Source organism: Mesocricetus auratus, unplaced genomic scaffold, assembly GCF_017639785.1.
Source record: "Mesocricetus auratus isolate SY011 unplaced genomic scaffold, BCM_Maur_2.0 Super-Scaffold_100007, whole genome shotgun sequence".
Taxonomy (NCBI): domain Eukaryota; kingdom Metazoa; phylum Chordata; class Mammalia; order Rodentia; family Cricetidae; genus Mesocricetus; species Mesocricetus auratus.
Genome location: NW_024429191.1, coordinates 46,405,640 through 46,665,662, shown reverse-complemented (window position 1 = coordinate 46,665,662; position 260,023 = coordinate 46,405,640). Strand labels below are relative to the sequence as shown.

Genomic DNA, 260,023 nt, shown 5'->3' with positions numbered 1-260,023 from the left:
GCTCAGAGTTCGATGACTGTTACTGTGAGAGCCAGACAATTGGAGTGCCGAGGGAAACAGTCAGTGGAGGCCTGGCTTGTGAATTTCCAGAGGAAAGCAAAGACTGTGTCAGGGTCGTCTGAGCTGTTTTGAAGTGAGTCTGTAGTTTGTGGTCAGCTGAAGCTAAAGAATCTACTTAGTAAGAGACGAGGACCATCGAGGTGAAGTCTTCTCGGAGATGCTCCTCAGGACCAGAAGTCCTGGTCTGGCAGGGAGGCCACAGTCTGCACCAAGCCGGCAGCAAAACTGGGCAAACTAGAAGTCAGGCGCAGGGAAAGAGGGATGCTGGCGCTCCGGCTCCTCGTCTGTCTTGTCCAGCTGTGAGGATGGTGCTGCCCACATTCAGGGCCTTCCCTCCTCAGCTAAGCCTCTCTGGAAACGTTCTAAGGCACAATGACAGGCGTGTCTCCTACGTCCAGGCAAGCTGACTGCAAAGCTCCGCCACCACTCTGTCCTTCCTTTGGCCTCAGCCCCCGGGAGCCTACTGAATGTTGTCACTGGTTCTGTCCTCTTCTTCCTGGTTCCTCCCACCCTTCTGAGCTCAGCTTCTACCAACCCACTTGTCCTACATTCCTTAGGGGTATAAATGTCCTTCCTTGGTTTGTTCACCATTTGATCCTTTGATAGCCAGGGTTCTTGCTGCAGGAGGCTAATCCACTACTATCCTGACTCAGATCTCATGGACAAGAATTCTTCATCCCAGGCAGGTGCTAAAAGGTCCAGGTAAGTAAAAAGGACTCTGATTGAGTGTGGACTTGCCTAAGATGCACAAGAAACCCAAGGCTCTACATCAATCAGGCTTATCGAACCTTCATACCAATGGGAAATCAGTTGCATTTGACCTGATCCACAGAGCCCGAAGAGGATCAGACAGCCAAGCAGAAGCCACAAGACAAGAGGTTGCAGGATGATAGAGGAAGGAACTCTAGGAACATTGTGCAGATGTGGAGGAGTACTTGTTTTTAGAGGGCAAATTATATGTGTACATGGTGGAGTATGTTGCCTGGGTGGGGTATGTGTCCATGATGGGGTATGTTGCCATGGACAGGAACACTGCCTTGACGCTTCTCAAGCAGGGCTGCCAGGCTCAGCAAATGAAATGCAAGATATTCCATTATATGCCAACCTTAGAAAATTTCAGTGGATAATCTCCTTATATAAGTTTATCTCATAATAGACCTCACCTGGAATTCAAGTTTAATTGTGCATCATGTCCTACCTGGCTACTCTCTTTATGAGGAGACGTGAAGGCAAGGTCAGGACAAAGTGAGCCACCCAAGGTGGCCAGTCACTAGGACAAGGGTGAACCACTTAAGGTGATCAGTTGCCTCCGAAAATCACAGTAATGGAATAAATTATAACTTAATACAATATTTAAAAAAACAACCAAACCCACTAACTATAATCCATAAGCCACTTGTAGGGATGAAGTTTTTGGTACCAGGTCAGCAGATCTGAAGCCCCTGGATGCCAGCCTAGGTTCGAACCATGACCTTGTCTACAATGCTGATAGTGTGTTCATTTTATCAGTAATTTTGGTGTTGAGTGATTGCATTAAAGTATTATTTATCTTGAAAATGGAACTTTACGGTGTCCCTTTACATTTTATGCCATCCCCATCCCTGGTTTGCAGGGCGGGAACAGAAGCGAAGACATTACGCAAGTGCACAGAAGCAAGGCTTTTGATATCTAGATTTCCAGAATTCATAGTCAAGTTCATTTCCTGTTTCTTTTTATTTGCAAACGTCCTTCCTTTCCTTGTCATTGGGCGGTCAGCTCCAAGAATGCTGGGGACATCTTGCTTTCCTAGCATGTGCCCAGCCCAGGGCTAGTGTGGAAAAGCGACTCCAGGCATACTGTCTGAGAGAAGGTTAAAGCGCCCCTGAGAAGTGTCAGGTGTGGCCTAGAGCAGGCTGTCTGAGACCAGGAGTGTGGAAACCGTTTTCCTAAAGCATCTATAAAGTCTCCTCTCCACCTCCCTCTGCAAACAGGCTGCTCATCCTCTCACACTGCTTCCTCTTTGCTGCACTGCTGATTAAAACAAGTTTATTTAAGTTGGTTTTCCTGCTGTCCGCTCTCTGTTTCTCATTGAGCTGGAAGTCTCCCACTGCCTGGGGAATCCCTTGAATGGTTTCTGAAACATGGCATGGAAGGGTGTGGTCCATTGTTTCAGAAGGGTCAGAAGCAGAGGCCAGCCGTCAAAAGGGGAAAGTCAGTGTGTCCATTTTTCCAAACCAGCCCTTAAATCACTCAGTGTGCTCGTTGCTTGCAGGTCTAGCCCACTGCTCACCATCCTTCTGATGCTGGGTAACAAAACTGGGCCGTGTACATGCCAAGAAAAATTTGTACCTCTGGACTCCATCCCTAAACTATTTTTTTAAAACAGAGTTTGCAATGTACTCAGTATGTAGTCACAGTGGCCTTGAATTTACAGTCTTTCTGCCTCAGCCTCCCGAGGGCTGGGATTACAGCCATGTGCTACCATTTCCTGCATGGAAACATTTTAAGTAGAACAATGGCTGAATCTGATTCCAAATATTTGCATTGAATACCCAGTGTTTAGAAACAGGAATCCAGGCATGGCTGGATCGGATTGCAGATATTTTGATTGAATACCCCAAGTCGGGAAGCAGGAATCCAGGCATCTACTTCCATTTATAGAAGTATTATTCCCAGGAGACCCAAAGTGGGAACAGCTCAGTGTCTGTCACCCCCTGGCTCCATGGGTAGTGTCTGAGCCTGATGAGGGAAGCAAGCTACAAGAGCTGCTTCTCATGATAAATGCCGTTTCCACTATGGAGTCATCCTAACAGATCCTCCAGCAAGCACATCAGGAGCCCTGCAACCTTGCCTGCAGTGGAAAATCTGGTGCCCAGGGGCAGCAAAGACACTAGGCACTAAGAGACTTAACGGTGAATCTGTGGGAGCCACAAAGATTTTGTGATTAGGCAGCCTATTCTTTTAGACTCAGGTGACAATGATAGCCAGACCTCAGATAGACATAAGAAGCCCCAGTCTCATGCCCACCAGGAGATTTAAGGAAGGGATGGAAGGAGGCCTGGAGGGAATCCCTAAATCACTATAGGCTAAACTAAATGCCCTGTTCCCTTCCCTGCACTGGCTCCCAGATGGCCTCCATTTCTATATCAAAGAAGCATCTTAAACAGGTTATCTGCCTGATAACTCCCTCATCCCTGAATTGCTCAGGAGATGCTATGTGTTGGGTCTCTCTTCTAACACATGAACAATCCCGGGATTCCTGATCCTGTCATGTCCAGGACCAAAACTTCTGGGTGTCATCAGAGAGGCTCTAGTATAAGTCCTAAGTCTTATCCACATTCCCGGCCTCAGTGTTCTCATCTATATTGCAGATGTGGTAATACTTCCATCCCTAAAATAACAACTACAAAGAGCCTCACACTGTACCTGACTCAGAGAGAAATCCAGTATTCATTGTCTTGTTCTCTTTCTCCCAAGGGTAGTGACTCTGGTTTGGTGGTTGGGTCATCTGGGTTGGTGATTGGGACAACACTATGGCTAAATCTTGGGACCTGGAAAGGATCACCCGAACACCAGCAAGGGAAACACCCTAGCCACAGGAGGTTGTGTATAGGTCAGTGAAGGATCAGAGTATCCACATATTTCCCTGACCTCATCCAGGAACCTAAGGCTGGAGAATCAATAGACTTTCTACACAATGAGTCTTGTGGTCTTAGAGAAGCCATGTGAGGCGTTCTTGGGTGTGCCAGCCCTGGAGCGCCAAGGAAGCCATGTATGCTGGTACATTTTCTTGGCTCGGTCTCTGCTTCTCAGCTGACAGATCTTGGGGAAGCTGCTTCTATGGTATTATGACTTCTATTTCCTTGTCTCCAACATGAGGGCCTTGGGGAGGGGAGGCTCTATGGCTCATTCTTCACTACTCACCCAACCAGGCAGGGCTCCTGTTCATCTCCTGAAAACAATGCTGGGCCCAGGGTTTCCTATCTCAGTAGGTGGCACTGTAACTTACCCAGCCATAGGCCCATTGCCTCCTTTGTCCCTCTCCTTTCTCATGTGTCAGTCACAGGATGCTACCCTCTGCAGCTGTCCTTCAGCTGCTCCTGAATCCTGGTCACCACTGTCACCTCTTGACCCCCAGTCTTGCCCATGGATTATATTCACCTTGCTAGGAGATTGCTCGTAAAAAACAGACCTTCCACACTTCTACTGCACAGCGGCAAAGGCTGCAGGGACCGTTCAGGGTCACAGTCCTTTAGAAGTAGAGATGCCCCTTCCTGCAGACATGGCTGTGTCAGGCACTCTGTCCAAGAGGTAGGCTCCACCCCCCCCCCGTCTTCCCATCTCCCCCTGTAGTCTGCTGTGAATGGGTCTGAACTTATCACTTCATTGGAAATAGCTTCTCTGGTATTACTGACCAGCCAGCCCCTCTTGCGTTATGTATCCTTTTAGTGTTCTGCATGTCACCATAGTAACCTTGGTCCTGACATCAAGCTCCATCAGCCTGTTGGAGAGGTTTATGCCTGTAATGCTAGCTCATGGAAGGCTTAGGCAGTTAGATTGCCCTGAGTTCAAGATCAGCTTAGGCTCCAGTGTGAGACTTTGTCTTGAAAAACCTAACCAAAAGGAACAAGTCTGCCATGTTCCCTCTAGATCATTAGCTGTCAGGAGAGCACGGACTCAGGGCCACGTGCACCCTAGCTGGCCTAGAGTCTCAATCACACCAGACCCCGGAGCTGCCCGGAAGCATTTCCTTTTCCAGGTGGAGAATGACCAGTCCACGGTGTGCCCAGTCCTTCTGCATTTATTGGAACCTGCTTATCCAGCAATCCTCAAAGGAGCTTAAGTAGGGCTGACATTTGGAACTCTTATGACCTAAGCCTAGGATTATCACAAGGCTACCTGGGCAGGGGAAGGAGACAGGTAGGGTGTGAAGGGAGGGTCACTGAAGACAAAAGGAAGCAGAAACTGTGTCCTGTTAAGGACCTTAAGTTGGCAGGGAGAGTTTTGGTTCCCCACTTCTCCAAGCCCAGTGTGTGTGTGTGTGTGTGTGTGTGTGTGTGTGTGTGTGTGTGTGTATGCTGACACAGGAGCATGCTCACACTGCGGGTGCTGATGTGAGGGGGAAGGGGGGAGGAGATGAGCAGTTCCCATCACTGTTTCTTTTCTTTTATCCTCTCCTTCACTTTTTGAGGTTCAAACTGGATCAGTCGTAGAATTTCCTTATTGGCCAGGGTCCCCTCGATGAATTCCTCCTCTGTAAGTTTATCTGTGTAGTAGAAGAGAGGCGTCAGTCAGGACTGACTGTATCAAGCTGCAAAAGGTGACACCCAACCTCCACACCCAGTAAAACAGTGTGAAAATACGGACTACTCAGCACTCCCAGAGGCCCTCACTGCCCTCCCAGATATCACCCCTCCTTCAAGACCCCTGAGCCCTGCTCGCTCATATCAGCCTGAGACAACCAAAGACTGGCGCCATAGAGGTCTCTCAGAACCTATTCCAATACTCTGCTCCTTCAGCTAGGGCAGGGCTCTTGCCTTGCTGGTTATTACACATTGAAATCATTAGTGATTATAAATACCTGTTTTCATATGCTTTCAAGATTACCCCACAGCTCTAGCCCACAGTTCTAGGGGTAATTCTAGGAGGCTGAGAGAGTCAGGCCCAAAGTCTCAGTGCAGAAGTAGGAACTGTGTCCCCAAGGGAATGATGAGTGAGAGGCCAGGGGATGGTGGCATGCTAAGGATAGCCTGGCTTGCAGAAAAGTCTCTTGAGTGCCCATAATTTCCAGACAACCTTGTGACATCCTCTGTGACTGCCTCCCCTGCTTGCAGCTCCGCATCTCTCAGTCTGCTCTACTTCATTTGGATGAAAATAGAGAGAGAGCCTCTGCCTCCAGCCAGCCAGGCTTCCATGTGTGCCTGTATGATGTGTGTGTGTGTGTGTGTGTGTGTGTGCACGTTTGTGTGTAGGTTCAGTCCAGCCAAATGCATGCCACTGCACCCTTCCTCTGAGTGTTTCATGCTACTGTTCTTGGGGTTACAAACATCACAGAGGGTGGGGTATAGCAGAAAAGAGAAGGGGATAAAGCTTGTCCCCAGGAAACTCGGGGACTTGTAGGAAGACATTCCCATGTAAAAAGAAGTCTAGGATGAGGCAGATCCTTCCTGCTCATGGCCACTCTCATGATCCTCAGGACAGTGTGGACAAGTACTGTAGGGCTGGATTTGACTTCCATTGGCTTATACTCATAGCTTTTGGACATCCGTAGTTCTTGTTGGGGTTGGGATCCAGGATACGTCTCTGCCTAAGTCTGTGTGGTGAAATTTGGGTTTCAACGTTCTACTTGTCTTACCAGCGTCACTTCAAGCTTGAAAGTCCACCACTGGAGCCTGCTCCTGTGATGGTGCTGCCTTCAGATGGGGCATGTGAAACACACACACACACACACACACACACACACACACACACACACACACCAGCAGGAGCAACAGTGAGCCTTTTAACATCAGCAAAAACCAGCAGAGGGACCTTGACACATGGACAGACCCAGAAGGAATGGAGGAGATTCAGAAGTTACGTGTCACAGGAAGCCATCTAACACAGCCAGAATCCACGCAAACAAAGTGTTTAGAGGATAAGTGTCAACAGGACCGGGTGCAAGAAAGAGCCAGGGTGCTGCCTAGGCACGACATTTAAGGAGTTATTCCCTTTCGGTGAGTGCAAGGATGGGGCTGCCACTCGAGAGTAAGTACCACTATGAATTGTGCCCTCTGAGAGCCTGCTTGCCTCACCCTGGCTCCCACCCTAGGGTCTTCCTCTGACATCATCATTTGACTGTGGAGTAGGGATGGATCATCTCCATCTTTGTCTTATATCCTTCTGAGGATTTGCTTCTTTAGCTCTGGTAAGAGTGTGCCCTAAAGGACACACAAGGGTCTAGCACTGGCCACTCTGATGTGCTTGAGTCACCTTAACTGAGACACTTCAGGTTTTAAACAACTCGAATGCTGACATCTCTTTTAAAAAAAAAAAGAAAATTATACGACATGATAGCAGTAAGCTCCGTATTTCCCTAGGGAAAAATGTGAGAACTCTTCAGGGCTGTTTACCAGTTCCTATCTCTTTGTAGGGCTATCATCCACTACACTCAATTTCATTATCCTAACTCCATGTGGCTATGAGTCTGTAGGCCCTGTCTGACACCAAGTCAGCCTATCTCTATCTTCCTGTCTCTGTCTCTCTCTAGGATGATACCAATTCTGGTACTGTATCCTTCCCATATGGCTGTGTGTGCCATGAACCAACAGCTCCAACTGCCACATTTTGGAATTAACCCCTCCTTCAAGCCCCAGAGGCTGCTCCCAGACAGCTACTAAGAAGAGAGTGGACATCAAGAGGCTGAGTGAGGACACCCCAGTGACTTTGCCAGCACTGTCTTAGAGTGTCACAGCCTAAGTCTTTTTTTTTAACCTGTCTTTCCTCCCTGTCCTTCATCCCTGTACTGAATTTGGGATTGGAGCCAGGTCCTCATGACATGAACTTTCCCAGCCCCTAGGTTCTTCCCCAGTTTCCCTTGTTGACTGTCTTTTCAATAAATGCCTGGCAATGCAATCCTTTCTTGTGGGGTTTTGGGGTCATGGAAATTAACTTCCTGAGATTTCTGCTGACTGAAGTGCTGTTTTCTGCTGTTCTCACTGAGCGGGGAACATCTGGACAGCAAACAGCCTGAAGAGAGAAAAGGCTGCATTTCTCTAATCCAGTCATTGTGTGCACACGGCCAGCGGAGCCTGCACACTTTACATTAGTTCTAGGTTAAAGGACTGGAAAAACCAACACCCCAATACCCATGAAGCTGAGGCAGAAGGATAACTAGTTTATTGCCAACCTAGGATACAAAGTGTTCTCCTTCCTTCTCCCAAACCCCAGGTAGCAAGTGGGTTTTGTGAGTAACAGGGATATGCTGATCCCTCCACCACAAGCATCAGCTGGAGGGGCACGGTAGACCTAGCCCTCATTGACATGTCTGGCAGACCACTACTCCTGACTTTTGAAGATAGCTTGGATAAAGCATGGTGACAAAAAGTATCCCCCAGTCCTGTCCGAGCACTGTGACTCAGAAGAGGGAATCCTTCTGGGGTCTCTAGGAAATACCAGATGCCATGAAGTCAGAGGTAACAATGACAAAGGGATTCACCATCATCTTTCTTTCCAAAGAATGTCCAGATCTTCTCAGCCCGCTTTTCTGGGGTGTTTTCATCATCTGGAAGGTGCTTCACATCCTCAGGCTTGATCATTTTGAAAATAGCCTATATCAGACCGAGGAAAAGAGCTTGTCAAAAACAGCAGTAAGGGCTTGGTCGTCCTGAGAAGTCTCATACCGCACACAAAAATCTACTAGGGTTGGATTATTTAATATTCTAGCCCAAACTATATAATTTCTAGAGGATGCTAAGCTATGTGACATTGGTTGTGATAATGATTTTTGAACTATTGGGATTAAGCTAAAACTTAAGAAGCTTATATACATCGAAGGATACAACAAAATAAGATAACCTTGGGATAGGAGAAAATATTTACAGACTTTTGATAACGACTAATAAGGGATTAGTATATAACAAGTATGAAGAACACCTACAACTCAATGCTAAAACAGTAAGTGGCATTGAGGGTAATAGTACACATCTTTAATCTTAGCACTTGGGAAAAAGAGGCTAGCCTGATCTACACAGGGAGCTCCAGGCCAGCCAGGGTTAATAGTGAGACTCTATCTCAAACAAACATAAACCAACCACACACAAAAGCAAGCAAAATAATAAATAACTGAATTAGAAACAGACAAGCAAACTAGACGGACATTTCTTTAAATAAACAAATAAATAAGATAGGGATGGCTGACAAGTATGTGAAAAGGTCATCAACTTCATTAATCATTAGGTAAATGGAAATCAAAACTGTAACAAGGTATCCCTTCCACCTGTTGGGACAGCTACTCTTGCAAAAGCTTGCCTCATCTGTGCCGCTTGTCAGATGGGGCTGGGGACATGGCTCAGTGGTAAAGCTCTAGGCGGCCCAGGTTTGATCCTCAGCCTACAACAACAAACACTCCCACCTCAAACAACGATGAGAGGTAAGTGTTGGCGAGGATGTGTAGGAAAGGAGGCCCTGGTCTTTATTTGGGCCACCACATCGTTTCTCTTTCTTGATGCCCAAACAGCCCGTAGCATCAGGTGTCCTCTAAGGCAAGGAGTTTACTGTCCAGGTGCCTACCAAAGCCCCACAGGCTCTACTAAATTAAAATTCCTGAGGGTGTACCATTTGAATTTTCTGAGTAGATACTATAGTTTTGTTTAGAAAAAAGAATTTCCCAACAATAATCCCACCGCAGCCCCCAGGTTGGAGTTTGGCAGTCATTAGCACAGTCCCTGCCTCCCATAGGCTTGGAAGAATCAAAGAGCATTTTCCAGGGGTCTGTGGTCTGCTGGTCTGCTAGGCATTCCAGTTCTCCAGCAGGGCTGGCCTAGGATCATAAAGGCTAGCATCTATGGGACACTCATATCACTTCTCTAAACATTTTAAGATTACTTCTCAAGAGAACCTTATAGAGAGGATATTGTCAGTCCCATTTTACAGACAACAAACAAACTTGCAAACATCAAACCTGCCCAAAGTTACCCAGGGCAGCACTGATTCTAACACAGGCAGCTTGTTCTAGAACCCGCATGCTTACATTATACCCCAGTTTTTGTATCTTGTTTCTGAAGATCATTGACTAAGCTGAAGAGGGAGAAGGGAAGTGTGAACAACACTTGCAGAGGTTTGCTCAGGGACACAGAAACCCCCTTGGGTACTCTTCTGCTCAGGGAGGAATGCAGAGAAAGGTCGAGTGTGGGGCTCATAGGTCCCCTTCAGTCCCTTCTCCCTCTAATCGAGGACAAAGTCAGAAGTGTTCTTGATCCATACGAGATCAGAGAAGTGGACAAGGTGGTCCCTATTTATCCTGATACCAGGTTTCTAGGATTCTACTGGCTCTATCAGTCGCTCCAGGTCAGCCAGGCTCTGAAAGAACACTCAAGGCTAGATACCTCAGGTGTTAGGCAGGGTCGGGCTGTGGGTAGGTACATAGACACGAAGACCTGGGCAGCTGCTGTCTCTGACCAAAGCCCTTTCCTCCCCCAGAGACTCAAGGACATTACAAAAGGGTAACAGTAACTGTGAAATTAGCCTGGACTTCAGGAAGGTCAACAACCGTTAGAGGTGACCTTGCCCACTGGTGCTAGGACAAGAAGGACGCTGACCCTGGTAGTCCAGGGAAGGGTCTTTATAGGCAGCACACACCCCACACCTGAAATGAACTGAAGCATGGATGACTCCCAGAATTCCTCTCTTCTGACCTACCGGCATCATGTCCAGGCATGACCGCTAAATATTGGCTGTGACTGGCTGTCTGCTCCACCTCTCCTCCAACACTGGGCTGGTTGGTGGTGGAGTGAGAGGGAGTCAAGCCTTCAGGGTTCTGGGAAAGCCATAGAAATCATAAACACCCCAGGGAGGTTATATACATTTCCCATGGTCTCGTAATGAGTTGGTGTCAGAACTGTCACAAGAACTCATCATTTCTGCCTTCCAGACAGATGCTCTCTCAATGACTTTGTGACCCAGTGACTAGCAAGGCCTTGCACACTTTGCACAGCCTCAGATTCTCCTGCCTACCTCCTCTCCCTGCTCCTTTCCTTCCTCTCTGTCTAGAAGAGCATCAACCTAGCACTCTTTAGGTGGACTCCAAAACTAACCGGAGGAGGTTGCTCTTCAGGCTTTGCCCCACAGACAGTGAGAGTGTCACTTGCCTGCCCCTATTCCAGAGATGACCCAGTGTGTCCCTAGCTCCAGGCTTTGCTATTATGTCTGTGGTTTATCCTAATAAGGGAGGTGGGAGAATTTTGCAAGTAAAAGCATGATTACAAATGCAACAAATATTACATAAAATATGAAAAATATTGTTCCTTCTAACAGGAATGGAATTTGAAAAATAAAACAAGTGACAGGGATAGGAGGGTCTAGGAGGAAAATCAGAAGACAGTCAAAGAAAGAACTTAAGTGATATAGAAAAAAATTTGAAGTTTTCTGACATATAAAATTATAGGAATACTTGAATGAATGACCTCACAACATTTCCATAGGGTGAATTTTTAAGTAGCTCTTAACATATTTTTAAGCTGGCTGTGTTCACATCTGTAATCCCAGCTACTGTGGGAACTGAGGCTGAGAACTTGAGACAGTTGAGCAGCATAAGGTAGACTCCCAGAAAAATTATGTTTCTGAAAATTTGAGATGATATAGAAAATATTCATGGTAAAAGAGCAACAGAAAAAGCATGGGAAAAATCACATGTAGTTATGTTAGGGTTCCATAATTTTGTCTTAAAGCAACTAAAACACTGGCAAGTTGTATAGCAGTGTACTAACAGAGAGTATACTGGTTATAGACTTTGGTCTGCAACATCACGTTTGCATCATTTCTACATTTTACAGACTGCTTATATATATTAGATAAGGAAAGAACTACTTGTGAGACACCCAAAATGCTACGAACAAATTGTGTAAGGCAGGAGGGAGAGAAGACAGAGAACTCCAGCTGGGAAGTCCAGCAGGGGCGGGAGTGGGGGGGGGTGGGGGGGTGGGGGGTTGAGGGGAGGAACCTTGCCTAGGTCCACTGCACCAGGATTAGGAAGTGAACCAATCAGGACCTAGATTCCATGTCCCCACTCTGGTCAGTGTTCTGCAGCTGAAACATGTTTCGACTTCACTGTGTAGAATCTGAATGTGTGTTGTTAAAACAAAACAAAACCCTGAAGACTTAAAGAAAAAGGGAAAATGTGTGAGAGAGGAGGAAGAGAAGAGAGGGAGGGGGAAGGGAAGGAAAAAGGGGAAGTGGAGAGGATGAGGGAAGAAGGATGAGGGGAAATTTTAAACTGTATTTATTGGGAAACACCCGGATTGTTCTTTGGGAAGCAGATGACACTGTGGGGAGGTGCCCTGTATTTCTCTCAGTACGTTGGAGGCCCCTTCTTTCCCCACTCTCCTGGCCCCTGGCCTGGCCCCGACTCCACTGGGCTACACAGCATCTGTGGTCTCTACCGCGTGGCCTCCTCCCCATCCCACACAGGCAGCAGGGACAGGGATACACTGACCATAACAATCTCCAACACCTCGTTCTTGCTGATGGCACCGTTGCCATCCACGTCGTAGAGTGAAAAGGCCCACTCGAGCTTCTGCGTGGGCTTGCCCGCCGTGGTCATGTGCAGGGCGATCACATACTCCTTGAAGTCCAGCGTACCGTCGCTGTTGGCATCGAAGCTGCGGAACACGTGCTGTGCATAGGCCTTGGGATCAGAGTCAGGGAAGAACTTGGAATAGATGCTTTCGAACTCCTGCCGTGTGATGCGGCCGCTAGGACACTCTTTCAGGAAGGACTGGTACCAGGCGCACAGCTCCTCCTCCGTGAACTTAGTGTTCAGTTGCAGCTCCTCCAGGATCTCCTTGGACAGAGCCCCGCTCTTGCTGTTCCCCATGGTGAGGGAGAGTGGGCGCCGTCGGGGCGGGAGGGACAAGTGTGGGTGGCCTGACTAGCAAGGCTGTGTACAGCTGTGGGGTGGAGACCCAGGTGCTGATGGATTAGCGGGATTTGCAGACAGTTCCTCCCAGCCCTTGGAGGGAGGAGGGACACAGAACTCTCCTGAGATTAAAATAAAGAGCTGAGAGTAGTTGCTCACCTCCTCTGTGCATGCTGAGAAGAAAGGACCAGAGTGGGACCCTTGAATCAAGCGTTCAAGTCCTGGAAGAGTCGCACTGGTCTCTGTTTGTGTTCCCCGGTCCCAGGGGCACCTATAGGATCTTATAATGCAGCAGTTAGGGGCTCAGGGGCTGGAGGCAGTTGGGTTTAAATCCCAGCTCCGCCACTTAACCTAGGGCATGTTCTTAACCTCTCTCTGCATGAGATACCTTTCTAATCCTTCACTCAGCCACCTTTTCAGCAAGGTCTTTCTTTTATCCACCACTCTCTGATGGCGTCCTCTCCCACATCCACTGGTAAACTCCAAACTGTCAGAACGGAAGTTGCCAGCAAGGCAAGGATCGTGTTCCTATCAGCTGTTATCCCCATTGCCAAAGCAGTGACAAAATAGTTCAAACTGGCTGGTGGAAGTGCTAAACACACACACACACACACACACACACACACACACACACACACACACACACAGGGATGGACCCCCCAGACTCACTATGAGCCCACATAAATGTTTTGCCTTCACTACAGTACAGAACATGCCTAAACAACTGCTGATTTAGTCTAGCGTAAGTGTTCTGAGCAGACCAAAGTGGGCAAGCTTGAGTTACAGAGTTCAGTGGGTTGGGTAAGCCATTTTTACTTACAGCATGTTCAACTTAAGACCGGGTCGAGACCTGGCCCCATTGTAAGTCAAGTTGTTATTGTTCCTCAGTAACAAGGGTAAAAGTAAAGCTACCTAAGAGGGGTGAGCAGACTGAATAAAGCAAGCCGACCAGGCAGGTGGCAGGGGACAGAGAGGCCTGTCACACTGGCAAAGGACACAGGTGAATGTGCCACTTGAATATAGTCGCAGGGGTTGCAATATTTTATTATTGTTGTTTTCATGCACCATTCATGGCTCCCCCCTGCTATTTCTTTGGAGACTAGAACACTATTGGGATATGGTAAGTTTTAGAAAGAAAAACACATCACTACCTTCTGATGTCGTCCTTTTACCTCACCCTCTTTATAATGCTGACCCTTGCAAACTAAGATTTCTCTTTTCCAAGCATCCCCTAGAAACTAAATATATATTACCATCCTTCTCTGCTTTTGTCAAGGAATTCTCTGCCTGTCTTAGGGTTACTATAGCTATGATGAAACACCATGATCAAAAGCAAAATGGAGAAGAAAGAGTTTGTTTGGCTTATGTTTCTACAACACTGTCCATCATTATTGAAAGAAATCAGGACAGGAACTCAAACAGGGCAGGAACCTGGAGGCAGGAGCTGATGCAGAGGCAATGGAGGAGCACTGTTTACTGGATTACTCCCCATGGATTGTTCAGCCTGCTTTCTTATAGAACTCAAGACCATGAGTTCACTAATTAAGAAAATGCCCTAGAGGCTTGTGTACAGCCTGAACTTACTTTCTTCATTTTCTCGGCATAGCCACCACCCACTCTGATGACTTTAGCTTGTGTCAAGTTGACATAAAAGTCGCCAGTGCACTGCTGTACCCTGTGGGATAGTTGGATGATAAGATGCTTATTTTAGAAGGATCTGTTTTATTATAGAGGCCTGGATTTAGGATTGGTTGTATGGAGTGAGGAAGGTTTTGGGGATGGAGCCTTCAACCTGTGTGGTCTGATGCCTTCTTTAGGGTCAGAGCTGATTGTATGTGCACAGGGGACATCCAGTTGTTGTCCTTGGCACAATGACTGTCTCTCACAGGTGGGTAAAAGCCCCACACCCTCTGGGATCACAGGTGACCAGTGCTGTGAATGGAGAGGAGAAAAATCTCAGTTAGAGTTGGATTTTTCCACTCCAGGGCTAGATTAATACTGCAAGATCTTTAAGCTACTCAAAAGAAATGCTGAAATCCTATTTAAGGAAATTTTGGTGGGTGTGGGAGAGGTGAATGTGACATATGTGTGCAGTGTCTGAGCATGTGTGTGTGCATATGTGAGCCTGTGCTTGCACGTGAAGGCCAGAGAAGGATGTCACATGTGTTGCTCCATCCCTTTTTTGTCTTACCCCTCCCACTGTGGGGTGGGCAGTTAGTTGTCTTTTACTGAACCTGGAGCTAGACTGGTTTCTAGCAAGCCCAGTCTCTACTCCCTCACAATACTGGGGTGACAGGTTTATGCCTAACTACCTGGCTTTCTATGTAGATTCTGATTATTTGAACTCACATCCTTATGCTTGCACAGTAATTGTTCTTATCCTCAAAGTACTTCCCAGCACTGAAATCAAAATCTCAGATCTATAAAACACAACTTCTTAAAATGTGTGTGTGTGTGTGTGTGTGTGTGTGTGTGTGTGTGTGTGTGTGTATAGACATGGACATGACATAAATATGGAAGTCAGAGGACAATGTATAAGAGTGTTGGTTCTCTGCTTTTACCATGTGTGCTACAGAGATGGAACTTTGATTATAAGGCTTGGTTGTAAACATCTTTCCCCACTGAACCATCTCAATTTCAGTCCGGCATGGTGCTGGGGGCCAGGAGGCCATAGCAAACTTGCTAAATAAATGATGGGCAAATAATCAGCCCAAGGCAGGGACTTGCATATTGTAGTGACTCAAGTATGGTCCCAGAACATAAGGGAGAACCCTCATGGGCATGCTACATTCAAATCTTTGCCCCTGGGAGGGAAGGTGGGCAGAGTCCTTGGCTTAGCTAGGGACAGGGGAGACATCTGGAACCCCAGTGTTGCTATGTAAGATGAGGAGTGAGTGCTCAAGGTATGAATTATGAAGAACAGACCCCAGAAGTCTCCAGGCAGGTAAGTGTAAGGTATAGATTATTTGCTAACAGGGCGTTGATGGGGGAAGCAGGTCTTCACCACTGGGAGAGCCACCTGCCATGCCCACTGAGAATGAGCCTTCTGTCACTGTGACAAAATTACCTGAGGCAATCGATGCCAAAACAGAAGCTTGTCTTGGCTCACAGTTTTTGTGGCTTCTGTCCACAGTCAGCCATTGCTCTTGTGCCTTTTGGGAGGCAGTCTGTCACAGCAGGCATGCTGGGTGGAGGAAGCTGCTTAATTCATGGCAGACAGCAGGCAAAAGAAGGGGACCAGGAAGAGGCCAGGGGTGTCAATAGCCTTTCCAGAAGCATGCACCTGCTCAAACACCCAACTTCCTTACCCAAGGCCCCACTTCTTAAAGGTTCCATTACTTCCCAACAGTGTGCTACGGGTTGAGGGTGGGAGGGTGGGGCCTTTGGGAGAACAGTATCTGAAACATTACCCACCTAGGCACTGCTTAGGAACGACCTAGGTCACACATCAAAGTGATGGCTGAGTCCCCCCTGCACATTCTACCCAGTGTGCTGCCAGAGGATTTTGTGTGTGGTGCATGTGCGTGTGCGTGCGTGCGTGCGTGAGAGAAAGAGAGAGAGAGAGAGAGAGAGAGAGAGAGAGAGAGAGAGAGAGAGAGAGAGAGAGAGAGAGAGAGCTTTTACCCCACAGCTTAGAAGAGGATATTATTTCATTTCTTAGGAGCTTTCTTTCCTGTACTCTCTCTGCTATCTTCGGATGTCCACGCATGCACACATGTGTGCACATACACCAATACATCTATTTTAAAGTACCTTAAGGGTGTCAGGCCATCTTTATGAAGCTGGCCTATGAGGCAAGGCTACCAGGTCACAAGTTAAAAATAGTGGCTCCAAAGACCCATCTCTGGCCCCGGTTTATACTGCTCCTGAATAGCAAAGTCAGAAGCAGAGCCCAAGTTTGCTAGTTCTGGCCTCTGGCCTCTGTAGATCACAGAGGCCTTCCCCCTCCCTCCTCTCTTTCTATTTCACTGGCCCTCTCCCTTATCTCTGCTTGCACTCTTGCTCTCAAAGAGGCTGACTGTAGAGGCCTGACTCTCCATTTACATAGGTGAGGATCTGGGGTTGCCATGGTGACAAAGGAGCTGACAGTGAAGAGTCACAAATGGGTGGGGAGATCTAATGGAGACCTGTGCTTTTCTGTTCAGGGGCAGCAGGTGGGATGCAGCTGGGTCCATCTCTAGACTTCAGGTTGCTATGTCCTGGGGGGACACCCTGCAGGAGGGGATCCCTGGAAGGACCACAGGCAGCTGTGTTGATGCTGTGGAGAGTGAGGGGTCATGACCCAGAGGTTTGTTTGAAAACCTGCATAAACATCTTCTATCGGAGGCAGCACTCGCACTCCTCAGCCAAACAAGTTTGCTGGAGATGATGTATTGTGAACTGATTTGTTAAGTCTAAGTTGGGCCCATAAACTTGCTCCATGCCCTGAAGAAAGACCAAAGGCTGTCGCTGCAAGGGAGAAGGCCATTTGTGTCACTCCTTTTGGCCTTGCCTAGACCCAAGCAGCCTGGAATTCCTAGAAGCCAGCTCTCAGTCCCATCATTAAGCAAAGCTATTTTACAAGCTCAGACCCCAGCCCTCATCACATTCCTCCACATTCACTGCTCTGAGCTAAGGACAAAGTGACCCTTGACACTCCTTGGCCCGGAGTCAGGGCTTCAAACAGTCTGTGTGGGCAGGGGAAAGAGGAATGGAAGCAGTGGGGATTCAGCCTGGTCAGGCCTCTCAAGTACAGGCATCTTCACCGTGGGAAATGACTACCTGTCCTTCTGCCTGGACCCAGACTCTTAGAGTAAACTCAGATCTTCTCACCTGCTATACTCTACTTTCACATACCAAGGCCTTGGCTCCACTTCCAAAGGATACCCCGACTGCCCTCCCAAGCCCACCTGTGGCCAACACCCCCCTGCAGGGAACAACACCTCTCCCTCCTTGCATGTGTCCTTTTCGATGATGGCATTTTGAGTGAAGATGCCTACATCCTCTAAGGTGAACATCAAAGGTTTATAGCAGCTGGTGTGTCCCTGGAGACCCTCCCTCCGCATCCTGCCACCATTTCCCTGAGTGGGTTCTCCCAGCTTTCTCCACTGAAACTGCCACACCGGTCTCAAACATTTAGCATGGCTTCCTCTTGGTCTAAAACAGTGGTTCTCAACCTTTCTAAATGCCGCAACTCTTCATGTTTTGGTGACCCCCACCATAAAATTATTCCATTACTGCTTCATAACTTTAATTTTACTACTGTTATGAATTGTAAATATCTGATATGCAGGATATCTGATATGCAACCCCTGTGAAAGGGTTGTTTGATCCTCATAAGTGTTGCAACCCACACGGTGAGAACCACTGGCCTAGAACTTTCTTCCCTGAAGCTTGTCAGGCTCCCTCCCTTGCCTGCTTGTGCCTAATCAAGTGAGACCTTTTCTCCAGGACTGGTCCAATCACCCTGGTACAACACCCAGCCTTGCCATCCTGGTCCTTCCACACTTGATGTTCTGCAGCTGCTCAGTGATGCCCTTACTAGCTCTCTGGGCTTTTTGTACCTGTTGTCCAGAAAGTACCAAGGCAGAGCAGAGCTGTTGGTACATTCACTGATATAGTCCCGGCACTCAGAGAGGAGAGTGACAGGAAATACACACTCAGCAGTGGTTGAATACATGGATGGTTGAATGAGTAAAGGAACCATAGCTGCAACCCCAAAGGCGGTGGGAAAGCAGGAAGTCAAGGAGGGAGGCACAAGGCTGGGCCCAGAAACATTGTGTCCTGGTGTCCTTTGTCCTTCATCGGGACTGAAACCATCACCAGCGTCTAGAGACCAGGAGCAATGCTGAGACTATCTGTAGGAAGGAAAGTATGTGGCCTTCTAAGAAAGAGGGTCCCTAGGGGACCCATCGTCTCTGGAGAGTTTATTTTTCATGGGACAAATCTAAGCATCTCAAGTGTACACAGAACTGAAGGAGGGGGACAAAAAAACGGATGGCATTGAATTTCCTGAAAACATTCTACAATAGTGTGGGTCAATTATACATAGCAAACACCTTCAGAATTTAAACTCTAATTTAAACATTTAATTCTTCAGAATTAATACACACAGATGCCATTATGGGGTGGGGGAGGCGTACAGCCTCCATTGGGATCAGAATTTTGACAGTGTTACTTACAACTTATATTACATCCATTTTATTTACTGGTCTAGGCAGCCGGAGCATGGAAAGATATACAGCGTGGAATAAACACATTCATCCCGGGTGAGGAATGCTGGCAGGAGACACTGCTTTTCAACATTAAAAATGTATAAAGTATTTAGCAAAAGTTACAGAAAACAGACCAAACAAGCAAGTTTATTTTGTTAGAAAATTCCACGTTCATGGGGTTTGCTGATGTGTTCAGGTTGCAAGGGAATGCTGCTGGACATCTCTTTCCCTGGTGGAGAAGACATACAGAGCTGGGCCCTCACCCGGGTTGGCTGGTGTCCCTTGGAATTTTGGTGCCTGGGTCCAAGCACCTGTCTGCTGAGGAAGCTGCAGGGAGGGACAGGTGAGCACATGGAAGTCCTGACGGGGTGTGACCTTAGGGTGCAGGACAAACTGGGAAGCGTGACAGATCTGGTCCCAGCTCTTTCTTTCTACCCCGGAGTCATACTGTGACTCTTGCCCTTCACACCCTACCACTGCAGTCCTATTGGGAACTCCCCGCAGACACAAAGGGGCAACATTCCAAATATCACCCATCAAGAGTCTAAAGGCCATCCCCACTCCTCCAGTTCAGGTTTCCATAGTTCAGTCCCTGAGAGCCACACCCAGCACTAGATGGTTAGGACAGGGGAGCCTTGACCTTGGGCCCCTGTTGGATCCTGTCCCTTGAGAAGCAGGTCGCTCACCTCAGGAACTTTCTCCCAGAAATGATTAACCGACGGTTGAGGGGTTGGAGGAGGCCCCTCCTCGGGAGAAGGGGAGTACTAGAAGTTTTGCCTCTCATGGGAGACCCTTGGGTTCCGACTCCCCAGCTCTGACCCTCACCTGAATCTAGGAATGCCTCAGTTTACCTGGAGCTTCACAAGAGCCTTCTAGGGTCCACCTTTCACTCAGCAGTACATGACCAAGACAGTTTAGAGGAGCAGGCCCCACGGGGCCCCACCGACAGCCTGGCCTGACTTCAGCTGGGCTTGGTTCAGTCTCTGTTACCACAAGCTAGTAGTCTCAGTGTCACTGCTGGAAAGTCAAAGACAGCCAGGAACAAGGACTTGATCAGCTGGCTGCTGGGACAGACCCAGAAGGTACCGATACTGACTTATAGTTTCTTTGGGGGTTCTGAGAGGAACTAAGCAATTCTTGACTTGTGACATGATTGAGTTCCATTTGGGTTTACCCAGAAAAGTGTCCCTCATGAGGATTTTGGCCACAGCTGTGCAGATGACATCAGGCTACATATGACCATGTGCACAGGGTACAAACAGGCTTTTGGGGTTTGGAGAGAACACTGGATTTGAAGGCCTTAGAGACCTCCTAGGACAAGCACCCTCAGTTGGCAGATGACACAGCACAAGATTCAGGGGAGGGTCAAACTGTGCCCCAGGGTCATTGCTCAACAAACACCAAGCCCCGAAGACTCAGATGACAGCCCCTAAGGGAGGGGGGTGACACTGTCGCCACTCCTTCCTGCTTTCTGTACTGATCCCAAACTAGAATCACCAACAAAGTGAGTATAGCATCAGGATCACTCAAGGGCACAGCTGGGGTCTGGGGAAGGAGCCCCAGGAATGTAAGAAGCAATGGTTCGGAATCAGTTATACAAACTGGAGATCTGGGGCTATGACTTCCAGGGCATAAAAAAAAAAACAAACCTCATTTTAAAACTAAGGAAACCCTGGAGTCCAGCCCTATGGAGGAATACTACTCAGCAGTGAAAGGGGACCCTCTACTGACACACACAATTATGGCTAGCTCAGAAGTTTGTATCAGTGTGACTCCATTTACATGGCACTGTAGAAAACGGTAAAACTATAGGGACAGAACACTGATCTGGTTGCTAGATCGGGCGGGAAAAGGGAACTGGCATGAAGACATGCCGATCTTGGTTGTGGTTGACAAGACCATAGATGTTAAGGTTCAAAGAAGTGCATTCCTTGAGAGGGTGAATTTTATTATATTTTAATCATAACACTGTTATCTTGAGAAGGGGGATGGGAGGATACTTTTCGGCATGTGAGCAGTTATGGCTATGAGGGGGTCTCCAGGCTAAGTCATTGGGCGGCTGACCTGCTCCCTCACTTTGTATCTGTAAAATGCCTTTCTTAGCTTCATAGCAACCGTGGTCTTCAGACCCCTGTTTGTTAAGTTCTCCTTGTCAAGGTGACTCACAGCTGGGAGCAAGCCCCCCAACAAGCTAAGGTTTTTTGACACCTTTTGAATTTTTGGCTTGTTTTTTCAAGAAAGGTTTTTGGCTTAGTCAAGAGTCTCCTGCACCCGTTCACTGCCCTGGTAATTGGCTGGATTTTCCAGAGGGAATCGACAGAATCTCCTGTCTCAAATTTGGATAATTTGTTTTAGCTCTTAACCAACCATTGTGGAGATCCTCCCGCGTCTACAGGGTCTTGTGTGGAGGCAGAAAGGTGACCCCCACAGCCATCCCCAAGACAGCTCAGGGCATCTGTCCACATCCTTCAAATGGCTTGTGCCCTGTGGGACTGTTCAAAAGTACTAGAAAATAATGAAGGGTAACAAGTAGCTCTTCCCAGAGGTTGTCATGGCAACCAACCCATTTTTGAACATCATTCATTTCAGAGTGTTTTTTTTTTAATCAGGCCTTTGCAGACAAAGCTTAAGTGAACTGGCACTCCTGGGAGCGGGCAGGTAGAAAGGGCTGAGCTGCTCTCAACCTGGACAATGTATGCTCGCCCACCACGAACAAATCCAGCCAGATCCTCTCAGAACCTAAGCACCAACATTTACAAAAGCAAGGTAACGGGGCTGGATGCAGCTAAGCGGTGGAGCACTGGCCTAAACACATGTGACTTTGCGATGGGACCCCAGCACTGCAAATAGAACAAGGACCCCCAACAATAGCTTGAACACTCGACTCCAGTACGTACTTTCTGGTTCTCAGACTTCATCATCGTCTTGATTTGGCACACAGTGTGCTGTGAAGGTGGTTGGACACTTGACCCATAGTTCTGGGTGTCATTTCCTGACACCTTCCTCCTCCATGCTCTCATACTTTGTATTTGTAGTACAAGGAGAGGCATTGAATAGCAATCAAAGCCATTTCTGAAATTGGAGCCAGGTATGAGCTGAGAGTTTTGGTGGTGATGAGACTCAAATCTTGCTGCTGGGTTAAGACCTCTTAACATAGTTAATGCCTTAGGAATCCCAGTGCAAAGTGGGATTGTACCTTCTCTCCAGAAGGGTCTAAGCACACCTGTCTACCTGTGCATGAAGCAGACTGGAGAATGTCCTCTTAGACACAGACCAGTTCCAGCACTCTTAGACACAGACCAGTTCCAGCACTCAGCACCCAAAGTAGTCACTGAGAAAATGAGTGTGCAGAATGAGCGGATGCAGAAACCCCAGCATACATTCAGTACCTCTGAGAACTCAGGCGGGCAGAGAGGGAGAGCTGATATTATCTCAGGAAGAGGCGAGTCTACACAAGACAGGTTTGAGGGCTTGCTTGGATGACAGAGCCGCAGCCTGTCCTCAGCTAGATTATATGCTGCTTATCTGTACCAAAATGCTTCATGAGTGAACAACCGGAGGAAGGGGGAGGAGAAAAAGGCGTACGTGGACAGATTAAAAAGGAGGTGAGGTGGCAATGGGGAAGGAATGGCCTCAGAATGAATTGGCTCATATCAGCTAACTGGGGTTTTGCTGGAGCAAGTGATAGCTCAGAGGACTCTGAACCCTTTGGATGCAGGTAAGTTATGAGCCACATTGTGGTACCCAAAACCCCGATGTGTGACAAGACCATCACTCACAAATTAGGTTGCTAAACCACAGCACCCATTTTTTAACAGAAACTGGGAAATAATATCCTAATATTGATAGCTGGTGTCATGGTTCATGCTGAGTCCTGGAGCACGGGTTGGTGAAATGTCCTCTGTGGTGGAGATTTGTCAGTAAGAAAAGTGACAATGCTTAGTTTGCTTTAGTGTGTCAGGCATCCTCCTAAGAACCCTGAGAGATGGTTCTGGGGATGGGGCACCAAAAAGGTCGAGATTAGTAAACTCCCTGCTATTAGCATGTAAGATGGAAAGTTGTGAGCTGCGCTTGCAGGGTTCTGCCCCTTGGGGAGATAAACAAGTCAAATACAAAGTCACCTGTGGGAAGATGAAGAAGGATGACCTCCCTCCCAGGGCACAAGTTCCCACCTAGAATCTGGCCCCCTTCTCACTATGTGACAAGTTCCTTCTTCTTGGTGGCAATAACCTATAGCCACAAAATCTGCGCTACTCTCCAGTGCCAGCAAGGAGGACATCAGCTCCTCCCCCACCATGCATATCCAGAGACGGAGCCATCAGAGAATAACCAACACTGACCCTGACCGCCATCCCACATGACCTGTGTTTGGCAGTGTGGCAGAGCTCTGGACAAGGCTGCCATAGTGTTGGGGGGGGCAGCGGGCATGTGGCAGACAAGACTTTCCGAGATTCTGCCCCCAAAGCCTTTGAATATGCACACAGCTGTCTGAGGACTTTGAAAACATCTTCTATTGAGTCTGGGAAGGGGTGTCAGAGTGAGAGTGGGGAGCTTCCTCCTTGAGAAAGAGTCTAAAAGGAAGGGCAGATTGGGACTTCCTTGGTAGACTTTACAGCCAGTGCCTGATCTGAAACGGACAGGAGCCATGATCTGGTGGTGCCAACTGAGGTAGTTCTGTCCTGACCTCTCCAGAGTTGGGTTGAGAAGACACCCCTCCACCAGCCTTGTGTAGAGGGATGAAAAAATAGATATGGGCTCCCAGAATGCAGTGGGGGAAAAGTAGGGAGGGCTGAGAAAAGTTGTGGGTGCAGGCTGTGGACTGTTGAATGCCTCCTATCCTTGATTCTGATCCTGGCATTGTTCGGAGACAGAGACCTCCCTCCCTTCCTCTTCCTGTAGCCCTGGAGATGAGAAGCCAGCTTGAGGACAGGCCCTGGATACCTGGGTCTCAGAAATGTGATGCCCGCCCCCCGTGGAACTTAGCAGGGACCCCAGGGTTGTAGCCTCAGTTTGTTCTCAGAGTTGGCAAGCACAGCATGGAAGTTGGAGGGGAGGCTTCAGTCTTAGAGGTGGAGTCAGGGCTATGAGTCCATCTTTATGGCTGGGGCAATTGGGGAGGCCCTGGCTGGGCCCTCTTTCTCGCATCACCGGCTCTTTTCCTCCTTCTCTGTGGACAGGTCAGCAGGTAACAGGGCAGATCCATCCCTTCTCCATGGAACCCCCAGCCCCTCTCCCAGCAGGACCCCCCAGGACCGCACAGGCATGTCTAGATCTCCATGTCCACTGGGCGAATGTTGCCTGTTTTGTGCTCTCTGACCCATAGCTCCCTGTCTTTGGCTGGGTCCACTTTTCGCAGCAGTTGGTCCACAGGCTCGACTGTCTGCAAGGGACACAGAGGAGGGGTCATTGTCAGAGGTGGCAGCTGAACTGGGATGTCTCCTGTGTCCCATGCTGCCGCAGTTGGAGAGCTACTCAGATCAGCCCTTCTAGAAGGTTCCAGAGCCCCCATGGAGGTGGTTTGAGGGTGCAGAGCACTGTGAGAAGTGGAGTTAGTCTGAAGATCTGAGGGCTGGAGAAGAGGGCAGGCTGACCTAAAGGGGACCTCTTCCTCCATCTGTCTTCCCTTGGCTAACAGACCTGCCTTCGGGCACTGGTCATTGTCTTAGAAGCTGTATATTTGGGTTGCTTTCTAAAGCAAATTCACATAGGAGACAGATGTCTTTGGTTATTTTAACCATGGTAAAGCTGGTGAAGCACACAACTGTGATCCCAGCAGGAAGATCCTACATTCAAGGCCTAGCCAGATCCAGCCAAAAACCAAACCAAATCAAATACAGCCTTTTTTTCCTGGTCCTTGGTGGTAGCCCGCCCCCCCCCCCCAGGAGAACCTGCCACGTGTATTAGGAATGGATGACATGGACCTCTGGGGCAATCGTGCCAAGTCTGTCCTGCTAGCCTTAGTGCATAGACGGGAAACTCACGCTTTGGTTGAACATGTCTGTCTCATGCCGCAGCTGTGTGTACTGGCACAGATGCTGTCGGATCATTTCCACCCTCTCCACCTCCAGACGCTCCAGCTCCTACAGAGGAAGAAGAAAAGACCAGAGGCCCTTGAACCTGTCCCTAACTCAGGGTCCTTCCTTCCCATCCAGCAGGTGTCAGGTCACCATGTATTCTATGGGGATCCCCAGCCTATCTGACCCTCTGGATGTTAATGAAGAAGGAACCAATCTCTAGGGTGAAGATGAAGGTCATAAGAGTGTCTCTGCCAGCTCGGTATGGAACTCTGCACATGCAGAGTATCTGAGTGTCCCTATTAGCACTCAAAGAGAGGTTCTGTGATTGTCCTCATTGTCCAAAGCATTGTGGAGCTGTAGAAAGAGCAACATTTAAGCTGGGATCTGTGGTGCTCTCCAGCAGGTGGGCGGGGCAATGGGATTAGTGCAGGAGCGCTCAGCCTCTCAAGCTCTCTGGCTTCTACCCACTCCTAGTGCTGAGGGACAGAGACAACCAGGCAGGGGGCAAAGCAGGCCGGGAATGTGCTAGTCATTGTCAGAGAAGAGTGCAAAGGCTTGTTGTTGGCTTCTAGCTGGTTCCGTGACTTTAGGGGATTAGGCTGCTATTCTGTGGGGAACTAGGTCACTGTCCAGGTGATTAACCTGGAAGGGAGGTAAAGAAGGGGGCTTAATTAGAAGATTAATGGAGGAGAGGAAAAGCAGGCCCTGACCCTGAAGGAGGATGCTAATCTTCCTAGGTGGGCTAGCACCTGGAGAAGGTGGCTGGTTAGGGCTTGGGAAGGGGTGGCAGTGAACAATGGGATGATTGAATGCACACTTGGTTTGATACTGTCCCCTTTTCCCACTTTACCAAGTGCCAGCCAGGCACTACTGTCCTGCCCAGGCAGTCTGGCCAACAAGGAGAGATAACTGATCCTTTAAAAGGAACACACAGGATAGCACGCCTGCCACCATGGTTTTCTATCACAGCATCTCTACAGCTCCTAGTCTTCCCATTCAGATGTCTCATAAGGACCCCTCTACCAAGGACCTGTGTGTGTGCGTGCTTGCGAGCGTGCGTGCATGTGTGTGTGTGTGTGTGTGTGTGTGTGTGTGTGTGTGTCGGGGAGAGTGTGTCAGCTTCCCACTGCTTCTCCGTTTATCACAGCAGGGCCTGAGCTGGGGAAATTCCTGATGGATCCTGACTTTTCAGTGGACAGGCAAAGGATAACTGAGCAAGACCCTTGTTGAGATCACAGAGCAGGAAGCACGAGAGCAGGAGTTTGTACCCATGGGCAGGTATAGAACGAGGGCTGAACTTCAATGCTGAGAGCGATGTAATGACCATCCTCCCATGACCACTGTCCCCTACCCAGGGATGCTTGTGCACCAGCCTCTTTACCGTATGCTCGCATATCTCTGTCACATACCAGTGTGGTTGTCACCATCTCTTCAAACCACTTGGACTGGGCCTGGTTGTAGAGGTCCACGCAGCGCATGAGGTCATCTCCTGGGAAAAGCCAACAGCCACCATCATGTCCTGTTACATGCCACCCTGTCTGCACTCTGGCTGTCCTTCTCTGCCTGTGCCCGTGGTATGCCTGTTGCTCTCCCCGAGTCACGGGGGTCATTGTAAGGCCAGGGAATGAGGGGGGAAGAAGAGAGAAGGGCGTGGATGAAAGAAGAGCACGGGAGCAGCCGCAGAGTGCCTGTCTGAGCTGGATCGCAGACCCAAGAGCTCAGTTTGTCATGAAGAGACTACGCTTGACTCTGGGGGCCGTGGTACACATCTGTAATTTTAGCACTTGGGAGCCTGAGGCATTAGGACTGCTAGCTTGGGGTCAGGATGGGCTACATGAGATGTTCAAGGCCAGCCTGGCTAACTTAGGGACATAGGGTAAGAAGGCCTTCCTAGTGAATGCAAGGCCCAGGTAGAATCCCCAGTATCTTCTCTCTCTCTTCAAAGAAAGAACTTTGCAAGTCGTGTGTGCATGTATGTACGTGTGTGTGTGTGCATGCATGTGTGTGCATGTATGTACGTGTGTGTGCACGCTAGTGTGATAGTGAGAGAAAAAGGACAGCATTCTGAATCCCAACATAAGATCCTGCAGTCATGACTCATTTACTGTGCAGTATTGGTACGAAACTGAGCACCAGAGCAGGGGCAGACCAATGGGAGCCTTGGGAAACTGAGTCAGACTGACCCAGAGGGAAGCATTCATGCAGCATTCCGTTTTATAACAGCAATCTGAACACACAGTCACTACAGCTTCACGGCTAACATACTACTTTCTGTAATGACACAAGTATCTGAAACACTTTTAAAATTAGAACAAAAAGGAACTATGAGGTGACTGCAAAATATTAGTAAGGATGCAGGCATCCCAGAGCCTTGCGACATGAAGCACAGTTGGTACACCAAAGGCATCAAGTGACCCTGGGATGTGCAGGACTTCAGGGTGTGCCCCAGACCTGCTGAACCAGAAGCCGACTCTCCCCAGACCTGTGGAGAGGAATGTGTCAGAGGCGCTCACACGTACGTGCCCTGCACTGTGTAATGTGGCTCTACTGAGGATGGGACATCATGCTGGGAGCAGCTTGTGAGCAAACCCCCAGAGCCAAGTGACTCGCTCTAATAAATCAATGGGCAATTCTAAGAATGCTTGGAGTTGAGTCTTTCATTTGAACAGATTCAGAGTCATTCCATTGACATAACTCTTACTCATGTGCAGGAAAACAGGGAGGCTTGTCCGTAAAACTCAAGACCAGTTCAGAACCCTCATGCCCTGACCACAGATGTAACAGGAGTCCTGTGCCTTAGGGAACAGCTATGCTTAGTGTTTTCATTAGCCAGGGCATAGATGCATCTCTGTCCCTGTATTTCCACCATGACTCCATGGGGCAACTCGCATGCTGTTCTATGAACATAGTCGGTGAGAGCCCTGGAGTCCTATATGTCCATCCTGATTCTGAGAACATGTTTCAGGAACAGCTACAGCACCCGAAAGTGGTGTGGGGAAGGCTGTTTCCTTCCATGTCAGCCCAAGAGATGGAGACTGGGCTCTTTCTGAAAGTGTCAGTTGAGAGACTGGATTCATGGCATGGCAGGGCTGCCTCACTCCACCATTATACGCAGCATGACTCTGGGTACACTAACTAATCAGTCCTGCCTCAGTTTCTTCCCCATGAAACAGGTATGACAGTTGTAGCTTTAAAGAGTCATTGTAGCTGGGAAGTGGTGGCGCATGCCTTTAACCTCAGCACTCAGGAGGCAGAGGCAGGTGGATATCTATGAGTTTGAGACCAGTGTGGTCTACAGAGTGAGTTCCAGGACAGCCAAGGCTACACAGAGATATGCTGTCTCACGAAACAAAACAACAACAAAGTCATCTTGAAGAAGAGCTGATGTGTGCACAGGGCTTGCAATAGAGACTAGACAGACAGCAAAGACACTCCTCATTGCAGAGACGATGACTTGAAGTCAGAGCTTCCCCCCAGATTCAGACACCTTTCCCCCCAGTTGCATTGTGAGAGATGTGGAGGAGGAGAAAAGGAACAGAAGGAAGAAATGTCAGTCCTTGCTGCCGGGTGGAGGCCTCCCTGAGTCTGTCCACCTCAAACCCAGACTCCGCAGACAGAACGGCACTACACAGGAAGGGGCAGCAGAAACCAGGCAAGGAAAAGCAAAAGCAAGCAAGCAAACAGAAGACCAAATACAAAACCTTATCCTTTTTTTCTTCAAAGAGCAAAGGACAAGTAATAACCATAGGAATGACCAGGGGTGACTCTCCCTAACCTTGCGTGGCCTGTCAATCAGTCACTAAGGATTTGACCTCCTCAGTCCATTGGTGGGGGGGGCAGGGGTGTAAAAATAATTCATGAGTGTATCTTCAGAATGTTCAACCCTCGAATAGAGAGTTACAAAGTTACAGCAAAAACCATTTTCCAGCACTCCAATGGTTTCAAATTTGATAATAGGCAATTCTGATAAGCATTCAAGCAAGAGGCATTCATAGGTGTTAGCCGGGGAGCCCTCTCTGGAAAGCAATTTGGAAATGTATGTCAAAATGAACCAAAATTTCTGACCCAGCATCTTCATTCTCTCTGTGTGAGGATCTGATCTTATATACACAAAGAGTCACAGTTTCAATAGCAAACACTCAGAAGCAATCGCAAAGTACTAAAATCCATCAAAGGGATGCTGAAATAAATTTGGATACAATAAAGGGGGCTGGGGCTGCAGCCCAGTGGGGATGTACTTGCCTAGGATGTGTAAGGCCCCGAGTTCCCTTACCGGCTCCACAATGAAACAGGCGATAAAAAGTGTCTGATGCACGTGAATGGATGTCTAAAGAGGTTTAGAGGGACTGAGACGGGGGCTATTTCTAAGACATATTAATTGAAAAACAAGATTAAAGATAGAGTATATGGTTCAGTTTATGTGAATTCAGAGAATTTGGAAATTATTTCAGGTGAATAACATACTCTTGTGCACTGCTGAAAACATCTGCTACATACCGCTGTTGCTGTATAGCTTTGTTTTGTAAATGAATGCACTTGAATAATTGTCTTGCCTTTTTGGGTCCCCTCCCCATTCATAATAACCATATCAGGAGTTTATGAAAGTTTCTGGACCCAAGGTGTACTCCTATGTATCTAATTTTTGTCAAATTATTTCATAGCATCTAAGGTGGCTACTTCATTCTGGAATGATACAAACTCTAGCAGGTTCATCAGAAATCAAGAGGAAGGATATTATCTGGAGATACCCTTGCATGGCGAAGACTTGGCCTGTTTGCGAAAATTGTTTTCTTGACTCTAAGGCCCCTTACCTTCCTGCCTTGTGTAGCTGCTAACTGCTACCACTAGGTGGCAGCAGAAGCTCACTCACTGGAGCAATATGGGCAAATTCTGAAATATGGATGCTTTTAAAACTCAATGGTGGCTTCTGTCCTAAGGGCAGAAGCTTACTTCCACAGTATAACTAACTTCCTCAAGATGTGGAGCATCTTGGATAGGTGGATTTGTGGTTGGAGGCTGCACTCTTTAAACAGGGACAGTTCACGGAGAAATCTGTCAATCTCTCTGGACCTAGATCCAGGGCTTGGGAAAACTCAAAGGCCATGGAATGGACAGCATGGGTTGGCCATCCCTCACTGTGACCTTGGAGAAGCTCACCTGCTTCCTTTCTCTTCCCTTGAGATCCTTGGACATGGGGCAGGGAGGAGGGCATTTCAAGAGGGAAGACGGGAAGGACCATGCCACCAGAATGGAAGCCTGACAAAAACAACTATCTCTTCCCTGGGCTGGTACCACCAGGACACTACGGGGCTCACCAGCCTGAGTGGACTTCCGTCGCGCCTTCTTGATGTCCTCCTCTGTCTTGTTGCTCAACTTGATCTCCAGCTGCTGGGTCTTCATTTCCAGGTCCTTCTGACGCTCTGTGAGGGCTTTGCGGGCCTACAAGGGGAAGGGGGGACAGTGGGGTGGAGACAGCCCAGCCCTGAGAAGCAGTTCATAAGACTGCAGCCAGATTTCAGGGTGCCGACACCCATCTGCCTACGCTCATCCTCCCTGCTTGTGTGGGTGATGGTACCCGGCACGGAAGAGCCAAAGGGTTGGCACCTAGCTGGGGTTTTCTCTCCTACTCTCTTCCAGTCACATCTGCCTGTGACCTGTCAGTCTCTGCGGCCATGTTGCCTATACTGTGATCCTAAAACCACTGTCTTTGAGGCTGGAGAAACGATTCAGCGGTTAGGGATGCCTGCTCTTACAGCTGATCGAGGTTTTGATTTCTAGCTCCTGCCTGGTGTCTCACAATCATCTGTAACTGCTGTTGCAGGGGATTCAATGCCCTCTGCCCTCTTCTAGCTTCCAAGGGCACCAGGCAAACAGCGCTACACAGACATGCATTTCAGCAAAACACTCATACATATAAATAAATATAATCAATAAACATAAAAAACCCACTCTCTCAAGGGTTGGAAGGGACCATAAAGGTCACCTGAGTTAGCTCCTAGCACTGCACAACAGGCTGTGGGTACCAACTTGCTTATCTCACAGCCTCAACCCTTAGTGTGCCTGCATCATCACCATCATCACCATCACCATCATCATCATCACCATCATCATCATCACCATCATCATCATCATCATCACCATCATTATCATCACCACCACCATCATCCTCTACTATCATCATTCAGTGGAGATGGAGCCCCGTCTTGGGTAGCTGCAGTGGTCTGTCACTTATGTTCTATAGAACACCCAGTCAGGCCACTGAGACCGCCTGTTCCTCCAGGGCCTACCACCAGCAGCCCTGCCTCCCGTGGCATGGCCCACATACCGCCCACCACTACCCACAGGAAGGTGATTCTTTGCACCTCTGGGAGGGAAGATTAGTTCAGGGAGCCCCTGAAGGTGAGACCCAGACACAGTAGCCCTGTGAGCAGCTGTGGTACATCTGACTTGGTGACCACAGAAACGGGGGTTGTCTTGTCCCATGAGGCCGTCACAGCCCCCGCTTCCCCTGCAGCTCCTCCCTGCTCCCACTTGCCCTTGGGAGAGTCATTCAAGTGTCCTGGGGTAGGAACTTCTGTCTGCCACATGGGCAGGCGGGAGTTCCTTGGAATGTCCCCCCACTCCATCATACAAGGACACAGGTTTCTGCAGGGACACCCACAACGGGCTTCTGACCCGTCCTGTCCTAGAAGTCCCCAGCTGTTTACCAGCTAGGCACCATGGCCTCTCACCTTCTCCACTGAGGCGTAGCGGCTGGCCAGCTGCTTGCGGAGGTCAGCAATGTGGTGGTCACACTTTTTCATGTCCTTCTTGAAGTTCTCTCGGAAGTTCATAAGTGGTTTCTCCACCTCGCTGTGGAGCTGTGGAGGAGGGTGGGGAGGGAACGCTCAGCGCCGAGGCATTGGTGTGCAGGGTGGGAGTGAGACCTCCCACCGTCGTGTAGAAGCCAGGCCCTGGGGCAGTGGTCTGGTTGGCTAGACCACCCAGAGACGCTAAAGAGATGGGCATCTTTATCAGCTGTCTGCACTGGCCACCTTAGCGCCTGGGCGGCATAGCCGTTCACTGAATGGGTAGCCCAGAACTTTCCAGCTCCCCCATGAGCTCACTCCTTCCTTTGCCATTACGACAGCTTCTTCTCCTTCCAAAACGCCATCTTTAACGCTTGGTGGCTCGCAATAAGTACGCTGTGACTAAGCCACGTTAAGGACCCTAGCAGGGGCACCCTCACTTGTGTCTCACAACGTGCAGTTCTCTAGGACAGCTTTGTTTGGGCGTTTTCTTCTCTTGTCTTTTTCAAATCCGGAGCCTTTTGGGGACGGACCATGTCACCTGCCTGTGTCCTCAGGCACTTAGCAGAGTGACTGTCGTGTGAAGCTTGGCAGATAACTAGGAAGGCTGCCAATCACTCCGGTGATCCGAGGTCATTTCTTTTACTGACCATCTGCTGCGTTCCTGGAGTACAAAGGTGACCTGGCCTGGTCAGACCTCCAGAAAATTGTGGCAGGAGCTGTTGGGAGGCCCTTTGGGAACTCGCAAGGACAACAGTCCTGAGAAGCACTAAGGGGAGCCAGGTGCACTTCCTGCCCCTACCCTAGTCAACTGACCTCATGTTCCCTCTGAGGGCCCGAGAAAGAGTCCTCTGCAGTGAGGAGAGTGGGGGCATCTGGTTTTAGAACATTCTCCCGCCTTCCCACCACACACCACAACTCTTTGAGATTTCTTTTAAGGTGTTTGTTTTGACTGTAATCATGGTGTGTTTATTTTTGTAAGAACAGGGATCAACAAGTCCGGATCTAGTCAGTCAAGAGGGAGGCCTAGCGCTCTCCCACACCCTATGCCCAACCTCCTGGAGCTTTCCAGCCCCTGCCCAAACTCGGCCTGCTGTAACTCCACTGGTCAGGCCCTTGGGGACCCTCAACACGACCCCCTCCTGTCCCATGGTGTCTGTGACTAGCCAGCTCTGTCTCCCAAATTGATGACTCCCAGTTCTGAGGTTCTGTAGACTTTCTTCTCTTCTCCAGCTTAAGTTTTTGTGACATTGTCTTTTTTCCTGGAGATCACCCAAGACTTGAGTGTTCTTTATTTTAACCCCCAGCATCTTAAGCTGGGTTGCACCCCCTAATGGGGACATAAAACTGAATGTGGTCGTACAAGAACTTGTTAACAGTGCAAGGTTTATGCACATTCAACAACCAAAAGTTCATCCAAAAATCAAACGTGCCTCTCTGTGTCTCCAGCCGCCACAGGGACAGGAGCCACTGCCATGTCTGCCCATCTGCAATGGATGTCGTTCAGAGCTGCTCCAGTTTTCTGATCAAGAGGAATAAGCAGACCTACAGCACCGAACCCAATAATCTGTAGGCCCGCAACTTCTTCTGCTGCAACAGGCTGATTCACCACAAGACTATGGGAGTGGAGCCCGTACCAATGGCAAAGGGGTCGTGGTGGCCATGAAATGCAGATCCAGTCAGCGAAAACCAGCCACATCTTACGTAAGGACCACCATCAACAAGAATGCATGGGCCACCCTCAGCAGCATCAGGCACATGATCCGAAAGAACATCTACCACCCCGATCTGCACATGGCGGCCATCCGTAGGGCCAGTGCCATCCTGCAAAGCCAGAAGCCCACGGTGGTGAAGAGGAAATGTACCTGTCCCACCAAGAGCTCCCGAGCCCTACACTCCAGAAGCAATAAAGAGTCCATTGACTTAAAAAAAATCAAACATGTGATGAGCCTAAGCTGATGTGATTCTTGGCTTTGAAACTACATGGCACTTTGCACGGCACATGCCCGTCACAGCACACAATACCAACAAACTACCCAAAGTGCCTCAGCTGAGATTCAAGGCTATTGCTGTGAACTGCAGGCTTTTTACTCCACACGCCAAGTTTTCTGTTCTGGGGACTTGAACTCAGGCCTCAAAACTGAGCATTATTGAGTGCTTTATCTACTGAGTTGTTTCTCCAGGACTCTTTTCTTTATAAACATTGGTTTGGTGTCTTTTTAACATTCATTCTTATCTCTGAAGCCCTTCGCTTCAAGCAAGGCATCAATGATCTCTCTTAAAGTGTGTTTCTGGGGAATGTGTGGCCAGTCTGGCTGTTCTAGGCGGGCTGGACTACTGCACTGATTGGTGGGAGGCACGGATTCCCCCAACCCCTTATTTTTACAACACAGGTTAGAAGAGAAGAAGAACTTTGAGTTGGAAGTGATTTCAGTGGCTCTCTGGTCCAGGCATTTCCAAGTGATGATTGACTAGTTGTGAAATCCACCTGGTAGGTCAGGACCTGCGTTTTTGAGATAGCAGACCCAACTTGATGGAGGAAAAAAAAACAGGGTTCATTTTAGGCAGAATAAAAGTAGAGTGTTATGAAGATACACACATGTGTGTCTCTGAGTGGGTATGGGGTGGGTATGCACACATGCTTGGTGACCATGTGAAATGCCTCCTGTGGTTACAGCCAGGCAAGATTAAAGCCACAGACCCGGTTTTAACTCTTCATTTCATACAGGAAAAAAAATGGAAGTGTGGGGCTGTCAAGTAACTCACCAGTGCTCACAAATCTCGTTAGAGACCGTCCTGGGCTCACATTCATCCTCCTGTCCATGGATCTGCCTGTGCACACGCCCTGACTGCACAGTCAAGTTTCCTTCCATCAGGAGGAATGTGTCTATTCTCCCCTCTTTCACCAGGACCGGTTCTAACTGCCTTCCAATAGAGCGAGCTCATTTCTTGAGATTGCTGTTGCTATTAGCACCGGCTTGAGCTAGAGACTGGCAAAGCTTGAGAGTGTGCCGTGTGCAATCCCATTTCTTAAAAGGCTTTTACCCTCGACACTGAGCATTCGGATGGAGAAGAATTTCAACAAACCTTTTGGAGCTGACATAAAATAGGTTTTGTGCCTCAGGAACCATATTCTTCAAGGCTGACAAATCAATCCTCAGAGTCCCCTTCCTCTTAAAAAAAATCACCAGGCCATGATTAGGAGGCTACTGGGATAGCCTAGAGCCACCAACACACCCGGGGCCAGAAGCAGCAGAATTGCTGATGGTGTAAAGTTTGTGCCTCATGTTTGCACATCACTTCTCTATGAGCTATCCTTAGTGCTGGGGTCTGCGAGCTTGTGTACCTTGCTTAAAACGGCCTGAGTGTTTGGGAAATCAGCCTACACCCCACCGTTAGTACTCCCTCCGAGGGCAGGAGCTCCTTCGTGTTAGGTTTCTTCCTGTGTATAATGCTGGAGATAGAACCCATTTGCCTCTTGTTGGAGGCCTCTGCTTCTACCTCATGAGGGAAAAAAGGTGCTGCTGGGGGCTGGGGCAAGAGGAGAGAGGCCTTGGAGGGAAGATGCTCGTGAACCATGGCTTAAAAATAACCTGCTGCTTCGTCTGCGGTGGCGCTGAAGGCAGCAGCTCAGGGAGCTCCCTCCTCGCAGGGCCTCTTAAGCCAATGTGCTGGGGAAGGGCTTGGATGCATGGGGTGAGTGTGCTCCTTTGAGCTGGGAATCTCACTCGCATGGGGTTGCCAGCTCCATCTCAGGCACTCACACCCTTCAGAAGGCAGGAGCCAGACGAGGCACTGTTCCCTGTGAAGTTCGCCCTCACTGTTCCCTGTGAAGCTCTCCCGTGGTCTCAGCCCTCTGAGCCAGTCAGTCCATCCTACTGTGGCAAAGTGACATATTCCTGTCCTTCAAGAGTGCACACTGCACAGGACCTCGATGCAGGGAACTGCAATGGCAAATGGGAACAGCGCTGCAAAGAAATGGCTGCTTAGCAGCAACTGTAGAAGCCTCCGGAAGGAACAGCGTCATGGAGGACACTACTTTCAAGTGACAACGTTGGTACTTAAACACAGGGTGTTCCAGCACTTGAATAGGTAGCTCCTAGGGCTGTGGTGATTGACGGCTGATGGCAGGAGGTCAGGGGAAGAGGGAGTCTGTCAAGTTGATGGTGACACTGCCAAAGGCCTCTCTTTCTTTAAAAGGAAGGCATGCCAATGGGCAGGCCTATCAGTCACACGTGCTTTAGTGTGAATTATCTCAGGAGACGTTTAGTTTAGTTTTCACTTAAAAGGAGCCAAGAGCCTGAGAGAAAACGTGGAGATATAAGCCAGGGAGAAGAGACAACAGGTTTGTTTGGAAACATGGGAGAAATCCTGTGGCGGAACAGAGCTGAAAGCCTGGGGCAGGAGGGGATGGTGAGCTTCTTGCTTAAATGGCCACGATTTAAAAAGAAATTAAACCAACTCACACTACAGTAAGCATAATTGTCACAAACTTAGACTTACATCCTTTCCCAACACCTACACCATGCTCTTATCTGTGCTCTTGGCACACTTCTGGTCCCTTCCGCTGCTGTTTGTTCAATGGAGACTGTGTAAAGGGGAGCTATGGGTATCTCCTTCCAATCTGTATTCAAGGATTTGGTACCATGGAAAATGGAAAGCAATATAAGCTATAAAGAGCTGGTCACCGGCTGTCAGCGCGTCCTGGTCTAACTCTGGGGGAAGGGGGCCGGTTACCTTGGCGGAGAACTTGAGATGAACTTCAGCCTCATCGGCCAGGCTCTTCTTCACTTGGGCCCACGCTTCCCCCAGGGAGCTGCAACAGGAAGGGGCTGTTAGATTGCAGGGGGTGGGGCAGAGGGCTCTGGTCCAGAGCTACAGCCCTCCCTAAGAAGGGATGGATGGTGGTTCTAGGCTCCACGACTTGAGGTGATACAGAACACTCAAGACTGTAGGCTTGAATGAGACTACACACAGCCACCAAGGACAAGGTGAGCCAGCCTTGTCTCTGGATCTAAGAGAACAGCAAACATCTCAGTGGCAGGAGAAATGCCTGGAATCCAGGCCCTTGCACACCCTGGTTTGTCGCTGAGATGACAAATACATGCTAATATCTAAAGGGAGAAAACCAGATTGGTTTCTGAGGCCCTTCCCTCGCACAGGTCTTAGCCACTTGGCCTCCAGGAGAGGCACAGATGGTCCGCTTGGGTCCAGGGACATCCCAGGTGCAGCCACACACTGAGAAGGCTCTCCTAACCATCTGCAGAGGCATGGCTTCTCTCTAGCAGATTCTGGATGATGCACCCCACTGTGGCCACACTGAGCACTCCAAACTGTGCCATCTCTCTGCTCCAAAGAGATGCTCCAAACAGAAGGCTTCTCCAGAAGGGCTGTAGACTTCCAAAGGCCCCAAGACACAGAATTCATTATCTGAACCTTTTGGCCCCATGACTATTCTAAATCAGACCCTTGATTCCTTCTTCAGACCTGTCATGAAGCCAGGTGACTTTATTTCATGCAAAAACTGTTCGCCCTGGGGAATTCATTAAACTTTAGTGACAAAAGCTGATTAGAAGACAGCCCTCTGGGGCAGAGCACTGGAAATGCTGCTTCCAGATTCCAAGGCAGCAGCTAGTAGCAGATCTGCCCCTGTGATCCAGTTTCCTACATGGCTGGTGGCAGCACTAGCCTGGCCTTGGTGGGTGCTCATGAGAAAACTGTAGAGTCTGGAAGAAGGAAGAGTGTTGTCTGGGTCCCATCAGAGAAAGACTAGGTGGGTCTGGGTGACTGTGCTGTGGATATTTGTCTTTGCCTCAATGGCCTGGGAAGCTGTGAGGAGGACACACAGTCCTGCAGACCTGTATGGGGGAGGCTCCCTGATTTCACTCCACAGTGGGAGCTGTCATGACAGTTACATGGACCAGGGGTGAGCTGCAGCTGTCCCCTCAAAGCATGTGCAGTGGTCTTCATCCCTGCCACAACAGTGTTAAGAGGTGAGGATTCTCCAGACCATAACAAAATATTCAGGGCCCCCCACTGGCCATCTCCCTTGCTGTTGACATGCTGTGGCTTCTGTCACATGCTAGGGCAATGTGTAGGTACTCTCTAGGTGCTAGTCCTTGACCTGGGACCTCTTAGCCTCCAGAACCACAAGCAATCCCCTTTCTTCATAAATTATCCACTTATAGCAACCCAAAAGAGCCTCAGACACAGTACCATACAAATGGGGCAGGATGGTGAGCCGCAAGGGTGTGGTCTGTATTTCACTAGGGAAAGGAACCCGGACTCACCCACATATCATGGGAGTGCTCTGCCACTCAGCTCTGTCCCTAGTCCTCAGGTAGCTGTTAGGAGATGATGTGGACACAACTGGGTATCACGTGGCAAGAAGGGATCTTGACCATCACTTCAGGCCACTCCCACAGCCTCTCAATGCGGATCCTAGCTTCAAACTGACAGCCAATAAGCCATCACCATCACAGAGTGAGGGGGTGTTGCCCTAGGAGCTGAGTGACACCCAGATGGTTCTGAAAGAACAGGGGTCAGCAAAGGCCCTGGGAGGGCTGGGCTTCTTCCTACAGGCCTGCAAACCTAGTGCCAGCAGAGCACATGGAACAGCTGGCTAGGGCCAGGTATGGTGGCCTGAGGATGTTAGCTTAGGGATACGGGGGCCGAGGATGTTAGCTCAGGGATACTGGGGGGAAGTGGCATGATTTCCATCCTGGACAATGTCTCCAGGTCTCCCTGCAGGACTGGCATGCCCCAGGTAGCAGAGTGTCACTCCTAACTTTCAGATGGGCTCAGCCCCATATCTGTGTTCCTGCCTCCTCAGTATCCCAAGGCACTCCAAACGTATGGAACGGCCGCAGTAGGCCCTGGCTATTTGTCCAAATGAATAGGTGTTGATTAAAAATACATTTTAAATGCTTGGGGAAAAGCTATTAGAAATTCTCATTTGAACACGTGTCTGATGAGAAAGGTACATGAAAGACTGCCATGTATACCTGCTATCACAATGTATAGTCTGAGGCATGCCAAATCAATGCCCTGGTTCTTGTCAAAACTCTACCCAAGAGTGAGGAACATTTCATTGCCTTTCCCATGAGAGGGCTAAAGGAAGCGCGAGAAACCCGAGGCTGCTGATTCGCCAGCATGCATAGTTGTTGTGACATCTAATCTGGACAGAGCACCTAAGTTGTCAGACAGCTCAAGCATGCCCCTGGGTTTTTGAGACCTCGAATCCCCCGCACAGCCCTCAAGGTGCACTGGGCCAAATGTCTAGAGCTGCATTGCAAATGTGAGACAGCACTTTTGAACTTGGCGCCTGCCAGTGGAGCAGTAACGGGGGTATGTGCATGTGCGCACGTGCGACCCGGATGTCTGTACCTGAGCTTGTGTGGTTGAGTGTACTCGTGTGTGTGTGCGGCTCTGGCATGAGGACCAGGCTGCTTAGCTTAGGAGCATATGCTGTGTGCTGTCAGGACAAAATGTCCCTGGCAGAAGCCCAGGCCGAGGGGTGGAAGCAGGAAGGCTCTGGAGCCACGCGGCTACGCCAGGCGCAGGGACCCACAGGAAGCCGCTTTTACCTCCCGTGTGTTTCCTGCCTTGTCTCGGGCTGAGAAAGCAGTAGGTGAGGCCGGGAGCCAGCTAACCATGTTCATGTCCGAAGAGGGACACAGTCCCTCCTGGGCCATCCTGCAGCTGACTGGGAGGAGATGGCCTGGTTTTAGTCAGCCCACGAGGAGCCCTAATCAAAGCCATATTCAGTTGGCAAAAAAAAAAAAAAAAAAAACCATAAAAAACAAACTCCGTCCCAGGCAGACTGCAGTCACGAGGCACATTATAGCCTGTTCACTATCAAGGCTCCCTGACAACAACTCCTGTGGCCACACTTTCTTCCCTAGGTTCACCTCAGGAGGGTGGTGGGACAACAGGCAGCCTCTGAGGACCCTGTTGGTACTACTACTAACTTCCCAGGAGCCTTTTTTTTTTTTTAGGTGAAATCACTTGTGATAAGATTGTCCAATTTAAGGTGAGGAATTGAAGTGTCTACAATGTCCACCGTGGAGAATGGCCTACCCTTGGTGGCTCCAAACCCTTCATCACCCGGTCATCAAGTAAAGTTTATGATTTTTCCCTCCGCTTTAGCCACATGATTCCTATCTTGAAACTCTGATGGAGGACATGGCTAATTAAGGTTGGAGGGCAAAACCCTGATCCAGTAGGATTATTGTCCTTGTAGGACCCGCAGCCCCACCCCGACCCATATAGAGGATGGTATGTAAGCACACAGTGAGAGGGAGAGCCCGTGCCAGACGCCGACTCTACTGGGACCTTGACACTGGATTCTCAGTCTGTAGAACTGAGACAAAATGGAAGCCTTTTCTGTTCTTTTTCTTTACAGGGATCTCACTATGTAGCCCAGGTTGGCCCTTAAACTCATGATCTTCCCATCGGTGCCTCCTGAGTCCTGGTATTACAGATGTGTATACCTTCATGCACAGGCAAATTCCTATAGTTTAAGCCACTCAGTCTGTGGCGTTTTTTGTTATAGCAGGCTCAGTATACATACACACCCTAAATGAAAATATGTTCCTCCCAATTTCCTTATTTCCCTCTTTGCCAGTAACTAGTGGGCTTTGTCTTTATTGCTTTGCTTATTTGGACACTTCATATGAATGGAACGATATACCTGTGACCCAAGGCTGCTGGCTTCTTTTACTTACCACCCCATTTTTGAGGTTCACCAATATAGTAGGGGGGTCTCAGTAGTCTATTATTTTTCATGGGTGAATACTATTCCACTGTACATCCTTGAGTATCCATTGTGAATACACCATGGTTTCTGTGCCTGTTTACCTCCTGGTGGAATTTGTGCTATTTCTACCTTTTAGCCTCTGTGAACAGTGTTACTTCAAACATACTTGTTTGAGTCCTTGTTTTTGACTCATTTGAGTAAAAACCTTGGAAGGATTGGTGACATATACTACTTATCTGATTATCTCTTGAGAATGCCAGGCTATTTTCCACAGTGGCTGTGTCATTTGACATGACTATTAGTGATCATGAGGGTCAAGGCTCTGCAGACAGGAGAGAAGGTGTTTAACCCTGCAGGATTTCTCCCACTGGACTGGAGATCCTTGTGTGGCTGGGAGGGTTGGGAGTGTCCCTTAGTCCCATTTGAACTGTCACTGTAGGAGAATGAGATGAGGCCTGGGCTAGGGCTCCTGAAGGCACTCTCAAAGGCTGGATAGGAACATTTCAGACTTAGTTTCCTTCCAGAAGAAGGGGACAGAGCTGGGCATCCAGAGGCTGCTGTCCAGCAACAGGACACAGTGCAGAGGGGCTCTGATGTGCTCCAGCATCCTGGAGACCCTGGGTCACTAAAGAAAACATACGTATAAGAAGGGATAACATGGAGTTTGAATACTCAGACTTCAGGTCATGGGTGCCCACTCTGAGCCACAAGCACCAGTGTTTTTGTTTGTTTATTTGAGACAGGGTCTTGCTATGTAGCCCAGGTTAGCCTGAAATTCATAATCCCCCATTTCTCAGCCACCAAAGTGCTGAGATTAGAGACCAAAACTCCTACTTTTGAGTACCAATCTTGAATCATGAGCCTGAATCCTGAGCTGTGAAAAGCCATCTTGAGGCATGGGTATCCACCTTGAGTTACTGGTCCCCTGTCTAAGGCATGAGTGCCTACCTCATGTCATGAGGATCTACCATGGACCACGAATGAGCCAGTCCTACAGCAATCTCTCCACCCCAAGTGAGTAGCATTGCTGATGTATGAGTAAGGATCCCTCTCTCCCTCTGTGTCCCTCCATCCTTCCCATTCTCATCACTCTCCTCCCAACTCACCCTTCCTCCTGGGCCGCCAAGGAGTTCTGAGAGAGTTTAGCCAGGTTCTTCGCATATTCCTCTTCAATCTTTATCCTGCAAAGAAAGAAAACCTGGTATATCTTCTCGGCAATATAGACCATGCCTTGGTCTTGGGAAGACACCTCTGTGGATGTATGAGTTCCAGAGCATGTGGCTCTCGCTGCTCTGCTGACACAGGAGGAGCCAAGAGTGACAACTACTAGATAAAGGCATGGTTTGGACTCTGCTTCCCACTCCTGACAGATGTTATCTGCACCACTCCAAGCACAAGGTTGGGTGTGAGAGTCTTCCAGGAACAAGAGAAACTTGTGACAGACTCCCAGGGATGCCCAGGATGCACCCAACCCTTCCATCCCTTATTTCCAGATTCATACATTCCCAGATGGCCTCGGCCCACAGAAGCAAGAAGAGAACATCTTCCTCCACTCTCCCACCCACAATGCCTTCAATTGCCAAGCACTGCCAAGGGTGCAAGTGTTTCCATGGAAACCAGGTAGGGTCCAGAGCTGCAATCTCATTGCATTTCCCCAGAGGGGAAAACTGTCCACACACCTCCAAGGGAACTCTCTGGAGCACACTCTGTACAGCTAGGCACATCCACATTCTGTGGTCTGTCAGCAGCACAGTCGTGTCCTACGAGGCTCTTGGGGCCACGGTGGGAGGCAGAGTTGTGCTATGGCAACCAGAGGTGATCTGAAGGCAGGACCTTAGACGGCCCTTCTACCTTTACTCAGAGGAGTCCCGGGACATAGAGTTGCAGCATGTGTGTTCCGCCTGCTAGGGTGCTGAAACCCATAGGATGCAGGGGCTGGAGAGGGTTGACTATGAGGACCTGCTGCAGCCTCTGCACAACTGCTCACCCCTCACTTCTGACTGGAGCCTGTCTGAAAGCTCCTGGGTTTCATATTAACCCATCTCCATCCTGCCTTTGCCTCCATCCCCAATTATGTGGACCCCTACCCCGCAACTTTACCCTGGGGCCAAGATCTCCAGAAAGCAGATGTCATCATGCCACAAGGCCAACTGCATGTGCCAGGAGAGGGAAGTGCACATGCCACCTGCTCCCGAGCCTCTGCTGCGAGCCAGCCTGTGTCATCTCCACCTCCTGCCCACTTCCCTCAGCCCAGCAAACCCACAAGTCCCAGCCCTGCAGCCTGGCTCTCCTGCCTCCAATAGGCTTCCCAAGAGCTCCAAATGTGGGCTGAGAAATGTTCCAGGGATTTGAATTCCCTCTGCTGGCTCCCAGAGACCTCAGTGGCCGGAGATGACAGAAACCATTCATTTGCCAACAGGACATTGTTATGAGTGTAAACCATATGCATATTGAGGCTTCAGCTCCAATTTCTTCCTATTTGTCTGTTTTATGCTTCTGTTTTCTTGCATCTGAACAATGCAGCCTTCCAATTTCCTACTAGTTTAATGGTTCATAAAATAAAGATTTGATTATACAAATGGAAAATGGGCCTCCTAAGGAAAAACGGGCTTTAAAACCGCCAAAGCATTATTACCCGATTACTAGTGTTATAATGAAGAAATACTTTTAAAAGATCTTTGCTATTTGCAATGAATATTTCCAGCAAGTCTTGGAAACTCTAGCTGGAAAGTTGTGCATATGTTTGTGAAAAAAATGTATTGATGGATGTGTGGTGTGTGCATGTAGGTGTGTGGGTATACAGATGTATGGGTGTGTAAGTATGCAGGTGTGTGGTGTGTAGACGCACAGGTGTGAGTGCAGGTATACAAATGTGTATATGTGTACACATGTGCGCAGGTATGGATACACAGGCATGTGAGTGTGCATGTATAGGTGCACAAGGGTGTGGGTGTGCAGAAGCACACATGTGCAGGCATGTGTACATAGAGGTGTGTGAGCATGCTGGCACATGGCTGTGAAGCTGCCTGTGCGCAGGGATGTGGGTGTGCAGACACTTGGATATGTAGGTGGGTACATGGGGATGTGTGAGTGTACAGGTGTGTGTGTCTGCAGATATGCAGGTACACAGGTATGGGGGTATGGGCATACAGGTATACTGGGGTAGGGGTAAGATGCAGGGGTGTGTGGGAGTCCAGGTGCCCAGATGTATAGTTGTGTGGGGATTTGATGCACGGCTGTGTAGGCACACAGATATTTAGGTGTTAGGGCATGTAGAGGCCAGAATGCGTGGGTATGCAGATGTGTATGTGAGCAGGTGTGAGAGTGTACAGGTGCATTTGTGCATGGGCGTGCAGGTTACGCAGCGATATAAGCAAGAGAGACAGAGAGGAGAAAGATGGAGAGGGGACTTCTCTGCAGCTCTTCATGTTTTCCATGAGCTCAACGTATTGGATCTTTGTGACCCAAGTTCTTCAGAGACAGGGCTATTAGAATCCATAGAGGCAGGGGTGGGATGGAAGGATGATTCTATATCTCTTGGCCTGGGAAACAGTTTTAATTATGAGATGACCTGGAAGGCCAGGAGTGGCACATACTTCTAGTCCCAGCACTCAGAAGGCGGAGCAGGTGGATCTCTGAGCCCAAGGCCAGCCTGGTCTACATTAGTGAGTTCCAGGTCAGTCAGGGTAACACAGTGAGACTTTGTCAAAGAAAAAAAGAAGATCTGGAAGGTCACGCTCCTATTCTTGATCATGACAAGGGACAGCTTCAAATAAGAGTAAAGGAGTAAAGTGGAGAGACAGTGGACAGGAGTGGAAACTGTGACAAATAGGACACATGCCCTGTCCACGGTAGCAGCTACTCAACTCTAGCCTCTGGCTGCTTCCAGGATCTAATGCAAAACGTGTGTGTGTGTGTGTGTGTGTGTGTGTGTGTGTGTCCCTCTCTCCATATATATGGGGGGAGATCTCAAGTAGCTCAGACAAACCATAAACCTGTTACACAACTGTGGTTGACCTTGAACTCTTGACCTTTTTTTCTGAGACAAGGTTATCTCTATATAACAGTCCTGGCTGTCCTGGAACTTGCTCTGTAGACCAGGCTGGCCTTGAACACACACACAGAGATCCACCTGTCTCTACCTCCTGAGTGCTGGATTCTTGACAGTTTTTCAACTCCCAAATGCTGGGATTAGGGATATAAAGAGTATGAATATTTTTGGATATTGGTTCAAATCTTTAGAAACATTATCCATGCTATACCACACATATACTGGCCACATCTGTTCCAGGGCTAAGCACGGCCATACATCCACTCCCCTGGGATCCAGGGCTCAGAGTGGGCCCTGTGCCCAGATCCAGGACTGCTTGGGCCTTGGTCTCACCTTTCCCGGATGAACTCGGACATCTCCTTCTGCATCTGCTTGCCTTTCAGTTGCTTCTGCAGCAGTAGTTCAAACCCAGCCACTGTGCCATTGCCTTGTGGGTCCTTTTTATCAGCCTATAAAGAACCAAAAGACCAAGTCATCGGGAAGTGGGCTGCATCTCTAGGGTCCCTTCCAGATCAGACCAGGGAGCCTCTGCAGCTCACCAAAGGGAGAGATGAAGGGACACACACACACACACACACACACACACACACATACTCACACACACACACAAACACACACGGAGACAAACACACACACACACACGTTTTGCATTAGATTCCGGAAGCGTAGCATCTCTTGATACCTGCATAGCCCCTATGCAACAAGAGGCTAGAGTTGAGTAGCTGCTACCGTGGACAGGGCATGTGTCCTATTTGTCACAGTTTCCACTCCTGTCCACTGTCTCTCCACTTTACTCCTTTACCCTCATTTGAAGCTGTCCCTTGTCATGATCAAGAAAAGGAGCGTGACCTTCAAGGTCTTCTTTGCCAGGATGTCTCAATATAACCCAAACTAGCTATAGAAGGACTAGTATGGTTCCCCAGGGTGACAGCGAACAGCGGACAGACTCGCATGCTCTGCCCAGCTCCACAAGCTTCTTGTCTCCCCTTTAGGGCATGTCCTGGTTACTAGAGTCCCAAGGAAGACTTCTGCACACAAGGCAGCCACTCATTATTTCTGCTGCCATCAACATTCTTCCTGGTCCACTCACTCACCTTTCACCCTCCATTCCCATCTGCAATACACACAGAGCAGGTCCCTCACAGCCCCCAAAGTTTTCATGCCCTCTGCAGATCTCTATCTTACACGCAGGACAGCTGGAATAGCAGGCACCGCCCTACGGGGGCAAGCGTGGACCTTCGTGTGCTTTCTAATGGGTGCATGACTTGGGAGAAAGAAAAGGCACTTTGGACTAGTATTTAGCAAATCTAAAAACGGGGCAGACAATCCATTCTGTGCCATGGTGGAAAGGGGTTTCACTTATTGGTTGTTCTTCAGGTGCTTCCTGAAAGTTCCTTGTAGAGACTTAGTACTTTCCATAGACGGTCAGGGTGGCGTGAACTCTCACCACTATGACTGCAGAAGGGTCAGCGCCTCTGTAACTTCAACACATAGTGCTCTGAATTGACTCTGGCATTCTTGAGGTGTGGGACTTTATGTGTGCATCAAGGCAACATTTTAATGGTGGGAAAATAAACAAAAATGTGAGATTTATTGCTGCCGTCATTTCTAAGTGCACATATAGTTTAGTGACACTAAGTGTATTGAGACTGAGGTGGTGACATTCTGCCATCCAACACCTGCAGAAGCTTCTCATCTTGCAACAGACCACTCTGTACCCACTAGGCAATATACAAGGGCTTGAGAGCTGGGGATACGGAAAGAGATGGTTTATACATCCCTGTCTGCATCCAGCCACCTCACGATTCATTTGGGAAAAGCAATGAGCAAAGAGACAGAGAGTGTGCCCAAGGCACTCACAGTGGTGTTGAGCAGGCCTGGAGTTCAGATTTCTTTACTAAAGGTAATCCTAGTCTCCTGCCTCCATCCAGCCCTGGAGGGAATTGCCTTTCAGCTTCCTCACAATCTGGCTGTGGTTTCCATGTTACTGTGCAGGAAAATCACACAGATTCCCTAGGACTACCGGAATGAGCTAGAATCCAGGAAAAAGTCCTGTCTGAGATGTCACACTGGACACCATACCTTGATGCTTCAACAAGAAAGGCTCTTTCCACCCTTCCCAGGTGTATGCTGCTGTAGGGGTCACAGTGGAGGGAGACTGAGGCAGCACTTACCCAGAAGTAGTCACAATAGCTCCACTCAGTTGGCTTGAGCAGCTGCTGTTCAGGCATTGTGTCTGGGTGAGGGAACGTCACACAGTTTATCTGCAGGGCACAGAATGGGAAAGAATGCTGTCACTGCAGGATCACGTGGGGAGAGCACAAAGGAGACCTCTCCAGGGCCACTTTGGTGGAATGTACTCATGCTTCAGCGCCCACTGAGTGCATCAAGTGAGAAGCAACAGGCCCTCACACCCATCCTGGAGGCTACAATGAGGGAAGCCTCTCTGGTGGGAGTGTAATGGGACCTATCGCCCTTGTAAATGCCTAGGTCATGCAACTTAGCAGTGGTACCTCTGAGAGACTGCTACAGATCTATCTGCCCATGTGTGCAGAGATGTATGTGCCTGGTTTCCACTGCATGCCATCTATGCGGTAAAAGGCTGGACCAGAACTGCACTGTCCAACAGAAGGGGAATTCGTAATTAAAGAAATGAGACGCATCAGGAGTGATGGTGTCACTTGAAACGCCCAGGAAGGAGAGGTAGAAGGCTGAAGAATTCAAAGCCACCCTAGGTCAGACAAAGAGATCCTGTATCACACACAAAAGGCACCTGGAGAGGTTGTACGGAAGGTATATGTGAGTATTTATGAACAAAGGCAGAGGTCAAACTGTTTAGGGAAACATGGCTACTGTTGGGAGGGGGAGGAAGGAAGAAGGTCAGGGGGCGTGGGAAGATGAGCTCAATACACAGTACGTCCTGGTAGAAAACCAGCTAGGACTCAGTACCATGTACAGTGAATGCATGCATGAAAACCAAATCAGTGGTACAGTAATAAAGTTCACCCATACTAATAAGGAAAAGTACCAGGGTGCGCTGCAAAGTGGTGAGTGGGCCTGGGTGCACAGCAGGCAGCATGTAAAACAGTTTGTCACGGTGTGCTTCATCTGTATGAAGAAGTGGGGCGACATATGTGTGTCTGGGTGCACAGCAGGCACGTGTGGAACAGTTTGTCATGGTGTGCTTCATCTGTGTGAAGATGTGGGGTGACATCCGCGTGTCTGGGTGCACAGCAGGCACGTGTGGAATAGTCTGTCATAGTGTGCTTCATCTGTATGAAGAAGTGGGGTGACATCCGCATGTCTGGTATATCCTAGGTGGGATCATTCTGGAAGCCAGATACTAGCACCCTAATTTGCTTCTAAGAACCAAGGAGACGGCTGACTTAGAAGCACCTGAGGGTCGGGGGTGAGAGGTTTTACTGAGATGCCTGTGGTAGGAACATCCACAGTTTAAACGCATGATGCAGGCTTGGGGCTGCCCCTTATGATGGAGGGTGTGGTGTGGAAGTTTCTGGGCCATTATAGCTATTGTTCCTCCCTGCCTTGCTGCCCCTACTTTGTGGGAGTGGCTTTGCTGCTGCTTTTGTTGATATGGCTTCAACTTCCTAGCCCTACACCACGGAGTCCCCCTTAGACCTCTCCTCACAGAACAGGCATCTGCCAAAGTGGGGTGTTCTGGTGCTGAAAGGAAGGGTGGATCGGGAGCCCCCAGGGGGTGGCAGATTGTCCTCAAACTCTGACCTAGGAAGGCCGTGCAAACAGCTAGTACCCTTGTGACACAGAATCTACAACTAGGGCAGGAGCCTGTGCCTTGCTCGGGCAGGTCTACAGGACGTGGACACACATCTTATGGGCAGTTCAGATTTCTGCTCCGTGTCACCAGACTTTGAGCTGATTCCAGGTCAGCTGGAAATCAGGGTTTGTGTGTCAAATGTCTCAAGCGTTCAGTGATGACAATTATTTCAGAATTTAAAATTAAAAGCAAACCAAAACACCGTGTACAACCAGCCAACTCCTAAGTCAGCTGAATCAGACCCTGGGACCTCTGACTTCAGGGCAGAACATGTGTCACTCAGTGAGTGAATTGTCCTGCCTGCCCACCAGCTGCCATGAGCAGCAGCTGCCCTCCCAGGCCTGGGTGAGGAGACCCAGAAGTGCTGGCCAAAAGGGAAAGGGCATTAGCATTGGGGGGATAAGGTGGGGTTCCTTTGGGGAGACACATGATGATATGTGGAAGGGGCCAGGGATGTCAAGGTGCCCTGGAGAACAACAGCGTGGAGTTCCGGCTTGCAGCTGCTGCTAGGGGCTGGATGGGGGAGGAGCTGGTAGCATCTCACATCCAGCCTCAGGAAAGGGTCTCTCCAAGCTCTCCATCTAGGCTGAACCCCCTTCCTGCTGTGAGGTGCCCTGATCTGAACCTACTTTAGGGACCTCAACAGCCTCCCACTGAGTAGATGCTGCTTGGGCCATCATGAAAACAGAGTATGGAGAACAAGCCTCCAATATTTTTCCTGTTTCAGCCATATTGGTGACAATAGTCACCTTTATTTGCTTTGTGAAAGCTTTAATGTAATTTAATGTGATTTCTAACAGTAATCAGGCACTAAGAATCACAGACCAGGGCTGGGAGGTGTCTCAGTGGGTAAGAATGCTTGCTGTGTATGCATGAGGGTCTGAGTTCAAATCCCTAGAACCCCAGTGCTAAGTCAGGTATGGCTGCATGAGGCTCAGAGACAGGAGGCTTGCCGGGAGCGTGCTGGCTGCCAGCCTCGCTCCATGCTCAGTGAGAGGCTGCCTCAAGGAAATTAGGCTGAGAGTGACAGGGAATGACACATCTTCCCCTGGTCTCTACATGTCTCTACACACAACCGTGCACACACAAACACACCCATGAAAACAAATAAAGAATCACGGGATCCACAGATTTAAGGTGCAATTACCCTTCAGCATCTGGGGGTGGAAGCGTGGGCACCGGTTTCAGGCCTCACATGGATGGCAAAATTTACAGAAGCCAAGCTCTCTTATGTAAAATGGCACAGTATTTGCACATAACAAACACAGACCCTCCTGCCATCTGTAGACTCATGATACTTAATAATTCAAGCTCAATAGTTGTTCTACTGCATTGTTTAGGGAATAATAGCAAGGAAAAAGGTTGTGCAATTGAGTACAGGCACAGTTTTCAGCCTGCGACTTGTGGGATGTTTAGCTGGCTGAAGTCACAGATACGGACCTGCAGCTAGAGGCCATGGGACCGACTTTTAAGGAACCTCAAGATCTACCCCGGCCCTTTTCCTTAGTCTTCACCCAAACTTCTCTTGGCCGTGACCACAGAGGAAGAGGCTTATCGCAAGTGGCTTGGCCAATGGTGGGTGAGGGCAAATAGAAAGGCGGTCTCCTGTAGCCATGTTCAGCCTCCTTCCTGAGAGGACCCACACCCAGAGGAAGGACGGTACCCAGGATGTCCAGGAAGAAAAGAGAGACTCCATTAGCCCAAAGGGGAGAGAGCAATAGGAATCCCCTCCAATGGCTGTCCTCAGCTGGCTCCAAGGCTGACCCCAGAAGGTCTGAAGGAGGGCTAGGACTTGATTATGACCCATCCAACCCCTCCTTTGTCCTAGAGCTATGGTGTCTCCGAGTCACCTGGGGAGGGGGTGGGATGTTAAGACAGATAGATGGGTGGGCCTAGCCTGAGTGTATGATCAGGGGCTCTGGGTGGGGCCTGGCTCTCGGGTGATGTCGATGACAAGTGAGAAATAGCATTTGCAAGTCAGGCTGCAGGGATGGAGCACCACCCAAGGAAGGCCTGCACCACCTATGGAGGATAGAATAATGAACCCCCAGCGTCCTGCTCTTTCCCACCTCGTGGTGCCTTTCAGAGTGATACCTACAGCGGGAACTAGCAGGTTTGGGGTCTAGGAGGCGAGGGCCCCTCAAATGGCCCCAGAACAGCCATGGGAGGATGGGGGCTGGGCGGGAAAGAATCCGGGAGATGTGAGAACCTGCAGCCTCTTTTTGCTTCTGCCACTCTGAGGGTATTGGTTCTTGGATGCCCTGGTCAGGAGCCCTGGGGTACCTGTCACTGCCTGCCACTTTTGGTTTGGGGTAGCCCACTGAAACTTCCCCAGAATCCTCAGAGCTCTTCTCCCCCTGGTGGTCGGGTAGAGAAGTGCACCGCAGTGAGGAAATCGGATCGCGAGAGTTCAAATCCAGGTTAGGCTGGTGGCAGAGCTGAATGTTTACCAGATAGCTCCTCCATGACAAGTGCCACGCTGGGCTTTCCTGCTGTGCTGGGTGTTCCCAGCACCCTGCACACACAGGTCTGTGCTGCACCTCCGATGTCTTTTTTTTAGCTCTCCTGTCTTTGCTGACAGCTCGCCCATGAGGGCAGGTGAAGGGATGGAGGCCATCCTATCCTAGGGTTTTCCTAGCTCCTGCACATCAGGCAAATGCTGGACATTCAACAAAGCTTCCTTATTGTAGTGACTGGGAACTAGGTCCGAGGTACAGCAATCTGTTCTCAAGAGGTAGTATTTAAGGGATGATGGTTCTTGGGATAAATCTCTCATTAGGATAGACATGGGATGCCGAGGCCACAGGAAGGGCTGGGGATGCTGGGATGACTTGTAGATGAAGTGGTACTTGAGGAGGATCTAGGCAAACAGGCTGGGAGAGGAAGGGTATTTCAGGAAGGAAGGAAGCAGGCCTCTGTGTGTGTGTGTGTGTGTGTGTGCGTGTGTGTGTGTGTGCGCGTGTTCACACGCATGCTGAGTTTGACTCAGAAGTGAGAGGGGCTCTGGCAGATGTGCCCAGATGTCTGTACTGAAGGCAGTCAGTTACCAAGTGTCTAGTACAAGCATGGCATGGGCAGGACACTGCTCTCTGAGTGTGTTCCCAGACCCACACGGTGGAGGCTGCACAGTCTGGAGAGGCGAAAAAATATGACTATGGCCCCAGGAGGGAAAGGCTCAGAACTGCCCTTGACCGCAAATACCAACAGAGCCTGACTGAAGAAGGTGCATCACCGCACACTGGGTTATGAGGAGGGAGGTGAATGGATTCCGGAGAGCGGGAGGCTTCAGCATAGAGGGTGTTGTGAGCGCAGTGTAATGAAACCATGCCCAGTAAGAAATCAGAGCAAAAATGTCCATCTGAAACAGTGGTGCAAGCATGCACAGGGGAGGAAACTGAGGCACGGAGGCTGACGGGTGACTGCCATGCAGCTAGAGTGGAACAAGAGGGTGCAAGGCTGGTCTCCCAAGTGCTGGACCACCATTTTCATGCTGATCCTGCCCCTCTGACATTCAGGCCTCACAGTCAGGTTCTTGTGTCCCTGATCCACAAGGCTCCATTAGCAGGGCCATAGTACTCCAGTAAGGAAGAGAAAGTGGGGTGTGTCTTTCTCCATGGATACCTCAATTCCTTTGCCCTCCTAGTGATTTCCAGGCAGTTGCTAGGAGTGTACAGCTGCAACGTTAGGAAAGGTGTGCCCCCCCAAAGCCTGCTGGGAACAGTGGGAGCCTCAGTCCCTCTTGTTGCTGTACAGCAGACGGCCCGGGATCTACTTTGCGCTCAGCGAGCATCGATCTTGTCCTGAGTCTTGCCAAGTGTGAACTCATGCAGTCCATGCAAGGCACCAAAGCACAGAGAGGTTAAGCAATTTAACCCAGATCACAAAGCTGGTACGTAGTAGTAGAGCCATGGCCTGAATCCAGACTAGGGCTCTGGGTCCCGACTAGGATCCTAAGCCCTGTCACATTTGACTTGTCCAGTGTATCTCACGCCAAAGACTCCTTCAGAGACCCCCAGTCTCAGCCACAGTCACATGGAGAAACACCCCTGCCCCACCCCAACGGATGGGATGCTTCCTGCAGCGGCTGCTCGGCCTGAGGCACTCTGCGGGATCATGAGGGTTGTTCCTGGACATTCACTGAAGGTAAAAAAGGGGCAGCTGCCGCGGGTAAGGCATCTGACTGAGCCACAGGGATGAAGAACACACGTGTGACCCACCTGAGGGGCTGATGTGGGGGCCCGGGCACCTGCTTTCATTGTCGGGCAGCATAGTCTTTGTCTAGGGGCGGGATGATAGTCTCCTTCCAGCCTTCAGGGCTAAGGTTACATAGTTTGGTACCCCAGGCTGCAGCTAAGCACTCTGTGTGACCCTGACCTGGGAAAGTGAGAAGACAGGAAAGGACCCCCTTCCAGCTCCCCTCCAGCCACTAACTTCCTCCCAAGATGCCATGCCTCCAGACGGGTTATACTGGGCATCCAAGTGGAGGACCACAAGGTCCTCTAATTCCTCCTCCCAGAAGACTGTGCCTGGTGCCTTCCCTGTCATCATTACTCGAATCCACTTGATGTGCCAAGTTTATGCTAAGGACAGTGAGCAGCCATTAGTGCCTGTCACTCCCAATCAAACTGTGTCCTGCCCCCACCTGCCAGCCCAGCACTGCTGACAGCAGGAATGAGACCCAGGCATGGCTGCCAGCCCTGTCACTGCCGCCAAGGGGCCCATGTGCCTGGTCTTCTAAACTAGCTCTGGGCCACCAAACTTCAGAAGCAGCTCACTCCTTGCTCCTTGACTGAGGACATGCACCCTGCCCTGGCAGGGTCTGGCAATGGCTGCCCCCAGGTCAGACAGCATGGAAACTGGTCACCACATTCCTGTATTCCCTGAGATCGGGAAGCAAGTTTTTCAGCCTTCTGGGAACAGGGAAGACCCATCCCCTGAAGATGTGCTGAGATCTGCTGGATTTGAACTTGGAGCTAGGGGCTGGGGTGTGGAGACAGGGTACCACGTGAGGGAAAGAGTGGTTTAGGTCTTCAGCCTGAAGCGATGAGGGGTTAGATTATCCAATGGGTGCACGAGCAAGACCCAGGCTGGCAGCAGGGAGACCTGGGTTCGAGTCCCATGTTTTCTTTCTCACTTGCGGTGTGACCTGTAGTCATTCCCTCCTTTGCCTAGTTTCCCCAGTATCAGCTCTCCAAGGTGTGCAGATTTACACCAAGCCTCTATAAGTGTTGGCAGAAATGTAGCTTTCTGTCCTTGCCCCCAGAAAGACCAACTAGAGATGTTTTCAGGAATCCACACCTTACGCGGTGTCTCAGGAGCCTGGACTACAGCTGCATGCTGCAGACCATCTCATGAGATGTGCTGATGTAGGCCAGAGGGAAGAACCAGGCAGGAATGATAAGGTGTGTCATCTGGTGCCAAGCTTGGGGCCATGCTCAGAAGCTCTCTGACTGCAAGGACCCAGCAGTGGCCTGACTCTGTGGCTGAGATCCATCACGGTGTACCTTTGAGACAACTAGCCAGAGCGACACTGCCTGACACTCTTCACTCCCATTGTTGGTTTCTAGAATGTGAAAATGTCTTCCTCTTACTTTCTCCCTTTCTCCCCATTTCTGGGACTCTGAGGAGTTCTCATCTGGCTTCGGCATTCTGGAGCATCTGGTAGCAGTGTGAAGATAGGGACCACACCCTCCAGAGCCTGAACTGAACTACACCCTGCCAGGTTCCTCTAGGTTCTCTAGAAAGAGAAGTTGTGGCTGCTGCAGGGTTGCAGCAGGCTGAGCTGCCCTGCCCAATTTCCAGGAGACCCAAGCAGGGTCAAGGCAGAGTGATGGTGTGAGGGACGTAAGTCATCTCAGGAAGGGCACTATCAGTGGGCAAGAGCTGAGTTTTTTAATCTTGAAGCTTCCAAGCTAGGTGAGCTTGGACATGACACCACTCTGAGCCCCCGTTCTCCTCATCTGTTTACAGTGTGATCACGCTAATGCATAATGAACACTAAGTGTGTGCCGGATGCTGTCCTAGGTGCTTTACCGTCATGGACCAATCCATTCCACTCCCCCATCGTTGAAGCCCTCACTTCCCTGCATGGTAGAAACAGGCACCAGCAGAGGCTGGGAAACTTGCTCAAACTTGGGCACAGCTTTCTGAGTGGCATACGTGACACTCTGGCTTCAGAGTCCATGTGTTTGGTCACTCGGGAGGGTTGATTCTGTTAACCACAGCTCACATAGCAGGAAGCAAATGGAGCCTCTGGAAGCAGTCCTGGTGTGTACCGAGTGGGCACCAAGGTATCGGCAGGTATTATGGCTGCTATTACTGTTTGTTTGACTCTCTCTTCCCAGCAATGCAAGATGGTCCACATGGGCAACCACAGCAATGCACCCACTTGGGTTTTATCTTTGCAGAGGTGGTCAGAGCAGTTCAGAATAGGGTGACAAGGAGCAAAAGACAGCAAGTCCCTGTGTGTGTCTCTTCCATACTTGTGCCAGGATAGCAAATTCGCATAGACCTCACTTCTCAACTTTCTGGGTTGTTGGCTAAGAATCTAGACAGCTCCCTCCTTAGAGTAGAGGCCAGGGATGTCCCAGCCCCAGCACACCATGGAGTTGGAAGGGAGGAGTTGGGGCCCATACTCCATCCCCACACAGGCACTGGGGGGATCCCTGAGAGTATGGAGCTTCTCGTCAGGGACTCCCAGAAATGCTATTTGTAGGGAGCTGTTTCTTGCTTTTAACTTTGACATCTTCCAGAAGTTTCCCTGCACAAAAGCAGCCCTGCGATGGCTGTAATTTCCATGTCACATCTCTGCACACAGCACACCCAACCCCCTGCAATTCGCTCCCCCATAAGCACCTTCTCCTGCCCACCACACAGAAACAGCTTCTGCCTCCTCACAGCCTCCTGCCCTCCACCCCTTCACCAGGGGAGAGCAAGCAAAATAGGAAATTGACAGAGGGAGGGGACAGGGCAACTTCAGCTAAACCCAAGCTTTGGCTGGAACTTCTCTATTTCCTATCGAGCATTGATCCTGGCTGGCGGTCCACGTTACCACGGCAACAGCCCAGTTGTAGCCCAAAGCCCCAGCCTGGGAGCCCTCCCCACCAACGGTGAGACACTTACTGTGATGGTGTTCTCCTTGCTCTGTTTTTTGCCTGGCGACGAGGATCCCAGGTTCTGGGGAGAGAGGTGAGACACATCATCAAAGCTGTTCTCCATGTTGGACATTTTTTTCCCCATTCCCGTTCCCCAGGTAGGTGGAGGGATTGGTTAAGAACCCTGAGCTGGGGAAGTTCAGGGTGTCAGCCTGCCGTTAACTCCTGAGTCACCATATTCTGGGCTAGGGCAGGCAAGTGCATCTTAGAGCCCAAGCTGTTCCAGAGTGCTCAGGCTCCAGGCAAAGTGGAGGAAGGCTGAGTTCAGGCTCCAGGGAACCGCAGCAAACCAGGTCTCCCCTCCTCTCCTTTCCAACTGGGATTTGGGGGAAGTTAACCCCTCCACTGCCCTCTGCTGGTAACCAGACCACGTTGCCAAAACAGAGGCATGGAATGGCAGGGGAACAGAGAGTTAAGGCAGATTGTAGGCCACCCTCCCACCCCCACCCAGCACAGAAGACTCAGCACATGACATCTCATTCTGAACCCCTCCGAGTCCGTAATACCAAACGGTGAATGCGTGTGGAACGAGCACAGGGCGCTGCTCCTCCACCTTGGCAATGTGCCACTATGCCAGCGCCTGGGAGTCACAGTGGCTTCTCACAAGCAGAGTATCCTTTTGGAGTGACTTTTTGTACTGTCCCCACTGTCAAAAAGGAAAAATGGAGTCCTGATGACCTCTGCACCCACAGGTGATGGCTAGAGGCCCATGTTGGTGGAGATGGCCATGAATGGCCAGCTTTAAAAAAAGCCACATTTGACACAGACAATGTTCAGTTCTGAGACTTTAGCAGTCACGCTCAGGATTCAACTCCATGGCTCCCCAGACAGAATCCTGGGACACCACTTGTCTTGGGTCCCTTGAAAACAGCTCCCTTGAGACACCATGGGTGACCACTCTGTGTGTGTTCTGGGGCTGCTATTGGGTCCAATAGCATGAAGGGTTTTACCAGCGAGCCTTGGGGAAGCCAGGTGATTTCACCCATCTTCAAGCCATATAGCCCTGGACCCTGGCAAGTTGGCACCTGAGGGTGGGTTTCTCCTGCATCAGGAAATCATCAGCAAGCCAGGCCAAAAGGAGCTCATCACAGACCCTCCCCATGTACAGCCTTACCGCCTTGCTCTGACAGGTAAAGAGCCTGTTCAGAGAAAACTCACACCCTGAAGGTCTTGGTAAAAAGCAACCTCGAGGAGCATCCATTTCATCTAGCTAGGGTATCCATCTGTAAAAAGGACCGTGGTCACTGATTCTCACACAGCTCTAGACAGCCCCTGCCCACAGCTGGAGACTTCATTGGTGGCACACTGATCTGACCAGCACCCATCACTCCCTCTGGTGCCAGCAGCGATTCTGTCCTGACAGGCTGGGGAGTGATGTCAAGCTTGTGGCCAACTACAGCTTCTTTATGTATTTTTAAGGTCCCGCCATATCCCCCTGGCCTGACCTGTATCCTGGGACATTCACTAAAAGAGTCCTGGGTGCCAGTTATCAAGAAAAGGTAGGCGCAAGGTCCCTGCATGGTTCTTCCACGCAGAGACACTGGCCAACCCCAAACCTGCCAAGAAACGGGCAGTCCTGCCTCACAGCTAGATTCTCTTCTTCCCAAGTCTCCCTGTCAGGGACCAACATTACGGCGCCACTGTCCTTCCAGGATTGACCTCGGGAAGCCAAGGGGCTAGTGGCCTTGGCCATAGTCTGGATATGGCTGCTGTCGTTAACTGGAGCTGTGAGGGACCAGGAGGCAAGAAGTCCCACAGGTGTCACCCTCTAGTGGTGGCTTTTGTTATTCGCCACTGAGAGGAATGAAGGTTCCCAGAAACCCAGCATCTTACTGTGCCACAAATGCAAGAGGATTTCAAAAATGATGGAGGTGCAACAAAAAGGCAAAGGAGCTGGTCTAAAGATGAGCGCCCCCCCCCAGGCCACAGTGGTGGCGAGTGCCAGAGCTCAGTAATGACCACGGTGGACTCACTCCACAGTGGACAAGGGAGCGTGACACTCCAGAAGAACTCCCATGAAAATGTATGTAGACTTCACTGCCTGGAAATCCCAGTGTCAAAGGGGTTTAGTCTGTGATTGTCACAGAGGCAGGACAGTCGCACAGGGTCACCCTGGTGCCCCGCAGGTTACTGACCAATCAGAAAGGGAAATGAATGAAATGTATCCAGCAGTTATTACAGTGACCCGGAACCTCCCCAGCGGAACAGAGACCTGTGAGTGTGTCTCCCCAGGGATGCCACAGGCAGCAGGCAGCTCACCCCCATACGGAGCTCCTGTCAAACTCCAAGCTTGGGTCTAATCACGAGAAAGCAAATGGATTAAGAATGTAGGTCAGCCTACAAGACAGTGACCTGGAGCCTTCAAAACATGAACTAGAAGTCAGCGTGAGGGCAGGCGAAAGAAAAACCCTGGGGCATCAGTCTAGACAAGGAGATAGAAGCAAGTGAGATGACAAAACCGGCCGTATCATGGCATACTATTCAGCCGTAGGAATGAAAGTTGAGCACACTCAACACAGACATCAAAAAACATCCCGAGTGAAAGCAATCAGCCGCAGAGGACCACACACAGCTGGCCTTCCTGCAGATAAAACACCATAAAAAGACAGCCTGGAGTCAGAAAGTAGGCTAGTAACAGCCCATGGCTTGGGGGAGGCTAAGGAGTGATGCAAATTCTCTAAAGTCCATTGTGATGAAGGATGCATGGTTATGAGTGCACTAAAAACCATCAATGAATTGCCTGGTTGGCACAACCCCCACTCCCCTGTCCCCTCCCTCTCTTTCCCTCTCTTTCTTTCACAGGACTGGGAACTGATCGCTGTAGTCCCAGACTGTATTTTAAATGATGGAACCACATAGTACTTAGTTGCATCTCAACTAATGTGTTTTCGAGAGAGGTAGATGGACAGACAGCAGACATGGATAGAGAGACAGAGGCTAAGGAGACAAAGAAACCAACATTTTCATGTAAGACACTTAAGTGGATCCTGGACTGGGGAGAAAAGCAGGTGTAAAGGCATTTTAGGGCTCACTGGAGAACTGAATTGTGGCATGTATATAGTGATGTCATCGGGCTGGTGTTTTCTTGGCTGTGGTAATGGTACTTTGATTTATAATTAGAAAGACTTGCATTTAGAGCAGTGGTTCCCAACCTGTGGGTCATGATAATCGGAAAACACATATTTTTGAGGATCTTGGGAACTGAGACACCACCCAGTAGCAAAGTTGCAGTTATGAAGTAACAACAAGAAGGAATTTATGGTTGGGGGGGTCCTAAGACCATAGGAAAATGTATGTTTTCCAAGTGACCCACAGGTTGAGAACCTGTGATTTGGAGCAATCAGCCCAAAATTTTGCTTTAGGTAAAGGGTTTCAAAGCAGGATGAGACCAGTCATGAACGTGGACATGATAGGTCCATGGGACTTTGTCACAGAAGGCCCTCAGCTTTCATAAATTTAAAGATCCCCACAATAGATACTTTCATATTTTGTCCTTTGCCTATTATTCCAAACAATTCTCCTTTTGTAAGGTTTTGTTTTTCTGGATCCAGAGCTCACGCTGTGGCCCAGGCTAGCCTTGAACTAGAGACTCGTGCATTGCTTGTTTGATTCTCCTCCACTTTGGCTGAAAGGCCACTTCCATATCCCGGTGTCCTGACTGCACCCGAGCAACTCTGTTGTCACCAAGCACACACACACACACACACACACACACACACACACACACACACACACACACACACACACACAGCTTGCTTAGCTGTGAGTGGCTTCATGAGGGGCCAACAGCCCCTCTCCAAATGTCTTTTTAGCACACCCCTTTCAAAAAAAATCTCATGGATCCGTGCATGCGGCAGGGGACTGGCTATAGAAAAACCCTCTTTAGCTCCCAACACTGTTGGCGTAAACCTGGGCTCCGTGTGACGGGCCATGCAGACCCTCCAGTCTCATCTTCGGCCCTCCCACACCTGCTAATTTAGTAAGTCATACCATGACCCATACTTGGCCTCCATGGGTTCCTTGAGGTGTCACCCTCCTTCCTGCCTCTAGGCGTGCTGTCCCCTTCTGTCTGGGGCACCATCCCCTACCCCCATCTTTTCTGTCGATCAACCCTCTGTGCAGCTTTCTACTCTATAGCCTGGCATCTTTTCCTAAGAAGGCCATTTCTGCTGCTCCTACCACCACGAGTTTAGCTTCTCATTGTGCACACTCCCTCCTGCCCTTACCAGTGATGGAATTAGACAGCTGTTGACCCACTGCCCTACTACAGCTAGGGCTGAGCTGTTCTGTGCCTCACAGCCTAGCAAAGACCTAAGTGTGCAATGGGGCATGTGTTACTGAAGTAAAGGCCCGGGGAAGGACTGCAGAGATGCAGACTCTCAGATCTTTCTCCACTTAAACTGCACCCTTCCACACATCCTGTTTGGTGCCCACGCCCTGAGTCCCGAGTCCTTCCTCTTTTACTTTGTGTCTTCTGGGGAAGTCAGAATGGTGGACAGATGGATTACAAAAAGGTCCAGGTAGATGTGTGCAGGAAAAGAATGCACAAGCTAGGATTTGCTTCCACCAGGTTGGCAAGACTACTAGCCTTTGACCCCTGGGCTCTCTCCCAACTAAGAAGGTGCCTATTTATCCAGGACCCAGGAAGCAGCATACTTGGTGACTGCAGTACTGAAGCTGTCCACTGAGCGGCACCAGACCACCACCACCACCACCTGTACCCATTCACCCTGGTCTCCCAAACCTGGACAAAGGAGAAAGCATTAAAAGTGCCTCAGGAGCTCCTGGGCAGCCTGCCATGGGTTCTATTTATGACCCAGAAATGTAGGGTCGTTAGGTGTGGCTGCACCTCCCTGCTACCATTCTTTGCCATTCACCTGCTCAAAGAGAGAGAAGCCAGCCAGTACTTTGCAAATCTGGGCTTGATCACTCTGACCCCAAATCCTGCCTCTCAAGCGGCCCTTCATTCACTCATATTTCAATTACTGTCTATATGCATGTGCATGCCAGAGACTGAACCCTGGGCCTTGGATACAGTAGGCAAGGACTCTACCACTGAGATATGTCCCCAGCTCTCAGTTATTACCAAGAGGAGTTATGAGTTATGATGGACAGCCTGGGATAGAGAGTAAACCCCTGTACATTGAAGAATACTGTGTATGCTTAAACATCTTCTGTGTCCTGATGTCTTTAAAGGGAGACTCTCTCAACCCATTTATGGTTAGCCTTTAGAACTCTTGTGATAATTAGTTTCAGAGGTTCACACACAGATTAAAAAGTAGCAGCTTCTGTATTCAAATGTTGTCTTTTCACAGTCTAAAAGAATCCTAAAGGATCTACTTTACAGTTCTGGAATGCAGGGAATAGATGCAGATTTACCCTTTCTGTGTATACTACATTGTTCATTTTTGTGTCTTTGATGAAGCCTGAACTTCAGGGTTATCCAAAAAGAATACTCTGCTAGCCTGACTGTGTAGCAGTCACTGTCTATCAGACCTGGACCCAGGAGCTGGCCGGAATTCCCTGGAAACTCAGCACCATATACCTTCATTAACTTTGTGTGTGGGGGTGTGGGCATGTGTGTACATGCACACACACATATATGTGAACATACACCGGGTGTGGCAGAAATCATTCTCAACAGTTCTCTACTTTGTTTTCTGTCATTGCCCTAGAGTTCACCGACAACACTAGGCAGGCTGGCCAGTGAACCCCCGACCCTCCTGTTTCCACTTCCTAGGGTTACAAGATCACCACCACAGTCTGCGTTTTCTGTGGGTGCTGGGGACTGGACTCAGGTCTTCAGGCTTGCACAAGAGACACTTCACCATCTGAGCCCTCTCCCCAGCATCCCAGTTTTATTCTCTTAAATAAAAAAGCTTATCTGTCTTTTATAGAGGTGAAATGTGTTGATCTTAGGAAACTTGAAGAAAATAGAAACAAAATAAAAATTACTCATGTTCTGTGGTCAGGTTTCTGCAAGCTCAATGTGATTTGTATTTTCTTTTTCTTTTTTTCAAGACAGGGTTTCTCTGTGTAGCTTTGGATCCTGTCCTGGAACTCACTCTATAGACCAGGCTGGCCTTGAACTCACAGAGATCCATCGACATACCCTCTCCAGTGGTAACAATCAAAATCCAAGATGCCATCAAGTGTCTCCAGTGGAGAAACTCAGACTGAGATGCAGTTAGGCCATTATGGGACTATCTGGTCTTCCTTGTCTCAGAAGCACAGTTGTCCTTCTTCTAAATAGGACTGTATCCCCTTATTAATCTACACACATGCACACATACAGGCACATATGCACACACACATACACACACACGCACAGCACACAAACACACACATGAATACACAACACACAAACACACACACACTCACATGAACACAAAACACACAAACACACATGCACACACATATGCATACACAGGGCACACATACATGTACACACACAGCACACACACATGAGCACACATATGTACACACATATACACATGGCACACAAACACACACATGCACATACATTCACACACAGGCACAGACATGTGCACACATATGCACATACATGCATACACATAGCACACATATATGCACACAGACATGCACACACATGGCATACACATGCACATATGAGTACAGATTCTAATGGAGGTAAGAAGAGGGTGCCATTCCTTGGAACTAGACTCTAGTAACTCTAGCTGCTGGAGCTACAGGCTATGGTGAGATGCCTGATATGGATGCTTGGAACTGAACTCAGGTCCTCTGGAAGAACAGTATACTCTTAGTCACTGGGCCATCTCTTCAGCCCTCCCACTTGATTTAAGTTGGAAGCATTTCCCAAGTCACTACATTTTCTTCAGGAGGATGTTTTTTATTGGCTGTGTAATATCACCAACCGTCTATACAGCCAGCATTAGAAGCCATTTTGCCCATCTCCTGTTGTTGGACAGTTAGATTGTGTCCAGTGTTCCAGGGGTATAAATAAGGCTTGTATGAACAGCCTTACATATAAATCAGAATATGTATAAATATGTGAATATTTTCCAAGAACAGATATAGGAGGAGAAATCCCTCTGCCCAAGACCTACAGCACACTGTTACATCTGCTTTCAGATTCTAAGCTGCCCCAGAAGTAGGCATGCTTTATATGGTTGAGTAGGAACCTCACAGTACTTCTGGAGACTGGGGAGTCACATCTCAGTGGGGAAGGAAGAATGGGGAGCTATTTCCAGTGTCCTTCCTCATGGTGCTGGAATAGCAGCATGGTTTTATTGTGGTTCAACTGCAGCAGAATAGGCTCAGGTCTTCAGAAACACTCCTAAGTCAGATGACAAGCCCTTTTCCCTTCCAACACACTGATCAACTCATGGAGAAGGCTATTGGTGACTCAACAGGACACGCAAAGTCAGGGTTGATTCGTGACAAGTGACGTGAGGGGAGCAGACACAGTCCTGTGTACTGTTAACTAGCCAGACATGGTCTCTACAAGCAACACTGCATGGTCTCCATTGGCATCTGGGGGCTGGCTGGGAATGCACATCCTGCTCACATCAGATCCCATCCAAGAAGCAGGAGACTTGAAAGGCCTGCCTCACACTGAGCCTGGAGTTCTCTGTTACCACAGTTTACTGAACCTGGGCTCAATCAATGCTCAGCACCCTGAGAGGACAAGTTCCCAAACTCAACACCCTTTGTTTCATTGCAGCTGGCAGCCACATCTTAGCTGATGGCACTCACAGAGCACAGATTCTTTCCTTCAGTGACCACACAGAGGCCACAGCATCCACAGCTATCATTCTCGGCAGTATCACCACCATGGCCGTCAACCATCATCACCATCACCCCTGTAGGCTGCCACACTGACTACTGAGAAAGTATGACAGGGCTTGGAAGTTTCTTTAAGAAACTCTTAATTTGTAAGGAGACTATCCCCTCCTCTGATAAAAATCAGAATATTTTATTGGGTTCACTATGACCCTTGACTCAATCTCATGGGCTTGCTCCTCTGTGGTCCCATGCTCATGAATGCTATTGATACCCATCTCACGATGCCACACATGCCAGTTTGGATGACGAATGAGACAGCAGTTTGGGAATCTTAAAACAAATTTTCAGCTGGGTATGGTGACATGTGTGTGATCTCAATACTTGGGAGCTGGAGGCAGGAGGATCAAAATCTTGGGGGCAACCTGGGCTACATAAGACCCTGACTCAAAAATGAACACACACACACACACACACACACACACACACACACACACAATTCTTTGCATCCTATAGCGATTTTTACGCTGTGTTAGTGAATGAGATGGTCACATTTTCCTAAATTCCATTCTGGGTGACTGAGGATGGACACAGCATAGGACTACAAGGACAATGGCCTGGCTGGCTCTCATGGCTAACTTGACAGGAAATCTGTACTCTGTTGGATTTGTGGCTCGCAGAGCAGATCTCCCTGCCCTGATGACTATAATCCATTATCTCCTGTTCCAAATTTCCCTTGATTTCTAGAAAACCAATGAACTGCAACTCTGCAAACCCACCCCTCATCAAGAACTGTTAGGGCAACCCAGGGATACTTTCCACTCATGGCAGAAAAGGATCACAGTCCCTGACTCCCAACTCTATCCTTCCTGAGCTAGACACTCAGCTGCCCCTACCTCCCTTAGCAGCCCCTTACCTGGGAATCAACGGTGGATTTTCGGAGACTCATGTGGGCAGTCTCTGGAGGGTGCGCCGGGGTCCCTGACGCGTGGTATCCATTCACTGTGGGGACAGAGACACAGCTCAGATGCTGCGGGGGCCACAGACAGGCACCCTCGACTTCCGGCCACAGCAGCCCTCTCTCTCCCACCTCATCCCGGGGTTGCAGGAGGTCTCATTGCCAGGGCCCATCTGTTGGGATCTGATCTGCAGCTAAAAGCTAGGAAAGAGTGGGAAGCTCCAATTCCTGGCAGCCAGAGTCCTGAACTCTCAGGGGACCGACTTTCTTCTCAAGAGTGCGATCAGCAGAAGCCGAGGCCATCAGAGCCCAGCTGCCACCATAGGTGCTGACAAGGGGCCCTGTCTCTTTCTCCTGAGTCAGGTGGCTCCCACACCGTGGGCCTATGAGTCCTCTTCCTCTCTCTGGGGGACTTTTCCACCCTCAGTCTCTCAATACTGTCATGTAAACAAGGGTGAATATCCTTTTCCAAAAACATTTGGGATCAAAAATATTTCAGATTTTGGATGTTTTAAGACTTAGAAGCATTGCACCAGGTATGAAGCACCCATCCAAAGAGGCAAACTCTGAAATGCCCTTCAACTTGACTGGATTTGGAGTTACTAGCACACATCCTCTGGGCATTACTGTAGGGTGCTTCCAGGAAGGTTGAACTGAAGAAAGTGAAGTCTACGATTGGCTGAGAGTCAAGGCGGGGGTCCTGAAAAGTCTGATGAGCAGATTGGCTTTCATCTCTCTCTGCTCCCTAACGCAGATGCAATGGGACCAGCTACCTCACACTCCCTTGCCGTCCCTTCCCTGTCATGACAGACTGCATCCTCCCAAATAGTGAATCAAAATAAACCCTTCCTTTCTCCTGTGTGTGTGTGTGTGTGTGTGAATGTACATGAGCGCCTGTGCATGCACGCACACATGCATGCACTCGGGGTGCAGTGTGTGTGTGTGTGTGTGTGTGTGTGTGTGTGTGTGTGTGTGTGTGTGTGTGTGTGTGGTTTGGTGTGTTTTCCAGGTCACCCCTCTGGTGTTGCTTCTCAGGAGCCTTGTTATTTTTGAGACAGGGTCTCTCATCAGGACCTGGGGCTCATCAGTTGGGCTAGACTGATGACCATCAAGTCCAGAGATCTGCTTGTCTCTGCCTCACCAGTGTTGGGGTTACAGACACACCAGGTCACATCTGGCTTTTTTATGTGGTTGCTGGGAATGAAACTCAGTTCCTTGTACTTGTACACACCTTCTCCAGTAAGCTGTCTCCCAGCCCCTTAAGTTTCTTTGCCATGGGGTTTTGGCACAGGAGTGAGAAAGTAACTAATACATGATCTCACATCCAAAGCTTGAGGTATGTTGGTGTCCAAAAATTTTAGATTTTGGATTTTGGGGATGGAAGATTCAACCTGGGTAATGGAAATAGGATGGGATGGATTAGTTGTCATGAAATTTGGCTCTTCTAACTAATAAATGATGATCAACTGCATGAACTTTTGAGCCTCAGTTGTCCCCAAACAAAACAACAGGGTATGATGGCCTACATCTGCCCTTCCAGAGTATAGGAGGTCAAGGTGGGAGTGAGTTCTGGACCAATCTGAGCAACTTAGTGAGATGATGTCTCAAGATAAAAGATAAAAAGGGCCATGTATGATGGCACACACAGAGTTTGAGAGGTAGAGGCAGGTGAAGCTCTGTGAGTTCAAGGACAGCTTACCGTACATAATGAATACTAGGCCAGCCAGGTCTATTTAGTGAGACCCTATCTCAGTGAAGCAAAACAAAAGTAAAAATAAAAAATTAAAAAAGGGGCTGGGGATGTGGCTTGGTGATAGAATGTCTCGAGCATATTCAGGGGTCTGGGTTCAATCCTTAGAACACTTGTGTGTGTGCATAATAATAATAATAACACATACAAAAAACTACACAATACTCTCTCTCTCTCTCTCTCTCTCTCTCACACACACACACACACACACACACACACACATACACGACTTTAAAATCCTACCCTTCAAGAATGCTTCTAGTATGATTCCTGGGCAAACACACTTATATCTCCACTGAGACTGATAAACCTTCTTTTATGGGGTAGGGGAAGCCCTGATTACAATGTCTTTCTATTGCTGTGGCTACACATACTTGTCACTGCTAGCTTCAAGCTTCAGCCTTGCTTCCCACTCCTGACCTTATGGGTTCACACTGGGACCCACACTCTTCCCCAAATACACGAGTTTAGGGAAGCCATTTCTCTTTGGTGCCAAGGAAATGGGTGTGATTCCACACGGTCTCCTAACCTGCTTAGTACGTGTGCCCCAAGGAGGTGATGAGCACGGAAGTGGCCTGCGACTTCTACAGGCCTTCTTTTAAAAGGAAGGGGGTGGGGAAGTGAGAGGTGGCTCAGGGGCTAGGCACTTAGTGCTCTTGCAGAGGACCTGGGTTCATTTCCTGACATCCACATGTAGGTCACTTCCATGTGTAATGTGCATATGTATGTGCAAGGAAAATGCACAACCTTAAAATGAGGAAAAGGGGAGGGGAAAGGAGGTTGCTGTTTTTGCTTGATGTTAGCCCCTGAGAACCACCAGCTTGCACCATCTCTGAAAACTGGAGAGTCAAACTGTACTTATGCCCAAGGCTGGGCGAGACTACCAATGGATGTACATACATACAAAGAATAGTTGGAGGTCAGAGGAACTAATGTCCAATTCACAGCTCTTCGAGCAGTTCTGCAAGTAGGGACCACAAGAGAAGACATCTAGAAGTCCTCAATGCCTTCTATAGGGAGTTTACATCCCATTTGCATGTAAACTACCCCCACAGGCTCATGTGTTTGAACACTGGTCTCTAGCTGGAAACATTGTTCTGCAAGGCCATGAACAAAGAAAGGTCTTTGGGACATGAGACCTAGCTGGCAGACACAGGCCACCTGGGGGTGCACAGAGTTTTAGGGTTGCCAGCTAGCTGCATTTCTAGCTGACCCCTCTGCTTCCAGCTACAGATGACAGGAATTCCAGTAGCTGGCTCTCTCAGCCGTGGGATCCACCATGATACCCTGTCACAAGAGACCACACATTCTGAAACGGTGAGCCAAAGCCAGCCCTGCTTAGCCACACTGTTTCTGTTAGGTCTTCTGCTTTGGTGGCAAGAAAAGTAGTGATGTGCAACCCCAAATCCCCAAAGGTTTAGAGGTGTGTGTGTGTGTGGTTTTTTTGAGACAGAGTTTCTCTGTATTGTTTTGGAGGCTGTCTTGGAACTCATTCTGTAGACCAGGCTGGCCTCGAACTCACAGAGATCCACCTGCCTGCCTCTGCCTCCCCAGTGCTGAGATTAAAGGCGTGCACCACCAATGCCTGGCTAGTTTTAGAGTTTTTAAGATGACATCATGAATGGAAAGTTCTATGTCATGAAACAAGACAAAATATTGTGTAAAATTACCTATGGGTTTTCTGTTTATACCTGGATTCCATTCCCCCAAAGGTCTCCTTATGTATTCCCAAATAGGAAGCATTTCTGGTCTCAAAGCATCTTAGCTAAGGGACACCATGTCTGGAATGGAGTGGCCAGGGCTGAAGCAAACCATGGCAGTGAGTTGGCAAAGACAATTCTAGGTAGAACCTTTTCATGGTAGGAGATGTAGCCCATCATCTATTGCTTGCAGCAAACAATCCAGAGCCATTTGTAAGCAGAGCAATGCTCAACAGCCCCTGGACAGTTGGGCTTCTCCATGATTTGTAAGGTCAGCTCTAGACTCCTGAAGAAATTTGGGCGGGCATGTACACACACACACACACACACACACACACACACACACACACACTCACAAAGTTAAGAGAAATTGTTCTAGCACAGGGCCAATTCAGTGTGTGGAGAAGAAAGTAAAACAACTCTGCCTGGCCAGCTCCATCGCTATAGTCCTCACTCAACTCTCAAATGGTTGGCCAAATGTTATTCATATCAACCCAACAAGCAAGGCAGCCAGAGAGGAGAATTGGAACTCTAAAAGCATCAGAGACCAAGGGAAACAGCTCAGATGCTCAAGAGGCTTTGTCATGAAAGCCATTATATAAGCCATAGGACACCCACTGCCAAAGTGGGACACTGGAAAAAGTTTGCTTATCAAATAGGACAGTGTTGAAATGGATAAAATACAGATGCTGGAACTGGGCATGTGGTCCACATCTGCAATCCCAGCACACGTGCATACGTGTGTGCGTGCGTGCGTGTGTGTGTGTGTGTGTGTGTGTGTGTGTGTGTGTGTGTGTGTGTGTGTGTGTGTGTTGGGGGAGTTTTAAGCAGGAGGACTGTAAGGTGGACAACCTGCATAGGGAACTCCATGCCTCCAAAAGAAATGCCTGAAAGTGTAAGACAGAGGTGGAAACCTCGGCGCACACTTGGACTCTGGGACTGATTAATAGACAAGCACAAAGACGAATGAAATCTGAGTTAGTTTAATTTAAAGGACTGAGTAGGAGACATGTATAAAACATCCTACCCCATAAACAAAGAGGACAGCATTTGCCAAGAAGCCATGGGACATTTGAAAAGTTAACCACGCTTAAGCCACAAATAAACTGCCAGTGCACGGCAGAAGGCATAAATAATTCAGGCCACATTCTTTGACCAAGAAACAATAAAAGTAGATATTAATAATGAAAAGTAAACACACAGGGCATCCAACCACCGAACTTCCAAATAGTTGGAAACCTAAAAGAGAACTTAAGAACATAATTACACATTATTTAGAAAAGAATAAGGAGGAATAAGTTAAAATGAATGGATAAAGCCTGCATTATGGTTTCCAGAGAATTCATAGCCTTAATTATTCTATTACTGAGCCCAAAGCAACAAAATTAAGTGGACTAAACATTCCCCCTAAAGATCCGGGAGAAAAAACATTAAATGACTTCCAAAACAAACCAAGGAAAACAGGAGGCAGACCCAGTGTGGGAAATTAACGTTAAGAGACGGGAATGACATTGACAACACAGAGTTGGCACTCTCTCTCTTCCTCCCCTCCTCCCATGTGTGTCATTGCGTGTATAGGCATGTGCATGTGTGCGTTTAGGGTGGGGTAGGAATCATAACAATAAGAAAAGGAGATGAAGTAGCTTAATTTGAGGATAACCACAAATGCTTAGAATTGGGAGTTAGAATGCTTACTCACAAAAATACAGTCAAGAGGGTTTTTTAAATTTTTTAATGCCAAAGCACATGATTTCTAATCGTACACTAATAAAATCCAAACCTTCCATAAGATTCAAATTATCAAAATGACTTCAAGAACATGGAGGGGAAGGAGAAGAAGGGGAAAAGGAAAGAGGAAGAAGAGGAGGAGAATGGGGAGATAGTGGGGAGGAGGAGGGACAGGGATGGGGAAGGTAGAGGAGGAGACCTCTGAAAAGTGCACCTCCACTAAAAGGCACCAGGCCCAGGTGGTTTTATGAGCTAAACTTGTTCAAGCTCCAAGGAAATAACCAGCCATAGTTATCCCAAGACCTAGAAACATGTGACAGATCTCTCAGTCTATACACTCCACTCTGACCCTTTATACCACAGAGACAAACCACAGCTCAGTCTGGTGATAAAAGAAAATGTTTTCTCTGAGCCAATAGTGATGCCACTAAAGTTGATGTCATCGGGTCCCTATAAGCCCAGGTTGTTCCCTAGCTCTTTGAGGGCAGAGTCTGCCCTTCTGACCCCCACTCACTAGGCACATTCTATAAGCTTCATCCTGCCACCTAGCCCTGGCTCCCCTGGCTCCCTTGGCTCCCAGCCCTGCCAGGAGCCAGCTAATGCCCAGGCATTCTGCCTTTAATCCATCCCCTTGTTCTTTCTTCAGTTCTAGTCTGTCAGCTGTTGGCTAATTACAGCTCATGTCAAAACAATTACTGGGAAGAAAAACTAATTTTCCATTCAACCATTTCTCCCCACACAGCAGTTCTCCCTGACCCCATCAGGCTATGTGTCTCTCTACTCCAGGCAGGCGTGTTCAGAAAGCCTACCAGTGAAAATGAGAACAGTTAAAGCCCATGAGACCCAGGGCTCTTTCCCATGAGCAACCCCACCCTCTGGACTCCTAATTCACCAGCCACTGGCCACAGGATAAACGAAGCCCGAGTGGGGGACATCTAAGACCTCCAGCCTCTGGGAGGGAACTAAAATTAATTGATCAAGGATTACTCAACCATAAAAAACATAGAACAGGGTAAGGATATGAGAAAAAGCATAAATCCCAAACTCAGGGGTTTCTATGACTTAAAAAAGGGAATGAAAAGCTCCAACCAGTTGGTGACTGCAGTAACTTCAAAGGTAAGGGCAAACACAGGCACCCACACACTGACTTCTATCTCAGGGCCCATCAGACAGAGGGCTTGAGAGACGAGCAATGAGAAGGGGAGAAAGATACTTGGTTAAAAAAGGAGCAGGAGGTTGGTTAGGGGAGAGCAATGGCACAGGGAGAGAGGGGACAGAAAACATGGAAAGACTAAGTAACAAAGCCAGGAGCCTATGCTGCTCGAATTCCCTCTCCCACGAGCTCTGCATTCTCTTTTCAGCCCCAATTCCTGTTATAAAAAACTTCCTTCCCAAGCCTCAGCATCCAGGGTTCTTCTGCCTAAGAAAACAAAAGAACAGAGAGGAATAGTCCTGGACACCCTCATGCAACTCCGACCTGACTTTGCGTCTCTATGGAATGAGAGCAGTAATTTATCCTCCTTCTGGTTAAGAAACCTGGAAGCTCTGGAACTCATCCTTCTGGAAATCCATCTATCTACTCTTCTTCCTGACTCCATCCATCCATCCATCCATCCATCCATCCATCCATCCATCCATCCATCCATCCATCCATTCATCCAGGGCAATGACACAGACTCCTATGGGATTCACTTTTGACATCCACAGCTGCAGTTGCAGGAGAACATAAAGTGGCTTCTGTGGTCAGCACCTGGTTGTAAGTAGGCCTAGCTCTGCATCTTTCAGCCCCAGCATGCCCCAGCTTGCCTAGCAGGTGCCTCTTCAAACTCAGCTTCTTCAGAGAATTCAGTCTTCATCAGGCCATTCAGGGGAGTGATTTTACAAGAATAACCTTTTGTTCCAGAAACTTCTGTCTAGTCACTTGGTTCTTACTGTCTGTTTTGGGTGTCTAGGACGTAGACTGTGGTCTCAAAGATAAAGTTCACATTGCATTTTCTCCCGTGGCTGTGACTGGGTGAAAACCTAGGGCAACACGATGGGATCGACCTCCTCAAACTCCTTGGAGGTTTATCCACCAGGATCACATGTTCTAAAGGAGCACAGCCCCTTCCCAACAGGGAGCAGCATGGCCTCCTTCCCCGATGGCAACAGAAAGGTCTAATTCAGGTTGTGGAGTAGACTTTCAGTTTGAACACTTGCTGATCTGTCATGTCAGAGTCCTGCTCTTGAGTGGGGAAGACAAGCAAGCATCCAGAGCTCCCTGGGTTAGGGCTGAGCATGACGGCATGGCTTGGAGCCACTGCAAGTCTCTGCTCAGGGAGGCCTAGCTATGTGCTATATACTTTCCAGGCTCACTTCTCAGGCTCCTCCCAAATCCTGGACCTCTCCCCTGTACACAGGTCCCCTAAGGCTTCTGGAGACCTAACAATGACCCCTAACTTAGCACAATCCCTAAGGCTGACAAAGACTGGTCTTAAACCCTGTTTTCCCAAACACCTTCCCGTATGCTCTACCAGGGCAGCCTTGGTAAGTAATAAGTGTTTCCATCTTTAAAACAAAACAAAACAGAGCCGGGCAGTGGTGGCACATGCCTTTAATCCCAGCAATCTGGAGGCAGAGGCAGGAAGATCTCTGTGAGTTCGAGACCAGCCTGGTCTACAAGAGCTAGTTCCAGGACAGCCTCCAAAGCCACAGAGAAACCCTGTGCCAAAAAAAACAAAAACCAACCAACCAACCAAACAAACAAACAAAAGCAAAACAAAAAATAAACAAAATAAACAAACAAACAAAAGCCCCCACGGGTTCAGTGCACACCCCAGGCCAGAGGCTCAGGTAGGAGCTTCCTCAGTACATTGGCTCTGTTGGATGCCCCCATCCACTGGCTACAGGTGATTGTTTTTTAACAAACCTTATTTAAATAAAATCTCAATGCAGCATCATAGACTAGAAAAAGTGTACTCATAGAAAAATTATCAAGTCCAAATAAAGTCTGGCATTTAGTTAATAATAATGCATGAGGTTCACTTCTTGGTTCGGACAAATGGACTCTGGCTGTGATGGACATTCACAGGGGAAACTGAATGGAAAATATACCAGGCAACCTTAGACTGTGGCTCAGTGGTAGAGGGCTTGCCTAGTTTACATGAGGCCCTAGGTCCCATCTCCAGTGCTGCCATCCTCTTCCCCAAAAATTAATTAGAAAAGAAAGGCTGTACAGGGATTTCTGTGCATTTTTCTGCTTGTTTGTAAGCATAAAATTGTTCCAAAAGATTTTAAAAGTTATTAAGGTAAAATTCCAGTTTTTTGTTTTTGTTTTTGGCACACTGCACATATGAGGAGCACAAATGGCCAGTGGCCTCGGTATTGAGCACAAGATACAGATTCTGTTCATGGCCCCCACAAGCTCTACAGGGAGGGACAGCACTTCTCTCTGCTGTCCCTCATCCTACAAGTGACTCAGACATGACACTTAAAGAAGGCCATTCCTCACTCCATTTTCCTCCCCTGTGCCTGATACAGTTTCACTCTCCACAAACCAATCCCTCCACAATGCACGCTAAAGCAGCCCAGAGAGGGACTTTGATGTCACCAGCAGTCACTGAAAGGCTCTCAGGAGTTCTGTTGTGGTCTGAATGGCTTTTCATTTAGAAAGCCTGGCGGTAGGCAGCACGAGTAAAGCCACTGAATCCATAGGGCTCCTCAACTCTGGTGACATTAAAAGAGGCAATGTGGGCCACGTCCCCAGCCCAGTAGTCACTGTAAATATCACCAACAGTTAAAAAGAAGAATGGTTCTGAGGGCTCAGGTATATAGCTAGATCTCTCCTCCCCAGCTGGGAACCTGGCGATTTGTGTTAATTGTGAGAAGAATGAACCAGCCCTGCCCTGAGCCTGAAGGCCCTGTGGAAGGAGGGCCCCTGGAATTAAAGCTGAGCCCCACCCCGCAACCCCTCCCCTGTGCAGCTTAGTGGGATTAATCTGTGGTTTCCCAACATTGTTTAGTGTTCCATGTTTTCCTTCAGGAGAGGCTAGAGGGATGTCTGTGGTCTGTGGAAAGGTGACTTGGTTTTCTTCACTGCCCTACACACACACACACACACACACACACACACACACACACACACACACACACACACACACACACACACACACACACACACACACACACACACACACACACACACCGTGTAAAACCTCTCTACTGCTAACAGAAAGCAGAGAGCCAGTGCAGCCTGGCAGCTGCTCATGAAGTCAGCGCTACTCACCCATCAGCTCTTCCCTCCTTTCCACCTCCACATGCAACATGAAGCCAGTGCGCTCCTCTTTCAGATCACCCGGCTTGGTAGACCTGTCCCCACCTCCCTCCTGTCCAGACCAGCCGGCCCCCTCATGCTGTTCTCAAGCCTTAGGACCTTTGACCTAGCTGTTCCTGGCCAGATTCATGGACTCTCCCACTCCTCCCCAGCCCTACCATACCCTAAATCTTGTTCTAAATGCCACTTCTTTGCTAAGGTCTTCTGATTCCCCAGTCACTGTCACATTGTCCCACTTTCACTCCTTGTTAGAGCGTGCAGGCATCACCTGGCCTACTTCCTTTGTGATTGCTTGTCCGAGTGTGTCCCAGGGTGTCAGCTCCCTGGGAATGGGCAACAGTGGCGTATTTACTGACAGAGGTGGCTGACAGGGTCCACAAGATGGCCCCGTGGTTAAACGCGCTTGATGGACGAGCCTGACAATCTAATTACAATCCCTGGATGTCACAGAGGAAGGAGAGACCCAACCCCCCCAAAGTTGTCCTCTCACCTCTGATGTATGGCACACACACTGGCACTCACACTTTACACACACACACACACACACACACACACACACACACACACACACTCCAATCTCTGATTAAACTAAATAGGAGAAAGAACTAGGAAAACAAAACAAAAAACAACAAACAAACCAAAAACCTTGCGATCCCCTACAGAGAAATAGAATGGCCACTACTTTATTTTTTACTTAAGAGGCTTGTAATAAAATATGAGGAAAGAAGACAACAACATATACCAGACCCTGCTATCACTGGAATAGTACTTGAGGATGGAGGGTTGGTGGAGAGAGGATGGAGGACAGAGGGAGGATGGAGACTGGATGGGGAAGATGGAAGAAGGATAGAATGGATAAAGGAAGGGAGGAAAGTAGATGGAGTGAAGACAGCAGGAAGATGGAGGGTGGAGGCACGATCAAGGATCGAGGGTGGGGGCAGGGAGGCAGAGAGTGGCTGGAAGTGGGTGAGGGGACAGTGGTTGGATAATGGAGGGTAGATGACGTCAGAGGGTGGAAAAGAGGATGATGAGAAGGAGGGAAGAGAAGGTGATGGGATACAAGAAGGATGAGAGCAGGAGGAATAGGGATTTGCCATACTTAGCTTTAATTGTCACTTTGACACAGCCTAGAGTCGTGTGAGACGACCTCAACTGAGGAATGGCCTAGAGAGGATTGGAGGGTAAGCAAGCTTGTGGGGGGTTATCTTGATTATTGATGGGTTCAGGAGAGCCCATCCCACTGTGGGAGGCACCATGCCCCATGGAACGTGGTTCAGGTCTGTAGAAGAAATCTGGCTAATTGTGAGCCAGTGAGCAAGCCAGCCAACAGCGTTCCTCCACGGTTTCTGTTTCAAGTTCTTGTTTGAGCTCCTGCCCTGACTTCCCTCGGTGATGGACTGTGCCCTAAAGCTGAAATAAACCTTTTCCTCCCTTCCAGTATTTTTAATAAGAGGTTTTTATCACAGCTACAGAATGGGATCAGAACAAGGGTGGATGGTAAGGTGGAAGACAGACAGCAGATGTAGGGAAGGTGGCAGGAGGGAGTGTAGATGGCAGATAGACAGACGGCTGACATATCTTTCTGCTCCAGAGTGAACAGTATCAAGTCATGAATCTAGGTCAGGAAGGCCCTCTGCCATGATCACCCTGTGGGCTCCTAATATATGAATGGTGAAAAAGGGCATGGTGGGGGAAGCAACATGGCTGAGACCCCAGGAAACAAGCCAAAATCTCCCAAAGTAAGGCTGCCACTGACAGTAGGCATACTCAGATTTTAAATACCACTAAGGTGTAGGGGGCTTACTCCCCTCCAGTTGGGATGGACTCTTCTTTATACAATACAGCTGGTGTGGCCCCACATTAAAATGGGTGCTAAACCAAAGAGTGGGTCCTAGAATCCAAGACAGGCTCTTCATGCTTGATAATCTTCCCTGTTGTCACAGGACTCCTGAAAGACCAAGGTCACTGCCATGGGCAGTGCTGAATGGAGGTCCTGTCCCCCAGAACAGTTCCTTAACTCCCACTGTTGTAAGCCCGGGAGTCTTTGTTGTGGGTATCTCCTATGCCTTGTGGGACATTTAGCAAGACCTCTAGTCTCTTCCTAGATGATGCCTGTGGGTCCTTCCACCTGTGGTAGTCTCTGCCTAATGCTCCCTGGAAGGCAAAGCTTCTCCAAGTTGAGATCAGACAGGCTGGCAAGTACAGGAGGGACTTGGAATGGACAAATACAATGGGGGTTCCTATAAAATGTGCTGGTGTATCCTGGTCTCTTCCAGAACAGAGTGTGTCCAACAAACCTCCAAAGAGAGCCTGACTACTGAGCCCCTTTGGCAGAGTGCTGGTTATACAGTATTCTATGGCCTTACACTTGGGAAATGCCACGCTAGGTCTCTGAAGTATGGGCAACCATTGCCCAGGCCCCTTCTGACCCTCTTAACTATGTCCCCACCATCCTTAACCCTTTAGAGGCCCTGCACACTTGATGCTGGACTGCAGAATGCTCTTGACATGCTTCTAGGATGTCAAGTGAGAGTTTATGAATTCGAGGCCTCTACAGAGGTCTAAGCCAGCTTTACCCATGGGTGACAGCATAGGGCACTGATAAGCCTGTATGTGTAGTAATTTCTGTGATGACTTGTGAATTCATGTGAAGCCAGGCTCTGTGTGGAGACTTAGAGACACCCAGGCCCTCCCCTGAGTACATCATGGGATGACAGCTTCAAGAGGGAGAAGAACTTTGAACGCAGTAAGACCATACACTGTGATACAGACTGAGAGATTGAGGGCTCCAAACAGAGTAGTCAGGGGAGGCTGTCTGGAGAAGGGAAACCCAGAAAAAAATCAAAAGCTGTTCTCCATGTTGGCAAGCCTTGAGACCTTCATCCTCACATCTAAGAACCAGCTGTTACCTAAGACATTTCTGGACAACCCTCACACCTGTACAGAGTATATACCTCAAATGCCACCACTCAGCTACCCAGCTACCTCTGCAGATAACTCACATCCTCACAAACTCTCTTCCTTTACAGAGCATTCTGTTCAAGAATTCCCCCATGAATCTCCACCTTCTTTTAGCTTCTGCTCCTCAATGATGGCGAGAGCCATGTGGAGCTGTTCTATTCTGTACCTAGAAAGATCTCCGACCTCTGACCTCACCCAGCCAACCCTCCTATGTACTTCAGTAGTAAAGAACCCAGAGTTGATCCTGCCTGGACATGCCGCCATGCTGGGAAGCAGGCTTCAGGGATCTGGTCTGGACCATCTCCATGTCTGGGCCACAAGATTCCACACCAGGTTTCAGGGCCCAGGACCCACAGCCTCAGCTTCCCTGTGAAAGTGGGTATGTAGCCCTCCAAGTAGCCCCAACCTGCCAAATGGATCTTACCTGTTGGAGGCAGAGAGCTCCTGTGAGGGCCAGGGCTGGCTGAAATCCCAGGAGAACTGCTGGGCCGTTCCCAGGTGGTCTCTGGTCAAAGGAAAAACAAGATCACTTTGAGAGTTCCATGATGGTACCCAAGTGTCACAGAGCAGAGTGAGCCAGAGGTGGTAGGCCACCTGCCTTCCTTACCTCAGTCCCATGGGAACCTGCTCCCTGCCTATATCCCCTACTCTCCACCCCTACCCCTCTTGGAATATAATGGGGCTGGGCATGGGGCACATGACTGTCATCTGCACTTGGGAGACTGAGACAGGAGAATCCCAAGTTACCCTGGACATATGATGAGACCATGACTCTAAAAACAAAAACAAACGTCCTAACTAAGGACAGAACAGTAGAGTCTGAAGTACCTGGGACTCACCCATTGGCCAAGGACCATCTTTCTACAGGCCAAGATTCTTTGCTCTGTCCTTGGGGTTTGAGGTTACCATAGGCTTTGAGAAGAAATACCCTGTGTGCATCTGGGGATTCTGGGACTAGAGATGGGAGCCGTAGGGCAGAAGTGACTTGGGGAGTGGGGCGTTGTCTTAGTTGGGGTTTCATTGCTGTGCATGCGCATGTCTTTGTTGAAGCAAAGCTTTGGGTGGTCTTCATGGCCACCTGCCCTGAGGCTCAGCTACACAAGCTGATCAGAAACTAACCCACAGGTCTATCACTGTCCCCCAGAATGTGGGGCTGTGAATGGACTTCCTATAGCATTACCTGGTGGTAAAAATAATGACTTCCTTTAGTCAGGTGTGATGGCCCACATCTGTAATCCCAGCACCAGGAAGCAGTTGGAAAGAATACACACACACACACACACACACACACACAGACACACACACACACACACACAGACAGAGACAGAGACAGAGAGACAGAGAAGAGAGAGAGGGAGGGAGAGAGAGAGAGAAGGAGGGAGGGAGGGAGACAGGGAGAGAGGGAGGGAGGGAGAGAGAAAGAAAGCAATTTTTTAAAGCTTGAGTCGCAGAGTGGATGGAAGGCAATAATCCTGGACAATTAGGCTCTACCTGAAGACAAATAAAACCCTTTCTCACTGTACACATTTGGAGACTGTGGGACAATGCTAGGAAGAAACAAGCATTACCCATAATCCCACCCTCAGAGGTCGACATTCCCTACAGTTTGGTACCCAAGTGTCCATTAGTTTACTGCATGTGAATTTTTTTGTTATTTGGGGGGATCTTTTGGCATTTTCTGAGGGTCTCATCTAGCCTAGCCTTGGACTTGTAGTGATCTTCCTGTCTCAGTCTCTGGAGTGACAAGATTGCAGATATGTGCTGCTGATTGCAAATCCATTTTTGAAAGAGAACCTATGCTCCCTGCATTCTCTTCATGTGACTCCCCTTTCAGGTCACTCCAGGTAGACTGGACAGTCCAGGGGTAATGACAGCAGCAAGAGAAGGTCTGCACTCCAGCTCTGCCACCAGTGACCAGTACAATCTGAGCCAATTCCCAGTGCTCAGGGTTTCAGTTTCCCCTTCTGCAAAGTCAATTTTACAACAGTGACAGCATCAGCGCTCACTGTTACACTGTCACGCTTTGGCCATAAGATTATTTTTAAAATTAAACAAAATATGTATGGATATAACATAATCCAATAAGAAACTTCTATCACTGAGAAGTTAATTGCTTCAGAGGATGAAAACAAAAACAACTCTCCTTTTATGGTTATCCCTGACTGTGAACCTAACTTGAGTTCCCCTCAGTTTCCACATCAACTTCTGTGGAACCCCAGGCTATTCACACCAGCCACCAATGGTCTTGCCTCCAGCCTTGATGGGCGGTCTTAAAACCGTGTCTGTGGCCAGGCAGTGGTGGTGCACACCTTTAATCCCAGCACTCCGGAGACAGAGGCAGGTGGATCTCTCTGTGAGTTCGAGGACAGCCTGGTCTACAGTGTGAGTTCCGGAACAGCCAGTGCACTTACACAGAGAAGCCCTGTCTCGAAAAACAAAAACAGAAAAACAAAAACAACAACAGAAAAACGTGCCTGTGTTTTAGGGATCACGAATTGAGGGCATGGTAACATGGTCCCTTCCTTCTTCCACAGAGGGAATGCACAAGAGTGGAGAAGACCGGCTGGAGAGGGAGGAGGGGGCATCCTTGAGAAAGAGAGGTGAGGTAGGAGTAGGACTCAGACTTATCATGTAAGACTCTGGGTCCCACAAAAAAGGGGGTGTAGGGGCTTCCTTAGGAAGCTTCCTCTAATCCAGATCCCCGTAAGGAAGGTTCTCCTCCCATTTGCCCGTAGTCAGCTTGCTTGGAGGACAAACTGCACCCTAGTCTACAGCGTCAGCCAGGGTCAGCCCTGGCCTTCCCCTTCATTTCTGGCCTTCTGGTTCCCCAACCCAAGGTCCACAAGCAGAAACCACCTGCTCCATCTGCTCCACCTTGCTCTGCTTTTCCTCATCAAACCGGTTTTGGACTGTAACTCCCCTTCCATCCATCAGTGGGTCCTGTGTCCTTGCTCCTCCCTACATGATCTGATCTCCCTGCCTCTTGGCTCTCCCTTCTACTTTCCAACACCAAGTCTAGTAGTCTGCTAGCCCCAGAACCTGTCTCTTGTCTTGAGTTGTTCACTTGTGAAAATCCCTTCCCAACCAGGTACAAAGGTGACAGAGGACAATCCAATTCTCCCAGTAAGCTGCACCTGCATTCTGTTCTTGTCCAGACTGTCTTCTCTGCAGGCCCAGTTAGACCTGCTGGTTTCTGAACATGCCTCTACTATTCTTTTTGCCTGTTCCTTTGCCTAGAAACAACCATCTTGTGCATTTCAGAAGTCTCAAAGTGCCTCCTCTGTCATGCAGCCTTTCAAGATTGCTTCCTTTCTCTAGGCCAGATACTCTCTGCTCTCGACAAAATAAAACAAACAACCACCACCACCAACATCAAAAAGCCACCAGAGTGGGTATGGCAACTTAGCACCCCATCCCTGCAGTTGCTTACCAATGAATTCCTCCCAGGATGCTGGCTCACCCAAGGTGATACTGGGGGTGGGTGTGAAATGGAGGTACACATGTAGACATTAGTCAGAGTGGGGGGAATCAAAGGTCCGAGCAAAAATTCTGAGGTGGCCCCTCCCCCAGACTTCTAGGTAGAGCTGCAGAGGGTCAGCATCACACTATTGATGGCTTGCCGGCTTCCCCAGGGTGCCTGCCTTCCCAGCACCCACCCTGCTGGCCCTTCTGCACAGGCATCTACCTCCAATTTGTCTGGGAACTTGAGCTAGGGCCAAGCACAGCACACATACTCCAGTCCTTGGAGGGTCACTGGTTTCCACTTTGTCATCTGCAGTTTGTCCTTGAGCACAGCAGCCCTGCCTGGTTCACTCCTCACACACGGTCCCTCACCAGCCAATAGGATTGGACAGTGTGATAGTGTGTGGATAACCCCCACCAGGTGTGCTCCGCAGCAGTCTCGGGACAAACCCATCACATCTAAGCTCAGGGAAGGTCCCCAGAGAACTGTGTCCCATTTGCTTGTGCTACTGACTCTGTTCCTTTGGTGGCTGAGGCCACTGACCTTATTTTAGAAGAAGGAACACCTCACACACTCCCATCTCCAGCTGATATACATATTCTGCTATTTCATCTTCTGGCCGTCACAGGGTCCTAGTTCTAACCCTCATCTATTCATCCTTCTGGTGTTTGCCAAGCATAAGCCATGAACAAACAGGAAGAGATAAAAGCAGAGCCTGAGTAACTGTGGTCCCTGCTGCCTGCCTCCAAGGAAGGTTATGGTGGGGGGTGCTAGTGGGGAGGGGGTTGCAACCCCTTTGGGGGATCTCATATCAGATATCCTGCATAGCAGATATTTACAATACAGTTCATAACAGTAGCAAAATCACAGTAATGAAGTAACATGAAATAAATTTATGGTTGGGGTCACTACAACATGAGGAACTATTTTAAAGTGTTGCAGCATTAGGAAGGTTGAGAACCAATGGGCTAGGGCATCCTGTAGCCCAGGAGGCTGTTGGAAGTGTCTTGAAACCCACAGAGAGACTCTGGCATGCAGGTAGAAACTTGCTCTCTGAGAAGTTCCTATTCAAGGTTTCTGTCCCTGCACTCTCTGCCCTGGGTCACTCCCTGGGTCACTTGGAAATGCTATATCCTTCTACTCCAGTGTCCAGCTAGGCTTCAGCAAGGGCAGGGCCTCTGCCTGATATGACACCCCAGCCTGTTTCCTAGGCTTGGCCAGATCTGACCTGTGTAAGACCTAAGGACAACTGCAAGCCTGGAGCAGTAATGGAACAGAGCCAGACCATCTGGAGAGAACACTAGGGCTCTGGCAGCATGGTCACACCAACAACAGACCCAATCCTACAGGTGACACCATCCACGGGGAGGAAACCATTCCCAGGTCTTCTGCAATGAAGACCCTATAATCTATTTACAGTGACCAGGCTCTCTGGTCTACTCCAAGCAGGACTGAAGAGGTTGTGAGAGCAGAAGGAGCCCAGATCAAGGCTCTCCTGCATTCTCTGGGCTTCGGTTGCTAGGACCACTCCAGATGGCTGCCCAGGCTGGACCTGAGCTGCTGTTACAAGGGCCCTGGGCACTGTGTAAGTTGCAGTGAGGTCAGAATGGAAGTAGTGACCCATTCCCTGGGGACCCTTTTCCCACCCAACCCAATTCCCACAGAACACACTCTCCTAATGGCAACCACTCCCTTCGGACCTTGTCCACTGAAACCAGGGCAGCCAGACATACACAAACAACTGGCCATGGGCAAAGGCAGCTGAGGGAGCGCCTCAGCTCCTTTTCTTATGACCCATGCCAAGAGCCATGAATGCTGATCCCTCACAGCAGCTTACGGGGCCTGACCTCAGGACAACAAAACTTAGAAGAGAGCACAATTGAAAAGTTGAATGCCATGTAAACCCAGCTTTTGAAGCACAGATGTCTGCTCTTTAGTACAATAATGATGATTAAACAGTGGGTGGCGTAGGAGCTATTAATTTGAAATAGTCACCTCCAGGCTTTCATGCCCCTTGCTGATACTAATACTACCTGCACTGGGGCACACATCTCCACTGGGGAAGCGACAGACACACCTGGACCTCACCACTGGTCCTGAGTGTTTGCCATGGATCCGTCTGCAAGCCCTTGTGTCTTCAAATAGTTTCCACCCTTCCCTACAATGGCTTAGCTCATTTTCAGGCCCATGTGGTGGCTTTTTTCTGCCCTCAGAGGCTTTGGGTGAAATAACAGATGCTAGCCAGCATGAGACTCTGACATCCCCTCTTGTCTGTCTCTTTATTTCTTTCTCTTTCTTTAGTGTTTTACCCCTTGAGACACGGTTCGTGTAGCCCAGGTTGATCTTATATTCACCATGTAGGAAAAGATGACCTTGAACTTCTGATCGTCCTGCCTCTATCTCCTGAATTCTGGGGGTTTTCGCACATGCCACCCTGATCAGTTAATGTTGTGCTGGGGCCCCATCCCAGGCCCGGGTGTGTGCTAGGCAAGCACTCTACCAACTGAACTACATCCCCAGCCCCTCTTTGGTGCTTCTTACATTCTCTCTGCCCCTTGTTTAGTGGTGGACCCAGCATTGGTCTTTCCTTTCAAGGAGGGTCTGCCTGGTATGTGACCAGGCTTAGGCAGCTGGCAGCACCAAGCTCTCCCTTTGTATTCCCTGTCCCTCCCTAGTCAGGAACAGCGAACCCCAAGTTGCTCAGCTCCTTGGTAGTCCCTGGCACCAACCAGGAATGTAAGTCATCCAGGAGAGTTGCAGGAGTCCTGAAGCTCTGCCCCAGGACATCTTCTGTAAACTGAGTGCCGGATGCTAGATCTGCAATCATCCCTTCCCCAGGATGTAAGTTTGCAGCTCCAGGATGCAAGCCCAGTCCGGTCTCCTTCCCTGTGCCTGTGTGTGCTGGATCCCCGCTACTCATTGCCTTCTAGTTAGGAGTCTCTGGTTCCATAACACCCAATGGTCTCCTAATGAAGTGAGCCCTAGGCTCCAACCCCACCCTCTGAACAGGAGCGATCTCTCTGAACAGCTGCTAGTGCCAGGTGACATCTGGGGTCTCCCTCAACAGTCACAAAACACTTGAGACAGTTGTTCTTGTTTCATTTGGAATGAAGGAGGCCATAGCAAGACAAGGCCTTTCTGAGACTGTGACATCAAAGGCCATCATCTCTGAGCCATGCTTGTCACATCTGAGCTTGGTGCTCGGGCCCTTGAGCTGCAGCAAAATGATGCTATTTAACGGCTTAGCCACTCCTATGGGAGAACAATCCTCTAAATTAATATATTCACAAAACATAGAAATGGGGCTCACTGTGTCTGGTATTGCTCTGTCACTGCAGAGAAAACAACAGATTAAACAATCTCCCCTTCCACCTTTGACTTAAATTCTATTGATCCTGATATCCCTTCACTTTCATGACTGTTAAAATCTTCTGTCTTGTCAGGCATAGTGACACAGGCCTTTCATCCCAGCACTTGGGAGGCAGAGGCAGGTGGAGCACACTGTCCCGCCTGACATTTCAGCCTCAGCAGATGGAGATGGGATGTATGCTGCAAGCTGGCTGGCTAAACTAGTCACATCAGCCAGCTCTGGGTTCAACTGAAGACCCTGATTCGGTGAATAAAGTAGACGAGAAATGATTCTCAACTTCAACCTTGGCCTCCACAGGCACATACATATGTGTACATGTACCCTTCCTCACAATGCACTCATATGTATGCAAACACACATATGCGCACACACACACACACACACACACACACTGTGGAAATGGAAAGAAAAAGCAAAAAGAAAAGAAAGGAAGGAAGGGACAGATGACATTATTAGAAGGACACTGTCATGATGACAGGTGGCTGTGACAGGGAATCTCCACTGGCAGTGTGACTGGGTAATAAATACCTACAGGATTTGTGAAGCACACTTCTGAACATGTCTGTGAGGTTATTTCCAGTGAGGAACAGATCGTGAGGGCTCTGAATTAGTGAACTTTAATCCATCGATGAATGCATGGTATTACTGGGAAGTGGTAGCAGGCAAGACGTGTGTGCACGCATGGTATTTGGATGAAGTAGGTCACTGGCATGTGTCCTTGGTGGCTTCATCTTACCCCAGCCCCTCCCTGTACTTCCTCTCTCTGCTTCCTGTTGACCATGCTAAAGGCTGCCCTGCCATGAACTAAAACAGACCTTCCCTCCCTTTTATGTTAATACAGTGATCAAGGAAAGTCTCGTGAGAAAGGGATGTTTAAGGAAAGACACGGAAGAGGTTTATTAGGTGTCTATAGCATGCCTCTCATTCCTCCAAAACTAACTTCTGTAAACATGCTATGTTTATTGTCTCACGTGGTTTCTTTGGGTTAGGACTTAGAAGCTTAGCAAGCTAGCTCTAGCTCAGGGACTCCCAGAAGCTGGTAGATGAAGTACTGATATCAGAAGCCAAAATTCATTGCTACTGAGCTATGCATAAAATGGCAGCTAACTTAGAGCGAGCCAAGAGAGAGCAAGGCGGAAACTACAGGACTGCTATAGTCTAATCCCATAGGTCACACACCATCATGACTGCCTGGTCTCATAGACCACTCTTGATAGAGCCTACAAAAGGAAGGATTTTGAGTAGCATGGGGTGGGTGCACTGGGAGCCATCTTGGAAGCCACCTACCATGATCAGGAAGAAACCAGTCTTGCACTTATCAGAGGGAAGAGAATTCCAGGCCCAAGGAACAAGAAGAAAGAAGGTTCTGAGGAAAAAAATGTGCCTGCCATCTTCTAAGGGCAGCAAGAAGGATGGTATGACTGTCAAGAGGACATGATGAGCAGAGGGAGAAGATGAAATCTGATACAATAGGGATGGGTTAGTTTAATATGGGAAATGGTTCCTAAAGTATGGTCCAGGGGTCCTGGAACATCAGCATTATCAGAAACTTGTTAGACATGCAATTCTAATCATCATGCATTCTAGATCATCTGAGCCTGAACTCAGAGGATGGGTGCCAGGGACCTGCACTGTGCATTCTCTGAGGCATTCCATTGTCTGTCCAGGATCTTAACAGTCACTGCAAGGATGGTGGGTTTTGTTTTGAATGCCCTGTTTTGAGCACTGAAGCAACACGATCCAATAATCATCCCTGAGCTGGTCTCTTGGACTGGGCCACTACATGGCTTCTGCTGCCTCACTTTCTATCCAGTCTGCTAATCCTACAGAGGTTGAGACAACCCTGGGCTCTTTCCTGACACCCCCTGAGGGAATACTAGAAGCTGAGGGTGTTAATGGCAAGAATGGGGTAGAGACCACCCATGGACCTTGGCAGACAGCCATGGTGGCACCAGCTTTGACATTAAGAGCAAGGGTACTACTAAGTGTGGTAGAATATTATTTTAAGATGTGTGACTTTCATTTATGTTGCATCTGTTTCTCTGTGAAGCTGTAATTCCTTGTCTGTCTAAAGCACCTGATGGTCTAATAAAGAGTTGAACTGCCAATAGCGAGGCAGGAACAAGGACAGGCGGGGCTGGCAGGCAGAGAGTATACATAGAAGAGGATCAGCAAGAGAACAAGGAGAGGAGGATGTCAGGGGTCAGCCACCCAGCTACCTAGCCAACCACAGAGTAAGAAGGAAAGTAAGATGCACAGAAGTAAGAAAGATAGAAGCCCATAGGGAAAAGGTAGATGAGTTAATTTAAGATAAGAAAAGCTGGCTAGAAACAAGCCAAGATAAGGCTGGGCACTCATAACAAACAATCAGCCTCTATGAGTGATTTATTTGGGAGCTGGGTGGTGGGCCCCTCAAAGGGGCCAAAAAAAAAAAAGAGTAAAACATCACACAACAAATAAGATCAGTGTGTGTCTCACTTAGTCAAAGTAAGGAGAATCAGGATACATGGGCAAGGCTGCCCCCAAGACCACAGCCGCACAACCAGCCTCCTCCACGCATGATTCTAATGAGGGCTTACCGGTCATTCCTGAACCATCTAATGGCAACTCTATAACAGAGACCTTTACCTGAGAGGTTTCTCTGTGGTGTTCATGTGCTGGCTCATAGCAATCCCACCCTGCTCCTATGCAGGGGTCAGGTCCTGCTGGCAGGAACAAACCCTTAGCAAACAGAAAACCACAAGCACTTCTTACTAGCATCCCCCTCGTCCCTGACTGACAAGAACTGCAGAACCAGCCCTTCCAGATCTGAACTTTGACCCAGGCAGATGTTTGAGAGAATCGTGTTTGCTTCCATCTGGCAGGGTCCTGGTGCCTCCAAATGGATCCAGAAGGTCACACTAAGCTCTGCAACTTCTGACCTACAATGAGCTCTAAGGGACAAGGACCCTGTCTATAACTGTGGTTCCCTCCTCTGCCTGCCCACTCCCTCCCAGATGCCAAGCCTCTCCCTCACCACTCCCCATTCTCGTTTTTATCCCTTCATGGAAAGCAGATCCCCCCCCCCAAAAAAAGAGGTGAGGAAGGGTCCCTCTTACCACACCAAGAATAAAGATAAGTCAGGACACTTCCTTTAGCATGACTGAGCTGTTGGGGTATCCCCTAGTAAACCAGAAACATCTTTAGTGATCCCTCTTCCCACCACCCTGCAACTCACAAGATCTTTGCAACAACTCTGGGATTCACAGGGAGGGAGATTTGTGCTCATTTTTACAGCAGACAGAGGTTGAGGACAACAGCTGGGTAACTCAGAGGTTCCTCTGCCGCTTTGACACATCCGGCTCTGAACTGCCCCAGGCTGTGTGGCGATCTGGAGATGTGCAGGACCTGCAGACCGATACCAACATCTCGAGGGATCCTGAGATCATTTAGCAGGGGCTTGCCTGCCCCTCTTTGGTGGAGGGGTAGTGAGGCTTGACTGCAGTGTGGGAAAAGCATGCCTTGCCATTAAGCCGACAGGTGCGTGAAGCTCATGGCTATTAGTGTTACCATTGGGAAAACTGGAGGCAGATGCCAAGAAGGCAGCCTTATCTAATCCCAAACCTGATCTTCCCAACCCAAAGCCTAAGGGCAGTACCCGGTGCTCCAGGCTCATTTCCTGAAGCCAGTTCCATGTTAGAAATCACGAAGGCCACTGGTGTGGAGTGCGGATTCCTAGGCTCTGGGCATGGGCATTGAGTTTAATCAGTGAAACTGGAACCCAGGAATGATTGTTTTTTGCTTGGCAATCTCAGTGATGAGTCACCTGTGGGGAAAACCCAGGGAGCCCATGGTAATATCATCATGGAATCCCATCACTGGCAGGACCAGAGAGGCCCCATGGGGTGGGTCAGACCTAGGATCAGGTGAGATACATGATAGAAATATAGGTTAATTTATGGAATCCCCCACATTTTCACTGTGTGTAAAAGGAATAAAAGATCAAAAGACATATATGAGTTAGTTTATAGAAAAATACAGCAAATTATGATGATCAATAAATATGAAAACTGACTAATGTCCCTCAGAATTAGAGAAACATAAACCGAACTAACAAACATCACAGTTTCATTCATGGGATAAATAAGATCCTTCTGGAATGACAACTCTTAATGCAGATCTGGAGAAGTGGGGAGGGGTGGGCTGACTCTCCTGGAAAGATGTTTGCAGGTGCCTGTCAAAATTCCTCTTGACCACACAACAGTTCTAGGTGTGCCATCAAGTAACTGAGATTTTGTTACTTTACTTTTGTTTTTTCTTTAGTGTTTTTTTTTTCCTTTTTTGCTAGAGGAGAACAGCTCTGTGAAGCAGCCCCAGCATCCACCCACCAGGGAGTAATTATATACTGCCAGAATGGCATTCCTGCTGTGAGAGTGAGTAAAGTCTGTCTGCAGTACTGATGGGGAAAGTACACTGCTCTGAATGCAAAAGTTGTCACCCTCACGAGGAGGCACGAGCAAAGGTATGTGCTTTGTTGACAGAACACCCTAAGAACTTATCCTGAAAGTGGAGCAAAAAAAAAAAGATTATTTTCATAGTGCACACCTATACCCCACCTGAATATACTACTACAAACAACAGTCCCCCTCCCCCTTTTGTGTATGGTTTTACTCACTATGGCTTCATTTACCTAAGGCCAACCATGCCCAAAAAATATTAAATAGAAAGCTCCAGAAACAAACAAACCATAGGTTTAAAACTGCACATTGCACATAGTGATGCAACTGCACACTATCTCTGTCTCACCCAGGGCTGAATCACTCCTATGGCCAGCGGATCCACACTGTATGCACAACCCACGCATTAGCAATCCCACCAGGGGTCATAATATCATAATGCTTCTGCTTAAGTAACCCTCATTTTGTGTGACAACTTCCCCAGTGTTTATTGGTAGTGACTTTAGAATTTCCAGCATGCTCTTTCTTTAAGTGAACAGGTGAGATACTTGAGGGGGGTGGAAAATCTGCATCGCATTGGCAGAGGAATAAAGAAGACAGGCAATGGAAAGGACAACAGACCCATGCAGACAGACCCAGTTCATCACAGAGTCAACAGGTGCTTCCCAGGGCAGTGGCGAGAGCTAATTGGCAAATGTTGTCTGAACAAAAGGAAATAGAAAGCTGTTTCTCATACATCTTTTGAAATTAATTTCCATATGGATTAAAACTCTCAAGGGTGGAGGGAACAACCCAGAAGTGATGGAAGGCATTTCAGAGGTCATGAGATCTAAAAGAGATGTCACTGTATTTTGCGGGTAAGTGCCTTTTAGACTATAGCATCAAAGTGAAGAGATCATAAAAGGCTGGCTAATCTTTATATAACAATGCATTTAAAATATTTCAATTAAGGCAGTGGAGAGGGCGCAGTAGTTAAGGTACTTGCCACACAAGCAAGAACACCAGAGTTTGGAGCCCCAGAACTCACACAAATGCCAGGTGGGCATGGCAGCTTGCCTATAGTTCCAGTTCAGAAGGTGGAACCAGTGGACCCCTGGCACAAGCTCTGGGTTAGATAGGGAGACCCCACCTCAAAGAACAAAGAACGAGGTAAAAGAATAATCAAGGAATATATCTGATGAAACTGTAAGGCCTTCACATGCACGCACACACACATTCATGTTCACCTCTTCACATGTATGTTCAAAAACATGCATACACACATGCCCACTGTACACACATATGTATGAAATAGAATTACAGAGCATCATATAGCAAGTGTTAAAACCTTTTGCTATATATGATAGAGATCTTTTTCTAAGAACTCCCATGCTGCCTCATGCCTGTAGAACCACAATTCAGAGGCTGATACAAGTGGGTTTTGAGTATAAACCCAGACTGAGTCACACAGCCAGATCCTGTCTAAAAAACAGAGAGGCCAGGCAGTGGTGGCGCATGCTTTTAATCCCAGCACTTGGGAGGCAGAGGCAGGCGGATCTCAGTAAGTTCAAGGCTACCCTGGTCTATAAAGTGAGTCCAGGACAGCCAGGAGACTATCTCGAAAAATCAAGTAAAAACAAAACAAACAAACAAACAACAACAACAGCAAAACCAAACCAAAAAGAAAGGTAGATAGATAGGTAGATAGATAGATAGATAGATAGATAGATAGATAGATAGATAGATAGATAGAATCTGAGCAAACATAGATCTGGGATGTGGCTACTAGGATCAGCCGAGAGTCCTACAAAGTGGAACCTAAAACGACTACCTTCTACTATTGATCCTTTCCAAATGGTTCAGATAGAAATGGAGAGTACTCGGCACCCCAAGATCCTAGGCACAGGGGCTGATTCTCCAGTCCTTCCACCAGAGACCCTCAAAGCTTCTGCTAACTACAGTTCCTAAAAGTCGCCACAAGTAGCCTTTTAGTCCTGCAACAAGACCACACCAGTCCAAACCAGTCCTCTTACAAGACCAAACCCAAGCCACACTGCCCTCTGAATAGACAACCCACCCAGGGGCGTTGGATTGGCTCTGGGGTATTCTCCTATGACCCTGTCTTGGGGAGGATGTCCATGACTTCTCCATGGAAAACCACATGGTTCAATTGCTCTGAAACCCCTCCTCTCTAAGGCGGTATCATCTCCTTACATGGCACCTTATCAAGTTGTTTGTTTTCTGAGAAACACGGCATTTATTAACTTCAGCCGCTCTGCCTTGCTAATCCTCATGTAGAGGACTTCCAGTAAAAGGTGTGACGGTGTGTTTATAAATAATGTTCAAAAGCGCTGAGAGTGTTGCTCTTCACAGGAAAGAAGAGATTGGTGGAGAGAACTAAAATTAGTTTAGGAAACAGAAATAATCAACAGTCTCTTCTAGCCGCAGCTGAACAGGTGCTTGCAAACACACCGATTCCGAGGGTGGCTGTTCCAACCGAGATTCAGAGGTCCCCATGCTCCCTTGAGAGCAGAGGACCCTTCCTCATATTAACCAATGATTCAAAAGGTACAGAAATTCCCAGCCAAAAGCCTATTCTTACACTGTTTTCTCCTGTCAAAAAAAGGCACTGGGGACAGAAAAGACACCGCATATTGATGGCATAGAAGACCTAAGGGTTGAAGAGTCCTCAGCAAATGGCCAGAACAGATTTAAAACCCCTTTCTGTAAAGAGACCAGAGAAACCTATCTAACAGTCCCCATGCTGTGCAGAGGGAACCTGGAGCAGGAGCTCCAAGCAGAGCTTCTCAAAGCCCAGAGTATCCCAGGATCACCTGGAACTCCAGTCACAAGACTGTGAATCAGGCCTGCCTCCCCAACCTCCCCCACCTCCATGATTCTCAGGTGTGACCTTTGGAGCCTGAGAATCTGCATTCTGAGAAGCTAAGCAATTCCCAGGCAGTTCCGTGTCACTGGTAAGGAAGAGCACTGTCTTGCCAAGCTCCAACTGCAGCAGGTGCTGCTTGCATCCTGGGTCATTCAAAAGTAAGAAGGCACGGAATCAAATCACTCCAGCAAGTACTCCTAACCTGATGCACCCACCCTTCATTCCACTTTTACCTCTTCTCACAGGTGACACTGGTGACAAATATAGAAACTCCTTTTACCTTCCAGGATCTTGTCTAGAGCCACTGAAGATGCTCCTGTGCAAGCCATACTGCCACAGGCTTCCCTATTACACAACTACCACCAAAACCAGGCTGTCCTGAAGTGTTGGGGAAGTCCTGTTATTTGCCTGTGCATTTGTCAATAAAGTACTGTCTGGCCAATAGAAAACCTAGATAGGAGGGACTAGGAGTCGAGGAGGATTCTGGGAAGGGGAAACACAAGAGAGTTCGAGATGTAACCGCCATGGGGGTAGGAGCCCAGAACTATTCTCCGGTAAGAGACATACTTAGATTAACAATTATGGGGTAATTACTTAAAGCAGAGCTAGCCAGTAAGAGACAAGCAAGGCCAACAGCTTCATAATTAATATAGCCTCCTGTGTGTTTATTTGGGACTGATGCGGATCTAGAACCAGGCGGGCGGGAAGGCTTCTCTCAAAGAAAAAGCTTCCCTTTACATAATGGTGATCAGGAGTGGGATCATGAATTTCCACGCAGAACGACAAAAGCTTTAAAGGAATTTTAGAAACAGAAGAACGGAGAGAAGCACAGAATTTTGGTAGCAGCATTTTTCTCAGGTGTGCTCTGTTTTGCTAGCCACAAGCCGAGATTCACGCGGCTCGCTTACCGGAGTCTTCCTGACTCGGCATAAAAAGAAAAAAAAACCAGCAAGGTTGTTTTAAGAGACTCTGCTAACAATTAAAAGGTGTGTACGTACAGCTGGAAGTGGCAGCTTTTGCTGGATGTCAGCATGGACTGAGGCGGTAAGCTGGAGTCACGCTTACGCCCGCCATCTTGATGGAAAACCCGGCAGTTTAAAACAGTTGCGGTTTTACAGATAAGACACGTGGTCAGAAAAACATAAAGATTTACAGTAAAGTCAGACTTGGATGAAGAAAATCTCTAAAGGTTTACAGTGTGTTTAAAAATATACGTGAGATTGAGAGAGAAAATGAAACGGCAAAGTGGTATATAAATACAAAAGCCGGCATTGTGGTGGCGCACGCCGGTAGGATTTCCTCCAGAGACAGAGGCAGGCGGATTTCCAAAGAGAAACCCTGTCTCAGAGAAAAATAAAAGTAAAATAAATAAAGTAATAATACATAAATAAATAAGCCACGTAAAGATGGAAAATACACAGAGAGTCTGGATACTGTATGCTATTGTGTTTTTCAGTTTTTTGCTTGCTCAGGAAGGAACTGATACTAAAGTACACTTGCTTATAAATGCTGCTAAATTAATACAACTTATATCTTTTGAAAATACTTCGACTTCAAAATTTAAGCATAAGGATATGTTACTCGGAAAAGGAGTTTTTATTTATGTTTCTACAGAAAATGAAAAGCTAAGGATTCCTTCCAGGCTTTTGTGGTTTCATGAACCAAGACCCCCGGAAGCAGTGGACCAGGTGTTCCAACAATTGAGACAGCGAAGATGATGCAGTCTTACAGACCCCGAAAATATGGACTTATACAGGTTTTGTCATGATCCCCATGGTATAAACAGCGCCCCCTTCCAGCAGGAAGCAGTTTGGAATGAGCGACGTCCCAATTCCCATCTTGTTTATAAATCTTTGTTTTCATTTAAATGGGATTGTTTATAATTGGCTAGTGATCACAGCTAATCTTTTTTAATGGTAAAAAAGGGAATTATGTTATGGGTATTGTTTTTCATTTATTGATACAAATTCAAAGTCAATTTTGTGATAAGTATATTTCTCCTCTTGACTAAGTATTGTACTTATACTGTTCTTTTAAAATGTAATGCATAATTGAATACAGACTATAGATAGTTACTTATAATAGAATTTATAGTTAGATAAGTTAGGTTTTCTAGATATACAGAAATGTATTTGAGATAGATAAACAGTCTTCAAACCTCTCAAAGACCTTCAGAAAATGGCATTTAAAATGGTTTAGGGTTTTTCTTGACAATGAGAAATGTCTGCTCCTGGCAGCACCAATTATGAGAGGAAAATGGGCATCGAAGAAACTCGTTATGGAGTTTGCTTTCAACATGGCAAGGTTAGCCATTTGGGCAAGAAACTGCTTTTGCCTGGACTGCTTGACTGTTGCTGTATGATCTGGATATGCAGGACCCACAGGAAAGTGACTGCTGAACTCAAATAGTCCTTCAGGGTTCCTGCTTCATGAAAGATTCTACGAGACTTTCTGCAGGACAAAGAAAAATGACTGACAGACTGCCAACGCAGATGGACAGTTTGAAATTTCCTGCTTTGCTGAGAAGTGTTCCAGACACATTGTGGCCTATGGGCTGAAGATGGATGCCCCAACGTTACAGAGGAACTTCGGGTGACTGTCCAGGCAGTAAGATGTCTCTGTCAATCCTAGTGTTTATATATTATCCTTCTGTGGTCTTTGATGGAGTTGAAGACAGATAGTTATAATTATAGTTTTCCTTAGTTATGATAAAAGATAAGCTACATATAGGACTTTGGACTCACAAGGATGGGATGGATGATATTTTCTTTAAATCTTGCTAAAATATTGTAACTATGTCCTTACTTGATAACTGTTCTGTCATATACAATTTGACTATGTTAAAATTAAGACCTTTCTTTTGTTTAAACAGAAAAGAGGAGATGTTGGGGAAGTCCTGTTATTTGCCTGTGCATTTGTCAATAAAGTACTGTCTGGCCAATAGAAAACCTAGATAGGAGGGACTAGGAGTCGAGGAGGATTCTGGGAAGGGGAAACACAAGAGAGTTCGAGATGTAACCGCCATGGGGGTAGGAGCCCAGAACTATTCTCCGGTAAGAGACATACTTAGATTAACAATTATGGGGTAATTACTTAAAGCAGAGCTAGCCAGTAAGAGACAAGCAAGGCCAACAGCTTCATAATTAATATAGCCTCCTGTGTGTTTATTTGGGACTGATGCGGATCTAGAACCAGGCGGGCGGGAAGGCTTCTCTCAAAGAAAAAGCTTCCCTTTACACTGAAGCATTTTCTTATTTTTCCACCATGAAGGTTGAGGACCAGTAAAATGGTTTAGCAGATAAGGGAACTGGTTGCCATGCTCATGTGAGTTTGATCTCCAAGACCCAAAGGATATAAGAGAATTAACTACTGCAAGTTTTCATCTGACCTCCATATGTGCAAACTCTAACTCTCTCTCTCTCTCTCTCTCTCTCTCTCTCTCTCTCTCTCTCTCTCTCTCTCTCTCTCTCTGTCTGTCTCTGTCTCTCTCTTTCTCAACAAACAAATGTTTAAAAAAGTTTTTGAGAAGGTTGGAAAAGTCCTATACTGCGCATATGGCACATGCCCAGACTGACTTCCAGGGCTCCTGTTGTGAGAGGTACAGGTGTCATGGAGTTGTCTAACACACACACACACACACACACACACACACACACACACACACACCAGGGGGGCCCCAGACTGTTCCATGTAAGCTGTGCATGTGTGTTAGAGCAGCCATGCATTCTCTTATTAAGGAGCAGAGCTCTGGTGTGAAAGTGTTGGAGTCACAGGGATAAATAAGCAAATGAAGCTTTTGTAATAGAAACTGAAAGGCTGAAAAGATACAGCAAGCCAACCAACCAACCAACAGCAAACAAAGGACTACAGAAACTGTCAAGTTAGCCTGAGAGACCCAGGGAAAGAAGAATGGACCCAAAAGGGATGATTATCCAAGGGAAAAGGAGAAACCAGCCAGGTCCACAAACACGCAGGTCAAAGCTGCCTGAGGTTTGCATGGCCATCACCAGCACCTCCCTGAGGTACCCCCAATCTAACTACTAAACAACTAAAGTTGAGCCAGGTCCAGAAGGGCAGGATCCACTCCCCACACATTGAGCTTACAGTTCATCCAGCTCTCCTCATTGTTATAAGAGCTCTTTCTTCTGCAGGCAGTTAGCTCTGAGCAAGCAGGGAGGCAGACAGCAAAAGGGCAGGAGCTTCAGACAACAGCCACCGTACAAGACGTTGTTCATTACCTAGCCACGGATGATGAGGCCCCCCAAGGGTCTCAGTGGCCCTCTGCATGGCTCAGCCCACTGCTCACAGGGAGTAGGCACACAATACACATGAGCTTCTTGCATGACTAACTTCTCACCCAGTTTTCTTCCTCCCACACCTCTTGGAAGATCATTCTACTCTGGAATCCAACTCAGATTGAAAGAACAAATAAAAAGTCGTTACCCCACTCCAAGATCTGCCTCCAACAATAAGGATCCCATGGAGGGGAAATTGTGCCAGCTTTACCTACACAGGCACACTCACTAGCGGTTGTGGGTGATAAACACTTTAAAGATTGACATTTGTTGGTTTTTCAAGGATTTTTTTAAACTTGAAGGGACCTTCAGAAGCAGACTCAGGCAGGAAAGAAAATCACAGCCAAGCCACCAGGAAAATTCCCTTGAACAACTCATGTACTCCAGGAAGCCCCTCTGCATAGCCATTTGCATGGTATTCGCCCACTCCACCCTGACAAGAAGCCATCAAGTGGCTAATTAGAGCTGGCCACAGAGAAGGCATTGAGCAAACACTTGTTGCTTGATAACCAAGTCATGTGGTCCTCGCCCACTCACACATCAGCACAGAACCTGCAGATTATGCCTGAGTGCGCTGGCATTTCATTGGTTCCAGTGCACTTCACCTTCAAAACACCTACCTTACTTCAAACCACCTGTCTCTGTTGTCCCTGGTGTCTGTTTTCTTAGAGACACAGGCTTCCACTAGCCCTTCCGTCCCACAAGTTCCAACAGCAATGCTCCCTCCACAGCACAAGCCGGCGTGTGAGGAAGCTCGGGTGAAAGGCAGGGCACCCATGAGTAGGGCCGTCCCTTTGCAACTAAGTTTCCATTTCTGTTACAGAGTTTTCTTCTTCTCTTTCTTGATCCTCTGTCATTGCCTCCCATTTTCAAGTGCATGGTAAATATTATCCTGACTTTATGTAAGTTGCTGCTTCTGACTCTGTTTTATACTTTTTTTTACTCGTTCTGTGTCTGTGTGCCTGCTTGGACATGCACACACAAAGACCAAAGAGAAGTTTATGGGAGTTGAATCTCACCTTCCATCATGTAGGTCCCAAGAATCAAACTCGGGACACCAGGCTTGGCAGCAAGTGCCTTTCCTGCTAAGCCATCTTGCTGGCCTGTGTTCTTTAAAACTTAATACAAGATCACGAGGCTCCATCTGAACACCTGGCCCAGACTTGAGCAGCCACAGAACTGGACATGGAAAACACGCACATGCACATGAAGGCCTTCTGGGCAGAGAAATGCCCTAGGGAACACACTGAGCCCCACCTACCTCCGTTTGGGCAGATTCACACACACATCATGGATTTTCGAGAGAACAGTGGTCCATATGTTTATGAATACCCTCTTGAGTCGCCAGAAATGGACAGTCTCACACACTGTACTTAGTACTTCTCCAGGCAGCATCTAGTCTAAAGACTATCCAGGGTGGACATCTATTGATTGTCTTGTGTGGGCTGAGTAATCCCTCTGGATTTTAGAAGTCCTGACCCTGCCTGATTATCACCTCCTCTGTCCTTTACTCCACTGTGACAGGGCAATGCCATTCCCTTAGGAACTTAATCATAGACTTAGCACTTTCTCAGATTTTTCCCCAGAATAATGGTGCATATTTGCAAGGAACAATCTGGTGACTGAAATCATGTGTAACGGTGCAGGATGATCAAGTCAGGGTACTTAGTGTTCCTTCTCTTTGGTGTTTATCGCTTCTCTGGGTTAGCAATGCTCTAAGTTTTTCCTATAAGTTGTAAAATGTACGATATGGAGTTACAAACCATTTTCACTCTAGAACTTATTTCTCTTATATACCTGTATCTCAGCATACCTTCCTCCCTCTGTCCCATCTCCCTCTACCTTTATAGACTTTAAGAGACTGCTATTATTCTCTCTACACCTATGAAACCAAATCTGTAGCTCCCACATGTATATGAGAACATATATATCCATTTTTCTGTGCCTGGTATATTACTGCATAACACGGGATGCTGAGGTTTCATTTATGTTGCTATGGTCACAGATCTCCATCTTCTTTATGGCTAAGTAACATTTTACTCTAACTATGTATCATAATATCTTTATCTATTCACCCACCCACGGCACTTTGGTGGATTCCACGCTATTACTGTTGTGAACAATGTTTCAGTAAACACAGCGTCTCTGATATACCAACTCCACTCCACCACTCCACGTGGCTGTATACCTTGCAGCAGGAATGCTAGATCAACACTTTTAAAGAGGTTTAACCTAAGCACACATCATTATGGGTACACCTTCATCCTGAACATTCATTGCCTTTAATGAAGTCATGCTGGCCATAGTAATGGTTAGGAGGGATCCAGCCAGATCATATTGATGAGCTCAGTTAGGATCTCCGACTACTCACTCCAGACCTTGGCAATCATTGGACTCTCTGCAGTATGACCAATGGGGAGAAACAGTACAGCATTTGCACTCTTCTTCTTCTTCTTCTTCTTCTTCTTCTTCTTCTTCTTCTTCTTCTTCTTCTTCTTCTTCTTCTTCTTCTTCTTCTTCTCCTTCCCCTCCTCCTCCTCCTCCTCCTCCTCTTCCTCCTCCTTCTCCACAAGATTTCTCCGTGAAACAGTTCTGGCTGTCCTGGAACTCACTCTGTAGATCAGGCTGACCTCAAACTCACAGAGATCTGCCTGCTTATGTCTCCTGAATGGTGGGATTAAAGGCCTACACCATCACTGCCTGACAGAACAGAACATACTTTCTAACCAAAGTAGAGGTCCTGCTCAATAAAAAGGAAAGAAAGAAAGAAAGAAAGAAAGAAAGATCCTCAAAAGAGAGAAATGAAAAAAAAGAGTACTTTGAAGTTCACCTTGTCCATGAGTCCGGGTGCTGAGCACACATGAAAAACAGTGCAAGCCCCATGTTTCTACCCAGAAATGCTGAGCTCCAAATGATTTTTGAGCTATGGACTCAAGGCCTTTGAGATGATAGACGTTGTTATTACGTCTCCTTACACAGACAAGAATAAAGGCTGGGAACACACTCGAGTCAGCTACCCAGCGACCTCATGACCATAAACAGCCAGCAGGTGAAGGGCCTTTCCTGGCAGGTCCTACTCATTCTAAATCTTGTCACCATAAATCTGAGTTATGTGTCTTCAAGCCGCTTTTCCAGCGGTTTCTGCTTTAACATCAGTGGTTTGTGGATATCTGACCTTTAACCTTGGAATGGTGACAAACACTGCATTTTCCCCATTGTGTTTCTGAAAATGAAAGTCATATATAAGTTTGCTCCTCAGCTTTATATTCCAGTCCTTGCTACTTGTCCACTTTGGCTCTGGCATACCCAAGCTCCACCGCAGCACCCCCCCCCACCATACACACACTACCTAAGACTCCTGTGAGAAGTCCTGGGACACACCTCCAGGGGCTAATGCAGATAGTGGAGTCTTCAGGAGGTGGGGCCTAGCCTGATGGGTAGAGGCAAGCAAGCAGACAGTTTGAGGTCAGTCTGAGCCACACAGTGAGTTCCAGGCCTGCCAGAGCTGCACAGTGAGGCTTTGTCTCAAAGAAAGGTCTGGTAGAAGAACATTAGGATGTTAAGTCACAGGGGTATAGTGTCCCTGCACAGGAGACATTTGGAATCCAGTCCCTTCTCTCTCTCTCTCTCTCTCTCTCTCTCTCTCTCTCTCTCTCTCTCTCTCTCTCTCTCTCTCTCTCTCTCTCTCTCTCCCTCTCCCTCTCTCTCTCTCTCTCTCTCTCTCTCTCTCTCTTGTTTCCTGGCCACCATGAGGTGAGTGTGCCTCCTGTGTCACATGCCCTCACCACAACTGTGCTCTGAAACCGGGAGTCTAAATAAACCTTTCTTCTTTATCAGTTGATTGTTTCTGTCATCATAGTGACAGGACACTAGCACAACAGTGCCTTCACCAATATGTTGCTACTAAGTCTCCTTGTAGTTAAAAAAAATACGAGGTGGTGACTATTAGAAAGCATTTAAGAATAATGAAGTACGTTTTCCTGACAGCAGATTATGATTTGGAATGTGTGTGGAAGGCCCTCTGTCTTGGTATTTTTGAGCAAACAGCACTCCATGATGCTTTGACATGCACCAAAATTTGGAAGTTATGCCCTAAGAATCCCCAAACAAAGCCTCTCAGGACCTGCTGAAGGCAGCCAAGAAAGTCACGTGCATCCAACATCCTCATACATGCCTGCTTTTGAACAACTATTATTTACTGCAATGCAATTCACTGTGTTATAGAACTTACCCTGTAAGAACATATAACACAGTGGCTTTGGTCTGTTCACAGAGTGTGCAGCCCTCACCATTACCTAATTATAGTATATATCTATCACCTTAAACCCCTGCTCATCAGCAGTCTCGATTCACCCATCCTGCAGCCCCTGGCAACCACTCATCTACTTTTGGTTTCTATGGATTTGCCTATTTTAGGCATTTCATATAAATCTAATCCCACAGCATGTAGCTCTCTGTGTCTGTCTTGACTTGGAGTGATGTTTTCAAGGATCATCTTTGTTGAAGTGGGCATCAACCCTGTTCCCCCCCTTTTTTTTCCTATAGCTGAGTTCCATTGTGTGCCCACACTCCATTTTGTTTACCTGTTCATTAGTTGATGGGCATCAGGGCTCTGACTGCAGAGATGCTGCTGCTGTGTGTGTGAGTACCCAGGTTTCAGTGTGGACATGGGCTTTCAGTTTTCTTGGGCACAAACCAAGAAGGGACACCTGGGATTAGCATCTCTGCATTTATGCTGAGGTATCTGGACCACTTGCTGTTGATTGCCAGCTCCAGCTAACAACCAGTGGGATACAGCATTGCATTCTTTACTAAGCAATTCAAAATAACTTAACTTTTTAGGATAGAAAAGTCTGCCCCCTTTGTCTTTGGTGCTGTGAATGGCTTTGAATTCACTCAGTCTCTACCATAAACAAGAGATTACTTGGTCTTAAAAATCTGGTGGAAAATGAGGGCTGTACTTAGTGTTACCTAAACAATACAAATTCAAATGGACGCCAGGAAGAGAAAACAAAGGCTACACTGAGCAGATTAATAGGATGTTTTGTAGTCTAACAGCTTTCCACCATGAAGCCATTGAAAAAATAGGGGGAGTGGATAGTGGATCCAGGGGAGAGGGAAGATGAAGGGGCATCTGGCAGGAGTGGAGGGAGGGGAAACTATGGTTGTGATGCATTTTATGAGTGAAGAATATATTTTCAATAAAAAATAGAGTCAAAACAGGGGCCATCTGTGTGTGTGTGTGTGTGTGTGTGTGTGTGTGTGTTTGCACATGCTCATACACACAAGGGCACAATGCACAATTTAGCCAACTGAATGTGCCAGACAAAAACATGGCTCTGGTCTTACTTTGTACAATGCAGATGGACAGAAAACCAGATTGGTGGTTTGGGTACAGATGCTTCTCTGGGCAACTTCTGTTGAGAGAGAACTGTCAGGGCCATCCTATCTAGAGAGCTGGAAAAGTATCCAATTACTCTGAACAAAGTAAGGCTCAAAGCATGGTTTTCACAATTACTAGTTTTGTGGAAATCCTACCTAGAAACTCATTAGTTCTTAGTGTAATAAAGTTGAATGAGAATCCACTCACTTAAAGGAAAATTAAAATAAGAAATCAAGAAAACTACTGACTATTTGGCAAATGAGCACAAAGCTCAAACTTATTCACAAACACAACAAAACATTTAGAGACACCAATTCCTTGTCAAAAAGAGGAAAGAAACATAGTCCTGCTCTCCTGGGTTTTACTTGATGCTTAATAGGACAAGCAGATGTCCCTTAAAATTGTCATTTCCGGCAAACATCTTTATCTAATAATCTGTGAAATCACTTATCCTTATACCAAGTTTAGTCACCACCACCCATGCCCCATTCTAAATGCTAAAGGCTGGGTATTAATTATAGCCTAACTACAAGGGCATGGTAACTTTGGGTAGAGACTTTCAGCACATGGAGGACCCCACTTCGGGACATGTAAAATGTGGATTCTATTAGGCCAGGGATCATCTTTTCTGCCGAGGTCAGAAGTGAAGAGTTTTGGCTTTGCTAGTCCTACAGGAAGCACATGGACATGGCTACGTTCCAATAAAATGTGAAGTGAATTGACTTGTGGGCCAAATTCAGTTTAGTGCCCCCTGTGTGAGATGTCCCGGAAGATCCTCCTCCCTTCTAGGGATAGTGAGTAAAGTCATCAGCCACTGAACACTCCTAATGAGTGACAAGGATGCAGGATGCACGGTGGCACTTGGTTGTCTCTACACAGAGACACTGACATTAGAGTCCACTCACATTCCTCTCAAAGGGACTCCTGTTCAGCGAGGACTTCATCATGGAAATAGAAGTATTAGTGTGGAGGGGGTGGAGTCAGCCTTTCTGATAGGCTAATCTGAAAGGTTGAAGAAATAGCTCTCCAAGCAGGGGTTGGAGACAGGGGTGGGTAAGGAGGTGGCCCATGGGAAATGGGAGATTTCCAAAGTGCAGTTGGCTCCTCTATAACCCTTGGAAAGAAGTCATCAGACCTTCTCAATGGCTGCTGCCCAATCTGCATTTCAGTGCCAGACACCGAGCTGTATGGTGTGACATCTTCCCTGGTGTCCCTTTTACTCTCTTGCCCATCCGTCGGTCCTCTGGGCTCACTATGTCCTATAAGTCTTAGCACTTAATCCTTTCCTCAGGCACTGCTTTCTAGAAAAACAGGCCTAAGATATTACCTTAAATTATTCTCTCTCTGTAGGGATGAAAGGCATAGATATAAATGGAATGGCTTGGTTTAATGCATGCAAAGATTAGCTGTAAAATAGCGACTCACGCATTAAACAGAACCGGTCCTGGCTTCCACGCTAGTTTCGAATATCTCTCCATTCTTCCAATGGTAACATATACATCAAACAATATGAAAAAGGCCAGCTAAGTGATGTAGCTTCTAACAATCAAGAGACCCAGTGCTGAGGGGTCAGGTCTCTAGAAGCAGCTGATGTGCGAGAGGCTCTGCCACTCTCAGTCTGCACTCTGAACCTCAGTTCCCAATGCTAAGAGGTGGAGGCTTGAGGGGTAGCCAGGTCCTGAGAGTCCCCACTCACTTGGGATGCATGTTCTTATAAAAGAGGCTGCTAGGAGCTTGCTCATCCTTTCCTCCATGTGAGGGCATCAAGAGAGTCCATCTTCAGCAACCAGAGGGCAGGCTGCTGCTACACACTCAATCTGCAGGCACCTGTACTCCCCAGCCTCCAGGATTTCCATTGTTTTCAAGCCACCTAGCTTTTCCCCTTTCATAAAATTGGTCCAACACAGAACCATAACACTAACTCCAGTCCCTGAATAATAACAGTTCAAAATACACCCTGTCCAGATTTAGTCCCAGGGCACTCTGGAGGATCACAGAGCACCTTCCTAGATGATGCAGGAGAAGCATTTTTGTCTGTCCCTGGCTTCCCCTCACTTCACAGTCTTTGCTCCCTTGTTTGTTACACTACCTTGTGCGGATTCATTTCTCGCATCTCCACAAGTTGTTCTCTGTCTCGGAGGTGCCCTCCTTAACTCTGCATTCAAAGCTTTCTTCCACATGCTTGCACGGGGTGATGTGCCTATACCTCTGTTCTGAAGAAATGCAAACTCTAGACCACCCCACTCAGGTGTGCGTTTTGGCCACTGCCCAATTGTTGTCATGAGCCATGGAATCCACTCTGCTCTCTGCAGGCTGGGCAATGCGCCCACAGGATTCTCTGGACCTTCATCCGTGACACAGATGCCCTTTGAGCCACAGAGGCATCCGTCTAGGTGCACACCATCTCTTTCTGAGTATGCAGCAAGGAACCAACCATGCAGCACAGACGCACCTCCTTCCTTCCAGCCGGCTTCTGAGTGTCTCACACTCTGACTTACCTCATGACTGCCACACAAGGCAGAAAGTCAGGAGGCAGGCAAGCTCTCTGCTGCCGGCCTGCCACATCCTGTCTGACAAAGGTCAGCGCCCCCCTCTTTCAGGCCACTGCTGTAGATTGTGCTGACCTCATTATTTCACTTTTCATTTAGGCTGTCTACTCCATGCCCACTGCTCCCAAATCCTTCATCGCTGCATGAGAAGTCTTGCTGCAAGGTTGTAATGGGGTCCTGCCAGTGTTTGGAAACTTTCCACTGCCCCGTGGGTGAAGAGTCACGCCACAACCCAGCTCTCCCTCAGTTCTGTGTTCCCACTGACCTGCCTTTCTCCTGCTGCTTCACCCTTTGCTGGGGCTAAAACCTTGGTCAGAGGCCTCTGTCATGGGCCCCTCCTTAGAGTCCTTACACCCCCCACATGCAGGTGGCAGGTTCCCCCCGCAGCCCTCACCCCACTTTGTCACTTTGTCATTGTCTGCAATGCTTGCAGGTGTCTTCCTGTCTCTGACCTCTTTGGAGATACAGTCTCTTAGAGCAGAGTCTTTTTCTCATTTGATTTTGTATACCCAAGGCCTGACCCAGTGGCGGCAAGCAAGGCACAGACCCTCATCCATGAAGTCCTAAATGGATGTGAATGCAAGCAGATTATCAGAGGAAGGGGACATCAATGTAAATGAGGCTTTGCACAGAATACTTATTATGATTATTATGTCCGAGTGCCCTCTGGGGGAAGGCAGATTAGGGGGCACGGAGAAAGCCAGGGGATCCTTGAGTTCTGCACTGGTGGATTGTACCAGTCACAGAGGGCTGAGATGTTCAGGGGAGACAACTGTGTATCTTCTGAACATGCACAGGCTTTTTGCTCATCACTGTTCCCTGAACAATACAGAGTATGTACATAACGTCGGCATCAAATTGACACTATACATAACTAGAAATGACTTAAAGTCCATGGGAGGATGGGTGTAGAGTTCTACACAAACATATAGAGTTCTACGCAAACACTACACCTCCTTCTATAAAGGACGGGGCATCTGTGGGGTGCTTTATCAGAGATTTTTAACATCATCTTGAGGGGCATCTGCATTTGAAAATTATCCTCTGAGAGGATGAGAAGAGTGTCCTTAGTGGCTCACAGTCGTGGGTAGTGGGCCTGACTTGTCCATGACCTGCCACCTGGACAGATGGAGGGGCTGGCATGAAGCACCCACGTTGGGACAGAAAGGGGAGTCCAGTGGTGAGCTACCAACTCAGAGAACTCAGGAGTCTGGGTGTGAGACAGAGGCAACTGTGCAAACAAGGATGGCTTCTGTTAGGTGCTCTGCTACAGACAGGCAGGCAACTTCCAAACAGGGGTGGGGGAAACCCAGCAGACCAACATCTGGAAGGAAAGACAAAGCTGCTTGCTTCTCCTCTTGACCCTGTAGTAATCCTTAATGATGCTCAGTGGTTGCTGGGAGAGGTATTTCCCATTCTGCACCTTCCTGGTCCTTTCTACCTCCAGGGACGTCCCCAGCCCCATAGGCTCTCTGTGATGCTCTCTCTCTTCAAATACCTCAGACCTCTTTACAGCCCTTCTCACTGGTAGTCACGCGGGTATTCGTTTAAAATCTGTTTCCAGGGATGACATTATAGCACACTGATGGAATATTTGCCTACAACGTGGAGTTCAGTCCACAGCAACACACACAGACACCCCTCCAGTGCTCCCACACATGCGCACCAAGCTTTAAGATCTGCTCCCACTGTGAGCAGACAAGCAATTTAGGGGCAAGGCTATTCTTCATGGTACACATTTGAAGCTCAATAAATATGTGCTGAATTGAACAGAAAAACAATGACTACAACAACTACCTAACGAGAGAGTAAAGCTGACCTGCATCCAGAATACAAGACCAAGGAGTCAGGATTACTCAGTAAAAGAGAAAAAGTGGGAGGGTCCAGTCCTACTGGACCCACCAGATGATAACCTAGCAAGTCAGTCCACTCTATTTATTTATTTACTTTTTTGGGTTTTACGAGACAGGGTTTCTCTGTATTGTTTTGGAGGCTGTCAGTCCAGCCTGGCCTCGAACTCACAGAGATCCGTCTGCCTCTGCCTCCCGAGTGATGGGATTAAAGGCGTGCGCCACCACTGCCCAGCCAGTCCGCTCTATTCATTACCCATAAGACTGGTGAACTTGTGAACCAATGTCATCTTCTCAGTTTCAAATGTTCAAAAATAAAAACAATGCGATTTCATAACACATATAAATTATCTGCAACTCATATTCCAGTGTTCAAACATAAAGTCCCTCGCCCTTTTTGCCATACATAACGTTTTATTAGAATGTAGCCGCACTCACTAGCTTAGATGCTACAGTGATAATGTTAAGTAGCTGTGACAGAGACCAAGACACCCCCAAATATAACTATTTAGTGCCTGGTCTGCTAGAGAACCAGCTTGTCAACCCTAGGAACATGTTGTACCCCACAACTCAAAGGAAGCTCCGTCCTACTGGTGTTTGAAAAGTTAGAATTCTAGAGAAAGCTGCCAGACACTGTCTGTTGATACAGAATGCGGATGCATTTCCATTCCTAAGTAGAGTAGTACTTAAATTCATGGAGGTACATTCCTAATACACAGTGATTAAAAGGAATGAGTTAGATTGAAATATTCAGAGTGTAGAACAATGTCTATAATAAATTGTTGTCATGATTTAAAGGACAGAAAGGATAACATTTGTAACTTATTTTAAAAACACCAGCATGCCTATGCTTAGAGGATAGAGAATATAAATGCCTCAAAGGATGTATGTGATAAATAGCTCTGGGAAATTCAACTGAGGATTTTAATGTTGATTTGAATTCCATTTTTATTCATTGGCTTTTTAACCCTGAGAATATACCATTCTTTAACTGAGGAATGAGAGGGAGAGAGACAGAGATAGAGACAGAAAGAAAGACAGTCACACACACATACAGAGAGAGAGAGAGAGAGAGAGAGACAGACAGACAGACAGACAGACAATACACATATATGTAGAGAAGAAAGAAAGAGGGAGAGAGAGGGACACACACACACACACACACACAGAGAAAGAAAGAAAGAAAAAGAGGGAGAAAGAAACAGACAGAGACACAGACACACATACACATACAGAGAGAAGGAGAGAGAGGGAGAGAGAGAAATAAAGAGGGGGGAGAGAGAGAAAGAGAGAGAGAGAGACTAGAAAATCACTTTCTTTATTCCCCTTTGCAACAGACTGGCTAATTTGAGACAAGAACAAATCCACCCCAATTCTTGCTCTTGAGCTCATCCAGTCCAAGCTCTGCACTGCACAGATGGAGATCTGTGTTCAGACACCCACTCCCCTTGGGGGAAGTGCACTGAAGCAGCCGCTCCCCAGGGGAAGCACATTCAAACAGCCACATGCACCCCTGAAACATCTAGGCTCCCTAAGCAGGGCAAAGCTGCTGGGGTGTTTGTTTTGAGGAAGTGTGAGATTAGAACATTTGAAAACAGCCCCACTTCTCTTTTCCTAGAAACCCTGGTCACTGCTCTTCAAGGGGAACACCCTGCTGAGCCTGCAGTTCAGGGTGCTTATGTTATACACAAGCCAGACACCCCAAGTAGCAACTGTCAGCTTCTCTGTGTTTCCTCTAGATGGCTGCTGGCTGTCCTCTCACCGGGACACCTCCTCTTAGTGCAGGTTCAAAATTGTAAATCACATTAACAGATGGGCACAGAAGACAGAAGTGAGGCCAGTACTGGAACCAACGGGTAGATGTTCACCATTGATGCTCTGCCTTGGTACACATGTCTACAATGCCCGCCAAGTCTAATTTTCCCTGTGTTGCTTCTCTTGGTTTTCTGGAGGCAGAGGCCTTGGGGATATAGGGAGGCCAGGACTTGTCAGCTGCTTTGCCTTACACTTCTGCCCTCAATCTGAACAGTGTCCTGCTTAACTTGTACCAAGACTGGCCTACTGCACAGCATTGTAGAACCATCTCCATGTTTGGGATGCTGGAATCGTTAGGGAGGTCCAGGAAAATTTAACTCTTTGCAGCATGAAGCTCCAGTCTTGCTCAGCTGGGAGACATGTGGGGAGTGGCTGGATGGGTAGATACAGGCTTCTAATCCTCACACCTGGGAGGCTGTCACAGGACAACTAGCATACGTTCAACCAGTCTGGTCTACATGGTGAATTCCAGGCCAGCCTGGCCTACCAAATGAGACTATTTCAAAGGAATAAGGAGAGAAGAGAAGAGAGAAGGGGAGGGGAAAAGAAAGGAAGGAGTACAGGAAAGACAGGGGGTGAGGGGCAGGGACCCAGTGCTGAGGGAGAGGATGAATGATCCACACATATCCCCACCATTTCCAAAAGGACAATCCACAAAACAGCAGCCAGTGAGATACATCAGTTGAGAAGAGGGTGTTAAAGTAAAATCAGGGAGAGTATTTGCAGTTTCCGGATATTCAGTACCATTAGAACAGCCCCTAGACAATATAGATTACCTTGACCTGTTGAACTAGCCTCTGAGGTCATTTGTGAACAGTGCAGACCTTGATCCTAAGGTTGAGTTCAATGAAGGTGGATGTGAGGTGTCAGGGATACTGGGAATCTGAGAGTACAGCTGTCCCCTGAAGTTGCTCACAGAATGCAAACTGAGGTGCCAACAGCCAGCACTGTAATGTGCAGGACTCTACTGTAGCACCCTGGCATGTGGTAACCAATTCTAGAGCAAGAGGGTTAAATGCCAGGCTACCTTTCCTTGAGTCAGATTTAGCAAGCAAAAACCCCCAAACCAGAGGGTTGGAGAGAGATAGAGAAAAGCACCCCAGGAAGACACAGACATGGGGGGTAGAAAAGGCTCATCCTGAGCAGGACTCACCATTGGTAGTCGTGTTGACATAGTAACGGCGGCCCTGAGGAGACAAGTAGCTGTGCCAGCCAGGTGGAAGGATGACCGTCTGGCTCTCTTCTCCCGGTGGAGGGGGAACCATCCCAGGCTTCTGTTGGAAAGGAAGGAAGGGGTCAGACACACTTGCCATTTTCACAACTGTTTTGAACCACAAAATCACTTTGGAATCCTCCACTGGGATGGCCTGGCCTGCGGGCCACTCTTGGGGCAGGTGGCATGAAGTGTGAGGTGCCTCTCACAGAAGGCACAGCCCCACCCAGGGCAGACAGAAGAGCTGACCTTCTTCCCTATCAGACCCTGCAAAAATCAATCACGGGGAGCTGTCACTCCACATGCCCTGCTGTGGGCTGTGCAGTCTACACTCCACAGGACCACTGAGTATAGAGGCAGACGCAGCCCCAGGCCTGCTGTGCAAACCTAGCAGAAGTAATTAATGCAAGTCGCGGCAGAAGGAGGTGTAAAACATTCTATAAAAGCGTTGAGAGTCTGTGAGAGCTGGGTCGAGTTTCTCTCTCCAAGCGGCATGTCACTGTGGCAAAGGGAACCAAGATTTTTAAGACAAACCAGACACCATAGGCTTGATTCTTGCGACCACACACAGTAACATTCATCTTAAGAAACAGAAGAATATGTAAGTCCCAGCATTAGGCGGGAGGCGGGCACATGCTGTAACTGCATTTGTGATCTCTTGGTGGTGGGCTTACTGGCAATTTTTATCTTTTTTTCTCATACTTATCTTTTCCATGTAAATCTCCAACAAACATAAAACTGAAGGTTCTCAGCGAAAGAACATTTAAAAATAAAGACAGAGGATCCAAATTAGCCCACACAATTGCTGTGCCTTTTGGAGAAGGTAAATTGACAAAAATCAGAATTGCAGCTATAGAAGGCTGAGAATTTCTCAGCGAAACCTGTTTAAAAATGCAAAAGGCCACCTCAGTGCCCTTGGCGTCCCCTGCCATGCCCACAGGAGTGGCCACTTTGGTCATCAATGACCACTATTTAGGAAAACAGGATAATGACCAAAACTGGAGCCACGAAGTATGCTCTGAGACCTTTCTCCAGTCAGCCCTGAGAAAGCGTTGTCTCAGCTTCCTGTGGTGGCCTTTGTACCATACGAGGAATGAGCAAATCCCAAGAGCTGCTGGGAGAAAACATGGCCTCCCTCAGTCGTCGGCTTAGCCCTGGTGCATGCCATGAATTCTCATACTCTGTGCTCACATGTTTATGTCCCCTGCACCATCGCCTGCTGGGCCACAGCACCTCTTTGACTTTGCATGAAGGGCTGCACTCTAGACAGGTGATGGCGAGGTACACAGCAGCCAGGCTGAAAGTAGTGTGGTGTCCTCTTCGACACCAGCACGGACCATACGCCAAACACAAATGAACCCGGGAGACAGAGAGACTGGCCCCGAACGCCAAACACTCTAGCATCTCCTGGCCTGGATGATGGCCAGAACACAGGCCATAAAATCGTATGACGATGAACAAAGAGTGAGTGAGAAGGAGGTGTGATGGGGCTGGCTGGCCCTTGATTCCAGCACAGGGATGAACTGGGAGAATCGTGAGTCTGAGGCCAGTCTAGCCTACATAGCCAGACCCTGTCTCCAAAAAACCAAGAGTTAGTGAATGAGAAGAGGGAGAAAAAGAGAAAGCAAGGGAGGCATGGAGGAGGGAAGAGGACAGAGAGAGAGAATCCTGGGTACACAGGGCCTTGGGAATAAAGTGGTGGCGGGATGGGGAATGGAGGGAGGGTGCTGGAGATGGTGTTTTACTGGAGAGTCTAATAGAACCAGATGGATGAGATGGCTGGTTATCTTTTCCTGATCCTAACATCAAGGAGTACCCTACTGTGGGTCCATGGGAAGCTGTTGAAGTGAGTTAAGCAAGGCGCTGAAGCTCACAGGGAGGCATTGCACAGGGAGGATCCAGGGCCACAGTGTAAACAACCTCAGGCTCAGAGCAGCTGGTGCCAAGCCTGCCTCAGCCACACAGCCACCACTGGACCTCAGGCAAGTGACTCAGTCAGGCTATTTCCACATCAGTGAAACAAAAGAGGCTAACACTGGCCCAGGTGTGAAACATGCTGTGGGCTGTGGGGATCCACGGTAACACACCCAGCACCGGAGAGAGGGACCACCACCAGGGTTGCTCAAGAGATGGGGGAATCTAACTGGAAGGGGGATGGAGATGAGCTCTCCCAGGCTCCACCTCTGAGCCATGAAGTCCAGGCAGACATACTGACCTCCCCTCCAACTGCCCCTTCACCATGTCTGAGATGTCACCCCCCAATGGTTGTTCGCTGAGATTTCTGCTGCCAAGAAAGGGAGGTTAATACCCTCTGGAGTTGACTAATGTTGGAAAGCTGGTCAGGGAGGAGTTCTGTGGGCCAGAGAGTAAATGAGCTGTGTCATCTGATGCCCCAGGGCCCCAGCTTTGAAAAAACAGTAAGAAGCCTGACCTCCAGTCTCCTAGTACCTCTCTCTTTAGAATGACTCTGGTTAATCTACCTGTATAACCCAGCGAGCTCAAGGGAAGCCTCTGTTTACACATAAGGATATGGGTGACCATGAGGGTACAGTGTCCTGAGATCTTGCCTATCTAGGGAGTACAGGGACCGTTGGGAAGACACCATAGGACTGAGCCAGGGAGGGCAAAAAGGGGGTGGGAGAGTGCCCACTGACTGGGCCTCGTTCTTTATTTGGCCGATGTGCTATGCTGAGGGTGGTCTCCACATCTGTGAAACACAGCCATTGTCACCCTCCGTGCTGGCCATCTGACTGCCTCGACTTCATTTCTGGGGCCAGATGCAGCCCTCTTGCTGTTTTCTTTCTTAGGAAGAAGTCCTTCTGGCCGGCTCACCACCCACAAGTCAGGAGTCAAAAGACGCTGGAGACAGCTAGGGGAAGCTCTCCCCCACAAGACTGAAAACAAGCACCCCAACAAGCTGTACGTGAACATTCAGGGCAGAGGTATTCACAGAGGCCAAACACGGAGACCAAACAAAGAACCATCCTTGAGGATATGGCTAAAATGTGGGATAGCCACACAGTGGAATATTACTCAGAAATTAAAAGGAACAGAGTCCTGGTTCTCACTACATCGTGGCTGGGCCTTAAAAACATCGTGAAAGAAGTCAGATCACCAAAGTAACACATGGTCTCATTCCATCATGTGACATGTCCAGAGCAGGCAATGCTGCAGAATACTCTAGTAGTTGCAGAGGACCATGGGCAGGGAGATAAGATGAATTCAGGATGTCTCTCTCTCTCTCTCTCTCTCTCTCTCTCTCTCTCTCTCTCTCTCTCTCTCTCTCTCTCTGTGTGTGTGTGTGTGTGAAAATGGTCTAAACTAGGAAGATGCCATGGTTACATAATATACTGCTATGCACGAGCATAATATACTGCATACATACATACATACAGCAGGGCTGAAGAGATGGTTAAGAAGTTAATGGCACTTTCTGCTCTTGCAGAGGACCCAGGTTTGGTTCCCAGAACCTACAAGATGGCTCACAAAACAAACAAATGAACACCTGTAACTCCAGTTCCAGGGGATCTGATGTACTATTCTGGGCTTCATAGGTATTGCACAAGTGTGATGTACAGACATACATGCAGGCAAACACTCATATGCACAGCATAAAAATGAAACTTTAAAAAATATTTTAACATCATCACCTGCCAGTACTCACTGAGGAGTCCCAAATCATCAATGCTCCTCACTCTTATGGCCTCAGAGGGGCAAGAACAGGTAGCCTTCTGGGAGAGATGTCCACAACCACAAACAGGGTAGTGTATGGATGACCACCTAGTAATTAGGGACTCCCTTGAATCTCTTCTCTAATTAGTTCTCTCCCTAGTTAAATCCTTCTGCCCATGCTGGTTAATTTTATGTCACTTGATATAAGCTAGGACTATTTGGGAGAAGGAAACTCAACGGAGAGCATGCCCCCACTAGATTGGCCTGTGGGAAAACTTGTGGTGCATTTTTTTTTATTTATGACTGATGTGATAGGGCCCAGCTCCCTGTGGCTTACACTATCCTGGTTTCAACAAAGAAGCAGGTTGAATAAGCCATGAGGAGCAAGCCAGTAAGCAGCTCTCCTCCATGGTCTCTGCTTCAGTTCCTGCCTCCAGGTTTCTGCCCTGACTTTTCCTTCATGAAGGAGTGTGACCTGAGAGTTGTACACTGAAATAAACCCTTTTTCCCCCAAGTTAATTTGGCCTTGGTGTTTCATCACAGCAATCGAAACCTGACTAGGACACCTTCCTTCCCTGGCCCCGTGGCTCCTCTCCTCAGCTCTCTTGACTCTTTCCAATGGAAGGGGGAAGGAAGGGCAGCGAGGTACCACAGTAGAGCAACAACGCCTAGAACTGACAAGACCAGAGGGAGCAGAGCAGGTTGGAGGTGAGAAGATTCCTTCTAGGTGAGGCATTCCCAGTATAGCACACAGGATGCCCCTGGAGGAATTATGGCCCCTGCCTCTGTCTCTGGAAAGAGCCATCCCCAGGCCAGAATGCAAGACTGGGTTTCAGTCCTTCCCACTCTTCTCTCATCTGTCCAAGAAACAACATGTTTAACTCTACACAAAAGTTCATGCTCTGAGGATATGAGGGAAGGGGTCAGCCTTCTGTCCCTCCTCCGAATTGGTGCGAAGATCATTTGTGGTGTCACACCAGGCAACAGTTTATTATTTTTTTGAATTTTTCTGTGTAACATTATTACACTGCCTGACTCTACACAGCACATTTGTTTATACATTAGTCCTCTGGTGGACACTTGCATTGTTTTCACTTTTGAGCCATTATAAATAATGGTGCTAGAAACACTTGTACCTTACCCTACCTCATAGGTACCATCAAGAAGTTTGTATACCACTTCAAAAATCCTAGTCTAAGTTAGATGCCCACTCAACTGTAATCCCGGCCCTTGGGAATCTGAGGTAGGAGTATCACCTGGTCAAGGCACAGTGAGACTCTGTATCACCAAAGGCTGGGAATGTAGCTCAGTGGTAGGGTGCTTGGTTAGTGTGTACATGGACCTGAGTCCAATCTCTACCATAGCAACAAGACAAAAAGAAAAAAATAAATCCCTAAGAGCCTTAGTCTAGTGGGGTTGCCCAGAAAGATTTGAGTGCAGGTCTTATGTTCATGTATCTGTAAGGACTCCTACCCATAAATGTCTTTAGTGCACAAGGCCCTGTGCTGTATACATCTTTACAAGATGTCTGATTTAAGGATGCTTTTATTCCCATTTTTTAAGTAAGGACTGCCACAGTCAGAGGTTTAATAATACGCACAATATTGTACAGATAATTAAATGGTTAAGACAAACTACTTTAAACTATTGCTTTGGGGCTAAGGGGATAGCTCATAGGCAGAGCATAGACTTAGTGTGCCCTGGGTTCAGTCCAGGCACACACATAAACATCACTCACTCAGTCAGTCAATCAAACCAACCAACTAACATTAGCTTGCTTCTGGAGAATTCTGTCCAGGTACCCAATGCCAAGCTACCTTCAGCCCATCTCCTGCCAGCAACCCACACTCAGCTCCATGTCAGCACTTGTCCACTTGAGATACAACTCCCACAGGGGAAGACAGCTCAGGCCTGAAACTCTTACTTGTCTCACAGTCTCCAAAGGAGCATATGCCTTCCCAGGAGATGTGCAAAAATATCACCACCCTCACCCAGGCATCACGCTCATTCCCCGGCTGCCAGCTGACTTTCCCATCTCCTTATTTTAAACATAATCAAAATAACATTCCTTCTAATCGTGGTACTGGCTCCCCTTGGAAAACAGCAAGCAAAAAATCATGTAGAGGGACATCATCCAAAACTTGAGAAGAAATGCCCCATTCGGATGTAGAGGAACACACCTGTAACCCCAGCATTCAGGAGGCTGAGACAGGAGGATGGTCAGCTCAGTGTCAGCCTGGGTTACCTGGTGAGTCTGAGGCCAGGCTAGGCTACATAGTGAGACTCTGTCTCAAGTAAACAAAAGCCCAAAGGAAACATCTAAAAATTGATCATCAAACAAACAAGCAAGCAATATGAAACCAAACAAAACACACAACACCCAAACCAAAAAACGAGTGTGAACAGCTCAGCACATGCTAAACTGTCTGGTGTGTGAACACCCCGGGGCCAGGCTTTCACTACTCTCCGGAGATACTCCAGTACAGCATCAGTGGGAGCAACTGAGAGAAACCATTGCCTCTGAAAGAGAAACTAGGAGGAAACCTAAAATTTCAATAAATACGATGTGTAAAAAGGCGGTGTGGAGTGGTACAGTCACTTATGAAAGAGAAGGATCCTATCACCTAACCCCAAAACCTTTCAACGGACTATTTTAAGGAAGACTAGAGCCTCCTGTAAGTTCCGACCCCACTGCTAAGCTCCCCAGAGCCTCCTCCACTCTTCACATTCAAGTTCATCCCGGGACAACATCCACCTGCAGGATGCTTCTAGGAGCACCTCCCTCTTACCTTCTGAAGCTGTGAGCGAACGCTGCCTGCAGGTGTTCACAGGTGGCCACCAGACACTTGATTTAGCAGCAGATCAGATAGTTTTAAGGTCCCCCCGTTCCTCGTCTTCTCACACCCCAAACCCAGCAGCAATGGGAGCTCTAAAGAAAGGCATATCCACAGGGCTCTGCCCCCCCCCCCCGGATCTATATATAACACCTCCGAAGTTGTCAGCCTAACGAGCCACTTTCTGGCAGACCCGTTGCCATGACAATGACTGCTAATGAGCCCAGTGCTGTGATTGGCACTGCTTGAAGGCTCCTCCACAAAGGGCTTGCCAGCACATTCTTCCTTCCCCAACCATGTAGCCAGCTGGACATCCAGAAGTAGCCAGGACATGGCTGGGAGCACCTTGTAAGATCCAGGCCCTAGCAATTAGCTTATTGCTAACACGCTCTGAGCAATCCTAGACACGACATCAGGGGTGGCCTCTACTGCCAGTTCTGTACTCAGCAGGGGTCATGATGGCAAAGGAACATAGGAAGATGAAGCCCCAACTGGGCTAGGTGTGATAGTGACATCTGGATATAATCACTGTACCTGGAAGACTAAGGCAGTTCAAGGCCAGGCTGGGCTATGTACTGAGACCCTTTCTCAAACAAAATTAGACTAACTGGGCTAATCTTTCTGCTGGACACCTGTTCATGCTAAGAGGACTCCCACACAGAGCTAGCTACCCATGATGGCACTGTCTCCCACAAGAATGTCACCAGCTTCAAGTTTTTGGTCTACAGGAATGCTGGGCATCCTTTCTTTGTTTTGCTAATGAAGCCACTGTTCCTCCAGCCCTGCCTATTCAGAAATTGCAAATCATAGGACAGGGCTATGGAGGTGTGGGGTATGTCTGAGAGCAGCACAGTGCATTCTGAGAGTGGCGCTTTCATAGACATAGGCTGGACTTTATGTTCTTCTGAAAAACAGCAACTCAGAGACTTGGCCAGGAGAGGAAGGGGGCCAGAGAGCTAACACCCCCCCCCATAATCAGAGAAACAAACTATAGATGAGATTCAAGAAGGAAGTGACAACACTTCCCTTGTTCATGGTTTAGTGTCAGCATAGCGCCCAGAACATTGAATGAATGAATAAATGAATGAATGAATGTTGGGAACTGAGCTTCAAACAGATGTGAAACAGCCATTTCATCAAGGCTGAGGCAGAAGAACTGTACATTCAGGGCTGCCCTCAGCTACATAGCAAGACCCTGCATCAAACAAACAAAACATCAACTGCAAAACACAAGCAGAATGGATTTCAGTTGGGTGTTGTAGTACAAACCTGTAATCCCAGTACTCTGGGACAGGGAGGCAGGAAGATGCCTGAGTTCAAGGACAACCTGGGCTATCTGTGGGACCTCTTTGTCAAAGAAAACAAAGGAGTCCTCTAGCATATTATGGGCTAGTGGGAAAAGTGACAGAAATATAGTCTTCAACAGACAAAGACTCTCAGAACATCACTCCCATTTCCTCTAACAGCAACTGGGAAATTGTCCTTCACCATCCATAGGAAACAGATTCCAAAACCCCACAGATACCCAAGTCCCCAGATGCCTGATCTTCTTGTCTAAGTTTACATAGTATTTCCACTCTAACCTACATGTACCCCTCCACACTTGTTAACAAACCTCAACAACAGGAATGGTGGTTTATGCCTGTAATCCTAGCACTTGGGAGGCGGAGGCAGGAGTAGTGCCATGAGTCTGAGGCCTGGACTACAAAAGAGGTTCCAGTACATCCAGAACTACAGAGCAAGAGCCTGTCTCAAACAAAAGCATCAGCCAAAATTGTTGTATTTCTTGAGAACATGTCACCGAAAACAATGTCAATGTGGTATAGTTACAACACACTGCTTAGGTAACGATGGCGACAGACTATTCACCCATGTTCAGAAAAGCACAGTTTCCCTTCCAAATATTCCCACTGGTCAGGCATTGGAACCTGTGGCACAGAGTTCTTAGAAGATGTTCTCCAGTGTGGAAAGTTAAGAGAAGTTAATGTGAAGAAAGAGGAAGTCATAGCCAAAGGGACGTAGGTGGAACACTGAAACATGTATTAATAGGGCTGGGATGAAGTGCTTGCTGTGCAAACATGAGGGCCTGAGTTCAGATCCCTAGAGCTCACATAAAAGTCAAGCACAGCCATTGCAGACCTGCCATATCAGCACTTGGAGGAGACAGGCAGATCCGAGCAGCTAGCTCGCCAGCCATCCTGGCCAATCAGTGAGCTAAAGACCCAAAGACAAGGTGGATAAACAACAGAATAAGGACAGCTGGATGGATATCAGCCTCTGGCCTTCACACGTGCCTCCACAGGTGAGCACACTTGCAGATGGCACATGTATGAAAAGGCCCAGGCAGATGGCTCAATTGCTTAGCCACACAAGTTTAGCAACCCAAGTTTGACCCCAGGAGCCCACAAAATAATTGGGTGTGGTGGCATGTACCTATAATCCCAGAATTTCTACAAGGTGGTAGGCAGAGACAGGAGAATTGCCCAAAAGCTCATAGACCAGCATGTTGGTCAGTTTTAGAGCAACTCAACACAAGCTAGAGTAATCTGAGAAGGGCTTTTCAGTGCAAAAAAATGCCTCCGTGAAGCTGGCCTATAGGCAAGTGTTTGGCATTTTCTTGATTAGTGAGTGACGTGGGAGACTATCTCACTGTGGGTGGTGCCAACTCTGGGCTGGTGGTGCTGGGTTGTATAAGAAAGCAGGCTGAGCAATGCATGAGGAGCAAGACAGTAAGCAGCACTCCCCCATGGTCTCTGGACCAGCTCCTGCCTCCGGGTTCCTGCCTTGAGTTCTGTCCCTGCTTCCTTTGATGATAGACCATACAGCAGAAATATATAATATAAACTCTTTCCTCCCTAAGCTGCTTTTGGTTATTCCATTTTTATCGCAGTAACAGAAACTCTAGTCAAGCAACAGCCAGCCTGGAGTATGCAATTCTGTGGCCAAGACAAGAGAAACCCTGCCTCAACAAGGTGGAAGGCAAGAACTGGCTTAGAAAATATGTCCTCTGACCTCCATACATATGTAACACACACACACACACACACACACACAGAGCAACTAGACAAATGCAGAATTATAAATTCTGTTACACAATTAAATTTGCAAATTGTTGTTTATGTAGAGGGTGAAAAACAAGTGACAGTTTAAGCAAAACCAGAAAATGTCAAGAGGTCAAGAGGCAAGAGAAAACCAAAATGAGGACTGTGTGGTGACAGAAGTATGCTCTTGCCCTTCCCTCCCATCTGCTCTCGTTTGTTCCCCAAAGGTTCATTCTCTGGAAGCACAGCCCCCTCGGGAATGATACTGAAAGGGGCGGGACCTTTAAGAAGTGGGGTGTAGTAGGAGACCATGAGGTCTTTGGGAGGCACCATTCCTCTCTCCTGGGATTGGATTGGGTACCTTGGGATTGGATTGGTTGTTATAAAGAGTTTAGCATTCTCAGCTAGCTCTTGCTTCTTTCATAGTGTAACAACTCTCTCTATGCCTTTGACTCTCTGTCACTGTCTGTCTGTCTGTCTGTCTGTCTGTCTCTCTCTCTCTCTATCTCTCTCACACACACACACTTCCTCCACATGGCATCCTTCATATTATGATTTAGTGTAAGGCCTTATCAGAAGCTAATGCCAGAACTTCTGAACCTCCAAAACTGAGCTAGATAAACCTCATCCTGTTTTCTTTATTCAGAACCTGGTTACAACAATGCAAAATTAACTAAATCAGCTTCTTAAAAAGAAAAAATCCTTCTGAGACACAGTGTTACACATCTGTAATCCTAGGACTTGGGTGGCTGAGGCAGGAAGATCATAAAGTTCAAAGTTAGCTAAGGTAATGGTTAAGCTACACAGTGCACCCCTGTCTTAAATAATCCTCTGAATTCTATTTCCTCCTGCGAAGCCATCAGCCACTGTTCAGTTGGCTCCCTCTTTCATCCATCGGCTTTTGGTGTCTGGTTGTCTCTTCCTGAAGCTTGAAGCATCCCAACCACAGTGTGGACAGCCAGTTTCTACAGGAGATTCCGAGTCCAGGAGTCCACTGAGATTGGACAAGCTGGAGCTGAGGGAAAACCCAGCAGGAAGCCAGAGTTCTCCAGATACTTCACTTGCCACTCTTGTTTGCCTCCTGTGTGGATTGCCCTGGCCTCAGAAGAGCCCTCAGTGAAGACTCTGAAGCTGTTGTCTCCTGGGCTGGGACTGAGCGAGTCTGCATCTTGTAAGCTCCTTTGGCTGCTCCCTTTGTAGAAATGGGTCACATGCATGAGGTTCACCTCCAAGAAGTCACTGAGACCATCAGTCTTTAGGATCATTGAACCTGAAGATGTACTAGACAAGGGCTGATTAATACAGGTTCTAGGCCAATTAATAGGCAACACAAGCCCTGGATGCCAGGCTACTCTTGTCTGAGATGGCTAGTCCTTTCTGCTGCTGTCACCTGCCCAGTGCCACCACACAGGGTAACAGCAGATGAAAGATACCTTTTATACTAATGCTTCTTCTAGCAGAAACTCAGCAATGACCAAGTAGCACAACTCTGCTGTTGATGTAAGCGTTGCTTCTCCTTCTTTCAGAGATTTGAGCAGGTGCCTGAAGGCACAGGACCTGAGGGGAGGAGGCATCCAACTAGTACTCCTGAAAAGAGAGAACTTCCTCTATCAGTAGCATAGAACTGTTTCCCCATCTTGAAGCCTTTGTTGGGGAACCCAGAGGAAGGCTGTCTTCTTGGTCCTCCTGCTAATGTTTGTGTGGTCCTGATGCTTCAGAACAATTTAAATAGGCAAGGCAGTCTGCTCCTAGTAGCCTGGTCCAGCTTCTGCATTTCAGCTAAGGAAGCCTACATGATGCTATGCAACCATTATGTATTGAGGTAACAAATGCCTTGAGGTGAGGTAGTTAAAGAGGAAGGGAGGCTTATTTGACCCACAGTTTTGGAGGTGAGAGGATAAAGCATTGAAGTCACAACATAGTGCAGAAACAAAAAAGGAAAGGGCAGTATGCAGAAGGGACCACACATGGAGCATGTCAGCTCCATAGCAATAGTCTTTGGTGAGTCAAGCATTTGTCCCCATGACATGTCAATCTTCCATCTCTTCAGGGTTCCTTCATTCAACATGTCCACACACGCTATTAGACGAGCCATTGTAGGTTCCACTCAAACCACATCTGAAACACTGCCCCAGCTGTTAGCAGACTCCCAAATCTAAGCCTGTGAAGATGGGTGTGTTCTCTTCTATCCTATGCCGGGCAGCATCAAAATAGGCTGAGCCATTCTCATTGTCCACCTCCAATAGACGACCAAAGCATTAGCAGAAATCACAGTGGTCCAGGCATAAAGAGACCATGTTCCAAGATGAGTTCAATGCGTGTGTGCATCCTGTGGCTTTGGTTTCCTTTAGCTATAAATTGAGATGGTCATAGCCCTTAAGATGAGGAGTTTAGGACCCAGGAGAAAATCTTTCACAATGGAGTTCAAAGCAAACACCAGGGAATTCTAAAGGCATTTGAATGTTCAGCTCAGCTTGCAAAAGCCACAACCACATAAACAGAAGAGGCAGCAGAGACCTCCTCCTCAGGAACATGGGTGTCATTTTTATTATTGTTACCTTCAAACTCATTTGGTCTCTTGTGAGGAAAAAAATTTCAGATCTTTTCAAATCTACACCTGACATCTGTCCACTTCCTCAGTCAAATTTGACTTGGAATTGGTGGGAGAAAAAAACGCTATATGTGAACTGAGAGTATGGCTCTGTGGCAGTGCATCTGCCCAGCACCTGCAAGGACCCGGGTTCCGTTCCCCTCGCTGCCCAAAACAAATTTTAAAAACCCTAACAAAACAAACAGTACTGGAGATGCAGATAAAGTGGAATGATGCCACAAATAACTGCACATGAAACACATGGCCAGTGCAGCAGACACAGGAGACTGAATTCACCACCCTGGCTCTGCACACAGAGACGATCGCTTGGGAGTTATCATCCCTTCTGTTACTGTTAAAGGCCAATCAGTACTAAAGATGCCCCATTTTGCTATAACAAAGAGCTGGGCTAGAGTTTAACACTCCTCTTCTTTAAGGTCAATGACCTTAAAGTACATCCTAGATTTTCTGTCTTCAGTCCTGTAGGGTAACTTTGAAGGATACTTTAAGGACTGTTTGCCTGACAGGGTAAAAAAAAATACATCTTTGTGATTCCTCCTCAATTTCTGTCTGCAAAAGGAGGTTACAACCAGAGATGAGAGAGACTGACCAACACGTAATGTTGGTGGAGAAACAGAGAGGCACTATACAAGTCCCACCTGCCCCTGCTGGCCCTCCTTTATCACTAAACTTAGAGTGCTCCAAAAATGTTTTTGTTGCTGTTTCTGGACTTTTCTTGAGTAGTAGACCTCTCAAAAAAAAAAGTCCCACAATCAAATGTACTAAGCATTCTCTTCCATTCAAAATGAATGTAAGAAGGTTAGAAGTATATGCAAAAGTTAAAAACCTGATTTCAAAGTAGAAAAGGAGGTTCTAGAGCCTGGGAAGAGTACAGGGAAGTTGGGGGTGGTGGTGGCAATGTTAAGAGGACTCAGGGGTGCAGCTGGATAGAACAGGTGTCTTTTAATGGACCAGAGCACAGTAGAACAGCTATGGTTGACAGCAACTAATTGAATATTTCAAAACAGCTGACGGAGAGGCTTTTTAACATTGCCAACACAAAGAAATGATATTCGGCTGAGTTGATGGATAGGCCAATCACTCTGATATGATCGTTAACATTATGCCCCATAAATATGGACAATTATGTGTCAATTACAGAGATGGCTCAGCAGGCGAAGGAGGACACCAATCAAGCCTGACAACTTGAGTTCCATTCCTGGGATTGTCATAGTGGGAAAGCACAACAGACTTTTGCAAGTTGTCTTCTGTCTTACACCCATGTGTGTGCTCACACATACATACGCAGGCACACATGCACATAAAACAAATACATGTTTTAAAGAAGTTAAGGTATTAAATAAGAGGCTAGAAAGATGGCCCGGTGGTTAAACAGCACATACCGCTTTTGGAGAGCATTCAAATTCAATGCCCAGAATTCACAGCTCACAACCACTTGTAACTCTAGCCCAGGGGATCCAACATCCTCTTCTAGCATTTGAAGACACTTTGCACTCATGTATACTCAACATCCCCACCCCGGTCCCGCACACACATCCACATAGTAAAAACAATACTAGTAAAATATTTTTAATGCATTTATAATACCCATAATCAAAGAAGTTGCTGAGAAGTAAGGAAGGTAGTTAAAAGCTGCTTTCTCCATTGGTCACAGGCCTAGCATCACATGCTAACAGCTGCCCATGGAAAGGAACTTCAAGGGCAAGGGATTGCCCTGTCCTTGCAGCTGGTCTGGGGACAAAAGCAGGTTTCTTCAGGGAGTTGGTGCCATTTTAACGACAGGCCGACTGTGTCTCATTAGGGAATAAAGGGGGGTGCCACTGCCTGCCAGCTGTGGCTGCCATCCAGCTGGCCTGACTTTGTGGTCACTTCTTGTGGGCAGCAGCAGCCCACAGGCACCAAAAGAAAACGGAAGTAGCCAGTCTCACCATGGAGACGCGTTCTAGTTACTCTCCAGTGCCAACTGCTTGGGCTCACAGCCGTTCTGTTCAAAGATGCCTGACTCCCCTAATTGGTTCAGAAACACTGGCTTGCAGGGAGATGAAAGCGAACGGGCAGTTTCCAGAGTCAGTTACGGTGTGATCTTATGAACCCCACTTGACTGTGCTTTTAGATCTACTGCTAGAAATGCATAAGAACCAGACAGGTGGTAACTGCCAAGACCTTACCATGGAAGTTCCGGACCCACCACCGCACCATAGCAACACGTGAGAGGCAGGCTGAATGTGCTCTGTGTTCCAGGGACCATGTTTGAAGCTGTAGCAGCCTTGCTCTGAGATCTTAAGCAACCCGCTTCATCTCTGTTGGGAGGCCTTGATTTCTTCATCTCTCAAATGTGGAAGTTGGACCAGATGGTCTGCGAGGGCTTATTTTGAGTAGCTATCATCTAATGCTCAATGATTCTAAATGCTAGCATATCTGTTTTAAGGATGTGCCATTTGTGTAGAAGAGAAAAAGTCGTATTCATGGACAGACACGTGACTCAGAAGCATGGACCTCTTCTTAAACACTGCCCATGCTCGGCCTCTTAGGATCACAACCGTCACCACACTAAGTTCTGTCCTAAGAGGCCTGTGAAAGCCACATTCAAGGATCCAGCTCTATCTGCTCTGCAGTCTGTTTTGTCCCCTGGTATCCTGACTTCTGTCTCTGTACCCATCAAGGTGGCACCCAGAGTTCGTCAGCACACACCCTAGGTGGGTTCCGGCAGAACTACCCTAGCCTATCAGTACATCCAGTTCATCACATGACACCCCAGACATGGAGTCCATTTCAACTTAGGTACACCCAACAATGGTCCTGCGCATTACATGCCCCACATTGGCACATGCTTGCCTTGAACTCACCTAGCTCTCGGCATACACATTAGTACCCATCTTCTCTGCTAATCTTCCCCTCCCCCTCTCCCAGACCCAGCAGAATCTCCCTATCATCTGATCCTGGGCATCCTTCACTTGGTTATAACATGATGGCCTAGCCTGTGGTCCTTCTAGCAGTAACTCTCCAAGGACGGCTGTCTGTACTGGCAGCACAATTGTCCTTTGAGAGGTAGCTAGACATGCAGAGTCCCAATTTTCCCCAACACTGGATCTGGGGGTCAAAGGCCCCCTAGACCATTCAGACTCCTGCTTACCATTGCAAAGTCTCCTTATGCATAGTCTTGGGAGATCAAGGGTCCCAGTAGCAAGTACTAGCGCCCTCTCCTGGTTGCAGTTCAGGCTTCTGGGAAAGAACACTGAAATCAGGAGTGCTTATTAAGCCCAGCAAGGAAGTGGCTCAGAAAGGAGATTCCATGCAGAGAATGAGTAGGTTTGCCATATGAACTGGATCTCACACACAGCTGCAGAGAGCCTCACAACGTCTAGGCTAAGGAGTGGATCATATGAAAGGTGACCTTTAACATCCAGGTTCAAAGATCAGCAGAACAAGGCTTTCTATCCCTATATCTCAGAAAAGTACCACCACCAAACTGAAAGGTGCATGCACCAGCTGAGCTGGAAGCTGAGTTAGGCATCACTGGTGCCTAACTACCATCTGGGGAGTTGAGACATGCAGAGGCATCCCCTCCCTCTTACCTTCCTGTAACACAGAGATTTATAGTACTTCCCTTGATCTTGCACCTTAGAACTTTCCTGGTGAATCTGGGACATGGGGGGGTGCCAGATGGGCAGGAAGAAGCTGTGCTTTATATTTAGAAAAAGTTACAAGAAGAATGTTATCAAAAGTATAAATAAATCCACATCGGCTCTCTTCTCCATTACGTGCCTTCAACTACCTGTGCCAGGTGAGCCTCCCCCCTACAAACACTCCTTCTTCCCATCTTTCCACACAGCTCCCCATCCTCACCTCCACCCCTGCCCCACCCCCAAACCTATCATTTTCTTGGCCCATACCTCCTCCTGCTGCTCGTATCTGAGGCACATGAACCCTGGCACATGGTCCACAGACATTCCAGACTCAGAAGGTAGAACCCAAGTCCTACAGGGGTTTCAACCCACCATCGTCTCTGCACTCCTGAAGGCATTTTCATGATATCAATAAAGGGCAGGTCAAGCACACTTCTGCAGAAGTGGTTCTTACCATGGGTGGGTAGCTGGTCCTGAAGGGGAACCGCTCTAGACGATGCCCCAGGGCTGTTCTGAAGCCCCGGGCTCAAGAGCAGGCTCCCGGCAGCTTGTTCTGCATGGTACCCTCTGGGGAAAGTGAGGCTGAAACAAGCAGCTGCCCCAGGGTCAGAGCTCTGAGCACCCTGGGGGACGTCCTTGTGGCTTTTCTCATCACTGTTCTTTCACAAAGAACCCACTACATTGCATAGTTCCTCCCAAATCTGCTCCAGTGCCTGTTGGGAAATCAACAACTCATGCAGGCCTTTCCAGATACAATTTCTAGAGTTTTTTTTTCCTTTCCCCTCCTGTCTCAGCTTTAAAAAATTGGTTGAGGTCACAGCATACAATGGCCAAGCCTGTGTCACTGAACAGATGACTCCCACCCCTAGGCCTGATAACAAGGGCACCTTTGTCTAGTGAATTTTAGGCAGAACTCCCTGGGCCTGCCTTATCCCTGCTGGGAGAAGTTTCAGCCAACTTCTTCCCAAATCTAAGACAGGGCTCTGGCCCCGGCCCTGGCTCCAGCTGTGTGAACCCAAGGCCTGATAAAAGCCAGTATGAAAAGAATGGAGAATTTCTAGAAAGGACCATTGTGTGAAACTCTTCTCTGGCCTTGGCCTTCAAATGTAAAAATTACCACTACCAAGGCTGTAAGTGAAGACAGGGCTGGACCCAGGAACAATATTGTATCCACCACCTAAATGCATTTAGAAGCATTCTGGAAGATGGGGAGTCAGCTCCGTGGGTTAAAAGCTTATAGAGCTAGCATGAGAACCCAATTTTGAATACCCAGAACTCAAGAAAGCCACATATACACAGTAGATGTGTCTATAACCACAAAGGTTATAGGCAAGATACAAGACAGACAACAGAATCCCTGAGGTATGGAATGGTGAACAAGAGATGCCATTTAAACAAGGGGAGAGCTGAGCCTGTCCTTGACTTCTGCAGGCATGCCATGGACACACAGATAGATGCCTGTGCTCATGCATTCATGTGCATGCACAAATGTAAACACACGTGCACACATACAGAGAGAGAAATAAATAAATGGAAGCCTTCTGGAGCCGTTGAAGATTTAGCACTTAAATAATATAATTCTGTGTTTGCTTTCTGTTACAAACTGGGATTTTAGCAATTGATTATGTTTTCTGGGCTGGGGATCAAATTCAGGGCCTTCTGCACACTAGTTAAGCATGCTACCATGAGGCTGCATCCCCTGGCTGGCTCTTTATATAGAACCAAACAAGCCAGACAATCACCCAGGAATGAAGTTAGACTGGGGTCTCACTACTGCTATTCCACTACGCTGAGATCTCAGGCAAGGCATCTAAGTTTCAATTATTTTTTTAAGTTGAGACACTCAAGTATCTTTCTAAGTGGTTTTGGGGACCAAGGGGGAAATAAAACAAGCATGCAGGGCAGCGAGGTTGCTGTGTGCACTCAGTAAGAGCCACTGTTGTGACGTTACTGTCAGCAGTGGCTGAAAGGGAGATGTGCAGCCGTCTTGGGCACAAGAAAAAGTCTACATTTGACAACAATAGGCAAATAAACGAGTGAAAAATGCACAGGTCATTTTCCCAGAGATATAAAAATGCCCTGTGAGGATACAGAAAGATGTTTAACATCAGGGAAATGCAAATCAAAACCACAATGAATTATCACCTTGTATCCTTTAGGATTGGTTACCTTTTCTTTTCTTTCCTTTTCAAGAACAAGTGTTGGTGAGAATATAGAAAAATTGAAAACCCTCATGTATTTCTGGTGGGAATATAAAATGGTAGTGTTCTTAGGGAAAACAGCATGGCTACTTCCTTGAAAAGTCACCTAAGATCCGGTGAGCCTACTTCAGGTTAAACACTCCAAAGAGATGAAAGCAAGGTTTTGAAGAGATATTTACACATTCTTGTTCATGACAAAAACAGTCCATGTGTCCACTGATGGATAAATGAATAAACAAAAAGTTGTGTAGGGTCTGAGGAGATGGTTTAGTGGGCAAACCACCTGTTGTGCAAGTGTGAGGACCTGAGTTTGGGTCCCCAGCACCCAGTCAACCATGTCTGTAACCTTAGCACTGGGGGCATGGAGGCATGAAGCAAGTGGATCCCTGAAGCCTGTTGGTTAGCCAGGATAGCCAATCAGAGAGCCTCAAGTGTAAGAATCCCTGTCTCAAAATGTACAGTGGAGAGCTGTTAAGAAGACACAGCAAAGGGGTCAAGACTGGGCTTGTTTAACCCACAGAAACTGCTGACCTGAACAAGGGGGAGCCCTTGGACCCCAGAATGATGGCTGGAAGGCCAGCATGGAACTGATCCAGAGCCCCTGAATGTGGGTGTCAGTGAGGAGGCCTAGGCAACGTATGGGGCCTTGGGTAGTAGATCAGTATTTACCCCTGGCATATAATGAACTTTGGGTGCCCATCCCACAATGAGGGAATGCTCTCTCAGCCTGGACTCTTGGGGGAGGGCCTAGGCCCTGCCCTGGATGAAATGACAGATTCTGATTATCCCCCATGGAGAGCCTTACCCTCCCTGGGGAACAGAGTGGGAATTGGGTGGGGGACTGATAGAGGGGAGGGCATAGGAGGAGAGGAGGGAGGAGCTGGGATTGACATGTGAAGCAACCTTGTTTCTAATCTAAATAAAAAAATCTAAAAAAAAAGTAAAAAGAAGACACTTAGCATCAGCCTCTTGCCTATACGCCTATACACACATACACACACACACACACACACACACACACACACGTGTGCGTGCGCGGCGTTGCACAACAAAGATGAACACACAAAGTTATGCAACAATAACAAATACAATGGTCTTTAACAAGGAAAGGACATTATGATACGCTACAACATAGATGAGTTTTAACATTATGCTAATTGGATTGAACACATCAGGATGGCTAAGTTCTATATGATTTTACTTAGATGAGGTTCTCAGGGCAGCCAAACTCAGAGACAGAAAGGAGAATGGAGGCTGCCAGAGACTGAAGGATGAAGAGTTGCCTGGTGGTACAGTTGTAATCGGATAAGATGGAAAGGTTTGGAAGGTAGGTGGGGATGATGGCTGCATAGCAGCACCGGTGCCTTCAATGCCACCCAACTCTACACTTAGGGTGACAATGGAAGATTTTATGTTATGTACACTTACCAACAATTAAAAAGGTTTGTGACAGGCACAGGCGGTTTAACTTAATGGGCCCTGGGTCACTTCAACACAAGATATACAAGTACAAAACCTTGAGAGTATACCCACAGGGAAGCCAACCCAGTCCCTTGGTGAGGGGAGCTAGGAAGTCCAACTAGAAAATAAGCTGAGTATCTACAGCAGGGCTCACTACAGCCCATCTTCTGTGTGGTCTAAGGAAAACTGAGGCAACACATTTGGCATCCCAGTCAATGAATGGCTTTCCTGTTAAGGTCTGTATGGTAGACAGAGTGGGTGACAATGATCTCTGCTTTAAGCACAACAGCTCTTGGCTTTCCATGTCAGTGTGACTGCTCTCTGGTTGTCTCTCTTTCACACCTGGGGGTAGGTCTTATCCCTCTCTTCTCAAGGCTACGGCTCTGAGCAGCCCTGGGCTGCTTGCTCCATAAATTCTCTGTCCTCTGTAATGATAAGGCTTCCATCTGCTGTAGTCATGACCACTGATCTTTTACTCAGCCAGTACCTGGCTCAGGTACCTGTGAAGGGATCATATATCTCATGTGACTGAATTTTTAAATAATTTATTTATTTTTATTTTATCTGCATTAGTGTTTTGCCTACTTGTATGTCTGTGTGAGGGTGTCAGGTCTTGGAGTTACAGACAATTGTGAGTTGTTATGTGTGTGCTGGGAATCGAACCCAGGTCCTCTGGAAGATCACCCAATACTCCTGAGCCATCTCTCTAGCCCCATGACTGAGTATCTTAAGAAATCAAGGGGGGTTCTACTGTTATCTCTGTTTACTAGAGGAGAAAACAGTGGCCCTTGAGGTGGAGCAGAAAGAAAGAGTGGGAAGAAGATAACTGTGCAGTGTTGTAGACACTGTGGCCAGAAGCAGCAAGGGCCAGTATCACAGGGAGGAGGTGCTAAGAGCATGGTTCAGATGCCATGATCAAGAGGCAAGAAGGAGTGAGAAGCAGAGCTGAGGATGGAGTGAGGCCACAGGGGTCATGAGATCATCAGAGCTAGGAAACACAGATCTCTGAGCTCAGGGGTACATGCCTGTAATCCCGACACTTGGGTGCTAAGGCAGGAGGATTGTTTCCAGGCCAGCCTGATTTATCTAACAAGCCTGTCTCAACAACAATAAAATAATAATAATAATAATAATAATAATAATAATAATAATAATGCCAGCCTGAAGACCTGAGTTCAGTCTCTGGGCCATAATCACAAGCAGAAAGAGAGAACAGATTCCAAAGATTGTCTTTTGACTTCTACAAGTGCTGTGGCATATGTTTCTGCCTTTATAAAACAACAAACAAAAAAATCAATAAATGTAATTTTAAAAATTTAACAAAACCAAACAAACCAGTGACAGCAGCAAAAACACCTGCAGCTTTCTGATGCTTCAAATCGGGAGGAAGGGCACCCATTGACATCAGTTCACTCACTGCACCATCTCTGGGAAGTATTGAAGAAAGGTTGGTGGAGAGCTCAAGCCCTCAACTTTGTGGCACAAATGCACACATAGGACCAAGGTGCTTCCTTGCTCCTGGAAATGGGCTCTCACACCCACTGTTGCTAAAAGCAAAACTGCATTTGAATCTGGATGGACACACCTTTTCTAGTTAAGCTTCATGGAATCACAATGGCCATGGAAGCTATCATAGCCCTCAGCTTCTTGATCTTAGCAGGGAGGGTAGAGTTTTAAGACTGGTCTACTAATAGTTGTCATCAATATCATCTTGGCTCTGTGTTATACGGAGAAGCAGATATATCCACAAGCAATAGCACACCACTGACCACACAGAGTAATGGCTGCCCCTGCAAATCCACTATGACCACCATCTCATGACCAGATACCTGTCTGGGCTACTGTAAGCCAGGAACCATGCTCTGACCTGGGCTAAGCAGAATACATTATTAGTCCTGAAGACTTTCTTCTTCAGGATTCCCCTAAGCTAATCTCTCAGATGTGACAGACTCAAGGATAACACAGTTATCTGTAACAGGGTAATAGATTCTGAGTTTCATCTGGGAAGTCACTGAGTTTTGTTTTATTAATGGTTCTCTTTTCTTAAGGGTTGGCTGTGAGAAATAAACTAATGAGTTAGCTCTCCATTTGGTATCTGTAATCAGGTAAATGTCTACATCCAGGGCCATAGGTACAAAGGAGAGGCGGCCAGGAGCTCATGATTGAAAAGCAGAAGACTGCTAATCATTTCCACAGAGCTAGATAACACTGACCCACAAGATATTATTCTTTGTTTTAGTTGAGTTGAAAACCATCAACCAAAATAGGTCACTTTGCTGTAGGGCCTCGTCCTCTGCAGGATGAATCGGATTGTGTTATAATGGTAATTAATAAGAAGGAACATCTGGCTATGGTGATGAGTCACTTTTCCTAAATGCTTCATAGTCGTGAAGGGAGGAATTATTCACCCCCTGTGCAGTCTCAAGGGTACAGGGTCTCAGACATCCCTTCCTTCACATGTGGCCCCTGGGTTACAGGATTGATCAACTAGCTAATAGTTACTAATTATCCTTTCCTGGCTCCACAGAAGATGTGATCACTATTACAGTAGTGCCCAACTCTTAAAATTTGGAAGATACAGATAAGTCATAAATGGGGGCGGGGTGGGGGAGGGGACAAACAGCTTTCAAGACAGACTGTAGCCATGCCAAAAGGCTAAGTCTGAAGACAATAAGTGCTTTCAGAATCCAGGGAGGGCGGAATCCCTGTGGGCTGGGAGGATGAAGGGAGGCTTCTGAGAAGATAAAGAATTTGCCCCACAGCGGGGATAAAAAGGAAGGACTTAACCCAAGTGCCAGGGACATGATGTAAGAAGCACAAAGCAGTTAGGTATCCAATGAGATCAGGGAAGTGGGAGAAAGTGAGGCTGGTTCCAATGAGAACAGGAAAAGCCAGAACCAGAACCCAGGGATCCAAGCTGGGATGGGAACCAGTTTAGAGGTAAGGTGTAGAGTTTGTTGGCTCTAGATCCAAGTTCAAAGTGTGTTACAAGGACTTGAAGGCTGTCTACCTGCTGTGTTCCTTGTGGGCAGTGGAGGGCAGACTGGCCCTTGACACATGGAGCTGGTGGCATGCAGAGAGAGAGTGGTCAAATCCTGTAGGTGGACTCAGGGTTCATAAGGAAAGATGGGGGGAGCTGAACTTGAGACACAGGAGAACAAATCCTCTTGTGACCCATGCTTTCTGAATTTAAGTCCTCCTCCCCTTTATTGGTGTACACTATCCCCCAAACCCTTCTCCAAGACTTTTAGAGGCAAGAACCAAGTCCCTGTCCCATCTTCCTCTCTCCTCACCCAGAGCCCAGTGCTTTGGGCTGGACAGGGGACTTAATGCATTCCAGTTCTAACAACGTCTTACACATCAAACAAAGAAGGGATTCCATCATGCCACAATTTACCCTGCCCTGATACCCAGAGAGTGTGATCCCTACTTATCTTGGAAAGAAGAGGGTGGACTAGGAACTGATCTGAGGCCTAGGAGGAGCTGGTAAATCCTGAGCTTGAAGAGAAGACACTAAAATGAGCTTCTGTTGGACAGAGAGAAAACACAGCCACAAAGAGTGGCAGGCTCTAGGCCTAGGGGTGTGTGTGTGTGCTGGGCAGAGGCGGAGGGACAGGCAGCCAAGCTACTGCATGCAGCATGTAGACGGTTCTGTACGTCCACATGACAAAAGATTCCCAATACTGAGTGAACATATCGGAAATGGTGTTCAGTTTTTAAAACCCTCTGACAGCTGAAGAGATGGCTGGGTCAGCAGGCAAAAGAGACTGTTACCAAACTAGACTGACTGCCTGAGTTAGGACCTCACGATTCTAGGGGGCTTCTCACTCAGTGTCTCCCAGGGTCAGCCGCTCTTAGTCTGCTGTTACAAACTGTCACACCCCCGGGTCATAGCAACACTGTTATTTTTCTTTTCTCTTTTTTTTAAAGCAGTGCTGGGCATGGAATCCAGGTCCATGTACATGTTAAACAAGCACTCTACTGCTGAGTCATAGCCCTGGCCTATTCAACATTTTTGAACCAACGGCCAACTTAAATTAAGCCTAGGTCTAAGTAATGACATCTAAGCAGTCACCGGTATGATTTTTGTGGTTTTATTTTTTCTGTCATACACGAAAATGAATACAGCTTAGAGGCTGTATTCATTCCAACCTGCTCTAAAATTACCTGTGGATCCCCATTGTCAGCTCAGTGCACGGTAGGAAACACACAGGTTGTGTAGAAAAGCAGCCTGGTGCATCCGGAAAATGATCTCGGGCTGCTTTTGTAATCCTAGAAAACCAAACCTGAGTTCTCTGAAGACACACAGCTCTGAATCACTACAGGGAAGTAAACGGGGCAGTGAAGAGAAATGCGAGTGAGGCCCGTGATAAGGGGGCTGGAAGCTGATCTGGGGACACCAGTCAACCTGCCACTGACTCACTATTGAGTTAGCAAAAAGAAGAAAAGAAAGAAGGAAATATTTACTCATTCTTGGAAGAGACAAAGACAAATTGGAGAAACCACACAGGAACTACAAGCTCAGCAGAGGAGTGGAGAAAGATGTCTTCCGGAGCAAGAGATGGGCTATGTGGCAAACAGCATGCACCTTTGCCACTGGCACCGAGTACAGATGCATGCTGTGCCTTCACTAGTCCCTGTCTCTGACGTGAGGGACAGGATTGGCAGTGGTATGATCTTCCTCTGGGCACACATGTATCAAGGACCTACCCATCCCTCTATAGCCACCATGGAAGCCTAGAAGTTCCCGGGGAACTGGGGAGCAGGGAGCACAGGGAGATGGGAGGACCTCTGACAGGTTCCTCACCTGTTCTGAAAGCCACTGTGAGATTGAAATTGGGAACTGGACTCTGTGTGTGTGTGTCTGTGTGTGTGTGTGTGTGTGTGTGTGTGTGTGTGTGTTGTGTTATGGAAAACACGGGTTAGTCCCTAGAAAGGCAGACAGCCTTCCTGCAAGGGAAAAAAAAGGTGCAGAGGCCAATAGGAGTCCACAGGCTCTGCAGGGAGGTGCATGCCATGTGTGTGCTATAGGCTCGCACAGGACTATAAGAATGAGAAGAAAGGAGGCTGGGGTGGTGGGAGAGGTGACTCAGTGAGGAAATAGCCAAGCTGAAAGCTGAAAGGAAGAACACATTTCAGAAAATAATTTAGAAGAAGCTTGGGAAACCGACAGAAGTCATGACCTCTGAGAGAGGAACAGAAAGTTGGAATGGAAAAACACAGCTGACATCAAAGGGATGACCTAAGGATGGAAATGTGTGAGTCGGGGCTCACAACGGGAATCTGCTCACTCAGATCCATGTCTGTGGAGCAGTGGAGAAGTGCTGACATCAAAACACAAAATTTGGAACTGGGAAGGGTGGCACATGTCTAGGAAGAATCAGGAGCCCAGAGTCATCTTTAGCTACACTGTGAGTTTAGAAGCTCTGTTGTCTCAAAATAAAAAGACAAGAAACAAACGAAAGAATTAGTGGGACTAGAAATGTGGCTCAGTTGGTAGAGTGCCTGACTAGCCATCATGGAGCTGGAATTCCAGCACCACTTAAATGTTGTCTGGTGGAATACACCTGTAAACCCAGCGCCCAGGAATAAATGCAAAAGAATTGTGAATCAAGGTCACCCTTAAACATATTAAAAGTTATATTACATTGCAACATAAATGTATGTATGTGTTGTTACTGTTTAGCAAGCTGCAGATGGAACCTTCTTTCTCAAAACTTTGCAATCACAGACGTACCCAAGCACGCTGTGCTAATGTCTCACGTATGACAGAAACAGGAAGCCTTGTCTTGGGCATGCAAGGGAAGACACCACCCACCTAGCCTCCAGGCACTGAGAGATAAATCTACCTCAGGAAGGTGCCAATGAGGAAGTCTCCACTCAAGTGTGAGTCATTTCTTGCCCTATGTAGATAGCGAGCTATGCTGTGCAGCAGATTTTCCACCTCGGGGATAAAGCCTGACCTTCGACTCTCCATCCTCTCTCAGGGATTCATCTCAGATCCAGACCATGGCAGTGGGAGGCAGTACTTCAATGATCACTTGATTCCATCTTGCCATTTTACAGTTGGGGAAGTTGAGGGCTGGAGACCAGGAATGAACACCAAGCCTCCCAGGTCTCAATACAGACAGCCCTCTGGCTGCCCTAACTTGATGTAAACAGTACAATACAACCATCGAAGACTACAAAGTGAGCTGTGGTCAGACAGTGCAGAAGCGGCAGTCAAAAACTGGACCTTAGCACTCCTCAGGGAGAGGTGACACTGACAGCCACTTCCCATTTATTTATGGCCAATGAGCCCTGTGGAGGAAGAGGTCCAGGGAGGAAACATCTGTGAACACAGAGTGACATCATGAGCCCACTTGATTTTCCCTTTGGCAAATCCTCTTCTGTCTTCCCTACCCCTACGATGCAATGCTCCAGCCAAACAAGAGGGCCTGGAAGATTCCAGAGCTTCTGGAAAGAACATCCTACAGAGATTTCCAGCACAACATGTTCATGACTGCACTGGACTGGGGACAGGAGTTACAAGGCAAGCAGAAACTCCGTAAACCACTCACCGGGCCTCAGATATTCACCTACCCCAAACCTAATTCCAGCTTCTGGTCTCCAGCTAGTGCCAGAAAGAGTGCACACTAGGTTCAAATCACATTCTGGTAGTCGCATAGGCTTGGAAAACCACTTTTCTATGTGAAACTGGTCTTTTTTTTTTTAACATACAAATGAAAGTATAAGCCAGCATGCTGGCACTGGTAGACCCTGCTGCACTGAGTCTGAGACTAGCCTGGATTACAGCTCTCTTACAGAAGTTTGGTGACCATTCAAGTCGGTGTAGGAAAGCTGGCAGAAATGAATTTGCTTTGCATTGCTTTCCATCATCGTTGAGTCGATGACCTTTGTGAACTGCCATCAGCTGAGGGCACAGAGGCTCACTCCCTGATGCCGCCTGGACCTTGACAACAGGCTGTTCGGAACCCCCAGAACAGCACTATCTAACCTTCTGGACACTGACCAGGCAGACCAAAGGAGCAGGAGGGAGGTCATGGAAGTGACAAGTGCAGGATTCAGGGAACCATCGCCACCTGAGAGACTCTTGGGCATAGGCCTATCCTACAAAGCTGAGCTGGTTTGATTTTCCCTTTGCAAGTCCTCATCTGACCATTTCCCCACAGTTAAGACTCAAAGCTCTAGACAGACAAGAGAGCCGGAAGACACAAAGACTTGCAGCACAAGGTATGCTCGGCTGTTTCTGGACCCCCAACAAGAGGTGCAGACCATTATGCAAGGCCCTGCCACCCTTCCTGAGATGAGCTGTGCATGCCTTTGCTTTTTCACTCTAGGCACTTCCCTCAAAAAGAGACAGATTTGATGAAAGGGAGACTCAGGGACCTAAGTTCCCCCCATTTCCTGTCCATTGAACACCTTCAGTCAGTTCCACAGCCCGTGTTTTACCACGAGATCTGACGTGTTTGTTGCCCTTAGGTGCTGCACAATGATGGAGGCCAGGAAGCTGATATACTAGCTTATTTGATTTCTACAAGAAACCTTGGGAGAATTCTTATTTTCACTTCATAGAGTGGTTTGAACCTGATGTTCTGTCTCTAAGCCTAGTACTGATTACTCTTCACCCCATGCCCCTGAGTCCATGTGCTGAACCTCTGCTGCCTCCCAAAGTAAACACTCTAGTTTGTAAAGGAAGCCAGGCAGGCCAGACCCCTCATTATCCATTTGACCCAGCGAAGGTGATGCTGATTAACTGGGGAGGGATGTAGCCACAGGAGGAAGTGGATTGTTAAATAGGTAAGTAGTACAATCACTGCATATGTATTCCTACAACCAAGAGCTCTAACCAGCATCCAGGGTGAAAAGTCTCCCAGGAGGCGGCCACTGAGTGCTGAGTTGCTGTAGCAGTTTTGTTTGGATTCTGACAGAGCTCTAGCAGGCAGCTCCGACTCACTGACCAAAGCCAGGGGCAGAGGCGGCTCCCACTAGGCTCCCACACTAACCCTCTAATCATGGGAGCCTCCCCCTCTACGTTGAATTCTGGAAGCCTAGAAAAGGACTGTCTCCTGGGAGGTGTACCCCACCCTGCTTAACTTCTCCACCCATTGCTGCTCTGGTTTGAGTGGCCTTGGATGAAAACTCATCTGTTACTTCCTAGCAAAAAGAGAGTATTCTATTCAAATCTGTGTCCAGACAGAGATGGATGTAAGAAATGCATGAGCTGGAGATGGAGCTCAGTTGGCGGAATGTCTGCCTAGCATACATGAAGACCTAGGTTCAATTCCCAGAACTCATAATCTGGCCATGGGGATGCATGCTTGCAGTCCCAGCACACAGGAGGTAAAGGCAGAAGGGCCACGGAGTTCAAGTTGATCCGTGGTTAACAATGAGTGTGAGGCTAGCCTGGACTACATGAAACCCTGTGTGTTTGTGTGGGGGCAGGGGTCAAGTAGGCTTCTTCCCAGACTTTGAGCAGCACTTGTCAGCTTATCTGGCATGTTAACATCTCTTTTTCTGGAATGACCCATGTACCGAGAGCAAGAGTAGAGACAGAAAGAAAAACTCGAAGAGTCTAGGGGATGGAGACAGCACCGTCCTTGTGCCTGTCTGCTTCACAATGGGAGGACCTAATCCCCACCCCAATTCCCCAAAGCACATAGAAATGAAACAGGCCAGGGAGACAAGAAGGCTCGGCTGGAGCGTGGGGAAGCAAAGTTCTCAAGGGCCCTGGTCAATTCTCCAAATAATCCATTTGGGAAGGGCTCACATAGACTGTCTACTGAAGCAACCGAGGCCCTTCGTGAGGAAGGCAGCTGGGAGTGACCAAGTGATTGCGAAATGGCATCTGAGCTACCAGCACAAGATTTGAAATCAGCAGAAATCAGCATGTGGCTGGCCCTTGCCTAGATGTTACAAAGAACCTAAAGGTGATGGCACACTCCTTTAATCCCAGCACTCAGGAGGCAGAGGCAGGAGAACAGTTAGGGCTACACATAGAGAAGCCCTAAAGATCTCCAGCTCTAGCCAGAACTTGGAAGCAACCTAGATGTCCCTCACCCGAAGAGTGGATAGAGAAAATGTGGTACATCTACACAATGGAGTACTATTCAGCAGAAAAAAATAATGGAATCATGAGATTTGCAGGCAAATGGATGACACTAGAAGAAACCGTCCTGAGTGAGGTAACCCAGTCACAAAAAGAGAAACATGGCATGTACTCTCTCATATATGGATTTTAGACATAGATCTGGGGAGTGCCAGCCTACAATCCTATGGCCAGAGAGTCTGGGAAACAGAAACTTCATTTAGTGGCTGATCGAAGAAGAGGCAGACTCCCTTGGTTAAGTACTGAGCTGAACTCAAGAAAGCCAGTAACAGAGAGGGAGGATTGATGATCAAAGGGATTAAGACTGGGCTGGTTTAACCCCCAGAAACAGCTGACCAGACAAAGGTTAACTCTTGAATCCCAGGCATCAGCCTGGGAAGCCAGCATGGGACTGATCAAGACCCCCTGAATCTGGGTGTCAATGAGGAGGCCTAGGGAATCTATTGAGCCTTGGGCAGCAGATCAGTACCCATCCCAAGTATACACACAGACTTTGGACTCCCATAGAACAATGTGAGGTGCACTCTCACCCTGAACTCTTGGGGAAGGGTCTAGGCCCTGCCCTATATGAAATGACAGACTATGGACACCCCCATGGAGGGCCTCACCCTCCCTGGGGGAATGAGGGGATAACGGGGGGGGGGGGTTGGGGGGAGGGCACGGGAAGAGGGGAGGGAATGGGAGAGGGACCTGGAACTGACTTGTGAAGCAACCTTGTTTATTATCTAAATTTAAACTGGAAAAAAAAAAGATCTCCAGCTCTTTGAATGCCTGGTTATCCTTGATAAGTTTGAGCAGCCCACTTGGTCCCTTAGAATGAGACTCAGTTCCCTGGCTCTGTTGCTAGGGCCACATACGTCTGGTCCCAAGGGAAGGCAGCCAAGTGACTTTCTCTAAAGGTCAGCTGAAGGTATCATTCTTATTTGATTTTTAGATTGGAATACATCCATAAGAATTCTCACATTGGAGACTTAATACCCCATGCATTGGTGCTAGGAATGAGGTCCTTTAAGTGTTCATCAGGTCATGAGGGCCCTGCCTTCATAGGTAGATGAGTGTTGTTATCTCAGGAGTGCCTTAGTCACTTTGAGGATGGGCTTGTAAACAGAACAAGTCTTGTCCATTCTTGCATGTGACTCTCTTAGACTACATCGCCTTTCTGCCTTTCACTATGGGATGACACCCCAAGGAGTCCCTCATCCAGATGGTGCCACCATGGTTTCAGGTTTCCCTAACTCTACAACTATGTATCAAGCAAATTTCTAGTCTTTGTAACTTACTGAGTTTGCGTTATTGTATTAGAACGACACTAAACAGACTAAGGCATTTATCAGCATTACATCAATGAATCTACAGACATAAGTGTTGAATAGTCAGTCAATGGTCATCCAAAAGGGGACTAAGGGGCTGGACAGGTGGCTCACTGGTTAAGAATAGAGACTGCTCTTGCAGATGATTTGCACTCTATTCCTGGCACCCATGTTTAAGCAGCTCACAAAGATTTGTAACTCCAGCTCCTTGAGATCGGACACCTTCTTCTGGCCTCCAAGGGGCAGTGGCACTCAAGGGCACAAGCACAAATGCTGGGAGTATGGGCATGAGCCACCACCCCTGGCAGGAATAGACTCTTCAATACTTGCTGTGGACACGGGCGAAGGGAATTTTTCACACACACATCCCCACCCAAGTGAAATAATACTGACTGCATACTGGCCTCAGGGATGGTGATCAGCAGAGATGGGTGGGGACTGGGACACACTGGGGAGCCATCAGAGCCCCACTGGACAGCAGGCTGGGTGTAACCACAGCTTCTCATCGTTGTGAGAGAAGCTGGAACCCTGAATTTTTGTTCTTGAAATGTGCAAATTTTAAGATGTTGATAACCAACTGAAAAGAATTTAAATGAAACTGAGCACGTGTGTGTGGGGGGGGGTGGATAAACAAAAACAAAATTACGACCAAGTCACAAATCTCAGTGCTCAGCACTTGATTTTGCCCGTCGGCCACCAGCTGTGACTGCTGATTTTCTCTGTTGGCTACCTGCATACCCTGTCATTTGAAGAGGGGCCTTTAGTTCTAAAGGGATGAATGCCACTTCTCCAGGCTGCCAGGCAGCTGATCTGCCTAGGTTGTCCAGTTAGCTGGCCAGGGCATCTTACCTCTGATCCTAGTGGGTGCAGCTGAATGCTGGTTTCTAGGCTATCAGTGGGCATTTTCCAAGAAGTGCACATGTGTGTCCTCCTGCTTACCCCCAGAGCCCCGCTCCCCACCATGTACTACTAAGCTTTCCTCCATGGAAAGCACAGAAGCATTTTCTTGGACCGAAGAGACCCTGGAATATCTGTCCTCCTTGGCTCCTTACCAACCAGCTGAAGAGAATGTTCAGAGAGGTAGGTATGTGAAGATGATTTGAGTCTGGCTTAGGAGCCTGGGCGGAGGGCAGGTGCGTGGAGAGATGACATAGTTGTCATAGCGACCAGAGATTTATGTGAGGAAGAGAAAGGCAGCATCTGGGGACATGGAGTCTGGTGGGAGGACGGTGGGATTGGAACCTCCCAGGAGGTATGAGGAATTCACTCCTGCAGGCCTCAGGGGCACAGGAATGAGTGTCCTGGGGCATAGAATGACAGTGACAGAAGTCTCCACGGGCTTGGGTCACCGATGTTTTGCTCTGTTAGTTGGAGCAGATTTAGGGGCCTGGCCACCACAGGTATTATCTTCTGAGAGAAGAGGACAGCTCCATCCCTGTGGCCAGACCAGCCACTTCCCTACTGGGCAGCCTCACCCTGTCTACACTTCTATGTGGGCTTCTCCAAATAGTGCTGCACACCGACCCCACCCAAGACTGCCCTTCTCCCTCCTGAGGAGCCAGAGTTTCACTGGAAAGCGGAATCCACAGTCATTTTGGAGGGAGCCTGAGTTCATGTGATCACCACTCTACTTGAGGCCAGCAGCTTCCAAACTCTTATTTCTTTTGAAAGACTGATAAGGATAAGTGCCAAAAAGAAAAGCATATTTTCCTTCATGGACTAAGTTATACACCGACCCTTGCTATGCGTAGGCACTAGGACATTTTGTTTTTCATGTTCAACACTGACTGCATGCAATGTGTGACTTGGGACTCAAGGTTCAAGATACAGTGATCCCCAGATGCAATCTCATTTTACTGAATCTTTTCCTTTAGAGCTAGGTGGGGTAGTGATGACATCAGGCCTGTGACCAGCACTTGGAAGGCAGAAACAGAAGGAATGTTGAGAAACTGTCAGAAAGAAAGGGAGGGGAGAGGAGACAGACAGACAGACTGATTTCAGGGTGCAGCAGTATGCACCTGTAGTTCTTCTAGCTATTCAGTAGGCTGAGGCAGGAAGATAACCCATGTCTGGGAGTTCAAGAGCAGCCTGGGTAAAATAATGACACCAAACATCATGTCTTCAGATATATACCCTTAAAATATTGGCTATATGTCTGATACTACAGGAGAGGACACCAAAATGTGATATTCTAACAACATGATTGTACTGTGTGTTGCACCATACTAAGAAATGAAATCCAAGGAGACCTCTGGCTTGGTCAATATCCTCCAACACCAGCTCACCCTCTCCCAACTATTGGAGAACAGAACTGCAGCCTGACACTTGTGGATGCTTGTAGTTGGCAAAGCATGCTGTCCTCAGACATGTCACACCCCCACTGTGTCCCACATCTGTCCTCTGTGGGATCATCCCAAATGTAACCCCAACTCACTGCAAGGCTGTGGGAAGATGTTCAGCATCCTCTGAGTGTCCCGAGGGAAATGAAGCCTCAGGAAAACTAGCACAATTGTCCCATGGGTAGAAAGAGCCTGAATCCATATAAATACAAGTTTTCCGCACTGGAACTTTGTGCCTTTCCCCAGAGCTGTCTCCTGGATCTCATTATATAATTGCATGTCCATTACTTTTCTCCAGCTCAAACACAGAAAGGCATGCCCCCTGACTGTGCGTCCCTTTTGCAGCTCTTCTGACTGATGTGCGCCCTCAATCTGGTGCCCTTACCTCACAGCAGAAAGTGCACAGTGTCACACCCGACAGTCAGAAGGCCCATATGGAACTCCTATTTTCCTGCTCCACTTGCTGTGTGACCTCCGTCAGAGCATGTCACCTCTCTGTTATCTCAAATGGGAGAATGATACCAGTTGATTCCCAAAGAACTTTCCAGGCTTCCTCAGAGAACTCCACCACATCACTTAGAGCCTCTAGAGAGACTAGCCACCACGTGATGGAACCGAAAGAAAAATCAAAAGCAAATAAGAAAGATCAAATTGGAGCGTCAAGGTAAGTCTACCAAAGCCAGGAGCACCTTCTTCTCGGACACCTATCCTATTCAAGTGGCTTCCTTTTCTTTTAGAACCTTGGTCACCATACAACCCAGACTTCCTAAAGTCACGAGGACGATAGAAAACAAAGAGTCACCAAAGTCCCTCCAAAGCTGCATCCACCCCAACTCAAAGGAAGCCTTCCCTGTCTGTAGGAGTTGTCCGGTCAACAGCCTGACCTGTCCCTCCTAGCCTGGGGCATCTGCATGAAAGATAGCCGAAGTGCCAGGGTCTGCACTCACCTTAGCCCTGCAGTTGGTCCTCATACAAATCTGACAGGCTGGTCATTTTCTGCCACAGTCCCCACATCCACTTCTTCCCCGTGGCATCCGCTAATTCACTGTGCAAAAGCAGCATTTATATATAGAAAGTTGCAACCACGCAGGTTAGCATTAAAATAGAGCCTTGACGTTGCCGTGGCAACCAAACAAATGATATTCAAAATGAAAGAGAAGTATTCTGCAATCGGAAAAGCATGTCCACAGCCTTCCAGGACAGCTGGGCTCCTTCCCCTGAGCAGGGTGGGTTGGTCTCCAGAGGAGGACTCTGTTCTTAGGAAACTCCTCCATGAAGTCACCCGCTCTGGTTTCAGCTTAGGCCTCCCTGGCTGCACAGGTTCCTTCCTAAAGCCAGTTCCTTCCCCCGGGGTAGACCCAAGGCCAAGTAGCTAGGTGTGTGTGAATATACTGCTCAGGTATGTCAGACTGTAAATGCTTAGCCCATTAGGCTCTTTGGGGAAGCAGCCTGTATGTTATTACAAGAATGCCTCTAGAAACAAAGATGCCCTCCTGCAGCTGCCTGCCTTAAGCAGAGAGTCAAGAGGTCACCTTCCAGCTGAATAACATTTGGCCAGTTATTTCACCTATTGGAACCTCCAGTTTACAATACTCTGTGTGTGTGTGTGTGTGTGTGTGTGTGTGTGTGTGTGTGTGTGTGTGTGATAGAGGGGAGCAGTCTGGAAGCTTCTACTCCTAGGATGATGGGTGTCTTTCCCCCCTTGTCCCTTGTTTAATATTCATCTGGGATAGAGCTGAGGCCCCTCCCCCTGCCCCATCACCTCTGCCTAGCACAGAAGCCCCTGGTTCCTAGATTCAGTATTTGGAACTTGGAATGAGCTCCCTTCATTTAAGCCACCCAACCACCAAGAATGAGCACAGTCTCCAGGTCAGAAGGACCCTAGATGAGCCAGTGCCTTGGACCAGTCTCTGAGCCTTTTGGAGACTCAACCTGAACTCAGGTGTGACCTAGAAAGGCTTGAAAAAGAAGCCTGTCAGTTCCAAGTGCAGTGAGGATGCATGTTGCAGAGTAGCAGAAACTCTCAAACATGGCTGAGGGCATGGGTGCCCCCACCCTGAGGGAGAAGTGGCAGTTTCCCACTGTGCTAAGCACACGCTTGCCATCGGGCTTGCAAGCCCACTTTCAGGGATTTAACGATGACAATGAAGACAAGAGTGCACACAAAGTTTGATTCACAAATCTTCAGAGCAGTGACTAGGATTTGGATATTAAATGTCCCACAAAGTCCAGAGTGTTGGGGGTTTGGTTTCCTACCCACTGAGAAGTGATAGATACTTTAAGAAGTAAAGCCTCATGGGAGTCGTTTTGGTCACTGTCCTAAAAGGAGACAATGAGACCCCCATCCCTTTCTCTCTGTTTTGCTTTTCAATCTTGAGGCGAGCAGGTTGGCTCCAACATCCCTCCTCACCATGGTGCAATACCTCACCACAGGCCTCAAGCTGACAGAACAGAGACATCACATGCTAAGAAGCTAGGGTCAAAGTTTACATAGTTTGTCATTCTATTCAAGGTCACTTTTACTATATGATAACTGGAAAAAAAACATTTCTTCACCTTGGGATAAAAAGAATCACAGTTGATGGTCAAGAGTATTCAGTCTTCACTCCTAAGCAGGCAATCCCTGTTTATGTTTGCCACCAGTATTATTTTCCATTTGATAGACACTATTTTAATTCTAAAGGTGTTATTCTTGGACCAGCAACAGCAGTCTCTGTAGCACCTCACCTGATAATCTGTTAGATGATGCAGGCTCTGGGGCCGCTTAGACTTCCTAAAGCAGAAACTTCCAGTTGTGTTTACATAACCTCTGGGACACATGGTTCAAGTGCATGCTGATGGGAAAGATCCACTGACCTTGGTACAGCAGCTGGAACCAACGAGACAAGCCCATCATGGCCTAGTCAAGTCAGCTTATGCTGCACACCTACCCTGCTCTCCGTATCTTTGTTTTCTCAATCTAACCCTTTACCCACCTTCAGCCTGTTCATGGCCAGTTACAGCCCAGCAATGGAGAGCAAAGCCTATAGTGCTCGTGTGAGCACCATGAAGAAGCATGGGATACAGGGATGCTGGCACTAATCACACCTGTGGCCTAATCTGAGACTCCCAAAGGGAACCCTTGGCTATTCAAATCTATTGCACATTCAGCTAACTCCTCCCATCAGACCTAGCTCTTGGGTCCTTCACCAGAATCAGAACCAACATCACCCATTTTCCTCCCTCCATGAACTCCTCGAGAGGTCCATGAAATCAAACATGAGCCTCATGGCTACCCCCTGAAGCCTGGAAGAGCACAGCTTCCCACCTTCCCCAGAACAAATTCAAAGACGTTTTGCGTGGTTGTTGGCTCCAAAGCTACGCCAAGATGATGGCTACAAGAAAGAAATCAGAACCATATGGATTTAATATCCAACGAAATAAACAGAATTACAGCACAGGGTTGGGCCCCAGAAACCAGGGGCTGTGTGCCTGGCCCAGAGCCCAGGCTTGGTGGCCTGCAGCACAGGCTGGGCTCTTTGGCCTCTCCCTTCCACCCGTGACTCCCACAAACAGTCCCGGGGGCACTCTGCCTGCTCTCTGACTTTCTTTGCTGAGGTCTTGACTGACATTTCAGTGTTTTATTGAGACTTTTTTACATATATATTCTCTTTTATAGTGTAGCTAAAGACAATTTGGCTTCTTTTCTAGCTCCATCTGAAGATGTACAAGCCCAGACAGGAATGTCGTCCTTGATGATAGAGTTGCAGTTCCAGAGGTATGGGAGTGGGGGTCAATTTGGCATCCGCACTCTTTCCCACCTTACAGAGCTGGCTGAGCTGTTTGGGGACACCATTTCCTGTCAATTTCCTTATACCATACTTGGTGGATACCTTCCTTTCCATTTCTAGGGAAACAATTCAGCCCTCTGTATGGCTAGCTTTTCTGAATCATGGTAGTTCCCTGCCCCCCCCAACACCTACCTCCTGGTGCCATTTGGAGACATTTATTAGTTGCCACAGTGGGGCTGACTGGGTGAGCTCCCATGACTGTTGGAGCAGTCTCGATGTATCCTGGGACAACACTCTTCTAGCCTCTGACTACTTTGAAGGTCATAGGTCAAGGTCATAGGCTGCATTCCTCCTGAAGAATACTTCTGAATGCTGCCCAGTGCTCAGTCCTTGGCTAGTGCCTTTCCTCTGCCTTCAAAGCCACCCATGTCAAAATACACCCTGTTAGCACTGTCATCTCTCTTCCACATGCAAAGACCTTGAGGATCATGCTGCATGGACTGGATGATCTATGGTACCCCCCATCTCAAGACCAGCTTACCTGTAGTTATAATTCTGCGCACAGCATTAGGTCTTTTCGTGTAACCCCACACACAAGTTCCAAGGATTATCATGTGTCCATGGGAGTAGAAATCATGCTGCTAAACACCCTACAACCATAGCCGAGTATTGTGGTATATTCATGTGATCTCAGTACTTAGGGGACTGAGGCAAGAAAAAAAAAGCCCAAACAATCCATCAACACATATAGACTCTAACCCATTTATCGCACACCAAGGCTTAGAAACTTGGGGCAGCCTGCCACCAAGGTCAGAATTAGCTCCCAGTGACCCTGACTCAAATCCATTCCCCAGAGAGCTCACCTTTGGAATCTTTTTTAACTTTATTTTTTGAGCATTGGTGTGAGGGTCTCGGATCCCTTGGAACAGTTGTGAGTTGGCATGTGGAGGCTGGGAATTGAACCCAGGACCTCTGGAAGAGCAGCCAATGCTCTTAACTGCTAAGCCATCTCTCCAGGCCACTCCTGGAACTTTTAAAGACTTTCTTTGATCCATAATGAAAGAGGAATGCTTAGTACTATGTTAACAATGTTAAAGTAGATTTTGTAATTGATCAGTATATCACTCCTGGATCATAGAAAATATGATAACTAATTTGTTTTGTTTTTATTGTGTTTGTGGGGGGAATCTACATTGGGTGTGTTGATCTAGCACTTTCTGCCTTTATTGACAAAGGTTCTCTCATTGTATCTGAAGACTAGTGGTCAGTAAACTCCAATAACCTACCTAGGGTTGCAGGTATGTACATGGCCAAGAACCTAGGTTTTTATATGGGTTCTGGGGATTTGAACTCACATCCCCAAGCTTTCAAGGCAAATACTTTCAGCTACTGAGCCATGTCTCCAGTCCAGGGTTTTGCGGGGGAGAGGGGGTTGTTTTGTTCGGTTTTGAAACAGGGTCTTACTGTGAAGCCTAGGCTAGTCTATCTCAGTCTGCCAAATGTTGGTGTACTCCACAATGCCCAATATAAAACTTGCAAAGTCCATGAATGGCATCTGATTACAGAAGCCACAGACATGCATGTGAACTCCATGTGAATGACTACAAGTAACATGGCTAACTCTGCTTGGCAATTGGATTAGTTCTTTCCATAGGCACTAAATTCCACAACTAGCCAGCTTGAACTGCTCCTACCTCCTCATGCTGAGCCTCTAGAGGCTGGTATTCATTTCTAGTGAGCTTGAGGATCTCAGTTCCCACATACCCACTGGCCCCAGGATCCTGAAGGTGCCCAACAGTCCTCCTGCAGTACAGCCTGGGAAAGCAGGACCAGGGCTCTCAGAGCATCCTGTGCCTTGTGAAGGTATCAGGAGAGCAGCCAGAAAGAGTGTACCTTCCCTACCCAGCAAGAGCAAACTGTTTCTGAGCCTCTGTCTCTGGTTATATTTCCCAGAGCAGGCCAAGAAGGGGCTGGGAAATGTGACTAGTTTGGTTTCTGTGTTTTGGTCACACTGACCAAAAACAACTTGGGAAGGAGGAAAGGGTTTATTGGGCTTTCAGGTTACAGGGAAGCCAATGCAGGAGTTTAAAACAGAAACCACGGAGGAACACGGTTCACTAGCTCGTTCAACTACCTTATTACACAGCCCAGGCATTGCCTACAGTGGGATGCAGTCTCCAACATCAGTAAGAAAATGCCCCCCAAAGACATGCCCACAGGTCAGTCTAATAGAGGCAACTTCTCAGCTGAGAATAACTCTTCCGAGGTGACTCTGGGTTGTGTCAAGTCGACAGCTGGAACTAACTGTGACACAATGTTAGTTTAATGGGGGTTTTCCCTAAAGTATCAGCCAGGCAGAGCCTACTGATGCCACTTCCTTGTCATTCTGATGAAAGTGTCTGCTCCCTCCACCCCCATCAAGTGGTATGCAGAAACACTGAGATACTTCTGTCTCTGTCTTTCTCCCTGTCTGTCTCTGTGTGTGTCTCTGACTGTCTTTCTCTGTGTTCCCAAGAATCCCCACCCTAGGAGGGTCCCTACAATCTTCTTCCATGCCCTCTGTTCCTCTGCAGGACACAGTGGAACACTTATTTGACTTCTCTGTGGCAAATGCCTGGCAACTCTGCCACCACTACCACCATCTCTGCTCCAATCCATGTAGACAATGGCTCTAGGAAAGCCTGACACATCTGGGATACCCTGAGACTCAGGATTATATGTGCCAAGGTGTCTGTTGTACAGGCACAGGGTGTTTGCTGTGTATCTGCCAGGCGGTGTTGGAAACTTCCAGACCCTCATGTCAGGGGCCAATGGGCAGGGCTTCAGTGTGGTTTTGGGGGGACAATAAGCTCATACTCTAAACACCTCCATGCATCATCTCACTTAGTATTCATGTCCTCCCTTGAGGCAGCCATCCAGGTTCTATGGTCATGTGCATCTTGCTGAGAAGTCAGCTCAGATTCAACTCGAACTGCTTATGCTTTGGTAAGGAAACAAAGACTACAGCTGGGCGCAGCAGCACCTGGATGGGGGCCCGTGTGGTCCAGGGGCTTTGTCGGAGCCATAACTTGCCCAGATGTTAACAAAGGCACCACACCGAGAGCTAAGACTTATGCATCTGGCCCTGAAACTCTGTTCACTTGACTTGTTCACTCCCTGTTCACCATGGCACCTTCCTGCCCACCACGGAACAGGGCTTGACAAGTGGTCATCCTCCCAAGCCAAAGGCCTTCTTTAGACTCCCAGGCTCAGGGTGCCCAGTTGCAATTGAGATGAAGGGGGTGCAAAATGAAGAGGTGGCAGGAAGCCTTTTCAAATTTGTATTTTTCCCATGCAGCCACAGCAGCTCCTTTGTTGCTTCAGTGCCTTCAGTGAGTTGCTCCCACTCCCCAGAAAGACATTGCCAAAGAAAGCCCCATTGTAGGAGAGTGCTGGTCCCCACTTCCTTCTCCCATTTCCCAGCATGGGCCTCCCTCCCCACATCCAACATGAGTCACATAAGCCCAACAGAAAGTTCAAAGATGCTTTGATAATGGGGCTTTCAAATGGATGGCCCTGGCGGGATGGCAGCTGCTGCTGTTGCAGGGTTCCCCAACAAATGAAGGATGATTCCTGTGCCAGAGGTTGGGGAAGGGAGGAGCTTGGCTTGGCATCTCCAGAATACCCAGGGTAATCCAGTGGCATAGAAGCCACCAGGGAATCCCAGGGCATCTTATCAGTTTTTGCAGCCAGTAGGCCAGAAACGTCTTGCAGCATTCAGATCTGTACAGCATATCCCTGCCACTAGCCAGATATTCCCAAGTTTCCATTTGCTCACAGTTTATGGGACAAATGATTTCAGGCTGGCTGATTAGCAGATCCCATGGCCAGAGTGACTAGTTCAAAGATGTGTACATGACCCAAGACAGTCCTATGAGAATGAATCCTTATATTCTGGTTGGAACTATTAGGGAAAAGAGGTGTTATGACACTAGAATGCAAGCTTGAAGCGTTGGGCCTCTGGACACTCACCTCATGTCAATACAGAAGACAGGCTGGAGTAAAAGAGAAGGAAGCAAAGGCAGAGAAACTTCACAGTGCACCAACATTCACTAGGAAACCCGGTCAAACCTTGCCTGAAGCTGAACTCTCTAGGGATGTTGGGTTACATCAATCTGGAGAGTCCCTTTTCCTTTGTAGTCCACTTGAGTAGTAGGTCTGTAAGAAGTAATAGAAGTCTGCCCTTGCCTCATTCAGCTCCTGGTAGCTGCTCACTCCTCTTATGACTGTCACTTCAGCCTTTTCCTCCCTGGGCATGCTCTTTTTCAACCACATGAACTCAGATCTCCCTCAGCCGCCTTGGCCAAAGACACGTGTGATTGCATGAAGGGTTATCCAGATACCCCAGGAAAATCTCAAGATTCTTTATGTAATTATATCTGCAAAGACCTCTTCACAAAAACCATTCATGCTTCCAGGAATTAGGAAAAGACAGGTCTCTGAAAGCCACTGTCAGATGTCCCCCAACCATAACAAGTCAGGCCACTGGCTGCATGAAGATGAGGGGTGGTGAGCTCAGCTATGAGCAGAACCCGGGGACTGTGTGTGTCAGTTTCAGGACATACATGCTCTGAGGACAGAAATGGCTTCGGAGACCAGTGGTGCCGAAACTAGACTGATAGCTTTCCACAGTGGTTTGTAGACCCAGCTCAAGAAACAAGACTGTGAACGGGGGTTTCCCAAAGTGTTGAAAACCAGGGGGTTCCCAGAATGCTTGCAGTACTTAGGTGAACCCTAGATGAGGAAGTGGGTGACCTAAGAGGTTCATTTTTTAAGAAGTTCCTTATTCATTTCAAGGTCTACATTCATAAAAAATAAGTAGTAATTAAAGCCTATGACATCACTATCATTGAGCATGGCACTGTGGTGACCTTAATCTACTTTGCTAGCTTACCAAGCCCACACAATCACTATATTGAACTTGAGAGCTGGATTCAGATCTACACCCGGCTTAGGCTATCCACTTGATCTCCCTGGACAATGTCTGAAACAGGCAATCCCCATGAAGATGGAAATAATAATGCTGTTGTTATTGATAGTCATACATTTGGTAAGATGTAAATGAACAGATGGACATGAAGCATTTATGACTGTCCTGCTCTCATGTACACTGCTGCATGCCACAGTCTCTTCTCTTGACTGTGTCCTCGTGTCATCCTTACTAGAATGTTCTAGTGAGATCAAGCATCCATCCCATGTTAACTGGGTCTCCCCTGTCTTCTATTTTATTCTAGTTCCCTCACCTTTCCAACTAGGCAAATGGGGCCTCCACTTCTCTGAGCTTCCTCCTGACTGGCTGGAGGGGAGTCTGAACAGAAAGCCCCCTCCTTAGTGCAACCTGGCTACTATAACTCCAATCGTAAGGTGAGGGTGTTTGCAAACACTCTCTGTCCTGTCCCTGTGTCAGGGTGGTTGTTTGTCAGTACAGCCCCACTGCTCTGCTTCTAAGATCCTCCTAAACCCTTGCTGGTCTTCTGAACCGCAGTAGAAAGTACACCTCTTATGTGAGTCAGGTCCCCTGGAGGGAAGCAGATCTTAACATTCCTTAATCTTGACACTATCTCAGAGGGTGGCCACTGTTACAGGCAACAAATGACCAGGATGTGGTGTCTCTGACACTGCTTTCACCCTGGTCGCCAATTTGGGATTGTTCTCTATCCTTCAGAGCTCTAGTATGAGTCATAGCTGAGGCATAAGCCATGTGTGAAAAGCCCCAAGAGGGCCTCCTGAACTGTTTACCCAGCCCAGCAAGAAGCAAAGTGATATCACACCAGTATTGCAAGAAGGCGAGCCCCACCCTGTGTGCTGCAGAGAGACTGGCTCTCCTCAGGAGCAGAGCCTGTCTCCTGGTGCCTCTCCCTATTTGGCTTTAGGAAGACTTGCTGGTGCCAGCTCTGGTCTCCTTCTTCAATCTGAAGACAGAGACAGACTATTGGGGGCCCCCTAGACCAGCCCTAGGCTTTATGGTTGGCTAAGAGAACACATTAAGACTCAGCAAATGTCTCTCTGCGCCTGGTTAAGCACAGTTCTGCAAGAGGATACAAAGCAAACTCTGTGAAGGGCTATGGAGACAGAGGCAAAGCCCTCAGTAAACAAGTCAAATTCCAGAGTCCTCCCTAGGGAAATCCTCCCCAGGTAGAGTCACATGGGGCTTGCTGAATTCCTCGAGCAGTGACAGTGACAGAATGTGTAATCATAATCACCGTCTACCAAGGAAGTTCATGAGTTCCCAGGTCTAGAGTTTGTCATTGTCCCCCACCCACACACATACACGTGGATGTCAAAAAAGGACATCAGGTGTCCTGCTTCATCACCCACCCTCTGTCTCTCTGGAGATAGGTTCTCCAGGTGAGCCTGGTATTCACTTGCAGCTGGCAAGCCCCAGAGATAGCCCTGCCTCCTCCTCTCACAGAGCTGGGGTTGTAAACCTGGGAGTAGCCACACCTGGGTTTTTTCTTCTTTTTGTGGTACAGAGAATCTGACCTCAGATCCTCGTGCCTGTGTAATGAGTGTTCTTACCCACAAGCAATCTTCTCTAAGCCAAGGGTCCAGGATTATTACTGGGGACTGGTTACAGGCATGGTGTTCCTAGCATGTAGCCAAACTGCAGGTTCCCAGGAGAAAAACTGGTGTTTGGCATCAACCACATTGTACAGAAGAATGGTTTAAGAGATGGGCCACCATCATCACTTGGGAAGTAGTGGGAACTTCCCAAACCCAGGAGTGGAGTGACATTACAAACTGGCTTGCTAAAGAAAGCAGATCAGCTATGCCATTCTTTTTAAAGTTTCATTCATTCTTCAATCATTCATTCATTCATTCATTCATTCAGTGTGAAGGATGCATGTGCCATGGTGTGGCAGCAATGGCCATAACCTACTGAGCCATCCCACATGCCTCTTTGCCAGCTATTCTTGTTCCCTAACCACAGAATGATCATCAGAATGGCCCTTCCCTGCTGTCTAGTCTGAGTGGCAAAATCCTGACACCAAAAGCTAGACAGATGATATCTTCTGGAATGCTGTTGACAGAGTGCTTAGTCCCATAAAGCTCCCTGGTCCATGGCTGGCCTATGCCCATTGTTAGCCCAGGAATTCCGGCCTCTGGGGTCAGTATGTCATGCTGATGAGAGTTTCATGTAACTGGAACTACCCCTGACAATGACTGTCAGGCACTGGGCCAAACATTTGACACCCAAGAAGCTCATTCACCATTAATACCACTGTTTTACGACGGAGTCACCCACAGCACAAAGACATGAAATGACTTGTCCAAAGTCACTCTGTTAATGGGTTTGAACTCTTGCCCATTTGACCCCACAGCAAGTGACTTTTAACCACTGTATCCATTAACTCCCTAGAGCCTGTCTTTCCTTGACCACTATTATAATTATCAGCAATATAGCTCTTCTTCTTTGCTAATATTTTTAGTGGACTCATTTTTTTCCTTTAAAATGGTTGAAAAGAAAATGTTATATTCAGCTTCAAATAGGAAATTAGTAACATTTGCTAGAAACCTACAGTAATCATAAAAATGGTCACAATGAAAATCCAGCAAGGATATTCACCCTAGGTAGATGTTGCTACCTGCTGGGCATTCTCTCGCCCAGCTCCACTCAGAACTCTCTCCACACCATAATCATGAACAGGCAAAAAAACAAAAGGAAAAGCCTTCTCTCCATAGGATTTGTTGGGACTGAATGTCTTGCCCATAGACAATTATGTTAACTTTCTGCCACTCTTACAAAATACCTGTGAGGAAAAGGCAAATTTTGACTTACAGCTTGAGAGGTTTTTACCCCATTATTTTTGGTCCTGTGGAGTAGATAGCATCTTGGCAGGAGTGGTGGAGAAATTTGTTCAACTTACAGCCATTAGGAGACCAGTTAGGGAAAGAGGAAGGGAGGGAAGGCTGGAGTCTCAATATCTCCATCCATGGTATGCTCCAGTGACATAACTTCAGCTAGGCTCCAGATCCTGAAGGTCCTATTAATAGCCCAGGGACTAAGTCTTCAACAGGTGATCCTTGAGAGAAAATTCCAGATCCACACTACAGTAGTCATTTAAGCGTGTCTTAGCATAGCACTTTGGGAACTCTGGTCCATTTGGTCAGAGCTTCCATTCCCAGAGAGTGTGAACAAAGAACTATGGCAGAGAAAAACACTACATGCTACAGGTGCTGTTCAGCCTGCCCAGTCTGATTCATACAGCCTAGCAGAGATTCTTGGCTTCCCCTGTGCCCTACTGCTCAACCCCAGCCCTCAAGCTTGTCCAAGCTTCTTCCTTCTCATTTTTTTTCTCCAGATTTGGGTTGACACCATCCATCAGTAGCTGGGTCGGCTGCCCCAGGCTCCTATAACAGCTCCCACCCTAACTTGCTGTTGTTTATCCCTGAATCCTGCTTCCTTGGTCTCTGCTCTGTTTGCCAGACGATCAGTCAGACTTTTGCAGAGGAAAAATGTCAGCGACAATGCCATCGCTCTTGGCTCCACTTCGAGTCTAAGAAGTGATTAAGGAGAGAGAGACACAGGCAGAATGAACTGGTGTGATGTAGGAGATGGGAGTCGAGGTGACAAAGGAGCATACCGGAGCCTGAATTATACCTTTGCTCTAAGACCCAGGGACCTAATTCTGGATCACCACTTCTCCATCCCAGATTTACACCCTGTACAATCCTCTAGCCTGGCATTTGAAATCCCCGCTAGTTCAACCATAAACTCTAAGGAGGCAGCTGGGCCAGACACTCTCATTAAAGACCATCAAACTGGACGCTTCCTGTCAGAAAACCAATAGATACCAAAGGAGAGCAGGCTACCAGGTGTCTGAGTTCTGTTGCTAAAGAAGCAAATGGACCTGGGTTGGACTCCTGGTTCCACCATCTCCTTGGGCAAATGATGAGATTTTGTCACCTGAAAAATTGGACCAAAAATAATACTACATAGGTTACTGTCGATTATAGGGACCACTCAAGATGTGTACTCAGTTCATATTATCTTCACAGAGCTAGGTCGAGAAATCAGGGAAGGTGGTGGATCTACATACCAGCATGCAGACCCAACACAGCCTCTACTTTACCTACCCATGGTTCCTTGCAGCATTTAGGTTGTAAGGAGTAAGAATCTGATATCACAGCCCTGTCCCTTTCTCTGATTGACTCCTAACACTGCATTTCCTCTGCTTACACTGAAGTAGCCACAGCTTCCATAAGCAGAATGTGACAAGTGAAGAGCCAGGACAAGGCCCTGAGGGCATTCAAATAACAGATTTTCCTGGCATGCCAGAGGATCCTGTGGCAGAAAATAAACTTTCTATGAAGCCCTGGAACCAAACAGATGCCTCAGAAAGGCCCGTTCCACGACTTTCCCACAGAAGCATCTTTTGGCCCTTAAGCTTCCCACCCTACCCCACCCCCGCTCCACTGGTGCACCTGTGGTCCTGCCATTGAAGGCACTTCCTACTTGTCCTATGTCATCTGTCTAAAACCAAGACACTACAATAAAAAGAGAAAAGAGAGTCTTAGTCTTTGACCTGTGTCATCATCCTTAGAGTACCCAGAACAGGTAGTTGATATAAAAACAAAAGGTGGCATTCCTGCCTGGGGACCAGAGTGACAACAGGGTAAAGGGAGCTGAAATGAGACAAGGAAATGGGATTTTGATTGTGTGCACAAAGTACGGTGGAGTCAGAAATCAAAGAGAAGTGACATGTGAATCACAGAAACAAGGGCTTCCCAGGATGCAACATGTCCTGACAGGCTGTGCGGCTCAGCCTGAGAAACAGGAAAACTAGGAAGAGGTGGTCACTGTGCAGCCACCTAAGGAGCAAGTCCCACCCCTTGCAGCCGCAGGCAGGGCCAGAACAATCTGGATTGCTAATATAAAGTTTGAAGCCAAGGGCTCAAACATTGAGGCCAGTGCAGGGCTGGATTCTATAGATACCCCACCCAAGAAGTAAAAAAACAAAACAAAACAAAACAAAACAAAAACTTCTTTCCCCCTTTTGGTTACTAAGCACCAGGAAGAGAATCTAAGTACAAATGACCGTCTGTACCTGCTATATAGAGCATACACATAGAATGGTCACCACCGGGCCTGCCCTAAATGTGACATTCAAACCTCTTCAGCCTCCTCCATCATTGGATTCTACAGTTTGACAAGTACAGCCCAGTGACCTATGAGCACATTCATGTTTGAGAAACATATGGACTGTTTTACCAATGCACATACCCTCCAGGGATGTTGCTGATGGAGTGTATAACTGCCATGCAGACAGCTGGGGGGCTCAGAGGCACTTGTAAGTGAGGCATCTCACACCAACTCACTTCCCAGCTGAATCCAAAGCTGTGTGTCCTTCCCCCATCCCTGACTCACCAATCAACGCCAACGTTAAACTGCCTCCTTGGGGCAGGTCAGCCTCACCAAGCAGCGTTTCAGGAATTATTGACATGTCTGTTTATTTATTCATGTATCATGCTTACTCAACCAGTTACCGGGTCAGGTGCCTAGAACACACAGATCAATGGCCAAGTTTGGGCTGGGAAAGAGTATGCCTTCTTGCAGGAGAAAAAGACAGCAAATGGGGAGTGCATAAGGGACTTGAATAGTGATGGGTGAACAATATGGGTTTCAAGGCAGTATCCTTTCTCAACAGGGAGTGCCCAAGAGCCAACCTAAAAACATGCTTCTTTCTTACCATGTTTTTCTCTGTATTTTCTGCCCCTTTTGCCTGTTCTTACTTTGTTACACTGCCTAAATTTTATTTCCCATCTCCCTCAACAAATCTGGCATTTATAGAGTCCATGTATACTATGGAGGTAGTTACACTGACATTTTGAACATGGACACTTATCTTCAAGCACAGCATTAATCAATAGCTCTTTTTTTCCTTCTTAATAATACAAATTACCAGCATGTTTCGCCTTTGATCTTTCTCCACCTTCTGAGTGTTGGCAGTGGGGATGAGCTAAAAACACTATTTTCAACAAGTACCGGAACTACCTGTTTGTCTCTTATCTCTTGCCACTGATGACAACTTTCCAGAAAAATAAAATACCCAAATTGACTCAAGAGGAAATAGAAACCCTGCAGAAATCGACCACTTTCAAAGGAATCGATCCAAGGGTCAGAAATCTATGTTTAAAACCTTAATAGCCCAGTGTGGTTTTCCTGCTAAGTTTTTGCAAATGTTTAAGGATTAGACAATAGTTGACAATCTTGCCCAGAAATCAAGATGAAAAAACTCAGCTCCAGCAACTTCAGACAACTTCAAAGGAAAATAACACAAGAGGGGAGGAATTTAAAATCCTGCCTCCTAACCCACTTGGCAAAAAATTTGAAATAATCAGTAGCAAATTCTAGACACACAGAGGTGTGAAAACATCAGAAAACTCATCAAACTCAACACACTGAAAGATTACAAGGGGAAAACCCAACCAGTCTAGGCCATTGAGATGCCTCAGGAGCTACAAGCAGTTGACACATAAGCCTGATGACCTGCATTCAACACCTGGATCCCGTGTAAAGGTGAAGTGAGACTGACTCCACAAAACTGTCCTCTGACCTCCACAGGCACGCATAGCACACATGCTCGCACACATTCCACACACAATCATAATACATAAAATTATTTAAAGTACAGGGTAACTATGCTAGAGATACAAGAATAACCAGTCCTTTAATGAGATAATGTACTTTTTTTGTCCCAGAATCCCTGCCACTAGCCCACTAGTTTACAGGGCCACACACTGCCATGCACCCTCATAAGTCTGCCAGCCTTTCTAAATCATTCAGAAAAGTGTAACTTCCTCTCTTCTCTCTCTCTTTCCTAAGCATGCTTTCCTTCGCACTCTGGCCTTCCTTCTTGTTCCTTTAAAGCTCCCCTCCGCACCACATGGCTGCTTATCCACCATGTGTCTGACCTCTGTGCTGGCTCAAACAGTATGGCTTCTTCCCTTCCTCCTCCATTCTCCTCCTCCTCCAGTATTTGCCAAGCCTGCCTACCCTGGGTGTGTGCACACATAGGCTAACTAATCTACATGCAGAATGAGCACTAGGACTGCCAGAAGTCAATACCCATGTAGGATAAAAGCTCCCTGCAAATTGGGAATAGTAGGGAATTTTTTTAGTCTCTTAAATCATGAGTAGAAAACATCACAATTACTTCATATTTAATGGAAAACACAGGATGCTTCTCCATTAAAAAATCAAGAATTAAAAAAAGGCTATTCACTACCATTGATTTTTAAATATTATATTGAAACAACAACAAAAAAGGAAATGAGAAATAAAAGGATTACAGAGTGAGAAACTGCTGACAGCTTCCTGCATTGTAATTGTTTACCTTTAAGATCCGAGAAATCATACAGACAATCAGAAGCAAAAAGTCAGTTCAGGGTCTATTAATAGAAACTATCAGCATTCTTTTGAACCAGTAGCAATCAGAAAACACAATAAATACTTAGGGTTCACATGGCTGAATGAAACCATATTGTCTATCTCCATGCTCTCCTGAAACCTGATTAAAAGGACTTGAAAAGAATTAGATACAAAGCTACAAAGAGAAAAATGAAACAAGAGCTGACAGTTAATGGGTCATATAAACAGAATTTTAGACAGTGGAAAGCAAGTGAATAAATGGATGACAAGACATGGAGGAGAAAGCAGAGACCTGTACACTGGGGGGGAGAAGCAGGGGAGATGCTGCTTTTTAAAGATGAAAACCCAGAGAGGCCCTGGAAGTCTCAAAGGCATGTTCAGGTGGAGGTGAGACAAGGCCATCATAGACCCCTTCCGCCCATGGCAGCCAGTGATCTGCTCTCCCCCAGGGGCAGGAGGGAGGCCAGAGCTCTCAGTCTTAGGGACACCCAGAGGCCAGGTGACAAACCAGGTTGAAATAGAGCATTTATGGAATGTTTATAGCTGCAGGTTCGGGACAGACGCATTTCCTTAGCATAGATCTAATGGGGGTGGGGTGGGGGTACTTTAAAAAATGGCAGAAAGCTAAGGAAATTGAAGAAGTGGAACCCAAGAAATGGCTCAGAAAGCAAAAAAAGAAGCAAACAAAACAAAACAAAAAGAAAACCAAAACAAAACTAAAACAAACAAAAAACTAAGGGTCAATTGAGAAAGAAGATCTCAAGATGACAACTGTTCTACAGACCAACCCAGGGAATTTCTTCCATCATGGTGAAGACTATAACATGGGCTGACAGTATGTGAGAACAAACAGAAACATCTGGAAGGAACAAGGGACAGAAGAAAGCAAACTCTCCAATTGTTCTCTTCATTATTTACTCTTTGTTGCTGTTTTTCTATTAAAGAAGCAGAGGCCAAGAAGAAATTCAGCTGCAACCTCTGCAGGGAAAACGAACACCACGCTCTCCTATAACCAAACATCACAGTCACACTGCCTAGCAGTGTGAAGGAGGCTACGTCTGGGGAAGGTGTACATGGTGACAGGAAGGCCAGGTCTAATCCTGTAATAAGTATGTAGTTAAGACTACTCAACTAGTGGGAGCAGGAAGCACAGTGGGGGGGGCACATCCCTCTGTGAGCAACATCCTCCAGGTAGACTTGCCCTGCTAAAGTTTGCAGAAATCACCAAAACAGTGACATTAGTCAGTGAGCAAGCCTTTAGCCATGAGCCTATATGGAGGATTTCATATTCAAACCATAGTATTCTGTCTCTGTGCCTTGAAGGTTCATGTCTGCCTCGTGCAAAATGCATTCAGTTTGTCTCCCAGAGTCCCCATAGCCTGGAAATTCTAGCATTGTACAAAAGCCCAAGTTCAAAATCTCTTGTGAGGCTCAAGGAAAAGTATTAATGGTAAGCACCTGTAAGATAAAGTAAACGGCATACTTCAAAAACAATTGCACAGTGTATACAGTCCCATTCCAAAAGGAAAAGGGGGAAAATGGCAAGGAAGGATCAGACCAAAGCTAGACTGAGACCTACAGGGCAAACAGTAAATTCTGTGGCTCCATGTTGAGCATCCCGAGCTTGGTGGCATGAGATGAGCTCTATCAGGCTTGATCAGCCTCATCCATATGGCTTTGCCTATAACAGCCCACATGGCTTCTCTTTCGGGCTGGCAGCTTCAACTTCACACCTTTACATATAGCCCTCTTTGGGAACTATCTCCAGGGATCCTAACCGGGTCTCATATTGCCTAGCCTCTAGGACAGTGCTTCTCAACCTTTTGTAATGCTGCAATCTTTTGACACAGTTCCTTATGCTGCAGTAACCCCCAACCACAAAATTAGTTCATTGCTACCTCATAACTATAATTTTGCTACTGTTATGATCTGTAATATAAATAAATATCTGATATGTGATCCCAGTGGTCATGACCCACAGGTTGAAAACCACTTCTCTAAGGCCTTTCTTTGTGAAGTCTCAGTGGAAGCTTCCATAACCCACACAACTATCACATTTGGCATCCTTGCAAAACCAGCATCCTGTGGACAATGACAGAGCCTCGCACCAGCTTGAATGGTAGCTGGGCATCTTGAAATAAGGCTACAGTGTGTTCTCCATGCCTGAGAAACCGGTCGAGGTATAATGATGCACCAAGAAACAACTTCCTAGGTGGCACTGTGTCAGTAAGGTGCCCCAAATGTGCCTTGTCATGGGAAGGGAAAGCACTGTTAATTAACGCATTCTTTCAGACACTTCAGCCTGAAATGGGCTTCGTTAATCCTGAGGTGCCCTCAAGCCATCTTCCCTATTGTCAATACAAAATACTTGATGCATTTTTGGTGGCTTTAACCTTTTCAGAAACCATGTCATCTTAGCCCCAACTTTGCACTCATGTTGCTGGGCAAAATTATAGTTATTTTAAAAATTCTTTCTACTCTCCTTTGTGCTTTTTAAATTCCCACTGAGAATTTGACGAAAAACAGCCAGACATGATGGTACTACCACTTGAACTGCCTAAAAAAATTCCTGCCAAATTAATTAGCCCCTCACCTTTAAACTCATCCTCTCACAACAACATCTTAGGGCATGGATAGAATGTAAAGAAGTTGTGTGACAGAATGTTACATGAATGGTCTCTGGTCTAGTTCCTAATGGATTCCTAGCTCCCATCTAAAACCGCCTGAGCCTTCACTGTTTGCTGCCTCCCTGCAGGCATCCTGGTCTCCTGAGCTCTTGCCAGAATCTCCCATTAGGCTCCGCTTAGACCACTGTAAACTTGTTCTGTTCTGCTTCTTCAGCCTTTTCCAAATCCCCCAACGAACTTCACTGATAGCAGCTTCCTGAGTCAGCCAGCCAGTTTATTGTTATTGTGTATGAGATAAATATGTAGAATGGATAAATGCATGTATGTATGTATGTATGTATATGCACATACATACATATATACATACATACATACATACATACATACATACATACATACATACATACATACGGGGGGCTGAGTGAGACTACGAGAAAGGGTTAAGAGGTCCAAAGATGGGGAGACAAAAGAATTATAGAATCTATGCAACATGAAAGCAGATGGGGGTGTATTTGTGAGGAGGAAGAAGGAGACCAGTAAGGGGGAATGGTGAATAAGAATGAAGAATAATGTTATATATACATATATATGTATATATACATATATCACGATGATTTGGTATAGTCATTTTAAAACTTTGATTTTAAAAATACCCGAGAAACAGCACAAGGGAAAGACCTATTTGCTCACTGTTTCTGAGATTTCAGTCTGTCACGGAGGAGGGTGTGTCAGGGCAGAGCAAAGCAGCTCCTACCACAACAGGCAGGAAGAGAAAGACAGTGCCTGTATTCACTGGACTTCTCCACTGTCCTCTTTCATTGCATCTGGGCCCTCAACCTATGCAACAGCACCATCCACAGTCAGGGCTTGTCTTTCTCCTCAGATATCCTCCCACATGCCAACCTTCTCTGGAAAAGCCCTCACAGACATGCCCAAGGATGTGACTTGCTAGATCCCTAGGCATCTCTCAGTCCAGTCAAAATGACAATCAAGATTAACCATCATGTCAATATAATCACGAGACATGGTGCTAGTTGGGTATCATGGTGTGCACTCTCGGGAAGCAAAAGCTTCACCCACAAGTCTGAGATGGCATGGTATACACAGTAAATTCAGACAAGCTAAGGCTACACAGCAAAATGGTCTCAAAAGTGAACAATCAAGCAAAATATAGTGCTATTTCAACATCAATCACAAAGGTTGTTCCCAGAACAAGAAGCTAGTTCTAGAATTCAGTGGAAACTGTGAAGGTCACAAACACCAGTAATGTCTGAGAAGAATGGGGACCTGTTCCTTCCGAGAATTCTTATAACACCATGATAATTAAAGTGATGAACAGCTGTTACACAACCCCCACCCTCAGTCAAAAGAGCGAACTGTTTCACAGACATGTGGAAACCATAACAAAGTGCCCATCAAGTCGGCTAGAAAACCCTGGGGTGTGGCTCAATGGTAGAATATTTGCTTACCACATGCAAGGTCTGGGTTCAAATCCCGGGATCCCCACTCCCCCAAAGAAATACATCCATGAGGAAAGACAAAACGTTTTTCAAAGATAATGGAAGGATAGACAGTCTCGGACATTTTTGTTTAGTTTTGAGCAGGGGTCTCTTTAGGTAACCTTGGCTATCCTGGAACTTGCTCTGTAGACCAGGCTGGTTTCGAATTCACAGAGATCCGCCTGCCTCTGCCTCCCAAGTGCTGGGATTAAAGGCGTGCTCCAGCTCAGACAGTCTTAGTTAATCAGGAAGAGTATAAATGTGGTTGCCTCTATGCCACATGGCAAGCAATCATTCCCCTGCCCCCCCAAAATTACACAGAGATCAGAGATCTGTCACACACGAAACAATAAAATATATATTTTAAATACCTTAGGCCGTATTGTGACCTAGGGATAAGGAAATATTTCCTAAGGTATAAAAAGCAAAGTGTAGGTTAATAAATTTGATTAGATTTCCATGGGAATTTCTATGACAAAAAATACCTCAGTGACAATAGGTGATAAAACAAGGATTGGAAGTTAGCATGGTAGATGAGTTGAGCTGCATAGACAGGGAAGGCTGATAGGAGGGAACGTGTACACAGGGTACTGGCGTATGAAACACTCCGAACCTTATTAGCAAACAACGACACACAAATGCAAGGCTAACCCAAGACACAGCCTGTAAGCCTGCAGAGGCAGAAACTGAGCTTGATTGACGTGGCCAGGGAAATGGACATTCTGGCACTCAGTGGGTGGCAGTGTATATTTTTGGAACCTCTTTGAAACCACTTGGCACTTTATCTAGCAAAGTTCAGACGCACATCTCAGAAGAGTATGCTCCTTCTAGGTACTAGTCACAGATGAATGCGCACACTAGTCTATGAGGAGACTGCACAGGTTAAACACCCACCGATAGGGCTACAGGTAGAATATGCATGTTAGAGAACTCTGCGGTGGGTAGAACAAACTAGGTCTATATGTATCAACATGGGGAAACCTCAAAACACAGAGTGGGGAGCAAATTGCAAAAGTATAAATACAGAATGGAACATTTTGGGAGGCTTCACAACACACATGACATTGCTTAATATTATTTTGTGTATATATACATGCTAATGAAAATTTAAAACACACTCATGGAAAAGGCATACCAACCACAGAATAGTGATTACCTCCAGGAGAGAAAGGAAAAAAAGGGCGGGGGAACAGAATAGGAGGAGCAGGCAGTGGTCTTGGAGTCTTGGATACCAACAAATACTACATTATTTCTGAATGGCATTTGACAATGTTCGTACCCTGTCAAATCCAGAAAAGGTGATGATTGCATGGAAAATTTTCAAGCATCATCCATCTTTAGGAAAAACACAGGACCAAACTCACTGAAATGCTCAGGAAAAAACTTGTTTTAGACCTGGCAAGATGGTAGTATAATTAGAAATTCCTATTTGGGCAGCATGTGATGAGCACATTGAGGTTAACACTTCTCAAAACCATTTTCACCATTTCTTATGAAATTAAACACATACTTACTTCATTGTTAGCAGTCCCATGCCAAAGTATTTGTTCAAGAGGAACAAAACTGTGTCTGATAGACGTGTACACAAATGTCCATAGCAGATTTATTCATAATAGCTAAAAACTGGAGAGAACCCAAGAGTTCATCAATTGACAAATGAATAACCAAGCTAAAGTAAATTCAAGGAATGTGACTCTACTTAGCATTAAAAAGAAATAAAACCAATGGCAGAAAATTCTCAGAATCAATTTTAGATACTGTCTAGTACAAAAGACTCTAGATCCAATTACATGCCCCATTTCTATGAAATTCTAGAACAGACAAAACGAATGGTTATGATAGAGGTGACCTGGGGAGACAGGTGGGAGCAGAGGAGATAAAAATGACTGCAAATGAGAGCTTGGGAAGGCACCTTACATGATCAGTCACTCAACAATCAACCAACCAAGGGCTGAAAATATCCCAGAAATAAGTTGCATTTGAACTGAACATGCAGGGTTTGGTAATTATTCCCTGAACAGTACAGTGTAACAACGATATATGTAGAACTCATGCTATATTTTCTGTAAGTCATCCGAGGGTTATTTGGAGTATGCTAGTGGATATGCCTATGTTATATACATATATGGTACTGTTTTGTATAGGAAACTTGAGTATCCTCAGATGTTGGAACTCTGGGGTGAGTATAACCAATGACCTTTGGATACTAACAGATGGATGCATACATGTCAAATGCTGGTTATGATGGTGTATTCATTTATCCAGTCACTCATCTACATGTGTATGTCTGTTGTTTGATTTTCTTAGGTTAGCTTCAGATCTATGATCTTCCTCCTCCAGCCTCCCAGGTACCAGGGTTATAGGCATGCACACACCACACCCTATCGGTAAATATAGCCCTGTAAAGTTGATCTTAAAAGTATAAGTGGCAGATACATTGGTTGTCTCTAATTTTCTATAACTATTTTATTAAAAATTAAATGTACTTTTCAGTTACTGGGGGTAGAACGTTTTAAGGGACCAATAAGAAATGGAGATGACTAACAATGGTAATTATCGTTTCTTCTCAGGGAAAGAGTTGTCCCTTTCCTTTAATAATTAGAGTCCTACTATTAGAAACAGAACTGTCTTCTAAGTTCATCTCATCCAAGTCTCTCGCTCTCAGAAAAGAAGTCCAGATCTTCCATCCAAGATCTAGCAGTCATCTGCCGCTTCTGCTGCCAAGGACACTTTTCTCATTCCATTTTTAGAAAATCATCTCTCCCCTGTGGGCTATTTCTCTGTGGTTAGAGTTCCAGGTGCCAGCTCCAAGCCCACAATTTAGCCAAAAGGAGCCCCTGGGGGTCCCAAAGTGAAGGCATGTATCCTGTGCCTCTGGTGCTCTGAACCATGGACATGAGCGAGGAAAGACATGCTCAGAGTTCAGCCAGCCAGCTGACTTTGCCGTGAGTGTTCCCATCATACCCACTGTCTGGCCTTCCATAGCTGAGTGACTAGTTTCTATCTGAGCAGCTCTAACAGTACCTAAACCGTGCCCTAAGCCTCCAGCTTCTGTGTAGTAAGTCTCCCTTGCTGATGTCAATGAGAATCAGCTCCTGTTAGAGCTGTTCAGATAGAATGCTGTGTGACACATCGCCTAACCAGCCAAGGTTCACAAGACCCACAACCTGGAACTCAGAGTTATAGACAGCTGTTTTGGGCACGGTCATCTCTTGGGACCCTTGACATCCCCAGTGGAACTTCAGGGAGACAGGATGCAGAAGAACTACCTCTTCCTGAGTGATGTGTCAAGCACTTAGGCACAGTTGAACTTCGTCTTTCCAACAGCCTGGTGAAGTGGGGTCTCTTCCAGTTCATTCACAGGGGTGCAGCAGAGAAATACATTCTCACATGGGACAGGGCAGAACTTGAGCCAAATCTATCCGACTTTGAAACCCTAGCTCTTTGTCATCTTGTCATCTTGCCCTGCCTGGAGGAAATAATTCAGTTGCTGTGACTTTATACTGGGCATTGAGGGCATGAGATGCTGGCTGCGACTCTGAAGTAGCAAAAGGGGAAAGTCAGCTGTGTGTGGTGTGATAGGAAAACCATCCAGGTGATGGTAACCGCGACAGTTTGAGGCGTGAGGAGCAGCCTTAGGGGGAACAGCTATGGCACAGTGTGGGAAAACATCCTCACTCCAGAGGATTGAAAGCAGATTCTTCCTGGATTGAGACAAATACAATGTTCCCATCACTGTGGCAGCGGAGCATGCTCACGATTGTCTACACCTGTAATAGAGTGACTCACATTTCTGACATTGCATTAGCTAAGTCCAAAGTTGTTAGCTAACTATTTTAGAATGCATGAAACCAGCGATGACAGTATCTGGGATGATACGTGGGAACAACACCGGTCCCTCTGAGACTCTGAGAGCCAGATCTTGCTTCCTTCCTTTCTATTAAGAAGTCCCACTACCTGGCACAGTCCCCGTTATGAACTAGAGTTTGTCCTGGGCTCTCTAGGCTTAGGGCCAAGGGTAGGATAAGAAATGGCAAGCAGCCTGAGGGGGAAATAAACCTACATTTTACAAGCTGCTGGAATCAATGAGAACTGCTGGGAACTGGAGAAGTCCCACTGCAGACCAATAAGTCCCAAAGGGTGGCATTTGTAAGAAATAATACTGTCGGGTCCTGCTGTGGTCGAGGCCACTCTCAGACTGTTGTACATTGGGGTTCAGTTGTACACACTCCTAGAAAGAAGAGAAACGAATCTTGAGGGAGACCCAACGGAGCCACTAGCTCTTGGGAATACATCCTAATGAGTTAAAAACCCAGGAGAGAAAGCTGGCAAGGTGGCTCAGTGTGTAAAGGTGATCGCTGCCAAGCTTGACAACCTGAAGCCAGTCTCCTGCATTCACATAGTAGATGAGAGAGAGAGAGAGGAGAGAGAGAGAGAGAGAGAGAGAGAGAGAGAGAGAGAGAGAGAGAGAGAGAGAGAGAGCCAACTCCACAAGCTGTCCTCGGACCATGGCACACTCTACCCTTCTCATGTCACCCTCTCCCTGCCTTCCCATACAGAAATAATGAACGACTTGAGGGGGGGGCGAAGGGGGGGGGAGAAAGCGCTCATATCAGGGCAGGAGCTATGTTGGGAAGAAGAGTCCAGTAACTGTGGCACTGTTGAGTCCCAACTCTCTGGAATCACTGAACAGCTACAGTTTCCCAGAGGACCTGTGCTGGGTAGGCCTTAGCACATGCTTCTACCTCGCACTGGTAACTGGTAAAGAAAAGAATTTCTGCTGTGTATAGGAACAGAACCATTAGAAGAGTCAAGTAAGGAGATACCTACCCACCATCCATGTTCACAGCAGCAAAGCCATCCCAGGCTCCCCAGGGCAGCTCAGGACACAAACTCACAAGAGCACCCTATGTCTTCAGCTGAGCAGGCAGCCATCACCAGTGGGAATCACTGTGGAGAAGTGGACTAGGATGGTTTTTAAGGGCATGCAGTCAACACCAAGACAGCACCAAAACAACTCCCACTTGGAGACGATACGTGCTCTGTCCAAGCACAGTCACTGAGTGGAGCTTTTAAGTTCCCGGGACATCAGGGTAAAATTTTTCCAGATATCTGTGTTGCCCATGGCACCCAGTAGACAGGATTGCATGCTGAAGATAATCTATAAAGGCTGAGGAACCAGGGAAGGAGGAAAGGGGGAGAGGAATGGAGGGAGGAAAGGAAGGAAGGGATAAGGAAAAAGGTAGAGAGGGGAGGGAAAGGAGGAATGGAGAGAGGGAGGGAGCAAGTTTGCTTATACCCTGAGTAATCAGCAATTGGTAGCCTTCTTCACTGTAAAAGATCCACCCATGAGCCTTAAATCTCAGAACACAGCAGATAATTGACCACTGAGCTTTGAAGCAAAGACCACACAGGGTCCTGGGGCAGCTTTTACTTTTCTGACCTGCTGATCACAGAGGAAGGAAAGTGAATTCTAAGGCCCTTCAGCATCCTAAAATCCTACAGATCTCCAAGAATCCTGCCCAACATAAAAATAAACAAAAACCACGGAAAGGAGAGTCATTATTCTGTGAGGTTTGAACTAGCTGGCAGGGAGACATGGAGGGCAACCTACACGGTATGCTAGGAACAGCAAGGAAGACCTCTGGGGTCCCTCCATCCCTTCACTCTGACTAGCTCAGGTGCTCTCATGATACGATGGGTGCTATTTACAACTTCTGTAAGAGGTTCTCGGTGCCTGGGACCAGAACAGAACGTTCTACACTAACTTTTCAGATGCTACCCATTCGCCACCACGCAGTGAGATAACTTGGGGATGCAAAACAAGTCCAAACATGCAATTCATTTATGTTCCATATACCTCATATCGCACATTCTGAAGGGAAATTAGATAGTATTTCCAATATCTTTGTGCGTGACCTGAAGAAATTCCACAATGTAGAATTTCCCATTTGTGGTGTCATATCACTCAAAACAGCTGCAGAGGTTTGAGCATTTTGATTTTGATTTTCTTCTGATTGTCAGATGAGGGATGCTCAACCTATAAAAGAAAGGACTGGCCTTGTGCCACTTTTAAGGATGAGTACAGGGATGAATAAAGAAGAATGATGAAGAGAGGCAGCACCGCGGTGGCTGTTAGTGGTACCAGCAAGATGGGTTGGGGTAGCCTTAGAAAAATGGAGAGGTGGGTTCAAGACTCCAAGCCCCCTGGGGGCAGGTGACCATCCTGGGCTCCACCATTCCCATTCTCATGAGATGTCCAGGAGGGAACCCGATGGACCTCCATGAACTGCAGTTCCCTGGCTCTCATTAAGCTTGTGCAGGCCTGGGCTAGCGGGCGGCTTCACGCGGCACTAATTGCCAGGCATGGTTTTACAAGGCCCAGCCCTGAATGGACTCAGGGTGAATCCTCTCATGTCCTGGTGTCTTTAGTAGGAAAAGAAATTGTCTTTAATTACACAGGGCACGCTGCCACACCAACCTATTTCTGGACCTGTGCTTCCCATGCTGGAAGGGAAGGGATGTGATCTTCATAGGTCCCCCTTGGAGGCTAGAAGGTGGGGTGGGGAAGGGGCAGGTCACCCTCACTGAACCACAGCTTCTCTGAGACTACTAGAGTTAGAGGTAAGGAAGCACCCACTCCCCAAATCCAATAACCTCCAGTGCAGAGCTAGATAAAACAGCAGGGAAAAAAAGGAAGGACAGAAGCGATGTGGGGTGATACCTGTGTTGAGACAGAGACCTTTTCAGTCCCGTCTCTAATACAAGAGGCAAGATGGGAATTTGGTGAGTCACTTTACAGATAGTAAAAGAAGGAAGCTACAAGCTTGGCTATAGGGTTCCGGAAGTCCTAAGACAATTAAGACACCTGCTCAGGGTACAACTATTCCTATACTAACACCACAAGAGCAAGGAGGGGGGGTCAGAGGGAGAGACACACACTTGGGACACAGTATAAGTAACTAGCTCCTTGTCTGTCACAGCAGGGACCTGGGTAGTGTCAAAGTCAATAAGTCAAGAAACAACATGAAAGTGTTTTATTTGGAGTTCTGTATGTTAACTACCAAGGGGACTGAAATAAACTCTCAGGCATTTGGCCACAAGGCCAGGAGTGGGCTGTGAGGGCTGAACTGGCACTCAGAGCCTGTAGTATGATTTGATTTGGATTGCAACCATGTGTGTGCAATTCCTTTTGCTTACAATAAAAATAAAGACCTTTAAGTTTATAGTATGGAAAATGAAGAGTGAGTACATTGGCTCACAATGCAAACAGAAAGACAAGAGCCTGAGGCCGGGAAAACTGGGAACTTCATGGCTAATACACAGAAGAAACTCTGATGAACCAAAGTTATTTAAAACAGAAACTAAAACTGACAGAGACCCTACACTACACCATCATGGCTGAAATTTGCTGACCCCTAAGATCCAGATGACATGAGGAAGGTTCCTCACACTGTCTGGAAAACACCTCAATGAGCTGACTTTCCAGAAAATTCTAGTTGCCAAAGAATACAAATCTACTTTCAAACTCAGCCACACTTGCTCTACTTGAACCCTGCACTGGGCTCTCAGAACCTAGTGTAGGCAAAAAACAAAACAAAACAAAACAAAAACAAACAAACAAACAAAAAACCATCCAAGTTATATGGCCACACAAACCACTACTGTTCCTCTGGGACAAGCACTTACCAAAGGTACCAAATCACTGATTTGGTGTGATCTCAAAGCCTGTCAGCACTTCTAGTGTCTAGATGATGATGTCAAGGGCCCAGATGTGAAGTGATTGGGTCAAAACACTACTGCAGCAACCTCAAGGCACAGTTTGGAATTCCAATCCTATCTAGTTCAGGACATATTCATATGAACCTGGGAACATTTGGACAAGCTGAAGAGCCCTTAGAAAAAGGGTTCAACTGTCTAATCCAAACTGTGGCTTTGTCTTTGTCTTTTGCTATTCCTATAACAGGGTATACTAAGACCAGATCACTTATAAAGAATAGAGGTTTATTTAGCTCGAAATTATAGAGGCAGAGAAGTCTAAATGTGGGAAACCACATCTGGTGAGGGTCTCATGGAAAAGCAGGAGGCCAAGTTTGTGCATGCCAATTTAAGACAATGCCCCCAAGGTCCATGGTTCACACTACCCAAGTATTCAACCAGATCTAGCAGGTGCTAAGGGAATACCCAGAGCTGCAGGTGCTTATCAAGGACCTAGCGCACCACTGGTATCTCTCAAATGCACAGCTGGGCATTCCTGAAGTCTCAGCTGTCAGATTCTAAGGTAACAGCATTCAGGCCCCTCCTCTACTCTCCTACCTCTGCCCAAGCCAAGGGGCACACTCTGGATCTTTAAAATGGGGGTGCTAAAAGCTCACCTAACAACCAAGCAATCTAGCAAATTAAAAAGCAAGGACCATGATTCATGTTGTAACAACCACAGATTTCTCTCTTTTGCTTTGGTATCTGTCAACAGAACTTCAGGCTGTGGCTGCTCAGCTACTCCCGCCTCCAAGATCATCCAGACCTGTGTGTGGCCCTGGGCAAAAGCATCCTCTAACCGCACATAGGGGTTAAGAGCTGGTCAGCAAGCTGAGTCACAGGGGTGCTTCTCTCTGGCTGTGAGATTTCACACGTCTATGCCCCCATTTTCTAATTCATTAAGGAAGAAAATAAGACCATCTTTACAGGGTTATTGTGGAGACGGCGTATACCCAGGAGTGTAAAGCATGGAGAATTACACCCCATCATGTGAAAAGTTGCCCACACAGAGGAATGGTTCTCAGGAGCTCTCATTTTTAAGCTTCCTTTTTAGATAATATAATCACAACTTTCATAAAATGCACATTTGGTGTAATCATTTGGGGAGAGAAGTTGAGGACAGCAGTGATATAGGGTATATACCATGTATATATACGTTATATATACATGATATATACCTATGCATATATACATGACATATACATGTGTTGTATATATACATACATATAACATGATATAGATTTAGCCCACGTTGGCCTTGAACTTCTGATCTTCTTGCTTCTAGGATTACAAGGGGTGCACTACCTCCTCCAGTTCTGGTACAGTGATTATAAATACCATAAAGCCACCAGAGTGCCGAGTCTTGATTTAGTCTCTCTATATTACTGGAACTCTTCTTTTAAAACAAAATCACTTCTTTACAGTTTTGAACACTTCCGAGCATGTCCCTAGACACAGTACTTATTAATTTTGCATGTTTTAAACTTTATAATAATTTAATCATACTGGGATAAATATATATGTTCTGAGCTTTGTTTCTTTCTCTAAATGCTCAGTAAGATGAATCTGCGTGGCTGTGCATACCTCTAGTTGCTTTTTTTTTTCCTCTTTACTGAATAAGATCTCATTGTGTGTGTGTAGAATACAATTTATTTCTTCATTATGCTGCTCCTGGATGGCTAGACTGGTTCCATTTTTTTCTATGACTCTGAACTATGTGGCTATGGAGATTGTTTAAGCCAGCTTTATGAGGGTGCAATGTATATACGATAAAATGCATTCTTTGAATGAGCAGTTCCATGATGCTGGCAAATGGAGCCGGGTTTGCTTCCGTCCTTGACACTGACCATGTGCCCCAGCTTCTCTGCACAGCACAGTCCCAATCCTTTCACCTGCGGGAGGAAGGATTCAGCCAAGTCCTTCCACCCTCTGCCCGGTCACTTCATCTTCACCCTGTTCCACTCATCACAAGTGTCCCGTAGGCTCTATCCTAGTCGTGGTCCCTGACCCTGAAGTGTCTCAGACATCTGTCTGTTTCCTCAGTGAAATCCCCATGGAATGCCACAGTCAGTACTAAGGTCCCAGTGTCTCAAAAACAATATAGAGTCTACTAATCAAAGGTCAGCGTCACTTCAAATTTCACATGTCCCAAGGCAAATTCTTTTCCACAGCCACTCCCCCTGCCACGTGCACGCACGCTTTTGTGTATGTATATGCTAATGTACGCATAGTCCTTGCATATAGACCCTAGAAGCCCAAACCAAAGCTCAGATCTTGTTTTGTCTTATCAAGCTCCCTACCACCACCATTTCCCAAGTCTTTCTATTCTCTGTCAGAATCTCTCTAAGTCCACAACCCCACTAGTCCCTCTGCCTCCAAACACCCTTTGCTATTCATTAGGAGAGTGTCATCTCCTTAGCTTGTAGAGGGCTCTGCAAGGCAAGCAAAACACCCTGGTCCTTCAGGAGAAATGAAGAAACTGCTCACCAGTGGTCCATCTATGACTTTCACCTGTTCAGCACCCAGCATCCTTCTTATAGAGATGAAACCCCACCTTCCTGTAGGGAGCCCCCAAGCCCTTACCTAGGACCCATCAGTCAGACCACTGGCACAATAACCCCTCTAGGTATGGACTCTGATTCCCACCAGTGCTCCCTTCAATGGGACTTAATTCAGGGACATCTAGGGAAAACAGTCTATTGTCTGGTAGCCTCTTCAGACAGGAAAGATGTCAATTTGGAATTGCTAGTCCCTGTCAGCCTGCAGCAGCCTCAAGTCAGCAGGAGGCTGGAGGTGACAGAGAGACATCCTGACATTGTTAGAATCAGTGACTCCTGTCACCATGTTACCTGTGGACAGGTCAGTGGAGTTCGAAACATTCCCTCTCTGCTTACACCATGCGGGATGTTCTGCAACAGAAGAACCCACCAGAGGCCTCAACTTTCTTCCCTTGTCTCTCACCCTAGCTCTACTTCTCAGCCAGTCAGGAGGCTATTTCTAAACGGAGAACAAGAGCTAAGTGTAGGTTCCCAAGTGCAAGACCCTGGGTTCTGTCCCCAGAGCAAGGTGAGGGAGGCAAGAGACTTCTCAGGGAGTTTTCGAATGCTCCTTGGACACCTCTGTGACTCTACCCCCTCCTGATCTCTTAGCCTGGGCTGCCTTCCCTCTCCTCTCTCTGGGAACAGTGTTCTTTTTATGGACCAATACCTTCTATTCTGTGAACTTTCTACTATCCTCCCAATTTTTGATCCCCTATAACATTCTAAATCTCCCTACTCCAGTTACTTGTAACACCCCCCCCACACACACACAATAAGGCTGCAATGGTATACCAGGTCACTTGATGTTACCTCTGTACATTACTCAGGTGTATGACTTTGATTTTCTGTCATCATAAAACACCAAGATCATTGGGGGGGGGCTTATTTCAGCTCACAGCTTAGAGTCCATCACTGAGGACCACCAGAGCAGAAACTCAAGGCAAGAACCTGGAGGCAGGCACTCAAGTGGAGACTGTGGAGAAACACTGTTAAGATTTGGAATAGCCCACAGCAAGCCAAGCCCCTCCACATTGATTCATAATCCAGAAATCATCCTACAGATTTACCTGCAGACCAATCTGATGGAGGCTTTTTCTTAACTGAGGCTCCCTCTTCCCAGATGACTCTAGCTTGTGTCAAGTTGACAAAAAAAAAACAAAAAACAAAAAAAAAAAACAAAAAAAAAAAAAACAGGAGTGCCAGCCTACAATCCTATGGCCAGAGAGTCTGGGAAACAGAAACTACATTTAGTTGCTGGTTAAGTACTGAGCTGAACTCAAGAAAGCCAGTATCAGAGAGGGAGGACTGATGATCAAAGGGATTAAGACTGGGCTGGTTTAACCCCCCAGAAACAGCTGACCAGACAAAGGTTAACTCTTGAATCCCAGGCATCAGCCTGGGAATCCAGCATGGGACTGATCAAGACCCCCTGAATCTGGGTGTCAATGAGGAGGCCTAGGTAATCTATTGAGCCTTGGGCAGCAGATCAGTACCCATACCAAGTATACACACGGACTTTGGACTCCCATAGAACAATGTGAGGTGCACTCTCACCCTGAACTCTTGGGGAAGGGTCTAGGCCCTGCCCTATATGAAATGACAGACTATGGACACCCCCATGGAGGGCCTCACCCTCCCTGGGGGAATGAGGGGATAACGGGGGGGGGGGGATGGGGGAGGGCACGGGAGGAGGGGAGGGAAAAGGAGAGGGACCTGGAACTGACTTGTGAAGCAACCTTGTTTCTTATCTAAATTTAAAAAAAAGAATAAAAAAAAACAAAAACCAAAAAACAACACTGAAACAAACTAACTAGGATAGGAAGTCACTCAACAATTTCTAAAGACCATATATATGTATATATCCATGTATGTAATCCATAATGTATATATATATATATATGTGAATAGATAGATGAATAGAGAGACAGATAGATAGCTATCTCATTATGTTACCTTGGCTAGTGTAGACTCCTGGGTCCAAGAGACACTATCTCAGATTTGCAAGGTGTGTGCCACTGTGCCTAGCAGTGCTTTGTGAACTGAAAATGGGAGGAAGTTTGGGAGGAAGATAGGAGAGCAGAGCCAACTCCTCCCTCTTCTCAGTCACTTGGGTCCCTGCCAGGTGCAGGCCTCACACACTCCCACACTCTCAGACAGAGAATGGATGGTGTGGAAGATGCAGGATGACCAGCTCAACTCCATAATCCAGGACAAGCAGAGCATACTGGGTGTGTCAGCCAGGGGAGGCTCTCATAAGCCCCTGTGCAAGTGTTCACTCCAGGCTTCCTGTGTGCCTTGAAGATAACCCCTTCCTGCCTCATCCCTTCTGCTCTCATAACCCAGCCCCCTTCCAGAGGATCTGTCTTTCAGATGTCTGCTGGCCCATGGCCTCAGAGCTGTTAGGAGCTGAATTGGCTCTATGACTTCATTTGAATCTTCAGACACCTAGCAGCTCCCAAGCATGAGTCAAGGGTGGAAAGGGATTAAATATACATTATGACCCTGTTGGCCTAAGAGGACTTGAGATGCCATCAAACTCCTTGGTTCCTGGCTGTGGGCATCTAATTCATGATGACACTGTTCCTCTTTCTTCTTCTTCTAAGTATGTTCCTGGTTCTTGATGGCTATTGCTGTTGTTTGGCTGGTTTGGTCCATCTGTCGGTTGACTGATGGATCAGTTGGCCTTTTGGGTCAGATCCTCTCTGTGTAGCCCAGGCTGGACTCAAACTCACTATGCAACCTACATCCAGCATCACCCTGAAGAACTCGAGGTGGTTTCCTTAACTTAGGTGAAATGATATGGCTAGCTACACAAAGGTGTGGCTGTCTTTGTCCTCATTCAGTGACTTCTGCCCAGATATTTACTCTGCACTCATCACAGAGAATGAGCCTTAATAAGACAAAGTGGAGTGATGAGGTAGACTTGGGTGGTCTGGGCAGCAAGCAGAAAGGAACATTCCTTTGCCAATAGTGGACCAGAGCTTCTCATCCCACTGGCTGAGATGGCAAAGGAAGGCTGTACCTGAGGCACAATAGTAGACAAGAGTGTCTGATCAGGGCTGTGCAAACTGGGTTAACTGGGTGCACCCCAGAACCAGACACCTTCTTCTGAATATGATAACTAAAATCCTGAACCAAGAGGCAGAGTGGTGGCCATGGGTATGGAAGTGAGGAATGCCTAGCTGATTCCCACTTTATCTGGTTCTTCTTCAGGTTCCATCTTTTCATCTCGTGGAACAGCCAGCAGGATTGTGTGGATCATCGGAACATGAAGAGAGCAGGCGCGTGCGCAAACACGCGTTCACACGCGCACACACATGCATGCACAAGCACACACGCACAAGCACACACACAGCCCCTCTGGTGGCCACACCCTTGCTTACCAAGCAGCTGGCTCCACTGGTCCAATGAGGATCTGGAGTACAAGCTGGAGTATATTCTTAGGGAGCTGGACAAAGGATTCCTTATGGCCCTCCTGAGCTCCCACCATCAATGCTGAAGCAGGCAGCATTGTGCACAGCTGAAAACACTTCAAGTAGGCAGGGACTTTGTAAAGCTTTCTACCAGCCAGTGCAAAGCTTAAAAGATGGTTACGGTGTTAAGTGATGTCAAAGAGAGTCCAGTGCTCTGAGGTGACTGTGGCAGAGGTCAGCTTCCTACTCTTGCACTGGGATTTCTGAAGGGAGGGAGTGAATTGCCTTCTTTAATTCTTCCTCTTACCAGTTTTTTTTAAGATGCCACATACAGATGACAGAGATAAGTAACATAATAGGAAAGAGCTTCATGCCAGGTGGAACACAGCCAGTCAGAACAATACTAACACATCTACATGAGAGCCTTCCCTGTAAAAAGGGAGTGGAATCCCTATCACTTTGCAAGATTAGTCATCCTGGGTACATCATTTCAGTGTACCAGTCCCCAGTGCCCTCTGGAAATCCTGCCTTCTCAAAGTTGCACTCTTGCCAATATTCAAACAGTAAGTTAAATTTGCTTCCAAACTCAGGGGGACTAAGTTAGCCTCCATTTCGCTCCTGGAGGTATATAATGGACACAGTGAAAAGCCAGGCATCTCTTCTTTCTGGCTGAGTCTCAAAAGACGCTGTGGCTCATTTGTCTAGCTGCTAAGCACCAACTCCCTCAGTTTATCTCTCTCCATCTTCCCAGGAATGCAAAGAGAGGCCAGAAAAGAAAGATCTGAAATCTGTCTCTTTGCCTCCTTGTGGGGAGGTCTAATGGCTTAGGAAAGGGAAATGGGAACTTTAAGTTAAAAGACGTAAGGTAGATGTATTCATGTTAATCAAGGACTTGAAATGAACAATGTCTGTGGTTCCTTTCAAAACTGACATTTTGTAGTTGATTTCATATGTCTATCCTAACCTGCTACTATCCTACTTAGCACAAGAGATCAAAGCATATTGCTACCTACTCAAAACAATGGTCAATTCTTGCTTGCCTTCCTCACTCCCTGATGTGAGGAAACCTGAGGAAGACACCCAATGTCAACTTCTAGCCTCCAGAGACATGTGTAAACATGTGCATCTGGAAGGAAACAAGCATGGTTGTGGGCTCAAGCAGCATCACACACAGTTAAACACTGGCTCCTACTGGTCAACTTGCAGCTTCTGCCTCTGCATCTCAAGATCTCTCCATCTACTTCTGCTATGCTAATCACACCATTTCCTCTCTGCCTGAGAGCCAGACCGCATTTCTCACATCCCACTCTGCTGAACACTGAAAATCAAGGATTCCATTCCTACCATATCTCACCAGTTACCACTGTACTCTCTCTAGAGTCAGTGGACTTTGATTTTTGCTGTGGGTGTTACCCGTGGTCTTTTCTAATTCTGTGAGAGGAGGATGGGGCTGATCTCCCTTCCCAATCACACCACTTCAGAATTCTTTTGAAAGTTGCTGAGTGATTTTCCTGTTTTCTTTTTAAAATTGCTGTTGCTTTTGGAATCTTTAAGACAGGGTTACAAAGCTAGAAAATGAAGCTGATACCAAGGAAGGCTAAGCCAGGCTGAGGAGATGGCACCATGCACAAAGCACTTGCTGTGTAAGCTCAATGAGCAGAATCTGGAGCCACAGAATCCATGCCAAAGCTGAGCAGGCTGGTGGCTACCTGCAATTCCAGCACTAGGGAGGAAGAAACAGGGGATCCTCCAAAACCCTGCTACCTACACCGTCCAAATGGCAGAGCTCTATGTTCAGCAAGAGACCTTGTCTCAAAAGGTAAAGTGGAAGGCACCTGAGGAAGACACCCAATGTCAACTTCTAGCCTCCAGAGACACGTGTAAACATGTGCATCTGCACACATGCATCCACGCACTTATGAAATGCATCTATACATGTAGTCTATCGTATGTATATACTTAAGCAAAAAGCAAAGCTTGGAAATGAAAACTTTCCCTCTTCTGTTATTTATTTATTGCTACATAACAAAGTTATGTAAAATGTGGTAGTTTAAAATAACCATTGTTTTAGTTTAGTTTCTGGGGACTGTTTGCCTGCGCCCAGTTTTCCAAGACCTCAAACTTCACTCAGAGCCTCTCATGGGCCCCACAGGAGGAATCTTCTCTCATTGGCTTCTTACAGAACTAAAGCTAGGGAGGAACTGGTCGGCTGCCGCACAAACATCTCACAGAGTGGTAAACAGTGCCAGGAGACAGGTTTCACTGGAGGACTAGCATAACTCTATGAGCACCAAACCTCCAGCACAAGTCTGCTGGCCTTTCACTTATAAGAGCCAATTAAATCCTCTGGCCCATGCTTTTTTGTTTTTGCTGCTGATCCAAGAGCCTGAAGATACACCACACCTCCTGTGTATAGTCACACTGACTCTCCCAGACTCCTCTTATCATTTACTGAAAGGATGCTTTACCCTTGGCTTCTATGCTGTCATGAGTTTTGACAACTGGGTGAGCATATCATCTAACCTGGACTCTCAGTTTTTCAATCGTCTTGTTCTTGACCTGGTTGGGTGGCTTAAGGTGCCTCAGACTGCAGATGGTTTTCTTTGAAACTTTGTAGGGGGACCAGCACTGACAGAACAATCTGAATAGCCTCTTCTCTCGTGGAGCTTGTACATATGGTAGACCAGATGTCCCAAGGATTTCTGACCTTTGGTACAATGAGGTCATCTCAAGGTCCATGAAGGGTACACTGCTCTTGCCAAGTGGCATGGCATTTCTTTGCTCAGACTATGTAAGATTAAGCAACTATAATGACTCTCATGCTCATTTTGAGTGACTCAAAATGTTTATATAGACCAGAGCCCATACATCACAACCCTGCCTCCACCCCATCTTTGCCACCTCCTCCCAAGGTCATTCCTTTGACCTGGTATTTTACACAGGTGCTACTCATGCCTGAGTTAATATCAGAATGACCAGGGGAGCTTTTAAAAAGTGCCACCCACACTAAATTAATTCAGAATCTCAATTACCATGGAAATACCCAGGCTCTGGGTTTTGTTTTTGCTACTCTTCTGTTTCAGTTGTTGTTGTTGTTGTTTCATTTATGCTATCCAGCTAAGTCTAACTGGGAGGAGACATGCTGTGAATAGGTGGCCACAATCTCTACATGGCAGCGAAATGGGCAAGTTCTGAGGCAAATCTTGGATTCCTGTTTGGAAATGCTGTGTCTTCCTAAACTTCCCATTGATGAAATACTGTGAAATCTTGCTGCTCAGAGTGGGGTCCAGAGGCCAGCAGGTTCAACACCACCTCAGGTAATCTATGTTTTAACTCATCTCCCAGTGATGCATTTGTATATTGAGGCTGGAGAATAATGCAATCAGTCCAGTCCCCTATTATCATCACTCAATGGGTTGTTTTTAATTTTTTAAAACAATTATTTATTCCTCTGATGGTGGCCTTGCCTCACACTTAAGTTAGAAAGACAGGAGCCATCGCCAGCATGCATGCTCTTCAACCACCCACGCAAATTCCATTCTACCCACATCATGCACACACACATCCCAGTAAACCAAGTGCCTTCTACCTGCCCTCCTATCAGCCTATAATGCCCATCCTTCAAAATAATTAGTCTATCCTTTACCCCAGGCTTCCAGATGCTGCATTCTTCTTTTGCTTTTCAACAGCAAACATTTTCACCGAAAATATTGAGTCAGTCATAACTTGCACTTCCTTCTCTAAGTCTCTCTTACACAGTCCCCAATACTCTCCTTTATGCCACCAATGACCTTTATGTCCTTTCCAAATCAAAGGGTACTTGTTTCCCTGCAGCCCTAGGCTAGCCAGCAGCATTCAGTGTTCCTTCAGTCTGGACAGCATGACTTCTGGCTTCGACCGTGTCTTTTCCCAAGGTTCAGTCCTAATGGCCATAGCAACCCTGGGTTCTCTCCTTATTTTCTACATACTCACCCTCTTTGTTGTCCTGACCGTAATACATAGCTTAACATATTTTTCATTCCCTGATGACCTTAAGCTCCAGTCTCAAGCTCTGACCTTTCCCATGGTCACCTGGTTTTTTGTCAATCTACATTCATGCTCAGGAGGAACCCAATGAATCTAACAAGGAACTTGTTCTATTCACTTAAAAAACAAACAAACAAAAACAAAAACCAGCAACCCAAGAAATCCTACTACCTGTGGCATATCTGCCAGGAGGCTTGCCTAGCATGTACCAGACCTAGTGAGCATACTTGTAATTCCAGCACTTGGGAGGCAGAGCAAAGAGTATCAGAAGTTCAAGGTCATCCTCTGACAGTGGCACTCATCTGTAACCCAAGCACTGGCATAGCTGAGACAGGCGAATCCCTGGACTTTGTGAGGCAGTCAGTCCAGCTGAGTTGGTGAGGTCCAGGTTGGCAAGTGATTGAGAAAGGTAGCCAATGTCAACTTTTAGCATACATAAGCACATGCATGTGCATGCATACACACCTGTGCTCTCTCTCTCTCTCTCTCTCACACACACAGAGAGAGAGAGAGAGAGAGAGAGAGAGAGAGAGAGAGAGAGAGAGCACAAGAGAGAGGCAAAGAGTGACACGAGTGTGGTCTTGGTTCTTAGGAATCAGTTAAGCTCAGGAGTTCAAGGTCAGCCTGGGCAATAGAGACTCATTACCATAGATAGATAGATAGATAGATAGATAGATAGATAGATAGATAGATAGCATACAAACCTCCCCTCCAAAAATTAATCAGATTATGTCACCCTTATAACTAAAACCATCTGAAGACTTTGTACATCTCTTCTTTTAAAAATTTGTACTATGGGGCTGGAGAGCACTTGCTGCTCTTGCAGAAGACCCCAGTTTAGTTCCCAGTACCTATCAGCACAATAGCTTACAACCATCCTAAACCCATTTCCATGGAGTCCAGTGCCCTCTTCTGGCTTCCTTGGGCACCAGGCATGCATATGATACACAGACATACATGCAGACAAAACACCCATACACATATTATAAAAACAACAAATAAAGCTTGAAAACATCACACTATCTAGCATAACTCACAAAAATCAATGAGGATTGACCTCAAATCCTACCATGCTGACAACCCCACCGCCAGCTTCCATGACTTTCTCACGCTAGGCTGTCCGACGCAGTCAATGCTGCTGCTCACATGCAGCTATTTACAGTTACAATTAAATGATTTGAAGCTCCACTAAGCAGATGGAGGGCACTCTTGTAACTGCAGGAAGTTCTATCACGCCCCACACACTCTGCTCCTCAGACAAAGCAAGTATGAACCTGTCTCATGTTTTCAGATTACTCCCTCCCTACCTGGAGTGCCGTTGCCATCTTTTCTCATAGCCAGGTCCTTCTTGGCATCTAGACACCAGCTTAAACGCCACCTTCTCAGAGAGGCCTTCCTCAGGTACTCAAGCTAAAGAAGCCACCCACTCACTCCCAAATCCCTGAGTCCATGGAACTCTCCATATCACTCATCGCCAGCTGATGCTTCCCTTGTTTATTTGTGCCAGCCTGCTAGTTGCCTAATTCTACCACGCTGTGCCACTCCACCCCAAAGAATGCTTGCGAGATGAGAGAGCTGGCCGGTCTCACTCACCCTGCAGCTCCTCGTCCCTGCACCTGCAGAACAGACTTCCCACCACTATGCTCTGTCAGCAAGCATCCTGGAGTGTTAGACCACTGTCAGCCCACATCCAGATCAATCCCCTCTGGAATCTCTCACCTCCATCCCTCTTTCCTCATTGTCCTTCCTATCACCTTGTCTGGTAGCAGCCAGTAAAGCAGAGGAACTAAATTTCCTATTTGATTTAAGCTCAAATTAATCCATCCTTTCCACCCTCTGACCTCAGTCCACACTGCAAACATCAGCAGATCACTCTTGCTAATTTTCCTCTTACCAAATCAACTTTCTGTCGCGAGTGCTTTTGGTCCCAGACTGCTTCCAAGACCCTGGAGGTGACATGCTTACCTTGATGTTGCCAGGAGGCCTCTTCCTCTGCTTGGAGCACTTGCCTTGCTTCTGGGGAAGCCACGCCTTTTCTGACAGGTGTGGTTCAGGTAGCAGCTTCACTGCTGGCACTGGCTCCGCCTCCATCCTCCCCAGCACTTCCTGTCTGCAGCCTGGGCTTCACACTTTTTCACCTCCCACTGTAGACACACAGGTCATCTCAGAGCACACAACAGCAGTTCTCGGACTTCCAAACTGCTCCGAGGATCCCAGTCTCCTGGGGAGCCAGGGAAGCACTCACTGGTCCAGAAACACAGGAAGTGATGCTCTGAGCCCTGCCTGGCACATTCCCTAGGCGATTTTGACACACAGCAAATTTGCGATCTGCTGTTCTAAAACACTAGCTCCTTCGCATGAGCAACCAAGTCCACTGACCCAGTACACTCACTTAAAACAGCTCTCTAGTACGAAATTGTTCTTATTCAACTACTGAAAGGACAGACTAGGCTGAAAAAGAAAAAAAAAAAAAAAGACCCCAGACATAGTCACTTTCCTTTTTTCTCTTCTTTATTGAGACAGGGAATCATGTAGCTTGGGCTATGACCTCAGACTCACTACATAGACAAGGAAACCCTTGAACTCATGAACCCTTGAACCACCCCCACCTTTACCTCCCAAGTGCTGGGATTACAGATGTGCACCTCCACACCCAACTTTATTCACATCTTCATAACCAGAACCTTCTCAAGTTACCTTATATGGTATTCTGAGATGGGGTATTACACTGGATAGTTCCAGACTGGTTCCAGAAAGAGTCCTTTTAAGTGGGGCTGGAGGCAGTACAGTGGCAGAGTGCTTACCTAGCACTTAGAAAGTCATGGGTTCAAACCCCTGCAACACCATGAAACAAAAGGAAGAGAAAATTCTGAGGGTGGAGAAACTGCATGACACAAAAAATGGGAGCAAATCACATGACAAGGAGTCACGAACCAAGAAGGAGCCTCCAGAAGACAGAAAGGAAAGGAATAGGGTGTCTCAGAGTGAGCCAGCCCACGACACGCCTGCATTTTTAGCCCTGTAAAGACTCATTTCAGACTCCAGATCTCCAGAATTATGAGTGAAGAAATGTGTTGCTTAAGCCACTAAGCTTAATGGCTTTTTTTTTTTTACAGGAATTTACATAGCTCCTAGTTTTAAAACAGTGCTTTCATTATATTTATTTGTTTTTTTATTGGGGGTGTGTGTGGCAAAGCATACATGTAGAAGCAGAAATTCAAGACCGTCATCAGTTAGGGGGAGTTTGAGGCCAGGCTGGACTACATGAGACCTCCCTTCTAATTTCTTTTTTTCTTTCTCTTTCTTTTGTTTTTGGTTTTTGTTTGTTTGTTTGTTTTGTTTTGTTTTTCGAGACAGGGGTTCTGTGTGTAGCTTTGTAAACCACCCTGGCCTTGAACTCACAGAAATCCACCTGCCTCTGCCTCTTTTTTTTTGTTTGTTTGTTTTGTTTTGTTTTATGAGACAGGGTTTCTCTGTATTGTTTTGGAGGCTGTCGGTCCAGCCTGGTCTTGAACTCTCAGAAATCCACCTGCCTCTCTGCCTCTCGAGTGCTAGGATTAAAGGCGTGCACCACCACCGCCCAGCATCTTTCTTCCTTCCTTTCTTCCTTTCTTTCTTTCTTCCTTTTTTTGGAGGGGGGGCAGGTAAGGTCTCACTGTATAACCCTAGCTGGACTAGAACTCCATATGTAGGTCAGGTTGGTCCTGAGTCCACCAAGATACACTGACCTCTGTCTCCTAAGTGCTGGGATGAAAGGCATGTATAAGTCACCACACTAGCCCCATTAAAAGACTTTTCGTGTCCTACTCTTATCTCTAAAAGTGCTTACCATGGAGCTGTATTATCTGACATAGCCACACCTGGGCACAGAAAACAATTTAAATCTAACTTAACTCGAATTAAGCAAAATAAAAGACCCCCGTTCCTCAGTCCGTTTCACCACATCCCCAGTGTTACCAAGCACATGGCAGTGGCACAAACAGAAGGTTTCTGTCACCACAGGAAGTTCTATTGGGCTGTGCCGGCGTAAGACATCTCTCCTAGCATTCCAGACTAATGCTACCTCCAGCCCCATGACTAGAAAAACTTAAGAGGACAGAAGTGTCGCCACCACACCCAAGTCCACCCTGGAATTCATTCTTGGGAATGTGTCCCAAGGAATGGTGTCAAGAGGTATGTGCCAGAGTCTGCTTTTACTGAAAAGACTAGATCCTTGGTGTGTGAGAAGCTGAAGACACAGGGTGGACACTGTAAGCAGGGACACAGGGTTGGGGATGTAAGCGGGAACACAGGGTGGGTGTGAAAGCAGGGACACGGGGTGGGGGTGTGAGCAGGGACACTAGAGTGGGGGTGTAAGCAGGGAAATGGAGTGGGGTGTAAGCAGGGACACGGGGGTGGGGATGTAAGCGGGGACACGGGATGGGATGTAAGCAGGGACACGGGGGTGGGGATGTAAGCGGGGACATGGGGTGGGGGTGTGAGCAGGGACACGGGGGTGGGGATGTAAGCAGGGACACGGGGGTGGGGATGTAAGCGGGGACACGGGGGTGGGGATGTAAGCGGGGACACGGGGTGGGGGTGTGAGCAGGGACACGGGGGTGGGGATGTAAGCGGGGACACGGGGTGGGGGTGTAAGCAGGGACATGGGGTGGGGGTGTAAGCAGAGACATGGGGTGGGGTCATGCAAATAGAGATTGGACAGAGGAGGAAGTAGGAAAGATAAGGGGAGCTGCACATAGGAAATGACTTCTGCTGTGTTATCAAAATTATCAATGTAAATGTTGAAAAGGGCCTCCCCTGGAGCCAGGCAGCATGTACCCACTGACCCACAGAAGTACTCATCAAGTCTGCAAAAGACTACAGGACAGAGGGTCCTCTGAAGGTCCCTGGGAGCTGAGCAGGACCCAGACAGAACCCTTAAAAGAGCAATGGTGTGGAAAAACATGACAGAGAAATGAACAGAAGCAAAGTCAAACTTCTGCAGAGTTTTTTGTTTGTTTTTGTTTTTTAGTTTTTTGAGACAGGGTTTCTCTGTATTGTTTTGAAGACTTCCTGGAACTCGCTCGGTAGACCAGGCTGGCCTTGAATTCACAGAGATCCACCTGCCTCTGCCTCCCAAGTGCTGACATTAGAGGCATGTGCCACCAACGCCCGGTCTGCAGAGTTTTCGAAACCTGAAGATTCACTATGCTAGCAAGGCTGTGTGTGGGGAAAGGGCCCTGCTGGTGGCAGCATTCACTAGAATTGTCTTGTTGGAGACAATGAGCCCTTCCTACCAGAACTGCAAACACGGTCTTGGCTTCAGGCTCAGAATTCACCCCACAATCCCCAGAGATACTTAGCCAGGCGTGGATTGATAAATGGATGGATAAGGCTATCCACAGCTGTTACTGGGGAGGAATTAGAGGCAACTTCTTAGTCTGCCCATGAAGTGGGTGGGGAAGGCGTTGAACAGAAGTTTGGTGACTAACCTCCAAGACACATTGTACAATTTCAAAACTGCAATAGCTGGGGGGGGGGGTATGGGGACAAATGCCTACTATCTCAGCACTTGGGTGGTGGAGGTTGGAGGACAAGGAGTTCAAAGCTAGTCTCAGCCACCAAGTGAGTTGGATGAGCTTAGATTGTCTAACACTCACAAGGCGATGGCTGGGTTTGGTTCCCAGCAGTGCAAAGGAAATAAAATCCTCACAGTTGTGGCATAGACACAGCTCCCCTGTTAAGGAGACAGACACCTGAGCAGAAGTAAAGAAAAATACAGACATTTACAAATGCCCAAACTACTTATGGAGATCTCCACAAGAGATCAGTACCTTGATCCAGCAAGATTACTCAGCAAGTAAAGGCCTGGCCTCCAAGCCAGAGGAGCTGAGTTCAATACTCGGAACTGCATGATGGAGTGGGAGAACCAGCTCCTGAAAGTTGTCCTCCGGCCTCCACTTGAGCACAAGTGTGCAAACCCTTCCACCTTGCCGCCATGCACATTAACAAACAAAACACCTAAATAAAAACATAATTTTAAATAAAAAAAAAACTCAAACTGGGAGTGGTAATACATGTCTTTAATACCAAAGCTATGAAGGCAGAGATTATCAGCTCACTGTGAGTTTGAGGTCAGCATGGTCTTCATAGCAGGGTTTAGGACAGTCAGGGTTACAGGAGATCCTATCTCAAAAATAAATATATAAATAAATAAAATATTTGGGCCAGGGTAGCGGGGAGGGAAGCTGGAGAGACAATTCAGTTGTTAAGAGTCTTGGCTGCTCTTGCAGAGGGTCTGGGTTCTGTTTTGAGCACCTACATGGTGGTTCACAAACTATCTTAACTACAGTTTCCAAAGGATCCAGTGCCCTCTCCTGGCCTCCATCAGTATTGCACATATTCGATGCACTTCATATATGCAGACAAACACAGATAAAATAAAAATACTTATTTTTTTAAAAATCGGAGAAGGACTAGAGAGATGGCTCAGTAATAATAGCACTTGCTGTTCTTCCAGAGGTCCTGCGTTCAATTCCCAGCACCCATGTAAGGCAGCTCAAAACCTCCTGTAACTTTGCTCTAAAGGATTCCGTGGCTTCTTCTGGCCTCCGTGGGGCATGCTTACGAGTGCGCAAGTGCCCGCGTACACACACACACACACACACACTCATAAAATTTTAAGTAAATATTTTTATTTAAAATTTAAAAGAGAGGCCGGGTGGTGGTGGCGCATGCCTTTAATCCCAGCACTCGGGAGGCAGAGGCAGGCGGATCTCTGTGAGTTCGAGGCCGGGCTGGACCGATAGCCTCCAAAACAATACAGAGAAACCCTGTCTCGTAAAAACAAAAACAAAAAACAAAAAAACAAAAAAAATTTAAAAAGAGAAAGAAATCAGAAACGTGTTTGACCTTTGGGAAGGGAAGTGTTAGGTAGGAACAAGGGTGGAAGAGAGCAACTTTTCATTCTGTAGTCTTTGATTACTTTTCAAATATTAATATTCTATAAGCACAAAATTAATCTGGATGTAGTAGCTTATATCTGTAGTACCAGCACTCCAGAGACTGAAGCAGTAAGAGTGCCATGAACTCAAAGCCATGGGTTTTAGATTAAGTTTCCGGTAAGTCTGGGTTACAGAGTGAGACCATGTCTCAAAACACACAAACAACAAAGTGTGTAAAATTAACATACAGGCATTCCTGATTTACACTATTCCTATCTATCTTCCTACTTACTGTCTGTCTATCTATCTGTCTGTCTGTCTATCTATCTATCTATCCATCCATCCATTATATCTACGTTCTCTATAGTGGTATGTGGTGCTATACATCCAATAGGAACTATATCCAGAGATTTTTCGCCTTGATCTTTTCCTGGGCTAGTAGCAGTGTGGAGTTTGATCCTCTCTCATGCTGGGGAACAACAGTGGGTGGTAGCTCCCTGTCAGCCCTGTCAGCCCTGCAATTTCAAGAGGAAACAAGGGAGCCTCTATAGTACAAGGAGTTGCTGTTGGTGGAAGGCAAGGCATAGCTCAGGTGAGGTATCTCCCAGTGTATTTCCCCCTTAAGGGTCTTTCCTGTGTAGGATTGACCCCCACCCCACCCCTAGAGAGAAACCTCAGTCGGCTTCTGCATGTGTGTTTACAGACCCAAGCTTGAAACACACATCTCCGTGAACGTTGTTGTTGCATTGGGAAGGCAGTCAGTAGCTGCGCACTACCCTGAGCCCCCCAGGGTGCTCTGTGGGCACACGATTCCAGTTTCTGATTATGATGCCATTTCCTTACTACCTATGGCCCCTGGAGAGAACTTCCCTGATACCTGGCTGCGGTCAATCTGGGCTACACTCCAGTTTTGGAGATGATTAAGGAATGTTTTCCCCCAAGTTGAATCCAGCTTTGTGGCCCTGCGACAACCACCCTGAGTGATCCCCTGCCATCTTCTCACTCCAGGGAAGAAAATCAAAGTGAGTCCCATGGCTGCCATGTGATAGTCGCTATGGACACCAGACACTAGCCTGCATCAGATGGGGCTGCATCCAATTAGCCACCCCCACAACACCATAGCAACAAAGGTAATATTATGGTTCTTGAAAGAAAAAAAAGCCACACACACACAGAGTTGTGTGACACTTCTAAAGCCACAGAGATAGCATTTTCCACACCCTCCAACTGCCTGTCACTTCCTGACACAGGGCTTCTTCAGTAGGCAGTCACAGGATTGAAGCAATTACCTCTTCACACTCTTGCAAGATGTGTGCCCTTCAAGGGGACGAAACTGACAGGAGGGTGAAGTCCCTGGCAAGCAGCATGAGAGGGCCCCATCTTCCCTGGGCTTCTGCCTTGGAAGTGAGGAGGCCAGAGTTGCTGAGCCAGCTGCAGGCCAGACAGGCTTGGGGAGTGAAGCACCAAGCTGTCCTCTGACTGTCTGGTTGGCTTCATTCTCTGAACCAGTCCCACACCGGGCACTAGGCTTCTCGTGGTTGTAGAAACGGCCACACACTAATCTTCAGATTTCAGAGTGGAAAACATGAACCCAAATGAAAAGGCATAAATCAGGGGCCCTGACTTGATGGTTCGGAGGAGAACAGTGCTTCTCTGAGAGCAGGAGCTTTGGCTGTTGCACAAGAGCAGAGAGCTCTGTGAGTCAGCAGCCTGCAGAGCAGAGGGAGGGAGGGAGGCAGGGAGAGGAGTCCTGTGGGAGTGGCCGGTGGTGTTCTAGAGGGCAGCCTGCAAAACCACAGCTGGAGGTTTAAGCTTAAGCCAGAGGCTTCAAGGGCAAGCAGAAGGAGGGTGTGTGGGAGGGGAGGGGGTGGAGGTGACAGGGTGGGCGGAGTGCTGGGGGAGTGGCGGGGTGTCACCTCCCCCAACTCAGTAGGTAATTCCAAACATGTTCTTTCCAGAGGAAACAGCCATTCAACAGCCCAACTGGTCCCCAATTCACAGCTGCAACCGTGTCCCTGGAAGCCAGTCTCCCTTGGTTCCTCCTTGACCATGTACCAAGGACTCCAAGTCTGAGATGCCCACTGTGGACACACAACTCTTACCCCACATCCCCAGGCACCTTTTTATCTTTTTCTTTCCTTCTTACTCCACAGAGCACATTCTCCACCCAGACTATCAACAGGACAGACTGCTGGAAGTCTCCTGTCCCTCAAACCTGGGGAGAACCCCACATTGTCCCCCTTCATCTCACTCCACTGGCAACATGGACTCCAAACCCTCACCTTCCACACTGGCTGAGTACCTGCTACAGTCATGGAGCCATGCTGCTCTCAGCTGTGGCTGTGGAGAGAAGTGGCCCCCATGTGGATAATCCAGCAGGGAACGGAAGTGAAGTAACAGGAGTTCTCAAGCCTGGGGGCTCCAGAAATTACAGGTGGCCTGCAAGCTGTGATAGGCCCCTCTCTCCTTCAGGTCTTTGTTGTCTTAAGAAATGAAGCTGGGTTCAGAGATGATCTGACCCCTGTAACCTGACAGTGACACTTATAAGAAATACACAGAGGTAAATAATCCTTCACCTAATCGCTGGAGGATGCCTTCCAAGATCTGCAGTGAGCAAATGGCTAAACTCACAAGCAGTACAGACCCCTTCTGCACCACTGTCACTCGGCATCTGTAGAGGATAAAGGCCAGGATTCCCCATAGACACCACAACCCGTGGATGTTCAAGTGCTTCACACACACAAAGAGAAGGGGGTATTTAAATGATTTACTTCTGTTATTTTGTGTGTATGGGTATTTTGCCTACATGTATATCTGTACTGCGTGGGTGCTGTGCCCCTGGATGCTGGAAGAGGGCGCTGGAGTGACAGAGGGTTTTGAGTTGTCATATAGATGCTAGGGAATGGTCCCAGGTCTTCTCAAAGAGCAATGAGTACTCTCAACTGTTGAGCCATCATTCCGATCTCTGGGTGCCTTATGGACAATAGCTTAGCATTTGTATAGAACCTACACAGTCTCCTCTTATACTTCATTTTTTAAATTAACTTGGCTGCTCTGTGGTGTGCTGCAGTATGCACATGTGCTCACATCCAGACTAGAAAACAGCTTTCAGAGCCAGTTCTCTCCTTCACCCTGTGGGTGGCTTGGCAGGAGGCCCCTCCACTCACTCAGCCATCTTAATGGCTCCTCCTGTGCATTTCAAATCACCTCTAGATTACTTACACCTAACACCACGTAAATGCTGAGAAAAGAGTTGTTACACTGTGCTATTAGGGAACAAGGAAAAGAATGTTCATTACAGAGGCCATGTTTTTTTGATTGTCTCTTGGGCCATGCTTGCCTCAGCTTTTCCTCCGCTGGCACCAGGGCCACTGGAATGTCCTAAGCAGAAGTGTGACAGGATCAGAAACAGACTGGGGCAGACATGTGGGCACGCCTTTAATCCCAGCATGCACGAGACAGAGACAGGTGGGTCTCTGTGAGTTCACGACCAGCCTGTTTTTCAGAGAAAATTCCTAGCCAGTTATAACTACAGAGAGCCTGTCTCAAGAAGAAAAAATAAAAATAAAAAGAAGAGACTGGGTGACTACTGTAGAGCAAATTCATCAGATTACTGACTCCGGCTCTAATCAACAGCATGGGAAGGGTCTGGGGAGACCAACCTGCTTTCCCAGCATATGTGGAGAGAGAGAGAGAGAGAGAGAGAGAGAGAGAGAGAGAGAGAGAGAGAGAGAGAGAGAGAGAGAGAGAGAGAGAGAGAGAGTCAGTCAAGGATTTTGACCAGAACAGCTGTGAAGACATTTCTGTGGTTTTCTGGATTCAGGGAGCTTGGTTTGGGGCAGGTATGTGGGAATGCCAAGTGCACATCTGGGTGTGCACATCTGGATGCTGGGTTCCATGCAGAGCACCTGAGTCTGTGCTCTACCAAGAGGACAACAGGAAGCAGCGGCCCTGCACCTCCCTAGGTGTGGATGCAGTGACCACCCAGATGAAGCCTGGGAGCCTCATCCTAGTTGCAAGACAAGACAATGGAGACTGAATAAACAGGGATTTCGTCTGCACCCTGGATTTCTCAATCAGGCATTTTTCCACTTGCCCCAGCCCACAGGGTGGGAACCAGGGTGGGGGCAGGGCAGGAGAATGCAGTCCAACCACAGGCTCCAAAATCCTGGCTCCACAGGCTCCACTCACTCACTACCTGTCAGTCTCCCTGGCCTGCCCTGGAGGCTCTGAGCACTCTGCCAAGAAGTTCCAGAAAGCTCAGTTGTCTGTGAGCTGTCTTGAGGGAGTAGGGTGGTCCCACTTCAGGGCCAAATACAATGAAGGGTCAGGGCAGGCACCTCCCAGGAAAGTGGGTCCTCCCTTCTTGCTAGAAACCAGTATAGCAACACGTTGGAGGGACTCTCAGGGATAGATGGCACCAGACAAATGCTGCCTGGCCCATTTCCTTCATGAAGCATAATCAAGTACCAGGACCCATTTCCAGGTATTCCTGGCCCATCAGTGAACAGGAGAGAATGGGGAATGAACGCCTGCCTTCCAGGAGCATGTGTTCTAGTAGGAAAAAGGGACAGGTTGGGTGAGTGAGTAGCCACCATTCACAGTACATATGAAAAAAGAGAGAATATTAGAAGGAAGGAAAAGAGAAGGTAGGGGTGGGGGAGGGAGTGAAGAGAAGAACTAGGAGTGGTAGTACACACCCAGTACCATGAGGCTGAGAGACGGTCACAAGTTCAAAGCCATCCTATGATACAGAGCAGGATAGTGTCTCAAACAACAAAATCACCCTCAAGAATGTTAGAAGGTGGTGATGAGCTAAGAATAGAAAAGCACAAGAGGAAATCCAGGTAAAGGTCACCTGATCCCATTGCCCAGATGGCTGAAGTAAGATGGCTTTTGATTTCCAGGCCAGCCTGGGTACTGGAACAACAGAATGAAACTCTACCTGGAAAAACGAAACAAGCAAGCCAGGGGTAGGGTGAGGGGGCCACTGGATGCTCAAGCGATCTAGGTAGTGCCAATTTTAAGAGGTCCAAGATGTTACCACAGCTGTCACTTCACAGTTATAGACATCTTTCAATCCCTTCTGGCCACTCCATTCACATAGTCCTCCCTCCGGTGACAAATGACTCATGAGTGCCACCAACGGCCTGTCAGAGTCCTCGTCTCACCAAGGTGATATCTTTCTTGGAAAACAGAGGTTAGGACAATGAAGTATGGGCAGGCTCTCCCTGCATCATAGGACCTCACACAGAGCCACAGAGTACACTGAAACGCAGTGCCCCCGGACTTGCTGACTCTTGAGTCACAGGTCTACACTGGGCCCAGCCTCTTCCCCTCTAGTGTCATACCTTACCTTCTCAGCCACCTGACAAAACCACAGTGCAGTGGTTTCTCTAGGAGAAGTTAAGGTGCCTCCTTACCCCTGGTCTGGCCACCTCAGAACACACTGCTTTTAGGGCCAGGTTAACTAACTTCACCTCTCCATATGGTAGAACCAATGCTTTCTCGAAGAACAGACCTCAGTACTAAATGAGCCGTACTGGCTGCTATCCCCAACTGGTGCTGACTGGATACCTGTTAGAAAGGCTTTGACTCTTCCTGTCTATCTGTGTGCCTCCCCCCAAAGCCACAGCCTGATGACAGAGGAGGATGTCACACATGGGTATGTAGAAGACAAGCCTGGGCTATAAAACTCAGGCCTCTGAACTCAAGCGAGCATGCCCCTTTCAGCTACTTGCCTGGGGCTGCCAGAGAGCAGAATGCAGGGTATTTCCTGTTGGGAGCAAAATCAAGGCTGTCCTTGTTGATGGCGCCTTATGGTGTCCCAGCTCTTGACTCTTCTGACTTCTTCTGCTTCACATGAGCTGGTTAGAATGGCGCTGGTCCCAGGCCCCAGGAGAAGACATGGCCACCAACAACAGAGCAATTATCAAGAACTAATTCAGCCAGCATCTACTAGAAACACTTCTAGTTGTCTCTTTTGATGAATTTCGGGGTCTTGAGAGTAGTTGTGATAGGCCAAGAAAGGTGGGACACCATTACTTGTTCACCCTTCCTTCCTTCCTTCCTTCCTTCCTTCCTTCCTTCCTTCCTTCCTTCCTTCCTTCCTTCCTTCCTTCCTTCCTCCCTTTCCCCACTCCTAAGCTTTAAAATAGCCCTGCTAGGCCCAAGCTCAATACAACTCTAGGACTAAGCAGCAACCCAATAGGTTTATTTTCTTTCTTAGTTCTGAAGTTTAAAAGCATGGAATCAGCATCTACTTGGCTCGGGGGCGGGGAGGGGGCTCACGGAGGATGACATCATAGGGTGAGGACAAGTACATGGGTGATAGCAGGTCCATGCTGAAGAGGCCAAACACCAGGGGCTACCTTGTTTTATGACAACAAGTTTCTGTAGTACTAACCCAGTCCCTTAACACCCAACCTGGGCTAGCTAGATGGCTCAGCGAGTAAGGATGCTTGCTGCCAAGCTTCATGGCCTGAGTTAAGTCCCCAGAACCCACATGGTGGGAGGAAGGAACTGACTCCCGAGAGTTGTCTGCTGAGCCTGACTCACACATCCACAAGACCAGAGACCCAGCATGTCCCCACACCGTTACCCTGGGAACCAAGTTCCCATGTGAGTTTTGGTGGGGCTAAGTCATATCTAACCAGAAGACAGAGTACAGAAGGGCAATCTTAGGATGGCAGCCTGGAGTTAAAATCTTGGGTCATAAAAGTGTGGGAGAAATGTCTCAGCAGTTAAGAGCATGTGCTACTCTTTCAGAGGACCCAAGTTCAATTCCTACTCATGTCATTGAACCCTCAGAACTGTTTATAACTCAAGCTCCAGAGAAAACAAGTGCCTTGGGCCTTCTCAGATGTGTGTATTTGCACACATCTAAAATAAAATATGATCTGTAAAAAAAAGAACTTCGGCTCTGGAGAGAGATAGTCTAAATATAAATCATTTACTTGCTGGATGATGGAGAGGGAAATCATTTGACTTCTCTGTGTCTCAGTTTCCCTATATGTAAAATGGCTATCAACCACAATTGAGAATTAAATGAGAAAATAGAAGTCAATTTTTTTCAGCGATGCTCAGTAAACAGTAGGAGCTAGATAAATGCTATTACTCAATATTTCTGAACAGACAGATGCAATTTAAAACAATCTTCCCATGTGTGATGAGAATGGGCTAAGAAGCTGTGGCAAGTATAAGCTGGGCAGGGGGCCCTGTGGAGCTAGCCTCAGACCTCCTGTGGAGCTAGCCTCAGACCTCTTTTCTTTGTATCAACCTCCTCTTATCCAACTTCATTCATCCCCATCGAGTCTCAGAGGCCCGGTAGGTTCCCAGTGCCCCAATACAGAATGTGGTATTCTACACCACCCCACTTACCTCAGAAATCCTGAATAACCCTCATGGGAGTGTCTTTGAGTTGTCCCACAGCTGCCTAGAGCCTCTCTGGCCCCTGTCACAGAGTACCCAAAAGCATAAGGCAACTGTGTCATCTCTCACCAATGGCATAGAGACAAGGCCAGATGCTGGCCATGCAAGGGTCACTGCAAACAGCACCAGACAAAGCCCTATGTCCAAAGTGGAATGGACACCATAGCCCTTGGAGGTGGCGGGAAGAAAGGAGGAGGAGAGCAGGAACATGAGTTCTCATCTTACGGTGTCCAGGAGACCCAGACATCCCTTCCCCAGGTAAACAGGGCCATGCCTAGGGCATCACTCACAGACCTGTCACAAGCTCCAAAGGCCTCAAAGGCACCAGCCACTGTACTTGCACACATTCTTCCTCCACTGAAGGCTTGCAAACGGTTCTTTCTTTCTCCTTGGAAACATAGCCAGTGTCCAAGCCTACTCTCTCCAGAATCCTTCTTTAACAGGAACACGTTTATTAAGAGACAGCCCTAGATACTGTCAATTCAAGACACTGTCCCAAACACTAGTGAGTGGGCTCCTGCTCAAATACCCCCAAACACATGTGTCCTACACAACCAAGTAAGACCACTGGGATCTAAGTTGTGACTCCCACCAGAAGGGTGGCCTCAACCCTGACCTAGGAGCTGGCTGCTGAGGTGGTAACAGTTATAGAAGGATAAGCAAAAGTTCTAAAGTCAAGGTGAAGATCCCAGATGACAATTATAGCTGTCCAACACAGAAAAACATTTACCTCTATGGAGCCTTAGTATTTGCACTGATAAACTCAGAAACTCATCCCACGTGGATGCAAACGGAACAGAAATATGTAAAAAAATTTGTAGGATGGTTTCTTTTAAGGTAAACTGGAAGATAAGCAAATAATACATTTGTCTTCCTTTATTTGATGCCTGTGTATGTCAACAAGCCTGTCAACCTGTCTGACCAGGGAAGCATTTGGGGTGTTGTTGGACATACATCCTACTTAGATCCATATTAGGTCCCCCAGAAGTGAGTGCTGCAACAGAGCCTTACGGGGTCTACTACAGGATTTGACTTTGGCTGGTTTTTGGTGGGCCTGAGAACATGTAACTCAGCCGGAGAGTTTCCAGGAGCTGCTGGTGCAGCTCTTACAGGGAACACACTTGGAGAAGCAGATGCTTTGGGGTCCAAAGGCCGGAGCATGCACTGAAGATCACCTGGGACGACCCTGACGAGAGCCAAGGAACACTGGAGGAACACTATACGTTTATCTGCTGCTGTCTGCTCATTACCAGCTGGAGATCCAACTCAGAGAGCCTCATGCATGCTAAGCAAATACCCTACCATTGAGCCATACCTCCAGCCCCACTCTGAGCCTCTTGCCTAGTTAATACCACCTTGTTGGGTTTTACTGTCTGGAGGACTCTGGAATGTTTCATCTCGTGCCTCAGATCCGGCAAAGGTTAAGTGTGGAGGCTCCAGGACCCTGTTCATCTCGTCTGCCTTCTCGAATCTCCACAGGGTCTTGCATCAACCTTTGAAGTTGCAGTAAAGGGCTTCAGGGGCCCCAGCTGCTTAGCAACCTTTGATATCCAGCCTCCAGCTTTTGCTAATGTGTGCTACCCTTCCCAAGCATGGCTTCCTTTCCACCCTTCCAGAAGCCTGGATAAACCTTGGGCACATCAAAGCTGGTAACAGGAGGGACACTTCAGAGTCCTAGGCCAGATAACATAAAGACAAGTTCCTCCCTCCTGGGCAGAGCCTGGTCATGGTGGGTTCCTGGAGCTCGGGCAGGCATGCACACTGGACCCAGTGTCCCAGTCACACAATACACAAGAGGTTGGTGGGGCAGGCAGCCAGGGCCCACTCATGCCAGTACCATCTGGGAGCCCTTGCCAGGCCTCGAAGGGCCAGCTGAAGAAGCTGGACTCTGTCCTGGGGCACAGTTGGGCTCTATTCTTATCTCAAGGGGGAATGTGTGACTCTCCTTCCAGTGAATGGGGGCCCCTGACAAGGCAGAGGAGGAAACAGAGCCATCACTGTGCCCAAGAGAGCTCCCTACACAGCCCCCGGCTCCAACCAGCCCCTCGTGGTGGGGCCTTGCACAAGCCTCCAACAAGGAAAGGCCAAGCCAAAGGTAGACAGGGAAACAGGTCCACAGCACAGCACAGGCATCCCTGGTCCTACTGCCAGACCTGGGCCAGAAAGATGGAACCAGAAATGTGCACCTGCGCATCCAATGAGACCTAGTGGGGGCAGGGTCCCAAGGGACAATACATCCTCCATGACATAGTGCCCTGCCTGTTGCCAACTTTGATGTATCCAAAATAAATACAGCTCACTCTCAGACAAGGTAGCACACACTAACAAAAGCTGCATGTTGGGTATGGAAGGTTACTCGGAAGACGGGGACCCCTACAGCCTTTTCCTGCAACCCCAGGAAGGCTCCCACATACCCAATGCATGCTGTGCATGAGCACAAGTTCCCACTGGCAGTTACCGTCCCTCCGGCCTTCCATAGCATCCCTACCAAAGGTGGCAAAGTTATCAATAAATGCCCTCAGTGGTCTGGAAGTGCCTGTCTTGACAAGCAAATACAGTACTGAGCACTGCAAAAGACCACAAACTTGGCCTGACCTTTCTAAAGAGCAATGGGACAACATTGGTACAATCACTTACACGTCCCTCAGGCAGAAAGATGGCATCACAGAGAATGTTGCTTTCAGTGATCTTAACAGAAAAAAAATCTCATAAGGAAACAACCTCAGAGTCCATCACAAGGGGACTTTAAAGAGTAGTAACTTGTTGAAATATGGATTAATAGTAAAAAATGGAAATGGCTTAAGACACCTTTGTTTATAGAAATACCCCTCCCCACCCTTGCAAACAAAGGCTCTCTCTGTAGACCAGGCTGACCTCAAACCTATGGTTTTCCTACCTGTGTCTCCTGCATGTTGTGATTACAGATGTGTGTCACCACACCTAGTTTGATAGAAACACACATAAAGAATCAGATAGTGGTGGTACTCAGGAGGCAGAGGCTGGTGGATCTCTGTGAGTTTGAGGCTAACCTGGTCTATGAAGAGAGTTCCAGGACAGCCAGGATTATGTAGAGAATGCCCCCCACCCCAAATATGCTTTAAGAATATTAAGTTAAGGGGTTGGAGAGGTAGATGGCTCAGCAGTCAAGAGCACAGCCTGCTTTTTCAGAAGACCTAGGTTCAGTCCCCAGTACCCACATGGTGGCCCACAACAGTCTGTAACTCCCATTCCAGAGGACCGGCGCCCTCTTCTGGCCTCTGTGGGCACTGCATACACATGGTGCAACAGGCAGGCACGCAAGCAAAACATCCATACACATAAAAGAAAAATAAGTAAATCTTAGAAAAATAAAAATTTAAAAAGACTGTTACACTGAAAAGAATGTTGTGTAGTTATGTATTTAATTACAGGGGGAGAAAGGAGGAGCCTGGAAGAGGGGAGTGCACTGTGATGCGGGGGGGGGGGCGAGGTATGGGTGGCACCAGGAATGAGGACAGGATGCAAGGGGTCCAGATGAGGGTGGGAGCCACTGAAGGCGTTTGACTAAATCCTGTAGCCTCCCCCTGGATTAGCCTTAAAGAACTGTGAAAACATCCGGAAAATATTTAGCTAATAAATCGCCCGGCAGCCCCTCCACCCGGCTTCGTTTATTAACTCTTCCCTTTCCCTCCCAGACCTTCGCATGCCCAGTCCTGTCTCACACTCAAGAACCCACAGAGCCAGGGACAGCCGGATAGGGCTACACCGGGTGAACGCCGTCTGTAGTGGGTGCTGCCCATCAATGCTAGCCCCCCATCTCAGTGCAGGAGTGACCCAGAGATTTAAGGAAAAGCAAAGGCCCCCTTTTGGAAAGGGGAGGAGCTTTTCAGATGGGGGAAAAGTCTTTGTTCCAACTGGCTCCTTTCTTCTGGAACTCCTTGGAGTTCTCGGCATGGACACACTTGAATAGTGAATGAATGGGAGGAGAACATGAGGAAAAGAATTCACATGTACATGTATGCCTGGTACACATGCTCATGTATACACACACACACACACACACACACACACACACACACACACACACACACACAGGAGATCTCTTCTTATTGCTGAGAAAATCCAAAATTCAGGGAAGCAACTGCCCTATTCTGGGAGTTGAAAACCCTCTGGCTCTGATTCTAGTTTCCAAAAGTAGCAGGACAACCAGACCTCAGGTTACAAGTTCAAATACCAGCTCTACCACTTAAATTATGTGACTTTCCATAATCTATTTCTGCACCTGGAAATCTGGTATCATTGCAGGGAGACAGCAATGGGAAATTGAGCCTAAAACCCCAGGTGTGAGTGCAGATCATGTACTAGATTTTCCACCAATCTTTTATGTGCCTAAGATTTAATTTCCATTAAGAAGACTAAAACCCAAAGATTGGACAGATCCAGCCCCCTGGAGTGTTTGTGTTGGTTTTCATTCGCTTCAACTGGCTATCTTTCAAGACTGAGGGATTCTAAGCTTCCAGCCTGGCACATGTTTCTGACAACTGGCTAGTGCTGTTTGGGATGGGACCAGTACCTGCTGGGCCCTGGCACTTGCACCTGTAAGCCCCAATCAGGACAATCCAACCTTCTGTGATGGGTCAGCTTTGCTATGAACAGTAAAGATAACAAGGAAGGATTTGGGGATCCCTAAGAAGAAGACTTAGCAATAACCCCACCAGCCCCTCCTCAAATGCCCCCGAGCTGGATGAGAAGTCCTTTGGTTTCCAGGCACTGCTGTGTCGCTCATAGTTGCACAGCTCCTAGGGTGAACCTAAATGGAACACAGACAAGAAGGCAGGAGTGCAAAGGGGCTGGCCAGTGTCTCGAACAGGTGCTTTGTGGCCTGGTCCCATGGGCTGAGATGCTGTAGAAGGCTCAGTTTTTCTCTGCCCCAGATGTCAGCATCCATGCCCCTCCCTGCAACCCCGAAAGAATTGCAGCTGTGCTCTCCCCAAGGGACACACTCCAGTCACAAGTCAAGGTGGAAAGGCACAAATGCCCTTTGAGAACTTTGATCTTGCAGACACGAACTTAAACCAGGGAAATGAATGTTCCATGTGAGGTTTTCTCCTGATTCTAGGGTGATGATGAAATAGTAGAGACACAAGGTCCCCTCCAAGAAATAGACTCACCCTGGTCTAGCTTGGGCCAGTTCCAAGCAGGCTGTGTGTGACATGCCATCACCCTCTCCACCCCTCCCCACAGATGCTGATTCAACACTAGAACCCTCACAGAGATCTGAGCAAATTCCATGACCACCTCATGGGCCACATAAGCTCTCTGCAGAGCACAGGCAAACACTGACTCAGACTTCTAAACATCTGGGGCTTAACTAAATCCTCCGCTCTCTGGGTCAGTTGGGTGGACTCTGAGCAGGATCGGTGGGAGATTCAGATCCAGTTTCCAGGGAAGCTAGCCAGGTCTGGGAGCCAGGTCCTTGACCCTGTCTTGGGCCAGGCTGAGTCACATAAGAGGCCAAGGCAGTCCATGCAGCCTCACAGCCCACACCAACAGTTCCAGGGCAGCTCCACACCCAGCCTACACGTGGGAGGTGCAGGCCGAGAGATGTTCCAGGATTCCATTCTGTGGTGGAGGAAAGAGTTCCCCAATCCTGTCCTAAATCATGTCCTTGCCCAGAGTCCAGAGGCCACTGCTGGGCTGTTCCTGTGCTGACCTCCTGCTGTGGAGGTCAGGGGAGGTAGGGGACAGGGAAGAGGTGGTAAGGGGGCACACAATTCCTTGCATGCATTGGTACAGGGACAGAGCACCCACACTTGATAATCTATGCTTTGATTTTTTCAGCCTACAGTCCATGGAATTCCAGAGCCGGCTGAAGCCAAGGGCCTCCCCCTTCCCCTTCACTGAGCCAGAAAACAAAACATGGTGTCTCCCTGCTTATATTTAATTTACAACACTTGTTCTTTGCCTGCCTGCATGGTAATGAAAAAATGTGAAAGTTTTTTTCTTGTAATTCCAAGCAGAATGGTATTATAAATGGAAACAATGCCTGATTGCTTTCTCCCTGTGGGTCAGCATCTTGATCTGTCATCCTTTGATTTAAATGACATAGGCACAGAAGTGTTAACTAAAATACAGAGGCCATTCAGTAGGGAAAGGACAATCTCACCAGCAAAGGATGTTGCATGCAAAAACAATGGAGCTGGACCCATTCCTCACACCATTAGGCTCAAAATCCTAAGTGGCAGAGCTAAAACTACAAAATTCTTAAAAAGATGACTCAGCTATTAACAGCACCTGTTGTTCTGTAACTCCAGCCCCAGAGGATCTAATGCCCTCTTCTGACCTCTCCAGGGTACTGCACTCACATGTACAGACACAGGCAGGTGCTCACTCGCATGCACACATACACATTTTTAAAAGTCTTAGAAGAAAACAAAGTTGCCATTCTTCATGAGGATTAAACAATAGTTTCTTAGGACAACAAAAGCAGAAACAGAAAAAAGTCAATTGACTTTCACGAAAAAGCAACAACTTTTATGCTGTAAAGGACAAAGGGGGAAAGAAAAATTTCATAAATCATATAGCTGATGAAGATATCTCTTAAAAATATTTACACCCTACAAAGGGGAGGGGAGACGGGTTCATTGATATAGAACTTATTTTGGGGCTGGAGAGGTGACTCTGCAGTTACTGCCTCTCCAAAGGACCTGGGTTCCATTCCCAGCACCCACGTTCTGTAGCTCACAACCACTGTTAACTCCAACTCTAGAAGGCCTGATGTCCTCTTCTGGCTTCTTCCCCCTACCACAGCACAGCGAACAAACAGATACTCACACATAAATAGATAAATATTTTAATTGGCAAAGGCTCCGAATAGACCTTTCTCCAAGGAAAACATGAATGGCCAACAAGCCTATGAAAAGATCTTCATCACAAGTATTCTTCAAGGGAATGCAAAATGGTATTGGATAGCATACCACACCCACTAGCAATGGCAATAGTAAAGAAACAGGTAATAACAAATGTTGGCAAGGATGTGGAGGAGTTGGAGGACTCTTAGACTCCTGCTGGGACTATAAAATGATACAGCAGCCTTGGAAAGCAGCCTGGTAGGTCCTCAAAGGTTAAACATATGACCCAACAGTTCCATTCCAGGTATTTGTCATCTAAGAAAATTGAAAGCATATGTCCATAACTGTGTCATTCCTAAAGGCCAAAACGTAGAAATGACCCAAACACTCATCAGTTGATGATGATTAAACAAAATGCAGCCTAGACACCCCACTGGAACATCATTCATAAGTCAAAGGGAATGAAGTTCCAACATAGACAAAAAACGCAAGCATACCATAAGTGAAATAAGCCAGGCTCAAAAGCCACACTGATACCATCCCACTCATAGGTGATTCTCAAAACGGGGGTTGGGGGGGTTTGAGAGAGAGACAGAGAGAGAGACAGAGAGAGACAGAGAGAGAGACAGAGAATGAGCACTGATGATTGTCAAGGGGTCTGGGGTGGTTAGGATATGGGGTAAAATTGCTAAGGAGCACAGCTTTTTTTTATTTCTTATGACTTGTGCGTGCGTGCGTGCGTGTGTGTGTGTGTGTGTGTGTGTGTGTGTGTGTGTACACGTACGTACAGGTACAAGCGCCTGTGTGTGTGTGTGTGTGTGTGTGTGTGTGTGTGTGTACACGTACGTACAGGTACAAGCGCCTGTGTGTGTGTGTGTGTGTGTGTGTGTGTGTGTGTACACGTACGTACAGGTACAAGCGCCTACAGAGGCCAGACAACATTAGATTCCCCTGGAGTTAGAGTTGGCTGTTTTAGCTATTAATTAGCTGATTTTAGCTGACAGAAATCTCTCTGGAAGAGTAGCAAGCACTCTTAACCTTTGAACCATCTCTTCAGCTTCTCACAGTTCCTTTTAGAAAAGAGAAAAGGTTCAAAAATGGATTATGGTGGTTGTTTCACAACTGTGAATGTACTAAACCCCACTGAATCACACACTAAATAGATGGACCGTCTGTGGATTAGATCTCAATACAGTTGTTATAAAAACAAAAGTCACCAGTCATGGTTTGAATATGAAACATCTTCCCCAAACTCGTGTTAGATGAGCTTGGTCCTTGGGGTTCAGAGTAGGGTCCCTGGGGTCATGAGGACCCTGACCTAATCAATGATTTGACCTACTGATGGACTCAGAATTTAACAGCATTAGTAGAAAGAGGTGAAAACTAGGAAGTGCCTGATCAATGGAAGTAGGCCGCGGGGAGGTGTCCGTGAAGAGTATACCTTGCCCCTGGTCCCCCCTCCCCCCACCTGACCACCATGAGATGAGCAGCTATGCCTCACCACATTCTTGCCACCATGACATTCTACCTCACCACTAGCCTGAGAGCAATGAGCCCAAATGACCATAGTTTTACTTTGACACTGCAAGCCACAGTAACCCCTTTTCCCCTTAAGATGTTTCTCCTAGGCTCTTTGGTTTGTTGATTTAGTTTTGCCTTGCAGATAGGTTCTCACTCCATGGCCCAGGCTGATCTGGATTTACTATGTAGCCCATGTTGGTTTCGAATCCACTATCCTCTTGCTTCTCTGGATAAATGCTGGGATTACAGGCATGTATTTTGTCACAGAAACAAAAAACTGCATGAGGCCAAGCATGCTGGTGCATGCCTTTAAGCCCAGTACTTAGGAGGCAGAAGCAGTTGGATCTCTATGTGCTCAAGGCCAGCCTGGTCTACAGAGTGAGTTACAGGCCAACCAGAGTTACATAGGGAGACTGTCTCAAAAACAAACAATCAACTGACTTCCATGGTATCTTTCAGTTTATTATTTCTACATCCAAACAGGGCCATGACTAACCTGGGACATACTACTTGCTGATCCCTCTAAATTGCTCCCACTTTGTGTTCTCCTAAACCATCTGCCTCTGCTTCCTCTTTGTTTGTTTTCAGACTGTCCATGATTACTTCCCTGCCTGGACTCTAAGCTTCTGAACTGAGGAGAGCCTGTGCATGACAGCCAAGCAGCAATGAGAGCAGGAGAATCCCTGACACTTCAGTGTTTGTGAATGCATGCTCACCACTGATGCATCTTGCTCCTCACATTCCTCCTGAGAGTCAGTCCAGTTAACTACCCTGCTTCCAGTCAGCCTCTCCTGAGTCTTGGCACAGGCACCATTGCCCTTGACTTCCTTCCTCCAAAGAAAGCCACATGCTTTCACACCTGATTCAGAACTCCTCATCTTCGACCCCACCCATCCTTGTGTGCAGGAGCCAGCCTCAGCTCCATCTCTGTGTTGTGTCACATTATAAGAACTTCACACATAGGCATCTACATCTTGTTTTTGTTTTGTGGATTTTTAGTTTGGGATTGAGATAGGATCTTGCTATGTAACCCAAGACTGGCCTGGATGTCTCTCCCTCAGCCTACTAGGACACAAGATCATAGGTGTTTGCCATTATATCAGATCTGATTTAAAATAAATAGATAGATAAATAAAATAATACTATAATTTTCAACTAAGTCTCTTTAAAATGAGTAGAACTTTCATTCTTAATGTCTACCAAAATTTCCTGTCCCTCTCTTCCATCATGACTTACAGGTTTAGCAGCGATCATCCAAAACATCTTTCCAGAGGACTCCAAAGGTCTCCCAGGCCCCTGTGACTAGGGTCTGTCCAAGAGCCACTCTATATATACATACTTCCCTAGAGGAAAGTACTTCCTGCCTTCTTCTCCTCACAACTTTAATATTTAAATCGTACACACTATCACAGACAGTGTGGTGTTCTGAATTCTGTGCACATTGTGGGGTTGTTCCATGGAGTAAACATGTATGGCATCAGACATTTATAACTTGTGGAAAAAACACCAAATTGGCTCTTCCTCAGTTTTCAAAATAGCATGTACTGTAATCACCTATAGACACCATGTTATTTAACTACTCCTCTGAATCTATTCCTCCTGTTAGCTTAAGTTTTGTGTCCTTGGATAGCTATCTGCTCCACTCCACACTCCAGTCACCCTAGTCCCCAGTGGCCACCATTCTGCTCTCTTTGTTCGACTTCTTTAGACTCCATATGTGACTGATATCGTGTTGAGTTTGTCTTCCTGTGCCTGGACTTATGTAGCTGGGTATCAGGTTGTTGCAAACAATAGGACTTCCTTCCTTTTTAAGGTTGAATATGATTCCACTCTATACAAAGAACATATTTTCTTTCTCTAGTCATTCCTCAGTAGGCACCAAGGCAGATTCCATATGTTGACTAGTTGACAAACATAGGGGCGTCTTCAACACTGAGTCTCTTTCCTTTGGCTATATCCAGTAGTGGGTGCTGTAATGCTTTATACCCTACCAAATAGTGTGCTGGGGTTCCCTCTTCTCCAATACGATCATCCCTTTCTTCTTCACAAGTCTATCCTTCCAGATTGCAGCAGCACTGTCACTCGGCCCATTCCCTGCTGGACTCTCCACTACCAAGGCCGGGAGCTGAGCTAGCTAGAAAGATTTCTCCTGGTAACTCATGCGGTGCTATGCCTGTCATGGTACTATGCTGCTCTATACTTATTTAAGCATCTTATCTCTTTAACGTTGGTTTTACTGTATGGGTTACCATCTCCCTGTGATGGGAATAGCTGAGCAAACAGACTTCAACCTTCTTTTCCTTCCCTAAGCACCCAGAATTTGGGTACCTTATTTGAGCTTTATATTAAGTGATCCCACAAGACATCCTAGCCCCAGAAATGAGGGATTGAGTGGTATCTTCAGTCCACAGTCTGGATGCCTAAACACTCAGAAAGGAAGAAGTTTCCAACAGAAGCACCAAGTGTGCAGGCTCATATCTGAAATCCCAGCATGCTTTGGGCTGATGCAGAAAGTTTAAGAACACCCTGGGCTACACAGTGTATTCTAGGCCCATGGTGAGACCCTGTCTTAGAAAACAAAACAAAACAGGGGAGGAGGATGGTGAGGAAGAAGAAAATAAGAATAGGAACAAGGAACAGGAAAAGGAAATCCCCAGATGATCCAAAAAGGATCAGGCTATCACAAAACAGTGAGGGACAATGAAGTTTGTACTGCTGAGAAGTGATGAGATGTCACCTCAGTTCAGAGTTGGGGGAGGGGCAAGTTCAAAGAGTTAGGAATAAATTAGCAAGTTGGCTGCCATGTCTGAGAAGAGGATCAAGCCAGTACCACAGGGGCTGTATAAGGAGAGCTAGAAACATGGAGGAAAGACAAATGCTGTATCTGGCTTTTGTTAATTAATCGCAACGCTACCCATGGAGAGTGTCCTATGACTAACACCAACTGAGGCAGTGACAGCTAACTCACTTGTCCTGCTTCGCTCCTACCTGACTGCACCACAGTCCAGGGCCCACAATGAGAATGTCTGAGTCTCAGGATGGAGTTTCCCTTGGGGCCACAAAACCCTTTGGTTATTTTCATTCCCCAGTCTAGAACATTGAGAAGTTTCCCTGACTCAGCACAATGTTGCTGTGGAAAATGTAGGCAGATCCCCAGACTGAAAAGCAAGGGAGAGGACATGTTTTGATCTCACAGGAAATGTCGAACAACCATCTCCACTTTGTCAGGAAACCCTGTCAGCACTGCCTACAAAACGTTCCCCAAAAGCTGCTGTGTACCATCCCAGACTGTGTCACCATCCCTTCACCTGCCTGTCTCCACTGGAAACCAGCTCCAATACATGTTCATTCAGCAGCTAGTATGATCCTTTAAGAGAGAGAACCAGGCTGTGCCACACACAGTTCACAGCCCTCCAAGTGCTTTCCTTCGTTCCTGGGATGAGCTATGCCATTCTGCAGCAGCCTAGCCCCTGGAACTCCCATACCTCATCTCTTCCCTCTTCTACCCGCACTATAAGCATCACTGCCTCAGGCCCTTCACCCTCCCTATTATTCCAGATATCCATAATACTCATTGGCATTTGTCATTAAGCTCACTGTTCAATTGTCACCTTAGAGAGGTCTTCTCTGGTCATGTCATGTAAAGCCAGTCCCTTGTAGAATTATGTCTCAATCTCCACTCCAATTCCTTTGTCTATTTCACAGTATTTCTCACTTAGCTGGCACACATGAAGTCTTTGCTTATTGGACTGAAAGCTATACTGTATAGCGAACTGGTCTACCTAGTAAGTTCTATCTTCCCAGTGTCAAGAGCAATTTCTAAAACATTACTGGTCTAACGTAGGTACTTATTAGACAGGTGGATGAATGAATGAAAGAATTCTTGGCTGACAATGTACAAAATTACTGATTTTAAATGCTTTTCAAGGCTCTTTTACAGCTTGGAAACCATTTAATTAAATGCAAGACAGTACGATTGACTCCTCTTTGTCCTTGTAACACACTAGGAAGGAATTGAGGGCAACCATGGTCACCCCTACTGTACAGGTAAGGAAACACCAAACAGGGATCATCCATTTACAGGACAATGAAGACCACTGGGTTGTCCAAGGTCAAATGTGTAAATAAGAATCAAACCAGACCAAAATCCCAAGTTTCCAGACACTTTCCATTGAGGTGACTCTGACATCATCATTCTATCCTCTTAGGAAAAAAATCTATTATTTATGTTAATCCTATTAATATCTGAAAATGAAAAAAAGTATTGAAAGAGGGTGACAGGGCCCATCTGCTAATAATCCACATCTGTCTGAGGCTTTACAAACACCTCCTCATGGTACTAAACCTGGGCTAATCTCAGACCCTCCATGAAGACACTGATAAACAGGCATTAAAAGGATATTAAAATGCTAACTAGAAAATAAGAATGCTAATCTAAAACCAACAGCCAGCCTTGGAGCTCAAGAAGATTCCAGAGGAATTCCCACTGAAGACAGGAGGAGGACTTTTTACGAGCTTCCTTCTGGAGCCACATATCATCAATAACCAACTGGAAACTTAATTAAATTTCACTTGCAATAATAAGAAAAATATCAACATGCTACATATAAGCCTAACTCAAGGAATGTTCCAGCTCTTTGAGAAGGAAGCATTTGTTCAGGGACAGAGGCAAACTTGGTTATGCTGAGACATTAGGTTCCTTTTTAGCATCAAGAACTGTAAGAGGTCAAAGATTTCTTCCCCTGGGTCCAGGAGCAAGGCAAGGTGGTTAATGGCTTTAATCTCATACCCTAACTAGTAAGTCACTATAAAGCGGGTATTAGAGCAGCATTCCCCTGTTAAAGGAAAAGTCACAGAGCACACACCTTACTGAAAGCCAGAGGGCAAGGCAGCTGGGATTAAGGTTTTGAACATCTGACCTACTGTCATTCCACTGACTCATCCTATCCCCTAGCAGTGTGAAGGTGTCCATTCTAAGTCCCTGAATCCTTACCTCTCTATCCTGGTAGGCAGACCATGAGAAGAGGCTTGGAAGAAGCCAGGAAGCAACTTGTTTTGTAGTTTTGTAGTCGGTTGTCAGACACGGAGCCTGACAGATCACTCAGGTGGCATAAAACCAGTCCCTAGGAAGACTCCCTTTTAAAATGTGTGAGTGTATATGAGTGTGTCTATGTCTGCTGTGTATAGGTGCAATGCTTAGAGATCTACAGATGTATGCTTTTGACCATGTTTGCCTACATCTGGATCTACAGGTTCCTTCCACATGCTCTGATACCCTGCCTCACAAAGGCACTAACTGGTTCCTTTCCCAGAGAATCCATGTCCATGGAGTCAGAGTATCAAAAGAGATGCTGGAAGTGGGGCATTGAAAGCTATCATGGTGCAAAGCAGCAGTGACTCCACTCTGTCCCCCATGCTTCCAGCATAGCCCTGCAGACACATTGCTAAAAACCAAAGGACTAACAGTGGTCACCATCTCTTTGTGCATTTGCAGCTCCCGGAGGACAGGTACACAAATCCGGAGGAGTCTGTCAGCACCACTGGGTGCTGGGTGACCTCATGGGGCCTGTACTCATCTGTTGCCCTCTGATAAGGGTCCTGACAAGCAGCTACTTCTGGAGATCCAAAGAGGCTCAAGAGTCCTGGCTCACTCTCCACTGGAATTACCTGCCATACAGGGGCAGGTGGGAGGAAGTTACAGCCACTGCTTGAACGAGTGTCCAGGGACTCCTGAATCCCAGAGAAGGTCTGGATCCCTCCACCTATAGCTCCGAATCACTCCTTACAAAGAGCACAGTTCCAAAGGTGTAAAAATGAAGCAGAGGGCAGTGGCACTGGTTACCCGAGTTACTGGTCCAACTGAGGACCAGGAGTCTCTGTATGCACAGCCTCTAGGCTAAACAGTTTCTAGGCTGAATCACAGGTTCCTTAGATGCTAACCCAAGGAGCCTTGGGCATATTCCTGTTCCTCTCAGAGCCTTCAATTTCTTATCTTTAAACTATAGATAATAGGTGCCTTGTAAAATACAGCTGTGTAGAGGGTCAGAATAAGATATAACAAATATTGTTAGGAACACCCTTGGGCCATCAAGATGGTTCAACAGGGAAGGCACTTGCCATCAAACCTGACAACCCCTGAGTCTCATGTGATAGACAGAGAGAACGAACTCCTTCAGGTTGTCCTCTGACTGCTATCCATGTGCCATCGTGGCACATACCTACACACACACACACACACACACACACACACACACACACACACACACACCACACACAAGTGTAACACTTCTTTTACTTCTTTTAAAAGATTGACAATCTTTCAGAATAATTGCATCACTACTCATTAGCAGTGATACAGCAGATCCTAAGAAACCAGGACAGGCAATAATATAAGATTATATGGTCATTACAAAGATAACGACTAAAACTAAAATCAGATTATAAACCTTTCCAATCACCCAAAGAAACACACAGAAAATACAGTCAACAGGACAGGCCATATACTAAGCAGTGTATTTTAAAGCTTAAAAAACACTAACATAAAAAGAGAACACTAAAACCAACCATAACTCTCAGATAAAAGAGTCTTGAAGTTCCCTAGGACATGCCAAGCCAATATAATTTTTTCAATTTCACACATAGTTCATTAGCTGTATAGATTTATATGGCGGTTTGCACCAAATTCAGGGAGCTTTGAACACAAATAGCAGGGCGGGTATCATGGTCTGTGTGTCCTTCCTTTATCCCTCCCTGTCACACACAATGCCTCAGGATATGACTGTAGTTTTGTTTGTTTTTTAACCTTTTGTTTTTGTATATTTGTGTGTGTGTGTGTGTGTGTGTGTGTGTGTGTGTGTGTATGCATGTGTGGAAGTCAGGTCAACACCTGATTTATTCCTCAGTTGCTCTTTAGTTTCTTTTGGGGGACAGAGCCCCTGACTAAACCTGGAGAAATTGATTTGACTAGCACAGGTAACAAAAGAGTGTCAGGTAGCCCCCGGTCTAACACCATAGTGCTGGGGTTGCAGGCTCGTACCTCCATGTTGAGCTTTTACACAGGTGTTAGTCTTCTAAACTAGGTTCAACTAGGTCTTCAAACTTGCACAACAAGACACTTATTGACTGAGTCATCTCTCAGTCCAACATGATAGTGTTTAGAAATAGGATCTTCACAATCATAAATGAATTGAGTGAAAATGAAGTGACTAGGTTAGGCCCTAATCCCATAAGACTAGTGTCCTTGAGAAGAGATTGATTGCTTGGGGATGTAGTTCAGTAACTTGTTCCTAGGGAGATGGCTCAGTTGACCAACTGCCGTGCAATCAAGAGGAACCTGAGTTTGTATCCACAATACCCATTAAAAAAACAGATCTGGGAGCATATTAATAACCCCAGCATTAGGGAGGCAGAGACAGGAGGGTCCCTGGTGCTTGCTGGCCAGTCTGCCCAACCTATTGGTGAGCTCCAGGTTCAGTGAGAAGCCCTGTCTCAAAAACTTAGGTGGCTAGTGCTGATAGAGTTAGTGATAGAGCGCTTGCCTTGCATGCACAAGGTGTTCAAAATAAATGAGTAAAGTGGAGGGCTTGCAAGAAGGCTCAGCAGTAAAGGCACTTGCCGCCAAGCCCGATGACCTGAGTTCAAGCCCTAGAACCCAAATGGAGAAGGAGAGAATCAGCCTCCACAAGTTGTCCTCTTACTTCCACATGTATCCATGGCACTCAGTTGCTTCCCACAACAGTACATACATGTATACATACATGTAGGAATCTCATACTTTAAAGATGTGGAAAGCAACTGAAGAAGATATATTACACAGACTTCTGGCCCCACATATCAATATGAGCACATATGCCTGTGTACACCACACACACACACACATACACACACACACTCACATGAGAGACTAGGAAACAGACACAGAGGAAAGACCATGTGAAGACACATGGTTTCTGAAGAAACTAGCCCAGAGCATGCTTATAGATGCATGTGATTTAGTGATTAGAACAGAACAACTGTGAAACAGCTTTCAAAAGGGAAGAGACTCCCTGTAACCAGGTATGATGTACATCTATCACTCCAGAATTTGTGGGGCTTTCAAGTTCAAGGCTAGTCTACACTACACAGCAAGACCTTTATGGTAAAACAAGAAAACAAATCAGCCCAGCTGACATCTTGCAATCAAAATCTAGTCTTTAGAACTTGAGGGATAAAATTCTTCTCTCTGCACCCTTCAATACAAAGTTACAGAGCACATTTGCTGGGCTACACAGTTGGTGCCCAGCTAGGTATCATGCAGTCTGAGAATGCAGCTGACAGTGAGAAGGCTCAAGGAGACCTGTCCCCACTCCCATCCCCACCCAGCCTATAGCCATGGAGCTGGTGACATGAAACATGGGGCCCTGCCAGGTGTTGAGCTCCACAGGACAGCAGATAGGAGGAGGAGACCCAGTGCTCAGAGTGGTAGGACAACCAGGGGTTGATGGTAAGCTATGATGACAGGAAACTGTCTTGGTCCTGGGACCCAATGAGACAGAGACTAACTGGCTCCTGTCCAAAGTCTGGGGCTCCATGTTCATCTGCACCCCAGACACTCCCTAACACAAGCAAGGATGTCGTTTCAATCATGAGATCCACAGCACTTGTCAGAAAGTGATCGGGGGCTGGTGGCTCTCCCCTCTTTCAAGTTGTGTCAAGCTGGAGATATCATCCCATGGATGAAAACACAATCTGAGCACACCTCTTGGGACCTTGCTTTCTGGTCAGAGCTAACAGATTAACCTCAAGTCAGAAGCCAGTCTCTGCAGATGTCCAGCATCACATAGTGCACAATGGGACAAATTACTATAGGTTGAGCATTCCTCAGATGCAGGACCTGGGACTACAAGCATTAAGGATTTCAGATTGGGAGATGGGGTGTGTTCGTTAATATTTGTACAGAGGTCACAAGCTCTTTTGGGGATGGGGACCTGAGTCCAAAACCCAAGCTCACTTATCCTTCATATACATATACATAGCTTAAAGGTAATTCATACAACATGAAACTTTATAATGTTTTCTTTTTTACTTATGATAATGTCACTGTTCAGAATGTTCTGGGGTTTGGAGCATTTTGGATTTTAGATGTTCAGATCAGGCTTGCTCGGCCTGTGTATAAATCCTTATCTATGGATGTTGGATTTCTTTTAAAAAATGAAAGTTTCGTTTTCCTTCAATTGACATTTGATGAGAGTTCTAGGGCAGATATTCAGCTGGCCAGATCCATCATTCCTGACTGTCTCTGAACAGAATCCCCTGGAAACCAATAGACAAAAGGCAGCAGGACGAGGAAGGAAAGAGAAACACATGGCAGAAGCCACTTAGTAGTGAAGGCCAGTGGTGTTCTCCAAAGATACACCACTAGTTCTCAAAAGGGAATGCTCTACTTGGCAGGGCCACGCCATGGAGCTGGTACAAGGGAGGCTGGTGGCCCTGGGCAGAGGAGCGGAAACCACCAAGAAGGTCCATGGTCCTTCGCTGGCTGGAAGCCTGCCTAGGATCAGGCCTGCATGTGTGGGTATCTGGAACTGACTGCCAGGGCAAAGAGAAGGCTGGTGAAGAGCAGAACCCCAGGGATATGGCAGCAAATGCTCAAATGCATATCAAAAGAAAAGAAAACAAGCCATCGATGTACATCAAAGACACAGTGGGAAAGGTACATAAAAGGACAGAGCTCCCAGGTCTCAGGAGCACACCACTCCAACTTTGAGTAAGGTTTCTGGAAAAGTCCAGGCAGCTAAAACCAGAAGGGCTCCCAAGCTTGCCAAAGCCAGCTCAGGCTTTAGTTGTACACAGTACTGAGGATAAACAGTACTCAGGACACCTGGATCAACACCGTAGGCATAGCAGCCCATCAGTGCTGATCCTGGCAGAGAACAGGAGGCATCAGCAGGTTCTCTGCTCCTGCTTGGGACACCCCAGCCTGCTTCTGGGCCAGGATAGCAGAGGCTTTACTAGCCAGGGCAGGGTGTGAAGAAGATAATAGCTTTAGGGGTTGTGGAAGAGCTATAATAGTGAATTTGAAGACACCACACCCCCTAGATGAGGAACACCTCTCAGTCCCCAAAAGGGGGCTCAGTGAAGTGGAAAGGCCCATGAAAGCAAAGAGAACTTGATCCTGGTGGTCCTAAGTCAAGGGCAAGGACCAGAATGGGAACCAGAAGATCCTGTCACAATGGTGACCATAGAAGACAATAGCTCAGTGGTAGAGTGTTTGCTTCACATGTGCAAGGCTCTGAGTTTGATCCCTAGCACAGAAAAGAAATAGAGGAAGTTAAGGGAGAAGAGAGGAGTGGAGGAGAGGGAACAGGAGGGGAGAGGAGAGAAATGAATGTGTTTATACCCTTTATAGCTCAGTGTGTCCACTTCAGCTCTTTGAACCCACTTTCTGGGAGCAACTCTAGAAGAGGTCACACAAAGATCCCTAGGGAGCAGATTTTGGCCATGTCTTTATTGAAGAAGCAAGTTCCTCTGGAGAGACAAGGTGTGAATTCTCTCACAGCTTGCTGTTCAAAGTGTGGAACCCAGACCAGCATTATGTAGGAGCTCATCAGAAACACAGCACCTCAGGCCCCGTTCCAGACCCACAGAATCTAATACTATGTGCATTATGGCTTAAATACAAGACACCCCTCCACAGGATTGTGTTTTTAAAGACTTAGTCCAAAGTTGGTGGTTCTGTTGTAAGAAGTTGTAGAAACTTTAGGTGATAGAGCCTAGCTGGAGAAAGTAGATTGCTGGGGTACAGGCACTGAGGAATATAGTCCAGCCCTACCTTCAGCCCAAGCTTTCTGTTGCCTTGTTGACCAAAGTATAAGGAATCCTAGCCTTGGGCTCCCATTGCCATGAACCCTGCAATGCCTTCCCTGCCATTATGGACTGTGCTTTTGCAACTACCAGCCAAAATGTCCTGTATCCTGTCATGGTGAACAGGAAAGAAACTGACACAGATAATCAGTACCAGGAGTGGGGTTGCCACTGTGATAAACATGATCATCTGATTCACAGGCCTTTAAAACCCAAGAGGAATGTGGAAGCTTTTCAAGCTGTCTACTAGAGAAACCTTGATGATCTGGAGACAGAGCTTAAAGAGCCATCCTGGAAGCATCACAGTGCATTAGAACACAAACCTGAGCAGTGAAGACTGAACTCTTGAGGTTTCACAAGGAAATGAGGGCTTTATGGAGAACTGAGCTAGAGGCCTCTCATGTTGCATTTTGGCATACAATCCAGATGTTCTGCCTGTGCCCTAAAAATCCGAGTGAGGCTAAAGTCTAAACCAATGGACTAATTTGTTTGGCAGAGCAAATTTCAAGGCAGCTTAGCATTTGAACCATGGCGTGGTTATTGTTCACGGTGGTTAGCCAACTTTACAGTGAGGAGTCACAGTAAGAGGTGGAAAAGAAAGATGTAGAAAGAGTGTGGTTTGGTGAGGAAAGGAATGTGGACAAGTTTTAAAGTTGTGGACAAGGCGGGTGCAGACATGCTAAGCAATGTGGCTCTAATTGTTAAAGAAATTGGGATCATGAAAAAGAAACATTCCACTTTGTACTAGGGGGAACAGGAAAGGTGCTTTGAGACCACTGTAAATGACATGAGGGCCAGATGCCAGGCATGGAGCATCAGGACTTAACATTTCCTCTGGGAATTTTGGTCTTGCTTTGGTTCAGTCTTTCCTTGTGATGCTATCATTCCTTGGATTTAGAATGGCAATATTTACTGTGTGCTGCTGAATATGGCAAGCATGTGCAATAACTTGTTTGACTAGATAGGGGCTCACAATTAAGAAGAGACTTGGGGTTTGTATGTACTGTTGGGACTGTCAAGACTATGAAGGACTTTCGAAGTTGGGTCCAATACATTTTGCATTATAACATGTGAGGCCAGAGCTGAAATGTTAGAAAGGGTTTGAAAGTTAAGTGCTACCAATCTCATGTCTTTAAACACTTGATTCTCACTTGGTATCCCTGTTTGGGCAAGCTGTGTAACCTTTAGTAGGTGAGACACAGTTGAAGGAAGTGGGTCACTGGGTGAGGCGTGGGGCAGGTGATAAACATTGAGATTAGGGTCAGCTCCTTCTAGCCCAAGCCCTCTGGTTCCTGATTGTGATAGCTAATCTTGGTTATCAACTTGACTATATCTGGAAGCAACTGAAACCCAACTTCCTGGGTAGTTTTATGAGGGGTTTCTAGTCAGATTATTTGAAGCAGGAAGACCCATCCTATATCTATGTCACACTTTTTGGGAGTATCCCACATAAAAGGGCACAGAAGATGGAAACTTCATTTTTTTTGCCTGCTTGCCCTCACTCTCACAGGCAAGACCAATTATCTTATGGTTGTGGCATTCATTCACTAATATGAGAACAACTTCTCTGGAATACCAACGCATACTGGAGACCAACAATTTTCTAGGAATCCTCAAGGATTCCAGTACCAGATTGGAAGTGGTGAGCCAGCTAGCATGTGGACTGAACAACTGCTAGGTCCCTGACCCTCTTGTTGTGAAACAGCTTTTGTTGGACGACCTAGACCCCATCATATGAGCCAGTCTGATGAATCCCTTTTAATATATTCATTCTGTCAATTCTGTTTCCTCAGAGAACCCCAACTAACACACTGAACCCCAGATAATACACAAATCCAGCAAGATGGGAGGGATTTAAGCCACACACTCTGCCGCGATGAACTTTGCCACATCACTATTGCCATGATAAACTGTATCCTCCAAATCTGAGCCAAAATACCCTTCCCAATCCTTTAAACTGTTTCTATCATATATTCTGTCACAGTGACCAAAGAGGCCATTATCCAGTGATGGATCTGAGTTTGAGTCCTCTCTCCAGGAAATGGGAGCTTGCTCAACTTTAAAAGACCATGGCTTAAAACAGATCCCTTGGAACAGAACAGACCCAGCCATCATCAAGACCTAGGAGCTGAGCGTGTGCTGACTTCCTGCAATTAGACTATCATAGAATCTGTGCTCTCACCAAATTGAGAACTACCTGTTAAGATTCAGGGAAAGGAAAGAGGGAGACGGGAGACTTCAAATGCTTAGTTCTCCTGCTTTTCCTTTCTGAATGTGCTGTTTTTCCATACTTATCTAATCAGCTTTAGAACACTATACTGAATTCATTTTCAAAAGTTCCACTGTGTGGTTGGCTCATGCCTCATACATAAACTGATAAGTGTTGTCACACTTCCAGGCAAAGTCACACAGTGGGGCTTAGTTGAAGGTGAGGGTGGCATGGCTGTGTCTATGAGTTTAATCACATCACAATGAAGTGTAAACACACATCAGGCCAGTGAAACTTGCTGAAGCCACTCAGGCAGAGAATGCCCAGCAAGTTTCTTCAAGTGGGTTTTGATCACACTACTGAGCCTATTAACCACGTGAGTATTTACTCACCTTTTAAAGGAACAGAAGGATTCTAGCATTTCCTGCTACAGGTCAAAAGATACTTTCGTATCAGTCAAGTGTGCTAAGATCCTTATATATATGAATGTAGAAAATGAACCTGTGAAAACAGGGCAGGAGAGGTAGCTCAGTTATTGGCAAGCACAATGCACTGGGTTCCATTCCCTGCACTACATAAAAGCAGATGCACTGGTATGCATCCATAATCTCATCATGCAGGAAATTGAGGCAGGAGAACCAGAAATCAGCCTGAGCTACATGATCCTTTGTCTGAAAAAAATGCACAAATATACATACATACACAGGTACGCACATACATACATACATACGCATATACACACATACATATATATGCATATACATACACACACATACATCCATACATCTCTACCTTTCTTCTCCCAGCCCTCATCTGTCTAAAATTCATGCTTTATTGACCTCTCCCAAATCTGTCCTACTTTGAGCTCAAAGGACCTAATAAACTTATTTATACTAATGTGTGATGAGCAAGGTTCAAATAATTGCCCTGACAACAAATGACTAGTCTTCAATTAAAACCTGGTGCAGCCAATGTCCTTGGATCATTCCCTTGCCCCTGTAGGAATTCATCTGGATCAAAGTTTTCCTTGACTGTTGGTATCTACCACTCTTCTCTTCCTTCTACCCACTCCCCACAACCGGGCCACTCTGTTCTTTCCTGTTCAGAGACAGCCTTTGCAGTGGGGTCGGAGGTTAAACCCTGAAGTGACAGGTTTAAGTTTCATATATAGCTAGGACTTCCAAACAGCCTCAAGAGACACATAGTTCAACAGTCCTATTTTGATAAATCTGAGACACAGAGGCCAAATGATCTGCCCACAGTCTCACAGTTAGTAAGTGACATATCCAGGATTCAAATGTGGCATTCCTTGAACTCTGAACCACATCTGAGCCTCCTGTGTGGCGGGAGAGATGGGGGCTGTGCATGCTGCCATGTCTGAATACACGGCTGCACTAAGAACAAACTCTTTGGGAACCGGTTACCTAAGTTGGAGGTTACAATCTGTGTCCCAAGTCAGGTTTAGCCACACTTCCTCAATAAGCCAATTAAAAAAGCCAAACTAAAGGCAGAAAGCAGACAATTAGATGTATTCTGTGTGGTCACCTGGGGGGAAGGGACAAATAGATCCAGTGAATCTGTCTTCCAGATACTGAAATGAAATTGAAGTTTGAAAGGAGAGCCAAGGATGTGCACATCCAAGCTGTCCTGGTCAAGCTGTTGTTTACCCACCATTGACCTGTCATTACCTGGGCTTCAGTCTCCCCCTGTAAGAAGATCTGACAAGCCATTGGAATTCTGTGAAAATTCACCAGGCGGTGGTGGCACATGCTTTTAATCCCAGGGAGGCAGAGGCAGGCAGATTTTGTGAGTTCGAGGCCAGCCTGGCCTACAGAACAAGTTTCAGGACAGGTTCCAAAGCTACACAGAAAACCTTGATGCAAAAAACAAAACAAACAAAAAAGAATTCTGTGAAAACTCATCTGAAAAACAAATTCCTCTATGGTTGGTGCTTTTTTTGTTCCGCCAGCTTTAGATTTCTGAGGAAATTCCTGTTTCATTGGGGGTCTGTGGTTCCAATAACCTGATAGTCATATTGAGAGACAGAAAGGGTGTCTTTAGAATATTCTTATTTTTTGGCCAGGCCAGTAACCACCCCAGGACATGATGACATCTTGCTGACCACTTCCTCCTAGCATGGTCAGTAGCTCCTTCCCTGTTGACAACTGATAAGAAACAGCTAAATGGAGATGCAGGAGACCAAGCTGCTACCTCAATCCTAGCCTGTCTTGGTGGACAGGCCACCTGTGCCCAGTCACTATATGAGACAGGCCCCTGGAAGAGGCAGGAAATTGTTGCTTCTCATCAAACTACAGTGAATCCACACTTCCTCAGTCTACAGATGGCTGGGGGCAAGCCCGAATTCTGAAATGCAAGGCCTGCCATCCCTGGAAGTTGACAGGAGATGTCACTTTTTTTTTAAAGTATCCATTTCTGTCCATTTCCCTGAGAACATTCCCCTTTGTCTCAACACCTTTGCCTTTCAATAGGAAGACACATCTGCTCAGAGCCATGCTTCTCTGGCAGCTGCTGGTCAAATCACTTTCAAAATCCGCTAATGGCTCTGTGTTCCGTTGGTGCCTGACATGCATCAGGAGGAAATCTATGTAACTGGAGATGATCAGAAGACAAGGCTTCGAGCAGGATGCTTCCCAAAGTTCTCTGCGCTGTCCAATTAGGGGCTAAGTTTTAACAAATCAGCATTTCCTTGCTCCTGACTATGGGAACTTTCTCAGTTAAAGGCAGACTCTTGAGAAGCCTGGCAGAGATCTTTGGTACCTGCCAGCTGGCTGCCCTCATTCCTTCTCATCCCCTGCAGAAGAGCCATGGGGGACAGAGTGGAAGAAGGGAGAACAAAAATGGGAGAGGCAGAGGCTGGGTAGGAGTGCTGTGAAATATCCCCTGGACATGGCATGGCTGTTGTGCTCATGAACTCAGAGTAACCATGGTTACCCACACAAGCTGGGGCCTATCAACATCCCATCACAGAGCAGGATGGGACTCCTGAGTCCCCACCCTTCCCTGAGGAGTTGTTGGATGCTGTTGGTTGTTGAAGAAAGGAGAGTCCTTTTCTCCAGTGGTGTGGCCACTGACAAGTCGTCCAAACTCTAACAAATAACCCTCCACCTGTGTTGGGGGTGACACACGCAGAGACTGATGGAGAAAGAGTGGGAGGCAGCTGGAAGAAAAAACAAAGGGTTCAGTGGCTCAGGGCAAATGGGAGGGGGATGAGAGAGGATAATAGGGGTGTGGACATAACTAAAGTATATTGAATACATGAATGGTCAAATAAATATTTTTAATGTAAGAGCCATCCTTGGACATATGATGATAAAGACACCTAAGTGGCCAACAAGAATATTCAAAGATATTCAACATCAATAGTCATCAGGAAGATGCAAATTAATTACAAAAGGAGGCTAGAGAGATGGCTCAGCAGTTAGGAACCCTTGCTGCACCATTATGAGGATTGAAGTTTGGATCCCAGCACTCACAGAACAAGGCAAAGGTTTTACAAACACCTGCAACTTCAGCTTCAAGGGATCTAACACTGTGTGTCAAGGGCACAACACAAGTGTGCAAACAACACACACACACACACATTGAATATTTTAGAAGGAGAAGGGAAGAGAAAGAAGAAAAGAAGAGGAAGAAGTAAGGAAGAGGAGGAAAAGGAAAAGGAAGAAGAGAGGAGTGGGAAGAAGAGAGGAGAAGGTAAGGAGGAGTGCCACCACAAGTGGCATGAGACTAGAAAATCAAGTGTCTACTTGTAGTAATACCAGTGTGGGACTCACAGGAGGGAATTGTGGGAACTTACTGGAGCGATGGTTATGCTCTCCATGCTTACTGTGTTTGGCCCACACACGGATATGTATTTGTCAAAGCTTTAGAAATGGTCCTTGAAATATGCGTACTTGATGGTGCATAAATAGCACAGGGAAATCACCAGGAATCTAAATCCAAACCCCTGAATGCTTCAATTTCTGAAACTTTCTCAGCACCAACATGATGCCACAAATGGAAAAGTCCACACAATGACATTTTTCCACGCAGAAAATTACTAAAACTATTGTAGAAAGTTGCCCATGGCCAGCTGTGCATACAAAGTACATATGAAGTAAATGGACTTTAGGCTTAGACTTGGGTCCCACCCTCGTGACATGCCATTATGTATATGCAAATATTCCAAACCCCAGAGAAACCTGAAATCTAAAATGCTTATAAGCCCTAAGCACTTCTAACAAAAGATACCCTGAACCTGACAAGAAAAAGAGAAGTCACTATAAACATTGCACTGCAGTTAATCTCTGAGCTCTAAAGTCTGAGGTGAAGGGTATGGCAGTTTTCAAGTTTGAAAGCTTCAAGAAGAAAGACAGAAGGAAAACCACATTAGAAGCAGGTGCAATAAATGTTCCTGGCAGTGTCTAGATGAAGAGTGTCTAAGTGCACTATAAAGTTCTTTCAACTTCCCCATTGTTTTAGACTGTTCCTCATAATAAAATACTGAAAAAGTAAAAGACAAAAACAACACACACATGCACACATACATACACACACACAATGTGGATCGTTGTAAACTCATCCAAATGACTAATATTAAAAGGCCAGGGTCTGGAGATGGCTCAACAGTTAATCTCATTTGCTGCTTCTGCAGAGGACCAGAGTTTGGATTCCTACACCCACTGGTGAGGGGGATTCCTGAAGTGCTTTATGGGTGTGTGTCCTGTGTGAATGGTCATCATGGGTGTTCTCAGTCAGTGAAAACAGCTCAAACTATACATTTTCTGTATGTAAGCTATTCTTTGGTTTAGAAGTCAGAAAGTGAAGAGATGGCTCAGCAGTTAAGAGTACTTCCTGTTCTTGCAGAGAACTTGAGTCTGGTTCCCAGCACCCATTTGATGGCTCACAACCACCTTGTAATTCCTGTTCCAGAGAATCCAATACTCCTCTCTGACCTCCAAAGGCTCATATACTTACACACATACATACCCCCACCCACCCACCCACACACACACACACACACACACACACACTATAAAGTAGATAAATTTAAAAACAATAAAATAAGGTTTAGATAAAATAGTTTGAGATCTTCAAACAACTTATAGAGTTATAAAATTTGAGGGGTTTTTTTTTCTTTGCTTGATTTTAGACCTAGACAGCTGCCCATTTAAAACATGGGCAATCCATTGCACAGGGCTGAAAGTGACTTCACTAGCACCTGGTTTGATAGCCACATTTTCTAGGCAGTGGGAGCTGGAACTCAACAATGTCGAGCAACTTGCCCAAAGCACCCAACCAGTGAAGGCAAAGGCACACCAAGGCCAGTAAGCCCAGCTTCTTGAGTTGTGGTAAGTACACTGCACAGCCAGCCTCTGCAGCCCTACCGCATTAATCCTGGTTCATCCTAGGCAAATAACAGCACAGGTCACAACATGGTATCTTCTTCTATCATAAGGACAACTCACGGTATACTTCACTATTTTGGAAGGGACATGGTAAGCTGGGAGCCACAGCATTTTATCTCCAATTGCTTTTAACACATATACACCTAAAAAATGAAGAGCTGGGATTATTTATTGGCTCATAAAACTTGGACGTTTAGGAGTATAACGTGATGTTCAGATACTGATGTCCCCAGGCCCTCAACATGCTGCCTCAGGCGTTTTCTTTCTGCTAATACGCTACCATGTATTAGCAAAGATACTCATGGCAGCTTCAAGTTCATAACCTTCCTATTTAGTAGCCCAAGAGGGAAAGTATCTCTTTTGCACCCAATTGCACAGGGAAAGGGGGAGGAAGCCTGTGAACCAGTTTGGGTTGAATGGGATTATGGGGATTTGAGTCAAGCCCAGGCCCAACTGCAAACCAAAGCAGCTTACCTCAACCCAAACATCTTTGTTCTCCCAGAGGAGGAAACTGGAGTTTTATTATTAGTATACCCTGAACAAGAGACAAGCAACAGCCGGGATTGGTGGCACATGCCTTTAATCCCAGCATGTGGGAGGCAGAAGCAACCAGATCTCTGAGTTCAAGGCCTGATCTAGAGAGTGAGTTCCAGGACAGTCAGAGCTACACAGAGAAATCCTGTCTTGAAAATCAAAAACAACAACAGCAAGGAAGATACAAGCAACAAAAATCTTCAGCAGGTGTAATCTTGTCCCAAATTAAAGCAATATAACAGGATCCTATCACATCAACAAAAAGAGAAGGGTGCAGATCTTGAACCTAAACTTTCTGCAGGCTCAAGTTCTCACACACTTTTACTGACTACTCAGCAGCTAATCCCCTAGATCTGTTGTTCCACTCGGTCATGCATGCCTTTCAGTCCTAGCCAAAAACATCCAGCAAGAGATGACAGAGCCAAACACTTCAAACATCTCAATTTGACAATCCGTCCCTTAAAGGTCCCTTGCAGCATCCTAGTAGAACTCTTCATGGGTTCTCACTCTGAAGGTGTTGTATTCTGCTGGAACAGACTGGGTCCCTCTGGAGATGCTGTGAGAACTGTGACTTGGCTTTGGACCACTCCTGATCTGGCAGTCAGGCCTGAGAAAGCAAAGCCTGGTACTGGCTGCAGCTTGAGCTCAGGGGGTGGTGGACCATTTTGGAGGACTGGAAATCACTTCCATCCTCCAGGAGGGTGATGCATATTATGAATATCGTGAGCTGCTCCAGCTATCACTTCCTGGAGTCCTTCAAAGAGCTTAATTTACCCTTCAGAACTCCTGGATCTCTCTCTCACTCATTCTTGACAAGTACTCTTAGATTTTCTTTTTATTGAAGTATTGGCAATTGAACTCAAGGCCTTGTATGTGTTAGGCAAGCACTCTGTCACTGAGTTACATCTCAGCCTTGACATTGTAAATAAAAACAAGGTCAGGCAGTGGTGGCACATGCCTTTAAATCCAGTACTTGGTTGGCAGAGGCAGGCGGATCTCTGTAGACCAGCCTGGTCTACAAAACTAGTTCCAGGACAGCCTGTTATAAAAATAAGAAAGCTGGGAATGCTGCTCCACTACTAGAGGGGCCTGCCTGTCATGCACAAGTTCCTAGCACCATATAAACTGGGGGTGATAGAGTACATCTGTAATCCGTCCCAGCACTGGAGATATTAAGAAAGATCAGGAGTTTGAGGTCATCCTTAACTACATAACAAGTGTGTGGTTAGCCTGGGCTAAATAAGACTCTGTCTCAAAAAAGAATGTATCATCATCATCATCATCATTAATATTATTATTCTCAGCAAACAAAGCCTCTCAGAAGGAACAATATTAGGATTCCACTTCTGTGATGTAGAAGAGTGAAATTTGTAGAGATAGAAGGTTGGACAGTAGCTGTCAGAGGCTTGGAGGGGTGGGGAATGGGCAGTCAGAGTTGTATGGGGAAGTTTTGGTTTTGCAAGTTGAGAGTAGCTATGGATATGGGTGGAGCTGACAGTTACAGAACAGCAGACATGCTTTGACAATCGTACTCTCAGAAACAGCTAAGATGGCATGTTTGGGTTATGGCTGCTTTACTATGGTTTAAAAAATAAACAATAATAAATGGGCAAGGGAAATATGTTTTGGAAAGGGAATAGATTAGAATAATGGTTAAGTGAATCCCAGGCATCAGCTTGGGAATCCAGCATGGGACTGATCAAGACCCCCTGAATGTGAGTGCCAGTGAGGAAGCCTAGGTTATCTATTGAGCCTTGGACAGCAGATCAGTACCCATTCCGAGTATACACATGGACTTTGGACTCCCATTCAACAATGTGAGGTGCACTCTCACCCTGAACTCTTGGGGAAGGGTCTAGGCCCTGCCCTATATGAAATGACAGACTATGGACACCCCCATGGAGGGCCTCACCCTCCCTGGGGAAATGAGGGGATAATGGGGGGATTGGGGGTAGGGCACGGGAGGAGGGGAGGGAAAGGGAGAGGGACCTGGAACTGACTTGTGAAGCAACCTTGTTTCTTATCTAAATTTAAACTGAAAAATAAATTAAAAAAATAAAAAAAGAATAATGGTTAAGTAGCTGGATATGAACATGCATCAGGGGACTGCATGGCTCGGTGGGCAAGGGTGTTTGCCATCAAGTGTGACAACCTGGGTTCAATCCTGGTGAGAAAGCAGGACAAACTTCTAAATTTTTTCTACCACCTGTGCAAATGGATCCCCACGTGCCTGGGGATCCACAGGTGTACACGGACCCAATGTGCATGCCCGCCACCCCACATGAATACACTTTCAAAAGCTAGTTAAGGTAGGGAACACTTTGAGGTGCTTTAGAGAGGAACACACAGATTAAAGGTGTAAGAAATAAAGGCACTGGCTAAATGTCCTTTGGGCTTCGTCAGGAGCCTGCATCACTCTTCCTTCTGTCTCTGCCTAGGCACGGGGTGGACTAAGTGCCCACAGGCCTTTGGCTTCCGCCCATCCTCCCAAGCCCTGACATTCCCCACAGCTTCGTCACACTGCCAGCTGGAGCCCACGTGAGTCACACAGGCCTGGGACTGTGCTTTCCAGCTGGTGACCTCAGGTAGATTTCTCCACTCCTTGTCAAATGAGCAATTCGAGCCCCTCCCTCTGAGGATGAGAAGACCAGAGGGGCATGCTCAATCAGCACGCTGCCTGTTGCAAAAGGCTTGCTTGGACGTGACACACGTGTGTCCAAATTCAAGTTTTCTCAGTTTCTCACCTTTGGCTGTCCATCGCCATCAGCTAAAGAACTTCACCTAGTCTGACTGGTGAGGTGTGGGTGTGGCCTGCACATTCCCCGCCCACTTGTGATTCATGGTATCCAGTCAGGCACAGAAACATGGCCCGGGCTGGTGTTTTTCTTAGAGAAACCTATCTTAGAAACAGCTTAGGTCATCTTTCCCTCAAGATGTACCATGACTTCATCTGGTGCTGCTGAAGCAAAAGAAACCAGGCATAGGCACTGCTGGCAGCACCCAGCCCTCGAGGAGCTTGGGGAGTCTTTGGCCTGACAAACTGGAGAATTCTTATGGCACTAATGAGGTCCCCTCTTTGATCTCACTTGGCAGTGCCTCTTAGGCATCTGGCTCTGCGGCCTGCTTGTTAGATAGGCAAGCTTCACCCAGTGGCTAAAAAGCTGTGTTTTTGCCAACAGCAAGCACCTTCTTAACCTCTGGACATCCTTTTCTTGTTTGTTTGTTTTTGTTTTTCGATAGAGGGTTTCTCTGTGTAACAGCCCTGGCTGTCCTGGATCTCACTCCTCGAACTCACAGAGATTCACCTGCCTCTGCCTCTTTAGTATTGGGATTAAAGGTGTGCACCACCAACCACCCTGTCCCCTCTGGACATCTTAAAATAGAATTATGCATGGTGGCCCAAGCCTGTGATCCCAGCACTGGGGAATCTGAGGCGGGAGGATGAGTCTCATGCTTGCTTGAGCTACATAGGGCAGCCTGGGCTACACAATGGCACACAAACAAACAAGGAAGCAAGCATAAAGGAAAACATGTACCTACCTATTATACTAAAAAGTGTAAGTGAAGGGCCCACTGCTTGCTTCTTCCTAGCCTGCATACCCTCCCCATGACAACCCCATGCCTCAGCTCCCACACAGGTGAGGGACTAGCTTCCTCTGGTAGGACAACTGGAAGCAGGCTACTCTGAGGAGGGTGGATTCAGACAGCCTTTCACTTTGCCTGACCCTAGGGCCCAGCTGTGGCCCCAGGATACAGCACCATGACAGAGGAGGTCATGTGACCCTTAACTCAGAGTTCTTATAGCCAGGGCCAGGTGGTCCCTTCCCTGGATAGAGGCCATTCCCAGGGAGCACTCAGCATAATAATGGGCCTCAGAGTCTGCACAAAACAAGCCAGGAGGTGCCTCTGCTTTTCTAATTTCCTTCTTGCTTTTAAAGAAAATATCCATTTCTCTTTTACAATGAATTATGGTATTTTTTTTCTTCTGATTACAACATTCTCTCAGGTCTTTTGAAGAAAAGTGGAGGGGAGAGTTATCCAGAGAAAGCTCCAGGAAGGAAATAGTCATTCTCAGAACCCCAGCCCAGCAACAGCTGCCATTAGCATTTTGGTGAGTCTCCCCCAAGTCTCTTTCATGTGTGTGCTTACCCACAAATTCTGCAAGCCGGGAGCTTTTATATTCACAGTATCCTGTAGCCTTTACACACCACACACACACACACACACACACACACACACACACACACACACCACATTCACATACACTTCTCCCCTCCTGTGGGTTAGTAAAAGCCACATTTTAAAATTATTACTATTGTTATCGTGTGTGTAGTTGGGAGAGGACAGCATGTGTGAGGCCATTGGACAGTTTTGTGGGGTGGACCCCCAGTCGTGAAGCACTTGCCACACAGGTGTGAGGACGATAGTTTGATTGACAGCATTTGTATTAAAAGCTGGAAATGGAAATGTATGTTTGTAATTCCAGTATATCCCATTACTGTGGAGACAGAGACTGGAGGGTCTCCAGGGCACATGGGCCAGTCAGCTTAGCCTAGTTAGTGAGGCCCTGGTTCCAGGTTCCAGTGAGGCATCCTATCTCCAAGGAGAAAATAGAGGTTCTGGTTGTTTGTTTGTTTGTTTGGTTGTTTTTTTTGTTTGTTTGTTTGTTTTTCTTTTGTTTTTGAGACGAGGTATCTCTATGTAGACCAGGCTGTCCTGGAACTCTTGCCTTATAGACCAGGCTGGCCTCAAACTCACAGAGATAGATCCTCCTGCCTCTGCCTCCCGAGTGCTAGGATTAAAGGCATGAACTGAAATTAAAGGCATGTGCCACAATGCCAAGCCTGGTGTAGGGGTCTTGGCACTGAGTGCTGACATCCAGACTCCATATATATGTACACATGTGTGCACACACAATCATGCACACACCTACATACAACAATAACAGTGAAGCATCAGGGTCTGTTTTCACAGAGGTAGTCATAGGAGGTTTTAAAATACTTCTAGAGTTTTCAACTGTTTTTTCATTATCACCCCTCCTAAGAAGCCTTTTAAGACATTTCTTGACTAATCATGACCCTACTACCATGAAATTTTAATGCCACAGACATACCATGGATCTGTCATACCGTGTGGCCCATCAGAGGGCCGTAAACCACTGCTCTTGCCAAGCAAGAGCCAATTTCCTCTCCCTTTGGGTGATATCACCCCTATTCATGATGCACGATCTAATTCATATATTACTTGTGTGATTAAAAATTAATAAATAAAATAGAGCTGGTGAGACAGCTCAGCTGGTAAATTCATTGCTTCTAAGCCTGACAACCTAAGTTCAATCCCTGGACCTGATTCCTGCAAGTTATCCTCTGATCTCCACACACATTATGGCATGTGCATACTCACACACGCAATAAGTAAACTAATGTGTGTAATAAAACAATAAATATTTTTAAAAGTAATTATTCAAATAAATGCATGTCTGCATCAGCACAACGTGGAACCTTGTAGACAGCCACTGCATGAAGTTAGATGAGGGCAGAGCCTTCCAGGGAGGCTGTGTGGGGTTAGGGGAAGCACAAGTCACCAGCCCCATGCTGGCATGTCCATATATGTATATATATATTTATGTGCATGAGTATTTTGCCTGAATGTATTCATGTGCACCATGTGACTGGTACCCAAGTAGGCAGGAAGAAAGTGTCAGATTCCCTGGAACTGGAGTTACAGAGAATTATGAGCTGCCAAGTGGGTTCTGGGAACCAAACTTGGGTTGTGTGCAAAAGCAGCAAGTGCTCTTAATATCTGAGGCACCTCCAGCCCCATGATGAAGTTTCTGCTTATACTGAGAAAGGTTCTGAGGACTTGATGGTCACATGACCCTGGGCCTACACCCTCATCTTGGAGATGTCTAGGGTGCACCTGGCTTCTCCATCCCTTCAGAGATTTTGGTGTAGTCAGCATCCCAAAGACCCTGGTGGTAAAGCCCAGGTACTGTGAGCTAGCTAGGCTGTGGGGGTGGAGGGCAGAGGTAGTGGGGGCAGGAGAGAGGGCATGGGTGGTGGCTGGAGCACACAGCTGCACAGCTGCATCAGCAAGACATCATGTGACCAGTCAGACAGTAAAACCACAAGGTCATCACAGCCAGATTGGACAAGCACAGCCTATCAAGGTGCTGAAGTGACCCTCTGCTTCACTATAAGGCCATCTCTGTTATCAGCCTTGCAAGACTCCCTGATACCATCACCCATCATCTAAAGCCGTCACATATTTAGAAATAAAGATTTAGGGGCTGGAGAGATGGCTCACTGGTTAAGAGCATGTACTGCTCTTATAGAGGACTCTATTTCAGTTCCCAGAACCTATGAGAGCAGATCACAAAGTCCCATAACTCCAGTTCTAGAGGAACCAGATATTTCTGGTCTCTGAGGGCCCCTGCACTTATGAACACAAACCCATCTACATACACATAATTTTTAAAATAAAAATAAATCTTAAAAGGCAGGAGTTAACCCTCTGTGGTGGTTTAAATGAGAATGTCCCTCCCCATAGGCTCATAAATATGAATGCTTGGTCCTTAATTGGGGAACTGTCTAGGGAATTAGGGATTGTGGCCTTGTTGGAAGAGGTGACTTTGAGGTTTCAAAAGTTCATGCCAGACTCAGTCTCTCCCTCAATGCCTGCTGCCTGTGAATAAGACAAGCTCTTAGCTACTGCTCCAGCACCATGTCTGTTTGTCTGCTGCCATGCTCTTTACCATTATACTAATGGACTCACCCTCTGGAACTATAATCAATCCCAATCAAATATGTTCTTTTACAAAGTGCCTTAGTCATAGTGTCTCTGCATGGGAATAGAAAAGTGACTAAGACAGGCGCCCTCCAGGAAAATCCTCATCTATGTCTGGGATGCCCAACCTTAACTTGTGAATAACCCTCTCTACTCAGTTTGGCCGGGGAAGATGTCTCTCTAAAATTATGTGTGCCTTGTCTGTAGTAAGACTTCTCTCCAGTTCCTCATTTTGCCTCACCTGCATTCCTTCTCTAGTGGGGACAGGAACCTGGGAGCACTGGGCAGAGATCTCAATCTGGTCTCTCTGCCTCTGTGATCTTCCAACCTTCATCGCTGTAACACTGGCAGGGGTCCAGTTTCCTGGTTTCCCTCCCACTCCTGGCTGCTCCTTCTCCTTCGCAGGCTCGGTTTTCTCCTGCTACCCTTCATCCTCTTCCCTTACTGTGAGAGCATTCCAGGTTGGGTCCTCTCGTCTACTCAGTTCCTTCATTCCCTGTGCCATGTGAGGTGATCTTAACCAACATGGCAGCTTAAAGCCCATCTACACTATGATGACTCCAAGTTCATACCTTCAGTCTCAATTTCATTTCTCCCTTATACTCAAGAATGATTTTTCCAAATGCCTACTCAAAGCAGAGTCAGTGACTCAGTGGTAAAGCCTTTCCCTGTCATGCACAAGGCCCTGGGCTCAATCCCCAACACTTCAATGTCTACTCAATGTTGTTACTTCAATGAATATAGGAATATTGGGCTCTACCCATCCAAAACAAGCTACAAATCTCCCAAACCTTCTGCTTCTGATCCTTACCATACAGTACCCAACCTTCCTTCTTGTTGCTTAAGCCAATAACTTTGGAACCATTGTCAGTAATCTCTCGAGGTTTGTCCATTCGATCCATCCCAAACCCTACAGTCTTATGTTCAAAACTCCACCTATGTTAGCTCTGTCAACATCAGCTACCCTGGACAAACCCAACACCACTTGTTTCATTATTGTGATGAGACTTATCATTCATCTCCCTCCTTTCTGTCCTTCTGCCTTGGTTTCCCTCATGGTCCAAAGTACAAAACAACAGAGTGTCAAGTATAAGATGATCATTTCTCTTCTCTATCAAAAACTGATCTCAAGCCAGATATGGTGACACATACCTTTCATTCCAGCTCTTGGGAGGCTGAGGCAGGTGGATCTCTGTGAGTTTGAGGCCAGCCTGGTTCATATGGTGAGTTCCAGGGCAGCCTTGCCTACACAATGAGACTCTATCTAAAATAAGTAATCATTTTTTAAAGCTGTTCCAATTATATGTCAGATCTCCGTGGTTCTCATGACTGGGGCCCCTCTCATCTCTCATTGCCCTTGAGAGTCATTTCCTACATGTACATTTTGCCTTAATCACACTAACCTGCTGGCTATACCAGGATGCTCCGGCCTCTGGGTCTTTGTATATTCAAATCTCAGCGCCTTCTGGTGGGGTGCTCTTTTTCCATAAATCTACACATTTGTTCCCTAAGGTCTTGGGGACATTGCTCAGATGTGCTCTCCTAAAGAGACCTTGTTTGCCCATCTATCTAAAGCTCCAAATCACCAAGCAGTTCACTTAGTTTTCATGGTTGTTTGTTGTTTCTGACTAATGCATATAATCTGGGACTGCAGAGCAAGGACTCAGTGGAAGCTGCTCACAGGGCTCTCCAGCCCCTGGACTCTACCTTGCATAATGAACGTCTGTTCCAGCAGCAACCTTTCTGTTTTTTGTTTGTTTGTGTTTTGTTTTATGAAGCGAGCTGTTGAATAGGCCTGCCTTGAATTTGAAATCCTCCTGCCTCAAGCTTTGAGTACTAGGGTTATAGTTAAGTATAGGTTAAAGAATCCCTTATCTTACCAGATGTTTAAGAAGTCCTCAGAAAGGGAAGGAAGCTGGCCAGTGGTGGTGCATGTCTCTAATCCCAGCCCTGGGGAGGCAGATGCAGGTGGATCTCTGAGTGAGTTCCAGGACAGCCAGGGCTACACAGAGAAGCCCTATCTTGAAAAACCAAATAATAATAATAATAATAGGAAGTAAAGGAATAAATGCCCTTTAAACTTATACTTCAAGTCACCTCAGGGGATTTCTTCCCCTCGGAGAACTCCCAGCCCTGCCAACTCCCACTCACTCTACTCACAGTACCATTCCAGATTTTAGCAACTCTGGCCAATGGGCACTTTCTGTTGTTAGGGCAGCAAAAGCCACTGACAATCAACTGTCTTCTAAGCCTGAGGCCCAACCAAGAGAAAAGATCCTCCAACTCCCAGGCATTTCCCTCTTTAGCTTTATCCCAGCCACAAAGGGCCTAGGATCTGCCCTACTCAGCTCCATTCACAGAAAACCCTAAAATTTTCTTTCAGAATCTTTTCCTCTTCTGCTTTGGAAGAAGACCAGAGGTATTAAAAGCGAACATCTTGACCGAATTTCCTCCAGGCAAACTTTCCCTGGGTTCTCCCTCCAACATAGCAGCCTCTTCTGCCAGATGGAGTCAGAGCCAGGCTGCTGGAACCCTGTCCAAAGCAGAGCTCCTGCAGAGCATTGGGAACGCTGTCCTAGGCTGCAGGATCTTCCACAGCTGGCTCTACACTCATCACCAAGAAACAGGGACAGCAGTTCCTCAAACCAGACCCTTGGAAGCAAATGAGGAACACACCAATTTAGAGGGAAATCGGCTTGAACTTTGGCGAGAAAAGAGGCCTCCGCATTGGTTGAGTCACAGGAAAAGCCACCTGCAACTTGCACGGAACTTCTTCCTGACTTGCAAAAAATCCCTAAAACGTGGCTGGGCATCATGGTTCATGTCTGCAATCCCAGCCCTTTGGAAGCTGAGGCAGGAGAATTGCTTTGAGTGTGAAGCCAGCTTGGGATACACTATAAGTTCCAAGCCAGTGTCTCAAAGGGGAAGAAGGGGGGAGGAGAAGGTGGAGGAATCCTGAAGTGATCGGGGGAAAATATTCTCCAAAATGAATGCAGACCAACTATAGGACTCATTCCCCATCTCCCTAAATAAACCCAGCCACATGGTTCTTATCTGCTATTAAAACCAGACAGCCCGCGCAAAGGAGGATAAAACATCGGAGAACACTGGTTCCAAGCAGTGTTGGAACTTCTGGCTGTGTGGTCTGAGTAAGCCCCATGGCCTCTCTCTGGCCCTTCAGTTTCTTTATCTGAGAACTGGAATCCACTTTTCCAGGCTATTTGGAAGATTAGATGAGAAAGCTCCCTGCAGTCATTAAGGACTAAACAAATGAAGCCTTTGACATCTCACAGTGAGTTCTGTACTGCTTACGTTTACAAGTCTATGAGGAGCAAGCTGGCTATGATGGTTGACATCTGTAATCCCAGCCTTAAAGTTTAAAGATCGCCAGACATTGGAGGACAGCCTCGGCTATACTAGGAGACCCTATCTTGAAAACAAGACAAATCAAATGAAAAACTCAAGTTGGCTAGGGTATAGGTTGATTGGTAGAGTGCTTGGCTGGCATGCACTAAGCCCTGGGTTCAATCCACAACATTGCAGAAATCAGGTATGATGGTGCACACATGTGAGGCAGAGCACTCAAGGAGGTAAAGGCAGGGGGATGACAAGTTCAAAATCATCCTTAACTACATAGCAAGTTCAAGCCCTTCTGGGCTACATGAGAAAGGAAAAAGCCTATGAGAGACACCATGAACAAACATGCCAGGAGAAATCAAAGACCATCATTGTCACATTCCAGAAGCTTCAGGACACAGCAATCTCAAAGTAACACATGCATCTGCTGCTCCTAAGTGTTTCCCCGGTCTGCTGGCCTGCATTCTTCTATATGCCAAGTGCCCATCAATCTAGCTCCTTCTTGGACTGCAAAAAAAGGCCCCAAGCTTGTCTGCAAACCAAGCCAGACAGGAAGATATCACCATGGCCCAAATTCCCTGTCCCAAAGCCCAGCTGTGGCTGGTGCCATGCCATTGCCACCACTCAGAGCTGCTGAGCAAGGCTAGATGCAGAGACGGCCCTCCACTCTGTTTCTAACTGCATAGCACTGAACGCAGCACACTGTAGGCAGTCCCAGGCCAGCTAAAGACAGGAAAGAAGAAAGGAAAGCGGAATCAAGATGCAGCAGATAGCAACCACAAATGAGGAAGTATCGCAACGGAAAGGGAGAAATCAAAGGAAAGATGAGGAACAAAAAAAAAAAACCCCACTGGCATCTGGCATCCGATGCTATTGCTGAAGAGCTCAGCCTCTGCTCACTGCCTGTGCCTCTTACGACATTCTCTGAGGCTGAGCGAGCAAGGCGTGGAGCTGAAGACCCATTAAGAAAATGGGCAAATGAGGGTGACAAACCTCAGGACAAGGCCAAATCACATCTGTGTCTGACGTCTCATTCCTCAACTGCTTCTTCTAGGCCCGGCAACCTTTAGATCTTCAGTGATGGACCAGTGAAGAGCCAACATACTGGGCAGAATCAACCACCAAAAGTGTAGTGCAGGGTGCTGCTCACAGCAGCCCAGCAAAGTACCAAGCCAAACGCACATCTGCTGACAAGTAGAGGGAAATAGAATATTATCCAGTCATAGGAAGAGACGGGGTACTGGCATAGAACGCTACATCAATGAGCCCCAAAGACACTGGAAACCAGACACCAACTGCAGTTCTATGATATCCTTACTATAGGCAAATTTACAGAGAGAGAGAGAGAATATTATGAAAGACCAAAGGAAGGTTGGGAGCACTGGGAAAGAGGAGAATATGGGGGGACTACTTATTAAGTATAAGGTGTTCTTGGGGTGGGGGTAAAGAAATCTCTCAGACTTAAGAGTCAGGCATGAAGTGTCATGTCTCTGATCCCAGCACTTGAGAGGCTGAAGCAGGGGGTCACAAATTTGAGACCAGCCTGGGCTACACTGTCAGACCCGATCTCCAAAGCGCCAAAGCAGAGACTTTTCTGGATCTAGACAGTGGGGATCTCGGCACCATGCCACGGACATAGCAGGTGCCGTCGACTGTGTCTATCAGAACTGAGGCTGTGTGAACTTGACTCCCACTTTTGAAGAGAGGGCAGAGAAAATTGGGAAAATGTAGAAGAACGGAGCTGGCTCCCAGGAGTGCTGAGGTACTGAAGGAGTCTGTCTCCTCTCACAGGGAGGGGGGCCACAGGATGTCAGTTGGCACTTAACATGGCAGCAGACAGAGAAACAGTGTCTGAAGCCTGAAAGGGAAAGAGGGTAGTTAGCAAGAGGAGGAGGGAGGAGCAGGCTGATATCCCCACAGAAACACTACTGACCTGACCTTCTTACAGAGAGAATGTCATTTCCTAAAGATTAGCACATGCCTAGCTTTGGACCAGGCCATGTCACTAGTGTCAGGACACTGTAGACACCCATCCCTGGCCTCAGGATTTAACTCTCAGTGGCTGAGACCCAGCTGAATAGAATCCAAGGCTTGTGGCACAAAGAATAAATTAAAAATTAAAAGTGAAACCTCTCCTCTCACTATTCAAACTGGGTGTCTGGGTAGAGATTAGAGAGCCTCAGGACACAGCCTTAGGAACTAACAGTTGGTCTCCTGCAGGGTGAGCTTTAAATGGGGTTCCTGAGGTGCAAAGCTGTTGTTTTAATTAAAAATTTTGGATTTCAGTCCAAACTGAGGAATGTGACCTCCAACCCTTGTTTTAGACAGAGCTCACCCTGGACAAACCTCACATGTGTCCAGGACCCCATGAGTCTCTACTTGATCTGAGTTGTGGGACCTCACAACACACGAAGAGATACACCATGTATTAGGGAATTTCTGGTATCATGGGAGGGAGACAAACATCAAACAGGTGAATTTGGAAAATGCAGTGCTGTTAGTTCAGGAAGGAAAATGGGAGAAGTGGGGTCCTCTGTGTGTATGTGCAGGAGTGCTCATGCATGTGTGCATGCTTGTGTCTGCAATTTTTCATGAGTTTATGTACATGTGTGTGTGCATGCATGTGTTTTCATGGTCTCACCCCAAATAGAATCATATAAATAGAATCATATGAATATAATCATATAAATAAGCCCCAAACCACTAAGGCTGCCGCTGCAACAAAAAACTGTAGGTTGAAACTTAAACAACAGAATTTTATTCTACAGTTCAGAGCGACAGGTCCAAAATCAAGGTGTCAGCAAGGCTGGTTTGCTTTGGTTTGAGGTGTGTGTGTGTGTGTGTGTGTGTGTGTGTGTGTGTGTGTGTGTGTGTGTGTGTGTAGTTTAGAGGACAACTATAAGAACTCAGCTCTCTCCTGTCAATGTAGGAAGGGGCTTCTGGGAAATGAACTCAGAACTCTGTGGTCAAGCCCACAGAGCAAGTGCTTTTCCCCACTGAGCCATTTCAGGGTTGAGTTTTTTGTTTATTTGTTTTATGCAAGGTCTCACTTTGTAGTTCAGGATGGTCTCCTCCTACTTCTGTGTCACGGGTGCTGGGGTTTTAAGTCTCAGGCATCATGCCCAGCTGGTAGGGGTGGTGTCTTCTGGAGCCTCTCCTTGGGGTACAAGTTGCCAAATTCTCCCTGCCTGTTCCATGCGCTGTCCCTATATATATATACATAGCCTCTGTCTAGTTTCTTCTTCATAATACACTGGCCATATTAGATTAGAACCCTACCCAAATGACTGTACTTTAACTTCCCTTTTAAGGACCTATCCCCAAATACAGCCCCAATCTAAGGTTGCAGAGGATAGGACTCCTACTTGGGAATTTAGAAGGGACACAAGTCAGCTGCTCACAGCCAGGGGCTCTCTTCACCCTGGATGGCCCCTGGGATCCCAAGCCTTCTCCATCAGAAGCCCCCGAGTCTCACTGGGCTCGGCTCACCGTCAGCTGCATTTCCGTGCCCATACCACACCTGAAAGCTCAGAGGGCTCCGTGAAAGGTGGCAGTGAAGGCTCAAGGAAGCAATGGAGGGACAAAACCCTCCTTGAGCAGGAAAGTCCTGCCTGGACCAAGAATTGCAGCAGCTTTCTAACCCCCTGACCAAAGGACAAGGGTGTCCCAGGAAGACACTCCAAATGCTATTTTAAAGGGGTCAAAGAAGAAAGGGTGACCATGGACTGGGACAAGGGGCAAAGCTGCCTGCCCAGGAGAGTCAGAACAGAAAGACACCCAGCATCAGAACCTACTTCCCAAACAGCCCCTTGTGGTGGTAACATTTATTTTATTTTATTGAGGTTTTCTTTTTTTTTTTTTTTTTTTTGAGATATTTGGATCTGGACTCAGGGTCTCATGCATGCTAGGCAAGTGCTCTAGCACCGAGCTACATCCTCAGCCAATAACACTTAAGTAATCATCACTGGTCCATGCACTTCCAATCACATCCATGTTACTGGCTCCATGAGAATCTTTCCTACCCTGAAATACAGTGGGTCCTCAAGGAATACTAGTCAGTTAAGGAACAAACAAGCAGCCGCTCAAGTGTGGAAGGGCCGGGGCCCAAAAGCAGAACCCAGAGCCCCAGGTTCAGTCCCTGCAGCAGCCCTGCTGAGAAGCAGAGGTCAGGAGAGAGAAGTGCCCCAGAAGTGCCAGTTCTGATGCCATCCTTCACCTCTTGTCCTGACCTGCAGCTGAGGGCTTTCGATATCTGGACATACACCTTCCATCAGTCAGCTGTCCACACAGTGACAGAATCCCCAGGATGAATTGCTTACGAGGAAAAGGGTGGGTTTGTTGTTGTTTGTTGTTTGTTTGTCTGTGGTCCACCAAGTCTACAGTCATCTTGGCCCTGTGGTGTCATCAGACATCAGAGCAGAATACAAAATAGGGAGACAGAGAAGGAAAGGGAGAGGGGTAAGATGAAAGGGGAGGGAGGGAAGGGGGAGTAAAAAAGAGAAAGAAGGTGGAGGGAGGAAGGGAGAGAGGGGGAGGGAAAGAAGGGAAAGAAGGTGATGAAAGGTGGTAAAGAGGGAGGGGAGGCATGTTTTAGCAGTCCTTTCCGGGGCAAGCCTCCACCAATCCAATCTCTCTCCACTCTACTTAGGCCCCTAAAGTTTCCACATCAGGCTGAGCACCAAGTCTCAGACACATGGACTTTTGAGGAACATTCCGTATCAAACCCCAACTAGCTCCTGTCAACCTTAGTTTCGCACAACTCCAAGCTTCACCTCTTTTCATGGAAAAATGAATTAAGCCATAAGCCCAAATTCGGAAAACGTGTGCCAGGCTCTCAAAGGTAAGCTCTCCCTTTATCCGCATGAATCCATCCACCTAGACGTTGCACCCAGCCAGTCACCAAGTACTTATTGAACCAGATATGTTCAATGCCAAGTCCTGTGCCTGCCGGGCCAGCTGTTACAGTTTATGGCACCATTATCCAGTCCTGAGGAGCTCAGAGTCTAGTGGGACAAAAACCAAAGACACCAGTCACTGCCATCCCCAGTTGTGGGTTCCACTGATGTTGGAGGACAAAAAGACTGACTTGGAAAGGCCAGAGCTCACCTGGTAAGGAAGGGACCACCTGAGTAGATCTTGACTGGGATTATCATTTCTATTTATATACATCTATTTGCTGTTATAATAAGATATCTGAAGTTGGCAAAATCTAAGATCTAGGCATGGTGCACATTTGTGTAATCCCAGAATGAGAGGCTGAGACAGGAGGACCATGAGTTCCAGGCTAGCGTAGGCTACGTATAGCAAGATTATATCTTAGGAAATACTAAAGAGACAAAAGGAAGGATGGGGGAATTAAGGAGTAGAGGAGGCAGGGAGAGAAAGAAGGAAGGAGAAGAGAAGATGAGTGGGTGGGAGGTGAGGAAAGAGGGAAGGAGGAAGGCTGGTTTACTTAGTTCACAGTTCTGGAGGGTCAACGGCATGGTGTCAGCCATCAGTGGACTCTGGTCAAGGTCCCAAGGCAGAAATCATCATAATGATAAAAGTACAGGGAAAAAAAGAGCTGGATGTGGTGTACATGCTTTTAATCCCAGCACTTGGGAGGCAGAGACAGGAGGCCAGCCTGGTCTACAAAGTGAGTTCCAGGACAGATAGGACTATTACACAGAGAAACCCTGCCTCAAAAATAAATAAATACATACATACATACATAAACAAATGCAAAGAAAAAAGAGAAAGATCAACGGCCAAACAAGAGGCTGGAGCAAGAAGGGCTATGCTTGCCTCTTTTCCAACAATATCTCACCCAAATTAACTTAGGGGTCCCATAGAACTGATAAACTCCTTCTGAGAGGAGTTCCACTAAATAGCCTAACACCCTCCCATCAGGCTTCACCTCCTAAGGGACCTAGCGCTTCAGCAATCCACATTGAGGGCTAGAAGATGCTTGGGCCCCATGCACACCACGATGCTCAGGCAGGGGTGAAGGGAAGAGACTTCAGACTCGAGGAACCACTGAGCCAAGGAAGGCACAAAGGGCCAAGGGGCTTGACTCTTCCCGGTGCAGGCAAAGAGGAGGCTGGAGAGGAAGGGAGGCCAGGTGACATTTGTTCAGGGTCCCTGCCTGTCTATCCAAGGCCAGTAAGAGGTCCTTGACATTTCAGGCCATGAGGAGCCATTTTAAGGATAAGATTAAAACTTTGGGGGGACTTTGCTGATGACCACATACAGTCTGAGATCCTTGGTCCAGTGGTCATATAAGAGACCATGAGTAAGGTTAATGGAGAAGCTGCCGCTGCTACTGGGGGTGTTAGAGACCTTCACACCACTCTCTGCAGCCTTTTCTCATGGGGTACAGCCTATAAATATGGCTGTTCACCTTCTCCCTACAAATGACAGAGTAGTAGACGGGAAAGTAACAGCTGCCTGTCTGTGTGGTCACCCTGCCTGTATCTCTCACATTGCTCCTCGTTTGCAGACTTGTAGTCATAGACATATTTTTTTCCGTGATTCACGGGGAACCATAATTTACACCTGGACTGCTTCTTGAGAAACCATCTCCGCAGGACTGATAATAAAGCAGCCCAGTCACCAGGAGGACAGAGCACCCCAACTACCCTAGCCCTACCATTCACTACAACCATGGGCAGACTGCAACATCGTCCTGGATGCCGAGAGGCACGGGCCTCCGAACTGGGTCCCACAGTGCCCTCCAGACCATGAAGGGAGCATGTGAGGTCTGTGTCACAGTTCCCTGGGGAGGAAGGTTAAGAAATAGGAGGAAAATTAGCTGTTGTGGCTGGGTCTCCCTGAAGCCAGCACTGGGGATCCCAGGCCTGAGAGTTGAGGCCTTCAGGCATGTATGACTCTCTGCCTCTACATAGGTTCTCTCATCAAGGGCTTCTTGAGTGTTATGGATTGAATTTGAAATGTTCCCCCCAAAAAACAAAACAAAACAACTCATGTTTGAACTCTTACTCCTCAGCTCATGATGCTATTCTGACACTGTGCACCTTTAGGGGGTAGAGGTCACTATAGGCAGGCCTTCGGAAGTTACATCCATCCCTGGTTCTAGTCCAGCTCTCTACGTCTTGATCACCCATAATGTGAACAGCCTCCACTTCCTGAGCCCAGATTTTCTGATATACTTTCCCCATCTCGAAGGACCAAAATACCATGGGCCAACACTAATGTTGCTTGCTCCCTTAGGGTGCTTCTATCAGATAATGTGGTCATGGCAACAAATATCACTAATTTACTGTATTAGAAGCCAGGTCAAAGACTAAGGCCTAGCTCAATACTGCTTCTCCAGTGTTGGCTATGTTCCAACACCTCCTCCATTGACAGGACCTCATCCCAGGAATGATTCAGGATGACTCTATGAGAAACTGTCCTACCACAGAGCAACTAGCTACAGTTTACTTTACTCCTCCCAGGTGAGACCCAAGAAGTCTAGAGCCCCTCAGGATCTCTTCCAGTCACACCCACCACTGGGCTTTAGAGGGCAGACACAGAGCCTGGCTTAGAAGCCTCTGTGTGAGCATCCACAAGAGCCAGCCCCACATTCCTCTTGAGCATGCTGTCGTTATCAACTAGAGGGCCGCACCCTTCCCTTTTCTGTGTGCTCAAGACCAGACACTTCTTGATGTCTTCACTGGAGTGTGGGAAGGGTCCTTGCTGCCCTCTTGTCTAGACAGCTGTCACAAGCCTAAGTAGAGATAGACATCTCTTGTGTCTGGTGATAGAAGGAACTAAAGAAACAGGATTTACAGAGGGCTTGCAAATGCCAACCTAAAGGCCCGGTGATAAGGACGGGATTGACAAGGCTGATCAGGACTTCAAAGACTGCATCTGAGTGACTAGAAGAAGGTATCAGCATCCCTACTGCCATGTCTCAACAGGAAAACATTCATCTGTCTTCTGTTCTCTCCTAACAAGAAAATATTTACCATAGCTGGCCATGGTAGTACATGCCTGAAATCCTCAGCACTCAGGAATCTGAGGCAAGAGGATCATGGGTCTGAGGATATGTAGACAGTTATTTTTTAAAGTGTGGGATGCAGAGGAGAAGAAATAAAACCAGGTATGGTGGTATGGACACCTATAATCCCAGCCTTAAAGAGGTGGAGGCAGTAAGACCAATAGTTTGACATCTTTCCCAGCTGTATAGCAAGCTTAAGGATAGCCTGAGCCACATAAGACTATGTCCGCAAAGACAGTGAGATAAAGAGAATTTACTCAGTTCAGGAACTCTCCTGGACAGACAAATATTTAGGGCACATGAATGTATCTGTTGTACAAAAATCTGTCTATAAGATGGTTTATCAGTCATCTACTCTAAGATAAGACGCCCCTTAATTACTGACTTGCTGTTAAGATTCTAACCTATGTTGCATTTTGTAATTTCCAAGGAGGTTCTGGATGGGAAGTGACTGCAAAACAGACTCTGGTTTAGGTTAATAATTAAAATACACCTTGACCGACTCGAAGGGACACAGAATGGCCATGACTTTCTTGGTCAAACTCAACCTTCAGCAATGATGCTACACACAGATCAAAAGTGATGGTGACTGAGAGGTGTGGAGAGACACCGAGAAAGAAAATTTCTTTAACCAAGAAAAAGCAAATACATAGACAGTATTGCCTAAGGAATAACCAAAGCTGAGACTAAGACAGGAAAATGACATAATGAAAGCAACAGCCATCAGCAGTGAGCCAGACCCTCTGCAGATTGCTTGTACCCAAAGACACAAAGTTCAATTTGCACAGTTCTGTGCCTCACTGGACATATTCACAGACATGGAAACTGAGTCACAAGTCAAAGTATGCACATGCCCCAAGTTTCTTCAACCAGTGCCCAAACTGTGGTGGTTCAGCTAAGAACAGCCATGGCCATTATGCCTACCCATCACCAAAGACAGAACATTCCTGTTCCAGCCTGGGTCATACCTTCTGATGACAGTGTGCTAATGGCTTGGCCAGTGGTACTGTGGGGAGTTAGTAGGTCCTAGTAGGAGGAGATTAGAACTCTGCCTCTGATGGAGACAATGGGATCCCACTCTCTTCCTTTCTGCAGCAACTGGCCTGTCTACCATGTGCACTTGTCACAAATCAATATGCCATCAGAGGTTCAAAGCAACAGGGCAAGACCATGGATCGAAAGGCTGATCCCTTTAGTTAAGTTAGTTCTCAGGTGCTCTGTCATAGCAACTGAAAACCCTCCCATTGTAAGAATGAGCCAGTAATCAAGATAGTCCCAAGAGAGGCCATCTTTTCAGTGCCTGTTTTTCTCTTCAGTGGTAACCAATAAATACGAAGGCCCTTACAGACATGAGGTGACACAATTCACATCCTGGAGGCTGAAGAAGCAGGTTTGCTCCTTGACAGACATGGTTTGCCTTGAGTCACACACCCTCTTCCCAGTCCATCGTGTTAGTCACAGCCTGTGGGTGTACGATGCCTGGGTTTGGAAACAGCGATTCTACAAGTGTCATCAAATTCTTTGTTATTTCGTTTTCTTTGTGTGAAACCAAGTAACCATCACGGTGGAGGACAGAATCATAGTCATCTGCATCACTGTCAAAATAAATGATCCTTCTTGGTCTTACTGCATTCCCAGTCCAGGCTAGGAGCTAGAGACTAGGTCTACGAAGATCACATGGTCTTAGGGACCCCAGAGTGTGGAGGGACCCAGGCTTGTTGGGTGAGTGGCAATGTGTCAGTAAAATCTGATGAGGACAGCACCCAAAGCCAAGAAATGAGACTAGGCTAGTAAAGCTGTGGGCTACAAACCAAGTCTCTGGGCATACAATTCTTAAAGTCCCGGGGTTCTCTAAACTGTTGTGTCATTGTGTTCACACTGAATTGTTGAAGTGACTGATGGCCCGAAGCTCCTAGCTTCGGGTTAGGCACTGGTCACAGGAAAGATCAACACAGGATTAGAGAATCAATTTAACTCCCAACTGCAGAGCAATGAGGAGGAGGGTTGAATTGATCCCAATGACCAATAACATAATTAATCATGCCCACAGAATGAAACTTCCATAAAACTCCAAAGGTCTGGGTGGAGAAGATCCTGGAAGGTGGTTGGAGAGGTCATGGACTGATGACCTTCAACACCTGATGACTGACATCCCTTCAAATAAGGGTATATAATTGTCTCTCTGACTTCTAACACTGTAGCAAATCAGCTGAACCCACTGATGGGAACTCAGGACAGCAAATGTAGACAGCAGGTTGGAAGCACAGGTTTGGGATTGGTGCGTGACTTAGAGGCTATCTTGTGACACTGCACCCTCAACCAGGGAGGGTGGTGTCAGAGTTGATCAGAGTCTGAGGATACCCAGGGGACACCTATAGTGAGGAGAGAACCCTGTGGCCCTTCTTTACAACCCAAGAAGAGGTCTGTATTCTGAGACCAATTCAAAGCAACTGATATCCTCAGAATGCTCATCTGGATGGAGAGAAAAAGGGACCAGAGCAGAAAGACAAACATGTGCCAAGGGACAATGACTCTGGAAAAGACCTTTCTCCAGAAAAGGCATAAAAGCTAATAAAATATAGAGGGTTTAGGAACTAGCCTGGCGATATTTTCCTATAACCTCAGTGCTGGGGAGACATAAGGATTTGGAGTTCAAAGCCAACCTTGGCTACATAGTGAGCATGAGGCCAACCTGGGCTTCAGGAGACCAAATCTCAAAAACCTATAATGTGATGCCCAACATGATGAATTCTCAGGTGAATGCAACCACAGACCAAAAAGAAACAGTTTCTCAGTTTATTAAGAACAAGTGTTGGTGAGGACCTAGATATGCTTGGACTCTCTTCCATCGCTGTTGAGAAAGAAGCTTTTCAACATGCCAAAAATAGAATAACCATGTGATCCAGCAAGTATACACCCAACACAGTGAAAACACAGATGCTTGTTACACAAATATCCATAGAAGCAACATTAATAATAACCAAAACGGAGGAACTGGCCAAAGAGTGAGTCCAATGTGTACATCTATATAATGGAATATTATTTGGTCATGAAAAGGAAGAAAGTGCTGATGCAAGCTGTAATATGGAAAGTCTTAAGGATATTATGCTACTGGGGCTGAAATACTCCCTCCAAGAACTAAAGGTCACCTTACGAAAAACCCAACACCAGGTATGAAAATACCCCCTTTTGAGTTGTTGGTCAGGGTTGTACCAGAGACTATTATAGGCTATCGCTACTTCCCTTGGTTGCTGCTAAGAGGAAGAAGTAGTCCCTATTGCTGAAGACACCATGTACTTCAGACCCAGGTCCCAGAGGCCCCTGAGCTAGAACTGAACTGAATGCCTCTACCCTAAAGACTAGCCTTCCTGATACAAGAAGGCAGGGAAGCAATGAACAGTCATACCCAGCTATGGTGCGTATGAACCACAACAATGACCAGAACAGCACAATATCCCTAAGAGTAGAGTAGTGGCACACATACCGTTACAGTAACCAACAGCTCTCTAACTGAACTTAAGACCCACTCAATAAGAGGAAAATCATGCCTGCACCTGAAAGCCTAGCCAACTACCCAGGGCTAGTGAAGTCATGAATCTTGGAAAAGAACCTATAGCCACCACCTTACTAAGAGAACATAATCCCTACCTACAATCCCTAACAAAATCCCTAATTTTGTTTTTATTCTTACAGGTAAGTGTAGTTCTCACCCTTCATCAGAAAAACTTCTCTTTGCAATAGATGCAGACCATTAGAGAAAACCATAACCAATAAAAATGCTGAATTGTGAAGCCCAGTCCCAACAGATCCATCTATAACTCAACTTATGCATCTAAGGCCCAGAGAACCTTTTAGAAGAGGAAGCAGAAGGATAGCAAGAGACGGAGGATCAGAGAGTTTTCTGTAAGACCGAATCTCCTAGTAATGTCAGAAACTACACCCACCAAGTCTCACCAACGTGACTGTATAATCATGGCCTGAATGAGGATGACAACAGACGTGCTAAAGTGGAAGGGAAAAGACCAGAAGGCCTACACAAAGAACTACAGACAACTGAGGAATGCTGCGACTGGGGGAATAGCCTTCCCTGGGGAATAGTACACCTATAGATCATCCAATAAAAATGGTCAGCTCTAAAAACATATACATACAATTATCATTATACAGACCAAAAGATTATATTTATCTATAGATATACACATATGAATGTAATAACAACTAATGAAAAAAAGAAGCCATGAATCTGAAAAAGAGCAAGGAGGAGTATTTGGGAGGGTTTGGAAGAGGAAAGTGAAAGTGATATCATTATACTATAATCTCAAAAACAATAAAATACGAACGTTAGGCTAAGTGGAAGAAGCCAGATATGACTTCATTTATGGAAAATCACTAGAACAGGAAATCTACAAGCAGTATGTGTGTGGTCACCTGAGCCTGATGTGGTGGGAATTAAGGAGCAAGTAAAGTAACCATGGTAACAGATATACAATTCCATGGATGTTAAACAAGAGCAAAATGTATGGTTTGTGTGCTTCTAATGAGTGTTATATCCCAATAAAGCTGTCCAAAGAAGAAAAAGAATAAGGGGAGTAAGAAAGAGAGCAAGTCTGGGAAGACACTGCAGGGAGATGAAACTGCATAGGGAAGAAAACAGCATGGAGGATGGAGTCACTCAAAGACCTGGAAGTTCCAGGTGTTTCTGATAAGGTGACAGGTGCGGAAACAGCTAAGAATACATCTGGTGGCAGAAGAAGACGGCAGATAGAGTTAAGCATATTCTACAGTAGCACTTCCCTAGTCTGAAAGCCCAGAATTCAAAATACTCCACCCACATGATACCCCAAATGGAAAATTCCACACTGACCTCATATGATGAGTTGTGGAGAAAACAAGCAGATTAAAAATACCCTATGAGCTGGACATTGTGGTGCAATCCTGTAATCCCAGGTACTTGGGAGGGTGAAGCAGGAAGATCAAAAGTTCAAAGCCAGCCAGGGTTACAGAGGGATTTGGAAGTCGGCTTAGACAAGTTAGTGAGATTTAGTTTTGAAATAAAAATACAAGTAGGGCTGGGATGTAGCTCAGTGGTACACCAAGACACTAGCACTAGGATACTAGCCCAGCATGTGTAAGTCATTTGGTTTAATCTTCAGTAACATATCACACACACACACACACACACACACACACACACACACACACACACACACACACACTTCTGCTTAAACGTAGGTCTGGTACCCAAGGTATCTCATTATGTGTGTACAAACATTTGGAAATTTGAAATGCTTTTTGATCCAAACACTTTGGATAAAGGACACTCAACTGTATTGCTGTGGCAATGAAATACCCCCAGAAACCCTAAACAGGAGAGGGCTGTGGTCAATCAGCCTTAAAAGTCACCATGGAAGGTAGTCAGCAGCCTAACCAAGGGACTGAGTGATAAAGTCTAGGACAGACAGGACCTAAAGGTCCTACTTGGGCTTTGGGGAGCTAGCAGTTTGGTCATATCATCTCTCGTTTGGAGTTCTCAGATGCTGGCCTGGGACTTGATTCAGGATCCCTAGAAACATGTTACAAAGGCCCTTCCTGCCCACATGGGTTGGTCCACTCCTATAATCTCAGCAGTTGGGAGGCTGAGGCAGAGGGATTGCCATGTTCTCAGCTAGCCTACACCACAGAGACCCTGCCTCAAAAGTGTATGTGTGTGGAGATAGACAGACAGACAGACAGACAGACAGACACACAGACACAGAGAGAATGATTACTTAGCATGCACAAAGGACCTTGATTCCATCCCTAGCCTTGAAAGAGGGAGGGAGGGAGGGAGGGAAGGAGGGAGGGAGGGAGGGAGGGAGGGAGGGAGGGAGGGAGAGAGGAAGAGAAGAAGGGAGGGAAGAAGGGAGGGAGGGAAGGCAGAGAGAGTAACATGTGTTCCATTCAGTCTCTTGGGGGCCTTTCCTTTGCTCCAGGAACAGGCAAAAGATAAGAAAAGAAATTCTGACATCCTTTAGCAGTCTCTAGAACTTTACCTCTTCCACAAACCTTTTCCTCATTACAAGAAGAGTCTCTTCCAAGAGTGTCCAGAAAGCCAGAAGCACATCAGGCCAGGTTAAAAAAACAAGTAAGACCAATTAGCCTAAGTCCTCTAGCAACGGGGACTCTTATGTAACAGTTTCCACCAAACTAAGGAGAGCTTCAGGTACAGCTTTCTGTGGCTTCAGACCAGCAAGACCTGTGTGTACCCCAAGACTCCTAAGAAAATGCTCTGCTCACATGAAACTCCAAGGGGTCTCCCCAAGATCTACAGCATCCCCAGAAGTTTGCTGAAAACACATACTCTCACCAAGTGTGGTGGCACATCCTTGTAATACCAGCACCAGGGAGGAAGAAGTAGGAGGATGGAGAGTTCAAGGCTAGCTTGAGCTGTGCTTACCCTGCCTCCAAAGGGGTAGAGGTGCAAAACAATGCCAAAGCTGGGGCTCGACTCCAAGTCCTAGAATCTGAACCTGGGCCTCTTGAGAATCCAAGCATGTCTGTGTTACCCTACATGCTGCACCAAGACATCCTGCCAGTGAGCTCAGAAAGGCAATGGAACGAGGTGTCAGCAGCCTGCAGCGGGAGCCCCAATTAACAGGCTTAACTGAGCCCATCTTGGCTCAAAAGCAGAGCATGAAGAACCTTGAATTCCACTATCAGGGTGTGTGCAGGCATCAAGCTCTTCCTCTGACCCTCACGGGAGCTCTATAAAACTCCCAATTCTACACTTGCCTGGAGTTTCGCAGAATCCATAGCTGCAGAAGCTAGCCTCCTGCCCTGCACTCTGCTGCCCACATCTGGGAGGCAGCCCCACGACTGGCTGTGTGCTGGATGGTGGCAATGGGAGTCCCCAACCTCATCTACAGAGCACTGGCTTCCCCTTGGGACTCACAAACAGCCTCATGAGGTGGAGGCCGTGCCTTAAGTGTATGAATTTTCTAATGCTGGGGACAGTGAGCAAGACCCTCTTAGGCTCACTGTAGCTCTTCTTATTCATCCAAACCTTGAGACCATGTCCTGCCACCCATCACCCTGCTTGCAGCCTTCCATCCCGCCAGCTGCCTCGCTGTGCCCTGAATTTTTGTCCACTGTCAGGCTTTTGTCCCTGCTTTCACCCTGTGGCCACGGACCCGCTGTGGACATATCTTTTTCCTCAGATTAAATGTACTTATAGAGGTCTAATTCCAAAATGTGTTCTTTCCATGACCTCCCATAGTTCTACATAATCCACTTAAAAAATAAATCCAATATCCAATATAATTCCAGGATTTAACATGTCTTATAGATAAAGTAAAAAAAAAAAAAACTACCACCTCCATGCACCCATATGCCTCGATATTCAAACTTGGGTCTGGGGTCCAGCGACAGCATCAGCTCTTCGGAGTTTGTTGGAAATGCGGTCTCTCAGTGCAGGGAGAGATGAAATGCAGTCCACTGCTGCCTCTGGGACACAGGTGACATTGCTTGACCTTGTCATGTGAGGCAGGACAGTCTCCTGGGACTGAACCTTTTGCCTGCCAACTCTCACTCATGCCACAAAGCTGGGAATGTCAGGCTGGGAGGAATCAGAGCAGATCCAGTTGGTATTGATGGAGAACAGCTTGAGGGAAGACTTCCCTTGGGTAAGTCACAGAAATATGCCATGTTGCTCATGTCCAGTGAAGGTCTGGTGGTGTCGCAGTGAAAGTCTGGGGGTGTTGCTGGGTGCAGAAAACTTTCCTAGCAGGTGTGAGACTCAATTCAACTGCAGTACTCAACCCCCTTTGTTTATAATATCAGAATCCTAGAGTGCGTCCCAGATTCAATTCTGTGTTGAGCACCGCCCTTGATAATCAACTACTCAATGGAGCTGTATTTTTCCCTCCACGCACAACAAACGCCGGGAGTTATTTATCAATAAAACACTTGCTAAATGAGAACGGTAGACTCGAACTAAATTTAAAGTTCCGCTTTCCTACTTCTATTCCTAAATTATATTACAAATCAGCAGCAGATGCCTCCATGACGGCCTTCCAGGAGCCACCGCCTAAATAAGGACGCTCTCTGTGATGATTAAATTAGGACAAGAAATGGTTTGAGTAGAGTTTTTAAAATAGCATCTCTGAAGAGTTTTTACAGCTTAATTAGCTTTCTTGTTGATTAACCCTGGTGTTCTCTGCATCTGACAGGCAGTGAAGAAGGAGGAAGAATTGAGGTACATAGATGACAGAGCAATGGATATGAACGTCTGGAAGGGCTTTGGGTCGAACCTGTGCGAACCCACAGTCTCTCCTAAGAGATTGCCTATCAGTTGTGCAGCATGGGAGAGTCCCCAAAGATGGCCCAAGGGAAGGTTTTTGTTATCTTTTGCTTGTATATCTGTGTGCAGGTGTGCTTATGAGGGTGTGTGTGTGTATGTGTGTGTGTGTGTGTGCATATATGTGCAAGTGAGTGTGTGTAAAGGCCGGAAGTTGATAACAGGTGTCTTCTCCAATTGCTGTCCACTTTATTTACTGCTGGAGGGTCTCTTGATGAACCTGAGGTTTGCCCACTAGATTACTCTAAGTAATTTACCCAGGGTCCCATCTCTACCTCCCAATCCCAGGGATTTACAAGCAGGTGCTGGGGATCTGAACCCCGGTCTTTACATTTGTAGGATAAGTGATTTATCCACTGAGCCATCTTCTCTCCACACTGTCCCCAAGGGGAAGTTTATGACTGCTAACCCCAGTTCACTGCCTTGTTTGCACCTGCATAGTACATAGCATGTGCTCACGTAAAAGAGAGAAACAAAACTGCAGAGCCTAGGATCAGGAAATGATGCCAAGTGGACCAAGCATCTACTTGGTGTGCTCAGGGAGCACTTGATTCCAGGACAGCCTATGTGCTTAGGGAACACTTGATGCCAGGTAGCCTATGTGCTAAGGGAGCACTTAATGCCAGGAGAGTCTATGTGCTCAGGGAGCACTTGATGCCAGGACAGCTTATGTAGAGGAGCCTACAGGGAAGGAGCAGCTCCATCTCTACTCCATCTCCATGGAGATTTGGTGTTCTGAGTGAAAAGAAGAAGAAGGAAGAGGAGGAAGGGAGGAGGAGGAAAGAAAAGACAGTAGATAGATTAATGGGGTGGGTGGGGAGGCATATAGATTTAGTAACATATGAAGACTCAGGAGCCTCACTCGATGAGAGATCACATGTCTGGACACTTAACACCTTCTCAGCGAAGAGGGACATGGAGGCTGTGGAGCTGGAGGCAGTTTTTGAGGGAGAGTGCTTTTCAGGAAGAATAAATGGGTCTGGAAAACGGATAATAGTTGGGAGAAGCTTCAGCTGGACTGAGCAGGGCATCAACTCTAGTCCTCCCTCAGGAGGACTCATCTTAAGGAGCTGCCCTTTATGTGGATGAGGAGCATCTCAGGATGAAAATCTGAGCCCAGGAAGACAAATGGTGGAGACGGAATGGAGATGGCAGAAAGGCCAGGCAGACTCCACTCACCTGTTGAAAACGTTCCCAATGCTGAAGCCATTCCCCAGCAAGACTCAGGGCCATGGAGGGGCTTGTAGCTCCAGGCTACCTTAAGCCCAAGCTAGAGGCAAACCTATATTATTTTAGTCACTGAAATTTCAGAACTTTTTGTTAGTTTATCCTCACCTGTCCTGACACCACATAAGCTCATAAGGCGACCATCATCAGAACATCTCTACATTGCAACTGCTCAAAAACATCATCACCCGAAGGTAGGGGCTCTTATTTGCTCCCAAGAAACAGGATTCATCTCAGTCACCCTCTCCACACCTCAAACTTCACTCCCGCAGTCTTTACCCGTTTCCCTGTCTTTTTCCTTTTCTCCCAGTTTCCTCGTGTATTTGCAACTTTATCCTATTGTACCGTATGCTTTTTGGTAAGACGCCTTAAATGCTTTCTACCGTTTCCCTGTGTTTTTCCCTTTCTCCCAGTTTCCTCGTGTATTTGTGACTTTATCCTATTGTACTGTATGCTTTTTGGTAAGACGCCTTAAATGCTTTCTACAACAAGGTGACAGACAGGCAGTCACATGCACAGACACACTAGACTTGGCTGCAGAAGAAAGCTGGCTTTAAGAAAATAAAGTCAAATCTACTCTCAAAATGCAAAGATTTGCTATAATGGGCCATTTAGAAGAATGTGGTCCAAGGCCAGGGCATATCCTTCAATCCCTTCTAGCCACGATGGCTACTCCATGTGCAGTCCCCGCCATGCCTGCTTTTTTACTGTAATTCATTTCTGGATGCCACCATCTCTTTTTGCTTCCTTGTAAGACATGTAAACTCTGGTAACTCCATGGAAATATGAAGTGTCACTAAGCAACATTTTAAATCTTGAAATTCTATTTTGGTTTAGCTATTGAGCCCTTCTGCATTCCTGGTCCTGGGATAAGCATAGGTAAGCCTTATTTTAACCAGTTCCTCTTGGGGATTTAGATGGTAGTTATGATTGCCCTTGCTAAGAAGTACTGTGTTGGTGTGGTGATGCTCACACATTTGTCTAACACAGGCCTCTGTACAACTCAGGGGTTAGAGGGTGTACACACCCTAACGCTCTTCAGTGACAGCGAGCTGTATTGCTGCATCCCTGTAACCCAGCGCTTGAAGGTTGAGATGGGAAGATTGCTCAATACCACCCTGGGCTACAGAGTGAGTTTTATACCCACCCGGGCTACAGAGAGTGACCATATCTAAAAAGAACAATAAGCCCAGCAGTGGTGGCACATGCTTTTAATGGGAGGTAGAGGCAGGCAGATATCTGTGAATTCAAGGCCAGTGGGTCTTCAGAGTGAGTTCCCAGGATAGCCAGGGCTGCACAGAGAAACCCTGTCTCAAAACAAAACACAAAAAGAACAACAACCAAAAAGAAAAAAGAAAAGAAAAGAAAAAGACAATGAAAGACACTTTTGTTATTCTTTTTTTTCCCTAGCCAGGTATGGTTGCACATACTTGTAATCCCAAGCAATAAGAAACATGGATAGGAGAAGTGTCCCAAGTTCCAGGCCAGTCAAGGACAAAAAAGTGGATTTTATCTAAAAAAAATCATAATTTTTTTTTTTACATCTTCAGCTTCATTTTCAACTCCTGAGTTACAGAAAGACAGGATCCACTGGTGATGTCTTGTGTTCTTCACTAGAAAGGATCTGCTCAGACATTCTGTTCCTTCATATACCAATCTTTTTCTCTTTGATTTGGGGTGTCTGTTTTTAATTTGTGTGTGTGTGTGTGTGTGAGTATGTGTGTGTGTGTGTGTGAGAGTGAGTGAGTGCAGGTGCCTGTGGAGGGCAGAAGAGGGCGGCATTGGGTCTCTTAGAACTAGAGCTACAGGCAGCTATGAGTCACCCAACATGGATGCTGGGAAACTGAACTTCCGCCCTCTGTAAGAGCAGAAGGGGCTCTTCACAGACCAGTTACGTCTCCATCCAGATTTGGATATGTTTTTAAGTAACAGCTTATAAAACGAACTTTGTGCATTATGAACATAAACTTTTCACATGATGGGAGCCTGAGGCAGCTCGAGTGACTCACCCAAGGCTGAATGTGGTGGCTTATGCTTCTAAGTCCAGAGATTGGGGTCGAAGGATTGCCAGAAGTTCAAGGTGAGCCTCGACGGCTGCCTAATGAGTTCCAGACAAGCCTGGGCAACAGCTCTATGTCCTGTCTCCAAAACCTTCTTGGATAGGAAGTCAAAGAGATTGGAGAGCATCCCCACTAACCTGAAGACCGCCCAATAGGCTCCACTTTGAAAAGATTTCCCTGGACCAACCTTTCACTACATCTACCTCTGAGGACACTTAAGCTCCAAAAAGAAGCTGGGTGTGGCGGCACCTGTAATCCCAACACTTGAGAGGCTGAGGCAGAGTTCAGGAACTACTATGAATTCAAAGACAGTCTGGGCTACACTTAGGGGATATGGGCAAAAAGAGTAGGAGTTCAAGGTCAGCTTCATCATGAGTTTGAGGCCAGAGTGGACTACATGAGACCCTGTCTTAAAACAGCAACAAACCAAAGTTTTCTCAGAACATAAACACATGCTCTGATTTCTAGACTATCCATGGTAGCTTTTGTCCTGTTGCAGCAGCCCTGTGAGGTGGTGACAGAGCGCATATGGTCTCACCTCTCACTGCCTCCTGAATCGGCTTTAATTTCGTTTTGTCTCTTGGCCCACAAAGCCTAGAAACCGTTTCCTGGCCTTTGCTAGAAAAGATTTGCCAAGGCAAGTGCAGAAAGAGAAGCTCCAGGAAACCTTCCGAGGGAGGATGGGCAGACTTCCTAGCTAAAGCACAGGACAGGAAAGCAAAGAGGTTCAAACGTGGTGGAGGGGAGGACAGACGGAGGTGACCTTCCCTCAGTCAGGAGGGTGGGCAGAAGACGATGGGGTGAGCAGAGATTATGGTTTAGTTTTGGCGTGTGAAATTTGAGTGCCTGGGAATTGAATCCGGACTCAAATTTGTAGCTTGAGAAAGGAAGTAGATATAGTGAACCAGGAAGTGAGGCAAATAAAAACAAACCTTTATCGGAGGGTGGCACGCAGAGGGGATACTAAATGGGACAGAAGGAAGTAAGCAGAGCCTTATAGTACTCCACGGTGGGGGGAGGCATGCAGCCCAGAAGTCCATTATTGGTCTGTTCCCCAGAACCAAAACAAACAAACAAACAAAAGCCCACTCCACACAGACATCTCACTGTTCCCACACAGGACTACAAATTTACAATGTCACCTCATGCTCCGCTCTGGGACTACAAATTTACAATGTCACCTCATGCTCCGCTCTGCCAAAGGAAAAGCCAGGCACGCCTGCTGGCTACCACTTCTACTTCTCCCTGTAGGTATAAACAGCACCCCAGAATCCTTGCCTCTACAGGAAGAGAGGAATCTGCTAATTTGGCAGTTAGGGACAGAGGGATCCGACCCAGCACTCTACCAAAAAGAGCTGTCACTTTTACTTTGCTGCGGTGGGTAATAAGGGAGAATGTTATAGGAATGCTGTCTCCTGGGGGACCTAGTAACAGTCATCTTACCATGTAGGTACACAGGGATTCCTGGTTTACCACACACATCCACGGGGGCCAGCGTGGCCTTCACAATGAGGGTCTACCCAGCCGCCAGACACAAGCTGGGCCTTTTTAGGCTGAAAATACAGGAAGGTAGGTGGGGGCTTATTCACATTTGTAGGTGGAAGTAGAGCTCAGGGATTTGCCCAGTGGTTAACAGATGTCGGGGATTCCTGCCGACTTGTTGCTAAGGGAACTTTTGTGAAGATGCCTGGAGGCCACAAAATCCAGAAGCTCTGCCCCATGCTTTAAAGTCTTGTGAGTGGCTGCATGGCCAGGCCAGTGCACAGCGGTTTTGAAGGGTGGATCCTGCTGGGCAGAAGCAGACAGTGCTATGGCCAATGGTAGATGTTCAAACAGCAGCGGATGCTGATGTGGGCTCTTAATTGAATGGCAGGATGACTCTGTGAAAATGGCACAATTTCAGTCCCAATTACACACCTGGGGAGCTACCAACCCTAATTGTGAACAGAGTCAATGACTGCACTCCCCCCCCAAAATACTGATGTGAAGGTCAGAGTCACACCCATTTCAGGCAATTTTCATGTTACAGGGAAAAAGGCCCTAGATTAAAATCAATTTATGTAGCATAGCAAACATCTCCTGAATGTCAGGCAGCTCGGAGACACTGTGTCCATTAATTATCAAAGCTCTGGCATGAAAAGGCTGGCCTGGTGTGCTGATAGCTCAGTGGACAGGCCCAGACTTTAGGGCCAGGCAAACATTTTTTTTTTTCAGATTCCAGTAGCATCATTTACTATGCACCTCTATAAAGAAATCCCTTGGAGTCTTTTTTAAAAATGCTTTTTAACTCCTAAAATGGAAATAGAGGAATGGAGAAGTTTCCAAATCAGAAGGCCATGTCCATGACACCTTTTCAGCTTCTAGGGGCTCTCTCTCTTTCTTCTCTCTCTCTCTCTCTCTCTCTCTCTCTCTCTCTCTCTCTCTCTCTCTCTCTCTCTCTCTCTCTCTCTCTCTCTCATTAGCCCAACAGTCAAGCTTAAGCCTTACTGTCTCCTCCTAACATGTCTTTGCCATCCTTAGGAGGCAGGAATGTGGTACTCCATGAATCCTGCTCCTGTTTCCAAACCTGAACCTACCTCCCCTTCCATGCTACTTCCAGACTGTCCCTGTGAGTCACTTTGGCAGCAGCATGTGGCAGAGTGATGTGCCCAACCTGGTCAAAGCCTTAAGAAGGCCCAACAAGTCACCCCACCCATTGGAAACTGGCCAATGACTACACAAGAACTCTGACGACCCTGCAGAGAAAGGCCATGTGACAATGCCCTGAAGGAGGAGACACCGTGTGGAAAGAGGCCAGATGGGACAACCAGGTGAGGGAATATGGCCCTTCTCTGAGTCCAACCCACTGGAGTCTCCTGGACTCAATCCTTAGCTGCCCTTTGACTTCAACTCTCTTGGCACAGCAGTTTGCCAAGGTGAACCAACAGAAGAACCACTCAGCTGAGCTCTGTCCATTCAGCGTCATACAGGATGAATGCTGGGATGCTTTGTTAGCTGGCAATAGAGAAGCCATCTCTTCATTGTCCACAGCACAGCCGGTCAACTCCCACAGCCACCCCATCATCTCCTGCCACACAATCACATGCAGCCAGACTGAGAGAAGAGGCAAAGGAGAGGACATGGAGTTCAGGAATCCCCCTTTGCAAACCCCGTCATCCCAGACAAGCATGGTCACAGTATGCTTTTGGCTTACTCCATTTTGAATGGCTATAACAGAATATCACGAACTGGGTACATTATAAAGTAAGTGGATTTCTCATGCTGCTGGAGGCCGAGGAGTCTAATATGGAGGTGTCAACCTCTACTGAGTTCTTACAGCATCATCCCACAGGAGAAGGCAGAGAGGAGAAGGGCAAGCTCTCAAAGTATACACCTTCAAGCCTCTTTAAAATAGGCATCAATCTATTCGTGGGGGTGGAGCCCTGATAATCTAAATACCACCTGATATGGCTGTGCTTCAGCGGTAAGTATTCAAGCAGTACCTCACAGGACTAACCCTGCTGTCATGGCCCTCGGCACCACCTAAAGGAAAAGCTCTGGCGTGTCTGTATTACAATCTTCCCACGCTTCCAAAATCACTTCCCCCAAACTCTGAGTGTTTCTATTGAGGTTCTACACTGCCCTTTAGGCCCCTGACTTCTCTCCAAAGTAAGAGCAAACCATAGGAATTCCTGAGTCAAGTTGGGCCTTCCAGGTTGGGCCTGACAAACCCTTGTGCCTACTCTGGTACCTGACTCTCCAACTCTCGCTTGGGATAGAGTCTACCTCTATCTACTTTCTGGTAGAAAATGCCCTTCAGGTCAGGCCCCCAAGTCTATGGAAGTGACCCAGGGCCTGACTTGGAGCTGGCCAGTACCCCGCAGCCTCCAGCCTGGCCTCGGCTCTTCCATCCACTTACTCTTCTATTGGGTCTGTCTGTCAAACAATGTCAGTAGAGTTCTCAGCTGCTCCCTTTCTTCATGGCTGAAGGTACTACCAAGAAAGGCTGTTCCCTGCTCTCATCTCAGGTACTTTACACACCACAGCCAGCTTTGGGTGTTGGCTGGTAGGCCTGGGTATGGTTGGGATCTTAAGGGTTCCCCAAAGTTCCGTACACTAAAGATTCAGTAATCAGCCTGTGGCATTCCTAGAAAGTGGTGAAACCTTTGGGAGGTAGGTCCTAGTTGGGGAATGGAGGATGGGGCTGGGGGAGCTAGGACACTATCCCTCTTTCCTGGCCAGTGTGAGATGTTCCCCTTTGCCATATACTCAGAATGTAATGGACCGAGAATTGTCCATAAACTGAAAACGCCAAACCCAGGTTCAAAGCACACCTTTCCTCCTTGCGAATGTGATCCCAGGCACCTTGCCACGGCGATGGGAAGTTGACCAGCATGGCTCTCAAGCCTCTGGGGAGAGCAGGTGCCATGTGAAGGGCTGGGTCACACCTTGAATAACCAGGAACCCTGTGGTCCCAGTTCTGGGTCCCATATTTCTCTGTGTGGGCTTAGGCCCTCTAGAGTCCATCTTCTTAAGCCAGATATTCTCTGTATCATTTTCCCGGCTCTTAGGAGTTGTGACCACAGAGATCGCCCCAATGACCACGTCCTCTAAGACTGTGCTTCTGCCTGAGGCTGGCCATCCCCAAGGCAGATCTAGCAGGCCTTTCAGGGTCAACTTCCAATCCCCCTGTGTGGGGCGTGTTTCCTGCAAAGGCAGACCTCTAGCTTCCCTTTGTTTATCTGAACCAGGAAGAGAGTCCTGGGGAGAGTCCACTTTGCACATTCTTGTCAGTGTCTCACACCCTCCACTAAGACTTCCTGTTATCCCTCTTTCCACTAGAGGGCAAAAGGGATACTGTGATGAAAACCCCATTCTTCAGCTGGGTGCCCATCACCCCATCCTTCTGCAGGAGGCCGATGGGGTCCATTCTATTTAGACTTCTTCCCCTACAGCAGGGAACCTATGGGACTTCCTCCGTCTATTAGCTGCTGTTCAGTTCCTGCAGTCTCAAGATTCATACGCTTCATTCTTGCACTGAGTCTGTCTGTGAACACTCACCCCATCCCAAGAGACTCCATGGCATACCCCTTTGCAGCTCTCTGCCTAGCCATGAAGCTTATTCTCATAGGAGGTTGTCAGCCACCAAGAACCTGATCCACAAACCTCCATTCTGGTGCTGAGGATGGAGCTGGGCAGTGAGGTCTGGGCAGTGGTGCCAGGTCCACCCCTGCCTCCACCTTTGAAAGGCACCAAAACCCACCTCAACTGGTCACAGGGGAATTTAAACTTCAGGGTTGGCAGCAGGATACTCCAGGTTGTTCCCTGGTTGCAGCTATCCTTCTTTTGGCCCCAGTATTGCAGGTCTTATTAATGATAGTGTCTCCAACACGCCAACCTCAGATGCATTCCCACTGTTCTACACATACATCACTCTAGATCCTTCTTTTACTGACCTTTGGGTTTCAAAATACTCAAGGAATTTAGTCAATCACCTGAGTTGTTGGTCTAGTGTGCAAACATGACCCCTTGGACGACAAACTTGCTTTTCTCATGCTGCCACGTCTTCTCTTGTCTGTAAAATGAGGACAGTGCCAGATATTGTGGCACAAACCTGGAATCCCAGCACTCAGAAGCAGAGGCAAGAGGACTGCAAATTTGAAGCTAGCCTTAGCTTCATAGGGAGACTGTGGCTCAAAACAAATAGAGCCTCCTATGTGGAGGACAACACCTCACCTTCACAGAGATGTCAGGAAACTGGTGATGTTGCACATGGCTTGTGTAGGTACTCTACAATGGGCGGGTCCTCCTGGTGGCACTGAGTGGCTATTCATAGACAAGAGGGGTCTGAAAAGTCCCTAAGTACCAGAGACTTCCCGGCTCCGTAAGTGCCAAGGGATGCCACAGGCACGCCCAGGCCATCCCAGATGATAATTCTGCTTTGTCTCCTGGGCCTGTTCATGCTCCCTTCCCTCCCCCGGGGAAAAGCAGGGGCACTCTGTTCTTACAAATCCCCACCCAAAACAGCTGGCTGAATGTAGCCAGGGACACTCCTCACCAGACAGACAATCACCAGGCAAATTTCCACATCAGTATTTCCTGGGGAAACGTGGCCACCAAAAGAACTCAAACATGTCTTTCAGAGAGCTTTTTTTTTTTTTTTTTTTTTTTTGCCAGGAGGCTCAAGGTTTCCCTGTCAGATGATGATGCTCCCATCATTTTTTTAATGGGGCCCTTAGAGATGGAACTGTAAATGCAGAAAGCCAAACCTGAGCCTCTCCTGCAGACACAGGTGCTAGGAAAATACCATGAGTGGGAACTCATGGGAAAAGAACTCCCTGGAAAGAGACACCTCTGCTAAGAACCCAGGAAGCTCATTCCAGCCTTTTGCCAAGGAATAGCATGGTCCATTTAGAGCGAGTTTGTTTTCTGGACGGGAGAGAACTATCATGTGCTTCCAGAAGGCTAGGCAAACATTTGATAATGCTGCCTCAGGATGCTTGTCAGGCCTGCCCACTCTACAACCGTCTGACCCCTAACTCCCCCACCTCACCCTGCCCTGAGTTGCATGTAACATTTTCATTCAAAATTTGTTACTTTGTTCTTAAGTAGGTCCCAGTAAAAGATAAATTTGGTTCCTTATTTAGGCTGGCTTCCACCAAAACATAGGAATACATACACAACTGAGAGTGATTTAGTTTAGTCTTTATGATGATCTTGGGATCAGCAGTCTCTCTGTATCAACCCCCCTCCCCGACACACACACACACACACACACACACACACACACACACACACACACACACACAAAGGACTTTAGAAACTTAGACTCTCTCACTCAGACTGTGACCATGAGCTCAGTGATTAGAGGCCAGAGAGGCCTCACAATTGTCACCTAGACAATAAGCAGCCAGCTGACTTGGCTTGGCTGTCCTATGTAGCCTTGGGGCAAAGCCAGATCACCAGGAACAAGTCACTTTAGGGTACTGAGCCTAGAGGAGGGGGCGCTGCCTGAGGTCTAGCTGTATGCCCCAGGCAAGCTTGCTACTCTGCTCTGGCTCACTGCTAAGTGGTGGTGCATCTCAGCTGACCAGCAAGTGGGAGGCCCGGGGGCAGCAGGACAGTCTGCCCCCGGACAGCATGACTGACCACTGATCCGTGGTAATGGTGGGGCCGTAGGACCACCTTTCCGAACCCCGATCATTCGAACGCCTTGCCAAGACCACCGAGCTCGGCAGCCCTTTGGCGGCCCCTGTCAACCGTGTCAGAGCTCCCGCCCGCCCGCCCGCCTGCTCCAGAACTCGCACAGGCAACAAGTTCTCCCTTCCCCCGAGCGGTCACGACGTGCTCGGGAGGCTGGGAACGAGGGGAGTGCTACCAACGTCCCAGGGCATCCCCGCACTCTTCATTCCCCAGAGCGCCGAGATCGGACGGATCGCGAAGTCCCCGACCCCAGCCCTAGCCTCTCACCTCCAGCAGTTGCACGTAGCTCGCAGGGAACCAGCCACGGAGTCCGTCGTCCTTCTCGCCTTCCCACCAGCCGCCGTCCGGGACCTGGAGCAGTGTGAGCAACTCGCCTGCAGCGAAGCGTAGTCCCTGGCTGTGTCGCTCCCCGGAGAAGGGGTACAGGGTCCGGCAGCGGGCGCCAGCCATGGCCCTGGCGCCCGGGCTCACAGTGCAACCCGCATCCCTGCCTAGCCCCACGGGCTGGCCACCGGCTGCGCGAGGTCCCAGGCGCCCGGTGCTCCGGGCTCCCGCGCTCTGGGCGCGCGCCGTGGCGGGGGTGGGCAGGGGTCCCTGAGTCGCCGGGCCACAAGCTCGGCTTGCAGAGAAACGGACGCTCACTGGCTCTGCGGGCTCAGCGGGCTCCGAAGAGCTAGCGACGACGCCCCCGGGCCGGGCGGCTCTGCGGTCCCCCGCGCCGGGCAGGGGGCGGGGCTCAGGGGGAGGAGACCCGAGGGCCGCGGGCTCACAAGACAACTTCCCCAGGCCGGGGATGCCCGAAAGCACTGAGAGGCGCAACTGCCCCGGGAGGTGGTGCCCAGAGCATCCGCCTTGGCGGGGCTAGTCTGAGGCGAGTGGAGCCCGAGAAGACTGGCGGAGGGAGAGCATTGGCGGCCGGTGGCCGGGTGGAGACTCTCTCGAGGCGACCAGGGCGGGCAAGGGGCCGGGCCAGACCGGCCACGCCCGCGGAGGGACGGGCGCTCCCTAGCAGAGGGGCTCTCTTGCGACCCCGCCACCCAGAGCCGCTGGAATGGGAACGCCCCTCGGTTCCTCCTGTTTGGATCTGTGGCGGGTGACAGGCGGCGCTGCCTCCCAGGTGTCTCTGCAAGGGAATGTGTTTGTGACCATCATTGTAGTGCATGAAGCCTGGCTGAACTTGACTCACAGGAAACTGAACAATGGATAAAGACAGGTTTGAAGGCTGGCGCCGAAGCCGGGAAACCCGGTGACAGGGTGTCATACCAGCGGGGGATGCTGTGCGGAGATGAGGAGAAGGAGTCTGGGTTGGTAGGCTTAGAATCTGGCCAATGAGGCTGAATATTGGAAAGGCTAAACAAAAAGAGAGAGAGAGAGAGAGAGAGAGAGAGAGAGAGAGAGAGAGAGAGAGAGAGAGAGAGAGAGAGAGAGAGAGAGAGAGAGAGAGAGAGAGAGAGAGAGAGAGAGAGAGAGAGAGAGAGAGAGAGAGAGAGAGAGAGAGAGAGAGAGAGAGAATAAGAATAAGCACCATTTTTAGCTTCTCGGGAAATGGTTAGGAGTCGGGGGTGTCGTAGTTTAGCCCTCCTGAATTCAAGATGGCCAGGCACCAGGTATTCGTAGTGACTTGCTGTGTTCCCTGCAATGTCTGGATAAGACCCTGCTCTTGAGACACTCATGGACCTCAGATGCCGAAGTAAGAAGTATACTTTAAGTCAAGAGTACAAAAAGAAAAGCCCTATTTCTTTGCTAGCGTAAAAGTTAAAGTCCATTTCCTAACCTGTAAATAGCTGGACCCTTCACTACCGATGTTCTAATCAGGTGAGCAGCCCTAATCGAAAAGCCTAAGGTACAAAATCCAAACATTGTAGTGCTACCTTGGGATTGAATAACAACACACCTGTAATTCCAGCCCCTGAGAGATAAGAGCTGGGAGGTGAAGAGAGTTCCAGGCTAGAGTGGCCAGAGAGAAGAGAGGGGAAGAGAGGAGCAGGGAGACAGAGGAAGAGAGAGAGAAAATAGATTGCTGAAGAGATTGTATAAAGTTACATTTGAGCTATCTGTATTCATTTCAGATTAATTTAATGTCAGACTTGGGTCACAGTCCCAAGATATCACAATACATATATGCAAATATTACAAAATCTTCCACATTTGTGGTCCCAAGCTTTTCTTTTTCTCTACTTTCCTTCTCCCCCACCTTGAGACAGGGCCTTAATATGTAGCCCTGGCTTGTCTGAAACTATGTAGACCAGGTTGGTCTTTAACTCACTGAGATCTGCCTACCTGTGCTTCCCACCAAGTTTTTCCAATAAGGGATATACAGCCTATAGTTCTTATTAACTATTTCTGCCTCTTGCTCAGTAACCTTGTATGGCTTCCTATGGCCTATTCAGCTAGGCGTGAACCTCTCAGAATTTTAGGTTAGGATATCCATGACAAAATCTGTTTAGTACTAGGCATGGAAAGCCTTAAGTTCTTGCCTATCTGTCTGAGCTTTGAATCTGGTCCGTTTAGCTCAGTGGTTCTCAGTCTTAGCAGGACATTAGAACCATTCCTGTAACGTTTCAAAACTGCTCAACTGTGTCCACCCCAGCTTTGAGAGTGTCCCTTGAGCCACGGTGTGCATTGAAGCCACCTTACCTAGTTAGAATCTTCAGCCTGGACAACCTGACAAGTAGATATTGTAACATTCCATCAGACATGGGCTGATGACATTTGCTTGCCCAGGAATTATGGGGAGCAAAGGCTTCAGCCCAGCAGCCATTAAGAGTTCAATGTAGAAAACAGTTGCTAAACTGGGCAAGATGTCTTCTGCCTGTAATCCCAGCATTCAGGAGGAGGAGACAGGAAGACCACCAAAACGTTGGAGGTCAGCCTGAGCAACATAGTAAGGTCCAGGCCAGTATGGGCTGCAGAGTGTGAGTTAATCTCAAAAAGATAAAATAAAAACAACAAAATTGCTAAAAATATAAACTGGACTGACCAAATTTTGAAAAGATTCAAACACTGTTTCTCTGGTACATGGCTTTCTGCAAATTGTCTAGACTTGATGGTATGGCCTGGTTCATTAAGGACTGACTGGTTTAAGGCTATCCTGCAAGGAAAATTTCTTTATTACAGAAAACCCAGTCACCACAGCATCCAGAATTCTTGGGCACCAAATGTCCTATCTCAGGCATTCCCACCCATGGGTGATGTGGTGATATACCCAGTAAGAGGGAAGAAACTGAATTCAGAGGGTGTGACATGCTTTTGGTCATATGGCCTATTAACTACAAAACAAGATTTTTGAACTGGGTTTGTCTTCTTGTACATGGAGTGCTGTTTC

At 47.2% G+C, this 260,023-nt stretch overlaps 2 protein-coding genes and 1 pseudogene across 9 annotated transcripts; 1 reads left to right on the top strand and 2 right to left on the bottom strand.

Moving 5' to 3' along the window:
* Positions 1–4,822: 4,822 nt before the first annotated feature.
* On the bottom strand, positions 4,823–13,227 carry Rcvrn (recoverin). Its single transcript, XM_005067600.4, has 3 exons — positions 12,230–13,227; positions 8,237–8,348; positions 4,823–5,305 (listed from the first exon to the last, which is right to left on the bottom strand). The coding sequence occupies exons 1-3, from the start codon at positions 12,608–12,610 to the stop codon at positions 5,190–5,192; spliced, it is 609 nt and encodes a 202-aa protein (XP_005067657.1). The 5' UTR covers positions 12,611–13,227; the 3' UTR covers positions 4,823–5,189.
* Positions 13,228–18,698: 5,471 nt separating this feature from the next.
* Positions 18,699–257,585, bottom strand: Gas7 (growth arrest specific 7). Of its 8 annotated transcripts, none has more exons than XM_005067601.4 (14): positions 256,966–257,585; positions 107,764–107,884; positions 77,008–77,088; positions 64,091–64,176; positions 55,379–55,432; positions 46,635–46,724; positions 44,794–44,909; positions 41,516–41,590; positions 36,389–36,467; positions 31,595–31,723; positions 30,179–30,302; positions 26,273–26,352; positions 24,828–24,926; positions 18,699–24,226 (listed from the first exon to the last, which is right to left on the bottom strand). In XM_005067601.4, the coding sequence occupies exons 1-14, from the start codon at positions 257,146–257,148 to the stop codon at positions 24,113–24,115; spliced, it is 1,431 nt and encodes a 476-aa protein (XP_005067658.1). In that variant the 5' UTR covers positions 257,149–257,585; the 3' UTR covers positions 18,699–24,112. The 8 variants fall into 8 exon arrangements, with proteins under 8 accessions (XP_005067658.1, XP_012967147.1, XP_021081438.1 ...); XM_013111693.3 differs by lacking the exon at positions 256,966–257,585 and adding an exon at positions 140,975–141,115; XM_021225779.2 differs by lacking the exon at positions 256,966–257,585 and adding an exon at positions 124,062–124,205.
* Positions 33,127–33,610, top strand: LOC121141075 (annotated as a pseudogene).
* Positions 257,586–260,023: the final 2,438 nt, after the last annotated feature.

What these genes read in the sequence shown, in the direction of transcription:
- Gas7 (XM_005067601.4), bottom strand. Translation starts at nt 257,148, where the DNA reads ATGGCTGGCGCCCGCTGCCGGACCCTGTACCCCTTCTCCGGGGAGCGA. An exon ending in AATCCACCGTTGATTCCCAG is followed by an intron (nt 55,433 to 64,090) that starts GTAAGGGGCTGC and finishes CTCTCTCCCCAG; the next exon opens with AACCTGGGATCCTCGTCGCC. An exon ending in AGATGGTGACAACCACACTG is followed by an intron (nt 24,927 to 26,272) that starts GTATGTGACAGA and finishes CTTCCTCTGTAG; the next exon opens with GAGCTGGAGCGTCTGGAGGT.
- Rcvrn (XM_005067600.4), bottom strand. Translation starts at nt 12,610, where the DNA reads ATGGGGAACAGCAAGAGCGGGGCTCTGTCCAAGGAGATCCTGGAGGAG. An exon ending in AGGTGTTGGAGATTGTTATG is followed by an intron (nt 8,349 to 12,229) that starts GTCAGTGTATCC and finishes GGTCTGATATAG; the next exon opens with GCTATTTTCAAAATGATCAA. An exon ending in CTTTGGAAAGAAAGATGATG is followed by an intron (nt 5,306 to 8,236) that starts GTGAATCCCTTT and finishes TCTACTACACAG; the next exon opens with ATAAACTTACAGAGGAGGAA.